Source organism: Phodopus roborovskii, unplaced genomic scaffold (assembly GCF_943737965.1).
Source record: "Phodopus roborovskii unplaced genomic scaffold, PHOROB, whole genome shotgun sequence".
NCBI classification, from domain to species: Eukaryota; Metazoa; Chordata; class Mammalia; order Rodentia; family Cricetidae; genus Phodopus; species Phodopus roborovskii.
The window spans coordinates 69,415-357,772 of record NW_026126726.1 but is presented as its reverse complement, the minus strand read 5'-3'; positions in this window follow the sequence as shown (position 1 = coordinate 357,772).

Genomic DNA, 288,358 nt, shown 5'->3' with positions numbered 1-288,358 from the left:
CCAGAAATTTGTCCAATTCTTTTCAATTTTCAATTTTGTGGAATTCAGATTTTCAAAGTATGAGTTGAAAATTGTCTGGATTTCCTATTTGTCCATTGTTATATCCCCCTTTCCATTTCTGATTTTTTTTAATTTGCATGTTCTTTATGTGGTTTTTCGTTAATTTGCATAAAGGTTTGTCTATGTTGTTGATTTTCTCAAAAAAAAAAAAAAAAAACAACTGTTCGTTGCATTGATTTTTTTTTTTTTTGTATTGTTTTCCTGGTTTCTATTTTGTTGATTTCAGCCCTCAATTTGATTATTTCCTGGCGTCTACGCCTACCGGGTGAGTTCGCTTTGAGTTTGAGTAGTGTTTCTTTAATGAATAACGGATGACTTTGTATTAGGGGCATAGATGTTCAGAACTGAGACTTTCTGTTGATGGATTTCTCCTGCGATGATTTGAAATGACTGTCTTCATCTCTTTTGATTAATTTTGGTTTGAAGTCTAACTTGTTAGACATTAGGATAGCTATCACTGCTTGCTTCTTATTTCCATTTGATTGGAAAATCTCTTCCAAACCTTTTACCCTGAGGTGATGTCTATCTTTGAAGCTTTGAATTGTTTCTTGTATGCAGCAAAAGGATGGATTTTGTCTTTGTATCCATTCTGTTAGTCATCACATTTAATCAAGTTTCCATACCAACTTTTTCAAACATCATCCCATGCCTCCCTTTTCCTTAAAGTTCAAACATTATTATGCTCTATAAAACAGAAACACAGGGTGAAGTGTTTAACAGGTATTTCATGTGAGTAGGGTAACTGCCTTTCACATTTCTCATATGTATCTCTACTCCTACAAGATTGCTTTCGATTTGAATTGCAAAATTAAAAACATATTCTTGTGTCTTAGACACCAACCAATCCCTAAATACTCTGTGATCAAACTCTTGAAGTGGCTTTATTTATAAATTTCTACATAGTGTACTCAGCACCTCCTGACAGGTGGATATTGGTTTTCTTTAGCTGAAGCTGAGAACAAGGACACACAAAAAAGAAACTCAATGAAGCCACGTGTATTTTATTGTAAGAAGGAAATGAAGAAGCAGAATAAAGTGAGAGGTGAAGTATTCATGAAGTGGCCATGCAGGGCATGCATCTCATGTCCTTCTTTATTCTGCTGGGTCAGCACAAAGCTGGATTGCCTACAGATATGCTTTCAATAAGCTATATCATCATTCTCTCACCCTTTCATCAATCATCCCATTGAGAAGATCCTGGGAAAGAGAAAATGTTTAGTAAAGATCTGAAGACACTGGGAATAAAATGAAACAACTAGGACGCCAAAACTCTCATAATTTAAATTTTGCTGAATCACTTTGAAATAAATAATATCTGAAAGAGCCGGTGTTATCCAAGTATGAATTACCAAATATTACTTTTACTATTTATTACTATGTCTGCTCATGGTGTGGGGTTTAGGAATGCAAATGGTATGAAATAAATGTAAGGTAGAAGACAACATTATGGACTCAATTCTCACATTAATCCTTTATGGATAGGTTCTGGTGATTGAACTCAGATCTTCAGGCATTTATCATGGGGTTGCAGATACCTTTTTCTATTAAATTACCTACACAAGCACCTAAATGTCTGTCTGTCTGCTGTCACAAATAAGACACCAACATGCGTACCTACTGTTCTCATTAAAGAAAGAGCAATACCAATCAAATCCCACTTATATGCTTCTTCACAGCTTTAGCTCTTTGTAATTGATCTCCCTCTGAAATCCCAAATAGTTTCTGTGTTTATAAAAGGAAAATAAGAGCTTTCAGGTGACATACAATGGGCACTTCTTCTAGCACTTCACTGAAAATGAACATTATGCTGTTTAGCTTATTATAGCGAGTATAACAGTTGCAAGATTAAAAGCACTATTTTCAAGAGCTGAATTGAGTAGCTTCCCAGTTGCATTTAGAGTGGCATGGAATCACATTGACCATACTAGATTAATAAGCTCATAGCCATTCTTTGTGCCTTCTAAATGCTAAAGAAACTAAATTATTATATTCATTATTACCATTACCCAATGACATATATATATATATACATATATATATATATATATATATATATATATATATATATATATATATCAAACAAAATCTCCTAACATAGGAGCTTGCATACAAAAGGCCCGGGAAACAAATGGCAATGATATGGCTATGTTTTCTTCTGCCTCTAAAGTCTGTATTGGAGAAACTGAGACCAAATTGAGCAATAGAATAAGAACCTGTAATCTCAGCACTCAGGAGTCAAAAGCAGGTAGATCTGTCAGTTTACTACAAGCCGGGACTACAGACTGATTTCAAGGACAGGCAGTGCTATACAGAGTAACTGGGTCTTGAAAATCCAAAAAAGTAAAGAAAACAAAACGTGGTCTGACACTTTTGCTCAGTTCTGGAGCCATTTCATAGAATCATTAAGGCCCAATATCCACCTTAATAAAAATTCTTAACTCAGGTCACCTAATATAGTCTAGATTAGGACTAAAACAAAGAATTATATGAATGTTTTCACAGTCTTTAGAGTGTTGTGATTACATTTGGATACTACAACGACTAGCTCGATTCTGAAATTACAACTAGTATCTTAAAGAAAGGTAAAACTAAAAAGATATCATAACAGCCTAGAGAGACGTTTCAGAAATTAAAACCACTGTATGACCTTCCTGCAGGCAGATTCAATTGCCAGAACCCACCTGGCAGTTCACTGTTGTCAACTACCAGGTGCAAAGCAATACATGGCAAAATCATGTTGTAAATGAATTGGCTGTGTTTTGATGTAGTTTCTTCCTTTAGCTTTTTGCTTTATGTAACAAACTTGTGGTCTACGATCCACAAATAACAGGCATCTGATCATTTACTGAGAACAAATTTCTCTCATGAATTTGGAGTTCTACTGGTTACACAAACCCAGCACTGTGTAGAATCTGTTCCCCATTCCAAGGACCTACTATACTAATTATAATCCTTTGTTATTTGTGAAGCCAAAACTAGGTTGTATTGTGGTTATACTAAAATCTAGAGAATATCCTCCAGGTATTTATATGCAGAGGGAAGATATCATATTAGGATGGATTTTTCTACATTATAAACAAAATAAATAAGTAAATATATATATATATATATATATATATATATATATTATCTCTGAATTGATTTTAAAAGGTAAATTAATACCTCATCAACTAGCAGGAAGGGACCCAGTAATTGTGGTAGAGTGAAATGTATTGCCTTTTCCTTTATTTCTATGGATTGTCAATATTTTACAGAAATGTGTTGGAACAAGAAATAAGTTTAGAAGAAGAAATTGCATTTTCTTATTAAAATTGAACTTTTTTTCACATAAACAGCAACAGAATGGCAAGGGATTGAGTAAGGATAAGACATGCCTAACCTACTGTAGGAAAATGTGAAAGAACTCATTAGACTCTTTCTAAAAAGGTGAATGGAATTGTGAGTCTTTCTGATACATATGCATTTGGGTTTTCAAAATAAAAACCTTTCAAACTAGATTGCACTTCTCTGGGTGAAATGTAATGTGGATTGTAGACGTTGTATTATGTTTTATAGGAAATTGGCCAGATTACTTTCGACTGTGCGTGGAAACATGAATTGAACAGGGAGGTGAATTTCATAATCATTGTTAATGATAGAAATGCAATGTGGATTTCATATTGTATATCATTTCTAATTGGATAATACTTTTCAAATTGAATATCTTAACACTAACACTAACCTTAACCTAAAACTAAACCTAACACTAACATTAAAACTAAACCGAAACCTAACTGTAACCCTAAACCTAAACCTAACCCTACGCTAACACTAACAATAATCCTAACACTAATTATAGCCCCAATTCTAACACTAACCCAAACTCTAACACTAACACTAATCCTAAACGTATTCCTAACCCGAATGCTATTCATGACTCTAAACCTAAGTATTTGTAGGATAAGAAATTGATTATCTTCTTTAGGAAAAGTGGTTCTATTTTATCGACTTGTTAGAATAATGAATAGAACTGTGAATAAATACAACATAAGTGAATTGCCTTTCTCACAGTAGATGCCACTTCAACAATGAGTATAATTCTGAACTAGAAATTTACTGTCATTATGGTAATGTGAAATGCGTTGCCTTTAATTCTATAGAGGGTATTACACAGTTTTTAGCATTGTGCTTGTATATGAAGTAAAATTAAAAAAAGAAATTATATTTTCCTGTAAAAATTAAACGCATTTTCACAGAAACTTCAACATAACCTCAATGGATTGGGTAAGGAGAAGTCCTTAACCTACTGTAAAGAACGATTTATACTATTGCTACAAAGGTGAATAGAAAAGAGTGTCTTCCTGTTAGATATACATTGGGAGTTACAGAATATAAGACATGAAAATTGGATTGCACTGCTATATGTGAAAAGTAATTGAAAATTAATTGGGATTGTGTGAGTATAAGAATTGTACATATAAGAATTTTATTATCGTCTCTAGTAAAAAAGGCCAGATCACTTTTTCTGTAGTCAGAAATATGAATAGAACAGAAAGGTGAATCAAATAATGAGTATTTGTAATAAAAAATCATTGTGGTTTTCAGTATAGAGGCCACATCTAATTGGAAAATACTCTCTATGAGAAAATAAATGAGGTTTGGGTATGGAATCATACTGAATTATCTTCCCTAAGACAAGTGGCATGGTATCTTTGGACGGTAGTTAGAAACATGAATACAACAATTAGATAATGTGAGAGGAATGAACTATCTTTCTCAACAGAGATACCACTGCAAGTATTATTGGGATTCTGAATGTAAATGTTAATGTCATTTCTGTAACATGAAATGCATCACCTAAGGCATTAAAATAATAAAGTAATCATTAGATGTTTGATAGATAAGTGAATCTTCCCTATAGAAATGCATTATGGTCTTCATAATGTAGGTCAATTAGAAAGACTAACCTTAACTCTAACTCAAACCTAATTCTAATCCTTAAATTACAACTAACCCCCAAAATGGCTGTAACCCTAACTCTAGCAAGAAAGCTAACCCTAACCCAAACCCTAACCATAATATTGACCATAGCCATATTCCTAAACCTAAACTTAACCCAAGCCCTAGTCCTATACATAACTGTAACCCTATCTGTAAAACTCAACTTAACACTAACCCTAATCCTAACACTGCCCTTAGCCCTAGACCTAATTGTTACAGTAACCCTAACCAAAACCTAAACTTAAAAATAACCCTAGATCTGAAATGAACAATGACCCTGACCCTAAACCTAAGCCTATTCCTAAACTTTTCCCTAGCCATAACAATAACACTAAACTTAAACCTAACCCTAACCCTGACCCAAACCCTAAACATCACCCTAACCCAACACTAATTCTAACCCTAATGCTAACCCTATTCTTATCTGTAATCTTATGCCTAACATAAATCCCAACCCTAATCCTAACTACAGCCCTATCCTAAGTCCAACCCTATTCCTGATCATGACACTAATAATAACCCAAACTATAACACTAATCCTAACCATAAAGCTAATTACAACAAAGACCATAATCAAAACCTTTTGCATATATAAAATTTATTAAATTCTTCAGGAAAATATGCATTATCATTTTTGATTGCAGTTAGAAACATGAATAGAACAGTAATGGCTGAAATGAATTTCCTTTCTTAAAATAGTTGCCACTTCCACACTGATTGTAATTGGCAATGTGAAATTCAATGTCATTGCAGTAATGTGAAATTCATTGCCTTTAATTCTATAGAGTGCCAGTGTCTTACATTGATTTTAGCATCATGCTTGAATATGAAGTATTTTTATAAGATGCTGCCACATAGGTGAATCAAAAAGTGAGTCTTACCGATAGAAATGTGTGTGGTTTTCAGAATATAGGCCAATTAGAAAACCTAATCCTAATTCAAGTTCTAGACATAACTCTAGCCCTTACCATAACCATATACTTAACCCTAAGCATAACCCTAACACGAAACCTCACCCTAACCCAGATCATGACCATAAGCCTAACCATAAAAAAGCCCGAAACTTTGTCCTGTCCATAGCCCTAAAAATAACCCCAACCTTAATCCTCACCCTAAACTTCAACCTCAGCCTAACCCTAAAACTAATACTAACTCTAACGCTAACACTAACACTATCCCTAGCCCTAATTCTAACCCAACCATAAACATAACCTAAACCCTACCCGAATCCTAAATCTAACCTTAACACAAGCACTAGCCCTAACCCTAACCCTAACACTAATCCTAAACCTAACCCTAACCATAACCCTAACCCTAACCCTAACCCTAACACTGACCATAACCCTTAACTATTGTAAGGGTAATTTATCATATTCTTCAGAAAAAAAAAGAGGCAGTATCTCCTTGGACTTTAGTTATAAATATTGAGAGTATTGTGATTAAAGGTAAAAAAAAATATTGCCTTTCTCAAAATAGAATGCCACTTCAACAATGATTTTAATTCTCAGTGCAAGTCATTTTCATTGCAATAATGTGAAATGCATTGGCTTTAATTCTACCTAGTGACAGTGGCTTACATTGTTTATACAATTATTTTAATTGAAACAGCAACATAATGGCAAGGACTGGTAAAGATATGAAATGGTCATCTACTGTAGGGGAATGGAGAAGAAAATATTAGACTGTTATTGCCAAGGTGACTAGAATAGTGAGTCTTCCCGATAGATATGCATTGTGGTTTTCAGAAGAGGCCATTCAAATTGGATTGCATTTTTCTAACTGAAACATAATGAAGATTGTGTATGTGTTTCAGAAATGTATTATCTTCTCTAAGAAAGACGCAGGATTTCTTTTGACTGTAGTGGGAAGCGTGAATAAAACAGTGAGTAAATGTATAAGAAATGCATTATCATTCTGAAAACAGATGCCACTTCAAATATAATTGTAGTTCCCAATGTGAAAGTTACAGTGATTGGCATAATATGAAACACATTGCCTTTAATGGTAACGAGTGTCAGTGTCCCACAGGGTTTTTCATAATGTTCCCGAATAGGAAGTATGTTTATAAGAGAAAATTGTGGTTTTGTGCAAACAGTGAACATGTTTTCACAGAAACACCAACATAAATTCAAGGCAATAGGTAAAGAAAAGAAATGCCTCACCTCCAGTAGGAAAATAGGAAAGAACTTTTTAAACTGTTGCTAGATAGGAGAGTAGAATACTGAGTCGTACTGATGGAAATGCATTGTGGTTTTGTGAACAGAGTATGCTTCAACTTGGATTATTCATCTCTATGTGAACCTTAATGTGTATTATGTCCTGCTAAAAAATGTATTATTATCTCTAGGAAAATAGGAATAACTCTTTAGACTGTGTTTGTAATCATGAATAAAATAATGAAAACCATAAGAGAAATGATTTTGGAAATAGAGGCCATTTCAAATATGATTGTAATACTCAATGAAAAAGTTAATGTCTTTGAATGTGCTTCAGTATGATGAATTTTTAAAGAAGAATTGCATGTTCCTGTACAAATGTAGCTTGTTTTCATAGAAAAAACAATGTAAACACAACGGACTGGCTAATGACAAGAAATTAGTTATGAACTTTAGTCACATAGGAAAAAATTCATTAGACTGTTGCTCCAAATGAGAATGAAAGAGTGATTCTTCCTGATAGATATAGCCACTGAGACTGAATTGCACTTTTCTATGTGAAACTTAAGGTGGATTTTGTACATATGTGAATTGTACATAGAGACAGCTTTCCTGAACAAGTAGGAGCTAATGGGCTCTCAGACTGATAGCTTTAGATCCAGCATGAGACTGACTCAGTCCCCCTGAACATGTGTCTATGCTGGAAGGCCTGGTCAGTCTAAGGTACCACCAACAGTGGAACATGGATGTATTCTTGATACAAAAAAGGACCTTGAGGGCACATCCCTCATGGAGGGATACTCCCTTAACCTACAGACAGGAGAGAAGTCCTAGTCCCTACTTCAAATGATTTGAGAAAATATACAAAGAACTCAACAAACTAGTCAACAAAACACCAAATAACCTTTTAAAAATGGGGTACAGAACTGTAGAAAGAATTCTCAATAGAGGAAATCAAAAAGGGTGAAAGACACTTAAGAAAGTGCTCCACATCCTTAGCTATCAAGGAAATGCAAATCAAAACAACTTTGAGATACCATATTACTCCTGCTAGAATGGCTAAAATTAGAAACCCCAATGATGCCTCATGTTGGAGAGGATGTGGAGAAATGGAAACACTCCTCGGCTGCTGGTGGAAGTGCAAACTTGTACAGCCATTTTGGAGATCAATATGGCGGTTCTTCAGGAAAATGGGAATTAGTTTACCACAAAGACATCTGTTCCACTATGTTCATAGCAGCACTATTTGTAATAGGAAGAACCTGGAAGCAAACTAGATGCACCTCAATTGAAGAATGAATAATGAAGATGTGTCACATCTACACATTGGAATACCACACTGCAGAAAAAATAATGGTATCTTGAAATTCGCAGGCAAGTGGATGTCACTTGAAGAAACCATCCTGAATGAGGTAACCCAGTCACAAAAAGAGGAACATAGTATGTAGTCACTCATATATGGATTTTTGACCTAAATCAAAGGATCACCAGCTTATAATTCATACCACCAGAGAAACTAGGATACAAAGTGCATTCAAATAGATTCATATAATGTCCCTCACAGAACTGGGAAGGGACAAGTCCCCCAGAGCACCGGGGAAGTGGTGGTGGTAGCAAATGGAGAGAGAAGTAGGAGAAAATGAGGGAGAGGAGAGGAAAATATGTGCGACTACTAGGATTGAGCCTGGTTAGTAGGAATAGAAGACAGGAGAGAGAGAGAGAGAGAGAGAGAGAGAGAGAGAGAGAGAAAGAGAGAGAGAGAATAGAAGATGGAGCCAATATTGGTTTGAAGATAAACTTGAACACATTGAATTTTCTAGAGAACTACATGTCTGCTGCAAACTGACAATTTGAGCTTCCATGGACAGGCTACCATGCATGCCCTTCTTGGATAGTGAGATCAGAAACTATCTTATCCATGGAGCCCTCAACTAATGGCTGTTGGAAACTGGCGCAAAAACACATAAATAAACACTGAGTAGAAGTAGAACCCAGATGAAATTGGAGAGGACAAGACCAGGCAGCAGGTACTCAAAGAAACAGCTTACCTGAACAAGGAGTTGCTAACAGGCCAACAGAGTGATAGCTGGGATTCCAGCATGGTACTAACACACACCCCCAAGAATATGGGTCTCAGCAAGAAGGACTGAGCACTGTAAGGAATCTCAGACAGTGGAACCTGGATGTATCCCTGAGTACAAGGTGATCCTACATTCAAAACCACTGGACAAAGCACCCTTACTGTCTACAGCCAGGATTTCTGGATCTTCTTATAATCCTCCATGACAGCACCCCTTACCAGCAGGAAGTATTTTAAAAAGAATGGCGGCAAAATTCCCAAATATTTTCTATATGTTTGGTTTTATTTAAATGGACTTCATAATATAAAATAAATAAATAATTACATAAATAAAAATGACTTGACAGATTTAGATGACCCATCCTTGATGGCATCACCCTGCATGAGGAGTGGAGGGTGGGAGGGGTGCTATATGTTGGGGTAGAGAAGGAAATAAAGGGTGAGAGGGAGGAAGAAAGGGGGTTAGGGAGAATGAACTGGGACTGATATGTAAAATAAAAAAAAATTCTAAAGGTTTTTTCAACTGTGAAAGTAAAGCCCTTTGATTTTGGAGATTCCATTGAATGTTACAGAGCTCTCATCTGTCTATTGAATTACTGGAGTTATGGATTAAAAGTTAAAAAAAATGGAATTGTACACATAAATTTTGTTTTATCGTCTCTAGGACCACTTTCAACTGTAGTGGGCAACATGAATAGAACATTGAGGTAAATCAAATAACTAATCTTCCTAATAGAAATGCTTTGTGGTTTTCAGAGTGCAGACCATTTCCAATTGGAGATTAGTCCTCTATGATAAACATAATATGGATTGTGTTCAGATATGGAATGTATTATTCTCTAGGAAAAGTGTCAAGTTCTCTTTTTGGCTGTCTTTAGAAACATGAATTGAACAGTGAGTTAAAGTAAGAGTAATGAACTGTCTCTCTCAAGAAAAGATGCTAATTCAACTGATTGTATTGTTCATTGTCCAAGTTAATTTCATTGCTTAATGTGACATGTATCCACGACTGTAACATGTATCGACGACTGTATTAAAATAGAAAGCAAAACTTACTCTGTAGCGAGATAGGTGAATCGAGTAATGAGACTTCATGATAGAAATTCTTTGTGGTTTTCAGGATACAGGCCAACTTGAAACTGTAACCTTAACTCTAACCATATACTTAACCCTAATCCTAAACGTAAACCTAACTCTAACCCTAACCCTAGCCCTAACACTAAACCTAACACTAACCTTAACTCTGACCCTAGTCTAAACCCTAAAAAAATCCCTAAACCCCTGCTTATCCCTAAACCTAACCGTAACCCTCAAAATGACCCTAAATCTAAACCTAACCTCTAACCTAAAACTAAACCTAACTCTAATTCAAACTCTTATACTTAACCTAAACCTAACCATAAGCTGAACATCTCTCTACCCTATTCCTAACACTAAACATAAATGAACACTAATCCTAATCTTATTCCTAACCCTAACTATAACCAAAACCATAACCCTGACATTTTTCCTAACCCTACCCCTAAGCCTAAACCTTACACAAACCATGAAACTAACACTAGACATAACCCTAACAATAACACTAACCTAAACCAAACCCTAATTGAAATTCTAAACATAACCCTTACACAAACTCTAAATATAACCCCAACCCTAACATTAACCTTATCCTTGACCCTAACCACAAACTGTTTTTGGATAATAAATTTATTACCTTCATCAGGAAAAGAGCGAGTATCTCTTTAGAAACATGAATAGAACTGGGAATAAAGGCAACAGAAATAAATTGCCTCTCTCAAAGTACATGCCAATTCAAAAATGACTGAAATTCTCAATGGGAAAGTTAATGTCATTTTGGTAATGTGAATTGCATTGCCTTTATTTCTATTGAATACCAATATGTTACAATGCTTTTATCAATGTTCGTGAATAGGAAGTTTGTTTAGAAGAAGAAAGTGTGCTTGTTTTCACAGAAACAAAATATAAATGCAATGAATTGGGTAAAACAGGAAATGCCTCACCTCCTTAAGAAAATAGGAAATAACTCTTTAGACTAAAGTGAAAATGCAAGGCGAGGAAATGTAAGGCAAGGCATGGAAAATCCAGGAAATGGCAAGGGAGGAAAGGGAAGGGAATTGAAATGAAGGGATTATGAGTCAAGGGAACTGAAAAGGCAAGAAAATTAAAAATGTTAGCAATGCATGGCAAGGGTAGGCAAGGCTAGGTAAGAGAAGGGATTGGACAGGAAAGCAAGAAATGGAAAGACGGGAAGCAAAAGAAAGGGAAGAGAAAAGGCAATGGGAATGTAGGGAGTAGAAGCGAAGGGCATTGGGTACACAAGGGTCGACAAAGGAAGAGTAGAGACTGTAAGGAAATTCAAGGGAATGGAAGGGCAGAGAAGAGAAAATTTTAGAAAAGGCGAGGGAAGGGAAAGAATGGAGAGCAAAGGCAAACCAAGCAAAATGATGTGAAGGGAAGGGAAGAGAAGGAAAGTGAAAAGGAATTTAAGGGATTGGAAGGGAAGTGAATGCATGGGTAGGGAAAGGAAAAGAGAAGGCAAATGTAGGTAAGGGTATTGAAGGAAATGTTAAGAAAGGGAAAGTTAAAGACAAGGAGAGACAAGGAAGTATAGAGATGGAAATGGCAAGGAAGGGAAGGCATGACAATGAAATCAAATGGCAAGGCAAGGAAAGGGATTGGAAAGAAAGGGTTGGGAGGTGAAAAGCAGATTAGGGAACAGGATGGAAGTCAAGGCAAATCAAGGCAAATCAAGGGAAGTGAAAGGAAGGGAAGAAAACTCAAGGGAAAGCACAGGGCAAGGGAAACAAATGGAAGGCATCACAAAGAAAATCAAGGCAAGGGAAATGATGTGAGCATGAAGGAATTGAAAGAAAGGCAATGGAATGGAATGGAAGGGAGAGGAAAGGCCAAGAAATGGAATGGAAGTAAAATGACAGCAAGGCAATTGATGAAAAGGCAAGGGAAGGTAAGCAAGACATGGCAAAGCAAGGGAAGTGTAGTGATGTCAAGGGAAGAGACAGGGCAACTGAAGGAAATGGGTTGGAATGGAAGAGAATTGAAAGAAAGGAATTCATGGAAGTGCAAGTGAAAACACAAGGCGAATGTGATGACATTACAAGGCTATACTGAGCAAGAAAATGGAAGGGAAAAGAAGGGAAAGGAAGGGAAATGAAAGACAATACATGGATAAAAAGCAAGGCAAGGGAATGAAAGAGTTTGACATTGAAGTGAAGGGAATGGATATAGAAAGGCAAGGCAAAGGAAGGGAATGGAATGCAATAAAAGAGAGCAGAAGAGTGGGAAGCATAATGGATGGAAGGGAAGTGAAGAGAAGGGAAGAAAAATGACCGGAAATTATGTTGAAAGGCAAGGCAAGGAAAGAGAGGGCATGACAAGTCATGTCAAAGCAAGGCACATAAAGCTGAATGAGAGGGAAAGAAATACAAAAGAAAAGCAAGGATAGGCCAGGCTAGGCAATGCAAGGGAATGGGGTGGATTAAAAGTGAATGGAAAGGAATAAGCAAGAAATGGGAAGGAAAGAGAATGTTAGACAAGCCACAGCAAGGGAACAAAGGGAAGAAAACTAATTGAAGGGAACAGAAAGGAAGAAAACAGCAAGACCATTCAAGCGAAGGGAACTAAAATGTGAAGGGAATCGTATGGAGGGGAAGGAAAAAGAAGTGATGGGGTAAAAGGCAAGGTAAAGGAAGGCAAGACATGGGAAGATAAGGGTAAGGAAGGTAAGGCAAAGCAAGGGAAGCCAAACAGGGTATGGCTAGCAAAGAGAATAGAATGAAAATGAATAGCATGGAAAAGGGAAAAAGGCAATGTAAGGGTAGGGAATGGAAATATCAAGTCAATATTAGGGAAAGAAATGGAATGTAAGGGAAGGTAAGGAAAAAGAAAGGAAAGAAAGCAAAAAAGGTAGGAAAGGAATGGGGATAGGTAAGGCAACACAAGGGAAGTGAAGGGACTGCAAAACAGCGAAGAGAATGCATTCTAGACAAATGAAGGGATGGGAGAGAAAGTCATGTGGAGGGACATAAAAGAAGGGAAGGCAAGAGAAGGAAAGGGAAGACGCCAAACACTTTTAGGCAAGGTTAGTGAAAGGAATGGAAGGGAAATGGAAAATAATACAAGGAAAGATTAGGTAAGATAAAGTAAGGGAAAGAAAAGGAAGAGAGGAAGTCATGTCAAGTGAAAACGGAAGGCAAGTGTAAAGGCAAGGCAATTCATCCCGTGGCAAGGAATGGGTAGGCAAAACAAGGATAGGGAAGGGAAAGCACAAGAAGGCAAGAGAAATTCTAGGCATGTAAAGAGAAATCTAGGCAATGAAATGAAAGAGAATGTAAAGGTAGGGAAGGGAAAAAAGGAATGCAACTATGGTGATGGATGGGAAGCAAAAGGAAGGGAAGGCAACACAAGGTAAGGCAAGGGAATGGAAGGGACAGCAAAAAAATGATAAGTGGTGATTAGGAAAGGGAAAATTCAAGGAAATATTTGGGAGTGAAATGGAAGGGAAGGGAAGGTAATGCAAGGTAAAAGCCAAGGAAGTATAGAAAATAAAAGAGAAAGAAATGAATGTATGGGAAGGGAAGGGAAGGGAAGGGAAGGGAAGGGAGGAGAATGGAATGACAGGGAAGAGAATGAAAAGGAAGGCAAGGGAAGATAATGGAAGAGAATGATAGGGAATTGAATGGAAGTGAAAAGAATAGAAAGGACAGCAAATGAATACAAGGGGTTGGTAAGAAAGACGAGGGAACATAAGCAGAAAGCTAAGCAATTGAAAGAAATGAAAGTGAAAGGAAAGGAAGGGAATGCCCCACAAGGGAAAAAGTAAGGCAAGGAAAATTTTGAGAACTGAAGGGAAAGTATGAGCAAAGGCAAGCCAAGACTTGTTAAGGGAAGGGAAAGCAAGTTAGGGGAAATAAAGGAAAGGGAAGGGAACAGAACAGAAGGGAAGGAAAGGAAATACAATTGAAGACAAGGCAAGGCAAAGGAAGGCAAGGATTCCAAGGGAAATAAATAGATGGAAAGGAAAGGGAAGGGAAAAGAAAAGGAAAGGCAAGAGAAAGGAAAAGAAGTCAATGAAGGGAGGTAAAATGCATTAGAAAGGAAGTCAAAGAAAAATGTTTTGATACTTTGGGAGATTGTTGAGACAATGTGTGTAAGTGCTGTGATTCTATGAGTTATTGCTATGACAATGTGACATAGTGTGATAGTGCCAAATCCTTGAGGATGCTATGACACTGCCTGTGTGCTGTGACACTGTAGGTGAGTGCTTTGATTTTGAGTGTTGTAACAGTCTTCCTAAATATTTTGCAATGCTCAAGAGTCCAACAACACGGGGCATGAGTGCTATGACACCGTGCAAGTGTAATCAAACACAGTGGTCACGTGTTTAACGCTGTAGAAGACTGCGCAGACATTGCAAGAGAGTGCATTGACCCTTTGTAAGAGTGCTGAGAAAGTGTGTGTGTGAATGTTGTGATTCACAAAGGTGAAAGCATTCTTTCACAGAGTCAGAGCAGTCTCATACAGTGCTTTCTACTCTCAGACTGTTTCATAGCACTGATGTACAGATTCACAGCATTCACAAATACTGTTTGACCAAGTTAGCAAAGAGTAACATTACTCTTGCACAGTCAGAGCACTCATTAGAGTGTTGCAGGACACACATATTGTCAGTACTCACAAAGATTGTCAGAGTACAAAAGCACAGATAGAATGTACTCACTCGCAAACACTCAGCAATACCTCACAATGAATGAGCACTCTGAAACAATCTTTCAGCACTCTTGCAGTGTATCAGCACAGTAACTAATAGAATCACAGCATATAAAAAGACTGTCTCAGTATTCTGGCAAAGTGTCAAAGCACTCCCTCACAGTGTTAGGGCAGTATTGCACAGTCTCACACTGTGTCACAGAAGAGACATACAGATACACACATTCATATACTTTCACAGCACTATCACAAAGTGTCATTACTCCTGGATCCTGTCACAGCACTCATGCCATTGTCACAGCACTCTCACACAGTGTAACAGCACTTATGCAGAGTGTCACAGTCCTGAAGCCCAGTATCACAGCACTCACCCTTTTTTATTTATTTTATATAACCAAGTCCATTTAAGTGAAAACAAACATTTATAGACAATATTTGGGAATTTAGGCATCATTCTTTCCAAACTACTCCCTGCTGGTAAGTGGCGCTGTCATGGGGGATTCGAAGAAGATTCAGAAATCCTGGCTGTAGTCTGTAAGGCTGCTTTGTCCAGATGTTTTGAATGTAGAATCACCTGGTATTCTGTTTCAGGTGGTCTGGCTTGATCAACACACATTATTCTGGAAGGAATCCATTGCTTTCCATTTTCTGTGGAAACAAAAATAGAAATCTTTTTCCCCACTAACTTGTCTTGAACTTAAATTTTGGAGTCAAAGCATTTTTTTTATTTAATTTGTTATTTTACATTTCGATTCCACTTTCTTCTCCCTCCCTCCCTCTGTCTCTCTCCCCCTCTCTTTCTCCCTCCCTTTTACCCTCTCTGCCCTCTCACATGCACCCTATCAACCCTCCCATCCCATCCCACCACCCCAATTCCATATGTAGGGGAATGCCATCCAGTTGGGGTCATGTATATCTGACAGGTCATGTGAAGTAGGAAATAGGGCTTCTTTCATGTCTCTAGGTTAAGGCAGTTATCCCTCCATGTATCATGTGTTATCAAGGTCCTTTTGTGCACCAGGGATATTCCTGGCACCACTGTCTGATGTCACTTAGATTGCTCATTAGTTCTTGCTGAGAACCATATACAGGGGGCCTGCGTCAGTCCCATGCTGGCTTCCCAGCTATCAGTCTGAGGATCCGTTAGCTCCTCCTTGTTCAGGTAAGCTTTCTCTATGTGTTTCTGCCGCGTGGTCTTGTCCTGTCCATCTGCATCTGGGTTCTAGTTCGACTCAGGGTTTATGTATGGGTGTTTGTTCCTTTTTCAACAAGCATTAGATAAGGGCTCCATTCATAAGTAAGTTGTTGATTTCAATATCCGGGAAGGGCATTTATGGTAGCCTTTCCACAGATGCTCAAATTGTTAGTTGGCGGCAGACTTGTATTCTCTAGACCTTTCTTTGGTTTCAATTTTATCTTCAAACCAATATTGGCTCGCTCTTTCATGTTCTCTCTCTCTCTCTCTCTCTCTCTCTCTCTCTCTCTCTCTCTCTCTTAGCACTCACCATGTTAGAGTAATATTGCACAGTGTTTCAGCATTCTAGCATTCTGTCACTGCACTAAGTCACAGGTTCACAGTATTCACAAAAACTGCTTCCCAGATTTGCCAAAGTGTGAGACCACTCTCATATACTTTCATAGACAGTCTTTCAGCAGGCTCACAATTTGTCACATTACTCTTGCACATAATTAGAGCACTTGTGTCCAAATTTGCAAGACTCACCCACATTAGCATAGAATTCAGGAAGCATATGACAGCATTGACACCAAATCAAAGCATTCACCCACACTGTCACAGTAGGCACACACAGTGTCATAGTATTCTCAGTGTTTCTTCACGCTTGCACTTGTCATAACAGTAACTAATTTAGTCACAGCATTCATACCCACTGTACACTTGCAATGTTGATACTTTTATAAGCACTATCTCACAGTGTCAGAACAGTCTCTCAGTGTTTTACTACCCTAGAATGTTGTCACGGCACTAAAGCACAGTTCAGAGCATTCACATACACTGTCAATTCATTCTGCCAATGTGTTAACTTACAGTCTCACACTATCACAGCACACACAGTGTTGTGGGATTTATGTAGATCCCCATAGAACCCTTGAACACTCTCACAGCACTAAAGCAGTATTCACACACATTGATACAGTACTCTGGCACATTTCTCATAACTCATTTAATTTCACAACATAAATCCCATTGTAACAGATTTTAACTTACATTGTCTTAGTATGCCAGAATGCTTTCAAAGCGGTTACACAGATTGTCAGCATCTCATGGCATTGACCAAACACATTCAAAGTGTAAAAACACTAAAGCACAGAATTGCAACACTTAACCACTCTCTACCAGCACCCTCTCACAAAGTCAGAGTACCCACACAGTTTTTCAGCACTAACACAGAGAATCACAGCATTCACATACAAAGTCAGGACTCCTTCAATGTGTCAAATTATCACAGTGTCTGCTCTTTTCCATTAACTTCTCTTGCCTTCCCTTCCTTAACCTTGAATTTTCCTTTCCCTTCCCTTCTCTTCTTTCCCCTTACATTGAATTGCCTTGCATTTACTTGCCTAACCTTGCTGTCTTATTTCTCCTCCCTTCCCTTTCCTTTAATTACCATCCCTTCCATTGCCTGGAGTTTCCTTGCATTTCATTCTGTTTATTTTCCTTGCCTTGCTATTCATTTTCGCTTCCTTTCTCATTCTTGCCCCTCTTTTCCCTTCCATTGCTGAATCTTTTTTTTCCTTTGCCTTGCTTTGTGTTGGTTTTCCTTCTTTTCCCATCTGTAATCTTGCATTGCCTTCTCACTTCACTTCCCTGTCCTTTCCTTTTCCTGTGAATTCCCTTGCGTTCCAATACATCCCCTTATCTTTCCCCTCGTTTTGCTCACTTTCCCTCCATTCTTTTTTTTTTTTTTATCTTCCCATCTCTAACTATGCTTCAGGCAAATTTTGTTTTACTTTTTCTATGATTTCCTTACCTGTCTTTCACATTACTTTGCTTCCATCCACTTCCCTTCACTTCAATTCCCATCCATTCCTTTGGCTTCCATTCACTTCCTTTCCCTACACTTCCCTTCTGTTTCCTTGCCTTGCCAGGCCTATTCATTTCCCTTCACTTACAGCCTATTTTCTTCCCTACAATTACCTCATTTCCCTTCCCTTCCCTTGAGTTTTCTTTTATTGCTTTTATTTTCAGTACTACCCTTCCCTTCCCTTATCTTTCTTTGCTTTGCCTATTCACTTCCCATCGCTTTCCTTCTTGTGCCTTCATTTTTATCTTTCCTTCCCTCTTCTTCCCTTCTATTCAGTTCTGTATTTTGCCTTACTATGCCTACTATTACTTGCCTTGCTATGACATGCCATCTATTACCCTTCCCTTCACATTATTTCACTTCACTTCCCTTGCTTTGGCTTGTCTTTTTCATTCCCTTGTATTGTCTATCATTCTCCCTTTTGCTGCTTTGCCATACTTACCTTTCCCTTTTCTTCCCCTCCCTTAATTCACTTCCTTTACCTTTAATTTGATTCATTTTCCTTTTATTCCATTCCCTTCCTTTCCCTTCTATTCTAATAACTTCCATTTTATTCCATTCCTTTCTATTCTTTCTCTATCATTTTTTTCTTCCCTACACTTCTCTTCCTTTGGCTAGTCTTGTCTTGCCTTTCTGCTTCCCTTTCATTTCTTCTCCTTTCAATTTCCTCCTATTGCATTGAGTTGAATTGCCTTGCCATCAATTTCCTTTACTTCACTTTCTTTGCCTTACCTCTGCCTGCTGTTCTCTTCAATTTTTATTTGCCTGTTCCCTTTCCCTCCACTCACTGCCCTTGCATTAACTTGCCTTCCTTTCACTTTTCTTGTCTTGCATTGTGTTTCTTTCCAATTGCTTCCATTTTCTTTCATTTTCCATTTTCTTCCTTTCTCTTCCCCTTGCTTTCCTTGTCATGTCTTTCCTTCTCATAACCACCTTTTTACTTCCCTTCTACTTTCTTCCAATGCCTTCCTATTCACTTGCATTTTCTTGCCTTCCCTTTCTATTCATTTCCTGATCTCCCCTTGCAATACCTTGCCTTTTCTTTTCCCCTGCATTCCCTACACTTCCAAGCACTACCCTTGCCTTCCTTTTTCTTGCCTCTTCCCTTCTATGCTACTTCCTGCACAGCCTTTCCTTTCCCTTACTTTGTATTTTACCTTCACTTTCCTTCTCTTCCCTTTACTTCACTTCCCTTGTCTTGACTTGCCTTGGCTTACCTAGATGTGTCTTCCTTTCTCTATTATTTTCTTACCTTTTGTATTATCTTCCCTTCTATTCCTTCCATTTTCTTCCCTTCCTGTACTTTCTGTTCTCTTGCCTAGTGTAGCATTGCCTGGCCTAGTCCATTACCTTCATTTACCTAACCTTCCTTTACTTTCATTTGCCTTTCTCTTCCCATTTCCATCCATTCCCTTTCTTTTCCTTCCCTCTGTTTTTTGCCTTCCTTTTTCATCCTTTTCCTTACCTTGTTTGGCCTTACCATTCATTGAAATTTATTCCTTTTCCAATTACACTGATTTTTCAATTGTCTAGACTTGTACTACCTTCCTTTCATTTCTATTTCATTTCCTGCTTTGCATTCCATGCACTTACCATGACATGCCTTAAATTTTTATCTGCCTTGCCTTGCATTACCTAGTCTTGCCAATTAAAGAGATTTATTGCCTTTCGTTGCCATGCCTTTAAAACTGCCTTCCCTTAATTTCCATTTCCTTTTTCTGCTCTTCAATTGACTTCTCTTCATTTCGTTCCATAACTTTTCCTTGCCTGCCTTTCCCCTTGAATTTACTTGCCTTCTCTTTCCCTCTCTACTCTTGCATTGCCTTGCTGATTCGCTTCCCTTTCTTTCCATACACTTCCCTTTCCTCTTCTTGCCTTTCTTAAACTTGCCTTTTCCATTTCCTTGCCTTCCATTCCTTCCTATTCCTTGCTTACCTTTTTTATTCCCTTCTTTTACTTGCACTTCCTGTGGCTTGCCTTGTGTTGATTTCCTATTGCTGTAAAATAACTATCAGGATAAAAAACAGCAAATTCCACCGGATGCTCTCCTGTATGAGTTCTGCCAGCAAGAAGGTGTTCCCTGTTCTTCCTCAGACCTCCTCCACAGGTCACCTCCACCCATGGCTTCACACCCCAATGGGCGTGGTCAGTCGCAGAGAAGAAGAGAATGTAACTATCTCACTACAATTCCCCTTTTAGTCTAAAGAAAAGATTTAGGCTTAATATAAAACTATATACAAAACAGTGAATAACAAGTGTGCTCTAAGAAAAGGAAAATCGAGAACAAAATGAGCTAGATATCGAGTCCTATGTTGAAGGCATAACGGAGTTTACAATAGAGTTGTTCTAAGCTCCAAAAAGGAAGGCTAGTACCTAATTTATCTAACTAGGAAGAGAGAATAATAGTTGTGATAGTTTAATCTTCAACTTCATCACAACCTGAGAAGGCAAATAACAATACTAGGGTAGACAGGAAGTGGGGATGGGCAACTTCCAAAAGGTGCAGCAAGGACAGAAACAGCAAACCGTTCTCACAGCAATGTTGGTACACCCAGCTTTAGCTAAGGCCAACTTAGTGGCAAACATTTATTAGATATGATAGTTATATTCGCCCCTTTGTCCAGTAAACCATCAAACAGTCTATTATTCATCTTAACTATCAATCTAGGCCTATGACTATTTATAACGGTTTGCCAAAATACACATTTTTTTTTTATTTTCTTCTGTCATGTTTGATTCGAATTCCGTCACTAATTTTTTGTCCAGAGTGGTATGAGTTTTTATAATAGGCAGAAAATTTTCTAATTGCCCTGTGGAAGATTGTCTTCCACTATGATTGGGATTGTTCGGAACACCTGTAAGTGGGGGCATTCTAGAGTCCTCCCAAGGAGTTTCCTGATGGTAAAGGGATTCCTTGTTTCTGTCTGGTCGATCTACACTCATTTGTCCAGTGTCTGCCTTTGCTACACCTTCTACATAACCCAGGAGGCTGACGCCTTCTGTTTGATTCATTCCTGGGAGTGTTATTTCTAGGGAAGCTTTGTCTACAATTTCTTTTTAGACGTCCTTTCTTACCACAGTTATAATATCTGACATGTTAATATCTCTTCAAATCTTTGCAGATTGCTTCTCCTACCTAAGCTTCTAAGTCACCATAGTAAGGAACTCTGTTATCTTTATGTTTTTTCTGACCTTTAGATATAGCTTCTCCTAACCATGCTTCAGTCTTATTGTCATTATACTCAATGATCACTGTATATAGGACCCATTCATCCAAGGGTGCTGATCACATTTTTAAAGGCAAAATCAACTGTTTGCATTGAGGACTCTAATTCTCATAAGCTAAATATTCTATGAGCATTTGCCTAGATTCTATGTCTGCTACCTCTAATTGTCCTGCCCTAGATACTCTTTCTAGAAAGACACTAAAGTGTTCTCTAGGTCCCTGCCTTATCTTGGTATAGGGTTCTATCCTTAATCTTAATTCATGAACCGTATCTCAAAAATCCAGATCTGCTGTATTGCATAGAGACAAGATATGTTCATCACAGGCAGTTTGGGTTTCTGGGTCATCATAAAGATCCTCACCAAGAATTTTATCTTGGGGAGCTTTATAAACTTTCTTTAAGCTCTGAAGTTCAATAGCTCTTGCTTCCTCTCCCCATAAAGCCCTCCATTTTAATTGAGAAGTGTTTTCAAGGACATCTGATATTACTTGATCCCAATCCTTAGGGGTTACCTTGCTATTCCTTGCCCATGATTCTACTAATTGCTTCACATATGGTGAGTGCATGTCCTAAGAGACTACTCCTTCCTTTAGAGCTTTTAAATCTTTCATACGTATTGGTTCCCAATGATATGCAATGACACTTTATGGGCGTTTTTTTGTTGCTGGTTTTCCATTAATAGATACAGGGAAAGCTCCCCTGAACCTACATGGTGTGAAAAATTTTAAGTCTTTTTCATGCCCTGTTCCCTGTAGTTCTTCTTCTGATGTATCAGACTGAAGGTCTTCTAAAGCCTGAAATCTATTCAGCAATGTTTCTTTGAGTGTCTGAACTTCTTGAATCAAGTAACTTTCTGTAGACTTCATTGTATCAGTCAGTTTCTTACTTTCTCCAACTACGAATGATTCCATGTTTTTAATCTTCTCATCCTTATATATTATTTGAATGGCATGTAAACAGCCTTCCAGAAACAATGTTCTATCTGCTAGCTTGCCATTATCCTCAGACATTGAAGATATTCTATCATTGAGTCTTTCTATCTGATGTTCCAGTTTTTTTTAAATTTATTAGTAGCTTCCTCCCACCAGGAACGAGCTTTTTCTGCTAGCGTGTTAATGCATTGAATTGTTTCTCTTCTGGTTATTGAGGTATCTGACATGACACAAATTCTGTTTTACACTTGGTCATTTTCATGTTCCATGGTTTGTATTCTACCTGTCAGGTGTCCAATGCCATCTTCAATATTCTGAACCTTTTGTTCTATACTTTCTATGCTTTGAATTCTATCATTTTCAATGTTTGAATCTTTGTTACTAAGTCTCCTATGGTTTGTACAAGTTCCTTTTTGTTTGCTGTAATCTCAAACTATTTCTTTAAGAATATCATGTTAGTGATGAAACCCATTACTATTACAAAATAAAACAACATACTGTTCTAGTCATAAGTTTCTTCCTTCTATATATGAAGTAAAATAATTTCCAAAGTCCTGCATTGTAAAATTATCAGCCATAGTTATGGAACAATTGATCTCATGTATTATATCAGTTTAAATTGCAAAGGATTTTATAATTACCTTAGGTGTAATTCTGCTGTCCTGGAACTTTGATGCCTTTTATTGTATATCTCAGCTTGTGGTAGTTATGCCTGGAGGTGTACCAACAAACAGCGTCCAGCTGCAGAGGACCCTTCTGATCGCCGTTCTGCCTGGAAGTGTACTCCCATATATCGTCTGGCAGCAGACAATCCTTCTGATCCCGGTCCCTGTAGAATAGCTCTTAACAAACTATGGTAAGCGATATTTTATTCGATAAATGATTAAAAGGAGTCTTGTTGAATTGCTGGGACAGCAGGGCTAACCTCGTGAAAATGCATGAGCAGGGTTGGTGCCAAACAGCTCTGCGTGAATGCAAAGTGCAGTGCAGAAATGGGCAAAAAATGAAAGCAATGAGTGCCTTCTCAGGCCCGCTTTCATGGCAAAGATCTCCTTTGACTTAAGGAAGTGGCAAATGTTCCAAAGCTGTGGTGCGTCCACCTGGTTTTGCAAGGGACCCTGCTCGTTGGGGATATTGGGGGAGGGGAATGTTGTCTGTGGCCTGGGTGAAACCCACGTCTCCTAAAAATCCTAATCCTGCTTCTGACACCAGATATTCATGTTAAATAAAGATCATGATAAACAAATAGGCTGAATAGATGTTTATTCAGGGAGAAATAACTTACAACCTAGACAGATGAACACCAGCAACTTCCACCTGATTCTCTCCTGTCTGATTCCCACCAGCAAGAGAGCTTTTCCTGGCTCTTCCTCAGACCTTAATCCAAAGGTCACTTCCACCCATGGATCCACCCCTAATTGGCGTGGTCAGTGCTACACAAGGACTATCTTACTACATTGTCCCTTGTCTTTCTCTTCTTTTTCTTTGCTTCCCTTGATTTTCCCCTTGCTTCTCCTTTCTGTTACACTTATTGTCTTTTCACTCCACATGATTCTATTACCAGGCCATTTGCATTTCTTTCACTTGCCTTTACTTCCATTGTTTTCCCTTGATTTGCCTTTTCTGATACCTTTACTTACACTCCCTTCCTTGTTATTTCTTTGCCTTGCTTAAACAACTGTTCCTTTTTCTAGGCATGTTTTGCCTTTTCCAATTCCATTCCTTCCATTCACTTCCCTTCCCTTCCCTTCCTGTCCCTTGGCCTCACTTGCTTTATTTCAATTCTCATCAGTTCCCATACATTTCTTTGTATCCCTTCCTTTCTCTTCCATTCCATTCCACTCCCCCTTTCCTGTCCCTTCAATTCCCTCCTATAGCCATCACTAAACTTGTCTTGCCTAGCCTTTTCTTTGCATTGCCTGTCCTTCCCTTCCTTTTATTTCTAATTCTCTCCCCTTATATTGCCTAGCCTATTTTATTTCCTTCTTTCTGCCAGTCTCACTTTTCTTCCACTTGGTTAACTTTACCTTGCCTTTTTCCTTCCATCCCCTTCCTTTACCTTACCTGTTCTGTTCCTTTCTCTTCTCTTCACTTCCTTTACTTTCCATTTCCTACCTTTCTGTCAACTTGCCTTCCTTTACCTCACATTTTCCCTTCCTTTACATTGTCTTTCATTCCATTTGTTGCCCTTGCATTGCTTTTTCTATTCCCTTCAAGTTAATTACATTCCTTTCTGTTCACATGCCCTGCCATCCATTCTCTTCCTTAGCGGTGCCAGGCATTTTCGTTTTCCTTCACGTCCCATACCTTCCCTTCTCTTCACTTACCTTAAAATTGTCTTGCCATATATTTCCGTTTTTTTTTCTTTTTCCTTTCCTATTGTTCCTTCCCTTCCTTTCCATTTTCTTCTCTTCCATTCCATTGTCATTCATCCGTTGCCTTATTCCTTCCATTCCCTTTTATTCCCTTCCCTTTTCTTGGCTTGTTTTGATTTCTTTTAACGTACATTTCTTTTCTTATCTTCCATATCATTAACCTTCCCTCCATTTACTTGCATTGTCTTGCCATTTCCCTTTCCTCCCTTTCCTTTGCCTCCATTCATTTTCCTTGCTTTTTCTTGTCTTTATTTGCATTGCCTTGACTTGATTTTCCATTATATTCCTTTCTCTTCCTGTCTTTTATATTTTCTTGATTTTCCCTGCTGTACATTTCCTTGCATTGTCTTCCCTTTGAGTGTAGTTTATTTCCTTCCTACCCGTGTGTTTTTCCTTCTCCTCCCATTACTTCCTTACCATTCTGTTCATTTGCATTTTCATTTATTCTTTTGCATTGCCTTCTCTTCCCTTGACTTGCCTTTATCTTCCCTTCAATTCCCTTGCCTTCCTTTCCTATTCCTTGACTTCCATTTCTTTCCATTCCCAAAATTTCATTTCCCTTCTCTGCCTTCCCTTCTCTTCCCTTCCTTTGCCTTACATTGAATTACGTTGTCTTCGTTGCCTTTTTCTTACCCTCCCCATTGAATCCCTCCATTCCCATCCATTCTCTTCCCTTCCTTTACACTGCCTTTAATTTTGTTGCCTTACTTTTACTACCCTAGCCTGGCCATGCCTTCTCCATTCTTTTCCATTCCACTTCATTCCATTCCACTCCATTCCCACCCTTCCTTTCAATTGAAATGCCCAGACTTGTCTTGCCTTTTCCTTTACATGCACTTTTTTTTCCCATTCCCTTACAATTCCCTTGCCTTTCATCCCATCCCTTCCCTTCCATTCCAGGCCCATCATTTTCATTACCTTCAATTCTCTTCCCATCCACCCCTTCCCTTAATTTTGCAAAAATTCCCTTGTCTTGCTTTGTCTTTCTTTCCTTGGCTAACGTTGAATTGCCTGTCCTTTCCCTTTCCTTCCCTTTCATTTTTGACTTTCCTTGATTTGTGTTGCCTACATTTCACTTTCATTGCTTAGCTCTTCCTTTGACTTTTCCTTTCCATTCCCTCCCTTTCATGTCTCTTCACTTTCTTTGTCTTGCATTACTTTGCCTTCACATCCTTTCCTTTGAAAAGCCTTATCATTTCTGTTCCCTTACCTTGCCTTTCCTTCTCTTCACTTTACTTGACTTTCCTTGTTTTTCATTCCTAACCCTTTCTTTTACGTTCCTTCACCTCTCTTTATTTCCCTTTTCTTCAATTTTCTTGTCTTACTTTTCTTCACTTCACTTGCTTTGCTTTTCCCTTCCATTATCTTCCCTTATATGGTGTTTCATTGCAATTCCATCCAATTGCTTCCATTTTTTTGACTAGCGTTACTTTTTCCCTTCCCTTCCCTTTCCTTTTTTTTTTTTTTTTTTTGTGTGTGTGTGTTAACATCCCTTCATTTCCCTTGCTTTCCCATTCAGTTCCCTTCATTTTCATTTCCTTGACTTGCTGTGCTTTGCCATTTCCCTTCCCATCCCAACAATTTCCTTCCTTTCCCTTTCCTTGCCTTTTCTTTTTTTTTTTTTTTTTTTTTTTTTTTGCCTTGTCTTGTATTGCCTTTTCCCTCCTTTCCCTTCGTTAGTCCTTCTTTGTCTTACTTTGTATTCCCTGTCTTGATTTTTGACACATTCCATTTGGTTCCATTTCCTAGCCTAGCCATCCTTTTGTCAGTCCCATACCTTCACTTACCTTCCCTTCTCTTTAATTTTCTTGATATTCCTTAGCATGCATGGCCTTCACACCACTTGACTCAACTTTTCTCTTCATTTCCTTTCCCTTACCTTTCTTCTCTTCACTTCTTTCACTTTTATTCACTAGACTTGTCTTCCATTCCATTCCCTTCTGTTTGTTCCATTATGTTCACTTATATTCCCATCTGTTCCTTTCCCTTCCCATTCCTTGCCATGCCTTCAATAGCATTGCCTCCTATTTCCTTTTCTTTTCTTTTTTCTGCTTCTTTGCCTTTTCCCTTCCGTTCCATTTATTTCTCTTCCCTTCTCTCCTCTTCCCTTGACTTGTGTTCCCTTCCATTTTTTTCCACTTCCCTTTTCTCATCTCTTCTCTTCCTTTATCTGCCCTTCCCTCTCCTAACCTCCCACTCATATGCCTTCCCTTTCCATGCCTTGGTTTGCCTGCCCAAATATTTTCTATAGTGCCATTTCCTTGTCTTTCCTCCTCCACTTCTGTTCAATTCTGTTTCCTTCACTTCACGTTGCTGCTTTTCTCCTGTCTTGTCTTGCCTTGTGATGCCATCCGTTTGCTTTACTTGCCTTGCGTGTTCCAATTTTGTCCCTTCCCTTCTATTCACTTGTTTTGTCTTGCCTTGCCTTTCATTCCCTTGCCTGTCATTTTCCCTTGCATTGTCTTGGCTTCCCTTCCTTTCCCTTAACTACTCTCTAGTTTTATTGGTTGATGTTTCTTTTTGCGGCCCTAACCTATTCTTTTCTTCACTATCTTTGCCTAACTTTACTTTGCCTCTTCCATTCCCTAAACATGTTTTCACAATTCTTCATTCCCATTGCCTTGCCTTTTTGAATCTGTTACCTTCCCTTCTCTTCCATTCCCTTCATTTCCATTCCCTTGCCTTGCCATGCTTTTCCTTCCCTTCCTTTACCTTTTCTTGTCTTATCATTGACCTTCATTTCCACTCTCTTGCCTTGCCTTAAATTGTCATGTTTTCCATTTAGTTACATTCCCTAATCCTTGATTTATCCGTTCCATTACCTTTTATCTCTTCCTTTCCCTGGCCTTGCCTTGCCAAGTGTTGCCTTCCTTTCCCATCCCCAGCCTTGACATAGCAATTCACTTCTATTCCATTCCCTTCTCTTTGTTTCCCTTCCATTTCATTGTCATGCCAAGACTTGACTTGCATTTTCTATTCAATTCCCTTCTCTTCTCTTTGTTTTTGTCTTGGCTTTGATTTCCTACCTTTGCCTTGCCATTTGACTCTGATTCCCTTTCCTTCTTTACCTTGACTTTCTTCATCTTGTCTTGCATTAACTTGTCTTACTGTAAATTATCTTTCATTTCCATCTTGTGTTTACCTTTCTTTGACTTACCTTGGCATGCCTTGCCTTGCATTTCCTTCCCTCTACTTCCATTCCATAGCCTAATCTTTGTTCTTGCTTTCCCCTCTTTTCCTTTCCTTTCCCTTTCTTTCCCTTCTCTTCCCTTCCATTATCTTCCAATCCCTTCCTTTGTTTTCTCTTCCCTTGCCTTCCCTTCTCTTAATGTGCCTTTCTTTGATTTCCCTTGCCTTGCTTACCCTACCCTTGCCCTTCCTTTTCCCTTTGATAACATTTCCTTTGATTCATATCACTTCTCTTGCCTTTCCTTTCCTTTCTATAACTTGCTTTGACTTGAATTTCTTTTCATTCCTTTCCTTTGTTTCTTTTGCCTTGCCTTGCTTTACATTTTCCTGAATTGCCTTGCCTTGTGTTGTCTTCACATTGCTTCATGTTTTTCCCAACTGTTGCATTTTCTCAGTCCCCTCCCTTTGCTTCCCTTCTCTTCACCCACCTTGACTTACCTTACTTTAACTTGCCTCTCTTCCCTTGAGATGCCTTGCCTTTTTCCTTTGCTTCCCTTCTGTTCCCTTCCCTTTCCTTTCGTTGAATTGCCTTGTCTTCTGTTCCCTTCCCTTCTCTTGCCTTGAAGTGAATTGCATTGTCTTCCAATTCCATTCTTTCCCATGTCTTGCTTTTTCCCATCCCTTCTATTCCCTTTTCTTCCTGTCACTTCCATATACTTGATTTGCCTTATTGGCCTTCTTTTGCTTTCTTTTTCCTTCAATTATGTCCATTCCATTCCCTTCTATTCCTTTGCCAAGCATAAGCTTAAATTGCATTGCTTTTACATTCCATTTGCTTCTTACCATTCTCTTCTCTTCCCTTCCTTTCCATCCCTTCCCTTCTGGTCACTTCCTTTCACTTGATTTTCTTTCTTTCCTTGTGCTGCCCTTAACGACCTGCCCCTTATGTTCTCTTCTCTTTTCTTCTTTTGACTTGCCTGTGTTGTTTACTTTGCATACCTTCCCTAGCATAGCCTTGGGTTTTCCAATCCCCCTTTTTCCTTTCATTTCTCTTTTCTCCCTTCCCTTCATTTCCATTGCTTTGCCTTGATTTTGCTTCCCTTTCCTAGCCTTGTCTGCCTCATTTTATTCCCTTGCCATCATTCCCTTCCCTTCATGTCTCTTCCCTTTATTTCCTTTCCCTTCCATAGCATTGTCTTGTGTCTTCACTTACCTTCTCTTTAGTATTCTTCAATCCACTTGCAGTGCCTTAACTTGCCTTTCCTCAAATTTCCTTCCCTTCCATTCCATTTTCCCTTCCACTCCCTTATCTTTTGTTTCCTTTTATTGCATTGCTGTGACTTGATTTGAATTATGATGCTGTGAGTTGCCTTCTGTGTCTTCTCTTATCTTTTCAGTTCTCTTGTAATGCCTTGCATTTCCCTTGCCTTGTTATGTGCAGCATTGCCTTTCCTTTTAATGAATTTTATTGTCAAGCCTTTATGTGTCTTTAAAACTCCCTTCCCTTTCTTTCACTTCATACTCTTCCCTTTCCTTTCATTCCTTTCCCTTCCCTCTTCCTCCATAAGCTGTCCTTGCCCTTTCTTTTGATTGTCTTGCCATCCCTTCCTGTCCCCTTCATCCTCTTCCCTTGCATTGCCTTGCCAACTCTCTTCCCTCCATTTATATACACTTCCATTTCCTTCACTGTCCTCCATTTACCTTGCTTTTTTCCTTTCCCTTGCCTTGTCTTCCCTTCTTCCTTTATTCTTGCCTTGCAATTTCTCTTCCCTTCGCTTCTCAAACCTTGCCTTGCCTTTTCCTTTACATTCTCTTGTGTTACCTTTCTATCTCTCCCATTGCTTTACTTTGCTGTTTTGTTTCTTGTCCTTTTTCCACTCCTACCTTTTCCCCTTGCCCTGCCTTTCCTATTTTTGCCTTGTATTGCCTGGACTTATCTTGCCATTCCTTGCCATGCCTTCAATCCTGCCTTCCCATTTCTTCCTTTGCCTTCCTTTCCCTTCTCTTCTGTTACCTCACATTGGTATGACTTCCCCTTTTATTTGTGTTTTCTTGTGTTTCCTTCCTTTCCCTTCCTATACTACATGGTGCATAGTCTGGCCCATACCTTTCCCTTTATTAAATTACTCTTCTCTTCCCCCATTTGCCTTCCTTTAATTTGCCTTTTCCCTACCCTTCCATTCACTTTCGTTCTCTTCCCATGCCTTGAATTTTGTTGCTTCAATTTCTTTTAATTTCCTCCCTTGCCTTTTCACTTTCTTTTCATTCCCTTTCCTTCCTTTCCCTTCCCCTATTTTCCCTTACCTTGCTTTGGTTTGTCTTGTCTTATAATACCTACCCTTGCCTTTCCCTTTCCCTTCACTTCCATTCCCTTACCATCATTTCCATCCAATCCCTTCCATTCCATTCCTTTCCCAACACATTCATTGCCACTTCTCATGCATTGTATTGCATTTTCTTCATTTAATTTCACTTCTCTACGTTTGCTTTCCCTTCCTTTTTACATTGTCTTACTTTTCCCAATCATCACTTCCCTACCCTTGCTGTCCTTTACATTTTCCCTTCCCTTCAGATCACATTCTTTCCTTAGACTTGCCTTTTCTGTTCATTTGCCTTTCATCACTTGTATTATTTCATATTGCTTTCACTTTCTCTCCCTTGCCTAGCTTTGCCTTGCCTATTGCTACATCCACTATCATTCCCTTCCATTCTCTGTCCTACCCTTCCTTTCCTTTTCCTTCCCTTCTTTTCTATTGCATATCCTTGCCTTTTATTTTCCAGTTCCTTCTATTCACTTTTATTCCCTTCTCTCCCTTCCATTTCTCTTCCATTCTCTTGCCTTGCATTTTTCCTTGAATTTTCTTGCCTTCCCTTATTTTCAGTTCTTTTCTCTTCTCCTCAGTTTCATTGCCTTTTCTTTTCCCTTCCATATCATTCCCTTAGCTATCCTTGTATCCCTTTACCTTGTCTACTCACTTCTCTACTTATGACTTCACCTCCCATCCTTTACATTTCATGTTCCATTCCATTCCTTTATGTTCCCTTCCCTTGACTTGCATTGTTTTTCTTTCTTTCCCTAGCCTTGTCTTACCTTTTGTCTTCCCTTCCCTTCCCTTCATTTTTCCCTTCCCACCCATTTTTTTTCCTTTCTCTTCCCTTCAATTCCCATGCCTAGCCTTGCCTTGCCTCTTTTCTTTCCTACCCTTCCGTTTCACTGCATTTCCTTGATGTGCCTATCCTGCAATTTTATTTCCTTCCCACACTTTGCTTGGTTCCTTCCATTCCCTTATTTTCCCTTCCCCTTTCTTTTCTTGCAATGCCTTTCCTTGATTTGCATTACCTTGCCTTATGTTAACTTCCTTACCTTGCTTGTTTTACCTTGCCTTTTCACTTGCCTTGCCTTACCTTGTCTTGCTTTGCCTTTCCCTTCATTTCTCTTTTCTTCCATTCCCTTCCCTTTTCTTTCGGTATCTTGCATTTTCAATTGCCTTGTTTATCACATTCTTTATTTGCTGTCCCTTTTTATGACTTAAAATTCCCGTCCCTCAGCTTCCCATCCCTGCCTTTCCAATGTCTTGCATTTCACAGAATTCTGTTCTTTGCATTTCACTTGCCTTGGCTTATATGTCTTGCCTTGCCTGTCTAACAAACTTCGTCTTGCCTTTCCATACCCTTAAAACTACCTTCCCAACCCTTTCTTTCTATTTTGTTATGTTTGCCTTCCATTCCCCTCCCTTCCATCCCTTCTCTTTGCTAACCTTTCTTTTCTTTGCTTTGCCTTTACTGTTGCATTGTCTTGTTTTCATTATTTTCCTTCCTGTCTCTCTCCATGCATTTCCTTATTTCCTAATTCCATTCCATGATTTTCCTACTCTCCCTTCACTTCCCTATCCTTCATCTACCTTGGCTTTATCCTACCGTTGCCTGCCTTGATTTACCTTCCCTTCCCTTCCTTTCCTTTCCTTTCATTTGCCTTACCATTTATGTTGTCTTGCCTTCCCATCACTCCCTTTACCTTACATTGCTTTTCCTTCTCTTACTTTCCCTTAACTTCTTCCCCTTCCCTTCACTTCCATCCTCTTCGCTTATCTTGTCATGCCTTTTTCCTTTCATTCCCTTGCTGGTTCCCTTCCCTTTCTTCCCCTTCCCTCCCATTCTATCCTTTGTTTACATGGATATCCTTTTCTCTTCCCTTGCCGTTGCTTCCATTCCTGTCTCTTGTCTTTCTTTTTTCTGTTAAACTCCATTTCATTCACTTCCATTAACTTCACTTGCAATGCTTTACCATACATTTTCTTCCCTAGCCATGTCTTGACATTCACCTTGTCTTTTCTTTGATCTCTTTCCTTCACATGCATAACCTTACCTTTTCCTTTCCTTGACCATTAATTTCATTTCCATTACTTTCATTGCCTTAATTTGCAATGCCTTCCATTTACTTATGTTCCCTTCCTGATTCTTGTCCCTTCCCTTCTATTCTCTTCTCTTCCCTAACCTTCTATTACCTTTACTTCCCTCTCCTTTCTTTATATTTGCTTTTTCTCTCCTTCCTTCCGTTGCCTTTCATTGCCTTGCCAATTGTATCTTCCATTCATATATGTAGCCTTGCCATGCCTTTTCTTTTCCCTTATATTCTATTCCTTGCATTTATCTTCTCTTCCCTTCCATTTCATTGCCATAGCAAGTAGCAAGCTTGCATTGCCTTTTCATTTCCATTTACTTGCATTGCGTTGACTTGCCTTCCATTATATTCGCCTCTCTTTTCTTATTTTGTCTTGCCTTGCCTTGGCATTACATTGCCTTGCCTTGCATTGTTTTCTCTTTTCATCCATATCCTAACCAAAACTTGCCTTTTCCTTTTCCCACTTTTTGCTTCCCTTCCATTTTATTCTATTTAATTTCCTACATTTGACCCATCTTGCACACACTTCTGTTCCATTACCTTAATTTCCAGTCCTTTCCAATTCCTTCTCTTCACCTCCCTTCCCAAGCCTTCTATTCACTTTCCTTTCTGTAACTTGTCTTGCTTTCTCTTGCCTTGTCTTGCCATTTCCTTTTGACTTCCTTCTCTTCCTTTTCCTTTGCTTCCCTTGACTTGACTTTCCTAGCCTTGCATGAGTTTGCCTACCTTTACATACCTTTACATTTCCTTCTTTTGCCTTGCTTTGTATTGTCTTACCTTTGATTCTTTTCTATTGCTTGCCTTGTTTATTCTGTTTCCACACCTTCACTTCACGTCTCTCCACTTTGCTTGACTTACATTACATTGCCTAACCTTCTATTCCCTTTATTTGATTGCCATTTCCACCTTTACTTCCCTTGCCTTAACTTCTCTCCCCTTGCCTTGAACCACATTTCCTTTCATTCCATTACATTTTTTTGCCCTGATTTGCTGACCTTTACTTACAATTCCTTTCTTATCCTTCCTTTCCCTTTTCCATTCCCTTCCTCCTTCTCACTTCCCTTACCTTGCCTCTCATTTGTTTCCTTGCCTTGACTTTACTTTTCTCTTCTCTTCAATTCCATTCCATTTTCTTTTATTCCATTGCGTGTTTAGCCTCGACTTGCTTTCCTTTCCCCTTTCCTTCCCTTCCATTCCAATCTTTCCATCCTTCCTTTCCATCCGTCTCCTTCTCTTCATTTGCCATTATTTTCCTTCCCTTCCGTTGCTTTCATTTCACATTTATTCCTTCACAGTCCTTTCCTTTCCTTGCCTTTCTTTTCGCCTTTTTCCTTCCCTCTTTCATTCTTTTGTCTTGCATTTTTGGCTTCCCTTTGCTTCCATTCCATAGCCCAGCCTTGTATTTGCCCTTCTCCTAACTTCCCTTCAATCCCTTCTCTTCACTTGCCTTGAATTGCCTTAGCAAGCCTTGCATACTTTTCCTTCACTTGCATAACCATTTCCCTTCTCTTTCCTTCACTTCCATTCCCTTCCTGTCCATTCCATTGTGTTGTCACCATTGTGTTTCCATGCCTTTCACCTTAGTTTATGTTTCCCTCCCTTCCCTTGACTTCCTTTCTAATCCATTCCCCATTTTCTCCCTTTCCCTTATCTTCCCTTTCCTTCTCTTTCTTTCTCATATATTGCCTTCCCTTGCCTTGCATTCCATTGTCATTCAAATCCCTGCCTTTTCCCTTTGGCTCCCTTCCCTTCCCTTCTCTTGACTTGCATTGTCTTGCATTACTTAGATTTTATGTACCATCCTTTGGCTTCACTTGTCTTTTCACTTCAATTCCATTCCCTTTCCTTACCTTGCCTTGTGTGTTTTCCATTTCCTTGACCTTTATTGCCTTTTTCCTTTGCTTGTGTTCCATTCCATTCATTTGCCTTCACTTCTCTTTCATTTTCATGTCTGTACTTTGCTTGTCTTTATTTTTCTTTCCTTACAATTCCTTGGGATCCCTACCACTCCCTTCACTACCATTCCCTTTCCTTGCCTTGAATTTTACTTGTGTGACCTTTTCAATTGTATTGCCTTGAATTGACTTGCCTTGTCATTTAACTTGCCTTGCATTTCCTTGCTTGACATTTTTTGCCTTGCTATTCCCTTCTCTTCCTTGTTGTTCCCTTCCCTTCCATTTCCTTCCCTTGTCCATACATGCCTTGCCTTGGCTTGACTTGACTTTAAAATTCTCTTTCCTTTTCAATTCCTTGCTTTGCTTTCCTTACTTTCTCCACCATTTCTTTCACTTGCCTTTCCTTGTCTTGCCTTTACACTTCATTTCTTATCTCTACCCTTCCCTTCCTTTTTCATATTTTCATTAACTTGAAATGCCATTCCTATTAAATTGTCTTCCCTTGTATTTATTAACTTGCCTATTGACAAGCATTTCCTTGACTTTATTTTGCCAAACTTTTATCCTATTTTCCGATCCCTCCCCTTTTCTTCCCATCTCTTCCATGTCTTGCCTTGATTTTTTCTTCTCTTCAGTTCCTTTTCATTTCTTTCCTTTCCCTTGCTTTCCCTTTACTCTTCCATTGTCTTTCCATCACTTCCTTTCTCTACTCTTCTATCCCTATGCGCTGGAATGCCTTTTACCCTACAATCATTTCCCTACCCTTACCTTCTCACCCTTGTGTGACTTTACCATTTCTTTTCTATCCCATTCCCATATCTTCCTGTAACCTATCTTGTATTTTCTGTTCCATTATATTTTCTTCCCTCCATTAGCCTTGTTTGCCTATCATTTTTTTTTGCTTCTCTAGCCACATCTTGCCTTTTAACTTCAGTTTCCTTTTTTTTTTTTTTGCATAGACTTGCCTTGCCATTTCCCTGACCTTTTCTTGTCTACTCTTTCCTTCCCTTTTCTTCTGTCAGCCTCCCTTCCATTTCCTACCCTCCATTTCTTTGTGTTGTCTTCCATTAGTTTCACTAAACATGTAATGATTTTCTTCCCTTCCTTCACATATCTTTAATCCCCTCACCTGCCATTTCATTGCTATGCCTAGCTGTGCCTTGCCTTGCCTTTTTCATTCCTTTGATTTCCTTTCACTCCTCATAAATTACCTAGAGTTTCCTGTCCTGTCTTCCATAGCCATCACTTCCCTTGCCTTGATTTGCCTTTACATCTCCCTTACCTTCCATTTACATTACTCGCCTTGCTATGACTTGCCTATTCTTTCCACTGACTTCCCTTTCTTCTTTTCCCTTGAATTGTATTGACACGACTTCCCTTGCTTTGCCTTACCTCTTTATTTCCCTTCCCAAGCCTAGCCTTGGCCTTTTCCTTTCCCATTCATTTCTTTCCCTTCCCTTCCCTTCACTTGCCTTGTCTTTCATTAATTTGCCTTGACTTCCTTTCCCTTAAAAACCTTGACTTTTTCCTTCATCCCTTTTCTTTCCTTCTCTTCCTTTCTACTGCATTGAATTTCCTTGACTTCCATTCCCTTCCCTTCACATCCTTTTCTATCCATTCCTTGCTATTGCCTTTCCATGCCATGCCTTCCACTTCATTCCTTTGTATTACCTTGCCTTTTCCCTTCACTTCTGTTCCTTTGCCTTACTTCCCTTCAAATCACTTGCCTTCACTTACATTACCTCTATGTTCCTTTCCACCCCCTTCCCATCCTTTACATTCCTATTGCAACCGTTCACATTCTTTGCCTGGCATTTTCAATTTCCTTGTCTTGCCTTGCATTTTAGCTTGCCTTGCCTCGCTTTTCATGGCATTACTTTGCATTGACTTGACTTGAGTTGCTTTGCATTTCTTCTCCTTCCATTTTAATTCCTTCCATTCCATTGTCATTTTCCTTCTCTTCACTTTCTTTTCATTCCCTTCCCTTCCCTTGCCTAGCCTTTTCTTGTGATATCAAGGGTCTTGCCTTATCAGTTCTATTGCCTTGATTTTCATTCATTTCACTTCCATTTCTTTCCTCCCTTTCCCTTCCCTGCTATTGCCATGCTTTTCCCTCACCATCTCTATCCATCCATGCCTTATATTTTCTCTTCTCTTGTCTTACATTGGCCTGAATTGCTTTTTTATCTGCCTTGAACTTCCTTCCTTTATCTTCCATTCCCTTATCTTCCCTTCCTTGGGCTTCTGTTGCCCTGCTTTATCAAAACCATTAGCTAGCCATGCCTAACCTATTTTCTGCCATTCCTTTTTCTTCATTTCCCTTGACTTTCCTTCACTTGCTTTTCTTTCACTTCCCTAACCCTTTCTTATCTTTCCTTCATTGCTTCTTCCCTTGCCTTGCCTTTATTGCCTTTTCCCTTCTATTCTCATCCCTATACTTCTCATCCCTTGCCAAGCCATGGTTTACATTACCTTGCCTTGGTTTCCTTTTCAATTCTTTGCACTTTCCTGGCTATTCCTTTTCACCAGAATTGTGTTGCCTTGTTTTGCCATGTCTTTTACCCTGCCTTCCGTTTCATTCCCTCCCCTTCCCTTCTCTTCCATTGACTTCCCTTTCCATGCCTACACCTTTCCTTTTCATTATCTTGCCTTCCCTTCATGTACCTTCCCTTCCATCCCCTATTCTTGCTTTGCCACTTCTTTTCCCTTCCCTTCTATACCATTTTCTTGCCTTTTCTCTTCCCTGCCCTCAACTTCTCCCAAATTCCCTTACATTGCCTCTCTTGACTTGCATTTTCTTTCCATCTGTTGTCGTCCCTTCTTTTCCATAGACTTGCCAAAACTTTTCCATTCCATTCTCTTCATTGCTTCCCTACTCTCTCATTTTCTTGTCTTCCCTAGCTTTGCCTTGCTATGCTTTTCCCATTCTCTCCCATTCTCTCCCATTCCATTCCCTTGCCATGCCTTGCCTGGGTATTCTTTTCCTTTTCCTTCCTTCTCTTTCCTTCACATGCCTCCCATTACTTCTCATCCTTTCATTTCACTGCAATTCCCATCCATGTCATGCTTATTTTACCTTCTGCTCATTTGCCTTTCCTTGTCATTTCTCTTTTCCAATCCTTTCCCTTCTATTTCTTTCCTTTTCCTTCCCTTTGCTCTCTTAACCTTATCTTCCCTTGAAAGTTTTTCCATATTCTTCCTTGATTGCTTTGCATTTTCCTTCCCTAACCTTCTATTTCCTTGCTTTGCCGTTTAATCAGCATTGTCTTTGACTTGCCTAGCATTGCTATACCTGTTATTCTGCCTTCCGTTCACTTCACTTCCTTTACTTGGCCTTGAATTTTCCCTTGTATTTTTTTCTTCCCTTAATTTCACTTTCCTTCAATTATCTTGCATTCCCTTTCAATTTCCATTCCCTTCCCTACCCTTCTCTTGCGCTTTCTACCCTAACATTATCTTACCTGTTCTCTTCCATTCTTTAGCTTCCCATCCCTTGGCTTTGCTTCTTCTTCTGTTCCCATTCTTGCCTTATCTTACCTTCCATTTTTCATTTCCCTACTCTGCCTTTCTCTTTCTTGCCTAGCCTTGTCTTTGCTTGCCTTCCATTTAATTTTTTTCCCTTCCCAGGCCTTTTCCCTTCCATTGCTTTCCCTTCCAATCCCTTCCTTTGCCTTGCCTTCATTTGCCTGTTCATATATCCCCTCACTTCCCTATTTGGCCATGCCTTTTCTATCCCCTTGCTGCCCTTTTACTTCCCTTCCTGTTTATTCCTTTGATAAGCTTCCGATCCCTATATGTCCCTTGCCTTGCATTTTCTCCTCCTCAGTTCCCATTCATTTTCTTCAATTGCCTTGCCTTGCATGTGTCCGGCATTGCCTTCCCTTCCCTTGCCATTTTCCTTCCCTTCATTTCAATTATGTTTTCATGACTTTCATTCCCTTTCATTCCCTTCCCTTGCTATGCCTTTCATTTCCCTTCCCATCCAAAACATTCCCTGCTCTTGCCTTACATTTTTCCTTGCAATAACTTTCCTGCCTTTTATTTTCCTTTCCTCCCTCCCCTGGCTTTGCCTTGTCTTTTCCATTATTTTTCATTCCCTACCCTTTCCTTGCCATATTTTGTCTTAGGTTGTCTTGTCTTCCCAACCCATGCCTTGCCTAGATATGCTTTGCCTTTTGCCTTCCATTTGCTTCTCTTCCCTTCAATTTACTTGAGTTGCCATGGCTCTTCCTCCCTTGCTGACTTGCTTTGATTTTCCTTTGTCATTCCTTTCCTTGCCTTTCTGTGCCTTGCCTCGCCTTGAACTCCCTTGCCTTACTTAGTCATGCCATCATTGTATTTCCTTGCCATATATTTTAACTTGTATTCCTTCCCTAGCGTTACTTTTGATTTTCCATTCCATTCTCTTCTCTTTCCTTCACTTCCTTTCCCTTCCTTCCTTTCCCATCACTTCCCTCCTATTCCATTTCTATCCTTTCCCTTGTCTTCTCTTCCCTAGAACTTGAATTTTTTCTCTTCCCCTTCCACTTCCCTCATTTTTCACTTCCTTGCTTTGGCCTGCCATTCCTTCCCTTCCCTTCCCTTGCACTGCTTGCATTAATTCTTTCCTCTTCTCCCCTCATGTATTGCCTTGCCTTTTTTCTTTCCTTCTCTTCTCTGCAATTTGCTTCCCTCCCCTTGCCTTCCTTTCCTTTGCTTTTCCATTGCTATCACCTCCTGTCTGTTCCTGTGCCATGGCTGTTTCCTTCCTTTCCCTTCCCTTGCATTGTTTACGTCAATTCTTTCCTCTTCTCTCCTCATGCATTGCCTTGCCTTTTTTCTTCCCTTCCCTTCTCCCTTTGCTCCCCTCCCCTTGCCTTCCTTTCCTGTGTTTTTCCATTTCATTTTCATTGCTTTCACCACCCCTCTGTCCCATGCCCTGGCTGTTTCCTTCCCTACCCTTGCCTTGCCTTTCATTCCCTTCATGTCCCTTCATTTCCCTTCACTTAATTTGCCTTCCCTTCGCTTCCATAGCATTGACATGTCATTTCCCTTTCCCTTACTTCCCATAATTTCCCTTATATTTCATTTTGTTCCATTCACTTGCCCTGCCTTTTCTTTTGGCTTCGCTTCCCTTCCACTCCCTGGTCTTCCCTTCCCTTGCCTTACGTTAATGACCTTGTCTTCTTTGACGTTATTTCACTTCCATTTCCTTATATTTATTTTCCATTCCATGGCATCATTTTGCTTTGCATTTTCAGTTGACTTTCCTTGCCTTTTAAGCAGTTTTGCCTTCCCTTGCTTTGCCAAACCATCAAACAAGCCTTGCGTTGCATTGCTAAGCCTGTTATCCTGTATTATCTTCCCTTCACATCCCTATCACATCCCCTCACTTCCATTCACTTTTCTTTGCTTCAATTCAGCGTCCTTCCTTTTCAATCCATTTCTTTCCCATGGCTTGCCTTGTTATTTCCCTTGCAAAGTCATGCCTTCCTTCCCTTTTGCTTCCCTCCCCTCCCATTGCTTATTTTTATTTTCTTTTATTCCCTTTCCTTTCATTTTACATACCATTCCCTTAAATTATAGTCCATTCCATTGTCTTGCTTTCTTTTCCCGTCCCTTCCGTAGTGTCTTATTTAATTTTTCTTTCCATATTTTTTCTCTTCCTGCCCTATAGCTTCCCTTCCATTCCCATCTTTTCCCTTCCCTTACATTCCACTCTCTTTTTCTAGCCTTGTCTTGTCTTGCATTGGTTTCTCTGTTCTATTCCTTTCCTTTCTTGTCCTTGCCTACATAATGAGTAATATTTTTCCTCCTGCTGCTGTTCTTGTAGAGCCACCATGCCAGCCCCAATAGCAAACTGAAAATCTGTATTTCATATAATGCTGTTGGGCATTTACTTGTTTCTTATCGGCTTGCTCTGTCTTAAGTATTAATACATTTCTGTTAATCTATGTATTTCCACGTGGTCTCATCTTACCAGAGAGCAGGCTTGTTTCCTGCTTTCTCCAGACACTCCATCTTGACTCCTCCTTCCTTCTCCTATTTCCTCCTTGTCTCCTAGTCCATCCTCTCTTGATTTCTTATTAGACAACAGTGCTTTATTCATTAACCAGTATGACAAACATATTTACAGAATGACATCTCCCATCATCTCCTCTTTTTTGTCTAAAATAAAAAGAAGGGTTTTAACTTAACAAAGCATGTATATAACACAACAGTTGTCAAGTAAGAATCTTAGTTAATAATATATAGTCCATTAACATTTAGCAAGATTAAAAGAAACTGTTCTATTACCTACCATACATTTGTTCATCTAAAATCCTATATATAACTTATCTTTAAGCCTAACTAAGGAATCTATAATCATAACTATCTTTCTTCAACTCCTTCAAAGACCACAGAAGGATAACATATAAACTCTAGAAATGACAGAGACAACTCACTGTCTGGTCAGTCATCCGATGTTCATCTGTAATCTTCCATCTTCAGCCCATAGGACATAGTGTTTTGGGCAGATTCTTCAGCCAAGTAGGAAACTTTAAACTGTGTTCTTGTATTGGCAGTTTGTCAGTCAGTTTTCTCTGTGTCCTGCAGATTGGCTGTCAGACTCTCCCATGAAGCAGGAACTCTGTAGCAATGTCCATATTAACTCAGCTGTCACATTTTTGTGGTCCTGCATGTCCAGTTTATACAGCACAAAGTCAAACAGTCCACACAAGAGCAATATCTTCCCCAAATGGCTAGTCTTGCCATATTGGAAGTAAACTCAATAACAAGTTTCTTCCATGTCCATCTTCCTTTTTGACACGGTGGTGTTGCCAGGAGCAGTTATGTCTCACTCTCAAGAAAAACCCTACAACATTTTAAATGCCATATTCTGTAGGTCTTTGAAAGGTTGGAAGAATACCTATTCATCTCAAATTCATCTCTGTATATCTACAAAATTTAACTCATGTAACTATATATTTTGACTATTATAGGTAAAACCTAACTTAAGTTTGACTATTATATGTACCTCTCTATAATGTGTACTAAATTATACATTATATTTCTAAAAGAGCTATGCAAACACAATATCTAAACAAGGTAAGAAATATACATATCATAAAATTGACATTAAATTTGTATCAATAATTGAAAATCCATTCCAAACAATGTATTCGATAAATAAAAATCTTTCCAAAATTTTCATATCTATACCATAATCCACTTTTTTTACCTTTAAAAATATTGGATGTGGTCATTAACCTTTAATAACCAACCCTATTTAAATGAAAACAAACATTTATGAACAGTATTTGGGAATCGGGGCATCTTTATTTCCAAACTACTTCCTGCTGACAGGGGGCATTGTCATGGGGATCCTAAGAAAATGCAAAAATCCTGGCTTTAGTCTGTATTGTTTAAGTTCTTTTGAATTTTGGACCACCTACAACTCTGTTTCATGGGGTCTTGCTTGATCAAACCACATTAGTCAGTGAGGAATCCACAGCTTTTCATCTTCTGTGGAAACCAAAATAGAAATCCTTTTCTCCATTATTGTCCTTATACTTAAATTGTGGAGTCAAAGCATTTTTAAACTATATAAATTGGATTGATCCAGCAGCATTTGTGTTAACAGTTGTTGGTATTTCCTCAGCACTCAAAAGATACAAAGAAAATATAACACCCAGATTGGATCTTTACATGGCATTATTATTACTGTGTTTCTTTTACTTCTATTTTTCATTTTTTGAGGCAGGGTTTGTCTGTGTAACTTTTATCTGTCCTGGAATTCAATCTGCATACAAGGTCTACTTTAAAACCACAGAGATCTGCTTGCCTCTGTCTCCCAAGTGCTGGGATTTAAGGCTTGTGCCAACACACACAGCTCCTCATTGTCTTTTTAATACAATTTTGTTTCTTTTCTCTCCCAATCCTACATGTATTTTAGAACACACTGTAAAACTTTAGTGCTTTTTATTAATGTGAATCTGTCTTTATTGTAAATCTTTATATTTTTCTGGCCATGAGTCATTTATCTGGTAGACAACAACATTGCTAAAATGAAAGTCATAGTTGTTTTTGCCGCAGTGTATCAAAGATGGCGGTGGTACCTCTACTGCTAGCAGCAAGAACTGTGCTCACCACCTTGGTCTATGCTGCACTCAGCAGCATGTTGCTGGCTTGTAGATATGGTCACTGCTATTGGCAGCTCTCACACACACCAAAAATTGTTAGCAGTGCTTCTTAAATGTGGTGTGGTTTTTTGATGCTTATGTTGTGTCAGGAAATTTCCCTTCAGGTAGCCATGCAAATATCTGCTTGTCTCTCGCAGAGTCCTACCGAGAAAATTGATACTACCAAGAAACCTTATTTGTCTCTGTTCTTTTGTTTTAAATCCATTTTTTAAACTTTTGTTACATTTTAAGTTGAAGTTCTTATTAGACACATGTGCACCGTATGTAAGGAGTAAGGTTTTTCCATCTGCTCCTGGTCTTGTACTGCCACCGCGCCATAACCAAATAACATAATGAGAATCTCTATATGATATAATGCTGTTTGCTGGTTATTTGTTTCTTATTGGCTATCTCTGTCTTAAGTATTAACCCATTTCTGTTAATCTATGTATTTCCACATGGTCTCATCTTACCGGAGAGCTGGCTGGCGTCCTGTTTTCTCCAGACACTCAATCTTGACTGCTACTTGCTCCTTCCCCTTTCCTCCTTTTCTCCTAGGCCCTCCTCTCATTCTTTCCTATTGGCCAACAATGCTTTATTCATTAACTAGTATGAGAAATATATTTACAGAATGACATCCCCCCCATCAGCCTAGCATTTCTTTCCTTTGCATTCGCATGCCTCCCTTGCCTTCTCTTTCTTTCACTTTCCTCTACTTTCCTTGCCTTGCCTTTTGCCCTCTCTTCCAATTCCTATCCTTCCCTTTCATTGCTATGCCTTTCTTTACTTTGCCATGCCTTACCTTGCATTCTCACTTGTCTTCTCTTGTTTTGCTGTGACTTGCATGCCAACTAACCAGCCTAGATTTATCTTGCCTTGTCCAGGCATTTAACATGCCTTTTAAAATGCCTATCTTTCCCTTCCCTTCTTTTGCCCCTCCCTTTCTTTCCATTTTCTTACTTTTCCTTCCCTATCCTTTCCTTGCGTATTACTTTCTTTTACATTACCTTTCCTTCAGAGCCTTTCAGTTTCCTTGAATTGACTTATGTTGTGTTTTATTCTCTACATCACCCTTGTCCTGATTTTTCTTCTCTTCCTTAACTCTCTTTGCTCACCTTGCCTAAATTTCCCTTGGATTTTTCCTTGAATTCCATACCCTTATTGTTGCTTATCTCGCATTTCCATTTCCATTCCATTTTTCTTTCACTTCCCTTTACTTCCCTCCCATTCACTTTGCTTGACTTGCCTTTTTTTGCCTTCAATTCCTTTCCCTTGCTTTTGCTTTTCCATTCACTTCACTTCCATTCCCTTGCAGTCCCTTCCTTTACTTTCAAATCCATTTTATTCTGTTTAAATCCCTTCTGTTACCTTCCACTTACTTACCATGCCTTATCCCATGCCATGTATTACATTTTCTTACTTTCTCATACCTTCCCTTCCATGCCCTGGCCTTTCACTTTTCTACCCTTCCCAAATATTTCCTTCACTTGCCTTGCCTATATATATATCTTGAATTTTCTTTGCCCTTTTCTTGAATTCCCTTCCATTTCTTCCCCTTCCCTTAACATTCCACACATTTTTCTTTCTCATTTTTCAATTCCCCTTTTCCCTTCCCTTTGCTTAACTTTCTGTTCCTTTTGCACACCTTCCACCTGTTCCATTCCTTGCTTTTCCTTCACTTTCCACGTCTTGCTTTTCCATTCTGTTCCATTTCTTATCCATGTCTTGCCTTTTCTACTCATGTCTTGCCATGTATTTCCCCTTCCCTTCCATTCCCTTGGCTTGATAGGTTTGCCTCCTTGTCTTTCCTTGCCATGCCTTGAATTTTTTTTTTCTTGTATTGCAATTTCACATTCTTTGTCTTGATATTTATTTACTTGCCACAATTTGATTTTGCTTGCCTTTTCTTGTCTTTTTCTTGCATTTCCTTGCCTTACCTTGTGTTCTTGCCTTGGCTTACATTGCCTTGCCCTGTCTTCAATGTGTTGATTTGTATTGCTTTTCACTTGCTTTTAATTTTCATTTGCCATACCTTTATTTCAATTCCTTTATCTTCCTCTTAACTAGTCTTGCCTTGCCTTGCCATGTCCCTTCTCTTCCTTAGATTCCCCTTTACCTGCCTTTTTTACCTTATCTGTTCCAAAGTCATTCTTTACTTCCATACACTTTCCTTTCCTTCCTTTCCATTGCCAAGTCTTTCCCTATCATGCCTTGTCTCCCCTTGTTTTTCTTCCCTTCCCTTGATATTCCTATCATTGTCTTTTACTTTCTCTTTTCCTTAATTCAATTTTCCCTTCTTTCTCTTCTCTTCCCTTTCTTTGCTTGCCATCTATTTCCTGTCTTACCTTTCCATTCCCTTCCCTTCTTTTCCTTGCATAGCTTTTGCTGACATACACTTCCTTTCTCTAGACTTGCCTTTCCTCACCCTTTTTTCTTTCTTTCCATTCTTCCCGCCATTCCCTTGTCTTCCTTTCCTTCCCTTGCCTTCATTACCTTTAATTTTCAGTTTTGATCCCTTGAGTAGCATTTTATTCCATGCAACTCCCTTCCCTTTCCTTGCTTTTTATTCCCTTCTTTTGTGTTACATTATCTTCCCTAGAATTGCCATGCCTATTTCCCTCTATTCTCTTACATTACCTTCTCTTCGTTTTTCTAACCTTGCATTGTCATTTCATCTTCCCTTCCCTTTCCTGCCTTCCCTATATTCCCTATCTTGTTGTGATTTGCCTTCCTTTTTATTCTATTCCATTTCATTCCTTTTCTTCCATTGCAGTGTCTGGACTTGAATTGTATTCCCTTCCATTCCATTTACTTGCCTTGCATAGCCTCGCCGTGCCTATTCCCTTCCCCCTTCCCTCACATTCCCTTCCCTTTCCTTTCCTGGCATTGCCTTGCTATGCCTCTACTTTTCACGGGCCGTGTCTTTTTTTTTTTTTTTTTTTTTTTTTTTTTTTTTTTTTTTTTTTTTGCATTTCCTTGCCCTCAATTTCCCCATCCTTTCCCTCCACTTTAATTCCCTTACATTCCCTTGCCTTTTCTTTTACTTTCCATTCAGTTGCTTGCCTTCCGTTGCTTCCCTCCCATTGCTTTTTCTTTCCCCTTCCCTTTCTTCCCCTTCTGGTCCTGTTTCTTCCCTTTCCTGCCCATCCCTTCCCTTAAATTTCTGTTCCTTCCATTGCTTTCCATTCCCTTTCATTGCCCCTTTCCTTGCAGTTTACTTAGCTCCCTTCCTTTCACTTCATTTCCCACCCCATGCCTTGCCTTTTCCTTTCCCTACCCTTTCAAACAATTCCTTTCCATTCCATTTTGTCCATTCCCTTTATTTCCCTTCTTTTCCCATCCCATATTTTCTCTTCGATTTTATTCCAATCCCTTGCACTTCCTTTCCTTGCCATGCACATCATTGTCCTGCCTTCAATTACCTTTGCTTGCCAAGACTTGCTTATTCCTTTCCCTTCCCTTCCCATTTTTTCCCTACCAATGTCTTTCCTTCCCATGTTTTTCTTCCCTTTTTTGCTCAATTCACACCTCCTTTCCCTTCACTTCCCTTACTCTGGTTTGATTTGTGTTTCCATTCCTTGCCTTTCCTTCTTTGTCTACCCATACCCCTACTTACCTTACCTTGACTTTTACCTTCACTTCTTTTTCATTCCTTGGTCTTCCTTTCCTTTGACTTCCTTTCTATTGCCTTTTCTTCCGTTGCCTTGTTTAATTTTGCTTTCCTTCGATTACCTTCAAATCACTTGTCATGCCTTGCCTTGCTTTGGTGTGACTTTGCTTGTGTTCCTTGCCCTACTTTCCCATCCCTAGATTTGAATTGTCTTTCCTTGCCTTTTCACTTGCATTTCCTTTTCAATTACCTTGCATTGATTACCCTTACTTTCATTAAATTAAATTATCTTTCCTTCCCTAGCTTGCCTTTTCCATTCCTTTTATTTCTGTTATATATCCTAGAATTCCCTCACCTTTCTTTGCTTTGCCTTCCATTATGCCTTCCATTCCTTTGTTTTCCTTCCTTTTTTTTTTTTTTTTGGTTTGTCTTGCCATTCCTTGACTTTTCCCATATTGTTCTGTCTCTTCCAATCTCTTCCCTTGTCTTCCATATCCTTTCCTTCCATTCACTTGCCTTGCCTTCCCTTTCTTGTACATGTTTTCGAATTATAACCTGAATATTATTTAAGTTTCGTCAGTGTCTGTTGTTATGACCCACTTTTATTTCTAATTTTGTTAATTCACATGTTCGTTCTCTCTCTCTCTCTCTCTCTTAATTTGGTGTATTTTGATAAAGGTTTTTCTATGTTGATTTTCTTGATTGTTTTGTATTGGTTTCCTGGTTTCTGCTTTATTGATTTCAGCCCTCAAATTGAGTACTTACTGAAATTTTTGTTCTAAGAATTTCAAATGTGCAGTTAATTCTCCAATGGGATTATTCTCACTTTTCTTCCTATGGATACTTAGTACAATGAAACTCCATCTTAGCACTGCTTTCAAGGTGTCCCGTATGTTCGGAAATGTTGTATGATCATTCTCTTTGAATTTATGAAGACACAATTCATTTCATCTTTCATCCCTGCATGGTGCAATCATGCACTGGTAAGTTTCCATGAGTTGGTAGTGTTTCTGCAATTTATGTTGTTATTGAATTCCAACTTTAATGTATTGTCATCTGATAAGGTACAGGATACTCTTCCATTTTATTTTAGCTGTTGAGGTATGTTATGTTGCCTAGCATGTTGTCGATATTAGAAAATGTTCTATGTGGAGCAGAGAAGAAGGTATATTCTTTTGTATAAGTATGGAATGTTATAGATGACTGTTAAACACAATTGATACATAAATTCTGTTAGTTCTTTTATTTGTTGGTTAAATTTCTGACTGTTGGTCTTGTCTAGCAGTGAGACTTGTGTGTTGAAATCTCCCAATAGGAATGTGTGTGGTTTCATGTGATCATTTAGTTTTAGTAGCATGCTTTTCTTTATATTGTTATGTGTTTTGGGGTTGATTGTTTGTTTTGACATCTTCCTATCGCTTCTTTTATTTGGTGTAGGTGCAGTCTCTCCCTCTCTATGTTACTCCTCTGATGGGTTTAGATGGTTTAGATATTAGACAATTCTAGTTCTGGGGGGACCATCTCTCCAGGATGTGTCTCCTCTTGCAATGGCTTGGATATGGGTGTCAAAGATCAGAACTCTAGCCAATGCCTGGCAATGGGGGTCAAAGATTCAGCAGGCCAGGACTCAGGATGTTCCTACAGGGATAGGTAGATCTCTGTCCAAGGCCTGCAACTCTGGCAGAGGGCCAATAGTGGGTGGGTCAGTGAACAGAAAAGCAGGGACTCAGGATGTTCCAGCTGAATTAGTCGTTTCACCAACCTGGGCTAGGAACTCTGGCCTAGGACCAGTTGTGGGGGTCAGAGATCAGGCAGATGGGGATGCATGGTGACCTTCCATAGATAGACAGGTCTCTTGTCCTCCTCCCTTACATTTTTTACTCTTTCTGTCCCTTCCCAAACCTACCTTGCACTTTTGAACCATTGCTTTGCGATTTACCTTCCAATCTTTTCCCTTAATTTCCCTCTTTTCAATTCCCCTCTCTTACCTGTAGTTCTCTTCACTTCCTCTTTCATTCCTGCTCTCTCCTTGCATTGCTTTACTGGCCTTTCTTTCAATTAACTTCCCTTACCTTCCCTCCAGTTTTCTTAATCTGCCTTGACATGCCTTGCCTTAGCTTGCCTTGACTTGGCATCCTTTTCCCTCCATTCCCTAGGCTTCCTTACCCTTTCCCTTCCCTTCCATTCACTTTCTTTCACATCCCTTCCATTCACTTGACTTTGCTTCCCATCCCTCCAATCCTCTTGAATTTCCTATCTTTGATTAGCCTTGACATTTCTCTTCCCTTGCTTTCCCTGCATTTTCAATTTTTACCTTCCATTCCCTTCCCTTCCTTTGACTTGTTTTGCCATTTCAGTTGCAAGTGATTGCCTTGACTTTTCTCTTCTTTTCCCCTCACTTGCCTTGCTTTACGTTGCTTTGCCTTCACTTTTATATTCAATTAACATATTCATTCTACTCCCTTCACTTCCTATGCCTTTCCTTGCCTTTCTGTCTATTCGATTTTCATAAGTACCCTATCCTTTCCTTGAATTTCCCTTCCCTTTCCTACTGTCCTGTGACTTACATTCCCTTGCTTTGTTTTCCTTTGTCTTGACTTACATTTTCTTCATTTCCCTTCACTTTCATTCCCATTCTTTGCATTGCCTTGCCATGTTTTGCCTTGTCCTGCCTTCCCATGCCTAGATTTCACTTGGCTCCCCTTGCCCTTTCATTTGCCTAGCCTGTTCCATGTCCTCGTCATGACTTCCTTCACTTTTCATTTCATTAACTTATCTTCCCTTGCCTTGCCTTATGTTTTGACTTCCCTTCCTTTCTGTACCCTTCCGTAGAATTCCCTTACCTTACTTTGCTTTGCCTTCTGTTTTCCATTCATTTCCTTCTTTTCCATTCCCTTCCTTTGATTTGCCTTGCTTTGTGTTGCCCTTTCCCTTTTCTTTCTTTCTCTTCCCTTCCCTTCCCTTCACTTCCATTTTTCCTTCAATTCACATCTCCTCCCTTCCCTCGCTTCATTTCCCTTTTTACAACTTGGTTTGCATTCCATTGCCTTGCCTTTCCTTCGTTTTCCTTTTCAAACCTCCACTAACCTTGCCTTGCTTTTCTTTCCGTTCTCTTCCCTTTGCTTTCTTTCTTTCCTTGCCTTCAAATGTCTTCCCTTCCCTTCCTTTCCCTATATTGTCTTGTCTTTTCCCACCCAATCCCTTCCCATAACTTGCATTCTCTTCCATTTCCTTCACTCACATTCCATTCCCTTTTCTTCACTTCTGTTCTCTTCACTTCCCTTCTTTAATATTCCCTTCATTACCATACCTTGCCTTCCTTTGCCTTGCCTTGACTTCCCTTAACTTTACTATTTCCCTTGCCTTTTCCTTTTTTTCTCCCCTTCCATTCCCAACACTCAGTTTGCCTATTCTAATCTTGCCTTGGCTTTTACTTCCATTCATCCCCATTAACTTCCTTTGTCTTCAAATCTTCTCCCTTTCTTGCATTTCCTTTCACTTCCTTTCCATTCCTGCTCTTCTTTGCCTTGATGATAGGCCTTGCTTGGCATGAACTTCCCTTCATTCCCTGGCCATGACTTGCCTTGAATTTTCACTTGACTAGATTTGTTCACTTGCCATGCTTGCCATGCCTTTTCATTTTTCTCCCTTCTGTTTACTTCCATTCTCTTGACTTGCATTTTCATTTTCCTGTGCTTGCCTTGTCTTGCCTTGAAATGTTTTCCCCTTCCCTCCCTTCTCTTCCCTTTGCTTCCTTTCCTTTTTATTTTATTTTCTTGCTTTGCCTTCACTTTTTCATGCAATTCCCTTCTCCTACATCCCCTTCCCATCCTATTATTATTATTTCTTTCCTTTGTATCCCTTTCAAACCTCCCCTAAGCTTACCTTGACTTTTCCTTTCCCATCACTTCACTTCCCTTCACATTACTTATTTTTGCTTGCCTTCTATTTTCTGGTCTTCTTTGCATTGACTTGCCTTTGTTTCCCATCTCTTTCCTTCAGTTTTCTTGACTCTCCTTGCTTTGTTGGGCTTTGTCTTGTCTTGCTATGCCTTGGTATGCCTAGATATGACTTGTCTTGCTTTGCATTTTCACTTTCATTGTCTTTTCCATATCCCTTTCTCGTCTTCCTTTAGTTTTCCTTCTCTTGAATTGTATTGCCTTTCCCTACCTATTCCTTCCTTTCCCTTACCTTCACATTCCCTTGCCATACCATGCCTTTTCCTTCCCATTGTCTTTGCTTTCCCTATCCTAACGTTCTGTTCCTGACTCTTCCTTTCCCTTGTCTTGACTTCTCTTGCATTGCCTTCCATTTTCCTTCAATTCACATCTCCTCACTTCTCTTCGCTTCTTTCTCTTCATATAACTTCCATTTTCTTTCATTGCCTTGACTTTCCTTCCTGTCCCTTCTCATACATCACCTATATTTGCCTTGCCTTTTGCTTCTCTTCTCTTCCCACTGCTTCCTTTCCCTTTCCTTCCTTTCCTTGCAATCAGTAGCATACCCTTGCCTTTCTTTCCCTATAGTTGCCTTGTCTCCTCACTTCCATTTTCATCCATTACCTTCCCAACACTTCCCTTGCAATTTCTAGCCCTTCCTGGCCAATCTCTTCCTTGGTCTTCTCTTTACTTCTCTAATTTTCCTTTTCTTAATTTCTTTTCTTTATGCATCCCTGCCATTCTCTTAACTTGCCTCAACTGGCATTGCTTTCAATTCCCTTCACTCATCTTGCTTCCTTTTCCTTACCATTACTTCCTTTTCGTTCCCTTCCATTAATTTCAACACCTTTGCTTTTCATCCTTCTCTTTTCTTCCCTTCTATTCCATTCCCTTCCCTTCTTGTACCTTCCGGTGCCTTGCTCTGCATTGCCTTGCATATTTTGCCTTTCCTTGCTGTGCATGGACTGCCCTTGCTTCCTGACATTTCCCTTGCTTTCCCTACACTTTTCTTACCTTTTCTTTTCTCTTCTGTTCTCTTTCTTTCCCTTCCCTTCTCTTCATTCACATTACCTTGCCTAGCTTAAACATACCTCGCATTTTCACTTGCCTTGGTTTGCCTTGCCTTTTCACTTGCTTTCCTTGCAATAACTTTTGTATCTGCTTCCCTTCCATTGCTTTCCCTTCTCTTCCCTCCTGTCCCCTCCCCTTCCCTTCCCTACAAATTCCTAGCCTTCCCTTCCCTATCGTTGCTTTACATTTCACTTACCTTTTCTTCTTTCCCTTCGCTATCCAAATCTTCAGTTTTTTTTTCCTAGCCTTGCCTTGTCATTTTTATTGCAATCCCCAAACTTGCCTTCATTTCTCGTCCTTCACATTCTATTATGTTCTCTTCACTTCCTTGTACTTCACTTCCTATATCTATTCTTCCATTTCTTGAATTACAGGCATTGCTTTCCATTAAGTTCCCTTTCCTTGTATTCCCTTCCCCTAAATTGCTGTGCTTGCCTTGCCATGTCTTGACTTCCCTTCCTTCATTTCCCTTTGCTTCCACAGCATTCCTTTATATTTTCCTTTCCATTCCATCCCCTTTCTTTATTTCCCTTCCTTTCCATTACTTTGATTTTCCAAGCTTTGCCTTGGCTGTGCACTTGCCTTTCCACTAGCACTGACATTTCACTTGCCTTGATTGACCTGACATTTCCTTTTTTTTCCCTTCCATTAGTTTCCATTCCCTTGCTTTGTGTTTTCCATTTTCTACACTTCTTTTCCATTTCTTTTCCTTCCCTTCCCTTCCTTGTCTTGATATACCTGGCTTTGCCTTCCATTCTCCTTTCAATTCACAACTCCTCCTTTCCCTTCTCTTCCATTTCTATGTTCTTCCTTGCCTTTGCTACCTGTGCCTTTCCGTCCTGTCCCGTCTTTTAACCCCCCTAACATTACCTTTACTTTTCCTTTCCCTTTTCTTCATTTTACTACCATTCCTTGCCATGTCTTCCTTTGTCTTTACTTGCCATTGCTTCCCTTACCTTAGTTTCCTTTCCCTTGATTTGCCTTGCTGTGCCTTGCCTTGTCTTGCCTTGCCATGTCTAGGAATTCATTTACTTGACTTGCCTTGACTTTTCCCTTCCCCCTTTTTCCCTAGAATTCTATTACCTGTTTTTGCTTTGCCTTTCCCTTGCTTTCTTTTTTCCTCCTTCCTTCCACTTCCCTTCCTTCCCTTGCCACGACTTGCCTTCCCTTCTTTCCCTTTATTACACACTCTTGCCATGCTTTCCCTTCTCTTATCTTCCATTCTTATCTCTTCCCTTGAATTTTCACTTCCTTTCCCTTCTCTTGGAATCCCTTCCCATCTCATGCTTTATTTTGCCTTCCCATGCTTTGCCTTGCCTTGTCTTTTCTTTCCTTTCACTTCTCTTTACTGGCCTTGCCTTGCAGCATGCAGTATTTACTTGCCTTCTTTGCATTTTCTTACCTTGCCTTGCATTTTCTCTTGCCTTGCCTAGCCTTGGCTTGTTGTTTCACTTGCCATACATTGTCCTTCCTTTTATCTCCATTGCCTTGACTTGCCTTTTGTTGCATCCCAAGCCTTCCTTCTCCTTGTCTTGCCATGCCTTGCCATGCCTTGCCATGTATTGACTAGGCTTTCCTTCCCTTGCCTTTGCACAACACTTTCATTTTCATTTGTCTTGCTTTCCCTTCACTTCCTTTCTTTTCCCTTAATTCTTCTTGCCTTGCCAAACCTTTCCTTTTCTCTTCCCTTCCATTAACTGGATGATCTTGCTTATATCATTCCCTTCCCATCAGCTCATTCACTTCACTGTAATCCCTAAACTTGACTTGCCTTGCTTTGCTTGGCTTGCCTTTAAACTTACTATGCCTTTATTGCATTTCCTTGCCTTGCTCTGTCTTTTCACTTGATTTCATTTCACGTACATTGCCTTAACTTCCTTAACTGCATTACTTCCCCGGCTTCCCCTTTCATTTTCCTTTCTCCTTTCCTTCCCTAGATTTCCTTTATCTTCTTTTCATTTCCTTTCCATTCCTTTAACTCATGTTGACTAAACTTGACATTCCTTCCCTCCCCTTTTCCATTCCCTTTCATTCCCAACCCTTCTCTTCTCTAAGCTTGATTTGCATTACCGTTCATGTACTTTATAGTCCCATTTTACTTCCCTTCCCTTCACTTTCCTTTCTTTTTCTTTACTATTTTTCCTTGTCTTGCATTTATTTCCCCGTCCATTTAATTTCATTCCTTTCCCTTCCATGACTTTTTCCAGCCTTGCATTATTTTTGGAATTGACATGTCTTTCATTGCCTTGTATTGCCTTTTAATCACTTGTCTTTCCCTTTGTTTCCTTGACTTGCCATGTGTGTCTTCACTTGGCATGCAATGACTTGATTTGCCGTAATTTATTTGTCTTGCATTGCTTGGTCTTTTAATTACATTGTTGTGCCTAGCCTTGCCTTGCCTTGCTAACCTTGCCATGCCTTTTTCGTTTCTTTGCTTTTCTCTTGCCTTCCTGTGAACTCTTTCAATTGTCTCACCATGCATTAACTTGCCTTTATCCTGCCCGTCACTAGAATTACATACCCTTCCCATGCCTTTCTTTGCCCTGCATTCCTCACCTTTAAGCAGACTTGTCTTATTATGCCTTTTAACCAGACTTGCCTTCCCTTACTTTGAGTTGCAATGCCTTGCCTTGCCATTCACATTCCTTCCCTTGCCTTATTTAGTCATACCTTGAATTTCTATGTGTTACCTTCCCTTCAGTATCCTACCTGTGCCCTATGCCTTTGATTCCCTTCCCCACTATACTCTTCCTATCACTTGCCTTTACTTGCCCTGCCTTGCATTACCTTACATTTACTCTTCCCTTTACATTGCCTTCCCTTCACTTGCATAGACTTAACTTTCATTCGCTTCCTTTCCATTATCTTGCATGTTAACTTCTCTTGACTTGACTTTCCATTTCATTTTCTTTTCCTTCCCTACCAATCCTGTCCCTTCCCTTGACTTGCCTTAAATTTTTCATTCATTAATTTACTTCCTTTCACTTCACTTCAAATGTATTTCGTTCCCTTAACTTCCCTTCACTTCAATAACCTTCTGCACCATTGTCTTTCAGTCTTTTTCCATCCCTTCCTTCAGTTACCTTATGCTGTTGCCTTGCCTTTTCCTTTGCATTGACTTTTCATCCCGTCTTTCCCTTCATTTTTCTCCCCTTGAATTGCCTAGCCTTTTACCTCCCCTTCACTTTTCTTCTCATTCCTCTCCTTGCCTTACATAACCAAGCCGTTTCCCTTCTCTTGCCTTCCCTATCTACCTATTTACTTACCACTATACTTCCTTTCCCTTCCAAACACTTTAATTCCATCGCCTAACCTTCACTTCTCATGCCTTATCTTTCCTTTTCTTTCCACTTGCCTTGTCTTGTTTGACTTGCTTAGCCTCTTAACTTGTCTTGCCATTTCCCTTGCCTTACCTAGACTGCCATTATTTTCCCTTCCATTCCTTTCACTCCCATTGACTTGATTTAACTTTTTCATTACCTTCACTTTCCTACCATTCCCTTACTTGCCTTCTTTTTCCTTCTGCTAGTTTATCTTTCCTTTGTTTTCTTTGCCTTTCCTTGCATTTTCCTTTCCTGCCCTCACATATCATTGCATTTTCTTACTTTGCCATGCATGGTCTTACCTTGTTTCACCTTTTCCCTTCCATTCACATGGTTTGATTTTCTGTGCCTTTCATTCCTTTCCCTTACAATGCCTTGTGTTTTCAATTCCTTTTCCTTTCCTTCCATTCCCTTCCCTTCTACCCTTCTTTTGTCTTGTCATGCCTTTCCCTTTAAGTGTATTTCCATCCCTTAATTTGCATTCACTTCTATCTCCTTTCATTACCTAGCCTTTTCCCTTTTCTTACAGTTTTAACCTTCCATTCCCTGCACTTGACTTCCTTCATCTTCCCTTCTCCCTTAATTTGCTTTCTCTTCCCTTTCCTTTTCTGTTACCTTTCCTTTCCTCACATTAACTTCCATTTATTTCCCTTCCCTTCCCTATCCATCCTTTTCCTAGCCATTACTTGCCTTTACCCTACCATTGTCTTCCTTCCAGTAGTACCTAGAATTACAATATCCCTTCTCAGTTCTATAATTAGTTATAACCTCAATTACCTTAAATGGACAATAAGGACACAATTTAGATTATGAAAATTAGTTTTACTATCAGAGTAATCTCTGTGATGCCTTAAATCTCACTCTGGTCATGTATACTGGACATGAATTATATTATCTGTTATTATCTGTTGCTTAATATTCACTGGGTGTTAATTTGTGTATGTTTATTTTCCCCCTGAAATATACATGCCAATTGTTATCATTGCAAATAGTTTCACATCAGGCTTAAAGGCTTCCTTCCAGTAAAATGGTAATTGGAGGCATCTGTAATGTGGAGCTGAAATGGCAGCCACACCACTTTGTGTGAAGATTCAGGTGGATGAAAGAATGAAGACAGGTGTTTTGGTAATATTTCCTTCATTTGCTTTTTCGCTTAGGACAGTGAATATGGTAGAAAGAGCATGAAAATACTGCAGTGTTCTTTTTTCTTATATTTCAGTGTAAATTTGCCCAATAAAACCTAGTTATCATTTTTATTGGGTCTAGTGTTTTCATAACATCCATGTTTCCACATTCCTCTAACATTGAACAACTTGTTTGAGTAACTCATTTCTATTCAGTAGATTGAAACAGAATGTATTTCATCTGACTTGGGAATTCAAGTGATTTAAAGAGCATGTAACATCTGCCTGATTCTTCCTTTTCTGTCTCTTTACCTGTGAGTATTAATTGTTGTGGAAACTAATCACTATGCTATGAGTCTGCCTCCAACCAGGCTATTGAGAGCAACACATTAAGCCGTTAAAGCCCAAAAGTATCTATTCAATCTAGTTAGATACCTTGCAGGTTTAGTTCCAAGGTGAAACGTGACTAAAAGTACAGAATAATCTGAATGAGATTTACCTTCCTGAGCATTCAATTTATAGAAACTAGAAGAAATAAGAAATGACTTGTTTTAAAACGATAAAATTTATTGTAATTAATTACACTTGGATATTTAATTAGAGTATATGAAAGCCTTTCAAAAGAAGACTGACAAAAATGAGCAGATACATAAGAAAAGGAAGTGAATGGGAAATTTGCAGAAATTAAGAATAAGTACCAGCTAACATATCAACTGAATCAATGTATAACTTCCACAGAGATGAGTATCACGACCAGAGTCCTGGGAGAAAAAAAAAAAAACTGTCTCCTTGATTGTGGATGCATTGAACTTATACTTCTATATAGCAAAATGGAGTCATTTGGCAGAAAATCAAAGCAGCACTTTTAGAAGTAGCAGAGACTTAACAGTGTACTTCAAGGAGAAGGGAAATGATCTCAAACTGAATGAGACTGAGAAAAATGAGATTGACCTAAGAATAAGTTCACAGATGTGAACTTTGAAAGCCAGACATAAAAATAAAAAATGGTAGCTAATGAAACTACAAGAAAAGCAAATTATAACAAGCAGGCTTTAAATAGTGAGAGTATAACTCAGGGAAGATTCATGGGAATTGTGATATTCCTTCAGATTTTAAGTATATAATCTTAAAAGATGTCTTATAAATGTTCAGTTCAATTAGGTGTTAAAAACTAAATGAGGGCATGAACACATTGCTGAGGAGTTCAGAGCACTACCTCTTCCTCCAGAGGTCCTGCATTCTATTCCCAACTGCATGTTGCCTCAAAATTATCTATAATGAGATCTGATGCCCACTTTTGATATGTAAGCTGAATTCGGTTTGCATAATAAATAAATAAATCTTTAGAAAAACTAAAATGAGAAAGAAAAATCTACAATCAATCCAAACATGTTAATAGAGGATGAAAAGACACTCCTGAAGTTTTATAATGTGGGCAAATACCACATGGTAGAAATAACCCCAACCAGCCTCCCTGATTTTTAACCACCATTGCCCGGCCTCTGCCAGAGGAAGAAGCCTTTGCTGAATATCACCTATTCACGTGATAATATCCTGAGTACTGCCAAAGCCAGACATGAGTCTGGGACCACTACAGGTTGAATACTTCCCAAAACCTTCACTGGAATCTCACTGGTTTAGCCCTAAATCTCGCTCTCCCTGTATCCTGTCTCAAGTGAGAACACCCCTAAAACTCTTATGTAAACACACTACACCCAGAAAATTCACGTCCAACACTCTTTGCCCTACTGAACCTACTGCCACAATAGTCTTGGAGGGCACTGTGCCAGAAGGTGGATCCAGTAATCCTTCCACCTCGGAAACTTCCTGGATCTCCTTTGAGGAAAGAAGACACTTATATTCCTGCAGGGTCATGCAGAGTCTCACCTTCATGAATTTCAACCTCATCACTGGGACTTTGCCAGAGACTTCCTCTAGAGCTTGGATCACCCAGCGATACTGCCATCTAAATCCTGGCATGCCTATGCCCATTGTGAAGGTAGCATAGAGAGAGAAACTCTCCATCTGCATCCACTAGAGGAAGTGCAGGGTAGACGGCAATACAAGAAAAAAGCCCATCATTACAAAATAAAAGCAAGACACCAACATAATCTAGGGACTACACAACAAATATATATGAACACACTAAAGCAGATGAAGCACAAGTACATTCAAGCAGAATGACTTAAAAATAATTTCATAAAAATGATAGAGGCCCTCAAAGATGATATGGTAAAATCATTTAAAGAAATAGAAGAAAATGAAAAAAAAAATGGAAGAAATGCACAGATCTCCTAAAGAAAGTAATGAAAGGAAACACAGAACAATCAAACAGGTGATGGAAACAGCTCATGACTTCAAAACTTAGTAGATAAAATAAAGAAAACAAAAACTGAGGAAATTCTGGAAATAGAAAATCTGAGCAAGGAGTTCCTGCGGTCAAGATCCTAGACCCCCAAATTCGGGCCTCGGCTAAAGAAAGAGGACTCAGCTGGAGAGTTCCAGTTTCCAGTGAGATCCGACTATCCTGCAAAATCTTCTCAAATTCCTGCTCAGCCCTTGTCCTGTTCTGCCAGCAATTGGCCAGAGGTGAGTCTGGACTAAATCGGGGCTGCCTGTCCCCTACAACCTCTTCTTCCCCCGCCTCCCAAACCCCTTTGGTTGGCCCCAGATCCTGCTGCTCCTTTCTCTTGTCCCCATCGAGAGCACCCTTGGAGCTCTCATAGAACCCCACCCATCGCCACCACGAGCCTACCCCCCCCAGCACCCTGTGCCCTACACTACCCACGGTCCTGCCACTCTGGTTGAGAATTGGGACAGAGGTTGGAGCGAAGAGTCCACCCTACTTCGGAGATTTCTCCAAACAACTCTGAACAAAGAAGACATGACTATTCACGTGGGACCACCCGTAATTTCCACCTTCATGTTCTCTAACCCTACCTCCAGTCCTCTGCTGGAGTCCCAGGCCCCTGCCATAGATCCATCTATCTCTGTGGGTCCACTTTGTGTACCTGCTGGCATCTTCTACTGGATCCTCATCCTTGACCACATCCCTGTGTCCCTGTCTGCAGAGAAACATCCTAGAGAGCTGGGACCACACAGAGCTACATATATTGAATCTCATACACACATAGGCCCACCGGGGAAGTACCATAGAGAGAGGGGGAGACTCCACCAACACCTACTGGAAGAAGCTATGGGATGAAGGCAATACAAGAAAACACCTAACAACAGAAAGACAAGAATGATACCACCAGAATCTAGGGAATCTACACCAACTAGAATGGAAGACAACAACAAAGCAACAAATTGACATCATAAAAATGATAGAGGCCCTCAAAGAAGATGTGAGAAAATCCCTTAAAGAAATGGAGGGAAAAACAAACAAAAAGGTGGAAGAAATGAAGAAATTCCTTAAGGAAAGTACAGAAAGCCAAGAAAAATCAATTACGCAGGTGAAGGAAACAGTTCAAGACTTGAAAACGAAATAGAGAAAATAAAGGCAACACAAACTGAAGAAATGCTGGAAATAGAAAAACTGGGCAAAAATTCGGCAACAACAGACACAAGCACAACCAACAGAATTGAAGAGATGGAAGAGAGAATCACAGACACAGAAGATAAACTAGAAGAAATAGATTCATCGACCAAAGAAAATCATAAATCCAACAAATCATTAACACAAAAGATCCAGGAAATGTGGGACATCATGAAAAGGCCAAACATAAGAATAATAGACATAGAGGTTAAAGACCTAAAAAGTAATGTTAATGATGGACTAACCTAGAAACCAATATCTGTTCCTTGGAAATTGCTAGCTTCCAATCACAAGGCACTGAGACAAGAAGAATTCACACTGCTCCTCCTTTCCTGTGAGTCAAAAGGTGGTAAATAGTGTCCTTAGGAAACAAAGAGATAGCTGTAACTCTGGTCTGCCCAGACAAAATTAATTAACACACCTGAGGCCCTAAGGTCTGTTGACTCTGATAGCAGATCATCCGGCGTCCAAGGGTCATGTACTCAAAGACAGAGGGTCCCAACCCTTCCCTAAGCTTGTGGATTGATTTGCCTTTAAAAATACCTGGGCCCAGGGGAGGGGGCTTCTCCCTAGCCTGTGTGCTGGAGGAGCCCGTTTGCGCAAACGTTTCCTATTCATTAAAGCCTCTTGCATTTTGCCGCAACTGGACTGGACATTGAGTTCTTGGGGTATCGACCAAACCTGGAAGACTCCTCATTCTGAGGGTCTTATACAGGAAGTGAGGAAGCCCAGCTCAAAGGTGCAAAAACATTTTCAACAAAATCATCAAGGAAAACTTTCCCAATCTGAAGAAGTAAATGCCCATGAAAGTACAAGAAGCATACTGAATCCCAAATAGGCTGGACCAAAGAAAAAAGAACCCTTGACATATAATAATCAAAACACCTATCATACAGAATAAAGAAAGAATATTAAGAGCAGAGAAGGAAAAAAGACAGGTAATATATAAAGGCAAATCTATCAAAATTACACCTGACTTCTCCATGGAAACCCTCAAGGCCAGAAGGTCCTGGATAGATATTTTAAAAGTATTAAGAGAACAAGGATGCCAGCCTAGGCTACTATATGCAGCAAAACTCTCAATCACTATAAGGAGAAAACAAGATATTTAATGACAAAACCAGATTTTCCCAATACGTATCTACAATTCCAGCCCAACAGAAATTATTGGAAGGAAATCTCCAACACAAGGAAGGTAACTATGCCCACAAAAATGTAGGCAACAGATAATCCAACTATACCAGACACCAAGGGTAAAACAGAACTAATACTAATAAATTCACAATACCACTACCAACAACAAACATAAATCAAACAAGCATCAACAATCAATGGTACATACCCTCAACATTACCGGTCTTACCTCACCTATAAAAAGACACAAGCTAACAGAATGGATAGAAGACAGAATCCATCCTTCTGCTGCATTCAAGAAACACATCTAAGCTTCAAAGATAGACATTCCTGCACAGTAAAGGGTATGGAAAAATTTGCAATAAAATGGAAAAAAGAAGCAAGCAGGTGTAGCTATCCTAATATCTAACAAGTTAGACTTCAAACCAAAATTAGTCAAAGGAGATGAAGACAAGTCATTTCATATTCATCACAGAGAAATCCATCAACACAAGGTCTCAGTTCTGAACATCAATGCGCCTAATACAAAGTCACCCACATTCGTAAAAGAAACAGTACTCAAACTCAAAGCACATATAAAACATCACACACTTATAGTGGGAGACTTCATTATACCACTCTCAACACTAGACAGGACCCCAAATCAGAAATTCAACAAATAAACAAAAGAATTAACAGAAGTTATGCCTCGACTGGGGTTAACAGTCATCTATAGAACATTCCATCCAATGACTAAAGAATATACCTATTTCTTTGCTCCACATGGAACCTTCTTTAAATCAACCACATACTAGGTGACATAACAAACTTCAACAGATACAAGATAATAGGAATAGTCCCCTGTATCTTATCAGACCTGAATACTTTAAAATTGGAATTCAACAACAACACAAATAACAGAAAACATGCAAACTCATGGAAACTGAACAATGTGCAATTGCATCATTCCTAGGTCAAAGAAGAAATAAAGAAAAAATTAAGGACTTTCTAATAGTCATCGTGAATTAGGATACAACATACACGAACTTATGGGAAACCTTGAAAGCAGTGCTACGAGGGAAGTTCATTGCACTAAGTGCCTATATATAGAAAATATAGGATAGTCACATAAGAGAATTAACAACACAACTGATATCCTTAGAACAGAGAGAAGCAAATTCGCCCCATAGGAGTAGACGCCAGGAAATAATAAACTTGAGGGCTGAAATCAACAAAATATTAATCAGGAAAACAATACAAAAAATCAGTTCAATGAGGAGTTGGTTTTTTGAGAAAATCAACAAGATAGACAAATCTTTATCCAAATTAAGGAAAAAGCACAGAGAGAAAATGCAAATTAACAAAATCAGAAACGAAAAGGGGAACCTACCAACAGACACTGAGGAAATCCAGACAATTTTCAGGTCATACTTTCGAAATCTGTATTCCACAAAACTTGAAAATTCAAAGGAAATGGACAAATTTCTCGATAACTATCACTTACCAAAATTAAATCAAGAACAGACAATCAATGTAAATAGACCTATAACCCACAAAGAAATAGAAGCAGTCATCAAAAGCCTTCTAACCAAAAAAAAAAAAAAATTCCAGGGACAGATGGATTCAATGCAGACTTCTACAAGATATTCAAGGAAGAACTCATACCACACTTCCTCAAAATGTTCCACAAGATAGAAACAGAAGGTTCATTGCCAAACTCTTTTATGAGGCCACAATAAATTTGGTGCCTAAGCCTCACAAAGACACAATTAAGAAAGAAATCTATAGACCAATAACCCTGACGAACATCGATGCAATAATACTCTATAAAATACCGGCAAATCAAATTCAAGAATACATCAGAGAAATCATCCTCCATGACCATGTAGGCTTCATCGCTGGAAAGCAAGGATGATTTAACATACGAAAATCTATCAACGTGATCCTCCATATAAACAAACAGAAAAAGAAAACCATATGATTATCTCCCTAGATACAAAAAGCTTTCGAAAAATTCAACACACTTTCATGATAAAGTTCCTGGAGAGTTCAGGGTTAGGGTTAGGGTAAGGGGACCCAAATAGGAAAGGAAGAAGTCAAACTGTCTCTATTTGCAGATGATATGTCAGTTTACATAAGCGACCCAATATACTCTACCAGGGAACTCCTACAGCTGATAAACACCTTCAACAAACTAGCAGGATACAAGGTAACCTCAAAAAAGTCAGTAGCCCTACATTTTTCAGACGACAAAACACAGAGAAAGAAATCAGAGAAACATCACACTTTATGAAAAGCAATCTACAGATTCAATGCAATCCACATTAAAATCTACCACAATTCTTCACCGACCTTGAAAGGATAATATGGAAAAACAAAATGCCCAGGATAGGCAAAAAAAAAAAACCCTATACAATAAAAGAACTTCAGGAGGCATCACCATTCTGGACTTTAAGCTCTACTAAAGAGCTATAGTTCTGAAAACAGTCTGGAATTGGCATAAAAATTGACAGGTAGACCAATGGAATCGAATTGAAATTACGGATATTAACTCACGCACCTATGAATACCTGACTTATGACAAAACAACTAAAATAATACAATGGTCCGAGGACAGCATGTTCAACGACCAGTGCTGCCACAATTGGATGAGGGTGTGTAGAAGACTGCAGATAGACCATGTCTGTCGCCATGCATAATATTCAAGTTCAAATATATCAAATATGTCAGCATCAATCCAACCACACTGAACCTCTTAGAAGAGAAAATAGGAGGTACCCTTTAACAAATTGGTTTAGGAGAATGATTCCTGAACATAACTCCAGGGTCAGACACTGAGATAAACAATTAATAAATGAGACCTCTTCAAACTTGGAATCTTCTTTAAGGCAAAGGACACAGTGGCCAAGCCAAAACGGCAGCCCACAGAGTGGGAAGGGATTTTCTCCAATCCTATATCCGACATAGGGCTTATCTCCAAAATATACAAAGAACTCTACAACCTAGTCAACAAAACACCAAATAACCCTATTTAAAAAAGGGGCACAGTACTGAAGAAAGAATTCTCAATAGAGGAAATCAAAAAGGCAGAAAGACACTTAAGAAAAAGCTCCACATCCTTAGCTATCAGGGAAATGCAAATCAAAACAACTTTGAGATACTATCTTACTCCTTCCAGAATGGCTAAAATTAGAAACACCAATGATGACTCGTGTTGGAGAGGATGTGGAGAAAAGGGAACACTCCTCCACTGCGGAAGTGAGTGCAAAATCACACAGCGATTTTGGAGAGCAGTATGACGGTTCCTCAGGAAAATAGGAGTTAGTTTACCACAGGAGCAGGAAATCTCGCTCTTAGGCATATATCCAAAGGATTCACATCCATGCAACAAAGATGCCTGTTCAACTATGTTCATAGCAGTACTATTTATAATACCAAGAACCTGGAAGCAACCTAGATGCCCCTCCATTGAAGAATGGTTAATGAAGATGTGGCACATCTACACAATGGAATACTACTCTGCAGAAAAAAAATAATGGTATCTTGAAATTCGCAGACAAGTGGATGACACTTGAAGAAACCATCCTGAATGTGGTAACCCAGTCCCCAAAAGAGGAACACAGTATGTACTCACTCATATATGGATTTTAGACCTAGATCAAAGTATCAACAGACAATAATTCACAGCATCAGAGGAACTAGGATACAAAGTATATTCTCATAGATTCAAATAAAGTCCCTCACAGATCTGGGAAGGCATAAGTCCCTCAGAGCTCAGGGGAGATGGGGGGGTAGCGAATGGAATGAGAAGTAGATGAAAACAAGGGGCAGGAAAGGAAAACATGTGTGACCAGGAAGATTGAGCCTTGTTAGGAATAGAAGACAGGAAAGAGAGAGAGAGGGAGAGAGAGAGAGAGAGAGAGAGAGAGAGAGTGAGAGAGAGAGAGAGAGAGAGGGAGACAGAGAGAGAGAACATAAAAGACGGAGAGTTTGAAGATAAAACTGAACACAAAGAAAGGTCTAGAGAACTACAAGACTTCTCCTAACTAACAATTTGAGCTTCCATGGAAAGGCTATCATAAATGCCCTTCCCGGAGAGTGAGATCAACAACTAACTTATGCATGGAGCCCTCAACTAATGCCTGTTGGAAACAGGATCAAACACCCATACATAAACACTGAGTCGAACTAGAACCCAGATGCAGATGGATAGAATAAGACCAGGTAGCAGAAACACATACAAATGGCTTACCTAAACAAGGAGGAGCTATTGGCCACTAGACTGATAGCTGGGAAGCCAGCATGGGAGTGACTCAGGCCCCCCTGAATATGGGTCTCAGCCAGAAGGACTGAGCAGTCTAAGAGAACTCAGACAGCAGAGCCAAGATGTATCCCTGGTGCAGAAATGGACTTTTAGGACACATCCCCCATGGAGGGATAACTGCCTTAATCTAGAGACAGGAGAGAAACCCTAGTCCCTAATTCACATGACCTGTCATATCTACATGACTCCAACTTGATGGCATTACCTTTCATATGGAATTGGGGTGGGTTTTCAGAGGAGAGGGTGGTTAGAGTGCATGTGATTGGGCAGAGAGGGTAAAATGGAGGGAAGAAGGGAGAGAGAGAGAGAGAGAGAGAGAGAGAGGGACAGAGGGAGAGAGGGAAGGAGGGATGGAGAAGGAACTGGGATCGACATGTAAAAGAATATATTACATTAAAAAAATGCTTTGACTCTAAAATTTATGTTCAAGAACAAGTTAGTGGGGAAAAGGATTTCTATTTTTTTTCCACAGAACATGAAAAGGTGTGGATTCCTTCCAGACTAATGTGGTTTGATCAAGCCAGACTGCCTGAAACAAGAGTACAACGTGATCCTACACTCAAAAACAGCTGGACAAAGCAGCCTTACAGACTACCGCCAGGATTTCTAAATCTTGTTCGAATCCCCCATGACAGTGCCCCTTACTTGCAGGAAATTCTTTGGAAAGAACAACATCCATATTCCTGATTATTGTCTACAAGTGTTTGTTTTCATTTAAATGGACTTGGTTATATAAAATAAATTTTAAAAAAATTTAAAAAAAAATCTGAGCAAAATAATGACCAATATAATACATGCAATAGAATAGAGAATCTCAGGCACAGAATATAAAGTAAAGGAAATATATTCATTTACCAAAGAAATTCTTATCACAATTACATTCAGGAAATTTGGAACTTTGTGAAAAGTCCATATCTAAAAATAATAGACATAGGAGAAAGTTAAGAAACACAGCTCAAAAATGCTGAAAACATATTCAACAAAATCATTTTAGAAAACTTTGGCTAACCTGAAGATGGATATGCCCATGAAAGTACAAGATGCATACACCAAATAGACTGGATCAAAGAAAAAAGACCACTTGGCATGCAATAACACATAACATACTGAATAAAGAAATGATATTAATATTAGCAAAGGGAAAAGGCCAGGTAAATCATATAGGCAGACCTATCAAAATTGCACCTATCTTCTCCATGAAAATTCTCAAAGCCAGAATTTCCTGGATATATGTTACACAAGTACTAAGTGTCAACAGATGCCAGCCCAGAATACTATACCCAGCAATCTAAATCATTGTAGATGTAGAAAACAAAATATTAAATGACAAAGCCAGATTTAAAATGCATATTTAAAACCCAGGCCTATAGAATTCTGGAAGGAAAACTCTAACAAAAGGATGTTAAAGACTTACACAATAGACGGTCCCACTTCAACAGAACTCAAAGGATAATGCAGGAAAATTATATTTACTATACTACCTCCAACAGCAAATCTACATGTAACAAGATTTTACAATAAATGGTCCTTACTTTCCCTCAACATTAATGGTATTAACTTGCATATAGAAATACACAGGTTAACAGAATGAATATGAAGATAAATTACAGCCTTTGTTGCAAATAAGAAACATATTCAGCTTCAAATAGAGATATTCCAACAGGGTAAAGAGTTGGGTATAGAACTTCCAATCAAATAGTCCCAAGAGGCTAGTAGGTGTAGATATCCTAATGTGTAAAAAGTTAAACTTCAAAGCAAAATCAAAGAAAAGAGAAGTCAGCAGTCATTTTGTATTCATCATAGTAGAAATCCATCAGCAGAAAGTCTCAATTCGGAACATCTATGCCCCAAACACAAAGGCACCCACATTCTTAAAAGAAACACTACTAAATCTCAAAGCTCACATAAAACCTCACGCACTCCTAGTGGCAGACTTCTCTACCCAAATCTTGATGCTAGACAGGAAATCCAGATAGAGCCTTAAAAAAGAATCCAAAGAACTAACAATATTTATGGTTAGGTCTCAATTTGTTTTAATATGCAACTATAGAACATTCCATAGAACACAAAAGAATTTACTTTCTTCACTGCTCCACATGTAATCTTCTCTAAAATTGACCACATACTAGAAAAAAATAACAAAACTCAATAGATAAAAAAAATTGTATTAGTCTCCTATATCTTATCTGACCTCCATACATTCAACAACAACACATTTTGCAGAAATCCTGAAAACTGTTGGAAACTGAACAGTTCACCATACCTGTTGTAATTAGAGAATTAGCACCACAACTGAAAGCCATAAAACAAAAAGAAGCAAACTCACCCTGAAAGAAAGGACACCAGGAAATAACCAATATTAGGGCTGAAAGCTATAAAATAGAAACCTAGAAAAAAGTTAAAAAAGTCAATCCAATAAAGATTTCTTTTTTCCAGAAAATCAATATAATTGAAAAACCTTTATAGAAACTATTCAAAAAGCAGAAAGAGAGCATGCAAATGTGAAACAATTTGGGAGACAAAACAATGGTCACTGATGAAATCTAACAATTTTCAGATCACAATGTCTTCTTCTAAACATACATTTATTTGATACACATTTATAAATACTGTGTAGCATGATGGGCATAATTTCGGGAAAAGATAAAGCTTCTTAATTATGCATGTTCACATTAACTTTTATGATTATAAGTGCAATCAAAGTTTAACTCTCCTCTACTTATAATAACAGAATGCACTTCTGACAAGTAGACTGTATTCAATTGTCATTTCTGGGAACAGTCTAAAGTAGTCTTCCTCTTTTCGTAGAGCAGTAAAGGGATTTTTTTTTATCCTCACACTATCCCATCTGTTTATGTTGCTGTTTCTGAGATGAAGTTCATATCTTCCCGAAAAATGCAATTTGTTCTTCTAAACATATTTCCTATTCAAATACAGTGCAAAAAAGTATGTAAGACACTGACACAGGTTGCATTATATGAAATGAGTTTCACATGACTACAATCACATTATATTTTACACAGAAATATAATCATTGCTGAAGTGGTCTCTATTGAGAAAAACATTGCATTTCCCTTATGTATACTTCATTGTTCAATTCATGTTTCCAAATACTACAGAAAATAATCTTGCCTCTTTTTTAGAGAAGACAAGAAATTATTTTCAATACACAATCTTTTCTTTTCCTGTTTATGTGTTTGTGAAAGAGAATATGTCTTTCTCCTAGATCACAGAAGGACTTCTTCTCAACATACTTCCTTTTTGCACATATTTTCTTCATATAGAGTTCGAGATGTGGACATTTACAGTGTTAAAAAAATGTCTTTCATGTAAGAGAGTGCTCACATTCTTATACATTGATAAGTACAGTAAAGTTGAAATGTTAGGAGTAGGTTATTCTGTCTTCCGCTGGTCTTCTCCCACCACTGCACCAGGCCCAAATAATACACAGAGATCCTCTAATAGGTACAATGCTGTTGGCCAGTTACTTGTTTTTTATTGGCTAACTGTCTTAAGTCTTAACCCATTTCTATTAATCTAAGTATTTCCACGTTTCTCATGTTACAGGAGAGGGGCTGACATTGTCTTCTTCCTGGTATCTACATGCTGACTCCTCCCTACTACTTCGTCGAATCCTCCTTGTCTCCTAGTCCTGCATATCTTGCTTTCCTATTAGCCAACAGTGCTATATTCATTAACCAGTATGAGAAACATATTTGCAGAATGGCATCTCCCAGCTTTGAAGTGTCCTCCTTTCTGAGAAAGATAATTTTACTTATTTCATCTATATTCACTGTCTATTCGTGATTCTAACAACAGTTGAAAGATAATGTTGCTTCATTTCCTAAAGAGGAGAAATCATTTTGTATCAGTTCTCAATCCCTTCTTTGATATTTTGGTTTTATGTGCAAAGGTTGTCTCATTCCTAGATATCATAATATATTTTTCTAAATGTGTATCTAATTTGTACACTTATAAATACGGTATAGGAAAATGGGCACAGATTGCTGAAAAGATAAAACTTACCAAATAATCATGCCCCCAAATTTCACAAGGATGAATACAATAAAGTAGAACTGACTCATCTTCTAAAAATCAAAATGCATTTCTGTCATGTAGACACTATTTCATTATGTTTTCTAGGAAGTGCCTAAAAAGTTTTTCACCTTTTCCTAGAGATTGAAGGGGTTTTCGATCTTCACACATTGCCATCCGTGAAAATGTAGTACATTCTATTGAACAAAATGCAATATCTTCAAAACATACTTCATATTCAAAGACAATGCAGAAAACACAGTAAGACATTTGCATTCAGTACAATTAAAGGCAATGAGTTTTACAATAATGCATCACATTAACTCTTCCATTTTAAACTAAAATCATACTTGGAGTGGAACAGATTTTGAGAAATGCAATGCATTTCTCTTCCTTTTATGAACTGTTCTATTCATGTTTCTAACTACAGTGGAAAGAGATCTTGCCTGATTACTTAGAAAAACAATACATTTATCAATAAACAACCCATATTTAATGTTAAAGAATTACAATTGTTATTCAAGTGATATCTATTGTGAAAGGCAATTCATTTCTTCATTGTTCAATTAATGTTTCTAAATGCCCTTGAAAGTGATCTTTCTCTTTCCCTAGAGTAAACAATGCATTTCTTATCAATATACAATACCTTCTTTGCTTTTTTGTGTTTCTGTGAAGGTGAAAATTTGTCTTTCCTAGAAAACCCAAATTTTTTTCCCAAACATAATTCCTATTCAAAGCACATTTCTTCATACATACACGGAGATAGTGGTGTTTATCACTGAAATGGGAATGGATATTTGTAAACGTTCTCACATTAACATTCATATTGATAACTACAGTAAAAGATGAAGTGCTTTTCTTTTAGAGAATGACAATGTCTTTTTACTTAAATGCACTCAATGTCTATCGGCATTTCTAAAAACATTCAATAGAGATCTGGTCTCCTTTCCTAAGGAAGAAAAAACAGTTGTTATCAGTACACTATCTTTCCAATCAAGTTTGGATTTTATGTGAAATGTAGGCTGTCAGCATCGTAGAAATCACATAACAACAGACACATTTATAATTACAAACTTTAGAGGACCATATTCTTAATACCGGAATGCAATTCGATCATATAGACTTACTTTGCAATTCTCAATATTTGCAGCAGCCTGAAACTACTTTCACCTTTTTTTAAAAAGATAATCATTTCTTAAGTTTAAAAAAATCCCTAAAATTTATGAAGAGGATTTTCTGAAAATTAAGTTCTTTCTGTCCAAGAAAACAAATTTTAGAGCTTGTCATAATTCATTTTGAGCACATTGCTAAATAGACTGAAAGAATGTTAACAGCACCGAAGGAAAAAGGACAGGTAACCTATACATTCAGACCTATCAAAAATACATGTAAATTCTCCATCAATACCCTCAAGGCCAGAAGGTCCTGGATAGATGTTCTACAAGTATTAAGAGAACACGAAGGCCAGACCAATACCCAGCAAACTCTCAGTCACTATAGAAAGAGAATCAAGATATTTAATGACAAAACCCAATTTATCCAAGACGTATCTACAAATCTGGCCCTACAGAAATTATTGGAAGGAAAACTGCAACATAAGGAAGGTAACTATGCCCTCAAAAATGTAGGCAACAGATAATGCAACTACAACAGAAACCAAGGGTAAAGCAGAACTAATATATTCACAAAACCACTACCAACAACAAACCTAAATCAAGCAATCATCAACAATCAATGGTCCTTAATCCCCCTCAACACTAATGGTCTTAACTCACCTATAAAAAGACACAGGCTAACAGAATGGATAGAAGACAGAATCCATCCTTCTGCTGCATACAAGAAACACATCTAAGCTTCAAAGATAGACATTACCTCAGGGTAAAGGGTTGGGAAAAGATCTTATAATCAAATGGAGCCAAGAACCAATCAGGCATGGCTATTCTAAGTTAGACTACAAGTTAGACTACAAACCAAAATTAATCAAAAGACTTGAAGACAGTCATTTCGTATTCATCACAATGGAAATTCATCAACACAAAGTCTCATTTCTGAACATCAATGCCCCAAATACAAAGTCATCCACATTTGTAAAAGAAATGCTACTAAAATTCCAAGCTCATATAAAACCACAAACACTTATAGTGGGAGACTTCAATGCTCCACCCTCAACACTATACAAGACCAACAATCAGAAACTCAACAAAGAAAGAAAAGAACTAACAGAAGTTATGTCTCCACTGGGTTTAACAGACATCTATAGTACATTCCATCCAAACACAAATGTATATAACTTCTTCTCTGCTCCATAAAAATCCTTCTCTAAAATGGACCACATACAATGTTGAATAACAAACCTTAACAAATACAAGAGCATTATCAGACCATCATGCTTTAAAATTGGAATTCAACAACAACACGAATAGCAGAAAACTTGCAAACTCATTGAAACTGAAAAATGTGCAATTGCACACCTGTGTCAAAGAAGAAATAAAGAAAGAAATTAAGGAATTTCTAATATACAAAAAGAATAAGGACACAACATACCCGAACGTATGGAACACCTTGTTAACAGTGAAATGAGGGAAGTTCATTGCACTAAGTGCCCATATGAAAAAAAAAAAAAAAAAACCACAGGATAGTCACATAAGAGAATTAACAGCACAATTGAAAGCCTTAGAACAGAGAGAATCAAACTCACCCCATAGGTGTAGACGCCAGGAAATAATCAACATGAGGTCTGAAATCCCAAAATTGGAAACCAGGAAAACAATACATAAAATCAATGCAACAAAGGGTTGGATTTTTGAGAAAATCATCAAGATAGACAAACCTTTATGCAAATGAATGGAAAATCAGAAAGAGTTCTTGCAAGTGAAGGAAATCAGAAACGAAAAGGACAACTTGACAATGGAAACAGAGGAAATCCAGACAATTTTCAGGTTATACTTTGAAAATCTGTATTCCAAAAAAATTCAAAGGAAACAGGGAAATATATAAGCGGGGAAATTTCTGTATAATTATCATTATCCTTCTGTGGTCTTTGATGGAGTTGAAGACAGATATGAAGAAGATAGTTATGGTTATAGTTTTCCTTAGTTAGGCTTAAAGATAAGTTACATGTAGGACTTTAGACACACAAAGATAGGATAGATGATAGAATAATTTCTTCAAATCTTGCTAAATGTTAATGGATTATATGTTGCTAACTGTGATTCTTATTTGATAACTGTTGTGTTATATATTTTACTATGTTAATCTTAAAACCCTTCTTTTTATTTAGAAATAAAAGAGGAGATGATGGGAGATATCATCCTGTATATATTTCTCATACTGTTTAATAAATAAAGCACTGTTGTCCAATAGGAAAGGAAGATAGGAGTGACTAGGAGACAAGGAGGAAAGAGGAAGTAGTAAGGAGGAGCCAGGATAAAGAGCCTGGAGAGAACAGAACCGCCATTCCTTTGCTCTCAGTAAGACCACATGGAAATACATAGAAATGGGTTAATAATTAAGACAGAGCTAGCCGATAAGAAAGTAGCACCTGGCCAACAGCATAATATCAAATACAGAGTCTCTGTGTGTTAATTGAGGCTGGTTCGGCGGCGGGACAAGGCAGGACAAGACCAGGCGGCAGGCAGAAAATCCGTACTCCTTAGGGGGAATATATAAACGGGGATAATATATAAACTCTAGAAATGACAGCGACATCTTGGGTTAGTGTTAGGCTTAGAGTTAGGGTAGGATTAGGGTTAGGGTTAGGGTTATGGTTATTGTTAGTGTTAGGGATAGGGTTAGATTAGGCTAAGGTTAGAGCCAGAGTTATGGTTCTGCTTATGGTTAAGGCTAGGGCTATGGTTAGGGATAGGGCTAGGGAAAGCAACAGGGACAGGGATAGGGTTAGCGATAGGGACAGGTACACGATTAGAATTAGGGTTAGGGTTAAAATTAGGGTTAAGTTTAGGGTTAGTGTTATGGTTAGGGCTAGGTTCATGTTTAATGTTAGGATTAGGATGTGGATAGGGATAGATTTTGGATTATGGGTAGGATATGGGATAGTTTTAGTGTTAGGATTACAGTTAGGGTTTATTTTAGGGCTAGGGCTAGGGCTAGGGCAAAGGTTAAAGTTAGAATTAAAGTCAGGTTTAAGAAAAGGGATAGGTTTAGGTTTAAGGTAAGTTTTGGGTTATATTTAGTTTTAGCATTAGATCTAGTGCTAGGATTATGTTAGTGGTAGTGTTAGTGCTATAGTTAGTGATAGGGTTTGGGTTATGTTTTGATTATGATTAGGACTAGGGTTGGGATAGTGTTAGGATTAGTGTAAGTGTATGTTTAGGTTTAGAATTACAGTTAGGTTTAGCGTTAGAATCAGGGTTGATAAATGGAGATGTATATAGATGGGCTATATTCTGAAAACCATAATGCATTTCGATAGCAGAGACTAAGTATTAGGTTCACATTTCTAGCAACAATCTAATCAGAACTATCTTATTTTAATAAGTAGGTGAAATTGTTTTTATCTTTACCCAATACCTTGTATTTATGTTACTCTTTCTGTGAAAGCACGTTCAATCTTTCTCTGAAAATGCAATTTCTTCTTGAAAACTTACTTCATATTCAAGGACAACGCTAAAAAATACTGGCATGCAATAATTTAAAAGCAAAATATATCACATTACAGCAAAGACATAAACTTTCACATTGAGAATTATAATCATTTTTGAAGTGCTATCTATTTATAAGACGTCAATTCATTTCTCTTTTTATCACTGTTCTATACATGTTTCTTACTACATTGAAAAGAGATACTGCCACTTTTCATGAAGAAACAATGCATATATTATCCATACAAAAGGTGAGGGTTAGGGCTATTGTTCTGGTTAGTGATATAATTATTTTTAGTGTTAGCATTATGGTTATGTTTAGGGTTACGTTTAGGGCTTTGGTTAGGATTAGGAATATGCTTGATGTAGGGTTAGGGTTAATTTTGGGTTGGGTGAAGGTTGGTGTTAGGATTTGTGTTAGAGTTAGAGTCGTGATTAGTGTTGTGGTTGGGATTAGTGTTATTTGTAGGGTTATTGTTATGGCTTGAACTAGGGCAAGTTTTATGGTTCGGGTTAGGTTTATGGTCAGGATAAGTGTTATGTTTAGGGTTAGGGTTAGTATTAAGGTTAGGGTTTTGGTTATTATTGGGGATAGTGCTAGGATAGAGTTAGGGTTAGGGGTAGGGTCAGGGTTTGGTTTATGGTAGGATTAGGGTAAGGGCTAGGATTTGAGTTAGTGTTAGGCATAAGGTAGGATTAGGGATAGGGTTAGGTTAGCTTTAGGGTAAAGGTTAGCGTCAGGATTAGGGTTAATGTTATAGTCAGGTTTAGAGTTAGACCTGGGGTTATGTTTATGGTTAAGATTATTGCTAGGGCTAGTGTTATAAGAAGGGTTAGGCCTAGGGGTAGGGATAGGGTTAGGGTTAATATTAGATTTAACTTTAGAGTTTGTTAGGAATATGGCTAGTGCAAGGTTATGGTTAGGGTTAGGAGTAGGGGAAGTGTTAAAGTCTAGTTCATGGTCAATGTTCAGTGTAGGGTTATAGTGTTAGGGGTTGTGGTAGGGTTATGGTCAGGAGTAGGGTTAGGTTAGGGTTATTATTAGGTTTAGACTCAGGTGTAGGTTTAGTGTTAGGCTAGGTTTAGTGTTAGGTTTAGGTTAGAGTAAGGGTTAGGGTTAGCTTTAGGATTAACATTAGGATTAGGTTCTTGGTTAGTCTCAGTGTTAGGGTTAGGGTTAGGATTGGGATTAAAATTATATTTAGGGCTGTGGTAGGGCAATGATTACTGTTAGGGTTAGGATTAGGGTTATGGTCAGTGTCAGGTTTGCGTGTACGTTAAGGTATGGACTAGGGCTAAGTTAGAGTTAGGAATAGTGCTTTGGTTAGGGTTAGGGTTTGGGGTAATGTTAGGGTAGGGTCAATATTAATTTATGGCATAGGGTTAAAACTGGGGCTAGGTTTAGTGTTTGGGTTATTGTTAGGGTTGAGGTTAGGGTTTGGGCTAAGGCTATGATTAGTGTTGGGATTAGGTTAAGTTCCTGGTTTACATCTAGGTTTAGATAACTGTTATGTTTAGGGCTAGTGTTTGGGATAGGGATAGCGTTGGGTTAGGGTTAGTTTTAGGTTTAGGACTGTGTTAGGTTTATTGTTTGTGTTATGATTAGTTCTAATGATAATGATATCATCAGGGTAAGGGTAGAGTTAATGTTACCATTATTGCTTGGGTTACATTTTGGCTTATGTTTGGGGCTAGGATTAGGGTCATGGTAAGGGTTAGGTTTAGCTTTAGACTGAGGTTTCTGGTTTGTTTCTTCTTTATTGGTAGTGTTCGTATTAGGTTTAGTTTTAGTTTTAGGGTTATAATTAGTGTTGGGATTAAGTTTAGCATTAGAGTTAGGGTATGTTAAGCTTCATCAACAATGTAAAATTTAATGATTAGTTGGTTATATGATGTGCATTCTTTTTACAAAAACAAAAGGCACATATCACCAATTCTGAATGAAGCAAATGTGTACAAAAATATGTGGATATAATTTGTGGAATGCTCTATGTTCTCTGCTAAATACGACCTTAATCACATAGTGTATTTAGGAATGTGTTCTAATAGGAATTATGAATTGCAGAAGAAATCGTGTTTTCTCAGAAAGAATTTCATTTTCACAAAAACAGCAACTTAATACAAGGGATTTGCTAAAGAAATGTGTCATGTTATGTAGGAAAGAGGAAAGAAGTCTTTGTGATGATGCTAGGAACAAGAGTAAAACATGAGTCTACGTGATAGAAATATTGACTGTGTTTTTTAGAATAGAGGACTTTAAACTTGATTTCAATTAACAATGTTAAAGTTTATTTTAGCTCAATTACTTGAAACGGTGTTATTATGATGAGAGATGTCATTCTGTTTATGTTTCCAATACTGGTTAATATACTGACAAAACCTGTTTTATCTACTCCTGGACCGGAGTCAAGATCTTTTTCAACTGATGTTAGGAATGAGAATAGACATTGCATAGAGTTAAAAGAAAGAAATAGTTATTCTCTGCATGAAAGACACTTCTTCTTTGATTATACTTATCAATGTGAAGTATAATGTCAGAATGTTTACAAAAATATGCATTCTCTCTTCAGGGCTAAGCAGTCCTATCTCCATGTATGTTTGAAGAAAATATATTCCAATAGAAAGTTTGTTTAGAACATCTTGTGATTTTTCACAGAAACTTACACAAGAAGAATTTGTGTGCAGATAAGAAACACAATATCTACTCTAGGAAACGAGGCAAGATCTCTTTCTATGTTAGTTAGAAACCTGAATTAAACAATGAAGAATAGGTAAGAGAAATGATTTGCCTTTTGCAATAGAGACCACTTAAATGACGATTGTATTTCTCTACACGAAAAGTATGTGTATTGTGTACTGACATGAAATGCCTCTTCTCTAGGAAAAGAGGCAAGGACTCTTTCGACTGTAGTTAGAAATGGCATGAATAGAAGAGTGCAAAAATGAAGAGAAATGCATTATCATTCTCAAAATCAATGCCACTTCAAATATGAATGTATTTTTAATAGAATCACAGTAAAATCAAGCTCATCACTTTGATGTTAATGAGTGCCAGAGACTAACAATGTTCTGAGCAATGCGTCTAAATAGGAAGAATGTTTAAAAGAAATTCTGTTTTCTAGGATAGAATGAACTTTGCTTTCACAGAAAGGGCAACATAAACAGAAAGGACTGTATAAAGTTGAGAAATCCCTGTTCTTTACTAGAAAAGAGGAAAGAACATCTTAGCCTGTTCCTAGAAATGATAATGCTATTCAGTCTACTAGACAGAAATGCATTTTGTTTTAAAATACATGCCACTTTAACTGCAATTGCAAGTATGAATGTGAAAATCAATGTGAACATGCTTTTTGAAAAGATTTGTCTTTTCAGCAGAGTGGGCCTAATAATCTTCACTGTATTTAGAAATGTGTAAGATTTAGATGTATGTTTAGAATAAGTAGTTTTGATTTCTACAAATGAGACAGCTTCAATTGCAGATAAAAGACAACATCAACGAACAGATAGTGTAATGATATAAACTAATGTTTTTTTTGTTTTTTTTTTTTTCTCTCAAGGGAAAAAAACAAGGTTTTCTTTCCATTGTTGTTATACACACAAATATATTTTGAGTATAGATGAAAGAAAGGAAGTTCATTCCTATTAATATAGGGTACTTAGGTTAGATGTTAGGGTTAGATTCAGGGTTAAGGCAAGGTAGGTATAGGGTTAAGCTTAGGGTTAGGGTAGGGGTTATTTTAACGTTAGTTTATGTTTGGGATATGGGTTTGGCTTAAGGTTAGGGTTAGGGTATGGTTTCAGTTTAAGGGTTTGTTAATGGGATTTGTTTAGGGTTATGTTTATTGTTAGGGTTAATGTTAGGTTTATGATTAAGTTTAGCATTAGTGTTTGGGTGAGGTAAGGGTTAGGGTTAGGATTTGGGTTAGGGTTAGTGTTAGAATAATGTTAGAGTAATGGTACCGATTATGGTTAGAGTTAGGGGTAGGATTTGGTTTAGGTTAGGGTTATGTTAATGGGTAATGTCAGTGTTAGTTTGAGAATTAGGGCTTGGGTTAGGCTTAGGGTTACATTTCATGGCTATGGGTAGAGTTGGGTCATGTTTAGGAATTAGGGTTTGGGGAATGTTAGGGATAGGGTTGGATTATGATTAGTGTTACAGTTATGGCTAGTGTTATGTTTAGGCTAGGGTCAGCGTTAGATATCAGAGTTAGGGTTAGGGGGAAATTTAAGGATACTCCACAATGTCAAATTTAATGATATTTACTTTCCAAGAAATACTTTTTTTAACAGGGGAAAGGCACATGTCTCCACCTCTGTATGAAACAAATATTTACAGAATGTATGTATGTGAATATGAAGACACTGTCTTCTTTGTAGAAGGCAATGGCAGTTTTACAACAACCAAACCTGAAAAGAAGAGATGGTATACTCAAAGAAATGCATTATAGTCTGTAAGAAAAAAGGCATGATCCCTTTGGATGGTACTTAGAATATGAATGGAAACATTATGTTTAGGTCAGAGAAATGCATTGGCTGTTACATCACTCAGATCGCTTCAACTATGATTGTAATACTAAATGAGAAATTTAATGTGACCTCGGTTTTGGAGAATGTATTGTATTCTCTGCTAAAGAGGGTCCTAAGTCACGAAGTACATTTAAGAATGTGTTTGAAGAGGAATTATGAGTAGCAGAAGTAACTGATTATTTGGAGAAACAAAGAACTTCCTTTCTAGGAAAAGAGGAAAGACTTTCTTACAGGGCAATACAGTCTACTTGACAGAAATGCATTTTGTTTTAAAATACAGGCCCCTTTAACTTCAATTGCAATTATGAATGTGAAAGATAATGAGAATATACTTTTTGAAAAGATTTATCTTTTCAGCAGAATGGGCTTAATAAGCTACACTGTATTTAGAAATGTGTAAGATGAAGGTGTATGCCTCTAGGAATGGAGGCAATATATATTTCAACAGTTGTTTGAAACATCACTTTAGTATAGTTTTAAAAAGCTACTGCAATGCTCTGAATGGAAGTCAATTCAGTTTTGATCATACTTATCACTGTGAAATTCAATGTGAGAACACATACAAAAATATGAATTTTCTTTCCAGTAAAACTCTGCCCTATCTATAACTATGTATAAAGAAAATGTATTCCAATCATAAGTGAGTTTAGAATATTAGCTTGTGATTTCAAGTAAATGAACGTTTTCACTTTCACAAATACATAAATAAATGTAAAGAGCGTGTGCTGATGAGAAATGCATTGTCTCTTCTAGTAACCAAGTTATTTCTCATCGAGTAGCACAATCATAGTTTAAGTGACTTCTATGTTGAGAACGACAATGCATTTCTCTGACATAAATATCAAGTTTCTATTGATACTCTAATGACCATCCAAAGATATCATGTCTCTTTTCTTAGAGAGAATAATGCATTTATTTCCAGTACACAGTCTCTACTATTTATGTTTTAGTTGTAGGTATAGAGAGGTTGTATCCTTCCTAAAAACACAGTGTCTTGATATATAAACCCATTTCAAACACATTCCATTCATACAGACTTGTAGATAAAGGCTTTTGTACTTTTTTATGTAACAGACACATTGTTAAATTTTATATTGTTGAGTAACCTTAACTCTATGGCTATACTTATGCCTAATTCCACGACTAACACTAAATCTAACAACACACTAACACTAATCCTTACCACAAAACCTTACCATAACACTAACCCTAAGCCAAACCATATTCGTAATCTTATCCCTAAGGCTAAACTAAACCCTAATTCTAAAGATATTAATAACCCTAAACCTTAACCTATCACCCCCAGCCTTAACTGTAACACATAACCTAACCCTAAACCTAAATCTTAACACATACACAGGCCCTAAACCTAACATGAAAACTTAACCCTATCACAAAAAAAAGTAACCCTAACCCTAATCCACAATTTTCCATAACACTAAACCTTATACTAAACCTAACCTTAAACTAAACATTAAACGTAACATTAGCCCTAACCATAACACTAACTCTAACACATAAAACTAAACTTAACCCAGACACTAAGAATAACACTAACACTAACACTAACACAACCACTAAGCTAACTGTAAGCCTATACCTATCTCTTACCATAAAACTAACACTAACCCTAACACTAACCTTAAACATATGTACCCCATTCGCTAGTCTTAACAATAATCCTAACCCTAACCCTTGCCCTAGCACTAACCGTAACCATGACATTATGCTAACATTAACCACAACACCTAAACCTAAATTTCCCCTTAACCCTAACACTAACACTAACCCTATTTCTAACATTAAAAATAGCACTAAGCCAAACCCTAACCCTAACCCTAACACTAACCCTAGCACTAACCCTAAAGCTGACCCCAAACAAACACTAGCCTGAACACTAACGCTAACCATAATAACTCTAATTATAACCCCATCCCTATATCTAAATCTAATCCTAACCTAAACTTAAGGATAAAATGAACAGAAAATATGAGACTAAATCAATCCCTAACCCTATCACTATAGCGAATCTCACCCTATCTCTAAAGGTATACTGAACCCTACTCTTAACCCTCATCTTAAAACTAAAACAAACACAAAACTAACACTTACATGTAAACCTAACCTTAACACTAACCTAATGCTAAACCTAATCCTACCACTAAAACAAACCCTAAACTAAATTTGGATTCCAATTCTAATCCTAAGGATAAACAGAACCTGAAACCAAACACTAAAATTAAACCTAACCATAATCCTAATCAAAGACCTATCCTGTACCTTAACCTAACCCTAGCCTGAATGCTAACCCCAAGCAAGTCCAAAATTTAACACTAATCAAACAGAACACTATCTCTAACATTACCCTAACCCTAAATATTAGCATAATCTTTACCCTAACATAGGCTTACCTGAACACAAGAACTATCACTAAAGTTAACCCTATACCTAAGCTTATCCATAAACTCAATCTAACTCTAAAGCTATACTTAAATTTAACCCTAACCCTATTCCCAATCCTAAGGCTAACCTGGACCCTAATATGAAATTACCCTAACACTAACTCCAACCTCTAAACGTAACCCTAAATCTAAACGGAAATCTAATCATAAACCTAATAGTAAAACAAAACCTAGGACTAAAGTTGAAAATAAACCTAACCCTATCACTAACCCTAACAGTAACCTGAAACCTAACACCTAATCCTAACCTGAACTGTACACATAATCCTAAACTAACACTAACACTAACCTAAATCCTAAAACCTAACACCTAACTCTAACCTTAAACTTAACACTGCATATAACCTGAAACTAACCCAAGCCCTAACCTAAAAGCTAACCCTAACATTACACTAAACTTAATCCTGAATCTGACACTAAACCTAACACTAATCCTATCCATAAACTCATCCTAATTGAAAGGGTATATTTAACCCAAACACTATCATGAATACTAACCCTGAAGCTGTCCAAAACCTTTGCCCTAAAATTAGCCTAAAACTAACCGTAACAATAACCCTAGCCCTAACATTACATTAACCCTAAACCTAATATTACACTAGCCCTCACCTTAACCCTAACCCTAAACCCAGTACTAAACTTAACCCTAGCCCGAATACTGCCACTATCCCTAAAGATAGCCTGAACCCTACACTAATATTACTTAACCATAATTCCAATCCTGATCCTAACCCTAAGCCTAACGCTAACACAAACACTAACCTGAAGCCTAGCCCTAACCCTGACCCTAACCGAAACCTACCCTTAACATTACCCTAAACATAACTCTTACCCTATCAATAATGTGAACCCTAACCCAAACCTGTCCTGAAAACCTAATATTAACCTAAAACAAATCGATAATCATAACCCTAACAACAACCCAGACGCTAACGCTAATATTACCCTAACCATCACTCTAATCCTAAACTTAAATCCAAACCTAAACGAAAAATAACACTAACCCTTACATTATCCTTACCCTAAACCTAAATTTACCCTAACATAGACCCTGTCTCTAACTTTACTATAACCGTAACACTAATATTAACAATAACCCTACCCCTAAATCTAAAACTAAAATTAACACTGACCCCTAAACCTAACCCCAACCATAAACCAAACAATAAACCTAACCCTGAATCCTAACCCTAACACTAATCCCATCCCTACATTAAAACCTAACTCTAAACCTACCCAAATCTTAACCCTAATCCTAACCCTATCCTGAACCCTAATCTTAACATTACCCTAGACCTAATGATAATCATAGACCTAGCTCTAAGCATAACCTAAACTCATATCTGATCTCTATCAATAAATTAACCTTAACACAAATCCCTAACCCTAAACGTAAGTAACCCTATCCCTCAACCCTAAACCTAACCCTAGACCTAACCCTAACCCTAACTCTAACAGTAGTCTTGTCCTAACCCTAGCTTAAACACTAACTCTAACATTAACCCTATGCCTAGACTTAACTCTAACTGTAAAGCTAACACTAGCCCTAATTCTAGCCTGACTCTAACCTACCATTACCCAAATTTCACTTTAATAACATGTATCCATTTAGAGAAGGAAATCCATATCCAACTCCACAGGCAGAATTAGTTTTACATGAATTTGGGCTAGCAGAGTTCTAGGAAGTAAGAAGACAAGACTAGGCATAAATCACTCAATAAGAACAGATACTGGCACCATGAGACAGATCCTTCTTTGTCGATGGTTCTCTTTCTAGATAGAAATCCTATCTTATTTAAACATCTATACATCTAATATCGATTTGGCTTCTTGAACCTGGGTTCTTCTGTTTTTTCCTAATAACAAGAATAGAAACCTCACCCTAATTTTTTGTGGATTCTACACAATTCCTGCAATAAATCTTTATGAAGTGGTTCGCCCTGTTCAAATGGATTTTGTTCACTTGCGATGGTATCCAACCGGGAACAGAAGGGAGTGAATAAGGCCAGAAAGGTATTGGAATGGAATGGTAGGAAATTGAAGGGAATGAAAAAGTTAAGTTAAGTCAATGGGAGTGAAAGGGATGGAAGGGAAAGTAATGGAAGTCTATTCAAGGCAAAAGAGAGGCAAGGTGAATATAAAGGCAAACAAGGCAAAAAAAGCCAAGGCTAGTGAAAAGACAAGGCAAGGCAAGGCATGAGAAGTGAAGGTTAGGGAATGGAAGGAAAGTGAATTGAAGGGAAAGGAAGTGTAATGGCAAGTAAATAGATAGGTAGGGAATGCAAGGAAAGAGAAGGGAAAAGTCTTGCTTAAGGAAGGCAAGGAGAGGAAAGAGAAGAGAAGTGAAGGGAAGGTAAATGGCTAGGCAATTCAAGGAGAGAAAAGTGAAGGGAGAGGAAGGGATGGGAAGTCAATGCAAGGGAAAAGGCAAGGCAACAGCATAAGGTAACTGAAGGGAAGGGAAGGAAAAGGAGTGGAAAGGAATGGTGCAGAAGGTTAATGAAATGATTTGAAGTTAAGGGAATGTAATTCAAAGGATGTGAAGAAAATGGAAGTGAAGGAAAAGAAAGACAAATTTAAGGGAAGGCAATGGAAGGGACTGGGAGGGTAGGGAAGGAAAAGAAACTGAAATGGCAAGGTAAGTCAAGAGACGTGAAAATGCAAAGCAAGGAAAAGGGAATGAAATTCAAGTCTATGCATGGGAAGGAAAGGCAAGGTAAATGAAGGGTAAATGTAAGGTAAGCAAGGCAAGGCAAGTAAAGACAAGTGAAGTGAATAGTGTAGTGGGAAAGGAAATCAAATACAAAGGGCATACCTAGGCAAGGGAAGAGAAAGGAAAGAATGTGACATAAGGAAAGTCAAGGTAAGTCAAGACAAGGCAAGGGAAGTAATGTGAATAGCTAGGCAAGACATGGCAAAGTAAATTAAGGCAAGGCAAGGTTGCTTTAAAGGTATGAAAAGACAAGGTGAGTCTGCCTAAATGGAAGGAATGCAGGGGAAAGTAAGACATGTCAAGGGAAGTTAATGTTAGTGATGCGTATGAAAAAGGCAAGTTCAGGCAAGGAAGAGAAGGGAAATGGAAGGAGAAGAAGGAAAAAGAAGATACAGGAATGCACTGGAAGGTAAATGGCAAATCAATAGTATAAAATGTAAGGAAGTGTTGAAAAGGGAAGATATGGAAGTACAAAGATAATGCACAGTTACAGTATGTATGAGAAGGGAAAGGTGTGTAGGGCAAGAAAAGGCAAGGTATAGGAAGGAAAAGGTAGGGAAGAGAAGGAAAGGGAAAAGAGGAGGGAGGAGATGTGGATTAAAAGGAAAAGGGAAGGCAAGGCAAGGGAAGAGATATGTAAATAACGGAGATTGAACTGAAATAGAAAGGCAAGACAAGGGAAGGTAATGCAAGACCTGGGATAGCAGGGAAGTATAGGCATCACAAGGCAATGTAAGGTAAGGGGAGGGAACTGACAAAGCAAGGTAAGGCAATGGAGGAGATAGGATGAAAAATGAATGTGAGGGAAGGAGAGGAAATAGAGGGGACTGATGGGGCAGTGAAGAGAAGAGAGGGGAAGTGACTGGAGGGTAAAAGGCAAGACAAGGCTAGATCCTGCCAGGAATGGGTTGGCAAGGATCTTAAGCGAAGAAAAGTGAAGGGTAAAAGCAATGCAAGCATAGGGAAGGGAAATGAAGGCAGCATGGGAAAAGGGGAAGGCAAAGGAATTGAGAGCAAGAGAAGGGACTGGAATTGAATGGATGGAAAAGGAAGCGAAATAGATTAAAAGGGAAAAGGCAAGGCCGGGTTAGCAGAGGGAGGAGAAATAAAGTGTAGGAAAAAGAAAGCAAAGGAATAGAAGGGAAGGAATTTGTAGGGAAAGGGAAGGCAAATGAAGGCAGCATGGGAAAAGGGGAAGGCAAAGGAATTGAAGGCAAGAGAAGGTTATGGAAATGAATGGATGGAAAGAGAAGAGAAATAGATTAAAAGGGAAAAGACAAGGCCGGGTTAGCGGAGGGAGGAAAAAAAAAGGTGGGAAAAAGAAAGCAAGGGAATTGAAGGGAAGGAATTTGAAGGGAAACGGAAAGCTAAATGAGGCAAGCCAAGTGAAGGGAGTTCTAGAAGGAAAGCAAGGGAGAATAAAGGCAAAGTTAGACATGGCAAGGAATGGAAGTCAAATGAGGAAAGGTGAAGGAAAAAGTAAACATAAGTTTAGGGAAGGCATAAGACAGGAAAAAAGAAAAGAAATTATGGGAAGGCAAGAGAGCACATAGGAATGGAAGAAAAGTGAAAGGAGATGTGAATTGAAAGGAGAAAGGAAGGCAAAGCCAGGGAAGGCAAGAAAAGGGAAGGAAAGGAAAGGGAAGGAAATGGGAAAGGCATGGCAAGGAAAGTGAAGGGAATGGAAAGGAAAAAAAGGAAAAGCCAGGGCAATCAAGGCAAGTGAAATGGCAAGGCTAGTGTAATGGCAAATGCAAAGCCAAGGCAAAGTTTGGAAACACAAGGTAATGTAAAGCAAGGGAAATAACGAAAAGGGAGGGAATGGAAAGAAAAATGTAAAGGGGTGCTATGGAAGTGAAGGGAAATAAAGGAAGGGGAGTCAAGATAAGGCAAGGCAAGCAAGGCAAAATAGGGGAAGGGAATACAAGGAAAGGGAAGATAATTGATTGCAATTCCTGTCAATCAAGGCAAGGGAAGAACAGACATGGGAAAGGAAGTAAAGGAAAGTGAAAGAAACATAACTGAAGACGAGAGGAGAAATGAAGGCAAGTTTAGGGATTGCAATATAAATGAACAGGTAAGGTTAGAAAAAACAGCTGAAGACTTGGATAGGAAAGGCAAAGTAGGAAAGGTAAGTGAAAAGCAAAGAAAGGATAGGGGAGGGAATGTTAGGAACTGAAGATAAGTGAAGGGAAATATATGGAAGTGAAGCAGATGTAAAAGAGAGGGCAAGGAAAGTCATTTGAATAGGCAAGGAAATCCAAGGCAAGGGAAAATGCCAGGTAAGTTTAGCATAGATAAGTCAATGTAATGGAAATGAAGGGAACTAAAGGGACAGGAAGGGAACAGAAGGGAAGAAAAGGCAAAAAAAGTCTAGGGAAAGAAATGGAAATATCAGGAAGCAGAGGTCTTTCCAAGCAAAGCAAGGAAAGGCCAAAAATTGCTAGGCAATGCAAGGCAAGGCACGGGAAGCGAAGAGAAGGGAAGGAAAGTGAAGGTAGGAGAAGGTATGAAAAGCAAAGGGTTAGAAAAATAATAGAAGGGGAAAAAAGGAAGTAATGGTAAGGAAAAGGAAGGTAAGTTGAGGGAAGGCAATGAAAAGCAAGGATAGTCAAGGCAAGATAAGTGAATAGTAAAGATGAGAAAAAAACTGAAGGTAAAAATGGGAAAATTATAGATGAAAAGAGCGGACCAGGTAAGAGATTGGCAGGTAAAATGCTAGGTGTGGCTGGAAAGGGCAAGAGAATGGTTGGGTTTGCAATGAATGAAAACAGAAGTGAAAAGGCATGGCAACTATAGGGAAAAGAAAGAACGGCATGGCAAGGCTAATGAAGGCAAGGAATGGAAGGGAAGGGAAACAATGGGAATAGAAGGGAAGGGAAAGGCAAGACTAATATAGGGGAGGTATGAGAAGGGACAGGAAGGAAAGGCGAGGCAATTATAGAAAAAGGCAAGTTATTTGAAGGGAAAAAATAGAATGGAGGAGATGTTAATTGAAAGAAAATGGAAGGAAATGCAAAAGAAGGAAAGAAAAGGGAAAAGAAGAGACTGGAGTGGAATGTTAGGTTAGGGATGGGAAGGAAATGGGAAGGAAAAGGCAAGGCATAGGTAGGGAAGAGTAAGTAAGGGAAAAATAAGAATAGGTAGTTAAAAGCAAGGCAAGCCAACTTAAGGGAAGGGAAAGGAAGCAGAAAAGGAGATAGAAAATGCACTGCCAGTGACTAGCAAGGCTAGACACATCAAGGCATACCAAGACATTGCATGACAAGAAAAAGCACAACAAGGCAAGATGAGGCAAGAAAACTGAACGGAATAGATGGGAAAGAAAGACATTACAAAAGAAGACCAGAAAAAGGAAGACAAGTAACAGGAAGGAATGGGAAGGAAGGGAAGAGATGGGAAGGGATAAGTCAATATAAGCTCATGGGAGGTATGAAAGGGAAAGGAACGAAAGGCAAAAGCATAGTACAGGAAGGGAAGAGAATGGAGGAGATGGGAATTGAACGGAAAAGGGAATGCAAATACAAACAAGACAATTCAAGGGGACAGAAGCAAATGAAAGGGAAGAGAAGGGCAGTTAAGCTGAAAAAAAAAAACACTCGAAGGCCAGGCAAGAAGAGGAAGATGAAAATGCAAGGCAAGGCAAGAGAGTGGAAGTTAATGTAAGGGTGAAATATGAAAAGACAGGACAAGCAAGGCAAGTGAAAAGGAAAGGCAGGTAATGACAAGGGAACAGAAAAAAGGGAAGCTGATGGAAAGTAAGGTTTGTGAGCAAGACAAAGATGAGCAAGAATGGAAAAGGAAGTGAAGTTAAATACAGGAAAGGGAGGAGATTAAAAGAGAAGGGAAGTTAAGGGAGATGATTGGAAGGAAAAACCAAGGCAAGACTAGAAAAGGCAAAGGGAGTGGGTGGAAGGGAAAAATGGTAAAGGAAAAGGCAAGGATAGGGAATGTAAGGGAAGGCAAGGCAAGGCAAAGGGAGGCAAGGTAAGGGAATGAACGTAAAAGAAAAGCAGGGAAGGGAAGAGAATGGAAGTGAAAAATAGGGAATGGAATGGGAGCGAACAAAAGTGAAGAGAACAGAAGTTATCGGAAGGGATTGGGTGGTAAATGATAAGACAAAATATAGAAAGGAAGGGAAGGAAGGGGAAGGCATTTCAAGTCAAGGATGGAAAGGAAAGCAAATGGAAGAGAAAGGAACAAAAGGCAAGATCAGGATAATGGAAGTTTGAATAGGAAAGGGAAGGAAATGCAAGGCAATGCAAGACAATCCAAGGTGTACAAAGAGCAAGTAAGGGAGGGAAGGGAGGAATTGTGATATGAAGGGAAAAGGTAACTGAAGGCAAGGGAAGGCCAGGCACTGGGATGGAAGAGAATGGAAGAAAATGGACAAAACAACACAAAGCAAGGCAATTAAAAGGAAGTATAGGAAAAGGGAGGAAAAGGAAGTGAAAAGGGAAGGCAAAGCAAAGAAAGAAAAGGGAATTCTAGGGAAGTGTACAGAAAGGAAGGAAATGGAAAAGGTAAGGCAAGGCAAGAAAAGAAAAGTTAACGTAATGGAAAATATGGTAAGTCAAGGAGAGGCAATAGAACAGGCAAAGGAATTGAAATGGCAAGGCGAGCCTAGTCAAATTTAGTCATGGGACACAGGAAAAATGCAAAACAAGGTAAGGCAAGGCAAAGAATGGGAATGAGAGTAAGGGCAAAGAAGGGGAGATAAGTCAAGTCAAAGGAATTCAAGGCAAGAGAATGGAATTCAAAAGAGTGAAGGGAAAGGAAGGGAAATTCAACATAAGTTTAAGTTACTTATGAGAATCAAATAGATGAATAGGCAAGGCAAGGAATGGGAAGGGAAGGGAATAAAAAAGGAAGGCAATGCACGCACATTCAACTGAAATCGCAAAACAAGGCAAAGGAAAGGATGGGAAATGAATGGAAAAAATTGAAAAGGCAGGTTAAGCAAGGGAAGTGAAAAGACAAGGCAAAACATGGCTAGGAAGTACAAGGGGATTAAAGGATGGGAAGTGAAGTCAAAGGAAGTGAAGGGAAGGGAATGGAAAAAGTTTGGGAAGGCTAGGGAAAGGAGAGAAAGACAAGGCAAGTTAAGGCAAGGCATGGCAATGCAAATTAAGAGCAGGGGAGTGAAGGAAATGTAATGGAAAAAAAGGCCAGTCAATCAATGCAAGTGAAGAGCAGGAATGAAAAAGGAAGTGAAGGGAAGATAAGGGAGACTAGGAGAAGGAAATTGAAGGAAACTCGCAAAGCAATGGGTCAAAAGTGCAAGGTTGGTTTGGGAAGGGAAGGAAAGAGAAGAAAAAGTAAGTGGGGAGGTCACCAGGCCAGCTTATCCAAGAAGGATCACCCTGAAACCCAGCCTGCCAGATTTCTGATCCCCACAACTGTTCCTCTGCCAGAGATCCTAGCCCTGGCCAGAGAAATGCCTAACCTAGCTAGATCATTCTCAGACCTTGCTTGTCTCTGCACTGACCCACCCCTTTACCAGTCCTCTGCCCATGTTCCAGACACAGGCCAGATACCCGCCTATCCCTTTGGGATCTTCCTGAGTCCCTGTCTGCTGAATCTTTGACCCCCATTGCCGGGCTACAACTAGAGTCTGATATTTGACCCCCATAATTGAGCCATTGTAAGAGGAGAGACATCCTGAAGAGCTTGGAACACCCAGAGCTAGACACATCTAATATCTAACCACCTAAGCCCCCCCCCCAAGAAGATTAACATGCAGAGGGAGAGACACCACCTGCAACACATAAAAGAAGCCATGGGAAGATGTCAAAACAAACAACAACAACAAAAACACAATAATATAAAGAAAACATAACACCACCAGAATCTAGGGACGCTACACCAACTAGACCTTAAAACAGCAATGAGAGTGAAGCAGAAGAGAACTACATAAATAAATTACTTAATAACAGTATAGATGCCTCCAAAGACAATGTCAGACAATCCCTTAAATAAATGGAAGAAAAAACAAAAAATTGGAAGAAAAAGATAACTGGTGAAAAAAAAAAAAAGTTCAAAACATCCTAACTGAAATAGAGACAATAAAGTAAACACAAACTGAAGGAATGGTCGAAATACAAATCTGAGTAAACAATCAGAAACAAGACATAAGCAAAACAAACCGAATAAAAGAAAATGAAGAGAGAATCTCAAGAACTGTGGATATACTAGATGAAAAAGATTCATGGAGCAAAGGAAATTATTAATGCACCAAATCCACAACACAAAACATCCAGGAAATATGGGACACCAGGAAAAGGCCAAAAATAAGAATAATATCCATATTAGAAGGTGAAAAAGTCTACCTCAAATGTGCCAAAATATATTCAGCAAAATTATTCAAGAAATCTAGGAACTGGGTTCGACATGTGAAATAAATAATAATAATAATAATAATAATAATAATAATAATAATAATGTAAAATAAAAATGAAAATTTCCCAATCTGAAGGACATGCCTATTAATGTAAAAGAAGCAAAAACTATCAATCATTTCAGATGGAAAGAAAAACATATTTAATGCCAAAAACAGATTTTCACAATATGGATATAAAATCCAGTTGTAGAGATATTTCTGGAAAGAAAGCTCCAACACAAGGAAGTTACCTATGCTCACAAAGGCAGAGGCATGTAACAATCCCACTTCATCAGAATCCAAGCGTAAACCAGGGTAAATATACCATCCCAAATGAGGCTTTAGCAAACAGTGGTCCTTACTTTCCCTTGACATTAATGAACTTAACACTCTATAAAAGACACAGGCAAACAGACTACAAGTGTAAACAGAATCCATCCTTCTGCTGCATACCAGATACATATTTAACCTTCAAAGAAATACAGTACCTCAAGGAAATGGGCTTGGAAAGATCTTGCAGTCAAGTGGACCCAAGAATCTAGCAGGTTCTCATATCTAACAACTTAGAATTCAAAACAAATTCAATCAAAAGAGATGAATGCAGTCACTTCATATTCATTAAGGAAGAATTCCATAAGCACAAAGTCTCAGTTATGAACATCTATGCCCCAAATTCAAAGGCACCTACATTTGTAAAAAAAAAAAAAAAAAACCAAATACATAAAAAGAAATAAAATATGCTACTAAAACAGTAATCCTACATAAAATCTCACAGACTAAAAGTGGGAGATTTCAACACCCAAGTCTCACTGCTAGACAAGAACAGCAGTCAGAAACTTAACCAAGAAACAAAGGAACTAACAGAAGATATGTATCAATTGGGATTGACAGACATCTGTAGAACATTACATCCTTATACAAAAGAATTTTTTCTGTTCCACATGGAACCTTCTGTAATATCGATAACATGCTAGACAACAAAACATACCTCAACAGATACATTAAAAAAAGAAAATGGAATAGTCTCCAGTATCTTATCAGACCACACCATACATAAAAGTTGGTATTCAACAACAATATAAATAGAAGAAACCTTATGAACTCATGGAAGCTGAACATTGTGTGATTGCACCATGCAGGGATCAAAGATGATATAAAGAGGGACTTCCTAAAATTCAAAGGGAATGATCATACAAAATTTCTGAACTCATGGGACACGTTGAAAGCAGTGTTATGAGAGATTTTCTTTGTACTAAATGCACTTACAAAGAAAACAGAGAATCAACAACGGAACTGAAATTCTGAGAAGAATAAAGAGGAAACTGACCCAGGGGGAGGAGATACCAGGAAATAATCAATTTGAGGGCTGAAATCAATAAAGCAGAAACCAGTAAAACAACACAAAAAACTTTATTCAAACTAGTCCAAAAATAAAAAGAGAGAAAGAACATGGAATTTACCAAAATCAGAAATAAAAAGGGAGTCAAAACAACGGACATTTAATAAGCTCAGATAACATTTAGGCCATACTTCCAAAACCTGTACTTGACAAAATTTGAAATTTCTAGGGAAATGGACACATTTCTGAATAACGAACACTTACAGAATTAAATGTAGAACAAGCCACTTAAGTAGACCTATAAACTCTAATGGAATAGCAGTCATCAAACACTTCCAAACAAAAATGACCAAGGCCTCATAGGTACACTACAGCATTCAAAGAAGAAATATTACCAATACTCATCAAATTTTCCCACACAACAGAACGAGAATATTCATTACAAAGCTCTTTTTATGAGGCCACAATCACCTTGGTACACAAACTCAAAATGAAGAACAAAAACTACAGACCAATATCCCTCACGAACATTGATGAAAAAATACTCAATAAAATACAGCCCAACCGAAAGAAACATACATCAGATAACTCATTCACCCAAGTAGGTATATCCATGGAAAGCAGGGATGGTTTAATATATGAAATTTTTTCAATGTGATGTACGATATAACAAACTGAAAATGAATAAATCTTCATTGTCATCTCCCTAGATGCTGAAAAAGCCTTCAAGAAAATTCAACACACTTTCATGATAAAGAACTTGGAGATATGAGGGATAACAAGAACTTTGCTAACCATAATGAAAGCAATATACAGTAAACCAATAGGCAACATCAAACTGAATGGAGAGAATCTTAAAACAATTCCTCTAAAATCTAGAAGAAGAATGGTTGCCTTCTATCTCCATATCTGTTTGATATTATATATCAAGTTCTAACTAAAGCAACAAGGAAAACATAAATCAAGGGGATACAAATTGGAAAGTAAGAAGTCAAACTATCTCTATTTGAAGATGATATGATAGTTAACAAAATCTACCCGAAAATCTGTACTAGTTAACTCCTAGAGCAGATAAACACCTTCATCAAACTAGCAGGATACAAAATAAACTCAAAATAATAAGTAGGCTTACTTTATTCAGACAGAAAATGTCTGGAATGAAATAAGAGAAACATCTGACTATAATAACAAAAAACAACATGCAATACCTATAACATAAGAAATTGTTGTCTTAAAGAAATAAATTGAAGAAGATACCAAAAAATGGAAAGTTCTACCATTCTCTTGCATAGGTAGGACAAACATAGTAAAAATGGCAGTCTTTCCAAAAGCAATCTAATGATTCAATGTAATCCCTATTTACATCCCAGCACACTTTTTCACTGACCTTGAAAGGATAATAATCTACTTTATATGGAAAAACAAAAGACCAAATATAGCCAAAATATCTCTGTACAATAAAGGAACATGTGGAGGCATCACCACTTTACGAACTACTACAGACCTTTATTTCGAAAACAGCCTGGTCTTTTCACAAAAATAGACAAGTAGACCAAGGGAATCAAATTGAAAATCCTAATATTAACCCACTCACCTTTGTTCCACTGATTTTTGACAAAACAGCTAAAAGTATACAATGGGAGGAGGAAAACTTCTTCACCAAATGATGCTGGCACAACTGCATGAAGGTATGTAGAAGACTGCATATAAATTAATGCTTATCACTATGCACAAAACTCAAATCCCAATGGATTAAAAATAACAACTTAAATCCAAACAAAGTAATCCTCTTAGAAGAGAAATCAGGGATACCCTTGAACAAATGGGGAGAGGAAACTGCTTTCTGAACATAACTTAACTACCATAGCCACTGAGATTGAAAAGTAATAAATGGAGCCACCTCAAATTTAGAAGTTTCTGTAAAGCAAAGGACACAGTTGACAAGATGAAATGGGAGCCCATGACCTGGTAAAAGATCTTCACAAATCCTACATCTGACATAGGGCTAATCGCCAAAATATACACAGAACTCAAAAAACTGGTCAAGAAAACAACAAATAACCCTGTCTTAAAAATTGTGGACAGAACTGAATTGAGAACTCTCAATAGATTAAATAAAAAAGGTTGAAGGATACTGAAGAAAGGGTCTTTTTTTAGTTATCAGGGAACTGTAAATCAAAACAATTTTGGGATACCATCTTATTCCTGCCAGAATGGCTAAATTTAGAAACATATATGATAAAATATGCTGGAGAGTATTTAGAGAAAGGGGAACACTCCTTCAATTCTGGTGGGAGAGCAATCTTCTATAGCCATTTTGGAGATCAGTATGGCTGTACCTCAGTAAAATGGGAATCTGTCTACCACAGAACTCAACAATCCACTTTTTGGGCATATACAAAATGATCCACATCCATGCACCATAGTCATGTGCTCAACTATGTGCATAGCAGCATTATTTGTAATGGGAAGAAATGGTTGTAAAGGGTAGGGAGAGGTAATGGCAAAGCATGGGGAGGTAAATGAAGAGAAAGGAAGGGAACCAAATACACTTCAAAGAAAAGAGAAATGAAAGGCAATGGAAGAGAAGATAAGTGAAGAAAAGTGAAGAGAAGGAAAGGACAGTGAAGGGAAGAAATGGGACCAGAAGGGAAGGAAAGTGAAAGGAAAAGACAAAGCAATGGAAATGAAGCAACAGAAGGCAAGATACTGAATGGAAAGGAAGTGAAGGGAAAAGAAAAAACAAGGGAAGTTAGGGAAATTAAAGGGAAAGGAAGGGGAGGGAAAGGATGACAAACTCCAGGGCAAGCAAATGCAAATTAATAGACAAGGTAGGTGAAAAGAAAGGCCTGGCTGGGCAAAGCAATATCAGAAGGAAAGTAAGGGAAGGGAAGAAAAATAAAGGAAGACAAGGCATGGTAAGGAAAGGCTAAGCAATGAAAAGGAATAGGAAAGAAAGAAAGGGAAATGTGTATAAGGAAAGGAACATGCGGGAAAAAGGAAGTTAAAAAAAGGCATCACAAGGCAATTCAAGGAAAGTGAAAGTAGCTGAATGTAAATGAATGTAAAAGAAAGTAATAGGCAAGGCAAGGTTAGGCAAGGAAAGGGAAAAGAATGGAAAGGAAGGGAGGGTTAGAGAAGTAAGGGAAGTGAAAGGTAGGCAGATTCAAACTTATAGCAAGGAAATACAAGGCAAGGTAGACCCATGGACAAAGCAAGGAAAGGCTAGCCTGGTAAATTGGAATGCATGGCACAGCAAAACATGATGAGACAATTGAGAAGGTAAAGTAAGGCATGGCAAAGTAAGGATAGGCATGGCAATGGAAGGGAATGATAGGCATTAGAAGAGAGGGGGGGAAAAGGCAAGGAAAGGAAACTGGAGGGAAGTGAAATAAAGAGAGGGCAAGGGAGGCATTGTAAATGGAAATGAAAGAAATGGAGGCAAGAGCAAGAAAGAAAATGGATGGGAACCGAGAAAGCAAGGCATGACAAGGCTAGTCTAGGAATGAGAGTGGAATGGAAGTGGAGGGAAAGATGGGAATGGCAGGGAAGATATAGGGAGGGAAAATAAGAGAAGAGAATGGAAAGGAAAAGTCAATAAAATGCTAATGAAGGGATGTGAAAGCATGCTGAGGCAATGGAAAGGTAAGCAATGGAAGGGAACGAAATGGTATAGGAAAGGGAAAAGAATAAAAGGAAAAGAAAAACCTAAGCAATGGGAGGGAAGGGAAGCAAAAGGAAAGGTAGGCATGACATTGCAAGGGAAATCACAAAGCAAGCCATGGGAAGGTAATGGATTGAAAGGGAATGACAATGAAGTGAAGAGAAGAGAAGGGAAAGAGAAGGGAAGGGAAGAGATGGGAATGGAAGGGAAGATAACACAGGTAACCAGCCATAGCAAGGCAAGGCAAGGCTTGTTTGATGGCTTGGCAAAGGTTCAAAGGCAAGGCAAGTCAACTGAAAAGGCATGACAAGAAGAGGCCACAGCAGGGAAAAAAATGGAAGCAAATGTCAGTGAAAGTAAGTCAAGGAAGACAAGCTAATCAAGGTAAGGCAAGGGAAGGGAAAGACAGGGAAATGAAATGGAGGGAAGACAAAGGAAAAGGCAGGGCAAGTGAATGGAACAAGAGGAAATGGAAGGGAATTGATGAGAAGTGAAAAAAAAACAAGTAAAAGATATGTCACTGTTATGGAAAAGAAGGGAAGGCAAAATAAGGGAAGGCAAGACAGGGGATGAAAAAGGAATGAAAGGCAAGGAAATGGAAGGGAATTAAACAGCCATGGTATGGGAACAGAGTGTTAGGGAAGGCAATGGACGTGGAAGGAAAAAGCAAGGGAAAGGAAGGCAAGTGGAGGGAAGTGAAGTACAGAAAAGGGAGGGTATGGAACAAGGCAAGGCAATGCATGGGATCAGAAGAGGAAAGTTTAGGCAAACAATGCAATGGAAGTGAAGGAAAGGAAAGGGAAGGGAAGGGAAGGCATGTTAGAAGACACGGCATGCTAAAGCAAGGCAAGTGAAAAATAAGTGAAATGAAAAGGAAAGGAAAGGGAAGACATGGAAATTCAAGGTAACAAATGGAAGGCGATGAAATATAAAATGCTAAGCAAGGAAATGTAAGGCAGGCAAGAATGACAACTGGAAAGGTAAGGCAAGTGAAAAGGCAAGGCAAGGCATGGAAAGAGAAAGCATGCATAGCAAAGTAAGCCAAAGAATGTCAACATAAGGCAAGGCAAGGAAGGGCAAAGAAATGGATGGAAAGTGAAATATTATGCAGGTCATGAGAAGACAAGGCAGGGGAAGGGAAGTAAATGGAAGAGAAGGGAAAAGAAGGTAAATTATGTGAATGGAAGGGAAGGGAATGGAATTGATGGGAAAGAATGGAAGCAAAGGGAAGGGAAGAGAGGAGAATAGAAAGGAAGAGAATGGAAAAGAAAAGCAAAAGCAATACTGGGCAAGGGAATCCAAGCAAGAGAAGGAAAGCAAAAGGAAAGGAGAGAATGAAAAATGTTACATAAAGAATAAAAGCAAAGAAAAAGTACAAAGCAAGGAGAGAAAATTGAAGGCAAAGTTATGGATCACATGTCAATGTAAGGAAAATTGGAACGCAAATTAATAGTTGGTAATGGAAAGGAAATGAAGGGAAGGAAGTGTAAGGGAAGGGGCTGGAAGGTAAAGGAAAAAGCAAGGCAAAGCAAGTGAAGAGAATAAAGACAAATCATGGGAAATCAAGGAAAGTGAAAGAAATTGAATGGAATGGAATGTAAGGAAAAGCAAAATGCACCAACATGCCATGTAAGAGTAAGAGAAGGGGAGGGAAGGGAATACAATAGAAGGAGAAAGGCAAGGAAGTTGTAATCACAAAGAGAATAAAATGGAAAGGAAAGTGGGGGCTAGACATGGTAAGTTAATCTGCAAGGCATTGCAATGCATGGACAGGCAAGGCAAGGAAATGGAAGGCAATTGAAGGAAAATGGTAAGAAAAAGCAAGGTAACACAAAATGTATTCAAGTGAAATGGAGAGGCAAGGCAAGTTACAATATAAGGCAAGCAAAAAAATGTAAGTGAAGGGGTTGTAATGGAAGGGAAGTGAAAGGAAGGCAAGGCTCTCAAGGGACCGTAAGGGCAGGGAAGGTAAGGGAAGGCAGTGAAATGGAAGGGAAGCAAAAAGGAAAGGAAAGGCAACATAAGGCAAGGTAATGGAGAGTAAGGAAATTGAAAGGGAAGGAAGAGAATGGAAAGAAAGAGAAAAGACATGGCAAGAGAAGGGAAGGCAACACAATGGAACGGAAATGAAGGGAATGAAAGGCAAGGTAACAGACGGGAAGTGAATGGAAAAGGCAAGGAAAGAGAACAGAAGAATAGGGAAGGGAATGGAAGTGAAGGAAAAATGGAAGGAAAAGGAAGGCAATGGGAGGGGAGGGAAAGGTATGGAATGGAAGTGGAGGCAAAAGAGAAAGGAAATGAAGGCAATCTCAGGGAAGGAAAGGGTATGGATGGTGGTGTTCTTTGCTGCACAGCTGATGCCTAAGAAACACAAACATGAGACTCGGCGCACACGTGGAGTTTATTGAGAGAAGGGACAGAAAGTGGGGGGTAGCTGGTGGCCAACCGAAAACAGAAGAGAGAGAAACAGAGAGGGACCACAGAGAGAAACCAGAGAGAGAGACCAGAGAGAGAAGAAACAGAGAAGGACCAGAGAGAGAAACCATAGAGAGTGACACATTTGGTGTGCTTGCTTTAAAAAGGGGCTTGTGCATGCTTAACTGAGTCTTCTGGCAGCCAGGTTAGGCTGACATAGTGATGACATGGCCATGAGCATCTGCCCATCTTTGGGGCAAGGGTCAGCTAGCTGTGTTTCTTGTCGGCTAGCTCTGTCTTAAGTATTAACCAATTTCTGTTAATCTATTCAATTCCACTTGGTCTCATCTTACCGTAGAGCCAGCTGGAATCCTGTTTTCAACAGATTCTCCATCCTGACTCATCTTACTCGTTCCTCTTTCTTCCTTGTCTCCTAGGCCATCCTTTCTTGCTATCCTATTGAGAGAAACATATTTACAGAATAACATCTCCCATTATCTCCTCTTTTTTATAAAATAAAAAGAAGTGTTTAAAACTTAACAAAGCAAAATATATAACACACCAGTTTTCATGTAAGAATCACAGTTAGCAATATTTAGTCCATTAACAGTTAGCAAAATTAAAATAAACTGTTCTATCCTTTATCATATATTTGTGAGACTAAAGTCTTATATATAAATGTAGGCATAACTAAGGAAAACTCCAATCATAACTATCTGTCTTCAACTCCTTAAAGGCCACAGAAGGACAGTATATAAACTCTAGAAATGACCGAAGCAACTCATTGCCTGGCCAGTCACCCAAAGTTCTTCTGTAAACTTCCATCTTTAGCCCATAGGACATAGCGTGTTGGGCAGAGTCTTCATCAAAGCAGGAAACTTTAAAGTGGATTTTTGTATTGGTGGTTTGCCACTCAGTTTTTTTGTGTCCTGCAGACTTAATGGTGGACTCTTCCATGAAACAGGAACTCTGTATCAATGTCCATCTTTAATCAGCTGTCACTTTTGTGGGTCCTGCATATCCAGTTTGTACACCATAAAGTCAAAAAGTCCAGAAAAGAGCAGTGTCTTGTCCAAGTGGCTAGTCCTGACATATTGGAAGTAAACTCCATAACGATTTTCTTCACTGTCCATCTTCCTTTTTGACGCAAGTGGGGTTGCCAGGAGCAGTTATATCTCACTGTCAAGAAAAAACTAAAGCACTTTAAATGCCATTTTCTGTAGGTCTTTGTAACGTTTGAAGAATGCCTATTAATCTCAAATACATCTCTATATATCTAGTAAACCTAACTCATGTAACTATAAGTTTGTACATTTTTAGGTAAAACTTAACTTAAGTTTTGATTATTATAGGTAAATATCTATCATCTGTACTAGATTATACATTACATTTCAAAATGATCTATGCTAACACAATATCTAAACAAGAGGAGAAAATACATATCACAAAATTGACATTAAATTTGTATCAATAATTGAAAATCCATTCCCAAAGTTTTCAATAAATAAAAATTCATTCCAAAACAAAGTATTCATATCTATATCATAATCACCTTTTTACCTTTAAAATATTGGTTGTGGTCATTAACCATGTATAACTAACTTCATTTAAAAGAACACAAATATTTATAAACAATATTTTGGAATTGAGGCATCATTGTTTCCTTCTACTTCCTGCTGACAGGGGGCGCTCTCATGGGGGATCCTAACATGATGAAGCAGTCCGGACTGTAGTCTGCAAGGCTGCCTTGTTTAGGCTCTTTTCAATTTTGGATCAACTAAGACTCTGTTTCATGGGGTCTGGCTTGATGAATCCACATTATTCTGGAAGGAATCCACAGCTTTTCATTTTCTGTGGAAAAAGATATACAAAACATTTTCTCCTATAACTTATCCTTAGACTTAAATTTTGGGGTCAAAGCTTTTTTAAACTATATAAGTTGGATTGATCAAGCACTATTTGATTTAAAATTTGTTGTTATTTGCTCAGCAGTCAAAAGATACAAAAACAATATAAAACAATACAGTATGCAGATTTTTTTCTGAGTTTTCCAACATTACCCGGGTTTATTATTACTGTTTCTTGTACTTCTATCTTTTCATTTTTTGAGACAAGGTTACTCTGTATGACATTTATCTGTCTTTGAATTCACTCTGCATACCAGGTTTACTTTAAAATCACAGAGATCTGCTTGCCTCTGTCTCCCCAGTGCTTGTATTTAAGGCATGTGCCACCACAACCAGTTCCTTCGTGTCTTATTAATGCCATTTTATTTCTTTTCTCTCCCAAGCCTACATATATATTAGAACACAGTGTAAACCTTCAGTGCCTGTTCTTTTTTTTCCTTTGTTTATTTATTGCATGTTCATTGAATTAAATGTTAGCCACTGATAGGTTCTTGTAGTTTACTTCCTTTTATTAATTAATTAATTAATTAATTTTATATACAAGTCAATTTAAATAAAAACAAATTTTTATAGACAATATTTTGGAATGTGTGCATCCTACTTTCCAAACTACTTCCTGCTGGTAAGGAGCGCTGTCATTGGGGCTTCTAAAAGGATGCAAAAATCCTGGCTGTAGTCTGCAAGGCTGATTTTCCACCTGTTTTGAATGTAGGATCACTTGGTACTCTGTTTCAGAAGGTCTGGCTTGACCAAACCACATTAGTCTGGAAGCAATCCACAGCTTTTCATTTACTGTGGGAACAAAAATTAAAATCCTTTTCCCAGTAAGTTGTCCTTGAACTTAAATTTTTGAATCAGAGCATTTTTTAATTTATTATTTCACATGTCGATCCCAGTTCCCTCTCCCTCCCTCACTCACTCCCTTGTACCGTCACTGCCCTCTCACATGCACCCTAACCACGTTCCCCTTCCATCTCCCCACCCCAATTCCATATTTATAGAAATGCCATCTAGTTGGGTCATGTAGATCTGACAGGTCATGTGAAGTAAGTACTAGGGCTTCTCTCCTGTCTCTACGTTAAGGCAGTTATCCCTCAATGGGAGATGTGTTCGCAAGGTCCTTTTATGCACCAGGGATACATCGTGACTCCACTGTCTGAGGTCCCTTAGACTGCTCAGTCCCCCTGGCTGAGACTCATATTCAGGGGGACCTGAGTCATTCCCATGCTGGCTTTCCAGCTATCAATCTGGGGTCGCTTTAGCTCCTCCTGGATCAGGTAAGCTGTCTCTATGTGTTTCTGCTGCCTGGTCATATTCTCTCCATCTGCATCTGGGTTCTAGTTTGACTCAGTTTTTATGTATGTGTGTTTTCTCCTGTTTCCAACAGGCATTAGATGAGGGCTCCATGGATAAGTTAGTTGTTGATCTCACTATACAGGAAGGACATTTATGGTATCCTTTACACGGAGGCTCAAATTGTTAGTTGTCGGCAGTCTTGCAGTTTTCTAGACCTTACTTTGTGTTCAATTTTATCTTCAAACCAATATTGGCTGCTTCCTTTAACTCCTCTCTCTCTCTCTCTCTCTCTCTCTCTCTCTCTCTCTCTCTCTCTCTCTCTCTTTCCCTTCCTCTTTTTCCTGTCTTCTATTCCTAACTGGGCTCAATCTTCCTGGTCGCACATGTTTTACTTTCCTCTTGTTTTCTGCTACTTCTCTCTCCATTTGCTGCCCTGCCACTTCCCTTATGCTGTGGGGGACTTGACCCTTCATGGTTCTGTGAGGGACTTTATATGTATCTCTTAGAATACACCTTGTATCCTACTTCCTCTGGTGGTGTGTATTATAGGCTGGTGATCCTTTGATCTAGGTCTAAAATCCATATATGAGTGAATAAATACTATGTTCCTGTTTTTGTGACTGGGTTACCTCATTTAGGAAGTTTTCGTCAATTGCCATTCACTTACCTGCAAATTTCAAGATACCATTATTTTTTTCTGCAGAATAGTATTCCATTGTGTAGTTGTGCCACATCTTCATTATCCATTCCTCTACTGAGGGACATCTAGGTTCCTTCCTAGGTCTTGCTATTACAAATAGCGCTGCTATGAACATAGTTGAACAGATGGCTTTGTTGCATAGATGTGAATCCTTTGGGTATATGCCTAAGAGGGGTATCTCCGAGTCCTGTGGTAAACTAATGCCCATTTTCCTGAGGAAGCACCATACTGATCTCCAGAATTGCTGTACGAGTTTGCACTCCTACCAGCACTGGAGGAATGTTCCCCTTTCTCCAGATCTTCTCCAACATGAGTCATCATTGGTGTTTCTATTGTTAGCCATTCTGACAGGAGCAAGATGGTTTCTCAAAGTTATTTTGATTTGCATTTCCCTGATAGCTAAGGATGTGGAGCACTTTCTTAAGTGCCTTTCAGACTTTTTGATTTCCTCTATTGAGAATAGGATGGGGATATATTTCAGGTTTTGGTTATGGTTACTGATAGGGCTAAGGTTAGGTTTAGGTTTAGCGCTGTTAGTTTTAGGGTTCAGCTTAGTGTTTGTGTTTGTCTTATAGTTAGTGTTAGGGCTAGGTTTATTATAAGTTTAGGGTTAGAGTAATTGTTATGGTTAGGTACAGGGATAGGGTGAGTGTGAGGGGATATATTTAGGGATAGGGTAATGTCAGGTTAAGGTTCATGTAAGGGTCTATATTAGGTTAAGGGCTTAGTTTAAGTTTAGGTTTAAATAAATTTTAGGCACAGGATTTGTGTTAGGGTGAGTGTTATGGGTAGGGCTAGTGTTATGATTAGAGTTTACAGATAGGCTTAATGTTAGTGTACTTTTGTTAGGTTTAACGTAAGGGCTAGGGTTAGGGTTGGTGTTAGTTATATTTATTGATAGGTTTAGGCTTTGTGATGTGGTTAGGTTTAGGTCTAGGGTTAGGATTAGTGGTATGGTCAGTGTTTTGGTTAAATTTAATGTTAGGTTAATGTTAGGGTTAGGGATAGATCTAGGAATAGTGTTAGGTTTAGGCTTAAGTTTAGTGTTTGTATTGTGGTTAGGTTTTATTTAGGGTTATGGTTAAGGATAGAGTTCGGTGTAGTGTTTAGTGTTAGGGTTATTGTTATGTTTAGGGATAGAGTTAGGTGTATTTTTGGGTTAGGGTAATTTTAGGGCTAGTGTTCATTGTTGTGGGAGTAATAGTTTTAAGTTTAGGGTTACTGTATAGGTTAAACTTAAGGTTTGGATTATGACTAGGAATAGCATTATGTCCAGCATTAGCCTTAAGGTGAGTTTTATGGTTACTTGTCAAAGTAAAATTTAATTAGATGTCTGTTCTATGAAACACATTCTTTTGTATAGTATGAAATCCCATACATCAACTCTGTATGAAGCAAATGTGTGTGATATGGATGTACATGTATTTGAAGACACTGAGTTTTCATAAAGGATACATCCTCTGTTTTCCAACAACCAAAACATGAAAAGACTAGATTGAGAACTTTAAGGAATGAATTATTGTCTCTAAGAAAAGAGGCATGATCTATTTTGATGATAGTTAGAATACAAATAGAAAGTTGATTTTAAAGTTACAGAAATGCATTAGATTTCTCAAAATACAAGCCTCATCAACTACAATTGTACTAGCAGATGAGAAAATTAATGGGTATAAGGTTTGTGGAATGTATTTTATTGTCTGCTAAAGAGGGACTTAAGTCACACAGTGTATTTAGCAATGTGTTTGATTTGGAAGTGTGACTAGAAGAAGAAATTGTGTTTTATGGGAAAGAAAGGACTTTCTTTTCAAAAAACATCAACTTATATACAAGGGATTGGGTAAAGAGAAGATATGTTTCATCCTCTGTAAAAGGATAGAAGTCTTTAGGCTGTTGCTAGGAAGAAGAATATAATAGTGAGTCTTCTTTATAAAAATGCATTGAGTTTTACAGAATAGAGGCCTTTAAATTTTGATTCTAAATATCATTGTGAAAGGTAAGGTTATTATGCCAATTTAAAAATTTAGTATTACCAGTCAAAATTCCTATTATTATACACTGTTTTGATGAACATATACAAATAGGAAATATGTTTAGAACAGGAAGTTGTGATTACTAGGAAACAGCCTCTTTTTCACAAAAAAAGCTATGTGGTCAGAGATAGCATACTGATAAGTGTTTTCTCTTCTCTAGGAAGGGAGGCAAGATCTCTGTCGACTGTTGTTTGAATTTTAAATTGAAAATAGTTTTTAAAATGTCATTGCCATTCTCTGAATGATAGGCACTTCACCTTTGATTATACTTAACTCCGTGAAAGTTAATGTGAGAATGCTTACAAAAATAGGCATTAGCTCTTCAGAGAAAAACAACCTTATCTCCAAATATGTATGAAATATATGTATTCCAATAGGAAGTATGTTTGGAACAATATATTGTGAGTTCTAGGAAAGAGACATTTTCACTTTCAGAGAAACATAAGAAACAAAGGAATAATTTGTGTGCTGATATGAAATGTATTATCTATTATAGAAAAAGAGTCAATATCTCTTTAAACAGTAGTTATAATTTTAAATTGATCAATGAAGAATAGGAAAGGAAATAAATGGGGTTTCTCAATAGAGGACACTTGAATTATGACTTTACTGCTTTATGTTAAAATTAATGGGGATTGTGTTACTGTACAAATATATTTTCAACTTTAGAAAATGAGGCAAGACCTCTTTCTACTGTAGTTGAATTGAACAATGAGTCAATTGAAGAGCAATGTATTGTCTTTCTCACAGTCCATGCCACTTCAACTATGATTGCAGTTCTCAATGGGAACTTAATGTGACTGCAGCAATTTGAAACTCTTTGCTTAATACTAATGAGTTTCAGGGCTCAGTGTTTTAGCAATGTGTTTGGTTAGGAAGTATGTTTAGAAGAACTTAAATTACACAGAAATAACAACATAAATAGAAAGAATTGTGTAAGCATAAGAATGCCCTGTTCTTTGCTAGGAAAAGTGGAAAGATGTCCTTATATTGTTTCTAGATACGATAATAGAATAGTGTCTATTGATTGAAGTGCATTTTGTTTTAAAATATAAGCCACTTAATTTTGATTTTACTGATCAATATGAAAGTTAATGTGAATATGATTTTTGAAAGCTTTATATTTTCAGCATAACAGGCCTAATACCCTATGCTATATTTAGAAATGTATATGAATAAGATGTATGTTTACAAGTCCTTGTGATTTCATGGAAAGTGACAACTTCTTTTTCACATAAGAGAGAAGCATAAAGAAGAGATAGTGTACTGATGAGAAATTATTTCTCCTCTCAAGGGAAAAAAAGAAGATTCTGTATCGACAGTTGTTATAAATGCAAACAGACAGTGTTCATAGATGAAAGAAAGGCAAAGCATTTTTTTCTGAATGAAGGGTACGTCATATTGGTGGTTAGGGTTAGGTTTATTGTTCGGGATAGATAAGATTATGATTAGGGATAGGTTTAGGTTTAAGATTAGGGTTCACATTAGCTTTAAGATTAGGATTATTATTAGGGTTTAGCTTAGAGTTAGGTTTAGGGTAAGGTTTATTGTTAGGATTATGCTTAGGGTTCAGTTCAGTCTTTGCATTAGGTTTAGGGTTAGGATTAGGGTTAGGGTTAGTGTTAGAATTAGGGTTAGGACTTGGGCTTGGGTTATTTTTTAGGTTTATCATTAGGGATAGGGTTTAGGGTTAGTGTTACGGTAATGTTAGGTTTAGGGTAACGGTTTGGGGTTAGGTTTTGAGTAATGTTTCAGGTTACAGTAAGCGTTAATAGGGTTCAGGTTAGTGTGTGTGTTAGGGTTAGTGCTAGGGCTAGGTTTAGGGCTGGGTTAGGGTTAATTTTATTGTTATGATTACGTTTAGGCTTAGGAATATGGTTAGGATTAGGGCTATAATTAGGGCTAATGTTAGGTGTAGAGTTAGTATTAGAGTTAGTGTAAAGTTTAGGGTTAGGGTTTAGTACAATGATTAGTGTAATGTTAGGGTTTGGGTTCGGGTTCCGGTAAGTGTTAGCATTACTAAGGTTAAGGTTAGGGTTCAGATTAGTGTATGTGTTATGGTATTGTTAGGGATAGGGCTAGGGTTATATTTAGTGCTAAGGTTAATGTTATTATTAGCTTCAGTTTAAGGCTTGGGAATATGGTTAGTGTATTATAAGGGAAAGGTTTCATGTTAAGGTTGTGTCAGGGTTAGGGCTAGGGTTAGGTTAAGGCTAGGTTTAGGGCTAAAGTTAGTGTTAAGGTTAGCGTTAGAGATTAGGAAAAGAGTTAGGGTAACGTTAGGGTTAGGGTTTGGATTTAGGACAATGTTAACTTTATTAGGGGTAGGGTTAGGATTCAGGTTATTGTGTGTTGGGGTTAGAGCTAGGGCTAGTGTTGTGGTTAGGGTTAGGATTAGGTGTAGGGTTTATGTTATTGTTAGTGTATGGTTAGGCTTTGGTTTATGTTTAGATTTATGCTATGGTTAGGGTTTGTGTTTGTCTTAGGGTTCATGTAAGTGTGTGGTAAGGTTAGGGTTAGTACTGGTCTACTGATAGGATTTTTGTTAGTGTTATTTTTAGGATTAGGTTTAGGCTTATGAGTATGATTATATTTCTGGGCTAGGTTTAAGGTAAGGTTCAGGGTCAGGGTTAGGTTTAGGGTTTGGGTTAAGGTTAGGGTTAGGGTTAGCATTAGGGTTATGTTTTAGGGTAAGTTTTATGGGAATATTAGTGTTAGTGTTCTGATTAGGGTTGACAGTATTATGGTTTTGGTGGGGTTCAGGTTAGTATGCATGTTAGGGTTATGGTTATATTTAGTTAGACTGTTATGGTTATGTTTAGTTTTATAGTTAGGGTAATGTTTAGGCTCCTGGATATATGGTTATGTTTTGGGCTATGGTTAGAGTTAGGGTAAAGGAAATGGTCAGGGTCAGGCATTATGGTTAGTGTTAGGGAAATGTTTGGTTTAGGGTTAGGGGTAGGGTTAGGGTTATGTTTACTGTTAAGGTTAGGGTTTAGGCTAAGGGTTGTTGTAATGTTAAGGTTCGGGTTCAGGATTATTAAGATTAGGGTTAAGGCTCAGCTTAGTGTATGTGTTAGTATAAGGGCTGGTGCTTGTGTTATAGTTAGGGTAGGGTTAGGGTTAGTGTTATTGTTAGGGTTATGTTAAGGGTTAGGAATATGTGTAGGTTTAGATTTAGGGTCAGGATTAGGTTAAATTTAGGGTTAGACGTAATGGTTAGGTTTAAGGTAATGTAAGGAATAGGTTTCATTTTAGGGTTACATTTAGGTTAAGGGTTAGAGTTAGTATTTGTGTAAGGGTTAGGATTAGGTTTAGATTTAGTTATATGGTTAACTTTAGAATTCAGTTTATTGTTTATGCTAGTGTTAGGGCTAGGGTTAAGGTTAGTATTCAGATTAGGGTTACAGTTAAACTAATTTTATGGTTAGGGTTCTGATTTTTGTTAGGTTTAGCTTTATTAGGTTTATGGTTATAGTTAAGGTTATTTGTTGTTTTAGGAGTATGGTTAGAGATACAGATAGTGCTACAGTTAAGGTCAGGGTTAGTGTTGTTTTTAGGGTTAGATTTTAGGTTTTGAATATGTTTGTTTATGTCTAGGTTTACAGCTAGGGTTAGGGTTAGGGTAATTTCAGGGTTAGAGGACGATTAGTGTTAGGGTTCAAGTTAGTGTTTGTATTAGGGTTAGTGTTAGGGCTAATGCTAGGGCTAGGATTAGGGTCAATATTAGTGTAAGTGTTACAATTACGGTTAGTGCTAGAATTCGGTGTAGGATTATGGTTAGTGTTATTGTTAAGATTAGTGTTAGGGTTTAGGTTATGGTTTAGGTTGTCCTCAGTATTTGAGTATGGGTTATCAGGTTAGGGTTACCTTATTAAGGTTAGGTTAGGGTTTAGGTTACTGTAACTGTTAAGTTTAGGTTTAGGCTCGGGGATATTGTTAGGTTTAGGGCTAGGTTTAGGTTTAGTGTTAAGGTTAGTGTTAAGGTTACAGATAGCATTTAATGTAAGGGATAGTCTAATGTTAGGATTAGCATTCAGGTTCGGTTAAAAGTTAGCTTTACTGATGTTAGTGTTAGGGTTGAGGATAGTGTGCTTGTTAGGGTTATGGTTAGAGCTAGGGCTTGAATTAGGTTTAGTGTTAAGATTAGTGTTTTTCTTATGGTTATGTTAAGGATTACTTATAAGAAATATATTATCTACTCAATGAAATGATGTCTGATCTCTTTAGTCTATCATTAGAAACATGAACAGAATAGTTATTTAAGTTAAGGAAATGGAATAGGGTTCTCAAAAGAGATGTCACTTCCACTATGAATGTATGTTGCAATGTGAAGTTTAACGTCATTGTTGTAATGTGAAATGCATTGCATTTAATACATTTGAAAGTCAGTGTTTTACTTGCTTGTAGCGACATGCTTGAATATTTAATATGTATTGAAGTAGCAATTCATTTGCCTCTAATGATTCACCTGGTTTCCATAGAAACAGCAACATAAAATCAAGGGATTGGGTAAAAATAAGAAATGCCTCACTTAGTGTAGTAAAATAGTAAAGTACTCATAAGACAGTGGCTAGATAGGTGAATCACATAGTGAGTTTTCCCAAAAGAAGTGTTTTGTGGTTTAATAATGTAGGCCATTTCTTATTACAGATTACTTCTCAAATTGGAGACCCTAACTCTATACCCTAAGCTTAACCAAAAAACTAACACAAACACTAACCCTAAACCTAAAGTTAATGCTAACACTAACCCACCCAAACCCTAAAGCTATTCCTAACCCTACCCCTGACACTAAACCTAACCCAAACCATAACCCTAACCCTAACCCTAAACTTGACCCTGATACTTACACTGACCCTGACACTAACCCTAGCTGTAAAACAAGCCCTTAAGTCAACCCTAATCATAACCCTAGCCCTAAGCCTAAACTTTACTCTATCCCTAACAGTAGTGATAGCCCTAGACTAAAACCTCATCCTAAATCTAACCAAGACCCTTATCCTAAATCTAACCCAAATCTGAACTTTCACTCTAAACCTAACACTACCCTAAATATGACACTTTACCTGAACTTTTGAAAGTATAAGAAATTTCTTATCTTCTTCAGGAATAGAGGCACTTTTCTATCAACTGTTGTGAGAAACATAAATATTACTATGAGTAAAAATAATAGTAATGAATTGCCTTTCTCAAAATAGATGCCACTACAACAATAATTGTAATTCTCAATGTGAAAATTAATGTCATTTTGTTAATGTGAAATGTATTTATTTTCCTTTAATTCTATGCAGTGTCAATATTTTACAGCGATGTGTTGGAATATGAAATAAGTTTAGAAGAAGAAAGTGCATTTTCGTATAAAAATTGAACTTGTTTCACAGAAACAGCAACATAACAGCAAGGCATTTGGATGAAGATAAGATATGCCTAACCTACTGTAGGAAATGTGAAAAAAATCATTAGACTCTTGATAAAAAGGTGAATTGAATTGTGAGTCTTTCTGATACATATGCATTTGGGTTTAAAAATAGAAACGATTCAAGCTAAATTGCACTTCTCTAGGTAAATTGTAATGTGCATTGTAGACATTTAAGCATTGTATTATATTTTCTAGGAAATTGGCCAGTTCACCTTCGACTATACTTGGAAACATGAATAGAACAGGAAGGTGAATTAATTAATGAGTATTCCTGATAGAAATGCCATGGGGATTTCTTAATGTATGTCATTTCTAATTGGATAATTCTTCTCCAATAAAAATTCTTAACTCTAACCCTAACCATAAACCTAAAACTGTACCTAACACTAATATTATAACTAAACTGAAACCTAACTGTAACCCTGAACCTAAACCTACCCTAATCCTAACAATAAACCTAACCCTAATTTTAGCACCAACTCTAACCCTAACTCAAACTCTAACCCTAACACTATTCCTAACATATTCCTACCCCAAACCCTAACCATGACCCTAAACTAAACCTTTTGTAGGATAAGAAATTGAATATCTTCTTTAAGAAAAGTGGTTCTATTTAATCGACTTGTTAGAATAATGAATATATCTGTAAATACAACAGAAATGAATTGCCTTTTTCAGAATAGATTCCACTTCAAAAATGAATATAATTCTGAAAAAGAAATTTAATGTCATTATGGTAATGGGAAATGCAGTGCCTTTAATTCTATCGAGTGTATTACAGTGTTTTTAGCATTGTGCTTGAAAATGAAGTAACATTAAAACGATAAATTATATTTTCCTATAAAAATTAAACTTATTTTCACAGAAACATCAACATAAACGCGAGGGGAAGGGTAAAGAGAAGATGTCCTTAACGTACTGGAAAAAAAAAAAAAAAACTCATTAGACTGTTGCTACAAAGGTGAATATAAAAGAAAGTTTTCAACCTGATCCTGCTGCTCCTGTCTCCAGTCCACATCGAGAGCACCCTTGGAGCTCTGATACACCCCCACCCATCCCCACCGCCAACCTACCCCCCCTACCCTGTGCCCTACCCCACCCATGGTCCTGATACTCTGGTTAATCACTGAGACAGAGGGTGGAGCCAACAGTCCACCCTACTTCGGAGACTTCTGGGAGCAACTCTGAACAAAGGAGACTTGACTATCAAGGCGGGACCACCCTTAAATTCAAACTGCTTGGTCTCTGACCCTGCCTCCAGTCCTCTGCTGGAGTCCCGTGCCCCACATAGAGATCTGCCTATCTCTGCGGGTCCACTCTGAGTTCCTGAGGGCATGATCCTTGACCCACAAATCCAGGCCTCTGCCTAAGAAAGAGCTGGAGAGCACCAGTTTCCAGTGATATATGATTATCCTGCAAAACAAACTCAAGTTCCAGCTCAGCCCTTGTCCTCTTCCGCCACCTATTGGCCAGAACTATTGGCCAGAGCTATTGGCCAGAGGATCACTGTGAGTACTTCCTGGCATCTTCTTCTGGACCCTCACACTTGACCCCATCCCTGGATCACTGTCTGCGGAGAAACTTCCTAGAGAGCTTGGATCACACAGAGCTACAGATATTGAATCTCAGACCCACATAAGCCCATCAGGGAAGTACCATAGAGAGATTGGGAGACCCCACCAAAACCTACTGGAAGAAGCTATGGGAAGAAGGCAATACAAGAGAACACATAACAACAGAAAGAAAAGCATAACACCACCAGAATCTAGGGAATCTACACCAACTAGAGTGGAACACAAAAACAAAGCAGAGGAAGCAGAAGGGTACAACTTTAAAATTACCATGATAAAAATGATAGAGGCCCTCAAAGAAGTTGTGAGAATATCCCTTAAAAAATGGAGGAAAAACAAACAAAAAAGTGGAAGAAATGAACAAATTCCTTAAGGAAAGTACAGAAAGCCAAGAAAAAACAGTTAAACAGGTGAAGGAAACAGTTCAAGACTTGAAAACTGAAATAGAGAAAATAAAGTCAACACAAACTGAAGGAATACTGGAAATAGAAAAGCTGGGCAAAAAATCGGCAACTTTGACCACATGCATAACCAACAGAATCCAAGAGATAGAAGAGAGAATCTCAGGCACAGAAGATAAACTAGAAGAAATAGATTCATCGACCAAAGAAAATCATAAATCCAACAAATACTTAACACAAAACATCCAGGAAATGTGGGATACCATGAAAAGTCCAAACCTCAGAATAATAGGCATAGAGGTTGGTGAGGAAGCCCAGCTCAAAGGTGCCGAAACATAATTAAAAAAAAAATCATCACGGAAAACTTTCCAAATCTGAAGAAGGACATGCCCATGAAAGTACAAGAAGCATACCGAACCCCATATAGGCTGGATCAAAGTAATGAGACCCCTCGACATATAATAATCAAAACACCTAGCATACAGAATAATGAAAGAATATTAAGAGCAGTGAAGGAAAAAGGACAGGTAACATATAAAGGCAGACCTATCAAAATTACACCTGACTTCTCCATGAAAACCCTCAAGGCCAGAAGTTCCTGGATAGATGTTCTAAAAGTATTAAGAGAACACGGATGCCAGCCTAGGCTACTATATCCAGCAAGACTCTCAATCAAAATAGATGGAGAGAACAAGATATTTAATGACAAACTAGATTATCCTAATTCGTATCTACAAATCCAGCCCTACAGAAAGTATTGGAAGGAAAAGTCCAACCCAAGGAAGGTAACTATGTCCACAAAATGTAGGCAACAGATAATCCAACTACACCAGAAACCAAGGGTGAAGCAGAACTAATATATTCACAATACCACTGCCAACAACAAACATAAATCAAACAAGCATCAACAATCAATGGTCCTTACTCATCCTCAATATTAATGGTCTTAACTCACCTATAAAAAACATAGGGTAGCAGAATGGATACTAAGACAGAATACATCCTTCTGCTGCATACAAGAGACATGTCTCAGCTTCAAAGATAGATATTACCACAGGGTAAATGGTTGGGAAAAGATTTTCCAATCAAATGGAAATAGGAAGCAAGCAGGAATAGCTATCCTGATATCTAACAAGTTAGACTTCAAATGAAAATTAGTCAAAAGAGATGAAGACGGTCATTTTGTATTCATCGCAGGAGAAATCGAGCAATACAAAGTCTCAGTTCTGAACTTATATGCCCCTAATATAAAGTCACCCACATTCGTAAAAAAAAACACTACTAAAACTCAAAGCTCATATAAAACCTCACACACTTATAGTGGGAGACTTCAATACACCACTCTCAACACTAGACAGGAAAACAAATCAGAAACTCAACAAAGAAAACAAGAATTAAGGGAAGTTATATCTCAACTGGAGTTAACAGACATCTATAGAACATTCCATCCAATGACAAAAGAATATACCTTCTTCTCTGCTCCACATGGAACCTTATCTAAAATCAAACACATTCTAGGTGACATAAAAAAACCTCAACAGATACAAGAGAATAAGAATAGTCCCCTGTATCTTATCGGACCACCATGCTTTAAAATTGGAATTCAACAACAATACAAATAGCAGAAAACCTGCAAACTAATGGATACTGAACAATGTGCAATTGCACCACTCCTGGGTCAAAGAAGAAATAAAGAAAGAAATTAAGGACTTTCTAATATTCAAAGAGAATGAGAATACAACATTCCCTTACCTTCTGTTCCTGTCCCTTGTTTTTCCTTCCCATCCAGTTCCTTTCGGTGCCCTATCCTTGATATGCCTTTTCCCTTCCCTTCTTTTCAATTACCTTCCCTTCCTTTGACTTCCTCTACATTTGCTTCATTTGCTGATCCTTGACATGCCTTTTCCTCCTCTTCCCTTTTATTCCCTTCTATTCTCTGCCTTTCCCTTCCATCTCTTACTTTTCCTTGTCTTGCCTTGATTGGCTTGCTTTCCATTTCCTTCCTTTCCCTACCTTGTCTTGTCTTTTCCTTGCCTTCCTTTCCCTGCACTTTCTTTCTCTCCCTTAACTTTCCTTTTCTTGTCTTGTTTACCTTGTTTTCCATTCTCTTCACTGCCCTTCCACTAATCTTCAGAACCCTTATTCTTACACCCCAACCCTGCCCTTTCCTTCCTTTCCATTGCCTTGCCTTCCCTTATCCTTTCTTTTGACTCGACTAGCCTGGACTTAACCTTCAATTGCATTTCATTTCTTTGCCTTTCATCGTTATTTCCCTGGCGGTGCTTTGCCTTTCCTTTCCTTGCTTTGCCTTGAATTTTAGCATGATTTACAATTCACTTTACTTGCCTTGCCTTAACTTCCCTTCTTTCGCAGCCCATTCCTTGTCTTGCCTTCCTTTTCACTTCCCTTCTGTTTTCACCAATTCTCTCTACTTCCTTTATCATGCATTGGCTTGATTGCCATGACTTGTGTTGCATTTCTTCTCATCATAGCCTTACCTTCACTTTTAATCCCTTTCATTGCCTTACATTGAGTATACCTGCCTTACCTTTCCTTTTCTCTTCCCTTACTTTTCCAAAGCTACCATTCCCTTTCCATACTTTCCCGTCCTGTCTCAATCTTTACATTCCCTTCTATTGTATTTCCTTCTGTTGCCTTCTTTTTCCTTGCGAAGCCTTTACTTCAGCTGCTTTCCTTTCCTTGCCTTGCACTGCATAGGTTTACCTTGCATTGTAATTTGTCCTTTGTTGCATAGAAGTGCCTTGGGGTACTTTGCCCTAAATTCTAACATGCCTTCACTTAACTTTTTTGCCTTGCTTTCCCTTCCATTCCATTTCATCTCATCCCTTTCTGTTCCTTGCTATCCTTTTCCCCTTCAGTTCATTTCATTTTCGTTCCCTTCCCTTACTTTGCCATGCCTTCCCATTTCTTCCTGGTATTTCCCATCCCTTCCCTTGCCTTCCTTTTCCTTCCTTTCCTTTTCCTTGCATTGCCTTCCTTTCCCAAGACTTTCCTTGCTTTTTCCATTGCATCCCTAACACTTCCTTACTTTTCTGTCTATTTCCTACCATTGTATACCCTATTTTTCCCTTTCTTTGCCTGTATTTCCCTTCATTTCCCTTCCTTTGCATTTGCTTTCCTTGGCTTGCCGTCACTTCTTTGCATTGTCTTGCCTTTTCCATTGCCTTTCCTTCCCTTCTTTTCACATCCATTCCCTCCACTTGACTTGTTTTGTCTTTTGCATTCTCTTCAATTCCCTACCATTCCTTAGCCTTTATTTAAGTTATTATCCCATTAGTTCCCATTCATTTTCCTTGGATTGTATTCTCTTTCCATTTTTATTGCTTTGCTTCCATTTTCTTCTTTTCCATTTTCTCCACAGTGCATGCATTTCCTTGTATTGTCTTTCCCTTTTTCCCGTTCTTTTCATTCCTTTCCTTTCCTTCCGTATAGTTTTCTCTTCCCTTGCTTTCTATTCCACATTTCCCTTCCATCCCTTGCCTTTCATTGCCTTGTTCTGCATTGAGGAATGGAAGGGAAGAGAAAATACAGGAATTGGAAAGGCGTGCAAGGGAAGGGAAGGGAAAGAAAGGCAATGCAGGGTAAAGGAAGGGAATGGAAAGGAAGAATGTTGATCAAAAAATGAATTGAAGGGAATGTAAAAGGCAAGACAAAAAAGTCAAAGGAAGGGAATTATTGGAAAGCAGGGTAAAAGAAAAGGCAAGGGAAGGGCAGGATTCAGAAGGAAAGGAAGGGAAGGTAAAACAATACAATGGAAAAGATAATGGAAGGAAAGAAATTGCAAGTGAGGGAATGTTAGGGAAGGCAAGACATGGCAAACCAATAAAGGGGAATGGAAGAGAAGGGAATGGAAGGAAAGGACAGTGAAGGCAAGGGAAGGTAAATGGTAAGGTATTGGTAGGGAATGAAAGTAAAATAAAGGCAAGAACAGGCAAGTCATGGGAAGGGAATGGAAGGGAAGTGAAATGAAGGGAAGCAAAATTCAAGGCAAATAAAAATGTCAAAGGAAGGAAGAGAATTGAAGGGAATTGAAAGTGAAAAGGAAGGCAATCAACGGAATGGAATGAATGTGAAGGAAAACTTATGGAAGTTAAGGGAAAAAGCAAGGCAAGGCTAGAAGAGGGAAGAGACTGGAAAGGAGGGCAAGGCAAGAAAGTCATGTCAATGGAAGTGAAGTGAAGAGGCACAAGAATGGTGGGGAATGCAAGGCAAGGGACGTTATTGGAATATGTTAGTCAAGGATAGGGAAGGTAAGGCAAGACAATGCACGGTAATGCAAGGCACAGGAAGGAAAATGTAGGAAGGGAATGAATAGAAGAGAAGGGAAAAGTAAATAAGAGCAAATGGACTATAAGGAAAAGGGAGTCTAGCCTGGAAAGGAAAAAAGTTAAGGCAAGACTATGGAAGGGGAATAAAAGGAAATGAAACAAAAAACAAGGCTTGAAGGGGAAGAAAAAGAAAGGAAATGAATTGAGGAAAGACAAGTTAAAGGAACAGAATGGAACAGAAAAGGAAACACAATGGAAAGGACCTGAAGAGGACAGAAGGGTAGGAAATGGAAGGATTGGAAAGGAAAGGCAAGGAAAAGGCAAGGGGAGATGAGGGAAAAGAAGGGAAGGCAAAAGAATGAAAGGGAAAAAGCAAAGTAAGGGAAGGGAAGGGTAATGCAAGGCAAGAAAAGAGAAAGGAAGCGGAAAAAAATGGCATGACATATCAAAGAAATAAAATATAATAAAGGAAATGGACAGGAAAGTATAATTCAAGGAAGAGCTAGGCAAGGGAAGGAAAGTTAATCGAATAGAATTGAAGGGAAGGTATTATAAAGCAAGTCTTTTCTCCAGAATGGAAGAAAAGTCGAAGCAAGTTATGGCAAGGAAGGCCATGGAAGGGAAGGGAAATGCATAGCAATGGAGGAATGGCAAGAAAGGGAAGGTAAAGGAAGGGATAACCCATGGTGATAAAATGCAAAAGAAGGGAATGAAATGGAAGGAACAGCAAGTGAAGGCAAGGGAATGGAAAGGAATGGAGGAGAACAAAATGTTAAAGGTAAGAGAAGAAAAAGGAAGGCAAATCAAAACATCTCTGAGATATGATTTTACTCTTGCCAGACTGGCTTAAAGTAGGAACACCAAAGACAACTTTTGCTGGGGAGGGTGTGGAGAAAGCAGAACACTACTGGTGGCAGTGCATACTTGTACAGCCATTTTGGATATCATTATGGTGGTTATTTAAGAAAATTGGACACAGTAAACAGGCAGTCCTACTCTTAGGTATATACCCAATTGATCCACATACATCCAACAACAACAAAAAATCTGTTCAACTATATCTGTAGCAGCATTATTTGCAATAGCAAGAACCTGGAAGCAGCCTTTATGCCCCTCAACTTATGAATGGATAAAGGAAATGTGGCACCTTTCTTCAATGTAGTACTACTTTGCGGGGTTGAAAAAAGTTCACAGGCAAAAACATGAAACATAAAGCAATCATCCTGAATGAGGTAACCTAATCAAAAAAGAGGAATGTTACATGTATTGACTCATATGTGGATTTGTGCCTTAGAGCAAAGGATTAACAGCCAATAATTAATGCTGCCAAAGAAGCAAGGATTCACGGAGGATTCCAAGTGTTTCTTACAAGGTCCCTCACAGAAAAGGAAAGGTTCAAGTCTTGCTGGGCATATGGGTAGTGGGGGGATAGTCAGTGGAGAAAGAGAATGGGAGGGGAGGAAATCACGTGGGACTAAAAAGATTGAGGTGGGGAAGAAATATAAGGCAGAAAAAAAGTAAGAGAGAGATACCATAAAAGAGGGAGCCATTATAGAGTTGAATAGAAAACTGACTCTAGAGAAATGGTGAGAAATGGTGAGAGACCTGTAAGATGATCCTAACAATTTCAGCAACAGTAAAAGCCTAAAATTAATAACCTTCCCTGATAATGATATTTATTACTAATTTATTCACCATAATATAGCCCTCATCTAGTAGCTAATGGAAATAGAAGTAGATACACAGATATAAATACTGATCCAAACTGGAATCCAGATGCAGAGAGGGAGGACAAGGACAAGATAGAGAAACCAACAGAAACAGCTGAACTGAAAAAAGAGGAGATAATGTGCCCCCAAACTGATAGGTAGGAATTCAGTATTGGACCATCTCAGACACTCTGAAAATGGGACTCAATTAGAAGGCCTGTGAAGTCTAAGGGAGCTCTGCCAGTGGAACAAGGATGTATCCCTGGTACACAAAATATTTTGGTAGCACTTTCCCCATGGAGGGGTACTCCCTTTACCTAGAGATTGGAGTGAGGGTATAGATCCTGCTCCAAATGACTTTATAGATTTAGATAGCCCTTCCTGGAATTTATGCCCTAAATGTGGAGTGGGGAGAATGGGTGGGAGAATTGTCAGCATCATGGGAGCATGGAACAGAGGGAGGGAGGGAGGAACGGAGAGGAAACTGGGATCAAACTGTAAAATAAGAAAAAAATAAAGTAAAATAATTTTAAAAACATGTATGTTTAAAAGAAATTGTTGTGATTATGAGGAAGAGACAACTTCATTTGCACTGAAAAGAGAAACATCCAAGAATAGATATATTACTGATAAAAAATGATTTCTCCTCTTCAAGGAAAAAAAAAACAAGATCCTCTTTCGACTCTTATTATAATCTTAACAAAAGAATGAGTAGAGATCACAGAAAGGCAATGCCTTCTTCAGAATAATGTATACTTAAGTTAAGGGATGAGGGTTATATTAGGTTCATGGTTAGCTTTAGGGTTCAGGTTAGCCTTAGGGTTAAGATTAGGATAAGGGTTTGTGTTTAGCACTAGGGCTAGGTTTAGTGGTAGCATTAGGGTTAGAGTTAGGATTATGATTACAGTTAGGATTAGGGTTAGGTTTGCATTCAGGTTAATTTGAGGTTTGGATCAGTATAATCTTTTGGATTAGGGCTACTATTATGGTTAGGTTGAGGTTTATGGTTAGGTTTAGGCTTAGGGTTATGATCAGGGTTGGTGATAGGGTTTGGGTAATGTTTAGGATTAAATTGAATTTTCTGTCTGTATTTAAGACTAGGATTAGGATTAGGGTTTGTGTTATGGTTAGGTATAGGGTTAGGGTAAGTGTTAGTATTAGGGTTAGTTTATGATTACAGTTAGGGTAAGTTTTATTGTTAGGGATCTGCTTCATTTAAACATTTGTGTTAATTTTAGCATTGAGTAAAGGTTAGGGTTAGCTTTGGTGTTGTAGCTAAGGAGGGGATTACTGTTAAGGTAATATTAGGCTTAGGATCAGGCTAGATTTAGGGCTACTGTTATATTTACAGATATAGTTAAGGCTAGGCATGGCATATGGTTAATGTTAGAGGTAGTGTTAGGGATAGGGTTAAGACAAGACTTCTGATAGGGTGAGGTTTAGGGTTAGGATTAGGTCTAGGGTTAGGTTTAGGGTGGAGGGATAGGGTTAGGTTTATGGTTAGGGATTTGTGTCAAGATTAATTTATTGATAGAGATCAGGTTTGGGTTTGGGTTATGGTCCATGATTGTCATTATGTTTAGCTCAATGTTAAGAATAGGATTCAGGATAGGGTTAGGTTTAGTGTTAGGAATTTGGTTAGATTTAGAGTTATGCTTTATATTAGGGATGGGATTAGTGTTAGTGTTAGGATTCAGGGTTAGGTTTAGTTTTTGGATAATGGTTAGGATTAGGGTTAGGGCTCAGTGTTAATTTTAGTGTTAGAATTAGCTTTAGGGTTACTGTTAAATTTACGGTTAAGTAGCGTTACAGTAAAGTTAGAGAAAGGGTCTAAGTTAGGTTAGATTTAGATTTAGGGTTAGGATAATATTAGGGTTAGTGTTATTGTTAGGTTTAGGTTTTTTTTTAGGTTTAGGATTAGGGTGATGGTTAGAATAATATTAGGGTTAGTGTTTGGGTGGTGGTTAGGGATAGCATTATAGGTTAGGTTCAGGTTAATATTAGGGTTTCAGGACAGGTTTGTTTTAGGGTTCATGTTATGGTTAGTGTTAGAGTTATGTTTAGGGTAAAGTTAAGGATAGGTTTCTGTTTAAGGTCCATGTTAGTGTTAGGGCTAGGGTTAGGGTGAGGTTTAGGGTTAGGGTAAGGATTAAGGCTAGGTTACAGGTTAGTGTTTGTGTTAGCGTTAGGCTTAGGGCTAGAACTAGGGTTAGATTTAGGGTTAGGTTTACTGCTAGGGATAGCTTTAAGTTTAGGACTCAGGGTAGGGTTAGGATTACTGGCTGGGTTTAGTTTATTATAAGGTTAAGTGTTTGGTTTAGGGTTAGGGTTAGGGCTGATTTATGGTTATGGTTAGGGTTAAGGTGATGGCTAGTGTTAGTGTTAAGTTTAAGGTTAGTGTAATTTTCACTAGGTTTCAGGTTAGGGTTAGTTTGAGATTATGTGTAGGGTTAAGGTTAAGTTTAGAGTTAGGTATTAGTTTTCAGGTAAGAGTTAGTTTTAGTTTAGGATTATTTGTAGGGTTCAGGTTAGGGTTAGGTGTTAGGTTTCAGGTTACTCTTAGGGTTAGGTTTATGTTCAACTTTAGTCTTAGGTTTTGTTTTACTTTTAGATTTATGGTTAGGGTTACATATAGATTTAGGGTTAGGGTTAGAGGCTAGTGTTAGTGTTAAGGACATTTCATATTAGAGTTAAGGTCAGCCTTCTGATTAGGATTAGTGTCAGGGTTAAAGTTAAATATAGCATTAGAGTTAGCATTAGAGTTAGGGATAAGTTTAGGTTTAGGATTAGCTTTAGTGGTAGGACTTGTGTTCAGGTAATCCTTATGTTAGGGTTAGGATTATGTTTATATTTAGGGTTAGGGTAATCTTAGAGATAGGGTTCTGGTTTGGATTAGTGTTAAGTTTAGGACTTTGTTGTGGTTAGCATTCCGGCTAGGATTAGGGTAATATTATGGATAGATTTTGTTTTAGGGTTATGGTTAGGCTTAGCTTTAATGTTTGGTTTCTGGTTCCAGTTACCCTTAGGGTTAAGATTATAATCTGATTTTGGTTTACGGTTAGTTTTAGTTGTAGGGTTAGGGCTAGGGTTAGGTTTAGCCTTAGGGTTAGGGTTAATGTTAAGGTTATGTTTACATGTTAGTTTTAGGGTTAGACTAAAGTTAATGTTATGTTTGTGTTAGACTTAGGGTTAGAATCAGGGTTAAGGCTAGATTTCACTATAGCTTTAGATTTAGGGTGTGATTTGGTATAGAGTTAGGGTTAGGGTTTGATTTAGTCTTATAGTTTTTGTTCATTTTATCATTAGGGGAAAGTTAGGATTAGATTTAATTTTATGCATGGGGTTAGGATTAGAGTTATTATGGTTAGGGTTAGTTTGCAGGCTAGTGTTTGTTTTAGGTTAAGCTTTAGTATTAGTGCTAGTTTTGGTGTTAGTGTTATTGTTAGAGTTAGCGTTAGGGTTAGTGTTATGTTTAGGGGTAAATTTAGGTTTAGGTGTTAGTATAAATGTTATGGCAATGTGTTAGGGTTAGTGCTAGGGTAAGGGATAAGGTTAGGATTACTGTTAAGGCTAGGGAATGGGGTACATATGTTTCGGGTTAGTGTTATTGTTAGTGTTAGGGATAAGGAATGGGATAGGTTTAGGTTTAGGGTTAGCTTAGTGTTTGTGCTGGTCTTAGGGTTATTCTTAGTGTTTGGGTTAGGGTACGGTTATGTTTAGTTGTTAGGGTTAGTGTTTTGGTTAGGTCTAAGTTTATGTTTTGGTGTAAGATTTGGTGTTAGCGAAATTTCAGGGTTATGATTTGAGTTAATTTTTTTTTCATTTTTAGGGCTAGGGTTATATATAATTTTATTGTTAAGGTTAGGGCTTGTGCATGTGTTAAGTTTAAGGTATAGGGTTAGGATTAGTGTTACAGTTAAGACTAGGGGTGTTGGGATTAGGTTTAGTGTTATTTTTATCTTTAGGATTAGGGTTCATCTTAGCCTTAGGGTTAAGATTACAAGCATGTTTTGGGTTAGGGTTAGTGTTATGGTAAGTTTTAAGTTTTTTTTCTGGTAATGATTATTGTTAGTGTGTTGTTAAATTTAGGGTTAGTGTAAGAGTTAGGCTTATGTTTACTCATAGAATTAGAGTTATTATGATGTGTCTGTTATATGAAAAAGTATAAAAGCCTATATCTCCACCTCGCTGTGAAGGAAATGTGTGTGAAATGGGTTTATATGTATATCAACATACGTTATTTTTAGGAAGAATACAGCCTTTCTTTATCTACAACCAAAACATACAGAGTAGAGACTATGCACTGGAAAGAAATGCATTATCCTCTCTAAGAAAAGAGACACAATATCTTTTGGTGGAATGAATAGAAACTTGATATTTATATCAGAGAAATACTTTGTCATTCTCAACATAGAAGTCACTTCAACTACGTTTGTGCTATTCGATGAGAAAGGCCTCGGTTACTAGAGTAGGCAATGAGTTTCTCATCAGCACACAATCTTTCTTCGCTTATTTATGTTCCTGTGAATGTGAAAACGTTTATTTCCTTGAAATCACAAGGAAATGTTCTAAACTTACTCATGATTGGAACATATTTTCTTTATTATTAGTTATAGAAAGTGCTGTTTTTCACTGAAAAACCCTAAAATTAAGCCAAACCCTTATCTCAAACCTATACCTAAGGTTAAAATGAACCCTTACCCTAAACCTAAGCCTAATCTTATACCTTCCTTGCCCTAACCATAACAAATAACCTGTGTACCCTTTATTAATAGGAAGGCACTGGCTTTTTTTCATCTATAATCATAGTATCTTTGTGTGTAACAACAATTGAATGAGAACCTTGTATTTTTTTTCCCTTTGGGAGGAAAAAGAAAACATTACTTCTTATCATTACACTATCTGTTCTTTGATGTGGTCTTTTATGTGAATTTGAAGCTGTCTCTTTACTAGATATCAGATCTACTTGTTCTAAACATACACCTTAATCTTACACATTTCTAAATACACTGTAGCTTATTAGGCCCATTCTGCTGAAATGATACATCTTTTCAAAAAGCTTGTTCACATTAACTTTCACATTCATAACTGCAATTGAAGTTCAAGTGGCCTGTACTTTAAAACAAAATGCATTTCTGTCAAGTACAGTGTATTGCAATGTAAAGAGGTCTTTCCTCTTCTCTTAGAAAGGAAAAGGGATTTATCAACTTTACCCAGTCCTTTCTGTTTAAGTTGCCCTTTCTGTAAAAATGAAGTTCATTCTATCCCAGAAAACAAAATTTCTTCTAAATATTCTTCTTATTCAGACACATTTCTCAGAACACTGTGTGACTTGGCACTTGTTAGCATCTAAGCAATGAGCTTGATTTTACTGAGATCTCATTAAGTTCTAATTGAGAAATACAATCATAGTTGAAGCGGCATCGATTTTGAGAATGACAATGCATTTCTCTTCACTTTTTGCACTGTTCTACTCATGTCATTTCTAACTACAGTTGAAAGAAACCTTGACTCTTTTCCTGGCAAACAAATGGCATTTCATATCAGTACACCATACACATAATTTTCATGGAGAGAATTACAATCGTCATTCAAGTGGTCTCTATTGTGAAAGGCAAATCAATTCTCTTAACTATTTTCATTGTTAAATTCAGGGTTCTAACTACCATCAAAGGAGATCTTGCCTCTGTTCCTAGAGTAGATAATGTGTTTCTTATCAGCTCACAAATTATTCTTGTTTAAGTTTCTATGAAAAAAATCACAAAATGTTGTTCTAAACAAACTTCCTATATGAATATATTTTCTTCATACATACTTTGAGATAGGGCTGTTTATCCCTGAAGAGAGAATGCATATATTTGTAAGCATTCTGACATTATAATTCCCATTGATAAGTATAATCAAAGAAGTGTCTTCCATGCAAAGAATGTCTACTGCTTTCTTTTAACTCTATTGAATGGCTATTAGTACTCCTAATATCAGGTGAAAAAGAACTTGACTCCCTTCCTGGAGCAGACAAAACAGTTTTGCCAGTATACTATCTCCCCTATCACATTGTATTTTTATGTGAAAAAGAGACTGTTTGTTTCCTAAAAATCACAACTTCCTCTTCTAAACATATTTCATATTCATACATGATAATCGATACAAGGTACAATTATAGGTGATATTCATTAGTATAGTAACACTGTTTCAAGTTAGCGAGCTAAAATAAACTTTCTCATGGATAATTAAATCAAAGTTGAATGGCCTCTATTCTGAAAAACACAGTGCATTTCTGTGTAGACTCATGTTCACCTCTCATTCCTACCATTATCCCAGAGACTTCAGTACTCTTTACTATATAACATGACACATTTCCTAAGCAAATTCCATGTATTTAAGTCATTGTTTTGTGAAAATGAAGTTCTTTCTGAGAAAACACAATCTCTTCTGCAATGCCTAATTCATATTCGAACCCATTCCTAAATACACTGTGTGACTTAAGTCCCTTATTAGCAGAGAACACAATGCATTCCACAAACAATAGCCACATTAGTTTTCACTTTGAGTAAAATGATTGTAGTTGAAAGAGTCTCCATATGGAGAAAGTCAATGTATTCCTCTGAAATAAACATCAATATTCTATTCATTTTCTAAGTACCATCCAAAGAGATCATGCCTCTTTTCCTAGAGAAAGAATTTCTTTCTACCACAGAATTTCATCCTTTCATGTTCAGGTAGATGGAAAGATCTTCTCTCCTTACTGAAAAACACATTATCTTGCTATACACATACACATATTTTTGTAAACATTTGCTTCATACAGAGTTGGAGATATGTGCTTTTTTTCTTTTAAAAATAATGTACATCATAGAACCAACTCATTATTAAATTTCATATTGAAGAGGAAGCCTAATGTAACCCTAACTCTAATGCTAAACTTAATCCCAACACTACTTCTAACCCTAAAACCAAAAATAACCTGGTACCAACACTACCACAAAGGAAGAAAAAAACAAAAACCTCAGCATAGCTAACCCTTACACATACCATTAAGCTGACCCTAGCCCCAAAAAGCTAACCCTTAGAAGAATGCTAACATTAACCCTAACCTTACCCTGATGATATCATTAAAATTAATACTAATCTTAATACTAACAATAAACCTAACACAGTCCTAAACCTAAAACTAGCTGATATGGGAATAGAGTCTATTTGACACAAAAGCATTTTGTGTTAAGAATATTGGTCATTTCAAATAAATTGTAGTAATCAGTATGAAAATTAATGTCCACAAGCTTTTTCCGCGGATCCTGCTTAATGCTCTACATTGAATATAGCAATTTGTATGAATAAGATGTATGTTTAGAACTAGTCATTGTGATTTTTAGGAAAGAGAAAACTTGATTTCCCATCAAGGAGCAACATCAATGAAAAGATATTTTACTGATAGGAAATGATATATGCTATAAAGAGAAAACCAACATTCACTTTCATCTATTGTTATAATGGCAATCACACAATGATTATAGATGAAAGAAACATAAAGTCTTCTTCTGAATGAAGGTATTTCAGTTCAGAGTTCAGTGTTAGTTTCAGGTTTAGGGCTAGCTTTAGTTATAAGTTTAGTGTTAGGCATATGTTAAGGTTAGGGTTCATGTTAGACTTAATTTTAAGATTAGATTCAGTGGTTGGCTAAGGATTATGTTTAGGTTTATGGTATGTTTTAGTATTAGTGTTATTGTTATCTTCAATGTTAGGATTTGGTTTCAGTTAACATTAGGGCAAGGAATAGGATTAGGTTAGAGTTAGGTTGGGGTTTGGGTTAGCTGTAGGTATAGGATTAGGTTTTGGATTAGGGTCAGAGGTAGGGTTAGTTTACTGTTAGGGTTTGACTTCTGGTTAGATTTAGAGTCATAATTAAGATGTGGGCTAGTATTATGGATAGGTTTAGGATTATGGTTAGGCTTATGATAAGGATTAGGGTTAAAGATAGGGTTAGGTTTAGGGTTAGGTTTAGGGATAGCATTAGTGTTAGGGTAATGTGAGGCTTAGGATTCAGTTTTGCCACAGATTATGGATTAGTGTTAGGATTAGGTGTAAGTTTAGCATTAGAGTTTGGGTGAGGTTACGGTTACTCGTCAATGTAAAGTTTAATGAGATGTCTATTCCATGAAACACGTTCTTTTTTACAGTTAAAATGTGGCAATATATCCAATTCCATAAGAAGCAAATGTGTACAAAATGGGTTAATGTGTACAACAAGAGACTGTGTTTTCTAGGAAGGAGAAAGCTCTATCTTCCAACAACTGAAACTTCAAAAGAAGAGATTGTTCAGAGGAAAAATACATTTTCATCTCTAAGAAAAGAGGCATGATCTTTTTGTATTATACTTAGAATATGAATAGAATCTTGATATTTTTCAGAGAAAAGAATTGGCTGTCTCAGTATTGAGCCCACTTCATCTATGATTGTATTACTTGATGTGAAAGTTAATGTGGATAATGGTGTTTGACATGAATTATATTCTCTGCTAAGGACTGACATAAGTGACACAGTGTATTTAGAAATGTGTTCAAATATGAAGTATGACAATCAGTAAAACTGCGTTTTCTTTGATAGAAACTACTTAATTTTCACAAAAACAGCACCATAAATACTAGGAATTTTTTAAACATAAGAAATGCCTTATCTTCTGTATAAAAAGAGGAAAGCAGTCTTTAGCCTGTTGCTATTAACGTGAATAGAAAATTGAGTCTACCTGATAGAATTGAATTTTGTTTTTCATTATGGTGGCCTTTAAATTTGATTGCAATTATCTATGTGTAAGTTGTTATGAGCAAGCTTATTTGAAAAACTATAACCAATGAAATGGGCCTATTATGATATATGAATTGATCAGTGTGTGAATAGGAAGTATGTTTAGAAGAAACAGTTGTGATTTCTAGGAAACAGACAGCCTCTGTTTCACATAAATACCAACATGATTCAAAAGGTAGTGTTCTGATTAGAACTGATTTTTGTTCTCTAGGAAAGGAGACAATATCTCTCTTGAATGTGGTCAGAAAAGCTGATAGATATTGAGTGCAGTTAAAGAAAAAAGCCAATGTCATTATGTGAATGTACGGCACTTCTGGTTTGACTGTAATTTTCACCATGAAAGTTAATGTGAGAAAGCTTACAAAAATCCATTCCCTTTTCAGTAATAAACAACACTATCTCCAGGTATGTGTGAAGAAAATGTGCTTCGAGTACGACGTATGTTTGGAAGAAGATTTGGGTTTTCTAGGAAAGACAAATTTTCACTTTCACAGAAACACAAACAAAAGAAGTTATTGTGTGCTGATAAGAAATGCCTTGTCTACCTTAGGGAAAGAGACAAAATCTCTTTCAATGGTATTAAGAAACATTGATTGAACAATGAAGAACGTAAACAATTGTAATTCTATCCGTTAAAAATAATGTGTGTTGTTCATTGATAAGAAATATATTTTCTCTTCTAGGGCATCAAGAAGATCTCTTTCCACTCAAGTTAGAAACAATGAATAGTACATTTCATGAAAGCAAGAGAAATGCATTGTCTTTCTCAAAATCTGTGCCACTGCAAATACAATTTTAATATACAATGGAAAAGTTAATTTGATGCCTTGTTGTAAATCTCATTCCCTTTAATTGTACTGAATGCAAATGTATTATTGTGTTTTCTGCAATGTCTTTGAATATGTTTAGAAGATACTGCATTTTGTAGGATGGAATAAACTATATTTTCACAGATGGCAATGTGTGAAGATCGAGACGCCCTTCCTTCTCTAGGAAAAGATGAAAAAATTCTTTAAGCTTTTACTAGAAACCATAATGAAATAGAGTCTATTTGACAGAAATCCATTTTGATTTTAAGAACAGGGGTCAGGTCAGTTCTACTTGATTGTAGTCATCCTTGTGAAAACTGGGGACTTGATTATTAGGTATGTTTTAACTTTTCAGCAAAACGGACTCATTTTCCTATACCGTATATACACATAAATATGTACAAATTTGCTGTACATTTAGAAAAATATATTATGATATCAAGGAAAGAGACAACGTTTTCATATAAAACAGCAATATCAAAGAAGTGATTGTATAGTGACACAAAATGATTTCTCCTCTCTAGGAAATGAAGCAAGATCATCTTTCAACTGTTTTTAGAAACACAAATACACAGTGAGTATAGATGAATAAAAACAAATATCATTCTCAGAAAGGAGGACACATCAATGATCTGAGATGCCATTCTGTAAATATTTTTCTCATACTGGTTATTGAATAAAGTGTTATTGGATAATAGTAAAGCATGATAGTTGGGACTAGGACACAAGGAGGATTTGAGGAAGTAGCAGGGAGAAATCAGCATGTAGAGACTGTGGAGTGCACAACGCCAGCCCTACTCCTGTAAAATGAGACCACGTTGAAATACTTAGATTAATAGAAATGGGTTAATATTTAAGACAGCTAGTTGATAAAAAAAACAAGTAACTGGCCAACAGGATTATACATAATAAAGGATCTCTGTGAATTATTTTGGGCTGGAGTTGTGGCGGAACTAGACCAGCAGCGGGCAAAAAAACCTAAGAGTAATACTTCAACTTTATTGTACTTATCAATGTAAAAGATTGTGAGCTTCCTTTTACATGAAACACATTATTTTGACTGTTTAAATGTCCACAGCAATAACTATGTATGAAGCAAATATGTGCAAAAAGGAAGTGTGTTGATAAGTCGTTCTATGTTCTAGGAGAAAGATAAATTTACTTTCACAAACACAGAAACAGTTAAAAAAATGTGTATGGAAAATAATTTATTTTATTCTCTAAAAAAAGAGGCAAGATCATTTTCAGCAATATTTGGAAACATGAACAATGAACTATACGTAAGGGGAATGCAATGTTTTTCTCAATAGAGAACACTTCAGCAATTACTACATTTTTCTTTGTAAAAAATAAAGTGATTGTAGTCATGTGGATCTCATTTCAAATAATGCAAACTAGTGACTGTGTCTTACATTCTTTTTGCCCTGTGTTTGAATAGAAACTATGTTTAGAAGAACAAATTGCATTTTTCGGGAAAGTATGAACTTCATCTCTGAAACAGCAACATATACAGATAATGTGAGGATAAAAAATCCCTTTACTACTCTAAGAGAAGTAGCAGACCCCTGTAGACTGTTCCCAGAAATGACAATGGAATACAGACTACTTGTCTGAAGTGCATTCTATTTTTATAAAGAGAGGACAGTTCAACTTTGATTGTATATATAAATGTAAAATTTAATGTAAACATGCTTATTTGAGAAGCTTTATCATTTCCAAAAATCATGCTCATCATGCTTCACAGTATTTATGAATGTGTGTGAAATAGATGTACGTTTAGAACATGATGTTTTGATCTGAAAATTGTTAGATTTCCTCAGTGACCTTTGTTATGTCCGCCAATTTGTTTCAGATTTTCATAATGAGCATGATCTCTTTCTGCTTTTTGGTTACTTTGGATAAAAGTTTGTCTATCATATTGATTTTACTGGAAAAAAATCTATCTTTGTTGGATCGACTTTTTAAAATGTTTTCTACATTTCTATTTTATAGATTTCAGCACAGAAATTGATTATTTCTTGGTGTCCTCTCTTTCGGGGTGAAGTTTCTTCTTTTTGTTCTATGGCTTTCAGTTGTTTTGTTAACTCTCTAATGTGACTATCCTCCATTTTCTTCATATGATCACATAGTGCAATGAACCTCCCTCCCAACAATGCCTTTATTGTGTTCCACAAGTTCAGGTATGTTGGGTCCTCATTCTTTTTGAATTCTAGGAAGCATTTAATTCTTTCTTCCTTTCTGCTTTGATCCAGTTATGGTGTAATTGTGCATTGTACAGTTTCCAAGAGTTTGTAGGATTCTGCAAATTGTGTTGTAGTTGGATTACAACTTTTATGTATCTTGATCAGAAAAGATACAGGGGAGTAATCGAAACTTTATATTTGTTGAGTTTTGTTGTTTTCTAGTATGTGGTTTATTTTAGAGAGGCTCCATGTGGCCAGTGAAGAAATATATATATATATATATATATATGTATATATATATATATATATATATATATGTGTGTGTGTGTGTGTGTGTGTGTGTGTGTGTGTGTGTGTGTGTTGTTGAATGGACTGTTCTTTAGTTCCCTATTAAACCCAATTGTGACATTACTTTTGTTAGTTCTTTTGTTTCTTTTTAAGTTTCTCTTTGGATTTTCTGTCTAGCATTAAGTTTTGGGTACTGAAGTTTCCCACTATGAATGTGTGAGGTTTTGTGTGAACTTTGAGTTTTAGTTGTGGTTCTTTAACAATGTGGGTGCTTTTTGGGGGGGCATAGATATTCTGAATTGAGACTTTGTGTTGACAGATTTCTACTATGATGGAAACAAAATGACTGCTGCCTCATGTTATCATTAATTTTTTTTTTGAAGATTAACATTTTACACATTATAATAGCTACACCTGCTAGCTTCCTGGGTCCATTTGGTTGGAAGTACTCTTCCCAACCCTTTGCCCTCCAGTAATATCTCTCTTTGAAGCGGAATGTGTTTCCTCTATGCAACAGAATGTTGTGTTTTATCTTCATATCCATTCTGTTAGCCTGTGTATTTGTATAGGCAAGTTAAGACCATTAATAATGAGGGAAAGTATGGAGCAATTATTGTAAATTCTTGTTGCTTGTAGACTTGTTGTTGGCAGTGGTATTGTGAATATATTGTCCTTGCATTATCCTTTGGGTTCTGTTGAAGTGGGACTGTCTAATATGTATGTCTTTGTCAGCATATTTAACATCCTTGTGTTAGAGTTTTCCTTCCAGATATTATAGGCCTTGATTTTAAATATGTATTTTGAAAATCTGGCTTTGTCATTGAATATCTTGTTTTCTACATCTACAATGATTGAGAGTGATGATTATAGGATTCTGGGCTGGCATATTTTGACTCTTCTTACTTGTGTAACATCTATCCTGGAACTTCAGGCTTTCAGATTTTCCATGGAGAAGACAGCTTTAACTTTGATAGGTCTACCTATATGTTTTAACTGGCATTTTCCCTTTGCTAAACTTAATATTCTTTCTTTATTCTGTATGTTAGGTATTATTGTGTATCAAGTGGTCATTTTTCTTTGATCCAGTCTATTTGGTCTTTGGTATTTTCATGGGCACATCCTTCTTCAGGTTCGGAAAATTTTCTTCAATGGTTTTTTTGAATATGTTTTCAGCATTTTTGAGTGGTGTTTCTTAACATTCGTCTACGTCCATTATTTTTACGTTTGGACTTTTCACAATCATCCAAATCTCCTGAATGTATTTGCTGTACTTATGATTTTCTTTGGTCAATGAATATATTTCCTTTAGTGACTTCAGTGCCTGACTCTCCCTCTTCTATCTGCTGTATTCCATTGTTCTTTCTTTTGCTCAGTTCTTCTATTTCCAGCATTACCTCAATTTTTGTTTTCTTTATTGTCTCTATTAAATTTTAAAGTCATGAGCTATTTGAGGCACCTGTATGATTGTTCTGCATTTGCCATCCTTACTTTGTTTAAGAGATCTGTCATTTCTACCATTTTTTTTTTTTTGCTGTTTTCCTCCATTACTGTAAATGATATTATCATATATTCTTTGAGGGCCTCTATCATTTTTATGAAATCATTTTAATGTCATTCTCTTCTGCTTGTTCTACTTTACTGTGTTCAGATATAATAGTTGTATTATCCCTATATTCTGTTGATGTCAATCTTGTATTTTTAATGTTAGCCGTTTTCTTGCATTGCAGTGTTTCATTCAGTTCCTCTAGTGGATGCAAGTGTAAGCTGTCTCTCACTATGCTACCTTCCCTGTGGGCATGTCAGGATTTAGATGTCTGTCACTCTGGGTGGTGCAAGCTCTATATGAAGTCTCTAGCAGAGGCCAAGTGATGGGTGTGGTCACAATTTATACAGGTGGGGATTCAGCATGATCCCACAGGAATAGAAGGGTCTACTTTGCTCAAAGGAGATACAGAAAGTTTCCTGGAGGTGGAATGGTTACTGGATCCACAGGTTGGCACAGTGCTCTACAAGAATAGTGTGGCAGTAGGTTTACTAGGGCACAGTTGGGACTGCAGTTTCTGGGAGTAATGGTTTGTACAATAGAGTTTTAGGGGTGTTCTCACTTGGGGCAGGATATAGGGATAGTGAGATTTACGCTAAACCAGAGAGTTTCCAGTGAATGGTTTGGGAGGTAAACTGGTCCTAGATTCACCTCTGGCATTGGCTTTAATCAGGGTGTTCTCATGTGGATAGGTGGTCTTCAACAAATGCGCTGAGCTGTGGCAGAATCCCAGGAATTGTTGTCCAAGTTCAGGGAGGCTGGTTGGGGTTATTTCTACCATGTACCATGTAATATTTTTCCTTATTATGAAACATCAGGAGGGTCTCTTTTCATCCTCTATTACCATGTTTAGATTAATTATAGGTTTTTCTTTCTCATTTTACTTTTTCTAAATATTTATTTATTATGCAAACCTAATGAAGCTTTACATACCAAGGATGAGCATGAGCTCTCATTATAGATGACTGTGACCCACCATGTAGCTGCTGGGCATAGAATTCAGGACGTCTGTAGGAAGAGGTAGTGCTCTGAGCTTCTCAGCAATGTGTTCAGGCCCTGTCACTTAATTTTTAACCCCTAATTTTATGGAAAGTATTTTGGACATCTTTTAAGATTATAAACTTAAAATCTGAAGTAACATCACAATTCCTATGAATCTTCCCTGATTTATATTCTCACTATTTAAAGCTTGCTTGTAATAATTTACTTTCCCTGTAGCTGCATTAGCTATAATTTTTTATTTTCATATCTGGCTTTCAAAGTTCACATCTGTAAACTTATTCTTAGTTCATGCTCATTTTTCTCACTCTCATTCAGTTTGAGATCATTTCACTTGTCCTTGAAGTACAATGTTAAGCATCTGCTACTTCTAATAATGCTGCTTTGATTTTCTGACAAATGACTTCATTTTGCCATGTGATATGAACAGAATGCTAGAAGCGCTCAGGCAGGTAAATCTCATTCAGATTATTCTGTACTTTTAGTCATATTTCACCTTGGAACTAAACCTGCAAGGTATCTAACTAGCTTCAATAGCTACTTTTGGTCTTTACCAGCTTAATGTGTCACCGTGGATTCTCTCTCTATAGTATGGGTTGAGGCAGACTCATAGCGTAGAAACTGGTTTCTGCTAAAATGAACAAATACAAGAAAAGAGACAGAAAATCAAGAAACATGCAGATGTTTCATGCTCTTTAAATCACTTGAATTCAGAAGACAGATGAAATAAATCCTGTTCCATTACCTTGAATCGAAACGAGTTATTCAAAAAAGTTGTTCAATATGAGATGAATGTGGAAGCATGGATGTTATTATAAAACTAGACAAAATAAAAATGATAAATAGGTGTTTATTTTGCAAATTTACACTGAAAATAAGACAAAAGAAGAGTACAGAATTTCCATGCTCTTCCTACCTTATCCACTGTCCCAGAAGGAAAAGCACATGAAGGAAAAAGTACTGAAAACACCTCTCTTCTTTCTTCCATCCACCTGAATCTTCACGCAAAGCAGTGTGGCTGCCCTTTCAGGTCCACAGTAATGATGCCTCCAATTACTATTTTATTGGAAAGAAAATTTTAAGCATGATGTGAAAACTATAAATAATGATAACAAATGTCAAGTATATTTCAGGAAAAGAAAGATAAGCATACACAAATTAACACCTTGTGAATATGAAGCAACAGATATATAATTCATGTCCAGTATACATGACCATAATCAGATTGATGGCATCACAGAGATTAATCTGATTGCAGGACTAATCTAGATAATCTAAATACTGTCTATATTGTCCATTTAAGGTAAGAAAATTTATACCTAAACATAGAACTGAGAAGGAAAAATTATAATACTAGGTTTGGCAGGAAAAGCAAACATTCAATTTCCGAGTTTGCAAGTGTCGATAGAAACATCAGGCTACTTGGACAGTCACCAAAGGTATCACACCAATGTTTGTGCCACAGTGATTAGCCATAAATGACTGACAGTTTTACACAACTTATACCCCTGCAATTGGTACACAGAAGTAGACAGATCTCAGATAGTGAAAGATGCTGAAGCACATAAAAGTGTATAAGTGTAAAGGAAAAAGAGAGCATAAAAAGGTGACCCAATGCATTAAAGTGACACTAAGTGCACTAAGGATGTTTGGATACTAAGATATATGGCAGGTTGGAAATAAGATTAGAAGGTGGAAGTAAATAGGAGCTCAGTGCAGTCCCTTCTAAGGCAGCATTCTGAGACTGTACTCAGAAGACAAGGTCATAACTTTAGTCTGAGCTTTGGTGGAGGTAAGAACTCGATAGTGGCTGGCTATTTTGTTTCTCTAATCTTCAGACCACCTTGTTTATTATATTATAAACTAAATGACATAATATTTTTTATTAATTTAGGAATTTCTGTATTTACCATCAGTTCATTACACACACACACACACACACACACACACACACACACACACACACACAGTGTTTATGTACATTGCCTGATCCAAAATTATTTGTTGGTATTCATGGAAGAATTTTGTGTTTCAGTATGTGTTAAACATATGTACTAATACTGAGGCTACCAGCAAACTTTTTAGGAAGAAAATCCTAATAATACAAAATTATTAAATGAAAGTCTCCTGAGATGTTGGACCAGGTACATCTATATGTTTAAGCCTCCCCAGAGTGTTCCTTATTTCCACCTCTAAACCCTATTATGGTGAAGAAATCTGTCAGAAGCACTGGAAACATAGTAGGAGAGATGAATTTGTCTTGAGTTGCTGGGGAAGGTTGCATACAGAAAGACGTTGCATTTTGTTACTTTTAAACAGTCCCCTCATCCTCTTTCTGCTATAGTTAAATATGTGGCGCATAAGTGCTTTACCATCATAATTGCACTAGGAATTTTAAGACCACTGTGAGTTGTCCAGAAGCACATTCTTTGGTGCCAAAGTGCTGACATTATTTCCTTAGATTGCTTTGCCTACATGTTTCTAGATTCCTTTCTTTGACCATTACAGAGACACAGACCTCCTCTGGGAAACCTTACATAGAACACTTGGTCTTGTTTTCTTGTTCCATTGCTGATGGCACTTTATGCAACTATACTTTGATAGATAATGTTGGAATATATTTGGATTTAGATACAATACAGAGGCTAGAACTCTATCCTTATAGCATTCCAAGATTAATTAGATTCCATGATGTCATAACACCTTTATTTCATCTCAGTCTCCACTCAGAAGTCATTTACAGTGGATCACATGCTTCCTTAGGCACATATGGTGATATACAATTTATGACATAATAACATTTGTCTGGAAATGAGAATAATGAATTAGCCAGAAGAGTAGAATACAGGCAGTGATAGTATACACCTTTAATCCCAGGAGTTATGTAAGGAAAGAGATGTGAAGACAGGAGAAATGGCAAGGGAATGGAAGGGAAGGGAATATAAGGGGACAGGGAAGGATAGAGAAGAGATAGGAAGAGTTGAGAGGGGAAGAGATTGGAAGATGAAAGACAGCGTAAGGCTATAAAATGCAAGGAAAGGGTTGTGAAGTTAAGGGAATGGAACCATAAAGTAGGAAATAATGAAGGCATATGGAACGGAAGGGAAGGCAAGGCATGGCAAAGGATGATAAGGCAAGAGAATGGAAGGGATGAGAAGGGAAGAGAAGTTAAGGGAATAGAGAAATTGAAAAGGCAAGGAAAGTTTACGGGATGTAGGAGAAGAGAAGGGAAGACCAGTGAAGGCAAGGCAAGACAAGTAATAGGAAGAGACAGGAAATAAGAGAACTGAAAGCAATGAGAATTTTATTGAAGTGAAAAGAAAATCAAGACAAGGATAGGTAAAGTAATGAAAGGGAAGGGATTGGAATGGAAGGAAAGGTAAAAAATGAAGGCAATCAAGGCACAGCAAGGAAAGGGAAGGCAAGGCAAGGCAGGGAAGGCGATGGAATGAAATGGATGGAAAAGAAAGGGAAAATTATAGGCAAGCAAAGGCTAGGGATGATAATTCAAGGGAAGTGAACAGTCAAGGCAAGGAAAGGCAAGAGTTGTTAAGGGAAGGGTAAACATGGAAGGCAAGGCAAGAAAAATGAACAGTCTAGGTCAGTGAAATGGCATGGCAAGTGACAGCCGTGAAAGCATGGATTCCCAAGACCAGGCAAGAAAATGGAAGTCAAGGGTTGGCAAGTGAAGGGAGAGGACAGCAACGGAAGGGTGGGGAATGTAAGGGAAGGAAGGGATAAGGTTAGGGGAGGATAGGCACTGGAAGGAGAGGGAAGGTAAGACAATGCAAAAGAAGCCATGGAACGCCAAGGCAATGTTAGGGAAGGGATGGAATGGTATTAGAAAGGAAGGCAAATGAACTTAGTATATGGTAATGGAAAATGAAGGCCATCGCTAGACAAGTGAATGGGCAAGATAAGGCAAGGTTGGGGAAAGCAAGGGAATGGAAAGGAAGGGGAGGGAAGGAAAGCAAATTGAATTGAAGAAAAGAAAGGGATAATGTAAGGAAAGGCTAGGCATTGGATAGGAATGTAATGGAAGGAAAGAGAAGACAAGGCAAAAAAGGAAAGGAAGGGCAAAGAAAGGTGAGAAAAGACAAGGAAAGAGAAGGGACTGGAAGGCAAAGCAAGGCAAGCCAAGACATGGTAAGGCAATGCAAGTGAAGAGAATGAAAGTGAGTAGAAGGGAATCAAATATAAAGTAATGCAAGGAATTGTAAGGCAAAACATTGCAATGCATGTGAAGGGACTAAGGGAAGGAAAGGGAATAAACGGGGAAAAGGCATGGCATGGCTACACCAGACAAAGAAAGAAGGGGAATAGGAAGGCAAGAAAATCAAGGGTAGGCAAGTGAAGGAAAAAGATAGGAAAACAAGGCATACCTATGGAAGGGAATGCGATGCAAATGAAGTGAAGAGATTGGAAAGGAAGAGAGCTAGGCAAAGCAAGTAAAAAGGCTTTGCAAGAAAAAGCCATGGAAGCAAATGCCAATGCAAGATAAAAGGAATGCCAAGGCAAGGCAATGCAATTGAAGAGGCAATGCAAGTGAAGTCAAGGCAAAGCAAGGAAAGGCAAATCAAGTGAAAAGACAAGGCAAGGCATGGGAAGGCAAGGAAGAAAAGACAAGGCAAGGCAATGCAAGTCAAGGGAAGGGAAGCAAAGTGAAAGGAAAAGAAAGGAAGGGAAGGACATGAGAAGAAAAGGTAAATCAAGGTAAAGCATGTAAAGGTAAGGGAAGTCATAAGCAGGGAAAGAAATGGAAGGAAAGGGAAATACATGGTAGGCTACAAAATGGAATGAATGGCAAGGTAATGCAAGACAAGCCTAGGCAACTAAAGAGAAGGAAACTAAAGAGAAAGGAAAGGAAATTAAAGGCAAGGCAAGGCAGAGCCATGCTAGGAAAGCAAATGGATGAGAGCAGATGGGAAAAAAGGCAAGGGAATGGGAATGAAGGAATTGACATGACCGAAAAGTCAATTGTAGGCAAGGCAATGCTAATCATGAAAATGAAATGGAAGTAAAGGGAAAGTAAGTTAAGGGTTTGGAATTGGAGGGGAGTGAATAGAAGAGAAAAAGTAAGGCAAGAGAAGGAAATCATAGGTAAGGGATGTGAAGAGAAGGAAATTGGAATGAAAGGCAAATGAAGGGATTGGACTTCAATGCAAGTCAATTCATGGAACATGAATGAAATGGAAGGGAAGGGTGTGAATTGAAAAGGAATGGGCATGTCAAGGTGAGGCAATGCAAGAGAAGGGAAGGAAATTGAAGGGTAGCGAAAGGAAGGGCAATGCAAGGCAATAGAAAAGGAAATGCCAAATGAAGAGGAAAGGAAAGACAAAATGCATAGCAATGCAAGACTTGGCAAGGCAAGGCAAAAAGAAGTGAGGGTAAATAGTAGGGAAAGGAATGGCAAGTGAAAAGGCTAGGTAAGTGAAAAACTTAAAGGCAATGCAAATTTACGAAAGACTAGTTAAAATGCAAGGCAATGCAAGGCTAAGGAGTCAAGGCAAGTAAAGGCAATTAAAAGCAATGAAAAGTGAAGAAAGTAAAAGAATGTGTAAGAAAAAGAAAGGAAATCATTTGAAGGCAATGCAAGTCATGGGAAGAGAAGGGGTATGAATAAGATTGAAGAGAAATAAAAGTGAGATTAGGGAAGCAAATGGAAACATCAAGTGAAGGCAAGACATGGGAAGGAAAAGCATGGCAAATAAAGGGAAGTGAAAAGAAAGAAAGGGACTTACTGCGCAGGGAATAGAGGAGTAGTGAAAGTAAAGTAGTAGAATTGAATGGAAGGGATGGGATTTGGCAAGGCAAGGGAAGAGAATTGAAGGAAAGGTAATGGTAGTCATTGCAAGGGAATGAAATGTAAGGGATGGGATTGAAAGGGACAGGAAGACAAGGAAGGAGAAGGGAAAAGAAGGTAAGGGAATAAAAATGGCAAGGCAAGAATTTGGAATGGAACTTAATGAAAGGAAATGAAAGTCAATGCACTGAAAAGCAAGACAATGGAAAGGACAGCTTTGGAAGGGAAAAGGGATGGCAAGTATAGGCAAGCAAGGCAGGCATGAGAAGAGAAGAGAAGTGAAATGAAGGAATGCAAATGAAAATGAAATTGCAGGATAATGCTGTTAAAGTGTAGTCGAGGGAAGAGAAAGTTAGTGAAGTGAAGTGAAGGGAAAGACAAGGCAAGGCAAAGAACTTAATATTAAGGAGATGGAAGGGAAGCAAAGTGAAAGAAAAGGAAGGGGAAGGAAGGAAAGTGAAGAGAAGTGACATGGCAAGGCTAGTCAAGGGACAGGAAGGCAATGTAAGCCAAACCAAAGCAACAAAGTGCAGAGCAGGGATGGCAAAGAAAGACAAGGGAAGGCAAGTGAAGTAGAGGGAAAGGAACAGAAAAGGCAAGGCAAGGGATGGGAATGGAATGGAAGGGAAAAAGCTAGGCAAGGCAAGACAATGGAAGGGACAGTAAGGGGGTAGACATGTAGGGAGGGCATGGAAAAGGCATGGCAACTCTATGGAAGAAAAGGGGAGAACACAAGGTAAAGCAATGGAAGGGAAGGATGGAGAAGAGAAGGGAAGGGACTGGGAGTGAAGGCAAGAGATGGTAACATAGGGAAAACAAAAGGCAAGGTATGGCAAGTGAATGGAAGATAAGGCAACATAAGGCAAGTCAAGAAAAGGAGAGACACAGAAGGGAAGTGAACAAAAGGGAAAGAAAATGTCAAGGCATGTGAATGGAAGTGATGTGAATTGAAAGGGAAAGGTAGGGTAATGCAAAGCAATGGAAACCTCATGGCAAGGGAAAATGTAAGACGAGACATGGCAAGGTATAAAAGGTAAAAATTCAAGGCAATGCAAGCAAAGGGAAGGGAATATGGTGGAAGGCAATAAAGTAAAGGCAAGGAAACAGAAGGGAAGACAAGGGGAGAAATGTAAAGGAAGGAAAGAGAAAAGTGATGATAAGGCTAGACGAATAAAGGGAAGGCAACACAAGGCAAGAAAAGGTAATCTCAAAGGGCGGAAAGAAAGAGAATGAAAACCAATGAAAGGCAAGAAAATGAAGGGGAGTGGATGGAATGCAATGGAAAAGGAAAAGCAAGGGAACAAAACACAAAATAATGGAAGGAAATGGTAAGGTATGGGGAGGCAAGTGGAGTGAAGGGAACAATAAGGAAGGGAAAATTCAAGGTGATGCAAGGGGAGAGAAGGCAAGGGAAAGGCAGGGAAGGCAAAGCAATGCAAGAGAAAATGTAAAGGAAGGAATGGGAAGGTAATAGTAGGGAAGTGAAGGTAGGTAAAAAGTCAAGGCAAAGCTTGGCAAGTGAAATTGCTAGTGAAGTCAAATGAAAATGCAAGTCAAGTGAAAAGGCAAAGAAAAACATTAAAAGGCAAGGACAGCATAGTAAGTTAATGCAATGCAGGTCAAAGCAAGTCAAGGAAAGGACAGGGGAGGAAAGGGAAAGGCAAGCAAAGGCACTGGAAGGCAAAGTATGGAACAGGAAATGAATGGAATGAATAGGAATGGAAGGGAAATGACTACTAGGAAAAAGGAAAGACATGGCTATGCATTGCAAAAGATGGGAAGACAAGGAAAGGCAAAGAAAAGGATGGAAACGGAAGGGAAGTGAATGGATGGGTGGGGAAATTTTGGCCAACATAGGCAAGGGAAGTCAACAGAAGGAAAGAGGATCAGAGGAATGAAAAGGAAGGGAAATGTGAAGGCAAGGCAAAAGAAAGGAAGGCAAGGCAAGACAAGTAAAGGTAAGAAAAGGAGAGCAAAGGGAACGAAGAGGAGGAAAGACAGAGAAGTGTCAGAAAAGGAACCAAAAGGGCAAGGCAAATCCAAGGAAGGAAAGGGATGGCATCACATGGAAAGAAAATGGAAGATAATGCAAGGCAAGACAAGGCAAGGTAAGGATAGTAAAGGGAAGGGAATGTAATGGGAAAGAAAGGAAGGCAAGGGAAATGAAGGGAAAAGTCTAGGTAAAGACAGGTAGAGAAGGGATGGAAATTTCAAGGCAAGCCAATGAAAAAGAAGGAAAGTGACAAGAATGGAAACCAAGACAATGTAAGGAAAAAGGCAAGACATCAGAAAGGAATGGAAAGCAAACTGATGCAAGGGAAGGGAAAGGAAGAACAGGTAAGGGAATAGAATGAATGGCAAGGCAAGTTTTGGAAGGATAAAATGCATGAAAAGTCAAGAAAATGAAGGGTAGGAGGCATGGCATAAAAGGTATGGCTTGGTAAAAGGCAAAGCATGGCAAGGCAAGTAAGAAGGCAAGGCAAAGAAAGTCAAGCCATGGCAATGGAAGAGGAATATTGAGAAGGATTTGAAGGGAAGTGAAAAAGCAAGGCAAGGCATCAGGATAAAAGATAAGGAAAGTTAAAGGAAGGAAAGGCAAAGCAAGAGAATTGAAAACCGCGAGGCTATTGTAAAGGCAAGTAAAGGATAGGCAAGACAAGTCTAGTGAATGGAATGGAAGGGAAAGGTATGGCAAGGCATGACAAGTCATGTGAAGGCAAATCAAGGCAAGTGAATCGGCAAAGGAAGAATAGGCAAGGAGAAATAAGGGAAGGGTTGCAAAGCAATGTTAAGGTAATGGAAGCGAAGAGAAGTTAAAAGCAAGGTAAGGAAAGAAAATGCAATTGAAAGGAATGGAAGGGAAGGAATGGGAACAGAAGAGAATGGAAGGGAAAGAAGAGAAGGGAAATTACAAGGCCACACATGGAAGGGATGGCAATGCAAGGCAAATTATGACATGGCTAGTAAAGGGAATGGAAGGAAGAGAAAGGAAATGAAAAGGAAAGGAAGAGAAATAAAGGGAAGGCAAGCAAAGGGAATAAATATGTAAACAAGGTAAGACTATGCAAGCAATGGGTTAGCAAGAGCAGGGAAGGGAGTAGAAGTGAAGGCAAAGTGCAGTGAATTGAAAAGAAATGGCAAGGCTAGGGAAGTGAATGGAAGATAACAGGAGGCAAAAAAAGGGAAGGGAAGGTAAAGGGATTGTAGGAAAAGGTAGGGAAGGGAAGAGAAGGGAAGGAAAAAGGACAACTGAAGTGAAGGTAAGGCAAGTCAAGGAAAGTGAAAATAATGGAAGGGAAGGGAATATAAAAGGCAAGGCTAGGAAAAACGACTGAAGGAAAGGAGGATATGGAATCAAAAATGCAGGGCAAGATATTGCAATTGAAAATTCAGTGCAAGTGAAATTGAAAGGTAAGGTAAGACAGGGTAAGGCATAGTAAGTTGAAATTCAATACAATTCATGGCATGGCCAGGCCAGGAAGACAAATAAAAGGAAGTTGAAGGAAGTCAAATGGCAGGGAAATGAAAGTCAAGGGAAAGGAATATAAGGGACAGTAATGGAAGTCTAGGCATGTCATGGGAAGTGGCAAGGCAAGTGAAAAGTCTAAGCAAGGCAAACAAGCCAATGCAAGTGAAAAAGCAATGCAAGGCATGTGAACTGAAGGTTAGATAATGGAAAGAAAGTGCATTGAAGGGACAGGAAGTGTAATGGCAAGGTAATAGGTTGGGAAGGCAAGGAAAGAGAAGGGAAAATGCTTGGTTAAGGAAGGCAAGGAGAGGAAAGAGAAGAGAAGTGAAGGGAAGGTAAATGGCTAGGCAATTCAAGGGGAGAACAGTGAAGGGAAATGAAGCGATGGAAAGTCAGTGCAAGGGAAAAGGCAAGGCAAAACTATAACGTAACTGAAGGGTAGGGAAGGAAAAAGACTGGAAGGGAATGATGGAGAATGTTAGTGAAGTAAAATGAAATTAAGTGAACATAATTCATAGAATGTGAAGGGAATGGAATGAAAGAAAAATTTAAGGCAAGGCAAGGCAAGGGAATGACAAGAATCTGAAATGGCAAGGCAAGTCAAGAGAAGTGAAAATGGAAGTCAAGGGAAAGAAATGGAATGGAATTTAAGTCTATGCAAGGGAAGGGAAGGCAATGTAAAGGAAATGTAAATGTATGGTAAAGCAAATTAAGTCAAGGAAAGGCAGGTGAAGGGAATAGTATAGTGTTGAAGGGAATCAAATCAAAGTGCACAGCTAGGCTAGCAAAGGGATGGGAAGAGACGGTAACACATGTAAACTCAATCTCAATGTAAGACAAGACAAAGCCAGGGAAGGAATGTTAATAGCAAGGCATGGCAAATCAAAGTAAGGCAAGGTAAGGCTGGTTAAAAGGCATGACAAGAAAAGGCAAGTCTGCTTAAAGGCAAAGAATGCAGGGCAAAGCAAGGCATGGCAAGGGAACGTAAAGGTAGTGATGGGTAGGAAAAAGGCAAGTTAAGACAAGGTGACAGAATGGCAAGGTGTTCAAAAAGACAAGAGAAAAAGCAAAGGATGGGAAAATGCAAGGCAAGGTAAGGCAAGGCAAATAAGACTTGGCAAGGTAAGGGTAATGAAAAGACCAAACAAGGCAAGCCAAGTCGAGTACTTCAAATCAAAGTAACTCATGGAAAGTCAAGGCACACAGGCCAAATCAAGGCACCAAAAGACAAGACAAATCAACAAAAGGCAATGCAAGGCATGCCAAGGCAAAACAATTCACAAGGCTGGTAAAAGCCAGGGAAGGAAAATGAATTGAAGTTAATGGAAGGGGAAAAATTGGCAAGGAAAGGAAAATAGAGGAAAGCAAAAGCAAGGAAAGTGAAGGGAAGTGAAGTGAAAAGGGGACTATAACGTTACATGGAATGTAATGGAAATAAAGTGATGGGAAGGGAGCCCTTGGGAAAGAAAGGGAACGGAAAATGCGAGGGAATGGACATCAAGGTTAGTCAATGCAATTTAAAAAATGGAAGTGAATGCAAAGAATTGAAGGGAATGTAGGAAAAGGGAAGGAAAAATAAAAGGAAGGGTGAAGCAGTGGAAGAGAAAGGAAGGGAAATTAAGGCAAAGTAAGTGAAATAAAAGTCAAGTGAAAATACAGAGCAAGGCAACGCAAGGCAGTCATGGCAAGGCAAGTTAAAAGGCAAGGCAAGGCAAAGCAAGACCAGTGACATTTATGGACAAGAAGGAAGGGAATGGAATTGATGGGAAGGGAAGGATATAAGCAAGCTAGGCAAGTTAGAGGAAGAGATGATTAGGGAAGGTAAGGCAAGGGAAAGAAAGAAATGCACGTAAGGAGTTACAAGGAAAGGGACGTCAAGCAAAAGCAAGGACGTGGTGGCAAAGGAAAGGAAGTGAAAAGAAGGGACACAAATGAAGGAGAGGGAACCACAAGGGGAGCCAATGAAACATGAAACAAATTGGAAGGCAATGCAACTCATGTCAAAGTAATGGAACCAAAGGGAAGGGAAGAGAAGGGAAGGGAAAAAGCATTTAATGGTTATGCAAAGGAAGGGAAAGGAAAGGAAGAGAAAGATAAGCAAGTTTAGGAAATAGAAGGGGAATCTAAGTAAAAGGCAAGACAAGGCAAGTGAATGGAAGAGAAGGCAAAACAAGGCAGGTGAACTCAAAGGCAAGACTAGGCAAGACATTGGAAGGCAAAGAGGAGATGGGATAGGAAACGAAAGGGAACACATGGCAAGGCAAGGGAAGAGAGAGAAGAGAAGGAAATGGAAAAGAAGGGAATGCATAGAAATGTAAGGGAAAATATAGAAGTGTCTGCAATGGAGAAGGAAATGGAAGGGATGAAAAATAAAGGGACAAATATGAAAATGGCATTGCCATATTATGCAATCCAAGGGAAGTAAAGAGAAGGAAAGGGAGCGGAAACATAGGGAAGGGAAAAAAAGAGTAGGGAATTAAAAAGGCAAAGCAAGGGAAAGGAAGGGAAGGCAATACAAAGGAAGGGAAGGGAATGGAAGGGACTCAATGAGGACAGAATTAAGGAATGGGAAAGGATATTGGTGGAAAAGGGAGGAATAGAAGGTAAGAGAGGATACGGGGATGCACTGGAAGTTAAATGGCAAGTCAATGAAATAAAATGTAAGGAAGTGTTGAAAAGTGAAGAAATGGGAAGTGAAAAGTCAAGAAAAAGTTACAGGACGTATGTGAAGGGAAAGGGGTGCAAGGCAAGATAAGGCAAGACAAGGCTTATGAAGAGAAAAGACAGGAGGACAGAGGAGATGGGAATTGATGGGAAAGGGAATGCAAGACAAGGCAAGGGAAGAGAAATTTAAGGAAAGAGACAGAAAGGAAAAGGAAAGGCAAGACAAGGGAAGGCAAGTTTAAAGGGAATGCAAGGCCTGGGATAGCAGGGATGCAAGGCGACTCAAGGCAAGATAAGGAAAGGGAATTGAAGGGAAAGGAAATGAAGATAAAAGGCAAGGCAAGGCAAAAACAAAGGAGGGTAAATAGTAGGGAAAGGTATGGCAAGTGAAATGGTAGGCAAGTGAAAATGAAAGGCAACGCAAAATAAGTAAAGCCATGGCAGTGGAAGTGAAATATTGAGAAGGATATGAAGGGAAGTGAAAAGGCAAGGCAAGGAAACAGGATCAAAGACAAGGAAAGTAAAATGAAGGAAGGCATAGGAAGAGAATTGAAAACCGTAATTGTAAAGGCAAGTCAAGGATAAGCAAGACAAGGCTAGTGAATGAAATGGAAGGGAATTAAGTGCAAAGCATAGCAAGGCATGCCAAGGCAAAACGAGGAAAGTAACCTGGCAAAGGAAGAACAGGCAAGGAAACACATGGGAATGGTTGCAAAGCAAAGTTAAGGTAATGGAAGCGAAGAGAAGTTAAAGGCAAGATAAGGAAAGAAAATGCAATTGAATGGAATGGAAGGGATGGAAAGGGAACAGAAGAGAATGGAAGAGAACTGAAGGGATAGAAGGGAAGGAAAATGACAAGGCCATACAAGGGAAGAGATGGCAATGCAAGGCAAAACATGACATGTCTAGAAATGGGAATGGAAGGAAGAGAAAGGAAATGAAAAGGAAAGGAAGATAAATACAGGGAAGGAAAGTGAAGGGAACATAAATGTAAACAAGAAAAGGCTATGCAAGCAATGTTGAAAGCAAGAGCAGGGAAGGGAGTGGAAGGGAATGCAAAGTGAAGGGAAGTGAAAAAAAACGGCAAGGCTAGGGAAGCAAATGGAAGATAACAGGAGGCAAAAAAAGGAAGGGAAGGTAAAGGGATTGAAGGAAAAGGAAGGGAAGGGAAGAGAAGGGAAGGAAAAAGGACAACTGAAGTGAAGGTAAGGCAAGTCAAGGAAAGTGAACAGAATGGAAGGGAAGGGAATGAAAAAGGCAAGACTAGGAAAAATGAGTGAAGGAAGGGAGGATATGGAAGCGAAAATGCAGGGCATGATATTGCAAATGAAAATTCAGTGCAAGTGAAATTGAAAGGTAAGGTAAGACAGGGTAAGCCAAAATAAGATGAAAGTCAATGCAATTCATGGCATGGCCAGACAAGACAATAAAAGGAAGTTGAAGGAAGTCAAAAGACAGGGAAATGAAAGTCAAGGGAAAGGGACAAGGCAAGTGATAAGGAAAGAAAATTCAAACTGATGAAAGTGAAATTGCAAGACAGGCAAGGCAACAGACAGGTTAGGGATGGAAGGAAATGTATGAGAAAGAATGCAAGGCAATCAAGTAAATGAAAGTGTAGAAAAGAACATGAAAATGAAGCTAAGGCAAAAATCAAGGGAATGGAAAGAAAGCTATGGTAGGGAAGGGAAATGAATGGAAAGAGAGTGAAGGGAAAAGATATGGGAAGGCTAGGGAAAGGATGCAAATTGGATAGAAGATAAATAAGCAATGCAAGGCAAAGGAACGGAAGGTTAGTGAGCTGAAAATGAGCAAATGAAAGGAATATACAACGTACGGAAAGAAAGGAAATGGATCCAAGTCGTGTCAAAGCACTGTAATGGAAGGGAAATAAATAGAAGGGAAGAAAACAGAAATGGCACGCCATGACTATGGATATAAAGGAAAGAGATTCAAAGGGAAGGAAAGTGAAGGGGAAAGGGGAAAAGGAATTGAAGGCAGTAGAAGGGAAAATAAGGGGATGGTAAAGGCAACACTAGGCTACAGAAGGGTAGGAAAGTGGCTGCAATAGAAGTACAGGCAATGGAAGTGTAGATAATGGAATTGAAGGGAAAGGAAGGAAAGAAAATCAATGGAAGCGCAAGGAAGGGTCTGAATTTGGTAAGGCTAGGGGAAGTCAAGGAAGTTGAGGCTATGCAAGATAAGGCAATGAAAGATAAGGCAAGAGAAAGTAAGTAAAACAATGCAAGGGAAAAAAGAGAATGGAAGCGAAAACGAAGGGGAAGGAAGGAAAGACAATATAAAGCACGGGAAACCAATGCAATGCAAAAGAAGGGAAGGGGAGACAATTTTAGGGAAAAGGTAAATAATGGCTAGGAAAAGGATGGATAGGGAATGGAAGTGACATAAATGGAATTGAATGTAAGGGAAGGAAAGCTAACAGTAAAGGAAAAGGAAGGGAAGGCAAAGTAAGGGTGAAGGCAATATAAAGGAAGTCAAGTGCAGGGAAGGGAAGGTTAACTAAAGGAAAGGGAGGTAAAAGGCTAGGTAGTGAATGGGGAAAGAAGGGAATGGAAAGGAAGGTGTGGAAATATGCCTAAAGGGAAAGGCACAGCAAGGCAAGGGAAGTGATGGGAAAAAACAGATTAAAAGGAAAGGTAAATGAATGAAAAAAAAAAAAACAGGCACTGTAAGGAAAAGGATTGAAAGTTAAGGTAATTCAGACAATGCGAAGGCAAAGGTAAAGTTGAACCAAGGCAAAGTCATGAAGGGGAATGTAAAGAAAGTCAAGGAAAGATGAGGGGAGGAAAGGAAAATGCAAAGCAAGGGAAGGAAAACGAAGGAAAGGCAAAGCACCTGAAGGGATGGGAAGAGAAGTGAAAGAAGGAAGAGGGCAAGAAAGGTATTGGAAGGCAATGGTAGGCAAGTGAAAGGAGTAGAAATCAAGTCATGTCAATTGGAGTGACAGGAATGAAAGGGAAAGTAATGGAAGTCTAGGCAATACAAGGGAAATAGCAAGGCAAGTGAAAAGTCTAAGCAAGGCAAGCAAGCCAAGACAAGTGAAAAGGCAAGGCAAGGCAAGGTATGAGAAGGGAAGGTTTGGGAATGAAAGGAAATGGATAGAAGGGAAAGGAAGTGTAATGGCAAGCTAATAGATAAGTTAGGAAGGCAAAGAAAGAGAAGGGAAAATGGTTGGTTCAGGAAGTCAAGAAGAGGAAAGAGCAGAGAAGTGAAGGGAAGGCAAAAGGCTAGCCAATTCAAGGAGAGAAAAGAAAAGGGAAAGGAAGGGATGGAGAGTCAATGGAAGGGAAAAGGCAAGGCAACATCATAAGGTAACAGAAGTGAAGGGAAGGCAAACGACTGGAAAGGAATGGTGTAGAATGTTAGTGAAATGAAGTGAAGTGGAGAGAGGTTAAGGGAACATAATTCATAGGATGTAATGAGAATGGAAGGGATGGAAATGAAAGAAATAATTCCCATCTCTGCCCTCTCACATGCACTCTAACCACCCACCCATCACATCCCCCCACCCCAATTCCATATGTAGGGGAATGCCATCTGTTGGGGTCATGTAGATGTGACAGTTCATGTGAAGTAGAGACTAGGGGCTTCTCTCCTGTCTCTAGACTAAAGCAGTTATCCCTCCATGGGGGATATATTTGCAATGACCTTTTGTGCACCAGGGATACATCCTGGCTCCACTGTCTGAGGCCTCTTAGACTTCTCAGTCCTTCTGGCTGAGACCCATATCCGGGGGGGGGGGCTGAGTCAGTGTGATGCTGGCTTCCCAGCTATCAGTCTAGTGGCCGTTAGCTCCTCCTTGATCAGGTAAGGTGTCTGTACGTGTTTCTGCCGCCTGGTCTTGTCCTCTCCATCTGCATCTGGGTTCTAGTTCGACTCAGTGTTTATGTACGGGTGTTTGATCCTGTTTTCAACAGGCATTATTTGAGCGCTCCATGGAGAAGTTAGTTGTTGATCTCACTCTCTGGGAAGGGCCTTTCCATGGAGGGTAAAAGGGAGGGAAGGAGGGAGGGAGGGAGGGAGGGAAGGAGAGGGAACTGGGATCGACATGTAAAATAATAAATTAAATTTAAAAAAATGCTTTGACTCCAAAATTTAAGTTGAAGGACAAGTTGCTTGGGAAAAGGATTTCTATTTTTGTTTCCACAGAAAATGAATAGATGTGGATTCCTTCCAGACTAATGTGGTTTGATCACGCCAGACCTCATGAAACAGAGTATAAGGTGATCCTACATTCAAAACAGCTGGACAAAGCAGCCCTACAAACTACAGCCAGTATTTCTGAAACTTCTTCGAATCCCCCATGACAGTGCCCCTTACCAGCAGGACGTAGTTTGTAAAGAACTACACCCAAATTCCCAAATATTGTGTATAAATGGTTGTTTTCATTTAATTGGACTTTGTTATATAAAATAAAATAATAAAATAAAAAAAAAGAAAACGAAAAAGAAATAATTAAGGCAAGGCAAGGGAAGGGTAAGGAAGAGTAGGGGAGGAAAAGAAACTGAAATGGCAAGTCAAGTCAAGAAGAGTGAAAGTGGAAGTCAAGGGAAAGAAATGGAAGGGAAAGAAAGGTAAGTGTATGCAAGGGAAGGGAAGGCAATGTAAAGGAAATGTAAATATAACGTAAAGCAAGGCAAGGCAAGTAAAGGCAAGTGAATGGAAGAGTATAGTGCTGAAGGGAATCAAAGGCAAAGGGCAATGAACTTTCTGCTTCTATTTTTTGGAACAGTTTGAGAAGTAATGGTGTTAGTTCTTCTTTGAATATCTGGTAGAATTCTACACTGAATCCAACTGACTCTGGACTGTTTTTTTGTTGTAAGGCTTTCAATGACTGCTTCTATTTCATTGCGAGATATAGGTCTATTTAAGTTGCTTGTCTGTTTTGATTTAATTTTGTTAAGTGAGTTATCCAGAAATTTGTCCATTTCATTTTTTGTGGAATACACATTTTCAAAGTGTGATCTGAAAATTGTCTGGATTTCCTCTGTGTCCGTGGTTATGTTCCTTTTTTTGTTTCTGATTTTGTTAAATGCATGTTCTCTCTCTGCTTTTTCGTTCATTTGGATAAAGGTTTGTCTAGCTTATTGATTTTCTTACATTGATTTTTTTGTATTGATTTCCTGGTTTCTATTTTGTTGATTTTAGCCCATAAGTTGATCATTTCCTGGTGTCTACACCTATGGGGTGCGTTCTGCCAATTGTGCTGTTGTTGAATTCCAATATTAAAGTGTGGTGGTCTGAAAAGACTATTCCTACTCTCTTGTATCTGTTGAGGTTTGTTATGCTACCTAGTATATGGTCAATTTTAGAGAAGGTTCCATGGGGAGCATAGAAGAATGTATATTATTTTGTCTTTGGATGGAATGTTCTATAGAGGTCTGTTAGTCCCAGTTGAGACATAGCTTCTGTTAATTCTTTTGTTTTTTGTTGAGTTTATGATTTGTGGTCCTGTGTAGTGTTGAGCTTGGTGTACTGAAGTCTCCCACTATAAGTGTGTGAAGTTTTATATGAGCTTTCACTTTTAGTAGCATTTCTTTTACGAATGTGGGTGCCTTTGTATTATGGGCGTAGACGTTCAGAACTGAGACTTTGTGTTGATGGATTTCTCCTGCGATGAATATGAAATGACCATCTTCATCTCTTTTGATTAATTTTGGTTTGAAGTCTAACTTTTTCGATATTAGTACAACCATGCCTGCTTGCTTCTTGGTTCCAATTGATTGGAATATCTTTTCCAAAACCTTAACCCTGAGGTAATGCCTATCTTTGAAGCTTTGATGTGTTTCTTGTATGCAGCAGAAGGATGGATTCTTTCTTCGTATCCATTGTGTTAGCCTGTGTCTTTTTATAGGTGATTTAAGACAATTAATGTTGAGGAAGGACCACTGATTGTTGATGCTTGTTGGATTTTGGCTTCTTGTTGGCAGTGGTATTGTGAATATATTAGTTCTTATTTACCCTTTGGTTCTTGTGTAGTTGGAGTATCTCTTGCCTACATTATTGTGGGTGAAGTTACCTTACTTGTGTTGGAGTTTTCCTTCCGATATTTTCTGTTTGAGCTAGATTTGTAGATACGCATTGGGGAAATCTGGATTTGTCATTTAATATCTTGTTTTCTCCAACTATAGTGATTGAGAGTTTTGCTATTTATAGTAGCCTAGGCTTGCATCTGTGTTCTCTTAATACTTGTGGAACATATATCCAGGATGCTCTGCCCTTGAGGGTATCCATGGAGAAGTCAGGTATAATTTTGAGAGGTCTGCCTTGATAGTTACCTGTCCTTTTTCTTCGCTGCTCTTATTATTCTTTCTTTATTCTGTATTCTAGGTGCTAGGGTTGTTGAATATGTTTTTGGCACCTTTGAGCTGCACTTCCTCAAATTCCTCTTTCCTATTATTCTTAGATTTGCTGTTTTCACGATGTCCCACATTACCTGGATGTTTTGTGTTAAGGATTTGTTGGATTTATTATTTTCTTTGGTCGATGAATCTATTTCTTCTAGTTTATCTTCTGCACCTGAGATTCTCTCTTCAATCTCTTGAATTCTGTTGGTTATGCTTGTGTCTGTAGTTCCCGATATTTTTCCCAGTCTTTCTATATCCAGCATTACTTCGGTTTTTGTTCCCTTTATTTTCACTATTTCAATTTTCAAGTCTTGAACCGTTTCCTTCACCTCTTAGGTGTTTTTTTGTTTTGTTTTGTTTTTTTCTTTTTTTTTTCTTTCTTGGCTTTCTGTACTTTTTTTGCTTTCCTTAAGGAATTTGTTCATTTTATCCACTTTTTTCCTCCAGATTTTAAGGGATTTTCTCACATCTTCTTTGAGGGCCTCTATCATTTTATGACAGACATGTTTAAGTTGTTTCCTTCTGCTTCCTCTGCTTTGTTGTTGTGTTCTGTTCTAGTTTGTGTTGATTGCCTACATTCTGGTTGTGTCATGCTTGTCTTTCTGTGATTAGGAGTTTTGTTGTATTGCAGCCTTCCCATAGCTTCTTCCAGTAGGTGTTGGTTTCTTATCCCCCTCTCCCTATGCTACTTCCCCAGTGGGTTTATATGGGTTAGAGATTCATTATCTGTATCTCTGGGTGGTCCAAGCACTCTACCAGGTCTCTCCAAAGACAGGTCACAGGGATGGGGTCAGGGCTAAGAATCCAGTAGAAGATGCCACTATCCAATGACTCTAGCCAACCGCTGGTGGAAGAGGACACAGGCTGAGCTGAAACTTGGGAAGTTTCTGCATGATATCCTGATCTCACTGGAAACTGGGACTCTCCAGCTAAGGCCTTTTTCTTTAGCAGAGGCGTTGTTTGGGTTTACAGGATCTTGCCAGCAGGAACTCGGAGTGAACCAGCAGAGATAGGCAGATCTCTTCGATGGGCTCAGGACTCAAGCAGAGGACTGAAGGTGGGGTCAGAGACCAAGCAGTTGGAGATTACAGTTGGTCCCACGTGGATAGGCAGGTCTCCTTTGTTCAGACTTGCTCCAAGAAGTCTCTAAATCAGAGTGCACTGTTGACTCCACCATCTATACAAATGCTCAACCAGAATGGCAAGACAGTAGACAGGGTAGGGCCCTGGGTAGGAGGAGGCATTCTCGTGATGGGGATGTGCGTGGTTGTATCAGAGCTCCAAGGGAGCTCTCGATGGGGACAGGACACAGGAGCAGCAGGATCAGGGGCCAATGTAGGGATTTCTGCAGGGTTAAATTGGTTGTAGAGGAGAGGCAGCCCCGATTGGGCCCAGACTCCCATCTGGCCAATAGCTCGTGGAAGAGGACAAAGGTTGAGGTGAAACTTGGGAAGGTTTTGCAGGATAGTTGGATCTCACTGGAAACCGGAACTCCCAAGCTGAGGCCTCTTTCTTTAGTGGAGGCCCTGCTTTGGGGGTCAAGCATCTTGCCAGCAGGAACTCAAAGTGGACCTGGACAGATAGGCAGATCTCTGGGAGGGTCTGGGACTCAAGCAGAAGACTTGAGGTGGGGACAGAGATCAAGCATGTGGAAATTATGGGTGGTCCTGCTTGGATAGGCAGATCTCCTTTTTATGTGGCCACAATAACCTTGGTACCCAAGCCTCACAAAGACACAACTAAGAAAAAAAACTACAGACCAATATCCTGATTAATATTGATTCAAAAAGTCTCAATAAAATAATGGAAAACCGAATTCAAGAACACATCAGAGAAGTTATCCACCATGACGAAATAGGTTTTATCCCTGGAATGCAGGGATGGTTTAACATGAAAATCTAAAAAGTGATCCACAATATAAACAAACTAAAAACAAGCATGATTATCTCACAAGATGCTGAAAAAGCCTTCGACAAAATTAAATACCCATTCATGATAAAGGTTTTGGAGAGGTCAGGGATAACAGGAACATACCTAAATATAATAAGCGCAATATACAGAAAAACAACTGCCAATACCAAACTGAATGGAGAAAACTTAAGCCAATTCCTGTAAAATCAGTAACAAGACAAGGCTGCCCCCTCTCTCCTAATCTCCTCAAAATCATACTAGATGTTCTAGCTAAAGTTATATGACAACAAAAGGACATCAAGGGGATCCAAATTGGAAAGGAAGAAGTCAAAATGTCTCTATTCGCAGAAGACATGATCGTTTACATAAGCGACCCAATAAACTCTACCAGGGAATTCCTGCAGCTGATAAACACCTTCAGCAAACTAGCAGGATACAAGATAAACTCAAAAAAATAAGTAGCCCTACTTTTTGCAGACGACAAAGAGACAGAGAAAGAAATTAGAGAAAAAAAAATGACCATTTACAATAGCCACAAGCAACATGAAGTATTTTTTGTAATGTTTACCAAACAAGTAAAAGACCTATATAATAAGAACTTTGTGGCTCCAAAGAAAGAAATTAAAGAAGATACCAGAAAATGGAAAGATCTCCCATGCTGTTGGATAAGTAGTATTAAACATAGTAAAAATGGCAATCTTGCCAAAAGAAATCTACAGATTCAATGCATTCTTCAGATTCAATACAATCTACAGATTCAATACAATTCTTCACTGACCTTGATAGGATAATAATCAACTTTATAGGGAAAAACAAAAGACCCAGGATAGCCAAAACAACTCTATACAATATAAGAACTTCAGGAGGCATTGCTATTCCTGACTTTAAGCCCTATTACAGAGCTATTGTTCTGAAAACAACCTGGTAAAGGCACAAAAATAGTGAAGGGAAGGGAAATGAAGGATGGGAAGTCAAGCAAGCCAAGGCAAATCAAGCAAGACAGGTTACAGGAAGGTAATACATGGAAAGGGAAGTTAATGGAAAGCAATGTCTTTCAGTCAAGGAAAGGGAAGAGCAGAAATGTTAAGGGAAGTAAAGAGAAATGTAGGAAACAAAATAGAACATGAAGGAAGAGAAATGAACATGGCAAGGAAAGACAATTGAAAAGGCAAGGCAATCCAAGGCAAGGGAAAATGCCAGGTAAGTTTAGGCTAGTAAAGGCAAGGTAATGGGAGTGAAGGGAAGTGAAGAGAAATGAAGGGAAAAGAAAGGAAACGAAAATGTAAGAAAAGTCTCGGGAAAGGAAGCGAAAAGTCAGGAAGTGTAGGTCAGTCCAGGCCAAACAAGAAAATGCAAAAGTTTGCTAGGCAATGTAAAGCAAGGCAAGGGAAGGGAAAAGAATGGAAGGGAAAGGAAGGGAATGGAAGAAAGAGAGGTAATGGTAAGGAAAAAGGAAGAAAAGTTAAAGGAAGGAAAATAAAAGCAAGGCCAGTCAAGGCAAGGTAAGAGAATAGCAGGAATGAGAAAAGAATGGAAAGTAAGAAAAGGAAAGTTACAGAAGTAAAGAAGTAAAGAGAAAACAAGGAAAGGGATTGGCAGGTAAATGGCCAGGCATGGAAGGACTGTGAGCAAATCCAGTATTTCTAGCAATATCTGGTAAAAATTAAAAATAGGAAAATTCAAGAGGTTTTACCTCTCATTCAGAGAACAGCTCTAATTGAAGAACAGTGTTATAATTGAGAATCTCTCTTCTCCCACAGTTTTTTCCTCCTTCCCTCCCCTCCTTCTTTACTTCTCCTGGGATTGATCTAAAGTTTGGATGCTTCAGGCTGTATGATTAAGTAATGTTTAGTTCAAGCGGGGTGAATGAGTAGGAATGACCCATCAAGCATGAACAATAGAAATGAGTATCAGTATCAGTTGCTCCATCTTAAGGTCACGATTATCTCATGTTTTTCTGTCTCTAAATTCACACTACATATATATTATTCCTTATGCTACATTTTAAAACAGTAGAACTGATTCTGTTTTTACTTCAAGGACACTCTATGTTTGAGCTCCGGTAATGTAGGGGTTAATACACACAGAGTACTAAGACAAGATTGAATAATAGTCAAAACGTTATTAATTCCATTGGCTAAGAAATAAAAAAATATATATAGAGAGAGCAGTAAAAAGTAAATAAGTAAAGAGACATGTCTCAGTTCTGCCACAACAATTTTGCTGCATTCCCATCATTGCCAAAATTTTGGAATGCCTTGCTAGTTCCCTCTTAACTATGTATATCTTTCAATATTCTAGCCATCGTGTTTAAGAACGCTAGGCAGTCAATGGTTCTGTCCCCCTCAGTATCTACTTAGTTAATTATTTTCTACAATTTAACTTCTGTTGGGTTGTTTACACTGACCTCATGATAGTCCTAATTTCCTTTGTTGTGATGGTGCCATAACCATCATTATTGAATAGTGAGTAATCTTATTTGAATTCAGCAATATGTTCTTCAGTTAGCTTATCAGCCGTGGTGCAAATGACCGAAGGAAGAGTGGAGCAGGCAAGGGTGGCTGCACTGGAGCAGAGTCTCTCATTGCCGAGATGCCTCCATGGCTTCTACTGCTGCTAAAGTATTAATTAGTGGTCTGCGCTGAGCAGCTTCCGCTGGGCCATTGTGAATATGACACCAAAAACACAAGAATTCCAGCACTGGAACACAAGACTTCAATCACCACTGCCAGCATGACAAATGGTTCAAATATTCTAACAGATGAAGAATTAGATAAAATGATCAGAGAAGCATATATTGATGGAGAAGGGCAAGTGTACTATTTATGATTCCTACAGATGTTTAATTGCAATATGAAGACCCACGTTCAACTACTTCTTCCTCTAGAGGTATTAATTGTAATATTTTACTAACCTCTTAGAAAACTTAAAAATGTTCAGGTATTCATTCTGTTTCTATCTAGCAAAACTGAATGTCAATTGTACCTTGTGTCCACACACAAAATGGTGGTTCTGTGCCCTAAAAATTAAGCTACCCCATAATTTTTACAGTGTCAATACTCAAAATACTTTGTAAGGATCACATATTGAACTCCTTATAGTTCCATTTGCTAATGATTAATGCACTTTGTCTGCTGACCAGTGTCTCGTTCATGCATCTTGATTATTGAGCACAGTCAGGACTTTGTATTAAAGTCCAAATACAGAAAAAGCTAAAACAAATTCAAAACCTCAGATGGTTTACACAATTTGTATTACATTGCAATTATCCAGTTTAATATAAACATTTAAAATTTTGTTACCACTGGATTAGGTGCAGAACATGGGTAAAGTATAATCTCGGATTTCCAGCACCAGAAGCAACTCCATGCTCCAACTCCTTGGTTACAATGACACCGTGGTGGCATGGCCCAGTATGATTGGTTAGTATTTGGTGTATTTTACAGTGAAATGAACACAAGGGTACCACCAAATCACACTAAGTTTCAATAAGAAATATTTACCATGAGAGCATATTTGTACTTTATGTTTTAAAACCTTGTGAACCATGTCTCAAAGCTTACACAGAAGGCTGTGACCATGGACTTGAGCAAAACCATCTATATTACTGCACAGGAAATTATAATTTAACATCCATTCCAAGTTGAAAATGCTAGCCTTTTTCTTTTTCTTCCAATAAAAAAGACCATTAATTTAAAATAGTGAGAAAGAGAGAGTGAGCTATGCATTGATGGAACAGTTATGTCTTTAATCCTGGCAGTACTCAGAAGACAGAGACAGGTACATCTCTGTGGTATTGGGGCCAAAATTGTCTACCTAGTGCATTCTGTGATGCAGGACAGACTCCAAAGATACAGAGAAACTCTGTCTTAAAAAAACAAGAAAAGCGAGAGAGTGTGAGAGAGAGAGAGACAAAGACAGGGACAGAGACAGTATCATAGGGACAGGCAGACAGAGAATCAAATAAGCCATCCCAGAAGATTGGCATTGCCTTTTTTATTTAATTTGAAAAGAGGGAAACTGTGAGCATTATAGTGTTCAGTGTGAATATGGTGAGGCCATTCTGATTTATCTTACTGGAAGTTAGGAATGGTTGTTTCCATATAAGGAAGAAAATATGGGGACCAGTCTCACATGTATGAAAAAAATTTGATCTAGAAAATAGGAAACATATCTTCATACTCAATAATCACACACACTCTCTCTCTTTACACATACATATGAATAAAAGTAGAAAATAAACTAAGTGTACAATAAAATAAGCCTGGCATGGAGGTGAAATACTCTATTACCATCATTACGATGCAGAGGCTGATGGAAGTCTTTGAGCCAGATTCAGGTCTGATCTTGGTAAAGATGTCTAGGCAGAACTATGTTCAGAGAGACAATCCCTACACTTACCTCCAACACATCACAATAAAATATATGAATATAAAGATAAAGCCTTTGCATCAGGAAGAAATTCTGGAATTCGTGGTGGTGTGTCCCTTTCCACCCTGCATTAAGCAGAAACTTGTGTAAAGAAAAAAGAAACTAGGAAAAAATGGAAGACAATGCTGAGGAGGCAGTTATGAATCATAGAGGAAGTTTTTGTTGGGATAAAAAGTAAAGCTTGAACCTCACTTTCCCTGCTCTGCTTTCACATTCTCTCCTTGCTTCCTTCTGCACAGACATTTGGTCTTCCTATGGTGTAGCAATCCATCAAACACAGGGAACTTTCTCTGACAGCAAGTAAGACAAGAACGGATTTTAGCCTCAGAGACAGTGCAAGGTGTTCTGAGTGAGAGATCTGGTTTCCTCTACTCACTATGCAGCCATGATTTGTATTCCTAGGCTCCTATGTCCAACTCCAGTACCATTGGGCCATCCTAAAACTTGAGGGCATCATCCATGTACAAACACATATACATTATTCTGCTTACCTTCCTGCTTGTGTGGCTTCCTCGTCTCCTGCATGGCTCTGAACCTTGCCAGTGACTGCTGCCTATGAATGCATATGAAGGTGGTACGTACGTTGAAATTAGACTTATAAATGTCTGCCAGTTGCTTGTTTATGTAACGTGAACACACAAAGACAAAAATCATGACAGGAATGAGAGTACAGAACCAGTCTATATTCGATCTTATTGACTCAAAGTTAGGTCTAAGGTTCCCCCTATATACATGAAACAAAACAAGTCCCTTCAAACACCAGATGCTCTCAGAGGTCAATGAAATGGTAAGAAAAATAACCACTTTTTAAGTGTTCCTTAAATACTTAGGGATACTCTGAGATCACGGCGAACATCAGCAGGCCACTCAGCGCCTATTTGTATTCTGGGGAATTATTTCAAGTTTTCCTCAATTTAGGATGATATTGGATGCAAAAGTTTCTTCTTTTAAAATTCTTAAAGATTCTAAATTTTAGGTAAGTCTGTGGTGGTACACTCCTTTAATGCCAACACTCAGAAGGCAGGGGTAGATGGAGCTCTGTGATTTTCAGTCTCTCCTGGTCTTCAAAGAGAGTTTCAGAACAGTAAACATACTTACAGAGAAAGCCTTCCTCAGAAAAGCAATTGAAAAATATTCTAACTTTTAGTTGATAGACAAATGTTCATTCAAATTGTATTGGCTATACAACTTTGGTCATGAAGGCATGCTGGAATTGTTAGTTTGTTTGTTTTTGAGACAGATTTTCTCCGTGTAACTATTCAAGCTGTCCTGGAACTAACTTTATAGTCCAGGCTGGCCTCAATGTAACTGACATCTAGGTAACTCTGCCTCTCCAGTGCTGGGATTAAAGTTGTGCACTACATGGAAGACATGTTGTATTTTATCAAAACAAATTTTCTACAATTTTGCTTGTTATTACTTGACTTGAAGTAGGTTGATTTGTGATTTGCTTCTTTATGTTCTTTTTTTTATATAAGTTAGTTAGTTAGTTAGTTAGTTAGTTATTTTTTCAGACAGGGATTCTCTGTCTAACAATCCTACCTCTCATGGACTATATCTGTAAATTAGAATGGACTCAAACTCACACATGTCTACCTGTCTATGATTCTTGAGTGAGTACTTGGATTAAAGGCTTTTTCCATCACTGCTAGTTTTCTAAAATTTGATTGGTGTAGTGAAGGCATTTCTTTCTAGTGTTAATTGAATTATGTTTACTTTGTGATTTTTGAATTGTGCACTGAAGTCAATTACTTGAGCCCTTAAATTATTTTTACAGGTGGGCAAATGCAGCAAAGGAAAACAGACAGGTAACATATATAGGCAGAGCTACCAAAATTACACCTGACTTCTCCATGGAAATCCTCAAGGCCAGAAGGTCCTGGATAGATGTTGTACAAGTATTAAGAGAACATGGATGCCAGCCTAGTCTACTATACCCACTAAAACTCTCAATCACAATAGATGGAGAAAACAAGATATTTAATGACCAAACAGGACATTCCCAATACATATCTACAAACCCAGCCCTACAGAAAGTATTGGAAGGAAAACTCCAACCCAAGGAAGGTAACTATGCTCACAAAAAGAATGCAACAGATAATCCAACTACACAGGAAACCAAAAGAAATAAAAAAAAAATAGAAACCAGGAAAACAATACAAAAAAGCAATATAACGAAGAGTTGGTTTTTTTGAGAAAATCAACAAGATAGACAAAACTTTATCCAAATTAATGAAAAATCAGAGAGAGAACATGCAAATTAACAACATCAGAAAGGAAAAGGGGAACATAACAACTTACACAGAGGAAATCGAGACAATGTACAGATCATACTTTAAAATCTGTATTCTACAAAAATTGAAAATTAAAAGGAAATGAAAAATTTCTGGATAACTATCACTTACAAAATTAAATCAAGAACAGAAAAACAACATGAATAGACCTAAAACCCACAATGAAATAGAAGCAGTATTCAAAAGGCTTCCAAATAAAAAAAGTCGAGGGCCAGTTGTATTCAGTGGAGAAATCTACCAGATATTCAAGGGAGAAGTAATACCACTACTCCTCAAACTGTTCCACTAAACAGAAAAAGAAGGTCCATTGCCAAACTCTTTTTATGAGGGCACAATAACCTTGGTAGCCAAGCTTCAAAAAGACACAACTAAGAAAGAAAACTACAGATCAATATCCCTAATGAACATCGATGGAAATATACTCAATAAAACACTGGCAAAATGAATTAAAGAATACAACAGAGAAATCATCACCGATGACCAAACAGGCTTCATCCCTGGAATGCAGGGATGGATTAACATATGAAAATCTATCAACATAAATCACCATATAAACAAACTGAAAAAGAAAAACCATGTGATTATCTCCCTAGTTGTGAAAAATCCTTCGACAAAATTCAACACCCTTTTATGATAAATGTCTTATAGTAGTCAGGGATAACAGGGACATACCTAAACATAATAAGAGCAATATAGAGCAAACCAACTGTCAACATCATACTGAATGCAGAGAATCTTAAGCCAATTCCTCTACAATCAGGAACAGGACAAGGTTTCACTGTCTCTTCATATCTCTTCCATATCATACTAGAAGTTCTAGCTAATGCTATAAGACAACAAAAGGAGATCAAGGGGTTCCAAATTGAAAAGGATGTAGTCAAACTGTCTCTATTTGCAGATGATATTATAGTTTACATAAGCGACACTATAAACTCTACCAGAGAACTCCTACATCTGATAAACACCTTCTGCAAATTAGCAGGATACAAGATAAACTCAAAAAATCAGTAGCCCTACTTTATTCAGACGACAAAGAGAGAGAGAAGGAAATCAGAGAAACAACACCCTTTACGGTAGCCACAAGCAGCATAAAGTATCTTGTTTTAACGCTTACGAAACAAGTAAAAGACCTATATAATAAGAACTTTGTGGCTCTAAAGAAAGAAATTAAAGAATATGCCAGAAAATGGAAAGATCTCCCATGCCCTTAGATAGGTAGGGTATATACAGTAAAAATGGTAATCTTGCCAAAAGCAATCTACAGATTCAATGCAATCCCCATTAAAATTCCAGCACAATTCTCTGAACTTGAAAGCATAATAATCAACTTTATATGAAAAAACAAAAGATCCAGGATAGCCAAAACAATCATATTCAATAAAGGAACTTCAGGAGGCATCACCATTACTGACTTTAAGCCGCACCACAGAGCTAGAGTTCTGAAAACAGCCGGGTATTGGCATAAAAATTGACAGAAAGACAAATGGAATTGAATCGAAAATTCTGATATTAACCCACACACTTATGAACACATGATTTCTGACAAAACCGGTAAAACTACACAATGGGGTGAAGACAGCATCTTCAGCAAATAGTGCTGACACTATTATATTATTTTTTGTAGAAGTCTGCAGATAGACTACGGATTGACCCATGTCTGTCTCCATGACCAATACTCAACTCCAAATGGATCAAAGATCTCAACAACAATCCAGCCACATTGAACCTCTGAGAAGAGAAAGTAGGAGATACCCTTGAACAAATTGGTATAGGAGACAGCTTGCTGAACATAACTCCAGGGGCACAGACTATGAGAGAAACAATTAATAAATGGGACCACTTCAAACTTAGAAGCTTCTGTAAGGCAAAGAACAGAGTTGACAAGACCTAATAGAAGCCCTCAGACTGGGAATAGATTTTCACCAATCCTGTATCCGACAAATGGCTGATCTCCAGAATATACAAAGAACACAAGAAACTATTCAACAAAATAACACTGTTATACGAAATAACACTGTTAAAAATTGGGGTACAAAATTGAAGAAAGAATTCTCAATAGAGGAAATCTAAAAGACTTAAAGGCACTTAAGAAAATGCTCCACATCGTTATCTATCAGGGAAATGCAAATGAAAAAAATTTGGAATACCATCTTACTCCTGCCAAAATGGCTAAAGTTAGAAACACCAATGGGGACTCATGTTGGAGAGGAGGTGGATAAAGAGGAACACTCCTCCAGTGCTGGTGGGGGTGCAAACTCGTACAGCCATTTTGTTGATCACTATGGCAGTTCCTCATAATAATGGGAATTAGTTTACATCAGGACCTGGCAATCCCACTCTTATGCATATACCCATACGATCCACATCCATGTAACAAAGACAACTATTCAACTATGTTCATAGCAGCACTATTAGTAATAGCAAGAACCTTGAAACAGCATAGATACCCCACAATTGAATAATGGATAATGAAGATGTAGCACATCAACACAGAGGAATACTACTCTGCAGAAAAAAAAATAATGGTATCTTGAAATTCGTAGGCAAGTGGATGGTACTTGAAGGAACCATCCTGAATTAGGTAACCCAGTCATAAAAGAGGAACATAGTATGCACTCACTCATATATGGATATTGGACTTAGATCAGAGGATCTCTAGCCTATAATTCACAGCAACAGAGGAACGAGGATACAAGGTGTTATCTAAGAGATTCATATAAAGTCACTCACAGAACCTGAAATGAATAGGTCCCCCAAAACAAAGGGGAAATGTGGGTCAGCTAATGGAGAGAGAAGTAGGAGAAAACAAGTGGGAGGAAAGGAAAACACATGCAACCTGGAAGATTGAGCCTGGTTAGGAATAGAAGACAGGAAAGAGAGGGAGAAAGGGAGAGAGAGAAAACATAAAACAGGGAGCCAATTTTGGTTTGAAGATACATTTGAATACAAATACAGGTCTAGAGAACTTCAAGACTGCCGCCAAGTAACAATGTAAGCTTCTGTGGAAAGGATACCATAAATGCCCTTCCCAGAGTAAGATCAACAACTAACTTATCCATGGAGCCCTCAACTAATTCCTGTTGGAAACAGGAGCAAACACCCATACATAAACACTGAGTCGAAGGAGAACCCAGATGCAGATGGAGAGGACAAGACCAGGTGGCAATAAGACACATAGACATCTTACCTGAATAAGGAGGGTCTAACTGGCCACAAGACTGATAGCTGGGAAGCCAGCATGGGACTGACTCAGGCCCCCCTGAACATGGGTCTCATCCAGAAGAACTGAGCAGTCTAAGGGACTTCAGATAGTGCAGAAGGGATGCTTCCCTGGTGCACAAAAGGACTTTGCAAACACATCCCCCATGGAGGGATAACTGCCTTAATCTAGAGACTGGAAAGAAGCCCTAGTCACTACTTCACCTGACCTGTCATATCTACATGACCCCAACTGGATGGCATTCCCCTACATATGGAATTGGGGTGGGGGATGGGAGGGAGGGAAGTGTGCTTAGAGTGCATGTGAGAGGAGAGAATTGGAAAAGGGAGGAATGGATGGAGATAACGAGGGAGCAAGGGAAACAGGGAAGAAGGGAGGCAGAGGGAACTGGGATCGACATGTAAAATAGTAAATTAACTTAAAAAATGCCTTGACTATAAAATTAAATTGCAAGGACAAGTTACTGTGGAAAAGGATTTCTATTTTTATTTCAACAGAAAATGAAAAGTATTGGATTCCTAATACTAATGTGGTTTGATCAAGGCAGAATGCCTGAAACAGAGTAACAGGTTAGCCTACATTCAAAACAGCTGGACACAGCAGCGTTACAGAATACAGCGTGGATTTCTGCATCTTCTTTGAATCACCCATGACAGTTCTCCTTACAAGCAGAAAGCAGTTTGGAAAGAACAACACCCAAATTCCCAACTATTGTCAAGAAATATTTGTTTTCATTTAAATGTTCTTGGTCATATAAAATAAATAATTAAAAAGTTGTGAAGTAGAGCTCCAAATATCCATATATACTGTGTGCCATGAGTAGCACAATGTTTCATTATCTTGAAGTAATCTTTTGCCCTCTCACTTACTTTAGATTACAGGTTTGTGTCATTCCTCATGCTGTGATAAATTAGTTATGTCTTTATTCCCATGGAACTTTATGTCCACCCATATTCCTTGTGGACTTCTGACAGGATTGTGACACAAACACATATAAGCAAGAAAATTTAAGTTCACATCTGCTTTCTAACTCCTTGCCCTAGAGACATGAACTCCCGGGAAGACACAGTAACATATGATGCCCCATTCCACTGGAATACTTAGATATTCATATTGTTCATCATTCACTTAAATGTTACCTTCTTGTTGGAGTAAAGGAAGCTTTCATTTCTGATTTGAAATTAGTCATTTTAAGTTTTCTCAGAAAATATTTATTTGATATACTTCACATTTTAACCTGCTTTTATTCATTAATTCATTGGTTGGTTTATATTTCAGGCAGAGCCTGTCTTTAATCTGTGCTCCACAAAAATTATCTCATTGCGTGACCGATAACTTCCTTCTGATTACTGCAAGAAAGAAGTGAGCTACTACAAATTATTTTAAATATACTGTTATTATTTTGAAACAGCAGTATGATGAGCATGAAAATCCCCCCTTGTCAAAGGTAAAAGGGAATGGGATTTCATGGAATGTCCATTATGTAGATTGATGTTGCATCTATGCTGTGTGTAATTTTGGACTTATTTACTGTTCAATTTTTTCAAACCATAGATGGTTGTGAACTTTCATGTGCTTGCTTGTAATTGAGCCCACGACCTCTGGAAAAACAGCCAGTTATGATAACTGCTGAGAAATAACCCCAGGCAGCCAGCACTGTACATTTTTAAACTGTCATCACTACAGTGGTGGCTTGTCCCAGTCCCTGCCTTTGTGCGAGGAATAATTTTCAGTCTGTTATTCGAAAGCTCTCTTGTCTCTCTATAGCTTGGAACTGAATTTGTGAGGTTGTTTGTATCTTTGTTTTTGACTATATTATTGCTTTCATGTGTTGATGTTTCACCTGACTACAGGCCTACCTACACACTCACAGTTCCAGTGTGGAAAGTTTCACATTTGGAGTTCAGGTTTTTTCAGGGAGATAGACAGTGATTGATTTTTTCTTTCAGTTATTTACTTGATCCTTACAACATTTAAGGTTGACCATGAGTGTCCCCTTTAGTGCAGTCTGAACTCAAAGTCATAGAGATGTACCTGCCTTCCCAGTTAAAATTCACCAAAATTCATTTGCAATTCTCTACCACAGTATTCTTTCTGTAGGCTTATTTTTCCTTTTTAAAAATTTGGTTAACTCAACATTGTAATGTGACTTAAATCTTGTTTTTTAATGAAAGATTTATCTACATAGTGCTGTAGTTAGTCCTGGTTGTCTTTGATCTCAAATAGTTAGAGAAGTACAGGGTTTTTGTTTTTGTTTGTTTGGTTTTTTTTTGTTTTTGTTTTGTTTTTATCTTTTTTATTTTTTTATTTATTTTATATAACCAAGTCCATTTAAATGAAAACAAACATTTATAGACAATATTTGGGAATTTGGGCGTTGTTCTTTCCAAACTACTTCCTGCTGGTAAGGGGCACTGTCATGGGTGATTGGAAGAAGATGCAGAAATCCTGGCTGTAGTTTGTAAGGCTGCTTTGTCTAGCAGTTTTGTATGTAGGATCACCAGGTACTCTGTTTCAGGTGGTCTGGCTGGATCAAACCACATTAGTCTGGAAGGAATCCACATCTATTTTCTGTGGAAACAAAAATAGAAATCCATTTCCCCAGTAATTGTCATTGAACTTAAATATTGGAGTCAAAGATTTTTTTTTGTTTTTATTTAATGTATTATTTTACATGTCGATCCAAATTCCATCTTCCTCACTCCCTCCCTTCCTCCCTCCCACCTTCTCTCACTTTTATCCTCTCTGCTCTCTCACATGCACTCTAATCCCTCTCCCTTCCCGTACCCCCACACCAATTCTGTATGTAGGGGAATGCCATCCATTTGGGTATATGTAGGTCTGACAGGTCATGTGAAGTAGGGACTAGGTCTTCTCTCCTGTCTCTAGATTAAGGCAGTTATCCCTCCATGGGGGATATGTTCACAAAGTCCTTTTGTGGACCACGGATACACCCTAGCTCCACTGTCTGAGGTCCCTTAGACTACTCTATCTTTCTGGCTGAGACATATATTCAGGGGGACCTAAGTCAGTCCCATGCAGGCATCATCGGACTTGTAGCCCGTTAGCTCCTACTTGTTCAAGTAAGCTGTCTCTATGTGTTTCTGACACCTGGTCTTCTCCTCTCTATCTTCATCTGATTTCTACTTCGCCTCAGGGTTTATGTATGGGTGTTTGCTTCTGTATCCAACTGAAATTAGTTCAGGGCTCCATGGATAAGTTAGTTGTTTATTTTACTCTCTAGGAAGGGCATTTATGTTAGACTTTCCACAGAAACTCAAATTGGTATTTGGCAGCAGACTTGTAGTTCTCTAGACATATATTTGTGTTCAAATGTATCTTCAAACCAATATTCGCTCCCTGTTTTATGTTCTCTCTTTCTCTCTCTGTCTCTCTCTATTCCCTGTCTTTGATTCTTAACCTGGCTTTTTCTTTCTGGTCTTCCTCGTTTCCTCCTACTTCTCTCTCCATTCCCTGACCGCCCATTTCGCCTGAGCTCTGGAGGACTTGCCCCTTACCATTTCTGTGAGGGACTTTATATGAATCTCGTAGAATACACCTTGTACCCTAGTTCCCCTGATGGTGTGAATTATAGGCTGGTAATCATTGATCTAGGTCTAACATCCATATATGAGAGAGGACATACTGTGTTCCTCTTTTTGTGACTGGGTTACCTCATTCAGCATTGTTTCTTCAAGTGCCACACACTTGCCTGCGAATTTCTAGATACCATTATTTTTTTTCTGCATACTACTATTCCATTGTGTAGATGTGCCACATCTTCATTAACTATTCTACAATTGTGGGGCATCTAGGTTGCTTCCAGGTTCTTGCTATTACAAATAGTGCTGCTATGAACATAGTTAAACAGATATCTTTGTTGCCTGGATATGAATCCTTTGGGTATATGCCTAAGTGGGTGATTGCCGGGTCCTGTGGAAAACTAATGCATATTTTCATGAGGAACCACCATACTGTTCTCCAAAGTGGCTGTATGAGTTTGCACTCCCACCAGCAGTGGAGGCCTGTTCCCCTTTCTCCACATCCTCTCCAACATAAGTCTTCATTGTTATTTCTAATTTTAGCCATTCTGGCAGGGGTAAGATGGTATATAAAAGTTGTTTTATTTTGCATTTCCCTGATAGCTCAGGATATGGAGCATTTTCTTAAGTATCTTTCAGCCTTTTTGATTTCTTCTATTGAGAATTATTTCTTCAGTTCTGTACCCCATTTTTAATAGTGTTATTTGGTATTTTGTTGACTAGTTTCTTGAGTTCTTTGTATATTTTGGAGATCACCCTTTGTCGTATATATGATTGGTGACAATCTTTTCCCAGTCTGTGGGCTGCCGTTTGGTCTTGTCCTCTGTGTCCTTTGCCTTACAGAAGCTTGTAAGTTTGAAGAGGTCCCATATATTAATTGTTTCTTTCAGTGTTTGTGCCCCTGGAGTTATGTTCAGTAGGCAGCTCCTATACCAATTTGTTAAAAGGTACCTCCTACGTTCTCTTCTGAGAGGTTCAATGTGGCTGGATTGATGTTGAGGTCTTTGATCCATTTGGACTTGAGTTTTGTGCATGTCGACAGACTTGGGTCTATCTGCACTTTTCTACACACCCTCATCCAATTGTGCCAGCACCATTTGTTGAAGATGCTGTCCTCACCCCATTGTATAATTTTAGCTGTTTTGTCAAAAATCATGTGTTCATATGTGTGTGGGTTAATATCAGGATTTTCAATTCGATTCCATCGGTCCTGCTACATTGCTGAAGATGTTTCTCAGCTGTAGGAGTTTCCTGATACAGTTTATTGGGTCGCTTATGTAAACTGTCATATCATCTGCAAATAGAGACAGTTTGACTTCTTTGTTTCCAATTTGGGTCCACTTGATCTCCTTTTGTTTTCTTATAGCATTAGCTAGAACGTCTAGTACGATATTGAAGAGATAAGGAGAGAGAGGGTAGCCTTGTCTTATTCCTGATTGTAGAGGAATTGGCTTAAATTTCTCTCCATTTAGTTGGATGTTGGCAGTTGTTTTGCTGTATATTGCTCTTATTATGTTTAGGTATGTTCCTTTTATCCTTGACCTCTCAAAGACCTTTATCATGAAAGGGTGTTGAATGTTGTCGAAGGCTTTTTCCACATCTAGGGAGATAATCATATTGTTTTTCTTTTTCTGTTTGGTTTTATGGTAGATTTTCGTATGTTAAACCATCCCTGCATTTCAGGTATGAAGCCTACTTGGTCATGATGGATGATTTCCCTGATGTATTATTGAATTCGATTTGCCAGTATTTTATTAAGTATTTTTTCATCTATGTTCATTAGGGATATTGGTTTGCAGTTTTCATTCTTAGTTGTGTCTTTTTGAGGCTTGGGTACTAAAGTTATTGTGGCATCATAAAAAGTGTTTGGCAATGAACCTTCTGTTTCTATCTTGTGAAACATTTTGAGGAGTAGTGGTATTAGTTTTTGAATGTCTGGTAGAATTCTACATTGAATCCACCTAGCCCTTGACTTTTTTTTGTTGCAATTGTTTCGATGACTGCTTCTATTACATTGCGTGTTATAGGTCTATTTATGTTTTTTGTCTGTTCTTTATTTAATTTTGGTAAGTGATAGTTATCCAGAATCTTGTCCATTTCCTTTGAATTTTCAATTTTTCTGGAATAGAGGTTTTCAAAGTATGACCTGAAAATTGTCTGAATTTCCTCTGTGTCATTTCTGATTTTGTTAATTTGCATGTTCTCTCTGTGCTTTTTCTTTAATTTGGGTAAAGGTTTGCCAATCTTGTTGATTTTCTCAAAAAACCAACTCTTCGTTGCATTGATGTTTTGTATTGTTTTCCTGGTTTCTATTTTGTTGATTTCAGCCCTCAATTTGAATATTTCCTGGCGTCTACTCCTATGGGTTGAAATCTCTTCTCTCTGTTCTAAGGCTTTCAGGTGTGCTGTTAATTCTCTTATGTGACTATCCTCTATTTTCTTCATATGGGCACTTAGTGCAATGAACTTCCCTCCTAGCACTGCTTTCAAGAGTCCCATAAGTTTGGGTATGTTGTAACCTCATTCTTGTTGAATATTAGAAAGTCGTTAATTTCTTTCTTTATTTCTGCTTTGACCCAGGCGTGGTGCAATTACACATTGTTCAGTTTCCATGAGTTTACCTGTTTTCTGCTATTTGTCTTGTTGTTGAATTCCAATTTTAAAGCATGGTGGTCTGATAAGATACAGGGGTCTATTCCTATTCACTTGTATCTGTTGAGGTTTGTTATGTCACCTAGTATGTGGTCGATTTTAGAGATGGTTCCATGTGGAGCAGAGAAGAAATTATATTCTTTTGTCTTTGGATGGAATATTCTATAGATGTCTGTTAACCCCTGTTGATACATAACTTCTGTTAATTCTTTAGTTTCTTTGTTGAGTTTCTGATATGTGGTCCTGTCTAGTGTTGAGAGTTGTGTATTGAAGTCTCCCACTATAAGTGTGTGAGGTTTTATAGGAGCTTTGAGATTTTGTAGTGTTTCTTTTATGAATGTGGGTGAATTTGTATTAGGGGCATAGATGTTCATAACTGAGAGTTTGTGTTGATGGATTTCTCCTGCGATGATTATGAAATGATCATCTTTATCTCTTTTGACTAATTTTGTTTTGAAGTCTAACTTGCTAGATATTACGATAGCTACACCTGCTTGCTTCTTATTTCCATTTGATTGGAAAATCTTTTCCCAACCATTTACCCTGAGGTGATGTCTATCTTTGAAGCTTAGATGTGTTACTTGTAAGATTTTTGTATGTTTCCCAAGTAGGGTCTTCTTTCTGTTTATGATGATTGGCACACAAATAGAAAACTATATGTATAAATTTTGTATATTCACACAACTTCTGATATTTCATTGTATTGCACCTTACAGTTCTGTGTTAAGATAAATGTCTAAGGATTTCAGATCTTTAAATATCAAGTCTTTGTCCTTGCTAAATTATTTTGGGAAGCTTCACGATTTGAGGAACTATATTTCTGACATTTGCAGATTAACGTTATGCATGCTTCTTAAAATGCTGTTGTTAATCAGACATAAATATTTGATCTTCAAACACTCCAAAGAGATGCAGAATATGGCATTTAAATGTTTTAATATTATTTCTCCAATGACAGTTTCTCTTGATAGCGCTGAGTTATTCCCGAGAGTATTTTGTTCATTGATAACAGTCTATATGGAGTTAATTTTCTCCTCAGGCACTGGCCTCTTGGGCAAAGATCTGTCCAGATTTTGACTGCTGATATTAAACATGCTGTCCTAAATGAGCTTGCAAGATATACACTTAAGGAAGACTGCTAAAACATTCCAAGTAAGTGTAAGATAGTTTTTGGATTTCACTTAACCAGCTTTTGAGATGGTCCATCTGATTCTTTAGGCCTTATCCTCAGTTTGTTGCCCCAACATTGTTGTGGTACCTTTGGTGACTATCCAAGTAGTCTGCTGTTTCTACTGGCACTTCCAAATTTGGAAGTGGCATGTATGTTCTTCCTGCTGAAACGAGTGTTATAATTTTCCTTCTCAGATCTATGTTTAGTTATAACCTCTCTTACCTTAAATGGACAATGTGAACAAGTATGTAGATAATCCAGATTAGTCCTGCTATCACAGTAATCTCTGTGATGCAATAAATCTGATTCTGTTCATGAATATTGGACATGAATTATATATATATATATATATATATATATATATGTGTGTGTGTGTGTGTGTGTATATATATATGTTGCTTCATATTCACAAGGTGTTCATTTGTGTATGTTTATCTTTATTTTCATGAAATATATTTGACATTTGTTATCATTGCATATAGTTTTCACATCAGGCATAAAACCTTCTTTCCAATAAAATGGTAATTGGAGGCATCATTACTGTGGACGTGAAATGGCAGACACACTGCTTTGCGTGAATATTCAGGTGATGAAAGAATGATTTATGGTGTTTTGGCACTTTTTCCTTCATGTGATTTTTCTGTTGGGACAGTGGATAAGGTAGGAAGAGCATGGGAATTCTACAGTATTCTTTTTTCTTATTTTTCAGTGTAAATTTGTCTAATAAACACCTATTTAACATTTTTATTGGGTCTAGTGTTATAATAACATCCATACTTCCACATTTATCTCACATTGAATAACTTCTTTGAGTAATCCGTTTCTATTCAATATATTGGAACAGGATTTATTTCATCTCTCTTTTGAATTCAAGTGATTTAAAAACATTTAACATCTGCCTTATACTTGATTTCAGTCTCTTTACCTGTGCTTGTTCATTTTTGCAGAAACCAGCCTCTAAGCTATGAGTCTGCCTCATCCCATGCTATAGACAGAGGGAGTTCTGGGGGACACATTAAGCTGTTAGAATCCAAAAGTAGCTTTAAAGCTAGTTAGATACCATGCAGTTTTATTTCCAAGGTGAAACATGACTAAATATACAGAATAACCTGAATGAGTTTTACCTGCCTGAGTGGCTTGAGTGTTCTGTACATAGAAAATAGAAGAAATATAAATGATTTGTTTTAAACTGATAAGTTATATTATAATTAATTACACATGAATATTTCACTAAACAAGTTATAACCCTCCTGAAATAAGACTGTCAAAAATGACCAGACACATAAAAGAAGATATCAAATGGGAAATTTGCAGAAATGAAGAATGATGATGAGCTAACTTATCAACAGAATCTATGTATAACTTCCTGAATGATGACTAACACCACCAGCATTCTGGGAGAATAAAACTGTCACATTGATTGTGGATCCATTGAACATATGCTACCCCATGGCAAAATGAAGTCATTTATCAGAAAATCAAAGCAGCATTTTTAGAAGTAGCAGATGCTTCAAGGAGAAGGGGGATTATTTCAGAGTGAATGAGAGTGAGAAAAATGAGATTGAACTATAAATAACTTTACAGATATGAACTTTGTATGCTAGATATGAAAATAAAAAAATGTAGCTAATGAAACTACAAGAAAAACAAATTATAATAAGTAGCCTTTAAATAGTGAGAATATACCTCAGGGAAGATTCATAGGAATTGTGATATTACTGCAGATTTTAAGTATATAATTTTAAATGATGTTCTACAAAAGATGTTCAACTAGGGGTTAAAAATTAATTTAGAGGGCATGAACACATTGCTGAGAAGTTCAGAGCACTACCTCTTCCTACAGATGTCCTCAATTCTATTCCCATCAACTGCATGGTGGCTCACTCTTGGTATGTACGCTGAATTCAGTTTGCATAATAAATAAATCTTTGGAAAAAATTAAAATGAGAAAGAAAATCTATAATTAATACACACATTGTAATAGAGGATGAAAAAAAGCACTCCTGAGGTTTTATAATGAGGAAAAATACTACATTGTAGAAATAACCCCAACCAGCCCACTGATCTTTGAGCACCATTTCCGGGCCTCTGCAAGAGGTCACGGCTTTTGCCGAAGACCACCTATCCATGTGAGAACACCCTGAATACAGCCATTGGCAGAGGTGAGTCTGTGACCAGTTCAGGTAAAGTACCTCTCAAAGCTTTCACAGGAATCTCTCTGGTTTATCCTAAATCTTGCTCTCATTGTATCCTGTCCAGAGTGAGAGAACCCCTAACACTATATTGCACAAACCACCACAACCAGAACCTGCACTCCCAACACTATGTGCCCTACTGAACCTACTGCCCCACTGCTCTTGTAGAGTACTTGGCCAGACGGTGGATCCAATAATCCTTCCACCTCCAGGAAACTTCCTGGATCTCCTTTGAGCAAAGTAGACCTTTCTATACCTGCGGGATCATGCTGAGTCCCCACCTGCATAAATTTTGACCCCCATTACTAGGCCTCTTCCAGAGACTTCAAATAGAGCTCTGACCACCCAGAGCGACAGACATCAACATCCTTGCATACCCACGGGGAAGGTAACATAGAGTGAGACATTCTCCACCTTCATCCACTAGAGGAAGTGAAGAAAACACAGCATTACAAGAAAATCTGATAGGCTGATGTCTTCTTTGGGATGGGATACAAGGCATTGCAAATTTACCCATTTGCTACTACAGTCAATTTCCTAAATGTATGCACAATCACACAACCAATGCTGAATTTTGTTCTACGAAAACAACACAAATAGCAAAAGATTAGCTTTAATGAATGTCATAGTCAGTGCAGTCTGTGTTCATAGCCATAATTAATGATCACTGAAGAAACCATGAGTAAGGTGTTCTTAAAGGATGTATGAAAACTGAGGAAGATCAAAACTTGAACTCTACTGTTGTCTATATCTTGAATGAAGGCTCCAGATCTTTCAGGTGCCCTATATAGATGTTTACCTTCATGAAGAAAAGTATCAATTGTTACATTATTCTTACAGGAGAAAGGCTGTTTTCCAATTTTATAATTTTCTTTAGAGAGATGTGGCCCAGGAACAGAAGGCATAGATCTAACATGTAATTTAGGAAGTGAAACATCATCTTTCCTCTGATTTGTGGATCTTAAATTTTTGCAGTTTCATAAAACTGTATGTCTATGTCTGTTTATGTATGAATAAACACAATGATACGCATTTATATATCATGTAAAAATAAAAGGGAAACTAGCAAAAGGAAGGAGGTTAGATGAAGTAAATAGGTATGGAAAAGGAAAAACAAGAGAAATTGTTATTGACAAACTATGGTACACTTTTTACATTTTTGTTTCATGAAACTCAGCATTATATATGCCAATAAATAAAACTAATCAAAAAGGAGACCTTGGGAGAAATCTCCAGAAATTCAAAAGTGAGAGAGGCTTTTGAGAGCTAGGAAAAAAGCAAAGGCCAAGTTCTCTTCCATATCCTTGAGTAGAAATAAATATAGCCTACCAGCCTCTGACTTCAGCCAACCGAGACTCAAGTCTGCATTCCAGAATTATAGGATATCCCTGGTGCACAAAAGGACTTTGTGAACATATCCCCCATGGAGGGATAACTGCCTTAATCTAGAGACAGGAGAGAAGCCCTAGTCCCTACTTCACAGGACCTGTCAGATCTACATGACCCCAACCGGATGACATTCCCCTACATATGGAATTGGGGTGGGGGGATGGGAGGGGAGGGTGTTTAGAGTGCATTGAGAGGGCAGAGAGGGTAAAAGGGAGGGAAGGAGGGAGGGAGGGATGGGGGAGGGAGGGAGAGGGAACTGGGATCAACATGTAAAATAATAAATTAAAAAAATGCTTTGACTCCAAAATTTAAGTTGAAGGACAAGTTACTGGGGAAAATGATTTCTATTTTTGTTTCCACAGAAAATGAGAAGATGTGGATTCCTTCCAGACTAATGTGGTTTGATCACGCCAGACCGCCTGAAACAGAGTACCAGGTGATCCTACATTCAAAACAGCTGGACAAAACAGCCCTACAGACTACAGCTAGGATATCTGAATCTTCTTCGAATCCCCCATGACAGCGCCCCTTACCAGCAGGAAGTAGTTTGGAAAGAACGACACCCAAATTCCCAAATATTGTGTATAAATGTTTGTTTTCATTTAATTGAACTTTGTTATATAAAATTAAATAAAATAATAATAAAAAAATAAAAAAAAAACAAGAAAATGCCTAACATTAGAAACATAAGCATGAGATCAACAGAATCTAGTGACTATGCAACAACTATATCTGAACAAACTAAAGCAGATGAAGCAGAAGAGAGTGACTTAAAAATAGCTTCATAAAAATGATAGAGGCCCTCAAAACCAATATGATAAATCATTTAAAGAAATGGAGGAAAACAGCAAAAAATATGGTCGAAATGAACAGATCTCTTAAAGAAACTTAGGGAGACAAAGGCAGAACAATCATACAGGTGACAGAAAGAGCTCATGATTTCAAACCTTCATAGAGACAATAAAGAAAAGAAAAATAGAGGGAAGGCTGAAAATAGAAACACTAAGCAATAGAATGACCAATAGAAAACAGCAGATAGAAGAGAGATACTCACCACTGAAGTTCTAAAAGAAATATATTCATTGACCAAAGAAAATCTTAAATCCAACAAATCCTTAACACAATACATTCGGGAAATTTGGAACCTTGTGAAAAGTCGAAATCTAAAAATAATAGACACAGAAGAAAGTCAAGAAATCCAACTCAAAAATCTGAAAACATATTCAACAAAATCATTGATGAAAACTTTCCAAACCTGAAGAAGGATGTTTCGTTGAAAGTACAAGAATCATACCAAACACCAAATAGACTGGATCAAAGAAAAAAGACCACTTGACACACAATAACACCTAACATGCATAATAAAGAAATAATATTAACTGTAGCAAAGGGAAAATGCCAAGTAAAACATATAGGCAGATCTATCAAAATTACACTTGTCTTCTCCATGGAAACTCTGAAAGTAAGAAGTTCCGGGATATATGTTACAAAAGTTCTAAGAGTCAAGAAATGAGAGCCTACAATAATATACCCATCAATCTCAATCATTGTAGAAGTAGAAAACAATATATTCAATGACAAAGCCAGATTATCAAAATACATATTTAAAATCAAGGCCTATAGAGTTCTGGAAGGAAATCTCTACCAAAAGGTTGTTAAATATGCTGACAAAGACATACAAATTAGACAGTCCCACTTTAACAGAAACCAAACGATAAAACACGGAAAATATATTCACAATACAATAGCCAACAACAAATCTACAACCAACAAGAACTTACAATGAATGGTCCATACTTTCCCTCAACATTAATGGTCTTAACTTGCCTATAGAAATACACTGGCTAACAGAATGGAAAAGAAGATAAAATACAACCTTCTGTTGCATACAAGAAACACATTCAGCTTCAAAGACAGATATTATAGCAGGGTAAAGGGTTGGGAAGATTACTTCCAATCAAACGAATCCAAGAAGCTAGCAGGTGTAGCTATCCTAATGTGTAAAAAGGTAAACATCAAACCAAAATTAATGAAAATAGAAGACAGCAGTCATATTGTATTCATCATAGCAGAAATCGATCAGCACAACATCTCAATTCAGAACAACTATGCCCCCTGCATAAAGGCACCCACATTGTTAAAAGAAACACAGCTAAAACTCAAAGCTCACATAAAACTTCACACACTCATAGTGGGAGTCTTCAGGACACAAATCATGATGCTAGACAGAAAACTGAGACAGAAACTGAAAATATAACATAACAAAACTCAACAGATAAAAAAGTTTGGATTAGTCCCCTGTATCTTATCTGACCACTATACATTAAAGTTGTAATTCAACAACAACAGAAATTGCAGAAATCATACATATTCTTGGAAACTGAACAATGCACAATTACACCCTACCTGGATCAAAGCAGAAAGAAAGAAAGAAATTAAGACTTCCTATTATTCAAAAAGAATGAGTACCCAAAATACCTGAACTTGTGGAACACCATGAAAGCAGTGCTAGGAGGTAAGTTCATTGCACTATGTGACCATATGAAGAAAATGGAGGATAGTCACATTAGAGAGTTAACACCATAACGGAAAGCCATAGAACAAAAAGAAGCAACCTCGCCCCGAAAGAGAGGACATCAGGAAATAGAAACCTATTAGTTAAAAAAAAAAAAAGTCAATCCAACAAAGATTTCTTTTTTTCCAGAAAATTAATATGATAGACAATTCTTTTTGCAATGTGAACAAAAAGTAGAAAAAGAACATGCAACTAGTCAAAATCTTATACATTTTGGGAGACATAACAATCATCACTGAGAAATCAAACAAATTTTAGATCACAACATCTTGTTCTAAACATATATCTATTTCATACACATTCATCAATACTGTGTAACATGAAGAACATGATTTCTTGAAAAGATAAACCTTCTCAAATAAGCATGTAGACATTAAAATTTACATTTATAAGTATAATCAAAGTTGAACTCTCCTCTATTTATAAAAACAGAATGCATTTCAGACAAGTAGAATGTATTACATTGTCATTTCTGGGAACAGTCTAAAGTGTCCTTCCTCTTTTCTAAGAGAAGTAAAGGGAAATTTTTGTCCAAACACTATCTATTTACGTTGCTGTTTCTGAGATGAAGTTAACATTATCCCGAAAAATGAAATTTGGTCTTGTAAACATAGTTCTGATTCAAACACAGTGCAAACAAAATATGTAAGACACTGTCAATTGTTTGCATTATATGAAATGATTTTCACATGACTACAAACACATTATATTTTAAACAGAGAAATATAGCCATTGTTGAAGTGGTCTCTATTGAGAAACATATTGCGTTTCTCTTACATATCCTTCCTTGTTCAATTCATGTTTCCAATTACTGCTGAACAAGATCTTGCCACATTTTTTAGAAAAGAAACTAAATTATTTTCAATACACAATTTTTTCTTTTCCTGTTTCTGTGTTTGTGAAAGAGAATTTGTCTTTCTCCTAAAAAAACAGAAGGACATCTTAGCACACTTCCTTTTTGCACATATTTGTTTCATACTGAGTTACAGATGTGGGCATTTACACTGTGAAAAGAATTTGTTTCATGTAATAGAAAGCTCACATTCTTTTACATTAATAAGTACAATAAAGTTGAAGTATTAGGCATAGGTTTTTCTGCCTGATGCTGGTCTTGCCCCGATGCCACTCCAGCCCCAAATAATGCACAAAGATGCTCTATTACATATAATGCTGTTGTCCAGTTTCTTGTTTTTTATCGGCTAGCTTTCTTAAGTATTAACCCATTTCTATTAATCTAAGCATTTCCACATGGTCTCATCTTACAGGCGAGGGGCTGGCATTGTGCTTTCCCAGTCTCTTCATGTCATGCTGACTTCTCCATAATACTTCCTAAAATCCTCCTTGTCTCCTAGTCCCACCTATCTTGCTTTTCTGTTAGCCAAGAGGTGTTTATTCATTAGCCAGTATGAGAAAAATATTTACAGAATGGCATCTCCCATCATTGAAGTCCTCCTTTCTGAGATAGATATTTGTCTTTATGTCATCTATACTCACTGTTTATTTGTGTTTCTTTTTTATTTATTTTATATACCCAAGTCCACTTAAATTAAAAAACATTTATAGACAATCTTTGGGAAATTGGGCCTCGTTTTTTCCAAACTACTTCCTGCTGGGAAGGGCCGCTGTCATGGAGGATACTAAGAATATGCAGAAATACTGGCTATAGTCTGCAAGGCTGCTTTGTCCTGCTGTTTTGAATTTAGATCACCTGGTACTCTGTTTCAGGTGGTATGGCTTGAGCAAACCACATTAGCATGGAAGGAATCCACTGCTTTTCATTTTCTGTGGAATCAAAAATAGAAATCCTTTTCCCCAGTAAGTTGTCTTTGAACTTAAATTTTGGTGTCAAATCATTAATTTTTATGTAATTTATTCCTTCTCCCTCATTCCCTCCCTACCTCCCTTTTACTCTCTCTGCCCTCTAACATGCACCCTAACCACCCTTCCCTCACTTCCCCCAACCACCATTCCATATGTAGGGGAATGCCATCCAGTTGGGGTCATGTAGCTCTGACAGGTCATGTGAAGTAGGGACTAGGGCTTCTCTCCTGTCTCTAGGTGAAGGCAGTTATCACTCCATGGGGTATGTGCTAGAAAGATCCATTTGTAAACCAGGGATACATCCTGGCTCCACTGTGTGACATCCCTTAGACTGCTCAGTCCTTCTGGCTGAGACCCATATTCAGGGAGGCCTGAGTCAGTCCCATGCTGGCTTGCCAGCTATCATTCTGGTGGTCTGTTAGGACCTCCTTGTTCAGGTAAGCTGTCTCTATGTATTTCTGCAGCCCTGCCTTGTCCTCTCCATCTGCATCTGGGTTCTAGTTCGAGTCAGTGTTTATGTATGGGTGTTTGCTCCTGTTTCCAACAGGCATTAGATGAGGGGTGCATGGATAAGTTAGTTGTTGATCTCACTATCTGGGAAGGACATTTCTGGTAGACTTTCCACGGAAGATGAAATTGTTACTTGGCGGCAGTCTTGTCGTTCTCTAGACCATTCTTTGTGTTGACTTTTATCTTTTATCTTCAAAAAAGTATTGGCTCCCTCTTATAGGTACTCTCTCTGTCTCTCTCTCTCTCTCTCTCTCCCTCTCTCTCTTTCCTGTCTTCTATTCCAACATGGCTCAATCTTCTTGGTGGCACGTTTTTTTTTTTCCTTTGTTCCCCTCGTTTCCTCTCACTTCTCCTCCCATTCTTTGCCCCCCCCATTTCCCCTGTGTTCTGGGGGACTTGTCCCTTCCCAGTTCTGTGAGTGAATTTATATGAATCACTTAGAATACACATTGTATACTAGTTCCTCTGGTGTTTGAATTACAGAATGGTGATCCTTTCATCTAGGTTTAAATTCAATATATGAGTGGATACATACTATGTTCCTCTTTTTGTGACTGAGTTACCTCATTCAGGATGGTTCCTTCAAGTGCCATCCACTTGCCCGCAAATTTGTGTTTCTAACAACAGTTGAAAGATAATCTTTGTTCATTTCTTAGAGAGGAGATATTATTTTGTATCAGTACACAATTCCTTCTTTGATATTGCTGTTTTATGTGAAAAACTTGTCTGTTTCCTTGATATAGTAATGTATTTTTCTAAATGTACATCTAACTTGTACACATTTATATATATGGTATAAGAACATTGGCCCCTTTTTCGGAAAAGATAAAGCTTACCAAATAAAAATGTCCCCCACTTTCACAAGGATGACTACAATCAATTAGAACTGACCCCTATTCTTCAAATCAAAATGCATTTCTGTCTAGTAGACTCTAATTAATTATGGTTTCTAGGAAAAGTCTAAAAAAGCTTTCAACTTTTCTGAGAGAAGGAAGAGGGTTTCGATCTTCGCACATTACCCTCTGTGAAAATGTGGTTCATCCTATCCTAGAAAATGCAATATCTTCTAAACATATTTCATATTCAAAGAAATTGCAGCAAACACAGTAGGATATTTGCATTCAGTACAATTAAAGGCAATGTGTTTTACTATAATGCATCAAATTAAATTTTCCATTGTAAGCTAAAATCGTAGTTGGAGTGGCACAGACTTTACGAAAGACAATGCATTTCTCTTCCTTTTATGAACTATTCCATTCATGTTTCTAACTACAGTGGAAAGAGATCTTGCCTGATTTCCTAGAGAAGAAAATACATTGATTTTTCGCAGTAAACAACACACATTACTTTTAATGGAGATAATTACAATTGTTGTTCATGTTATATATATTGTGAAAGGCAATTCATTTCTTCATTGTTCAATTAATGTTTCTAAATACGGTAAAACAAGATCTTTTCTTTTTCCCTAGAGAAGACAGGGCATGACTTATCAGCAAACAATACCATCTTTTCTTGTTTGTGTTTCTGAGAAATTGAAATTTTTCTTTCCTAGAAAGCCCAAATTTTTTTCCAAACATACTTCCTACTTGAAGCACATTTTTTTCATATATACCCGGAGATAGTGTTGTTTATCAATGAAAAGGGAATGGATTTTTGTAAGCATTCTCACATTAACTTTCATTTTGATAACTACAGACAAAGCTGAAGTGCCTTACATTCAGAGAATCACAATGGCATTTTTTTAACTGCACTCAATGTCATCGGCATTTCTGACAACATTCAAGAGAGATCTTGCCTCGTTTACTAGAGAAGAAAATTCAGTATACTATCATTCCAATCATGTTGGTATTTTATGTGAAAAAAGTCTGTCTGCTTCCTAGACATCACAACAACTTGTTCTAAACATACTTTCAGTTCACACACTGATATATATATTGATCATAATAGGCCCATTTCATTGGTAAAAGTTTTTCAAATAAGCTTGCAAATAACACACATTGATAATTACACTCGAAGTTTAAAGCCCTCTGTTCTGAAAAAAAGCACAAGATAAGGCATTTCTTAAGTTTAAAAGATCCCTAGTATTTATGGTGCTGTTTTTGTGAAAATGAAGGTGTTTCTTTCCAAGAAAACATATATTTACTGATTGATATCATTCTTATTTGAAAACTTTGCTAAATATACTGAGTGAGTTATGTCACTCCTTAGCAGAGAATGTAATGCAGGCCAAGCACCCTTATCAACATTAACCTTCACATCGAGTAATACAATCATAGATGAAGTGGCCTCGATACTGAGAAATCCAATGCATTTCTCTGAACTAAATATCAAGATTCTATTCATATTCTAAGTACAATAAAAAGAGATCATGTCTCTTTTCTTAGAGACGTTAATGCATTTTTCCACTTCACAATCTCTTCTTTTCAAGTTTCAGTTATTGGAAGACAGAGGTTCTTTCCTTCCAAGAAAACACAGTCTCTTGTTGTACACATAAACCCATTTTGTACACATTTGCTTCATATGGAATTGGATATATGTTCATTTTTTAACTGTAACAAAGAATGTGTTTCATGGAACAGATATTTCATTAAACTTTACATTGATGAGTAAACCTAAACCTCACCTTAACTCTAATGCTAAACCTAACAGTAAAGTAACCTTAACCTTAACGCTAATCCCAATCCTAATCCTATACCTAAGGATAACCCAAATCCTAAACCTAACTCTAACCTAACCCTATTTCTTGCCCTAAGTTTAACCTGATACCAAATCCTAAAATTGAAGATAACACTAACACTAACACTAACAACATCTCTAACACTACCACTGACACTAACACTAAAATTAACCATGATCCTTAGCCTACCCCTGATCCTAATCTTAAAAATAACGCTAACCTGTACCCTAACCTTAACATAAGCCTAACACTAACCTCAAAACTAAACCTAGACCTAAACCTAAAACTAACATTGACCCCTGAACTGAAATACCTTCATTCAGAAGAAGACTTTGCATTTATTTCATCTATGATCACTCTGTGTTTGCCCTTATAACAATATATGTAAGACAATCTTGGTATTCCCTTTAGAGCATATATCATTTATTATCAGTAAACAGTCTTTTCTTTGATGTTGCTCCTTAATGGGCAATCAAGTTGTCTCTGTCCTAGGAATCAAAATGGCTTGTTCTATACATACATCTTATGCATACACATTGCTAAATTCAGTGTAGAGTATTAGGCTAGATCTTCTGAAAAAGCTTTTGCACATTAATTTTCATACTGCTAAGTACAACTAAATATGAAATGACCAATATTCTTAACACAAAATGCATTTGTGTCAAGCAGACTCTATTTCCATATCATTTCTAGCAACAATCTAAGAAGGTCTTTACTCTTTCACTAAATAATGCATTTCTTATCAGCACATAATCTCTTTTATTCTTGTTTATGTTTCTGTGAAAGGGAAAGTGTCTCTTTTTTAGAAATCACATGATATTGTTCTAAACAAACATTCTGTTGGAATACATTTTATTTGTAGATATTTGTGATAGGGCTGTTTTTCACTGAAAAGAGAATGCCTATTTTTATAAGCATTCTGACATTAACTTCAACTTAGATAAGTATAAGGATAGCAGAAATGTCTTGCATTCAGAAAATCACAGTGGCTTTCTTTTTACTGTACACAATGTCTATTGGTATTCCTAATAACACTGTAAAAAGATCTTGCGTCTTTTCCTGGAGAAGACAAAACACTTTTAATAAGTACATTGTCTTTCCTATTATGTTACTCTTTTGTGTGAAAAAGAGGCTGTCTGTTTCATAGAAATCACAATGTCCTGTTCTATGCAAACTTACTATTTGTGCATATTGATCAATACAACTATCTTAATAGGTTTATCACTTGCAATACTCACTGTTTCAAGTAAGTGTGCTAACATTAACTTTCACAATGATAATTACAATAAAATTAAAGAACTCTATTCTGAAATAAAGCAATGCATATCTATCAAGTAGACTCACTATTGTATTTGTATTACTAGAACATCCTAAAGACTTATTTCCTCTTTCTTACAGAAGATTGGGCATCTCTTAGTTTTAGAAAATCCCTCGTATTTAAGTTGCTGTATTGGGAAAATTAAGTTCATTCTTTCCCGGGAAACACAATTTTTTCTACTAGTCATAATTACTATTTGAACACATTCCTAAATACACTGTGTGACTTCGATCACTCTTTAACAGAGAGTATAATACATTCCATACAACTGTGTCCATATTTACTTTCTCATAAAGTAGAAAATAGTTATTCAAGTTCTTCCTATGTTGAGAAAGCCAATGCACTTCTCTGACCTAAACATCAATTTTTTTATTCATATTCTCAGTACCATCCGAAGAGAGCATGCCTTTTTTCATAGAGACGCTAATTCGTATCTTTCTGGTATACAAACTCTCCTTATCAATTTTTTGTTGTAAAATAGAGGTTGTCTCCTTCCCTGAAAACACAGTGTCTTGTTATATCCATTTCATCCACATTTGTTTCATACAGTATTGTAGACATGGCTCTCTTTGCTGTAAAGAGGGAAGATGTTCCATGGAAAAGAAACCTGAACCTGAACTCTAAACATTAGCTTAACTCTATCCCTATACCTAAACCTAATATTAATTCATAACCTGAAGTATACTTTATTCAGAGGAAGGCTTTAACTTCTTTTCATTTATAATCAATGTTTGTTTGCATTTAAAACAACAGTCTAAAATGGTCTTCCTTTATTCTTAGAGAAGATAATGTGTTCTTATCCTCACTAATTCCTTTTGTTTATGCTGCTCTTTGTGAGATTATGGAATTCATACTTTCTAGGAAAACTCAGTTTCTTCTAAATATACTTTCTATTAAAACAGTGCAGAAAACAGTTTAAGACACTGGCATGAATGAAATGAGTTTCATATTAAAACAAACACATTAAGTTTCATACAGAGTACTATAATAATAGCTGAAGAGGTCTCTATTATGAAAGACATTGCATTTCTCTTACATATCCTTCATTATTTAATGCATGTTATTCACTACTGCTGAATGAGATCTTCCCTCTTTTCACAGAGAAGACTATCAATTCTTATCAGTACACAGTCTTTTCCATTCTTTTTTATGTTTTTGAGAAATAGAATTTGTCTGTTTCCTAGAACACAGGACTTCTTCTGAACACACTGCCTATTAGACTATATGTGCTTCATAAAATGTTAGTGTCCTCCATTCAGAGAAAGATATTCTCTTTTTTCATATATTCTCACTGTCTATTTGTGTTTGCCACAATAGTTGAGAGTCTTGCTTCATTTTATGGAAAGTAGAAATCATTACTCACCAACACACATGTTTTAATAGAAAAGACAGGGGGTTTGTTCCTCACATATTGTCATCTGTTCAAGTTTCTGTTTCTGTGAAAATGAAGTTCATTCTATTCTAAAAGAAATGCAATATCCTCTTAGCATACTTCCTATCCAAAGACATTGCTAAATACTCAGTAAGACTCTGACATTGAGTTTTACTATTTGAAGTGGCATCGAATTTGAGAAAGACAATGCATTTCTCTTCAGTGTTCTATACATATTTCTAAGTACATTCGAAAGAGAACATGCCTCTTTCTCTTTTCATAGACAATAAGATACACAATCCATATTAATTTTAGTATAGAGAAATACAACTTTGGTTCAAATCATTGCTAATTCGAAAGGAAAATCTGTCCTCCTACTTATCCTTCCTTATTGTATTCATGATTCCAATTACTGCTGAAGGAGATCTTTGCTCTTTTCCCATAAAAGAAAATCAATTCATATCAGTACATAGTGCACTGCTCTCAACAGTCTAAAGATTCCTTTTATATTTTCCAACAAGAGTTTAGGCATTACTTTTTTTTAGGTGATCCCTTGCATTTATGTTGATGTTTCTGTGAAAATAAGTTCAATCTTTCCCAGAAGATGCAATTTTTTCTTCTAAAAAATACTTCCTATTCAAGCACATTGCAAAAAAGTCACTGAAACTCAGTATCATGAAAGAAAATGCCTTTCCCGTTAAAGCAATGACTTTAACTTTCACATATAAAATCACAATCATAGTTGAAGTACCATCTGTTTTAAGAAATGCAATACATTATTTGTACCTTTAATCACTGTTCTATTCATATTTCCAACTATATTCAAAAGAGATCTTGCCCCTTTATTAGAGAAGATATTACATGTTTTATATGTACACAATCCACAATAAACATCTGTCAGGAATACTACCTATTCTATTCAACTTTCTAGCAACAGTCTAATGAGTTATTTCCTATTTTCCTACTATAGGTGAGGCATTTTGGTACCTTTACAAATTCCCTAGGCTTTATGTTGCTGTTTCTGTGAAAATCAGTTTATTCTTCAAAGGAAAATGAAATTTCATCATCTATACATACTGCACATTAAGGCATGATGCTAAAACACTGTAATGCACTATAAGACAATAGCATTAAAAGCAATGTGTTTCACATTACAGCAATGACATTGAAATTCACATAGGGAAATACAATCATAGTTGAAGTGTAATATCTTTTGAGAGAGACAATTTATTCTCTTACCTTAAATCACAGTTCTATTTATGTTTCTAAGGACAGTCCAAAGAGATGGCGCCACTTTTCCTAGAGAAGATAATACATTTCTTATCTGTAACCAATACATATTACATTTCTCATTAGAAAGCATTCTCCAATTAGGGAAAGCTTTTATTCTGAAAGCCACAATGTATTTATATCAGGAAGATCCATTATTTGATTAATGAGACTCTTTTATTCATGTTTCATACTACAATCAAAACAAATCTGCACTCCTTCCCAGAGGAGACAATACAATTCTTGTATGTGCAATTGTTATAAATACACAATCCACATTGATTTTCACATAGATAAGTGCAATCCAATTTGAATGGCCTCTGTTTTGAAACCCACAATGCATATCTATTGGCAAGAATCAGTATTCTATTCACATTTCCAGTAACAGTCTAATGAGGTCTTTCCTATTTTTCTATTCTAGGTGAGGCTTTTCTTATAATTATCTAATCCCCCGCCTTTATGTTGAAGTTTCTGTGAATATAAGTTTTTTCTTTACAGAAAAACACAACATATTCTTCTAAACATACTTCTTATTCAAGTATAATTCTAAAAATGCAACAAGTCACAGGCACTTAACAGTTCAGCAGCAATGGATTTCACATATCCACAATGACATTAATTTTCAAATACAGAATTACAATAATTATTAAGTGCCATCAATTTATAGATTGGCAATTCATTTCTCTCACCTTTTCTCATTGTTCAATTCATATTTCTATCTATTGGACAAAGAGACAGTGCCTGCTAGGTTTAGGGTTAGTGTTATGGTTAGGGCTAGGTTCATTTTTAATGTTAGGATTAGGATGGGTATAGGGTTATATTTTGGATTACGGGTAGGATAAGGGATAGGTTTTGTGTTAGGATTACAGTTAGGGATTTTTAGGGCTAGGGCTAGTGCGAGGGCAAAGGTTAGAGTTAGAATTAAAGTCAGGTTTAGGAAAATGGATAGGTTTAGGTTTAAGGTAAGTTTTGGGTCATATTTAGGGTAAGCATTAGATCTAGGGCTAGGATTATGTTAGTGTTAGAGTTAGTGCTATAGTTAGGGATAGGGTTTGGGTTATGGCATGATTAAGATTAGGACTAGGGTTGGGATAATGTTAGGTTTAATGTAAGTGTATGTTTAAGTTTAGAATTACAGTTAGGTTTAGCATTAGGGTCAGGGTTGATAAATGCAGATATATATTCCAATATGAAATGGCCTATATTCTGAAAGCCATAATTCATTTTGATAACAGAGACTTAAGTATTAGGTTCAAATTTCTAGCAACAATCTAATCAGAACTATCTTATTTTAATAAGTAGGTGAAACAGTTTTCATCTTTACCCAATGCCTTGCAATTATATTACTCTTTCTGTGAAAGCACGTTCAATATTTCCCTGAAAATGCAATTTCTTCTTGAAAACTTACTTCATGTTCAAGGACAACGCTAAAAAAACACTAGCATGCACTATTTTAAAAAAACTATATATATCACATTACAGCAATGACATAAACTTTCACATTGAGAATTACAATAATTTTTGAAGTGGCATCTATTTATAGAATGTCAATTCATTTCTCTTTTTATCACTGTTCTATACATATTTCTTACTATATTGAAAAGAGATAGTGCCACTTTTTATGAAGAAATATTGCATATATTATCCGTACAAAAGGTGAAGTATAGGCCCATGGTTCTGGTTATTGATACAGTTATCGTTAGTGTTAGAATTATGGTTATTTTGGGTTACTTTTAGGGCTTTGGTTAGGATTAGCGATAGGCTTGATGTAGGATTAGGGTTAGTTTTGGGTTGGGTGAAGGTTGGCGTTAGGATTTGGGTTAGAGTTAGAGTCGTGGTTAGTGTTGTGATTGGGATTAGTGTTATTTGTAGGGTTATTGTTATGGCTTGCACTAGGGCAAGTTTTATGGTTCGGGTTCGGTTTATAGTCAGGATTAGTGTTATGTTTAGGATTAGGGTTAGGATTAAGTTTAGGGTTTAGGTTATTATTGGGGATAGTGCTAGACAGGGTTAGGGTTAGGGGTAGGGGTAGGGTCAGTGTTTGGTTAATGGTAGGATTAGGGTTAGGGCTAGGATTTCGTTTAGTGTTAGGCATATGGTAGTATTAGGGATAGGGTTAGGTGAGCTTTAAGTTAAACGTTAGTGTCAGGATTAGGGTTAGTGTTATAGTCAGGTTTAGAGTTAGGTCTGGGGTTATGTTTATGGTTAAGATTATTGCTAGGACTAGCGCTATAAGAAAGGTTAGGGTTAGGTTTAGGGATAGGGTTAGGGTTATGATTAGGTTTAACATTAGAATTTGTTAGGAGTACGCCTAGGGCAATGTTATGTTAGGGTTAGGAGTATGGGTATTGTTAAGGGCTGGTTCAGGGTCAATGTTCTGAGTAGGGGTATAGTTAGTTTTATGGGTTGTGGTAAGGTTAGGCTCAGGAGTAGGGTTAGGTTAGGGTTACTATTAGGTTCAGGATCAGGTATAGGGTTAGTATTTGGCTAGGTTTAGTGTTAGGTTTAGGTTAGGGTAAGGGTTACTGTTAGCTTTAGGATTAACATTAGGATTAGGTTCTTGGTTAGTCTTAGTGTTAGGGTTAGGGTTAGGTTTAGGATTGGAATTACATTTAGGGCTGAGGTAGGTCAATGATTACTGTTAGGGTTAAAATTAAGGTAATGGTCAGTGTCATTTTACATTTAGGTTAAGGTATGGCCTAGGGCTAAGTTAGAGTTAGGATTAGTGCTTTAGTTAGGGTTAGGGTTTGGGGTAATGCTATGGTAGGGTCAATATTAATGTATGGCATAGGGTTAAAACTGGGGCTAGGTTTAGTGTTTGGGTTAGTGTTAGTGTTGAGGTTAGGGTTAGGGCTAAGGCTATGACTAGTGTTGGGATTAGGTTAAGTACCTGGTTTACATCTAGGTTTAGATAACTGGTATGGTTAGGGCTAGTGTTTGGGATAAGGATATGGTGTTGTTAGGGCTAGGTTTATGTTTAGGACTGTGTTAGGTTTATTGTTAGTGTTGTGATTAGTGCTAATGATAATGCTATCATCAGGGTAAGGTTAGAGTTAATGTTAGCATTATTGTTAGGGTTAGATTATAGGTTATGTTTGGGGCTAGGTTTAGGGTTATGGTAAAGGTTAGGGTTAGCTTTAGACTGAGGTTTCTGGTTTGTCTCTTCCTTATTGGTGGTTGGTAATAGGTTTAGTTTTAGTTTTAGGGGTAGAATTAGTGTAGAGGTTAAGTTTAGCATTAGATTTAGGGTACATTAGGCTTCTCATCAATGTAAAATTTAATGAGTTGGTTATATGATGTACATTCTTTTTACAAGTACGAAAGGCACATATCACCAACTCTGTATGAAGCAAATGTGTAAAAAAATATGTATATGTGTATAACAAGATACTGAGTTTTCCAGGAAGAAGAGAACATATTTCCAACTACCTGAACATGAAAGGATGAGATTCTGTAGTAGAATGAAATTCATTAACGTGTCTAAGAAAAGAGGCATTATCTCTTTGGATGGATTTCAAATATGAATAGAAGCTTGATGTTTAGTTCAGAGAAATATATTGACTTTCTCAATATGGAGACCCATTCAACTACAATCATTCTACTCGAAGTTAAAACTAATGTGGATATCGTATGTGGAATGCTCTATGTTCTCTGCTAAATAGGGCCCTAAGTCACACAGTGTATTTATGAATGTGTTCAAATAGGAATTATGAATTGCAGAAGAAATTGTGTTTTCTCAGAAAGAACTACACTTTCAGAAAAACAGCAACTTAATACAAGGGATTAGCTAAAGAAATGTGTCATGCTATGTAGGAAAGAGGAAAGAAGTCTTTGCAATGATGCTAGGAACGAGAGTAAAACATGAGTCTACTTGATACAAATTTACAGTGTTTTTCAGAATAGAGGCCTTTAAACTTTGATTTTAATTAAAAATGTGAAAGTTTATTTTAGTTCAATTACTTGAAACGGTGTTATTATGTTGGGAGATATCATTCTGTATATGTTTCCAATACTGGTTAATACACTGACAAAACCTGTTTTGTCTACTCCAGGAATGGAGTCAAGATCTTTTTCAACTGATGTTAGGAATGAGAATAGACATTGCATAGAGTTAAAGAATGCAATAGTTATTCTCTGCATGGAAGACACTTCTTCTTTGATTATACTTATCATTGTGAAGTATAATGTCAGAATGCTTACAAAAATATGCATTCTCTCTTCAGGGATAATCAGCCCTATCTCCATGTATGTTTGAAGAAAATATATTCCAATTGGAAGTCTGTTTAGGACATATTGTGATATTTTCATAGAAACTTAAACAAGAAGAATTTGTGTGCAAATAAGAAACACATTATCTACTCTAGGAACAGAGGCAAGATCTCTTTCTATGGTAGTTAGAAACCTGAATTAAACAATGAAGAATAGGTAAGTGAAATGATTTGCCTTTTGCAATAGAGAACACTTGAATGACGATTGTATTTCTCTACGTGAAAAGTATATGCCTTGTGTACTGACATGAAATGCCTCTTCTCTAGAAAAAGAGGCAAGGACTCTTTCGACTGTAGTTAGAAATGACATGAATAAAACAGTACAAAAAGTGAAGAGAAATGCATTGTAACTCTCAAAATTGATGCCACTTCAAATATGAATATATTTCTCAATAGAATCACAGTAAAATCAAGCCCATTGTTTTGATGTTAACGAGTGCCTGAGACTCAAAACGTTCTGAGCAATGTGTCTAAATAGGAAGAATGTTTAGAAGAAATTCTGTTTTCTAGGATAGAATGAATTTTGTTTTCACAGAAAGGGCAACCTAAACAGAAAGGACTGGGTAAAGTTGATAAATCCCTGTTCTTTATTAGGAAAAGAGGAAAGAACATCTTAGGCTGTTCCTAGAAATGATAATGTTATTCACTCTACTAGACAGAAATGCATTTTGTTTTAGAATATATGCCACTTTAACTTCAATTGCAATTATCAATGTTAAAATTAATGTGAACATGCTTTTTTGAAAAGATTTATCTTTTCAGCAGAATGGGCCTAATAAGCTAAACTCTATTTAGAAATGTGTAAGACTAAGGTGTATGTTTAGAATAAGTAGTTTTGATTTCTACCAAAGAGACAGCTTCAATTTCCTTTCAATTTTTGTTATACACACAAGATACTTTGAGTATAGATGAAAGAAAGGAAGTGCCTTCCTATTACTATAGGATACTTAGGTTAGTTGTTAGGGTTAGTTTCAGGGTTAAGGCAAGGTAGGTTTAGGGTTAAGCTTAGGTGTAGGATAGGGGTTCTTTTAACCTTAGTTTATGTTTGGGATATGGGTTTGGCTTAAGGTTAGGGTTAGGGTATGGTTTCAGTTTAAGGGTTTGTTTAGGGTTATATTTATGGTTAGCGTTAATGTTAGGTTTATGATTAAGTTTAGCATTAGTGTTTGGGTGAGGTAAAGGTTAGGGTTAGGAATTGGGTTAGGGTTAGTGTTAGAATAATGTTAGACTTATGGGTCAGATTATGGTTAGAGTTAGGTGTAGGATTAGGTTCAGGGTTAGGGTTAAGTTAAGGGGTAATGTCAGTGTTAGGGTGAAAATTAGGGCTTGGCTTAGGTTTAGGGTTAAATTTCATGGTTATGGGTAGGGTTGGGTCATGTTTAGGAATTAGATTTTGGGGTATGTTAGGGATAGGGTTGGGTTATGCTTACAGTTACAGTTATGATAGTGTTAGGATTAGGCTTAGGGTCAGTGTTAGATGTCAGATTTAGGGTTAGGGTGAAATTTAGGGATACTCCACAATGTCAAATTTAATGATGTTTACTTTCCAAGGAATACATTTTTTAACAGTGGAAAGGCACATGTCTCCACCTCTGTATGAAACAAATAGTTACAGAATGTATGTATGTGCATAACAAGACACTGTCTTCCTTGTATGAGGCTATGGCAGTTTTACAACAAACAAAGCTGAATAAAAGAGATGGTATACACAAAGAGATGCATTATAGTCTGTAAAAAATAGGCAGGATCCCTTTGGATGGTACTTATAATATGAATGGAAACATTATGTTTAGGTCAGAGAAATGCATTGGCTGTCACATCACCCGGATCACTTCAACTATGCTTGTAACACTCGATGAGAAATTTAATGTGACCTCGGTTTTGGGGAATGCATTTTATTCTCTGCTAAAGAGGATCCTAAGTCACAAAGTGCATTTAAGAATGTGTTTGAATAGGAAGTATGAATAGCAGAAGAAACTGTTTATCTGGAGAAAAAGAGAACTTCCTTTCTGGAAAAAGAGGAAAGACTTCCTTACAGCACAATATAGTCTCCTTGACAGAAATGCATTTTGTTTTAAGATACAGGCCACTTTAACTTCAATTGCAATTATGAATGTGAAAGTTAATGTGAAAATACTTTTTGAAAACATTTTTCTTTTCAGCAGAATGGGCTTAATAAACTACACTGTATTTAGAAATGTGTAAGATGAAGGTGTATATTTAAGACAAGTAGTTTTGATTTTTTGGAAAGAGACAGCTTCAATTGCACATAAAAGACAACATCAAAACCTCTTTTTTAAATACAAAAGCAACGTGATAAGAGAGATGGTGTACTCCCTCTAGGAGGGAGGCAAGATATATTTCAACAGTTGTTTGAAACACCACTTGAGTATAGTTTAAAAAAAGCTACTGCAATGCTCTGAATGGAAGTCACTTCAGTTTTGATCATATTTATCACTGTGAGAGTCAATGTCAGAACACATACAAAAATATGAATTGTCTTTCCAGTGAAACACTGCCCTATCTATAACTATGTATAAAGAAAATGTATTCCAATCATAAGTGAGTTTAGAATATTAGATTGTGATGGACGTTTTCACTTTCACAAATACATAAACAAGAGAAGGAAAGATTGTGTGCTGATGAGAAACGCATTGTCTCTTCTAGTAACCAAGGTATTTCTCATCGAGTAGCACAATCTTAGTTGAACTGACTTCTACATTGAGAACCACAATGCATTTCTCTGATATAAATATCAAGTTTCTATTGATATTCTATTGGCCATCCAAAGATACCATGTCTCTTTTTTTAGAGAGAATAATCCATTTCTTTCCAGTACAGTCTCTACTATTTATGATTTAGTTCTAGGTATAGAGAGGTTTTATACTTCCTAAAAAACACACTGTCTTGATATATAAACCCACTTCAAACACTTTCCCTTCAAACAGACTTGGAGATAAAGGCTTTTATACTTTTTCATGTAACAGACACATTGTTAAATTTTATAATGTTTATAATGGCTATACTTACGACTAATTCCAAGATGAACACTAAATCTTACAACACACTAACACTAATCCTTACCACAAAACCTTACCATAACACTAACCCTAAGCCAAACCATATTTGTAATCTTATCCCTAAGGCTAAACTCAACCCTAATACTAAAGATAATAATAACCATAAACCTGAACCTACCACCCTTAGCCTTAACTGTAACACTAATCCTAACCCTAAAACTAAAACTTAACACATACACAGACCCTAAACCTAACACTAAAACTTAACCCCAGCACGAAAAAAAAAAAAAAAACTAACCCTAATTCTAACCTTAAACTAAACATTAAACATAATATTAGCCCTAACCATAACACTAACCCTAACACATAAACTCGAACTTAAATTAACCCAAGCACAAAGAATAACACTAACACTAACACAACCACTAAGCAAACTGTAACCCTAAACCTATCTCTTACCTTAAAACTAACACTAACCCTAACACTAACCATAAACATATGTACCCCACTACCTATGCTTAACAATAATCCTAGCCCTAACCCTTGCACTAACACTAACCGTAACCCTGACATTATGCTAACATTAACCACAACACCTAAACCTAAATTTACCCCTAACACTAACACTAATCCTATTTCTAACATTAAAAATAGCACTAAGCCTAACCCTAACCCTAACACTAACACTAGCACTAACCCTAAAGCTGACCTAAAACAAACACTAGCCTGAACACTAACCCTAGCCATAATAACTCTAATTGTAACCCCATCCCTAAATATAAATCTAATCCTAACTTAACCCTAAGGATAAAATGAAACGAAAATATGAGACTAAATCAATCCCTAATCCTAACACTATACCGAATCTCACCCTAACTCTAAAGGTATACTGAATCCTACCCTTAACCCTCATCTTAAAACTAAATCGAACATAAAACTTGAATTTACTTTAGGCCGAACCTAACACTAACATGTAAACCTAACCTTAACACTAACCCTAACTCTAACGCTAACCCTAATCCTACTACTAAAACAAACCCTAAACTAAATTTGGATTCCAATTCTAACACTAAGGATAAACGAAACCAAACACTAAAATTAACCCTAAACTTAACCCTAATCAAAGACCTATCCTGTACATTAACCTAAACCTAGCCTGAATGCTAACCACAAACAAGTCCTAAATTTAACACTAATCCAAACAGAACACTATCTCTAACCTTACCCTAACCCTAAATATGAGCATAATCTTTACCCTAACATAGGCTTACCAGAACACAAGACCTATCACTAAAGTTAACCCTATACCTAACTTATCCATAAACTCAATCTAACTCTAAAGCTATACTTAACTTTAACCCTAACCCTAATCCTAATCCTAAAGTTGACCTGGACCCTAATATGAAATTACCCTAACACTAACTCCAACCTCTAACCCTAACCCTAAATCTAAACGGAAATCTAACCATAAACCTAATAGTAAAACAAAAGCTAAGACTAAAGCTGACAATAAACCAAACACTAAACCTAACAGTAACCTGAAACCTAACACCTAACCCTAACCTGAACTGTACACATAATCCTAAACTAACGCTAACCGTAACCTAAAACCTTAACCTTAACTCTGCACATAACCTGAAACTAACCCAAGCCCTAAGCTAAAACCTAACCCTAACATTACACTAAACCTAATCCTGAATCTGACATTAAACCTAACACTAACCCTATCTGGAAGGGTATATTTAACCCAAACACTATCATGAATACTAACCCTGAAGCTGACCAAAACCTTTGCCCTAAAATTAGCCTAACACTAACCCCAACAATAACCCTAGCCCTAATATTACATTCTCCCTAAACCTAATATTACACTAGCCCTCACCTTAACCCTAACCCTAAACCCAGTACTAAACCTAACACTAGCCTGAATACTGCCACTATCCCTAAAGATAACCTGAACCCTACACTAATATTACCTAACCACAATTCCAATACTGATCCTAACCCTAAGCCTAATGCTAACACAAACACTAACCTGAAGCCTAGCCCTAACCCTGACCCTAACCTGAAAACTATCCTTAACATTACCCTAAACTTAACTCTTACCCTATCAATAACGCGAACCCCAACCCAAAGCTGTCCTGAAATCCTAATATTAACCTAAAACAAACCTATAATCCTAACCCTAACCACAAACCACACCCTAACACTAATGTTATCCTAACCATCACCGTAATCCTAAACTTAAATCCAAACCTAAACCTAACATTAACCTAACCCTAAATCTAAATTTAACCTAACATGGACCCTATCTCTAACTTTACTATAACCCTAACCCTAAATTTAACAGAAACCCTAACCCTAAATCTAAAACTAAAATTAACACTGACCCCTAACCCTAATCCTAACCATAAACCAAAAACTAAAGCTAATCCTGAATCCTAACAATAACCCTAACACGAATCCCATCCCTACATTAAAACCTAACTCAAAACCTACACAAATCTTCACCGTAATCCTAACCCTACCCTGAACCCTAATCTTAACATTACCCTAGACCTAATGATAATCATAGACCTAGTTCTAAGTATAACCTAAACTCAAACCCGATCTCTATCAACAAATTAACCTTAACAAAAATCCCTAACCCTAAATGTAAGTGACCCTTTCCCTCAACCCTAAACCTAACCCTAGACCTAACCCTAACTCTAAACCTAACCCTAACAGTAGTCTTGTCCTAATTATACCTTAAACACTAATTCTAACATTAACCCTAAGCCTAGACTTAACTCTACCCATAAAGCTAACTCTAGCCCTAACTCTAGCCCGACCCTAACCTACCATAACCTGAATTTCACTTTAATAACATGTATCCATTTAGAGAAGGAAAGCCATATCCAGCTTCACAGCCAGAGTTAGTTTTACATGAATGTGGGCTAGCAGAGTTCTAGGAAGTAAGAAGATAAGACTAGGCATAGAAATCACTCAATAAGATCAGATATTGGCACCAAGAGACAAATCCTTCTGTGTCGATGGTTCTCTTTCTAGATAGGAAGCCTATCTTCTTTAAACATATACATCTAATGTCGTTTTGGCTTCTTGAACCTGGGTTTTTCTGTTTTCTTCTAATAACAAGAATAGAAAACACACCCTATTTTTTGCGGATTCTACACAGTTCCTGCAATAAATCTTCATGAAGTGGTTCGCTCTGTTCAAATGGATTTTGTTCAGTTGTGATGGTATCCAAAACTTTTCTTCTCCTATAAAAACAAGGGCATTAGCATACCCAATGTAATATTTGTATTTTCTTACAAATATTTTTATTGTATTATTTTGTTTATGTTCTAGTACTTAAAGTTTTCGTTAAGACCAGTGTACAAATTTAGCCACACTAGTTAGCCCTAAATGACTGAAAATGGTACACAATTTACATCCCAGACATTGGCGCACAGAATAAGATAGATCCCCGATAGTGCAAGGCCATGCTGAACCACAAAAAAAGTGTTCCAGTCTAAAGGAAAAGGACAGTGAGCACAAAAAGGTGACCCAAAGCATTTCATTGATCTGAATCTATCCCAGAACTAAGGATGTTTGGACAAGAAGAGATACGTCAGTTTGGAAAGAAGAATAGATGGTTCAAGGAAACAGGAGCTCAGTGAATTCCCTTCTATGGAAGCAGACTGAAGACAAGATCATCCCTTGATTCTGAGCATTGGTGGAGATAAGGACTCTCTAGTGGCCTGCTATTTTTTCCTCTGATCTTCAGGCCAACTTGGTTATTAGAGTATACATATTATGACAGCAGATTTTCTTTATTTTCTGGGGAATTTCTCCATTTACCAGTTCCTTTTACACACACACACACACACACACACACACACACACTCACACACACAGACACACTGTGTACGGAAATAGCCTAATCCAACATTTTTTTTGTTTGTTTGTTTTCATGGAAGGATTTTGTGTTTCATTATGTGTTACACACGTGCAGACATACTGAGGCTACCAGGGAACTTGTTAAAAAGACAAATACCCAATTACAAGCTAAACTTTCATAATTTGTAAATGAAAGTCTCCTGAGATGTTGTACCAAGTATATTTATAAGCCTCCCTTGTGAGTTCCTTATTTCAACCACTAAAACCTACTATGGTGAAGAAATGTTTCAGAAGCACTGAAAATATAGCAGGAGAGATGGATATGTCTGGAATAGCTGGAATGTCTGGAATACAGAAGGAATTTACATTTTCTTACTTTTGAACAATCCAATCATCCTCTGACTGCTATAGCTACTTTTGTGTGGCATAAGTGCTTTACCATCATAATTGCAGTAGGAGATTAAAGGCAGCTGTGAGTTGTCCAGAAGCACCCTCCTCAGTGCCAAAATGCTGACATTACTGCATTACATTGCTTTGCCTACATGGTTCTAGATTCCCTGCATTGCCTATTTCATAGCGACCTCCTGTGTGGAGCTTTACATAGAACACTAAGTTTCTGTCTCTATTGTTGAGTGCACTGTATGCAATTGTAGGTTGATAGAGAAATGTTGACAGATTTTTTTGATTGAGACACAATCCAGAGACTAGAATTCTATCCTTATAGCATTCCAAGCTTCATTAGATTCAACGGTGTAATAACAGCTTTATTTTACCCCAGTCTAAACTCACTCAGGAATTTTAAAGTGGACCAGATGCTTACTTAGGCACATATGGTGATATACAATTTATGACATAATAACATTTGTCTGGAGATCAGAAGAATTGTCCACAAGCGTAGAGTATAGATAGTGCAGCATATACCTTTAATCCACAACTTATGGAATGGAAGTGATGCGAAGGCACACGAAAGGCAAGGGAATGGAATGGTAGGGACACTAGGGGGGAAGGGAAGGGTAGAGACGAGAAGGGAAGAGTAGGCAAGGGAAGAGATTTGAAGGTAAAAGACAATGTAATGCTATAAAAGGCAAGGGAATGGTTGTAAAGTTAACGGAATGGAACAATAAGGAAGAGGAAAATGAAGGCAAGTATATGGAAGGGAAGGGAAAGCAAGGCATGTCAAAGGATGATAACGCAAGGGAAGGGAATGATTGTAAGGGAAGTTAAGGGATGAGAGACAATTGAAAAGGCAAGAAAAGTTTAGGAAATATAGAAGAAGGGAAAGGAAGACAGGGGAAGGCAAGGAAAGACAAGGAATAGGAAGGGAAAGGAAGAATGAGAACTAAAGGTAAGGAAAGCAAGGAGATGGATATTGAACTGAAAATAAAATGCAAGGCAAGGATAGGAAAGGTAATGTAAGGGATGGGTTTGAAATGGAAGGAAAGGGAAGGAAATCAAGGCACGTTAAAGAAAAGGAGGAAAGGGAATGGAAATGAATGGATGGAAAAGGAAAGGAAATTGAAGCAAAAAATGCTAGGGAAGATAATTGAAGGGAAGTGAAGGGAAGAGAAAAGTAAATGCAAGGAATGATTTGTTAAGGTAAAGAAAACCATGGAAGACCAGGCAAGACAATTGAAGAGGCAAGGGAAATGCTATGGCAAAGCACGACAAGTGAAAACATGGCAAAGTATGCTTCTCACGACCAGGCAATAAAATGCAACTCAAGGAATGGGAAGGAAAGGGAATGGATTGAAGGGAAGTGAAGGGAAAGTAAGGGAAAGGAAGAATAAGGTAAGGGGAGGCTAGGCACTGGATGGGGAGGGAAGGAAATACAATGCAAAAGAAGGCAAGGAAAAATAAGGCAATGGAAAGGAGAGATGGAAAGAGATTGGAAAGGAAGGCAGGTGAAGTTAGGGGAAGGTAGAGCAAAATGGAGTTCAAGGCAAGACAAGTGAATAGACAAGGAAAGACAAGGATGGGGAAGTCAAGGGAATGGAAAGGAAGGGGAGAGAAGTAAATCAAAGAGAAAGGAAGAAAAGAAAAGCGAAGAGAAAGGAAAAAAGAAAGGGATAACATAAGGGAAGTCTAGGCATTGGATAGTAATGGAAAGGAAGCAAAGAGAAGACAAAGCTAAGAAGCCAAGACAGGGCAAGGCAAGGCGAGGCAAGGTAAGGCAAGGCCATGTAATGGAAGAGAATGAAAGTTAGTAGAATGTAATCAAATATCAAGTAATACAAGGAATTATAAGGCATAACACTGCAAATTATGTGAAGGGACTAAGGGAAACAAACAGAACAGAGGGAAAAAAGGCAAGGCATGGATAGACCATAAAAAGGAAGGGAAGGGAATGGAAAGGCAAGAAAAGCAAGAATAGTCAAGGGAAGAAAAAAGAATGGAAAAAAAGGCATTGCATGGGAAGGAAATGCAAATGAAGTGAAGAGATTGGGAATGAAAAAAGATAGCAAGCAAAGCTAATGAAAACACATGGCAAAAGAATAAGCAAAGGACCTAAAACCCAGTCCAGGCAACATTCCATCCAAACACAAAAGAATATAACTTTTTCTCTGCCCCACATGGAACCTTCTCTAAAATCGACCTCATACTAGGTGACATAACGAACCAAAACAGACAAAAGTGAAGAGGAATAGTCCCCTGCATCTGATCGGACCATCATGCTTTAAAATTGGAATTCAACAACAAGACAAATAGCAGAAAACCTGCAAACTCATGGAAACCGAACAATGTGCAATTGCACCACTCCTGGGTCAAAGAAGAAATAAAGAAATTAAGGACTTTCTAATATTCAACGAGAAAGAGGGTACAATATACCCGAACTTCTGGGACACCTTGAAAGCAGTGGTACCAGGGAAGTTCATTGCACTAAGTGCTCATATAAAGAAAACAGAGGATAGTCACAAAAGAGAATAAACAGCACAAATGAAAGCTGTAGAACCGAGAGAAATGAATTCACCCCGCAGGAGTAGACACCAGGGAATAATCAACTTAAGGGATGAAATCAACAAAATAGAAACCAGGAAAACAATACAAAAAATCAATGCAAGGAAGAGTTGGGTTTTCAGAAAATCAATAAGATAGAAAAACCTTTATCCAAATTAACAAAAAGCAGAGAGAGTACATGCAAATTAACAAAATCAGCAACGAAACATGGAACATAACAACAGACACATAGAAAATCCAGACAATTATCAGGTCATATTTTGAAAATCTGTATTCCACAAAAATTGAAAATTCAAAGGAAATGGACCAGTTACTGGATAACTATCACTTACCAAAATTAAATCAAGAACAGACAAACAACTTAAATATACCTATAACCCACAATGAAATAGAAGCAGTCATCGAAACCCTTCCAACCAAAAAAATTCCAGGGCCAGATGGATTCAGCGCAGAATTCTACCAGACATTCAAGGAAGAACTAATACCACTACTCTTCAAACTCTTCCATTATAGATAGAAATAGAAGGTTCATTGCCAAACTCTTTTTATAAGGCCACAATAACTTTAGTAGCCAAACCTCACAAAGCCACAACAAAGAAAGAATCCTACAGACTAACATCGATGCAAAAATACTCAAGAAAATACTGGCAAACCGAATTCAATAACACATCAGAGAAATCATAGACCATGACAAAGTAGGCTTCATTCCTGGAATGCAGGGATGGATTAACATACGAAAATCAATCAATGTAATCCATCATATAAACAAACAGAAAAAGAAAAACTATATGATTATCTCCATAGATGCAGAAAAAGCCTTCGACAAAATTTAACACCCTTTCATGATAAAGGTCTTGGAGAGGTCAGGGATAACAGGAACAAACCCAAACATAATAAGAGCAATATACAGAAAACCAACTGCTAACATCAAACTGAGTGGAGAGAAACTTAAGCCAATTCCTCTAAAATCAGGAAAAAAACAAGGCTGTCCTCTCTCTCCATATCTCTTCAATATCGTACTAGAAGTTCTAGCTAATGCTATAAAAAAAAACAAAAGGAGATCAATGGGATCCAAATTGGAAAGGAAGAAGTCAAACTGTATATATTTGCAGATGATATTATAGTTTACATAAGCGACACATTAAACTACCAGGGAACTCCTACAGCTGATAAACACCTTCAGCAAACTAGCTGGATACGAGATAAATTAAAAAAAAAAAAAAACCAGGACCCCTACTTTTTGCAGAAGACAAAGAGACAGAGAAAAAAAGCAGAGAAACATCACACTTTCCAATAGCCACAAGCAACATAATGTATCTTGGTGTAACGCTTTCCAAAAAAGTAAAAGACCTATATAATAAGAACTTTGTGGCTCTAAAGAAAGAAATTAAAGAAGATACCAGAAAAAGGAAAGATCTCCCATGCTCTTGGATAGGTATGATAAACATAGTAAAAGTGGAATTCTTTCCAAAAGCAATCTACAGATTCAATGCAATCCCCATTAAAATCCCACCACGATTCTTCACCGACTTTGAAAGGATAATAATCAACTTTATATGGACAAACAATAGACTCAGGATAGCCAATACTACCGTATGCAATAAAAGAACTTCAGGAGGCATCACCATTCCTTACTTTAAGCTCTACTACAGAGCTATAGTTCTGAAAACAGCCTGGTATTGGCATAAAAGTATACAGGTAGACCAATGGAATCGAATTGAAAATCCTGATATTAACCCTTGCAACTATGAACACCTGATTTTCGACAAAACAGCTAAAATTATACAATGGGGCAAGGACATCATCTTCAACAAATGGTGCTGGTACAATTGGATGAAAGTGAGTAGAAGACTGCAGATAGACCCATGTCTGTCGCCATGTACAGAACTCAAGCCCAAATGGATCAAGACCTCAACATCAATCCAGCCACATTGAGCGTCTTAGAAGAGAAAGTAGGAGGTACCTTTGAACAACTTGGTATAGGAGACTGCATCTTGAAAATAACTCCAGGGGCAAAGACACTGAGAGAAACAATTAATAAATAGGGCCTCTTCAAACTTAGAAGCTTATGTGAGGCAAAGGACACAGTGGACAAGAACAAACTGCAGCCCACAGACTGGGAAAATATTTTCACCAATCCTATATCCGACAAATGGCTGATCTCCAAAATATACAAAGAACTCCAGAAACTAGTCAAAAAACACCAAATAACACTATTAAAAATGGGGTACAGAACTGAAGAAAGAATTCTCAATAGAGGAAATCAAAAAGGCTGAAAGACACTTAAAAAAATACTCCACATCCTTAGCTATCAGGGAAATGCAAATCAAAACAACTTTGAGATAACATTTTACCCCTGCCAGAATGGCTAAAATTAGAAATACCAGTGATGACTTATGTTGGAGAGGATGTGGAGAAAGGGGAACACACCTCCACTACTGGTGGGAGTGAAAACTCATACAGCCATATTGGAGATCACTATAGAGTTTCCTCAAGAAAATGGGAATTACCATTTTACCAGTTTACCACAGGACCCGGCGATCCCCCTCTTAAGCATATACCCAAAGGATTCACATCCATGCAACAATGATATCTGTTCAACTATGTTCACAGCAGCACTATTTGTAATAGCAAGAAACTGGAAGCAACCCAGATGCCCCTTAGTTGAAGAATGGTTAATGAAGATGTGGCATATCTACACAATGGAATACTATTCTGCAGAAAAAAATAATGGTATCTTGAAATTCGCAGGCAAGTGGATGACACTTGAAGAAAACATCCTGAATGAGGTAACACCATCACAAAAATAGGAACACAGTATGTACTCAGTCATATATGGATTTTAGAATTAGAGCAAAGGATCACCAGCCTATAATTCACATCACCAGAGGAACTATGATACAAGGTGTATTCTAGGAGATTCATATAAATTTCCTTACAGAACTGGGAAGGGACAAGTCCCCCAGAGCTCAGGTGAAGTGGGGGGAGCAGCGAATGGAGAGAGAAGTAGGAGAAAATGAGGGGGAGAAAAGGAAATCAAGTGCGACCAGGAAGAATGAGCATGGTTAGGAATAGAAGATAGGAAAGATAGAGAGATTGACAGAGAGAGAGATCATAAAAGAGGGAGCCAATATTGGTTTGAAGATAAAATTGAACGCAAAAAAAGGTTAGAGAACTACAAGACTTCTCCCAACTAACAATTTGACCTTCCTTGTAAAGGCTATCATAAATGTCCTTCCTGGAGAGTGAGATCAACAATTAACTTATCCTTGGAGCCATCAACTAATGCCTGTTGGAAACAGGATCAAACAACCATACATAAAAACTGAGTCGAACTAGAACCCAAATGCAGACAGAGAGGATAAGACCATGTGACAGAAACACATACAGACAGCTTACATGAACAAGGAGGAGCTAAGGGCCACTAGACAGATAGCTCGGAAGCCAGCATGGGACTGACTCAGCACCCCCCCTGAATATGGGTCTCAGCCAGAAGGACTGAGCAGACTAAGAGACCTCAGACAGTGGAGCCAAGATGTATCCTTGGTGCACAAAAGGACTTTGTGAACATATCCCCCATGGAGGGATAACTGCCTTAATCTAGAGACAGTTGAGAAGCCCTAGTCCCTGCTCCCATGACCTGTCATATCTACATGACCACAACTGGATGGTATTAAACTACATATGGAATTGTGGTAGGGGGATGGGAAGGGGTGGTTAGAGTGCATGTGAGAGGGCAGAAAGGGTAAAAGTGAGGGAAGGAGGGAGAGATGGAGGGAGGGAGGGAAGGAGGGAGAGGGAACTGTGATCAACATGTAAAATAATAAATTAAATTAAAAAAATGCCTTGACTCCAAAATTTAAGTTCAAGGACAAGTTACTGGGGAAAAGGATTTCTATTTTTGTTCCCACAGAAAATTAAAAGATATGGATTCCTTCCAGATTAATGTGGTTTGATCAAGGAAGACCACCTGAAACAGAGCATCAGGTGATCCTACCTTCAAAACTGCTGGACAAAGTAGACTTACAGACTACAGCCAGGATTTCTGAGTCTTCTTCGAAACCCCCATGACAGCGCCCCTTATCAGCAGGAAGTAGTTTAGAAAGAACAACGCCGAAATTCCCCAATATTGTGTATAAATGTTTGTTATCATTTAATTGGTCTTCGGTATATAAAATAAATCTAAAAATTGATAAGGTGGTGGAATATAATTAATATACACAGTGAAAAGAAAAAAGAAATGTGATGTATAATGTAGTACAGATTATGGATAATTACCTTTCATAGTCAAAGCTTAAAGTTTAGTTAAGATTTTAGTTGTTTAAAGATACACAGAGATGTATTTATGATAGATAGGAATTCTTCAAATCTTTCAAAGACCTACAGAATATGACATTTAAAACAGTTTAGGGTTTTTCTTGACAGTGAGAAATAAATGCTCCTGGCAACACCACCTGAACCAGAAATGAAGATGGAAGATGGACATCGAAGAAATGTGTTATAAAGTTACTTCCAATATGGCAAGACTAGTCATTTGGACAAGGTACTCCTCTTTTCTGGACTGTTTTAATTTATGCTGTATAAACTGGACATGCAGGACCCACGGAAACGTGACTGCTGATTCAAGATGGACATTGCTACAGAATTCCTGCTTCATGGAAGAGTCTGCCAGACATTCCATGGGACACAGAGTAAAATGACTGCAAACTGCCAATACAAGAAGACAGGTTAAAGTTTCCCACTTTGCTGAAGAGTCTGCCAGACACACCATGGCCTATGGGCTGAAGATGGAAGATTACAGAAGAACTTCTGTGGTCTTTGATGGAGTTGAAGACAGATAGATATGGTTATAGTTTTACTTAGTTAGGATTAAAGATAAGTTACATATATGACTTTAGACTCACAAATATAGGATAGATGATAGAATAGTTTCTTTTAATCTTGCTAAATGTTAATGGACTAAATATTGTTAACTGTGATTCTTATTTGATAACTATTGTGTTATATATTTTGCTATGTTAAGCTTAAAACCCTTCTTTTTATTTAGACTGAAAAGAGATGATGGAAATGTCATTCTGTATATGTTTCTTATACTGGTTAGTGAATAAAGCACTGGTGGCCAATAGGAAAGGAAGATAGGAGGGACTAGGAGACAAGGAGGAAAGAGGAAAAAGTAAGTAGGAGCCAAGATTGAGAGACTGGGTAGACAAGATGCTGGCTATTTCCCCGGTAAGAAGACCATGTGGAAATACTGAGCTACCCGATAAGAAACTAGTAACAGGCCAACAGATTATATATATATATATATATATATATATATATATATATATGAGAAAAGGATAAGCAAGGGACCTCAAACCCAGTCAAGGCAAGCATGGAAACAAAAGCCAATCCAAGATAAAAGGAAATCAAAGGCAATGCAAAGCATGTGAAGAGGCAAGGTAAGTAAAGTCATGGTAAGGCAAGGCAAGGCAATACAATTGTAAGTACAAGGCAAGACATGGAAAGGCAAGGAGGAAAAGGCAATGCAAGGCAAATCAAGGCAATGGAATTGAAAGGAAAACAAGAGAAGGGAAGAAAATGGTAAGGAAAGTAAAGCCAGATAAAGCAAGGAATTGGAAGGCAAGTCATATGAAGGGAACCAGAAGGGAAAATGTAATGCATGCTATGCTAGGAAAGGAAATGAATGCCAAGGTAAGGCAAGACAAGGATAGGTAAGGAAAGAGTAGGAAACAGAAGAAAGGAATGAACATTCAATGCAAGGGAAGGCAAAGCCAGGCTAGAAAATCAAATCAAATAGAGTATACAGGAAGGGAAGGCAAGGAAAGTTGAATTAAGGAAATGGCGTGAACTAAAATGGGCTTGGAGGCAAGGTAATGCTAATCAAGAAAATTAAGTGGAAGTAAAGGGAAAGGAAGTCAAGGGTTGGGAATGCAATGCAATGCAATAGGAGAGAATGGAAGGGAAAGGCTGGGAATGCAAAACAATGCAAGGGAAAAAGTAAAGCAAGGAAAGGGAATGCAATTTTAGGAAAGGAAAGGCAGGTGAAAAGGCATGGCAATGCAAGACAAAATAAATGAAAAATTGTGGTAAATATAAAGTCATACCAAGACAAAAAAAAAAAGTATGTCATGGCAAGGTAAGGGAATTTCCTGCACCAAACACAAGGTAAACACATAAAAGTTGAAGCACAGGCAAGCCAAGGAAAGGCAAGACATGGCAAGTGAAATGGCAAGTCAAGTCAAATAAAAATGCAAGTCAAGTGAAAAGGCAAAGGAAGGCATATAAAGGCAAGAACAGCATAGTAAGATAATGCAATGCAGGTCCAGGCAAGGCAAGTGAATGACAGGGGAGGAAAGGGGAACGCAAGCTAAGGCAGTGGCAGGCAAGGCAAGGCAAGGGAGAGGAAAGTAAGGGAATGAAAATGAAAGGAATATAATTGAATACTGGACAAAAGGCAAGACATGGCTATGCATGGCAAAAGATGTGAAGACAAGGAAAGACAAAGAAAAGGATGGAAATGGAAGGGAAGTGAAGGGATGGGAGAAGAAAGGTTATGGAAACCAAAGCAAGGGAATTCAAGGGAAGGAAAGAGGAGCATAGGGAAAGAAAAAGAAGGGAAATGTCAATACAATGCAAACGAAAGTAAGGAAATGCAAGAAAAGGCAATACAAGACAGGGAAAGAAGGGACTGAAATGACATGGTAGTGTCAGAAAGGGAGTAAAAAGGCAAGGCAAAGATAAGGAAGGGAAGGGATGGCAAGCAGAGTCAAGGGAAGGGAATATAATGGAAAAGACAGGGGGAAGGAAGGGAACGCAAGGGGAAAGAAGGGAAAATGCTAGGTAAAGGAATGCAATGGGAGGGAACAGAAGGGTAGGGAAGGGAAGTAAATAGCAAGACAATACAATGAAAAATACGGAACATGACAAGAATGGAAAGCAAGACAATGTAAGGAAAAAGGCAAGACATCAGGAAGGAATGGGAAGCAAGACAATGCAAGGGAAGGAAAGGAAGTAAAGGGAAGGGAATGGAAAGGAAGGAAAGACAATGGGATTAAAGGCAGTTTAAAAGGAATTAAAAATCAAGTAATTGCAGTGTAAGAAGCATAACAAACAAAGCCATGGCTGGATACAGGGCAAATGAGAAGGTAAGTTAAACTAAGGCAAGGCAATGGAAGTGAAATTTTGAGAATGATATAAAGGGAAGTGAAGAGGCAATGCATCGGGATTAAAGATAAGGACAGGAAAAAAAAAAGGAAGGCAAGGCAAGAGTAGTGAAAATCCCATGGCAATTCTAAAGGCAAGTCCAGGACATGCAAGATATGGTTAACCAATAGAATGGAAGGGAACAGAAGGGGAAGGCATGGCAAGACATGACAGGGCATGTCAAAGCAAAGCAAGGCAAGTGAAACAACAAAAGAAGAATAGGTAAGGAAACAGAAGGGAATGGTAGCAAAGCCAAGGAAAGTTATGGGAATGGAAGTGGAGGGAAAAGCAAGGCAAGGAAAGAGAGTGGAATTTAATGGAATGGAAGGGACAGAAAGGAAACAAAAAGAGAATGGAAGTGAAACAAGGGAAGAGAAATGACAAGACAACACAAGGGAAAGTGAGGAAATGCAAGGCATAACATGACATGGCTATTGAATGGAATGAAATGAAGAGGAATGGAATGGAAAGGAAGGGAAGAGAAAGAAAGGAAAGACAAGCAAAGGGAACAGAAAATGTAAACAATGTAAGTCTTTCAAGCAACAGGGCTGGAAGAGATGGGAAGGGAGTGGAAAGGGAGGGAAAGTGAAGGGAAGTGAAAAGAAATGGCCAGGGTAGGGAAGTGAAGGAAATATAACACAAGGCAATAGAAGGGATGGGATGGAAAAGGGATTAAAGGAAACGACAATAACGGAAGAGAATGGAAGGGAAGGAAAGGCAAAAGCCAAGTGAAGTGAAGGTAAGGCAATGCATTACAAGTCAAGGAAAGTGAAAAGAATGGAAGGGAATGTACAGGAATGAAAAATCAAGGCTAGAAAATGCAAGGGAAGGAAAGGATATGGAAGGGAAAATGCAGGGCAAGACATTGCAATTGAAAATGCTATGCAAATGAAATTGAATGTTAAGGCAAGACAGGGCAAAGATTATTAATTTGAAATGCCATGCAATTCATGGCATGGCCTGGCAAGACAAATAAAGGGAAATTAACGGGAGCCAAATCACAGGGAAAAGCAAGCCAAGTGAAAGGGCAAGGTAAGTGAAAAGGAAAGGAAAGTCAAACTAAGCCAAGTGAATACACAAGACAAGGCAAGACAAATGAAGGGAAGGGAATGGAAGCAAAGCTAAGACAATGAATACAAGGCAATCAAAGAAATGAAAGTGTAGAAAAGAGCAGATAAAGGAAGGAAAGTGAAAAAACAAGGGAATGGGAAGGAAGGAAATGGTAAGGAAGGGAAACGAATGGAAAAGAGAGTGAAGGCTAGGGAAGGGAAGCGAGTTGGAGAGAAGTTAAAAAAAGTAATGCAAGGCAAGGGAAGGGAAGTGAAGGATACTGAGGTGAAAAAGGGCAAGAAAATGGAAATGACAAGGTAGGGAAGTTAAGGAAATGGTTGAAAGACATGTCAAGGCAATGCAATTGAAGGGAAATAAATGGAAGGAAAGGGGACAGAAAGGCAAGTCATGACTAGGGTTGTAAAGGGAAGGGAAGCAAAGGGAAGGAAAGGAATGGACGAAAGGGGAATGGATTAGAAGGTAGTTGAAGGGAATAGATGGTTAGGGAAAAGGCAGGACTAGGCTACTGAAGTGAAGGTAAGAGGATGCAAAAGAAATACAGGCAATGGAAGGGCAGAGAAGGGAATTGAAGGTAAAGGATGGAAAGAAAGGGAAGAGGAATGGAGGGAATGGATTAGGCAAGGCTAGTGAAAGGAAGGGAAGAAAAGGATATGCACGTTAAGCCATGGAAAGGTAAGGTAGGAGATAGGAAGTAAAAACAAGGGAAGTGAAGAAAAAAAAAGGAAGTGGAAATGCAAGGGAGGGAATAAAACACAAGGTAAGGCAAGGGAAATCAAGGCAATGCAAATGAAGGGAAGGGAAAGGAAGAGAGGACAACGGTAGGGAAAAGGAAAGTAATGGCTAGGAAAAGGATGAATAGGGAAGGAAAGGGGAATAAATGGAATTGAATATAACGGAAGGAAATATAACAGAATATGAAAGGGAAGTTAAAGCAAGGGAAGGGAGAAGGTAAGATGAAGGAAGTCAAGTGCAGGGAATGAAAGGTTAAGGATTGTAAGGGAAGTTATAAGGCTAGGTAATGAAAGGGGAGAAGAGAGAATATAAAGGAAGGGATGGAAATACACTTAAAGGGAAAGGCACAGAAAGACAAGGGAAGTGATGGAAGGGAAGGGAAAGAAAGGAAAGGGAAAGCGATGGAAAAAGCAAGGCATTGTAAGGGAAAGGATTGAAAGACAAGGTAATTCAAACCATGTGAGGGAAGGGAAATGGTAAAACAAGGCAAGGTCATGCACAGCAATGTAAGGAAAGGCAAGGGAGTTGAAGGAAGGAAAGGAAAATGTAAGGCAAGTCAAGGGAAACGAAGGAAAGACAAAGTTGCATAAGGGAAGAGAAGGGAGTAGAAGGGAGTGAAGAAGGCAAGAATGGTATTGGAAGGGAATGGTAGGAAATTGAAGGGAATGAAAATGATAAGTCAAGTCAATGGGAGTGAAAGTAGAGGGAGGAAAGTAATGGCAGTCTAGTCAAGTCAAAAGAAAGGCAAGGCGAATGTAAATGCAAACAAGGCAAAAACGCCAAGACTAGTGAAAACAAAGGCAAGGCATGAGAAGTGAAGGTTGGGGAATGGAAGGAAAGTGAATTGAAGGGAATGGAAGTGTAATGCCAAGTCAATAGATAGGTAGGAAAGGCAAGGTAAGAGAAGGGAAAAGGCTTGGTTAAAGAAGGCAAGGAGAGGAAATAGAAGAGAAGGGAAGGGAAAGTAAAGGCTAAGCAATTCAAGGGGAGAAAAGCAAAGGATTGAAAAGTAAATGCAAGAGAAAAAGCAAGGCAACAGCATAAGGTAACTTAATGGAAGGGAAAGAAAAGGACTGGGAAGGAATGGTGCAGAAGGTTAATGAAGTGAAGTGAAGTTAAGGGAACGTAATTCAAAGGATGTGAAGAAAATTTAAGGGAAGGGAATAAAAGATAATTTTAATGAAAGGGAAGGGAAGGGACAGGAAGGATAGGAAAAGAAACTGAAATGCCAAGGCAAGTCAAGAGAAGTGAACATGTAAAGCAAGGAAAAGAAAGGAAATAAAATTCAAGTCTATGCATGGGAACCAAAGGCAAGGTAAGTGAAGGGTAAATGTAGGGTAAGCAAGGTCAAGTAAATCCAAGTAAAGTGAATAATAGAGTGGGGAAGGAAATAAATACAAAGGGCATACCTAGGCCAGGGAAGGGAAGGGAAGGGAAGGGAAAGAAGGTGACATAAGGAAAGTCAATGTAAGACAAGACAAAGCAAGGGAAGGTATGTGAGTAGCAAGGCAAGACATGGCAAAGAAAATTAAGGCAAGGCATGGCTGCTTTAAAGGCATGACAAGACAAGGTGAGTCTGCTTAAAAGGATGGAATGCAGGGAAAAGCAATACATGACAAGGGAAGTTAATGGTAGTGATGGGTAGGAAAAAGGCAAGTTCAGGCAAGAAAGAGAAGAGAAGAAAAGGGAAAGGAAATTTAGGGAAGGGAAAGAGAGGGAGGAAAATTGAAGGGAAATTGAAGGAAGAGAAGGAAAAAGAAGATACGGGAATGCACTTGAAGGTAAATGGCAAATCAAGAGTATAAAATGTAAGGAAGTGTTAAAAAGGGAAGATAAGGAAGTACAAACATAAGACAAAATTGCAGGATGTATGAGAAGGGAAAGGGGTGCAAGCAAGAAAAGGCAAGGCATAGGAAGGAAAGGAAGGAAAGAGAAGAGAAGGGAAAAGAGGAGGAGCAGATGTGAATTAAAAGGAAAATGGAAGGCGAAGCAATGAAAGAGACATGTAAAAGAAGGAGACTGAACTGAAATGGAAAGGCAAGAAAAGGGAAGGCAATGCAAGGCCTGGGATAGCAGGGAAGACTAGGCGTCACAAAGCAAGGTAAGGTAAGGTAAGGGGACTGAAGGAAAAGCAAAGATAAGCAAGAGACAATAATCATAATCCTGACAAAGCAAAGTAAGGCAATGGAGGAGATAGGATGAAAAATGAATGGGAGGGAAGGAAAGGGAATAGAGGGGACTGAAGGAGCAGGGGAGCAAAGAGAAGGGAAGTGATTGGAGTGTAAAAGGAAAGACAAGGTTAGATCAAGCAAGGGGTGGGTTGGGGTTGGCAAGGATCGTAAGTAAAGAAAAGTGAAGGGTAAAAGCAACGGAAGAATAGAGAAAGGAAATGAAGGCATCATGGGAAAAGGAGAAGGCAAAGGAATTGAAGGCAAGAGAAGAGAATGGAATTGAATGGATGGAAAGAGAAGAGAAATAGATTCAAATGATAAAGGCAAGGCCAGGTTAGCGGAGGTGGTAGGAAAAAAAGGTATGAAAAAGAAAGCAAGGGAATGGAAGGGAAGGAATTTTTGGGGAAAGAGAAGACTAAATAAGGCAAGGCAACTGAAGGGAGTTCTAGAAGGGAAGCAATGGCAAATAAAGGCAAAGTCAGACATGGCAAGGAATGGACGTCAAATGAAGAAAGGTGAAGGGAAAAGTAAAGGTATGTTTAGGGAAGGCATAAGAAGGGAAAAAAAAGAAATACAAATGACGGGAAGGCAAGACAGCACATAGGAACAGAAGAAAAGTGAAAGGACATGTGAATTAAAGGAGAAGTGAAGGCAAAGCCTGGGAAGGCAAGAAAAGGGAAGGGAAGGGAAGGGAAGGGAAGGGAAGGAAATGGAAAAGTCAAGGCAAGGGAAGTGAATGGAATGGAAAGGAAAAAAGGAAAAGCCAGGGCAATCAAGGCAAGTGAAATGGCAATGCTAGTGGAATGGCAAATGCAACGCCAAGGCAAAGCTCAGAAATACAAGGTAATATAAAGAAAGGGAAATAAAGAGAGGGGAAAGAAAGGAAAGAAAAATGTAAAGAGATGCTATGGAAATGAAGGGAAATAAAGGAAGTGATGTCAAGATAAGGCAAGGCTAGCAAGGCAAACTAGGGGAAGGGAATACAAGGAAAGGGAAGATAACTGATTGCAATGACTGTCAATCAAGGCATGGGAAGACCAGAAATGGGAAGGGAAGTAAAGGGAAGTGAAGGGAACTTAATTGAAGATGAGGGAAGAAAAATGAAGGCAAGTTTGGGGATTGCAATAAAAATGAACAGGCAAGGTTATGAAAAAAAAATATGAAGACTTGGAGAGGGAAGGCAAAGAAGGAAAGGTAAGTGAAAAGCAAAGCAAAGATAGGGAAGGGAAGGTTAGGAACTGAAGATAAGGGAAGGAAATATATGGAAGTGAAGCAGATATAAAAGGCAGGGAAAGGAAAGGAATTTGAATAGGCAAGGAAATCCAAGGGAAGGGAAAATGCCAGGTAAGTTTAGTCTAGATAAGGCAATGCAATGGAAATGAAGGGAAGTGAAGAGAAAGGAAGGGAAGAGAAGCGGAAAGAACAGGCAAAATAATTCTAGGGAAAGTAAGGGAAATATCAGGAAGGGGAGGTCAGTCCAAGCAAAGAAAGGAAAGGCCAAAAATTAGTAGGCAACGCAAGGCAAGGCACGGGGAGCAAAGAAAAGGGAAGGGAAGTGAAGGGAGGAGAAAGGATGAAAAGCAAAGGGTAGAAAAGTAATGAAAGGGAAAAAAAAGGAAGTAATGGTAAGGAAAAGGAAGGCAAGTTGAGGGAGGGCAATGAAAAGCAATGGCAGTCAAGGCAAGATAAGTGAATAGTAGGGATGAGAAAAAAATAAAGGTAAGAATAGGAAAATTAGAGATGTAAAGATCAGACCAGGGAAGAGATTGGCAGGTAAAAGGCCAGGTGTGGCTGGAAATGGCGAGAGAATGGTTGGTATGGGAATGAATGAAAATGGAAGTTAAAAGGCAAGGCAATTATAGGGAAAAGAAAGAATGGCAAGGCAAGAGTAATGAAGGCAAGGGAAGGAAGGAAAGGGAAGGGAAACAATGAGAATAGAAGGGAACGGAAAGGAAAGTCCAATATAGGTGAGGTATGAGAAGGGACAGGAAGGAAAGGCAAGGCAATGAAAGAAAAAGGCAAGTTATTTGAAACGAAAATAGAGAATGGAGGAGATGTGAGTTGAAGGAAAATGGAAGGCAATGTAAGAGAAGGCAAGAAAAAAGTAAGTAAAAGACAGGATCGGAATGTTAGGTTAGGGATGGGAAGGAAATGGAACAGAAAAGGCACCACATAGCAAGGGAAGAGTAGGTAAGGGAACGGACAGAATGGGTAGTGAAAAGGCAAGAAAAGCCAACGCAAGGGAAGGGAAAGGAAAGGATGCAAGAAAAGAAGATTGAAAATTCACTGCCAGTGAAAATGCAAATCAAGGCTAGTCACATCAAGGCATACCAAGACATGGCAAGAATGAAAAAGCACAACAAGGCAAGAGGAGGTAAGAAAACTGAAAGGAAGAGATGGGAAAGAAAGGCAAGTCAATACAAAAGAAGACCAGAAAAGGGAAGACAAGTAATAGAAAGGAATTGGAGGGAAGGGAAGAGATGGGAAGGGAAAAGTGAATTTAAGCTCATGGGAGGTATGAAAGGGAAGGAATGAAAGGCAAAAGAATGCATAGGACAGGACAGGAAGATAAGGGACTGGAAGAGATGGGAATTGAATGGAAAAGGAAATGCAAATTTAGAGAAAACAATTCTAGGGGACAGAAGCAAAGGAAAGCGAAGAGAAGGCCAGTAAATTGAAAAAACTTGAAGGCAAGGCAAGGCAAGCAGAGGAAAATGAAAATAAAAGGTAAGGCAAGAGAATGGAATGTAATGGAAGGGAGACATATGAAAAGGCAGGACAAGCAAGGCAAGTGAACATAGAAAGGCAAGTGAAAAGGCAAAGCAGGTAAATAGATGGGAACAGAAGAAAGGGAAGTTGATGGCAAGCAAAGCCTGTCAGCAAGACAAGGAAGAGCAGGAATGGAAAGGGAAATGAAGTGAAATGCATGAAAGTGAAGGGAAGTTAAGGGCGATGATTTGAAGGAAAAGCCAAGGCAAGATTAGAAAAGGCAAAGGGAGTGGTGGGAATGAAGGGGGAAAAAGTAAAGGAAAGGCAAGGCAAGGATAGGGAATGTAAGGGAATGCAAGGCAAAGGGAGGCAATGTAAGGGAATGAACGAAAAAGAAAAGAAGGGAAGGATATAGAATAGAAGTGAAGAATAGGGAATGGAATTGGTGCGAACAGAAGGGAAGAGAACAGAAGTTATGGGAAGGGATTGGGTGGTAAAAGATAAGACAAAGTAGAGAAATGAAAGGAAGGAAAGGGAAGGCATTTCAAGTCAAGGAAGGAAAGGGAAGCAAATGGAAGTGAAAGGAACAAAAGGCAAGATCATGTTAATGGAGGTTTGAATAGGAAAGCGAAGGAAATGAAAGGCAGTGGAAAACAATCCAAGGTGTACAAAGAACAAGTAAGGGAGGGAAGAGAGTAGCTGTGATTTAAAGGGAAAACATAACTGAAGGCAAGCGAAGGCCAGACACTGGGATGGAAGAGAAAGGAAGAGAAGGGAATAGACAGCACAAGGCAAGGCTAGTAAAAGGAAGCATAGGGAAAGGAAGGAAAAGGAAGCGAAAAGGGAAGGCAAAGCAAAGTGAGAATAGGGAATTCTAGGGAAGTGTACAGAAAGGAAGGACAGGAAAAAGGTAAGGCAAGGCAAGTAAAGACAAGTTAATGTAATGGAAAATAAGGGAAGTCAAGGAGAGGCAATTGAACAGGCAAGGCAATTGAAAAGGCAAGGTGAGCCTAGTCAAATTTAAGCATGGGACACATGACAAGGCAAAACAAGGTAAGGCAAGGCAAAGAATGGGAATGAGAGTGAAGGGAAAAGAAGGGAAGGTAAGTCAAGGCAAAGGAAGACAAGGCAAGAGAATGGAAGTCAATGAAGTGAAGAGAAGGGATAGGATATTCAATGTAATTTTTAATTACTTATGATAATCAAATAGAAGGATAGGCAAGGCAAGGAATGAGAAGGGAATAGAAAAGGAAGGCAATGCACACACATTCTACTGAAATCGCAAAGCAAGGCAAAGAAAAGGACGCGAACTGAAGGGAAAAATTGAAAAGGCATGTTAAGCAAGGGAAGTGACAAGACAAGGCAAAACATGGCTAGGAAAGACAAGGGGATCGAATGTATGGGAAGTGAAGTCAAAGGAATGGAGGGAAAACGTTTAGGGAAGGCTAGGGAATGGGATGTAAAGGATACCAAGACAAGGCAAGTTAAGGCAAGGCATGGCAATGCAGCTTAAGAGAAGGGGAGTGAAGGAAAGGTAATGGAAACAAGGACAGCTAATCAATAACAGTGAAGAGCAGGAATGCAAAAGGAAGTGAAGGGAACTACAGGTAAGAGATAGGAGTGGAAGAGAAGGAAAGATAAGGAAGATTAAGGGAAGGGATTTGAAGGAAAACGAAAAGCAATGGTTCAAATGTGCAGGGTAGGTTTGGGAAGGGAAGGAAAGAAAAGGAAAGGTAAGGGAGGAGGACACTAGACCTGCCTATCCAAGGAGGATCATGCTGAATCCTGGCCCGCCAGATTTCTGATCCACAAAACCGTTCCTCTGCCAGAGTTTCTAGCCAAGGCCAGAGAAACGCCTAACCCAGGTAGATCATCCTGATACCCTGCTTGTATATGCACGTGCACTGACTCCTCATTACCAGTCCTCTGCCAGAGTTCCAAACATGGGCCAGATATCAGCCTATCCCTTTAGGATCATCCTGAATCCCTGTCTGCTGAATATTTGTCCCCCATGGCCGGGCCACAGCTAGAGACTGATATTTGACCCCCGAATTGAACCATTGCAAGATTAGAGACATCATGAAGAGCTTGGAACACCCAGATCTAGACACATCTAATATCTAACCACCTAAGCCCACCAGAGGATTAACATACAGAGGGAGACACGCCCCCTGCAACACATAAAATAAGCCATGGGAAGATGTCAAAACAAACAACAACAAAAAAAACACATAATAATAGAACGAAAAGCATAACATCCCCAGAATCTAGGGACTCTTCACCAACTAGACCTTAACACAGCAATGAGGATGAAACAGAAGAGAACTACGTAAATAAATCACTTAATAACAGTATGGACGCCTCCAAAGACAATGTCAGACAATCCCTTAAATAAATGGAAGAAAGTACAAAAAATTAGAAGAAAAAGAAAACAAGTGAAAAAAAAGTTCAAAACTTGAAAACTGAAATAAGGACAATAAAGTAAACACAAACTGAAGAAATGATCGAAATAGAAAAACTGAGTAAACAATCAGAAACTAAAGACATAAGCAAAACAAACCGAATAAAAGAGAATGAAGAGAGAATCTCAGGCACTGCAGATAAACTAGAGGAAATAGATTCATGGAGCAAAGGAAATTATTCATGCACCAAATCCTTAACAGACAACATACAGGAAATATGGGACACCATGAAAAGGTCAAAAATAAGAATAATATCTATACTAGAAGGTGAAGAAGCCTACTTCAAAGGTGCCAGAAATATATTCAGCAAAATCATTCAAGAAATCTGGGAACTGGGATCGACATGTGAAATAAATAATAATTAATAATAATAATAATAATAATAATAATAATAATAATAATGTAAAACAAAAAAGAAAACATTCCCAATCTGAAGGACATGCCCATTAATATAAAATGGGCAAAAACTATCAATCATTTCAGATGGAGAGAACAACATATTTAATGCCAAAGACATATTTTCACAATATGCACATAAAATCCAGTCGTACAGATGTTACTGGAAAGGAAGCTTCAACACAAGGTAGTTACCTATGCTCACACAGACATAGGCAAGAAATAATCCCACTTCACCAGAACCCAAGCATAAACCAGGGCAAATATAACCACAATACCACCACAAAATCTAATCTAAAACAAACAGGCATTAACAAAGATTGGTCCTTACATTCCCTTGACATTAATGGACTTAACTCTCCTATAAAAGACACAGGCAAGCAGAATACATATGTAAACAGAATCCAACCTTCTGCTGCATACAAGAAACATATTTAACCTTCAAAGAAAGACAGTACCTCAAGGAAAAGGGCTTGGAAAGATCTTCCAATCAAGTGGACCCAAGAATCTATCAGGTTCTCATATCTAACAATTTAGAATTCAAAACAAATTCAATCAAAAGAGATGAATGCAGTCATTTCTTATTCATCACAGAAGAATTCCATCAGCACAAATTCTCAATTCTGAACACATGTGCCCCAAATTCAAAGGTACCTACATTTGTAAAAAATATAAATACACAAAAAGAAATAAAAAATGCTACTAAAACAGTAATCCTACATAAAATCTCACAGACTAAAAGAGGGAGATTTCAACACCCAAGTCTCACTGCTAGACAAGAACAGCACTCAGAAACTTAACCAAGAAACAAAGGAACTAACAGAAGATATGTATCAATTGGGATTGACAGACATCTGTAGAACATTCCATCCTTATACAAAAGAATTTTTCTCTGTTCCACATGGAACCTTCTGTAATATCGATAACATGCTAGGCAACAAAACATACCTCAACAGATACATTTAAAAAAGAAAGAAAATGGAATAGTCTCCAGTATCTTATCAGACAACGATACATAAAAGTTGGTATTCAACAACAACATAAATAGAAGAAACCTTATGAACTCATGGAAGCTGAACATTGTGTGATTGCACCATGCAGGGATCAAAGATGATATAAAGTGGGACTTCCTTAAAATTCAAAGGGAATGATCATACAAAATTTCTGAACACGTTGAAAGCAGTGCTATGAGAGTTTTTCTTTGGAATAAATGCACTTACAAAGAAAACAGTGAATCAACAATGCAACTAAATTTCTGAGAAGAATAAAGAGGAAACTGACCCAGGGGGAGGAGATGCCAGGAAATAATCAACTTGAGTGCTGAAATCAATAAAGCAAAAACCAGTAAAACAACACAAAAAGCTTTATCCAAAATAACCCAAAAATAAAAATAGAGAGAGAACATGGAATTTACCAAAATCAGAAATAAAAAGGGGGTCAAAATGCAGGACATTGAAGAAACTCAGACAATATTCAGGCCATACCTCCAAAACCTGTACACCAAAAAATTTGAAAATTCAAAAGAAATGGACAAATTTCTGAATAACTAACACAGAATTAAATCTAGGACAAGCCACTTAAGTAGACCTGTAAACCCTAATGAAATAGCAGTCATCAAAAAAATTCCAAACAAAATTCCAAGGCCTCGTAGCTACACTGCATCATTCAAAGAAGAAATATTACCAATACTCATCAAAATTTCCACACAATAGAAAGAGAATATTCATTACAAAACTCTTTTTATCACAATCACCATGGTACCCAAACCACACAAACTCAAAATGAAGAACAAAAAATACAGACCAATATCCCTCATAAACATTGATGCAAAAGTACTCAATAAAATACAGCCCAACCTAAACAAGCATACATCAGATAACTCATTCACCCAAGTAGGTTTATCAATGGAAAGCAGGGATGGTTTAGCATATGAAAATTTATCAATGTGATGCACCATACAACAAACTTTAAATGAATAAATCTGCATTGTCATCTCCCTACATGCTGAAAAAGCCTTCGAGAAAATTCTACACACTTTCATGATAAAGAGTTTGGAGACATGAGGGATAACAAGAACATTGCTACCCATAATGAAAGCAATATACAGTAAACCAATAGGCAACATAAAACTGAATGGAGAGAATCTTAAAGCAATTCCCCTAAAATCAAGAATAAGAAAGGTTGCCTTCTCTCTCCATATCTGTTTGATATTATACTTCAATTCTAACTAAAGCAATAAGGAAAAAGGAAATCAGGGGATACAAATTGGAAAGTAAAAAGTCAAGCTATCTCTATTTGAAGATGATGTGATAGTTTACAAAACCTACACAAAAAAATCTGTACTAGGAAATGCATAGAGCAGATAAACACATTCATAAAACTAGCAGGATACAAGATAAAATCAACATAATCAGTAGCCTTACTTATTCAGACAGAAAATGAAATAAGAGATACATGTGACTTTATAATATCAACAAACAACATGAAAGGCCTATAAGAACTTTGTGTCTTTAAGAAAGAAATTGAAGAAAATACCAAAAAATGGAAATATCTACCATTCTCCTGCATAGGTAGGATAAACATAGTAAAAATGGCAGTCTTGCCAAAAGCAATCTACTGATTCAATGTAATCCCCATTAACATCCCAGCACACTTCTTCACTGACGTTGAAAGGATAATAATCAACTTTATATAGAAAAACAAAAGAACAAAGATAGCCTGTAGTGGTATGGTTTAGATGGGATATAGGTATATTAGCCTATTTTCTTGAGAATTTGAGTAAGAATGACATAGTCTTTTACAGCTTACATTGTTGTGTATTCTTATGTGATAAGCTTTGTAAAATGAAGTTTATATTTTGTTATATTATGGTAAATATTTCCACTTACAATGTTTTATGCACATTATTTTTTTACCATATTCTATGTATGTATACTTTTCTTGTATTCAAGACATTTTGTATATTGATACAATTTGGGATATTTATCTTGCTGCCCTTTATAGTTCTACCTCTTGTCTTGACATTTCTACTCTACCTCTATTTTAGGGATTTACATGTATGTATATGTAATAGTTATATAGTTTAAGTATTTGTTCATGCTTTACTCAGGGAAGTTTTAATCAGTCTTTTTAGCTAAATTCCCGAGTATTACAGATTATCTTCACTCACATTTCCTGTACCTATGAGATTAGTCAGATATAGATGCTTAATCTTCAATCACTTCATAGACATGCAGAACATGGCATTTAAATGTTTTAATATTAGAACTCCATTGACATGAGACACTGTTGCTCCTGACAGCACTGTGCACTTTCCCGAAAATATGTTGGACACTGTTGTTGCTCCTGCTGGAGTTCAATCTCGCCTCAGCTAATGGCCTGTTGGTCAAAGAATTGCCCCCACCTTGACCACTAATTTGGACATGCAGTCCTATGTACTTGCAGGAGACAAATATAGAAGACTACTTGACCTTACCAAGTCAGGGTGAGACAGCCATTCTACCTCCCTGCTGTTGTTGTGGTCTGTCAAGTTCTCTTGGCCTTAGCCAAATCTGGGTGTACCAACGTTGCTGTGAGACCTAGGGTGACAATTCAGGTTGCTTGCTGTTTCTGTCCTTGTTGCACCTTTTGGAAGTTGTCCATGCGAATTTTCCTGTCTACTCTAGTATTGTTAATTTCCTTCTCATGTCTTGATGAGGTTGAAGATTAAACTATCACAACTATTATTCTCTCTTCCTAGTTAGATATATTAGGTACTAGACTTACGTTTTCCAGCTTAGGACAACTCTATTGTAAACTCCATTATGCCCTCACCCTAGGACTAGATATGTAGGTCATTTTGTTCTCGATTTTCCTTTTCTTAGAGCACACTTGTTATTCACTGTTTTGTATATAGTTTTGTATTAAGCCTAAATCTTTTCTTTAGACTAAAAGGGGAATTGTAGTGAGATATTCCTTCTCTGGCACTGACCACACCCATAGGGGGGTGGAGCCATGGGCGGAAGTGACCTGTGGAAGGAGGTCGGAGGGGGCCAGGAAAGGCGCTCTCTTTCTGGCGTGACTTGGACAGGAAAGGATCGGGTTGAATTTCCTGGTGTTCATCTGTCTAGGTTGTAAGGTATTTCTCCCTGAATAAATATCTATTCGGCCTATTTGTTTATCCTGATCCTTATTTACCAGGATAATAGCCAAAATAACTCTATACAATAAAGGAACATGTGGAGGCATCACCATTTTATGAACTACTATAGAGTTTTATTTCTGAAAACAGCCTGGTCTTTTCAGAAAAATAGACAAGTAGACCAAGGGAATCAAATTGGAAATCCTGACATTAACCCACTCACCTTTGTCCCCCTGATTTTTTTCAAAACAGCTAAAAATATACATCTTCAAAAAATGATGCTGGCACAACTGTATGAAGGTATGTAGAAGACTGCATATAAATTAATGCCTATCGCTATGCACAAATCTCAACTTAAATCAAGCCACAGTAATCCTCTTAGAAGAGAAATCGTGGGTTACCCTTGAACAAATTGAGAGAGGATAATGCTTCCTGAACATAACTTCACTAGCACAGCCACTGAGATTGACAAGTAATAAATGGAACCTCCTCAAATTCAAAAGCTTCTGTAAAGCAAAGGACACAGTTGACAAAATGAAATGGCAGCCCATAAACTGGTAAAAGGTCTTCAGCAATCCTACATTTGACACGGGGCACCGAACTCAAAAAAATGGTCAAGAAAACAACATATAACACTTTCTTAAAAATTGAGGACAGAACTGAATAGAGAACTCTCAATAGATTAAATATAAAAGCTTAAAAGACATTGAAGAAAGGGTCTTATTTTTTAGTTATGAGGGAATCAGCGACTTGTAAATCAAAAAAAAAATTTGGGATACCATCTTACTCCTGCCAGAATGACTAAATATAGAAACATATAATAGAACATATGCTGGAGAGGATATGGAGAAAGAGGAACACTCCTTTACTTCTGGTGGGAGAGCAATCTTCTATAGCCATTTTGGAGATCAGTATGGCCATTCCTCTGAAAAATGGGAGTCTACCACAGGATTTGACAATTCCCTTTTGGTGCATATACAAAATGATCCACATCCATGCACCAAAGACATGTGCTCAACTATGTGCATAGCAGCATTATTTGTAATAGCAAAACCTGGAAACAACCTAGACCACACTCAACTGAAGAATGTATAAAGATGATTTTGCACATTTACACAATGGATAACTACTCTGCAGAACATAACTATAGACTCTTGATATTCGCAGGCAAGTGTATGGATCTTGAAAAAACCATTTTGAATTTGGTTACCCAGTTAGAAAATGAGGAAGATGATATGTACTAAAGGATCCAATCCTATAATTCACACTGCCAAATCAACATTTAGTAATGGGAACTAATTGAAAGAGAAGAGGATGCACAGAAAGCAGAGGGAACTATGAAGATTGAGGCAGGAGAAGAATAAATGAGAGAAAAAGGATAGAGAAAGAGAGAGACAGGCCATATGTGATGGAGCCAGTGTAGGATTAAAGAAAGAGTTGAACCTCGACAAATGTACAGAGACTTACGAGGCTGACCCCAACTAACAATTTGAGCAACAGTGGAAAGACTGCGATGAATGCCATTCCCTGATTAAGACCTCAAACACTAACTTATCCACCATCAGAGAGCACTCTGCCACTGGCTGATGTAAACAGAAGCAAACACCCACAAAAAATTGCTGAGCCAGACTGGAATCCATATATAGAGACCAGGCAAAAGAACAAGGAAGAACTAAAGGGCACCAGACTGATAGCTGGGAATCCATCTTGGGACTGACTTAGACTCTCTGAACATGGGTCTCAGCTAGTAAGCCTGGGCAGTCTATGGGAACTCAGACAGTGGAACCAGGATGTATCCATGCTGCACAAAAGGACTTTGTGATCACATCACTCATGGATGGATAATCTATTAACCCATAGACATGACAGAAGGCTTATTCCCTATTCCAAATGAGTTAATAAATTTAGATGACATGACCTGTAAAGCATCTCACTACATGTGCAGTGGGGAGGTACAAGACAGGGGGGGATTTGGAATGAAAGCGTGGGACATAAGGAAATTGGGAGGCAGGGAGTGAGAGAAAACATGGATCAATGAGTAAAATAAAAATTAAATAATATTCAAAAATGAATAATGTAAGGGAAATGGCAAGGCAAGAATAGACAAGGAAAGGCAAGGCATGTGATGGCAAGCCACGGAAAGGGAAAGGAATATATGGAATGTAAATGAAGGGAGGATAACAGAAGGGAAGAAATGGGAAGGCATGAAGAGGGAATAGAAGGAAAGTTATGGGAAAGGATTGAAAGGTAAAAGGCAAGGCAGACATAAGGAAAGGAATTGAAGTCAAATCAAGGCAATTGAAGGCAAGGAAAGGAATGAAAGGGACGAAAGTGAAGAGAATATCAGGAAAGGAAAGGCAAGGCAAGGTTAGCGGAAGCTTGAGAAGAAAAGGCATGAAATGCAAGGCTATTGAGTATATGGCCAGTTGTACAAATGAAAGGAAGGGAGGGGAAGTTTGGATAGGTTATTTGAAAGTTAAAGAGAAGGCAAACAAGGGAAAGCAGGCAAGGGAATGAAAGGAAAGTGAATGGAAGGGAAGGGAAGCGAATAGATGGGAAGACACAGGAAAATACAAGGAATGGCAAGGCAAGGCAAGCAAATGAAAGGGAAAAAAGGAAAGGAAGTCAAAACGGAAGGCAGAACAAAGCAAAGTGAGGGAATTCTAGGTTAGGTAATGCAAATAAAAGGAATGGAAAAGGCAAGGCAGGCAAGGAAAGATAAGTTAATGTATTGGAAAATAAGGGAAGGCAATGCAAGCTAATTAAAGAGCAAATACAAGTGAAAAGGCAAGGGAAGATAAGTCAAATGTAGGCATGGGAAATTAGGGCAAGAAAGACGAGGAAAGTCACAAAAAGGCAAGGAAAAGATGTCAAATGATAAGGAGGAAAGCAAATATAATCAGGCACAGGAAGACAAGGCATTAGAAAGGCAACCAAAGGAAAGGAGGGAAAGAGAAATTAAAAGAAGTTAATGTTTACATCAAGGTAAGGTAAGGAGAGATATGGGGAGGGAAAGGAAGGAAAAGCAAGGCATGGGAAGACAAAGCAGAGCATAGTAAGGCAAGTGAAGGGAACAGATGTGTCAATTGAAAAAAAATGAAGAAAAGCAAGGGAACACAAGATATTAGCAGTGAAAGAAAGAGAAGGGAAAAAAAGGGAAGGTAAGGAAATAAGCCAGACATGGCAAGCAAGGGTAATTGAATGCAGGACAATGATATGCATGGAAAGGAAATGTAATACAAGGGATGGGAAGGAAATGGAATAGATAATATGGGATGAGAAAAGAAGGAAAAGAAATGGGAGGGAAAGGACTGAAAGGGAATAGATGGAAATGGTTTGAAAGGGTAAGGAATGGAAAAGGCAAGGCATGTGGAGTTAAATGAAGTGAAAGGAGGGAAACAAATCTCTTCAAAGAAAAGAGAAATTAAAGGCAATGGAAGGGAAGATAAGTGAAGGAACGTGAAGAAAAGGGATGGGCTTTGAAGGGAAGAAATGGGACTAGAAATGAAAGAAAGCGAAAGGAAAAGACAAAGCAATGGAAATGAAGCAATGGAAGGCAAAGTACTGAATGGAAAGGAAGGGAAGGGAAAATAAAGGACAAGGGACGGTAGGGGAATTAAAAGTAAAGGAAGGGATAGGGAAAGGATGGCAAACTTCAGGGCAAGGTAATGCAAATGAATAGACAAGGCAGGAGAAAAGTAAAGGCCTGCAAGGCAAGGCAATGTCAGGGAAGGAAAGTAAGGGAAGGGAAGAAAAATAAAGGAAGACAAGGCATGGTAAGGAAAGGCTCAGCAATGAAAATTAATATGAAGGAAAGAAAGGGAAATGTGTGTAAGGAAAGGAAAATGTGGGAAAAGGGAAGTTAAAAAAGACAATGCAAGGCAATTCACGGAAAGTGAATGCATTTGAATGTAAAGGAATGTAAAAGAAAATAATAGGCAAGGCAAGGTTAGGCAAGGAAAGGGAAAATAATGAAAATGAAGGGAGGGGAAGAGAAGTAAAGGGAAGTGAAAGGTAGGCAGTTTCAAAATTGTAGCAAGTAAATACAAGGCAGGGTAGTTCCTGGACAAAGCAAGGAAAGGCTAGGCTGGTTAATTGGCATGCCAGACACAGCAAAATAAGATAAGACAAGTGAGAAGGCAAGGTAAGGCATGGCAAATAAGGATAGGCATGTCAATGGAAGGGAATGATAGGCTTTAGAAGAGAGGTGAGAAAGGCAAGGCAAGGAAACTGTAGGGAAGCGAAAGAAAGAGAGGGCAAGGGAGGCATTGTAAATGGAAAGGAAAGAAATGGTAGGCAATGAAAAGAAAGGAAATGTAAGTGATCCAAGAAAGCAAGGCAAGACTAGGCTAGGCTAGAAATGATAGTGGAATGGAAGGAAAGGGAAACAATGGGAATGGAAGGGAAAACATAGGGAGGGAAAAGAAGAGAAGAGAATTGAAAGGAAAGGTCAATACGACATTAAGGAAGGGATGGGAAGGCATGGCAATGCAATGGGAAAGAAAGCAATAGAAGTGAAAGAAATGGTATAGCAAAGGGAAAAGAATAAAAGGAAAAGAAAAACCTAAGTAATGCGAGGGAAGGCAAGCGAAGGAAAGGTAGGCATGACGTTGCAAGGGAAATCACAAAGCAAGCCATGGGAAGGTAAAGGATTGAAAGGGAAAGATACTAAAGTGAAGAGAAGAGAAGGCAAAGAGAAGGGAAGGGAAGAGATGGAATGGAAGGGAAGATAAGACAGGTGATCAGGCACAGCAAGGCAAGACAAGGCTTGTTTGATGGATTGGCAAAGGTTTAATGGCAAGGCAAGTCAACTGAAAAGGCCTGGCAAGAAGAGGCCAAAGCAGGGAAAAATTGGAAGGAAATGTAAGTGAAAGGAAGTCAAGGAAGACAAGGTAATCAAGGTAAGGCAAGGGAAGGATCGGCCAGGGAAATCTAGTGGAGGGAAGACAAAGGAAAAGGCAGGGTATGTGAATGGAACAAGAGTAAATGGAAGGGAATTGATGAGAAGTAAAAGAAAGGGAAAAGATTTGGTACTGTTATGTAAGAGAAGGGAAGGCAAATAAAGGAAGGCAAGACAAGGGATGAAAAAGGAATTAAAGGCAAGGCAATGGAAGGGAATGAAACAGCCATGGTATGGGAACAGAGGGTTAGGGAATGCAATGGAAGTGGAAGGAAAAAGCAAAGGAAAGGCAATGGAGGGAAGTGAAATACAGAAAAGGGAAGGGAAGGAAAAAGGTAAAGCAATGCATGGAATCAGAATAGGAAATGTTAGGCAAACAATGCAATGGAATGTAAGGAAAGGGAATGTAAGGAAAGGGAAGGGAAGGAAAAGGAAGGAAAGGGAAGGTATGATAGAAGACATGGCAAGCCAAAGCAAGGCAAGTGAAAAATAAGGGAAATGAAAAGGGAAGGCAAGGGAAGACATGGAAATTCAAGGTAACAAACACAAGTCAATGAAATGTAAAATGCTAAGCAAGGAAAGGAAAGGCAGGCAAGCAAACAATTGGAAAGGTAAGGCACATGAAAAGGCATGGGAGTGATAAGGCAAGGAATAGATAGACAAGGAATGCATAGCAAAGGAAGCCAAAGCATGTCAAGATAAGGCAAGGCAAGGAAGGGCAAAGAAATGGATGAAAAGTGAAATATTATGCAGGGCACGAGAAGGCAAGGCAAGGGAAGGGAAGTAAAGGGAAGAGAAGAGAAAAGAAGGTAAATTATATGTAGAGAAGGGAAGGGAATGGATGGGAAAGAATGGAAGGGAAGAGACAAGAATGGAAAGGAAGAGAATGGAAATGAAAAACAAAAGCAATACTGGGAAAGGGAAACCCAGAAAGAGAAGGAAATCAAAAGGAAAGGAAAGAATGAAAATGGTTATGTAAAGGTATCAAAGCAAAGCAATAATACAAGTCAAGGAGAGAGAAATGAAGGGAAAGTTATGGATAGCATGTCCATGTAAGGAAAATTGGAAAGCAAAATAATAGTTGGCAATTAAGGTATGGAATGGAAGTGGAGGGAAATGAGAAAGGAAATGAAGGCATTCGCAGGGAAGCAAAGGGTAGGGATGGAAAGAGAAAAGGCAAGGCAATGCATGGAATGAGAAGTGAAGGAAAGAGAAGATATAAAGACAATCCAAGGCAAATGTGAAGGAAGCAAAGGATGAGAAAAGTATGGAAGGGAATTGAATTTAAAAGGCAGGACAGGCCAAAGAATTTTAAGGGAAGAGACAAGTGAATTGAAAATGCAAGGCAAGTCATGTTAAGGTAAGGTAATTGAAGGGATTCCAAGTAACAAACAAGCCAAGGCAAGGTAATGCAATATAAAATGTGAGGTAAGGGAAGGGACAGCAAAACAAGTGAAAAGCCAATGCAAAAGAGAGGAAGTGAAAAGGCAAGTACATGAAAAGCCAAAAGAAGGAAAGGGTAGGCCACAAAGGCCTAGCATGACAAGATGTTCAAGGAAAGAGGAGAAACAAAAGGAAGGGAAGGGAAAGGCATGTCAAGAGTAGGGACAGAAAAAAAGGCAAGACATGTCAATGGAAGAGGAGAGAAGGGAAAAGGAGAGAAGGAAAGACAATTCAAGATAAATGCAAGGCAAGGGAACGGAAGGGAAATCAATGGACAAGAAAATGCTGCAGATGAAAAAGGCAAGGGAAGTCAAGGGGAGGCGAGAAAAAAAGGGAAAGCAAGTTAAAAGACAAGGCTAGGAAAGACAAGGGAGTCATGGCTTGGTAAGGCAAGGAAGGTCAAAGCCAGACAAGGCTCAGAAATGCAAAGAAAGGAATGGGAAAAAAAAATCAAAGCAAGTACGCAAGGGGAAAAAAAGCCTGGCAACTCAAGTTAATTGAAGAGAAGGGAAGCAAATGGAAGGCAAAGTGCCAAACATGTCTAGGCAAGGCAAGGTTTGCAAAGGCAAGGCAACTCAAGGAAAATAAAAGGAAGGGGAGAGAAAGGAAGGGAAGACAAGGTGCGTGAGGGGAATGTTAGGCAAGGAATATCACGTCAAGGGAAGGGAAGCAAATTGAAATGAAAGGAAGGAAAATGTCAGGACAAGGCAAGGAAAGGAAAAGCATGTCAAGATAAGGAAAGGGAAAAAGGAAATGGAAAATAAGGAAAGATACAAGAACCGGCCAGGAAAAGGGAAGTGATTGCAATGCAAGATAAGAAACTTCAAGGCAAGTTGGGGCAAGGCAAAGGAAGGGAATGGAAATGTTGGGAATGCTAGGGAAGGCAATGGAACTTAGAATAGAAAAGAAGGCAAGGAAAAGGAAATGGCATTTCAATGACAAAGTAAAGGGAAAGTAAAGGTGGAAGATGGAAGAGGAGAGAAGGGAAAAGAAAAGGCAAGGTAAAGGAAGGCAAGGGGCTTTAAGGAAAGGGAAGGGCATGGAAGCAATATGAAAGACATGGTAATGTTAGTGGAGGGAATAAAAGGAAAGGAAGTGTTTGAAAGGCAATGCAAGTGTAGGGAACGGTTCTGATGAGAAGGGAATTGAAGTGGTATGGCTAGGTAAGCCAAGGCAAGGCCAGAAAAATTATTAGAGTGGACGTGAAGGAAAGATAAGGGAATCAAAGAAAATGGAAGAAAAGAAAATGGCAAGGGAAAGTAATAGTTCCAAACACAAAGCAAGGCTAGACAAGACAAGAAAAGTTAATGGAAGGGAAGGGAACAGAAGACAAGGGAAAAGGCTAGGTAAGACATGTGAAGACAACAGAATGGCATAGAAGGTAAAAGGCAAGGCAAGGCAAGGAAATTTTAGGGAAGTATAGGATATCAGAGGAAAGTAATCCAAGGGAAGGAAATGGGAAAAGCAGTGCAAAGCTATGGAAGCATATGGAATGCAACAAAAGGCAAGGCAAGTGCATGGAAGACAGTGGAATGAGAAGGGAATGGAAATGAAAAGGCAAGGTAAAGGAAGGGAAGTTAGGGCAAGGAAAGTTTAAGTATTTTAAAAGAACGTAAAACACAAGGCAAAGCTAGGGTAGGGAGGAAAGGAAAAGAAAAGGAAGGAAATGTGATGCAAAGGAAAATGTAAGGCAAGTGGAAGAACTGATTTGCTTGGTAAGTGAAGTGAAAAGGCCTGCAAAGGGAAGGGAATGAAGGGGAAGTGAAGGCAAGAGAACAGAAGTCAAGGGAAAGGAAGGAAAATGGCAAAGGAAGGGAAGGCAATGCAAGACAAGTGAAGGCAAGGGAATTGGAGAGAAAGAATGGCAAGTGGCATATAGTGATGGAAACATTATCAAATGGAAAAAAAGGAATGGAATTAAAAGGGAAGGGAAGGAAAAGGCATGGAAAGGTTAGGGGAGTGACCGGTATATAACACATGCCCAAGCAAGGCAAGGAAAAGGAAGGGAATGGAAGACAAAGAATGGAAGTGACAAGGCCAGGAAAGTAAAGAAAATTAAATGGAAGGCAAGGAAAGTCAAGGCTAGGAAACGAAGGGGAGGGAAGAGAAGAGAAGGGAAAAGAAAATGGAAGGCAAGATAAGGCAAGGCAAGGAAAGGGAGGGTAAGGGAAGGCAAGGGATGGGAAAAGAGGTGATGGGATCTAAAAGATAAAAAAAAGTTAGGATGGAAACGGCAAGGCAAGGGAATGGAAGGGAATGAAAATGAACTGGAATGCAATGTAAGAGAAAGAAACTGAAAGGAAGGGAAGAGAAAATACAAGGGAAACTGCAAGGCAAAGCATTGGAAGGGAAGAAAAGGAAACGTAAAGCAGGATAATGGGTATAGCAAGGCAAGGCAAAGTCTAGGCTGGTTAAATGGCAAGACAAGTAAATACAAGGTTAGGGAAGGAAAGTGCAAAGCAAGCAAGGCAAAGTATTTGAAATAACGGCAAGGGAAGGTAAGTATAAGGGAGAAAATGGAAGCAAATGAAAGGAATGGAAGGGAAAGGATTGAAAAAGAAGCGATAGTACAAGGAAAGTCAAATCAACCGAAGGCAAAAGAAGAATGTCATGGAGGGGAAGGGCAGTGAAATGAAAGGAAGAGGAGTAAAGGAAGGCGTGTGAAGGAAAGGGAAGGAAGGAAAAGGAAAGGAAATGCCATGCTAGGCATGGCAAGGGCATGGAATGGGAAAGCCATGGAAAGGCAAGGCTAGGGAATACAAGAGAATGAAAGAGTAGGGAAGGGAAGCAAAAGAAGGGGCAAGAAGAGAATGTAAGTGAATAGGCTTGGCAAGGCTATAGAAAAGAAGGAAAGACAACAGAAGGAAAGACAATGCAATACAAGGACAGTCAATGGCATATAATATATGAGAAGTTAACGGGATGGAATGGCAAAGGCAAGAAAAATGTATATAAGGGAAGGGAAAAGAAAAGGCAAAGCAATGATAGGGGATAGAAGGGAAGTGAAGGGAAGGCAAGATAATGAAAGGAAATATGTTGGCAAGGGAAGGGAATGGAACAGAAGGGAAGGGAAGGCAGGATAAAAGACATGGCAAAGCAAGGCAGGGAAATTCTGGTGAAAATGAAGAGCTAGGAAAGGTTAGTCAAGTGAAAATGAAAGGCAAGACAAGGTAAAATAAGGAATGGCAATCGTTGTGAAGTATAGGGTTGAGAAGAGAAAGGGAAGGCAATAAAGACAAGGGAAATGAAGGGGAAATGAAGGCAAGCTAAGGAAAGGGGAGAGAAGGAGAAAACAGCAAATGCAAGTACGTCAAATGAAAGGAAGGGAAGGGAATGGGAGAAAATAGGTCAGGCATAGCTGGCTAATGGTCAGGATGCAAAGAGAGTAAAACTGCAAGGATATTCTATGGATTAGAAGGCAAGGAAGGAACCCTATCACCGGGCCTCTGCCTGAGATGAGTCTGGGACCAGTTTATGTCCCAGACTCACCAGAGAGATAGAGATGGAAAGATAGATAGATAGATAGATAGATAGAGAGAGAGAGAGAGAGACCATAACAGAGGCAACCATTATAGCTTTCAAGGGAAAACTGAATATAGACATTTGTTGAGAGAACTACAAAACTAATCAAAACCAATAATTTGAGCCACAGTAAAATGGATACAATTATTCCCTTAACTAATAATGAGATTGAAGTTTAAGCTATATACCATCATAGTCCCCACATCTAGTAGCTGGTGGAAAGAGAAGCAGATACGGACAGATAAACACTGAGCCAAACTGGAATCCAAGTACACAGAAGGAGGCCAAGACCAGACCACAAAACATCACAAAGACAGATGACCTAAACAAGGAGAAACTAATGGCCCCCCAAAGTAATAGGTGAGAGTCCAGCATTGGACCAACTGAGACCCACTGAATATGTGTCTACGTTCGAAGGCCTGGACAGTAGAAGCAACCTCTGATAGTGGAACCAGGATTTTTCCTGGTGAACAAAATGACTTTGAGATCATATTCCCCAAGGAGAGACATTCGCTTAATCTAAAGGCAGGAGGGAGGGCCAAGTACCTTCTCCAAATGACTTGACAGACTGAAGCAAGCCCTCCAGGAATGCATCAGGGTCTATTTGTGGTTGGGTTGGGTGGCATCAGTGGGTGGAAGAGAGGGAGGGAAGGAGGTATGCAGATGTAATTGGGATTGATATATAAAATAAGAATACATGAGTAAGTAATTAAAAGTCATAACAAGAAAAGACAGGGAGTCTGAAAGCAAGGGTAGAGAAGGGAAGGGAAATTCAAGTCAAGACAAGTCAAGAAAATGAATAGAAAGGCAAAGCAAGAAAAGAAAAAGTAAAAGGAAGGAAATGCAAGAAAGGAAAGCAAATACAAAAAAAAGTGTTATAGAATGCAAGGGAAGAAAATGCAAAGGAAAAGACAGGTGAAAATTTAAGTCTAGGCAAGAAAAAGGAAGGGAAGAGAAGGGAAGAAAATGGAAGAGCGCAGATATAAATTAAAGGCAAGGCAAGCCAAGAGGGAAAAATGAAAACGATTGGATATGAAGGGATGGGAAAATGCAAGGTAAAGGAAGGCAAGGGGAGGGAAGGGAAAGGTAGGAAGTGAGTGGAAGTAAAGAGACAAGGAAATACAAGGGTATAGAAGGGAGCAGAAGGAATGGAAGGTAATACAGTGCGAGTAAAGTGTAAGGAAGTGCAAGGAGATATAAAGGAAGGATATTGTAGGGAAGGAAATGGAAGGGTAAAGTAAAGGCAAGTCAAGGGAAGGTAAGTAAATAAAATTGAAGGGAAGGAAGCAACAGGAAGGGGAGAGAAGGGAAGGGTAGGGAAAGCAAATGAAGGGAAGTCAAGGGAAAATGCAAGGTAAGGCAAGAGTAGTTAGTGGAATGTAAAGGAATGCAAGGAAAGGCAAGTGAAAATTTTAGGCTAGTAAAAAATTAGGCAAGGAAAGCAATGCATCCAAAGCAAGGCAAGGGAAGGCAACAAAGCAAGTGTAAAGGTAATTCAAGTTCTTAGGCAAGGCATGGCAAGGGAATCAGGCAAAAGTATATTAAGGAATTGATTGGAAGGGAATGAAAGAGAAATAAAATGAAGTGTAAAGGCAACGCTAAGCAAAACAATGGAATGAAGGAAGAAAAGAGAAGGCAACAGGTGGCAAAGTAAGGCAATGCAATGTAAGGCAATGCAGTTGTGAAAGGCAAAGCATGGTCAGTCAAAATGCTAGACACAGTAAGGATAGGTACAGTATATTAAAGCAACCCAAGAAAAAAGAGGGGTGGGTATGGAAAGGAAAGACATGTAAGGCAAAAAAAGGCAATGGGAGAAAACTGAAAAGGCAATGGAGGCAAGGAACACAACATGTGAAAAGGATGGGTGAGTAAATGTTATGCAGGGCAAGAGGAGCAAAGGAAGTAAGGGATGGGAATGGAAAAGAAAGACAAGGAAAGGCTTGGAAATGCACGTCAATGCAAGCGAAGGAAAGGAAGGGAAGTGAAGGCTAGGGAAGAGAACAAAAGAAAATGGAAGAGAAGGGAAAGGAAATGTATAAAAATGAAGGGACATTTCAAGGTCAGGTAAGGGAACGGGAGCAAGTCAAGGCAAATCATGGGAAGCGAATGGAAGACAAAAGTTGAGAAGGGAAGTGAACACAAGGTCATGGATTGTAAAATGGAAGTCAAGGCAAGTACGAGAAGGAAAGAGAAGGGAAGAGGCAAGACAAGAAATGGGGAGGGTAAAGAAGGGAAAGGAATAGAAGGGAAAGCAAAGGAAAGTCTAGTCTGGGCAAGACAAGGGAAAGGAAGGGAAGAGAAGAGAAAAGACAGGAAGGAATGGGAGGGAAGAGTATAGAAGGGAAAGAAACGGTAAGGAAGAAAAAGGAATAGGTATGGACATTTAGGTATTGGAAGGAAAGGAAAAGTAATGAAAAAAGGGAGGGGAGGGGGAGAGGAGGGTATTAAATTGGCAAGAAGGTAAAAGCAAATGCAATGGAAGGGACAGAAAGGACAAGGAAGGCAAGGAAAGTGAAGGTGAGACAATGGTAGTGAAAGGTAATGAAGGCTAAGTCAGGGAATGGAAGGAAAGTGATGTGAAATGAAAATACAAGAGGTGGGAAGGGAAGGAAAGGGAATCAACATATGGTAAGACAAGTCAAGGCAAGGAAATGGAAAGAATCAGAAAATGCAAAGCAACGGAAGGGAAAGAAGGCAAGGGAAGTGAAGGAAAGGCAAGGGAAGGAAAGGGAAAAGGAAGGAAAGGCACAGGTAGTGAATGGAAGGATAGAGAATGGAAGGGAAATGGCATTGTGTTTCAAGGGGAGAGAAAGGAAAAGCAATTAAAGGAAACGTGTGAGAATGAAGAACCAGAGAGGTAATGGAAGGGAAAGGAAAGTGAAGTCATTGAAAGGGGAGGCAAGGGAATGGAAAAAAAATCAAACAAAATGGAAGGGAAAGGAATGGAAGGGAAGGGAAGTGTTAAGAAAAGGCTAGGTAAGGAAAGGCAGTGCAAAACTTGCCAGAAACGGATAGTGAAAAAAAGAAAATTGAAGGCACGAAAAGGGAAGGGAATGTAGGGTACGGGAATGGAATAGAAGTGAAGGGATATGATCACTAGGGAAGTGAAATGAAACGGAAAATACGAGAAGGGCCCTAAAAAGACAAGACAAGCCTTGGAAATTGAAGGGACTTGAAAAAAGAGAAAGGGCAAGACAAAGACATGGAAGGAAAAGAAATTCAAGGCAATACAAAGCAAGACTAGGGAAGAAAAGGTAAAAGAGTAGAAAACAAATGGCAAGTGTATGCAACTAAATGGAATGGAAGTGAAGGTATGGGAAGGTAAGGGAAAAGGCAAGGTAATGTAAGGCAGATGGAGGGAAGTGATGGATAGGGAAAGGTGAGAAGGTAGAAGGAAAGGCAATGCAAGGGTAAAAGAGCAAATTTAAAAGAAAACATGAGAAAAGACAAGTAAAGCGAAAGAAAAGGGATGGGAAAACACAAGGCAAGTCAGTAAAGGGAAGGGCATAGTATGAAAGACATGGCAAGGCAAGGGAATGGAAGGGAAAGGAATGGAAGAAAACCAATAGGAAGAGAAATGAATGGAAATGAACAGCATTGCAATTCTATGGAAGCAAATTGAAGGCAAAACCAGGTAGGACAAGAAGAGTCTAGGGGAAGGAAGCCAGAGGAAGGGGAGATAAGTTTAGGAGAATTGGAGGGGAGGGAAGGAAAGGGGAAAAGTCAAGACAAGGTTATGCATGGAGAAGGAATGAGAGGGAATGGAAGGAATAGAAGGGAAGGGATGGGACAGAAAAGGCAAGGCAAGGAAAAAAAGGAAGCAGCATTCAAGATAAGGACAGAGAAATGACAAGATAATAGCAGGCAAGGGGAGGAAAAGGAAGAAGAAGGAAAGGAAACAAAGAGGAATGGCTAGGCAATATAAGGGGATGGATGGAAGGGGAGAGGAAAGAAGGGAAGGAAAAATAATGCAAGGGAAAACCTGGGTAACAGAAGCCCATGGAAGGGAACAGAAGGTAAAGGAAGGAAGGGGAAGGAAGTTAAAAAGTCAAGGCAAGACAATAAAAGAAAAGGGAAGAGAAAATGCCAGGCATAGCCAGAGAAGGTAAGGACAAGGCATGCCAATAACAGGAAAGGGAAGTGGAGGAAGGAAATGGAAGTGAAAGGAATGAAATGAAAGCAAAGCAATGCAACTGAAAAAGCAAGACCATTTATATCACAAGAAAAGGATGGGGAAGGGAAGAGAAGGGATGGAAGTGAAGTGAAATAAAGTGAAGAAAAGGAAAAAGACAATGGAGTGGAAGGAATTAAAATTGAAGGAGAGGAAAGTCAAGGCAATGAAAATCAAGTCAAAGGAAGGAATTGTCATGCAAATCATGGCAAGGCAATTTAAAATGCAAGTCAAGACAAGGATATTGAAAACGCATGATAAAGAAAGTGAACTGCAGCAATTTGAATGGAAAGGAAGGGAAAGGTGCGGAATTGAACGTAATGCAAGAGAAGGCAATTAAGAAGATGGGAAGTAAAGGCAAGGGAATGGAATTGAAGGGAAAAGGAAAATTCAAGCCAAACGATGGAAAGTAAAAACAAGGTAATGCAAGTTAATACAAATCAAGAGAAATGAAGGGAAGTGAGCAGAAGAGAAAAGCCAGGGTTTTGCTAGAGATTGGATGCAAGGGAACACATGAATGGCAAGAGAATACAAGGCAAGGCAATAAGTGAAGGCAAGACATAAGAAAGAAAGGTAAAGGAAGGAAAGAGAAGTCAAGTGAAGGGGAAGGCAAGTAAAGGACAGGAAAAGAAAGAAAGTGCAGGGAGGGGAAATCGATGGAAAAGAAGGGAAAGGGGAGAAAATGTGAATTGGATTGGAAGGGAATTCAAGGGAAGGGAGAAAAACATAAACAAAAGTGAAAGGCAAGACAAGTAATGGAAACAGAATGGAAGGGAAGTTAAGGGAAATGCATATGCAAGTGAAGGAAAACTAAGCAAGGCATTGTAAGACTTGTCAAGCCAACTGAAGAGAATGGAAGTGAAGGGAATTTAGGGGAAGGGAAAAGGCAAAGGTAGGCTAGGGAATGAAAGAACAGGGAAGTCAAAAATGCAAGACAAATGAATGAAAGAGAGAAGAGAACAACGGGGAATGAATAAAGGCAAGGAAAGGAAAGGAAAGTGAAGGGATGAGAAGTAAAGCATATGAATGGGAAATGAAAGCAATGAAATGGATGGAAAGGGAAGGAAACAGAATAGAAGTGAAGAGAAGGGATGGGATAGAAGGGAAGGTAAGGGAATGAAAAGAAGGAAAGGGAAGTGGAAAGATAAGCAAGTTGAGGCTAGGCATGCAATGAAATAAAAGTAAAAGGGAAGGTAATGGAAGAGAAGAGAAAATTAAAGGCAAGGCTAGGAAATTTAATGGGAGGCTATGAATGAGAGGAAAGGTAAGAGAAGTATTAAGATGGGAAGGGAATGCAAGGAAAGGTAAGAGATAGGAAAAGGCAAAGGATGGATGGGAAAGAAAGGAAATCAGGGCAAGAAGGGAAGAGAAGGGAATGTGAGTCAAGGAAATGGAAGGGAAGAGAAAGCAAGGGAAGTGAATTGGGAAATGGTAATCAAATAAAGGGAATAGAAGGCAAGGCAATGAATTGTAAGACAAGGATATTGAAGAGATGTGAAGGGAAGGCAGGGAACACTCATAAACAATGCTAGGCAATAGAAAAGAAGTGAAGGGAAGACAGCACAATCCAAAACAAGAAAAAGAAGGAAATGTAATGTGATGTAAAGGAAGGCATCTTAATGTAAGTCTAGTAAAAGAATGACATGGGAATCAAAGGAAATGGAAGGTAAAGGAATCAAAGGGAAATGGCAAGGCAAGGCAAGAGAAAGCAAGGAAAGGAAAATGAAGAGAAGGCTTGGGAAGAGAGGTGAAGTGAAGGGATTGTAAAGGACTTAAAGGTAATTTAAAGAAAATGAAGTGTATGCAGGGCATGTCAAGTGAAGTTAATTCTATAGAATAAAAGGGACGGGAAGAGAAGTGAAATGAGGCAAAAGGAAAAGCCAAGGCTAGGATAGGATATGGACATAAAGGAAAAACTAAACAAGGCAAGGCAATGTAAGGCCAAGGCAAGGCAAGGCAAAATAAGGAAAGGGAAGGCAATATAATACATGGCAAGTCAATACAATGAACGTAAATGAAAGGTAAGACAAAAGAATGGAAGCAAATCAATGGAAATTTCAGGGAAGGCAATCAAAGAGAAATGGCAAGGCAAGGCTAGAAAAGGCAAGGCAAGAAAAAAAAATGGGAAAGAAATTGAAGGGACCTAAAAAGAAGGGAAGGGAAGTGAAATGGCAGGGCAAGCTTGGAACTTTGTATGCCAATGGAATGGAAGGGAAGAGTAGTTAAAGGCAAGGAATGGAATAGAAGGGAAAAGAAAAGGCAAGGCTATGAAAATGAATGGAAACAGCTAGTTGCAAGGCAATGCAAGGCAACAAAAGGGAGGGGATCGAAAAGAACGGACAGAAAGGAAAGGGAGATAAGGAAAGGTAATAGAATTTAAGAGAAGAGAAGGGGATAGAAGGGAAGGGACAAGACAAAGAAAGAGAATGTACATAAATGGAAGGCATTGAAATTTAAGGCAAGGCAAGGAAAGGAAAGGGAACTGAAGATCATGGAAAGGAAAAAGTAAGGCCAGGCAAGGCAAGGGAAGGGATCAAAGAAAAGCAAGGAGAACATCAAGACACAGCTGTGAAAGAAAATATATGGTAAAGCATTGCAAGGGAAGTTAATGTAAATGAAAGAAATGGAAGGGAACAGAAAAGCAAAGGCAAGTGAAAGCAATGGAAGGAAGGGCAAGGGAAAAGTAAACAAAAACCAGATAAATAAAGAATAGAATGGAAGGATAGTGAAAGGGAACCAGCAAGGGAATAAAAGGGTAAAGGCATAACAAGGGAAGCAAAAAGATTGAAGCATTGGAAGGGAAAGGAAGGCTAGGTAAAGGAAATGAGGGGAGGGAAGACAACAGACCAGGCAAAGAAGGGGAAAAGAAAGGAAGGAAAGGGAAGGCAAGGCAAGAGAAGTGTACCTTAAAGCATAGGTAGATGAAGGCAAGGGAAGTGAAGGGAAGAGTAGAAATTTAGGGAATGTAAGTACTAAGTAAGGAAATGCAAGGGGAGAGATCATAAGAAAAATGAAAATAACAAAAGACAAGACAACATTAAAGGCAAAGCAAAGCAAGGATAGGGAAGGGAAGGGGAAATGAAGAGAAGGTAATGCAATGGAAAGGGAAGGCACGGCAGTTTTAAATGTATGGCAAGTCAAGTCAAAGCTTGCTAGAAATGCAAGGTAAGATATACAAGTCAAGACAAGTGAAAATGGAAGGGACATAATTCTACATAATGTAAGGCATTGGAAGGGCAGGGATCTGAAACTTAAGGACAGGATGTTGAAGCTTGAGAAAGTAAAAGCAAGGAAAGAAAGTGATAAACAAGGCAAATGAAAATGTAAGATCAGGCAAGACAAGGGAAGAGAATGAAAAATAAATGGAAAGGAAGGCAAAGGCAAAGCAAGTAAAGGCAAGGTAAAAAAGCTTACTTAAGGCAAATTAATGCAAATCATGGAAAGCAAGTTAAGAAAGCAAGAAAATAAATGGAATGGGAAATAAGGGAATGGAATGGACAAGGCAAAATGTGGGGTGGAAAGAAAATTTCAGGAGAGGCATGTCAAACAATGCAGGGGAAGTGAACGGTAGGGAAGAGAAGGGAAGGGAAGAGGCAAAACAAGGTTAGGCATGAGAAGTGAAGGGAACAGAAAGGAAAGGAATGAAATGGAAGGGGAAAAGGAAGGGGGAGAAAATGAAAGACAAGGGGGAGAAAAGAAAGTCAAGTCATTGGAAGGGAATAAAAAGGAATAGAAGGGAATGGAATGGAAAATGCATGGTAAAGAGCAGAATGTGAAGACATGAGTAAAGAAGGGAGTAGACAAGGTAAAGTGAGGCAAGGGTAGGTAAGGGAATGATAGGGAAGGGAAGGGAAAAGGAAAGGCAAATCAAGGAATCTGAAGAGAAGGGAAGGGGACAGAAAATAAGGGAAGGGAAAAAAATTCAAGAAAAATGCAAGGCAAGGGAATAGAAGTGAATGGGAGGTGTGGGAAGAGAATAAAAGTGAATAGAAGGGACTGGAAAAGTAAAGGCAAGGCTATGCAAAGGAAAAGAAGGGAATGAAAAGTAAAGGAAGGGGAGGACAAAGAAGCAAATGTAAGCATAGGTAATGTAGGAAAATGCAAGACACAGCTAGGCAAAATCAATGCAAAATAAGCAACTTAAGAAAGGCAAGGGAAAAGAAAAAGCAAGCTGTGGAAAGAATGTGATAAGAAGAGAAGGGAAAAGGCAACGTAAAGGAAGGCAAGTGTAGGGAAGTGACAGGTAGGGAAAGTAAGGCAAAGGAAAAGTAAAAGTAGAGAAGTGAATTTAAATGAAGGGAGTGCAATACAATGCAAGAGAAGTGGCAAGGAAAGTGTTGGGAAAGGAATGGAAGGGAATAGATGGAAATAATGGTATGGTTATGGAAGGAAAGAAAAGGAAAGTAAAAAAGGGGAAAAGGGAAGTGAAGGCAACACAAGTAAGGGAAACGGAAGGGAGAATGGGGAAGCAAAGGGAAGGGAAGGGAAAAGAATGGGAGGGAAAAGGTATGATATCTATAAGGCATTGAAAGGGAACAGAAAAGGCAAGGGAAGGGAAAGAAAGTGAATGGAAGGGTAAGGGAAAAGAAAGGTAAAGGTAGGCAAGCAGATGAATGGTAGGAAAAAGAAGGAAATGGAAAAAGCAAGGCAAAGCAAATGGAAAGAAGTGAAACTAAAGGAAGGGAAGGCAAGAAAAAGCAAGCAAAAAGGCAAGGCAAGAAACCAGAAGGGAATTAAAGGGAAGGGAAGATATGGAAAGGAAGAAAAGGAAATAGAAGGGAAGTGGAATAAATGGACGATAAGGGAAGAGGAAAGGCATGGCAAGTGTTGGTAATGTAAGACAACTTATCCCAAAGCAAGTTTAGGGACATGAAGGGAAGAGAAGGGAAGTCAAGGAAAGGGAAAGGAAGGGAAAATGCAAGGGAGGCAAAAGAAATGTAAGGTAACATAATTCAAGGCATGAGAAGGGAAGGGTATGGAAGGCAAAACAAGGCAATGGATAGAAAGGGAACATAAAAGGAAAGTTAAGGAAATGTAGAGTAAGGAAAGGCAAATGTAGGAAAAAGGCAATGTAATGGAAGGCAAGTTGGGGAAGAGAAGAGTGGGGAAATAAAGGGAAGGGTATTGGCCAGATTATCAAAGGGGTGATATGGGAAGGGAAAGTAAGGGAACAGAAAACAACGCAATGGAATGGGCAAGACAATCCAACGTATGCAAACAGAAGAAAAGGGAATGGAAAGGAATAAAAGTGAAGGCAAAGGAAGAAAAGGGAAGACAGGATTGATGCCATGGCAAGGAAAGGCAAGATAAAGCAAGGTGACAACAAGGCAAAAATAGGAAAAGGAAGGCAAGGGAAAGGAAGGTAAGAGTATGTATGAAAAGGAGAGAAAACAAAAGAGCCAGGACAATGCAAGGGAAGTGATGAGAAGGGAACACAAGACAATGCAAGGGAAAAGGCAAGGCAAGGGTAGGGAAGGGAACACAAATGGCCATGCAAGTAAAGGAAGGAGAGAAGGCAAGGCAAGGGAAAGAAAAAATGCATGGTAAAGGGAGGCCAGGGAAGGGAAGTGTATGCAAAGGAAGGGAAGAGAATTGCCAAGACAACCAAGGTAAAAGAATGAAAGGGAAAGGAAGGGAGGGCAAGACAATCAAAAGAAACAGCAGGGAAAGATTACCGAAGAAGAGGGAAGGGAAAGAATGGAAGGGAAGGGAAGAGTAGGGAAGAAAAAGAAAGGGAAGGAAGTTTTAAAGGTATACCAAGGCTTTGTAATAAAGCTTTTTAAATGGCAAGGTAATTAAATACAAGGCAGGGCAAGTAAAAATTAAAAGCAAGGCAATCTATGGAATGGCATGGCAATGACAGACATGGGAAGGTTGGAATGTAAATGGAAGAGAGAGGAAGGGAAAGAAATGCCAAGAAAGTGAAAATGCAAGGCAACTAAAAACCATTAGAAGGAAAGGCAAGGATAGTATAGCCAAAGGAAGGGAAAGCAACAGAAGTGGTAGGAAAGGCCAAGAATGGAATATCATGGCATACAAGAGAACTGAAAAGGAAGAGAAGGCAAGGAAGGCAATATAATGCAAATCAAGTGACAGAAATGCAAGAAAAGGTAAGGAAATGGAAGGATAAATGGAATGGAACAGAATAAAATTGCAGGGACGGCAAGTTAAAGCAATGCAAGTGAATTGCAGAGTAGGGAAGAGAAGGGACAGGAAGAGAAAAGACAATCCTAAGAAAGGGAACAGAATGGAAAGGAAAGGAAGGGAGAGAAATAAATGGAAGGGAATGAATGGAAGGGAATAAATAAGGGAAGACATGGCTACGAAAGGGATGGGAATCAAGGCAAAGCCAGGGAAATGAAGGGAAGGGGAGAATAAGAAAGAAGGGAAAAAAGGGGAATGAAAAACCCAAGGCTAGGAAAGTCAAGCAAAGGGAAAAAACACAGGAAAGTCAAAAAAAGAAAAAAAAAAGAAAAGAAAAGGGAAGTCAACGAAAGGAAAGTTCTGTGAGGAATAAGGTTTACGACCAGCCTGGACTCTTCACTCTTCATGGTGGCAGTCCCAATTAACTCACAGACACACTGTATTAGATATAAATGCTGTTGGCCAGTTATTTGATTCTTATTGGCTAGCTATGTCTTAAAAATTAACCCATTTTTATGTATTTCCACGTGGTCTCCTTAACAGGGAGCCAGCTGGCATTATGCTTTCTCCAGATTCTCCATCTTGACTCCTGCTTACTCCTTCCTCTTTCCTCCTTGTCTCCTTGTCCCACCTATTTTGCTTTCATATTGGCCAACAGTGCTTTATTCATTAACCAGTATGAGGAACATATACAGAATGACATCTCCCATCAAAGGGAAGGGAAGGAAGCAGAATGGTAGGAAAGGGAAAAGGCAAGGCAACTCAAGGGAAAAGAAGGCAAAGCAAAGTAAGGTAAGTCAAGGCGGGTGAAGAGAAGGGGAGGAAAGGGAGGGGAACAGAAAAGGAAAGGCTTAGGGAACAAAAGGAAGCAATGGGAAGGCAATGCAAGAAAAGGCAATGCAGGACAATGTAGAGCAAGACAAGGCAAATGAAGGAAAGGGAAAGGAATGAAAAGGAATCAAAGTCAATGGAAAACAAAGAAATGAAAGGAAAGGCAAGAGAAGGGAAATAAATCGAAGGTAATGGAATCAAAGGGAAATGGGAAGGCAAGGGTACGGGATTCAATGCAAGGTAAATCAAACAAAGGCACAGGGGAGAAGGGAAGGGAAGGGAAGAGAAGAGAATGAAAGATATGTGAAGATAATGGAAGGGAAGGGAAATAAGTGAAAATTATTGAAGAGAAAGGTCAGGTAGGCCATGGCAATGCAAGGAATGGAATGGAATGGAAAAGAATGGAAGAGAGGGGAAGTGTAGGATAGACAAGTGAAGATGAGGATAGGGAAAGGAAAAGAATGGAAGGGAAGACAATTGGAGGAAAGCATGATGAAGTGAAACTCAAGTCAGCACTGGGAAGGTAAGGGAAGTGAATGAGAGGGTAGAGATGAAAGGGAAGGGAAGTGAAAAGAAGGGAAGGGAAAATACAAGGCTAGGCTAGTAAATGGAAGAAAAGGGAATGAAACACAAGGCAAGGCAAGCCAAGTAAGGTAAGGAAAGGCAAAGCACAAGATGGAAATGGAAGGTAATTTTCTGAAAGGCAAGTTAATGCAAGGCAAGAAAAAGAAAGTCAAGGTAGAGAAGGGAAGGGAATCAGAGGCAAACGACAAGGCAAGAATAGAAATCATAAGACAAGGTAAAAAGTGGAATAACAAAAGAGAAGAAAGGGGAAAAGGGAACTGAAGAGAAAAGGAAAGGCAAGGCTTGGCCCTGCAATGGATTGGAAGGGAAGCAAAGGGAAGGGGCAGGAAAGGAAGGCAAATGCTATGTCAAAACTAGGAATGGGAAGGGAAGGTGACAAATAACAAGGCAAGGCAAGGGAATGGCAGGTAAAGAAAGAAGGGATAAGTCAAGGTAAGGGAATATAAGTAATGGGGGGCATGGAAAATTAAGGCAAGCCAAGAGAATGCAAGTGAAGGTCAAGGAAAAGACAAGAAAAGGTGATGGATGGGAAGGAAAAGCCAGACAAATGAAGGCAATGGAAGTTAAGGGAATTAAAGAGAAGAGAAGTGAACAGACTGGAATAACCAAGGCAAGGGGAATGAATAATTGTGTTGGCATGAGTAGGTAAAATTAGGCAAATAGTAAAGGAAATATTAGGTAAAGGTCAGAAAAAGAAACAATAATCAATGAAACTGGAGAGTAGGTAAGGGTAAGAAAGGGAAGGCAAGATAATGTAAGGGAAATTGAAAGGCAATGGAAGGAAAGACAAGGCAAGACAAAGAAAGTCAATGAAGGGAAGGAACAAAAATAGAACATTCAAGGAAAGGAAAGCAAGTGGAGGGCATCACAATGCAATAAAAGACAGGGGAAGGGCAGGAACAGGAAGAGAAGGAAAATGAAAGGAAGGAAAGAGAGGAGGAAATGGCAGGAAATGCAATATGTGACCAGGCAGTTCAAGGCATGGCAATAAAAGGACATGGATTGGTATCAGAGGGGAGGGAAAGGCAGATAAGGGAAGAGAAGGGACAAGCAAATGGAAATGGAATGATATGGCAAAGGAACAGAAGCTAATGGAAGTAAACACCAGGAAACACAACTGAGGGGAGTAAAGGGAAGGGAAGAAAAATGAATAAATAAACAAATGGAATGGAAGGAAAAAGACAAAGAAGCATAAAGAAAGGAAATAGAAGGCAAGGAAATTGAATGCATGTAAAGGGATGGGAAGGGAAGTAAACAGATGAAAATGGAAGTGAACAGAAGGGAATGGAAGGGAAAAGAACTCTAGTCAATACAAGTGAAAGAAGTAAAGAGTAGCAAGGAAAGGGAAAGGAAATGAAAAAAAAAAGCAAGTCAAGGAAACAGAAGGACAATCATGCTATGAAATATCAAAAAAAAGTAAAGAGGAGAGAAGTGAAGGAAGGGGACAGGAACAAGGAAGGCTAGTCTATGGAATGGAACCAAATGGAAGGTGTCAAAAATTGACACAGACAACATAAAGCAAAGCAAAAAGCATAATAGAAGCATGGCAAGGCAAGGCAATGTAAGTCAATGCATGACAAAGTCAAGGGAAAATGGAGAGGGGTTATGAAAGGCAAGGCACAACAAAGGAAGGGAATGGAAGCACAAGGAAAAATCAACGTAGTTGATGCAATTGGGAAGGAAGCAAACATTACAGAAAGGAAGGGAAAAGGCCAGGCAATGCAAGGGAAGATAAGGGAAGGGAAAGGAAGGGACGGAAAGCAACAAAATGCAAGGGAAAAAGGCAAGGAAAGCAATTGTAGAAGAGGGGAGGAAAAGGAAGTGAAGGAGGGGAAAGGTAAGAAAAGAAAAGGCAAGGAAAAGGAAGAGGAGGGAAGGAGAATGTTGGGGTGGGAAGTGAAATGACAAAGCACAGCAAGTCAAGGAAAGAAAAATGAAGGGAACTGGAGGGAAGAGAAGGGAAGGGAAGGGAAGGTAGTGGAATGGAAGGGACTGGAATTCAAGGCAGGGGAAAGGAAGGGGAATCAGGGCAAGTAAAAGAAAAGGAAAAGAAAGGATTTGAAAGCAAAGGAAGGAAAGAGAAGCTAGTGGAATGGAGGGACAGGAAGTCAAGGAAGGGGAAGGGAAGGGAAAGCAAGGCAAGGGAAAGAAAGGATGGTAAAGCAAACGAAGGGAAGGGAAAATGTATAGCAAGTCAAGAACAGGAAACTGAATAGTTCGCAATGCAAGGTAAGACAATGTGAAGGAAGAGAATGGAAGGGTAAAGGCTATGCAAGTCAAGAGAAGGAAAGTAAGACAAGAAAATGGTAGGTAAGTAAAGATAGGTGAAAGGAAGTGAAGGAAATGATTAGGAATTAAAAGCAAAGCATGTCAAGTAAAAGAAGGCAAAGGAAGGGAATGGAAATGATAAGTAAAGGGATGTGAAGGCAAAGTAATGTAAGTCAGAGAAAGTGAAGAGGCAGGAAGTGAATTGATTGGAATGGAAAAGTCAAGTCTACGCATAAGCAATGGAAATAAATAGTAGGCAACACAAATCAAGGAATTGCAAAGGAATGAAAGGGAAGGTGAGGGAAAGTAAAGGCAATTCAAGACTTCCCTTCACTTCCCTTGCCTTACATTCCTTCCTGTCCTTTGTATTCCTTTTCTCCCCTTGCCTTAACTAGGCTTATCCTGTAAGGTGTATGGTTTTTCTGCCTGCCGCTGCCTGGTCTTGTCCTGCTGCCGCGCCAGCCCCAAATAATACACAGAGACTCTGTATTTGATATTATGCTGTTGGCCAGGTGCTAGTTTCTTATCGGCTAGCTCTGTCTTAATTATTAACCCATTTCTATGTATTTCTCTTACCAGGGAGCTGGCAGCATAATGCTTTCTCCCGACTCTCCATCTTGGCTCCTCCTTACTACTTCCTATTTCCTCCTTGTTATCCTCGTCCCTCCTATCTTCCTTTCCAATTGGCCAACAGTGTTTTATTATTAACCAGTATGAGAAACATATACAGAATGACATCTCCCATCATCTCCTCTTTTCTGTCTAAATAAAAAGAAGGGTTTTAAGCTTAACATAGCAAAATATATAACACAACAGTTATCAAATAAGAATCACAGTTAACACTATTTAGTCCATTAACATTTAGCAAGATTTGAAGAAAATATTCCATCATCTATTCTATCTTTTTGTGTCTAAAGTCCTATATATAATTTATCTTTAAGCTTAACTTAGGAAAACTATAACCATAACTATCTGTTTTCAACTCCAACAAAGACCACAGAAGAATACTATATAAACTCTAGAAATGACAGAGACATCTTGCCTTGTCAGTCACCTGAAGTTCTTCTGTAATCTTACATCTTCAGCCCATAGGCCATAGTGTGTCTGGCAGACTCTTCAGCAAAGCAGGAAACTTTAAACTGCCTTCTTGTATTGGCAGTTTGTCATTCAAATTTCTCTGTGTCCTGCAGCTTTCTCGCAGAGTCTTCCACGAAGCAGGAACTCTGTAGCAATGTCCATCTTGAATCAGCAGTCACATTTCTGTGGGTCCTGCATGTCCAGTTTATACAGCATAAAGTCAAACAGTCCAGACAAGAGCAGTACCTTCTCCAAATGGCTAGTCTTGCCATATTGGAAGCATACTCCATAACGAGTTTCTTCAATGTCCATCTTCCTTTCTGGTGCAGGTGGTATTACCAAGAGCAATTGTGCCTCACTGTCAAGAAAAACCCTAAAACATTTTAAAAGCCATATTCTGTAGGTCTTTGAAAGGTTTGAAGAATGTCTATCTATCTCAAATACATCTCTGTGTAGCTTGAAAACCTAACTCACCTAGCTATAAGTTTTGACTATTATATATAACTATGTAAAATCTGTACTAAATTATACATTACATTTCTAAATGAGCTATATAAACAAAATACCTAAACAAAAGAATATACACATAACAAACTTGACCTTAAATTGTATCAATAAATGAATATCCATTCCAATACAAAGTATCCATATCTATACCATAATTCCCATTTTACCTTTAAAAAGAATATTGGTTGAGATCATTAACCATTTATAACCAAGTCCATTTAAATGAAAACAAACATTTATGAATAATATTTGGGAATTTGGGTGTCGGTCTTTCCAAACTACTTCCTGCTGGTAGCGGGCGCTGTCATGGGGATCCTAAGAAGATACAGTAATCCTGGCTGTAGTCTGCAAGACTGCCTTGTCCAAGCTGTTTTGAATGTTGTATCACCAGCGACTCTGTTTCAGGTGGTCTGGCTTGATCAAACTACATTAGTCTGTAAGGAATCCACAGCTTTTCCTTTTCTGTGGAAACAAAAATAGAAATCCTTTTCTTCAGTAACGTCCTTGAACTTAAATGTTGTAGTCAAAGCATTTTTAAAATATATAAACTGAATTAATCCAGCAGCATTTCCTTTATCAGTTGTTGTTATTTTCTCAGCAGTCAAACAATGCAGAGACAACACAATAGCATATAGTAACCAGATTCTCTCTGAGCTTTTCATCTTTTTTTTTTTTATAAGCCTACATATTTTTTTAAACACACTGTAAACTTTTAGCACATTTTTTTAATGTGAATCTGTCTTTACTGTAAATCTTTATCTTTTTCTGGCCAAGAGTCTTTATCTGTTAAATAACAACAGTGTTAAAATGAAAGTCTTTGTTTCTGCCGCGGTTATCAAAGATGGTGGTGGGTACTTTTATCGCCAGCAATGAAAGCTGTGGTCACTGCCCTAGTCAACGCTGCTGTCCAGCAGGCATACTGCCAGCTTGGAGATGTGGTCACCACCATCGACATCACTCATACTCACCAATAAATTGTTAGCAGTGTTTTTTTTAAAGCCATGCGTTTTTTTGCCGCTTATGTTGAGTCAGGTAAACTCTCTTATAGGAGCCGCACAATCTGCTTGTCTCTCACAAGTAGAGTTCAACCAAGAAAAATGCTGTTACCAAGAAAGCTTGTTTGTCTTTGTTCTTTTGTTTTTAAAACCCTTTTTGAAGCTTTTGTTAACCTTTAAGTGGAAGTTCTTAGTAGCCACGTGGGCGCCATTTGTAAGGAGTATGGTTTTTCTGCCTGCCACCGCCTGGTCTTGTCCTGCCGCTGCGCCAGCCCCAAATAATACAGAGAGACTCTGTATTTTATATTATGCTGTTGGCCAGGTGCTAGTTTCTTATCAGCTAGCTCTGTCTTAATTATTAACCCATTTCTATGTATTTCTCTTACCGGGGAGCCGGCGGCATACTGCTTTCTCCCGACTCTCCATCTTGGCTCCTCCTTACTACTTCCTATTTCCTCCTTGTCTCCTCGTCCCTCCTATCTTTTCCTATTGGCCAAAAGTGCTTTATTATTAACCAGTATGAGAAACATATACAGAATGACATCTCCCATCATTATCCCTTGCATTTTCTTGTCTTCCCTTCCTTTCCCTTCCCTGGTCTTCCCTTGCATTTCCAAAACTTTTCTGTACCCTCCTTTCCTACCCTTCCATTCTCTATTATTGCTTAACTTTACTTTGCCTATTCCTTCTCTACCAATGCCTTCATATACTTTCTTTTCCCTTGCCTTACGTTTTTGGTCCCTTACCTTATTTTCCCTTCCTTTCAGCTAACCTCCCTTGCCGTGCCTGTTTCATTCTTTGTTCTCTTTTGTAGCATTGCCTTTCCTCTTCTCTTCCCTTCTGTTCCATTCACTTCCCTTTTCTAGCATTTCCTGACATTTTCTCTTTTGTTCTCTTCTCTAAACTTCCCTTTCTTTCCATTGCCTTCTCTATTCCTTTACCTTCTCTTTCTTCCACCACCTTGCATTCATTCCTTTCCTAGTCATTCCTTTCCATTGCCTATCCTTGCCTTTCCTATCCTTCTATTCCGTTTTCAATTGTCTTGCCATTTCACTGGCAATGCCTTGTATTACCTTCCTTTCAATTTCATTCCCTTTCATCATCTTCCTTTCCCTGCCCTTGTCATAACTTGTTTCAAATTATATTGCCCTTGTGTTTCCTTGTATTCACTTGACTTGACTTGCCATGTTTTCATCTGCCTTGCATTCCTCCTTTTCCTTCCCTTCCCTTCCATTCCCTTTCATTCCTTACTTTTTTGCTTGCATTGTCTTTCCTTCACTTCCTTTTCCTTCCCTCTTCTCCTATTACCTTTCCTTGCCTTTTTCCCTTGCATAGTGTTGCCTTCCTTCCCTTCCTTTCCCTTCCCTTATCTTCCATTGCATTGCCTAGCCTTTTTCCTTCCTTTCCATAATGCTTGCTTCCCTCCCATTCACACCAATTACCTTGCTATTTCATTGTGCTTCCATTCCCTTCCTTTCTTGCACCTTTTCTTTTCTGTTCCCTCCCTTTTTTCCCTTAATTTATCTTGCCATACATTGACTTACATTGCCTTGCCTTGCCATGCCTTTTAACCTGCCTTCATCTCACTTCCATTGCTATTCCTTCCCTTTCCATTCTTTACCTTCCTTTCCATTCTTTACCTTCCTTTCCATTCTTTTTCCTTCTAATTTCTTCCCTTCCATTCCCTTGCCTTTCCTTGGCTTGCCTTCCCTTCCCTTCCCTTTACTTGCCATGCCATTTCCCTTCAATTTCCATTTATTAACATTTCATGGCTTCCCTTTCTTCTCCTTCCCTTTCTACCTCTTGTCTTCCCTTCTATTCCATTGAATTGCATGTCCTGACTTGCTTTTCCCTTCACTCCCCTTCCCTTCCCTTCTTTCAATTACTTTACTTGACTTGCCTTGCCATGACTACCCTAACCTTGCCTTGCTTTTCCGTTTTCCTGTGATTCACTTCATTCCTTTTTCTTCAATTCCTTTCTCTTTTATTGCCTTTTATTTCCCTAACTTACATTCACTTTCCTTCCTTTACACGTTCTTCTGTTTTCTTCTTTTGTCCATATTTTGCCTTGCTTTGTGTTGCCTTCAATTCCCTTCCATTCTGTTCGTTTCTGTTCTCTTTCCTTTACTTGATTTTCCTTACCTTCAATTAAGTTTTTTCTCCATTCTTACCTTTCCCATACCTTCCTTTCCCTTTACTTTCACAGCCTTCCCTTTATCTCACTTACCTTGCCTGGTCTTGCCATTTTTCATTCGATTCTCTTTCCTGGCTTTGCCATGCCTTTTCTCTTACTCCTTTTCTGTTTCATAATTTCCCTTCCAATCAATTCCATTCAATCCCATGCTTGGACTTCCCTTGCTATTCCTTTTCCCTTTGACATCTTTCTTTCCATTCTCTTCCCTTCCATTTCTGTCTATTCCCTCATTTCCCTTCCTGCCCCATCGATTCCTTCTCTTGTGTTGCCTTTCCTTGCCTTGAATTACCTTTCCCTTCTGTTTCCTTCCCTTTCCTTTTTCCCTTACCTTCCATTGCCTTCATGCTTTTCTTCCTTAGCTTTGCCTTACATTTTCCCTTCTGCTCCCTTCACTTACCTAGCCTTGGCTAGTGTAACCTTGCTTTGCCTAGTTTCACTTCACAAGCCTTGACGTTTCCCTTCCCTCACCTTCCACTCCATTGTGATGACTCGTCTTGCATTGCCTTTTCCCTTCCCTTAACTTTCAGTCAGTTCTGTTCTCTTCCCTTCCATTTCATTCTCTTCCTTTCCATCCCTTCCCTACCCTTCCAGTCTCTTCACAAGCATTCTATTACATTCCCCCTTTCACTTCTCTTCTCTTGCTTTCCCTCCATTCCCTTGCCTTTGTTTACATGCCTTTCATAGACTTGCCTTTCCATTCCCTTCATTTCTTGTTTTTCTTTTCTATGTAATCCCTCCCATGCTTTCTCTGGCCTTCCATTGCTTGCTTTCCCTTCCCTTCAAGTCCATTCCCTAACAATACTCACATTTTCTCTATTGTGATTTCCCCTTCCCTTCTCTTCATTTGCCTTACTTTCCTTACTTTGCCTTGCCTTTTTTCTTGTTGTCTTTCCTTTTCCCATCGCCTATCTTCCCTTTCCTTATTTTAGCTTGCCTTGACTTGCCTTTTCCTCCATTCCCTTCCTTACCATTGGCTTCTATTCATTTCTTTCTTTTCCCTTACCATCCCTTTCTATGACCCGAGAAGCCTTGCCTCACTCTTCCTGTCTTTTCCATTCATTCCCTTGTCATTTCTTTTATGTTTTCTTTCTATCCATGCTTTTTAACTTGCCTTGTTTTCCTTTACCTTACTTCCTTTCTCTTATCTTCGCTTCCCTTCCCTTCCCTTATATTCCCTTTACATACCTTTCTTGCATTTTGTTTCCTTCTAAACACTACCGTAACCTTGTTATGCATTTCCACTTCAATTCCAGTCAATTCCCTTCTCATTAATTCCTAAAACATGTTTGGCATCGATCTTTCATTCACTTTCATTGACTTGCTTTCTTCCCCCTTCCCTTCCATTCCCCTAACATCTTATTAATCCCTTGTTTCTCCTCCATTTCCTTTCCATCACTTGCATATTCTCTTGTATTTTCTTACCTTCCCTTCCTTTCATTTTGATTCTCTCCCTTTACATAGCTTTAACTTTTTCATTCCCTTCCTTTCCCCACTCTTCAATTCCCTCCCCTTGATTTCTTTACCTTGCTTATTCTGTTCCCTATCTTTCCCTTGCTTTGAATTTTCTATTCAACTTCCTTTCATCCCTTTCATTATCATGCATTGCTGTGTCTTTTTTCCCCCTTCTTCTGCTATGTCTTCCCTGTTGCCTTCCCATGCATTCGGTTCCCTTCCATTACCTTCCCTTATCTTTCCTTGACTAGCCTTGCCTTTTTTCCCTCCCTTCCCTTTCCTCCTTTTCTTCTCTCCCGTCACATTCCATTAAGTTGACATGTGTTGAATTGCTATGTCAAACATTTCCTTTCCATTCCTTTCATTGTCACTTCCCCTCACTCCCATTCCCCCCAATTACATTTCCTTCCCTTCACTTTGCATCCCTTGCCTTCACTTCCTTTGACTTGCTTATTTCATTTTCGTACCTTCCCTTTCCTTCACTTGCCTTGATTCCCTTGCCTTCATTCCCGTTCCCATTTCTCCAATTGCCTTGTCTTGCCTTTTCCCATGCATTGTCTTGTCTTCTCTTACAATACCCTTCCACCTCTGAAAATGCATTGCCTTGCCTTTTCTTTTCCGTTTCCTATTCTTTGCTTCACTGTCCTTGCCTGCATTTATCTTGCCTATTCCCGTCCCTGTTCATGCCTTCATAACCCTCACTTTCCCCTGCCTTGCTTTTTCTGTTCTCTTTTCTTCTGTTCCATTCCCTTTCTTTCCATTCATTTCCCTTGCCTGGAAATGCCTTGCATTTCATTCCCTTCCGTAGCCATTTCTTTCGTTTTCTATCTGCTTCCTTTCATTCCATTAACTTCACTTTGCTTCCTTTACTTTCCCAGCTCTTGCCTAGAATAGTTTTGTCTCTTCTTTTTCATTCTCTTCCCCCCTCTTAATTTCCATTGCATTGCCTTAACTTGACTCTAGCAAATTTCTTTCCTTCCCTTCTATTGCCTTCTCAGTTCCCTTCTCTTCCCTTTATTCCCACCACCTGTTTCCTTGCATTGTCATGCCTCGATTTGCATTATCTTGCATTGATTTGACTTCCTTGCTTTCCCTTGCCATTTCAAATTCCTTCTTTTGCCTTTACTTACTTTTGCTTGCTTTATCTTGCCTTGTCTTTCTCTTTGATCCCCTGCTTCCCTTCCATTCCTTTCCCTTCTGAAGCATTGCATTGCCTTGTCTTATGTTATGTTTTGAGTTGCCTTGAATTTTCACTTTGCTTGAATTGCTTTCCCTTACTGTCACTTCCATTCCTTTCCCTCCTTTTCCAATCTCTGTCATTACCATGCTTTGCCTTACCTTGTTTTTTTTCTTGCATTTTTCTTTGCCTTGCCTTTTATTTCATTGCATTGTCACTAAATGAATTATATTACCTAGAATTATCATGCATTTAAACCTTGTGTCACTTCCCTTACCTTTTCTTCTATCCCCTTCACTTCATTTACCTTTACTACTATTCCCTTAATATCTTATCCCTTTTCTTCCCTAACCTTGCATTTCTATACCTTTTCTATTGCCTTTTTTGCCTTCTTATACTTTCCCTTCCCTTCTGTCCCCTTGCTTTGGCTTGAAGATTCTGATTCACTTCCATTCTTTTGTATGCACTTTCCTTGCCTTGCCTCCCTTTGCCTTCCTTTTCCCTTAACTCACGTTCCCTCCCCTCCCTATTCTTTGCCACACCTTTCTCTCTTCCCTTCCCTCAACTAAACTTTCCTTGTCTTATCCCTTGCATTACATTGCTGATTCCTTTCCTGTCATTTTCCAAAACTTACCTTCCCTCCCCTTGCCTTCCTTAACTTGCATTTTGCTCAAATTGACTTCCTTTCCATACCTTCCCTTCCTTTATTTTCCCTTGCCTTTCCTTTCCTTACCATGCCTTCAAACCTTCATTCCGTTCACTTACATTCCCTTCTCTTCACTTGCCCTACTTCCTCTTCCCATCTCTTCCCTTCCATTCCCTTCCTTTCCCTTTTTGGAGCCAAAACTTGTCTTTTGTTGCCTTTTCCATTGCTTGTTATTGTGTTGCTTTGGTTTCCCTTCCAGAATCTTCCCTTTCATTGTCTAGCCAATTCCCTTACCTTTATATCCCTACTCTTAACTTCCTTGCACTTTCCTTCCTTTGCCTTGTCTTTTCCCTTCCTTTGCATTGTCTATACTTCCTTTCTTTTCCCTTGCCTTTCCTTTTCTGTTCCCTTTCTTTCCCATCAATTTCTTTCCCTTTCCTTTTCTTGCCTTCCATTCCCTTCCCTACCTTTCCTTCCCTTCCCATGATTTGAATTTTGTTGCCTTTCATTTCTTTTCTTTTCACTTCCTTTCATTATCTTATCCTTCACATTTAATTTCCTTCCATTCCTTTCCATTCGTTTCCATTACATTCCCCTCCTTTCCATTGCCTTTCTGTGTTTTGCCTTCCATTGGCATACCTACACTTAACATGCCTCCCCCATTTCCTTATAGTTCATTTGATTCCTTTCCCTTCTTTGTCATACCTTGCCTAGCCTTATTGCCATGAATATTCCATTCCCTTCCATTTCCTGCCCTTCTATTCCCTTCCATTTCCTCTACTTCTATTCTATTTCCTTTCCATAATTTACATCTCTCACCTTTTCTTCCATTCCCATCCCATCATTTGCCTTGTCTTTTTGCTTGCATTGCCTTCCTTCCCTTCCTTTAATTTCCTTACTGTCACTTTGCATTGCGTTGCCATTTCCTTTCCCTTCAATTCCCTTTATTTCCTTTGCATTGACTTTTTTGTTCCATTCTCTTTTTTTCTAGCATTAACCCACATTGTTTGCTTTTTTCCTTCCATTCACCACCCTTCATTTACCTTCCATTCACTTCCACTCCCCTCCAATTACTTGCCTTGTGTTTCCTTCCATTCGCATCCCTACCCTTGACATGCCTTTCTCCTTCCTTCCATTCTATCCTTCCCCTTTCATTCCATTACCATGCCTAGCCTGGCCTTCCTTTCCTTTTTTTCATTCCCCTTTCCTTCTCCTATCTTCCCTTCATTTGCTTGATTTGAAAGCCTTGTCTTCCATTTCCTTTTCCTTACCTTTCCCCATCCCCTTCCATTCTTCTCAGTTATCTTGCCTTGCCTTGCCATCCCTTCCCTTCCCTTTCTTTTTTCCCATTCTCTTCCCTTCCTTTACATCCCTTTACTTGTCTTCATTTTCCTTTCATTTCATTTTTTCTTCCCTTCCCCTGTCTTACATTTCCTTCCCTTTCCTTGCCCTGCCTTTACTTTCCTTTCCTTCTATTCCCTTCCAACTTACCTTCTTATGGGTATCATTTTGGGGCCTTACCTTCACTTCTTTTCCCTAGCCTAGCTTTGCCCTTGCCCTTCCCCTCACTTCCCTTCCAATCCCTTCTCTTACCTTTTTTTCATTGTCTTCCTTTCCTGCCCTTCTCTTGCCTTCCTTTCAATGCCATATACTTATATTCTATTCAGCTCTTTTCCTTCTCTTCCCTTTCCTTCCTTCTCTTTCCCTTTCTTTAATTGCCTAGCCTTTACTTGCCTTTCCATTCTCTACACTAACCTTCCCTTCCCTTAAATTCCTTTCCTTATTTTGCCTTCTCTGTCCTTGCTTGCCTAGCTTCCCATTGCTTTTCCTTGCTTCCTTTCCTGTCCTTTCCTTCCTAGCAAAGCCTTGCATTTTCACTCTGTTCCCCTCGCTTCCTTTCTTTTGGCTTACTTTGACTTGCATTACCTTGCATATCCTTCCATTCCGTTCACTTGCTATGCCTTTTCACTTCCCTTCCTTTGGCTTACCTTGTCTTGTATTCCTTTCCATTTCCATCACTTGCATTGCCTTTCCCCTTCACTTCTGTTCCCTTTCCTCAATTTCCCCTTCCCTTGCCTTGCCATTTTGCTTGCGTTATCTTGCAATACATTCTTGTGACTTCCCCTCTGTCCCTCTTGCTTTGCCTTGCCTTTTCCTTTTTGTAACCTGTCGTCCTCTTCCTTTCAATCGAATTGGCTAATTTTACCTTGGCTTTTCACTTCCCTACCCCTTATTTATAATCCCTTCCTATCTCTTGCCTTGTGTTGCCTTTTTCTTTCCATTACCTTCCCTTCCTTTCATTTCCCTCCCCTTCTCCTACCTTTCCTTGTCTCGCCTTTCTTTACTTTCCTTTTAATTGCCTCGCCTTTTCTCTTCCTTTCTCTTCTATTCCATTGCCTTTACTTCCCTTCACATTCTCTATTTGCTTTCCCTTCCATTCCCTTAACATTGGTCCCTTCCCTTTCCCATCCATTCACTACAATCCCTTTCCTTGCCTTTTCTAGTAATACCTTGTCTTCCTTGCCTTTCCATTCTCTTGCTTTCCCATCCCATCCCTTTCCTTGACAAGCTTTGTTTTCATTCAACTCTCTTACATTTCATTTTCCTTTACCACCCTATCCTTGGCTTTCCTTCTCTTCCCTTCTCTTGCCATGAATTGGCCTTCCTTCCCTTCACTTCCATTCTGTTCATTTGTGAATCACTCAATTCTCTTCCCTTTCCTCCCTTCTTTTATTGCCCTTACTTTCCCTTGCCTTGACTCCCTTTACCATCCCATGCATTTACTTACTTTCCTTTACCTTCTCTTCCCTTTCCTCCATTCGTTTTCCTTCCTTTTTATTCACATCCATTCCATTCACTACCATCTCCTTTCCTTGCCTAGCCTTTTCGCTTGCCTTGCAGGGAAATGCAAGTCAAGTAAAAGGGCAAGGTAACTGAAAAGAAAAGGAAAGTCAAACTAAGCCAAGCGAAAACGCAAGACAAGGAAAGGCACCGGAAGGGAAGGGAATGGAAGCAAATGTAAGAGAAAGATTACAAGGCAATCAAGGAAATTAAAGTGTAGAAAAGAGCAGAGAAAGGAAGGGAAGTGAAAAAGCAAGGGGATGGGAAGGAAGGAAATGGTAAAGAAGGGAAACAAATGGAAAAGTGAGTGAACGGAAAAGACTTCACAAGGCTAGAGAAGGGAAATGACTTGGAGAGAAGTTAAGAAAGCAATGCAAGGCAATGGAAGGGAAGTGCAGGATACTGAGGTGAAAAAAGGCAAGAGAATGGAAAAGACAAGGTAGGAAAGGGAATGGTTGCAAGGCCTGTCAAGGCAATGCAATGGAAGGAAAATAAATGGAAGGGAAGGGGACAGAAAAGGCAAGTCATGACTAGGGATGTAAAGGGAAGGGAAGCAAAGGGAAGGAAAGTGATGGTTAAAAAGGGAATGGATTGAAAGGTATTTGAAGGGAATGGATGGATAAGGAAAAGGCAGGAGTAGGTTACTGAACTGAAGGCAAGTGGATGTAAAAGACTTACAGGCAATGGAAGGGCAGAGAAGGGAATTGAAGGAAAGATAAGGAAAGAAGGGGAAGAGGAATGAAGGGAATGAATTATGCAAGGCTAGTGAAAGGAAAGGAAGACAAGGATATGCAAGTTAAGCCACAGAAATGTAAGGTAGGAGATAGGAAGTAAAAACAAGGGAAGTGAAGAAAAGAAAAGGAAGGGAAAATGCAATCGAGGGTAAATAAAACACAATGTATGGCAAGGGAAACCAAGGCCATGCAAATGAAGGGAAGGGAAAGGAAGGGAAGACAACGGTAGGGAAAAGGCAAGTAATGGCTAGGAAAAGGATAGATAGGGAAGGAAAGAGGTATACATGGAAGTGAATATAAGGGAAGGAAATATAACAGAAAATAAAAGGGAAGGGAAAGCAAGTGAAGGGAGAAGGTAAGGTGAAGGAAGTCAAGTGCAGGGAATGGAAGGTTAAGGATTGTAACGGAAGTTATAAGTCAACGTAATGAAATGGGAGAGGAGAGAATATAAAGGAAGGGATGGAAATACACTTAAATAGTAAGGCATGGAAAAACAAGGGAAGTAATGGAAGGGAAGGGAAAGAAAGGAAAAGGAAAGCAATGGGAAAAACAAGGCATTGTAAGGTAAAGGATTGAAAGGCAAGGTAATTCAATCGATGTGAAAGGAAGGGAAACAGTAAAACAAGGTAAGGTCATGCATAGCAATTTAAGGAAAGGCAAGGGAGGTAAGGGAAAGAAATGAAAATGCAAGGTAAGTCAAGGAAAACGAAGGAAAGACAGAGCAGCATAAGGGAAGAGAAGGGAATATAAGACAGTGAAGAAGGCAGGAAAGGTATTGGAAGAGAATGTTAGGAAATTGAAGGGAATGAAAAAGTCAAGTCAAGTCAATTGGAGTGAAAGGGATGGAAGGGAAAATAATGGAAGTCTATTCAATGCAAAAGAAATGGCAACGTGAATGTAAAGGCAAATAAGGCAAAAAAGCGAAGGCTAGTGAAAAGAAAAGGCAAGGCAAGGCATGAGAAGTGAAGGTTAGGGAATGGAAGGAAAGTGAATTGAGGGGAAAGGAAGTTTAATGGCAAGTCAATAGATATGTAGGCATGGCAAGGTAAGAGAAGGGAAAAGGCTTGGTTAAGGAAGGCAAGGAGAAGAAAGAGAAGATAACTTAAGGGATGGTAAAAGGCTAAGCAATTCAAGGGGAGAAAAGTGAAGGAATGAAACGTAAATCCAAGGATAAGGGAAGGCAACAGCATAAGGTAACTGAAGAGAAGGGAAGGAAAAGGACTGGAAAGGATTGGTGCAGAAGGTTAATGAAATGAAGTGAAGGGAACGTAATTCAAAGGATGTGAAGAAAATAGAAGGGAAGATAAAGAAAGACAAATTTAAGGCAAGGCAAGGGAAGTGACAGGAACGGTAGGGAAGGAACACAAACTGAAATGGCAAGGCAAGTCAAGAGATGTGAAAATGCAAAGCAAGGAAAAGAAAGGGAATGAAATTAAAGTCAACGCATGGGAAGGAAAGACAAGGTAAGTGAAGGGGAAATGAAGGTAAGCAAGGTAAGCCAAGTAAAGACAAGTGAAGTGAATATTATAGTGGGGAAGGAAATCAAATACAAAGGGCATACCTAGGCAAGGGAAGGGAAGGTAAACATGTGACATAAGGAAAGTCAAGGTAAGAAAAGACTAGGCAAGAGAAGGAATGTGAATAGCAAGGCAAGACATGGCAAAGAAAATTAAAGCAAGGAAAGGCTGCTTTAAAAGCATGACAAGACAAGGTGAGTTTGCTTAAAGGGAAGATATGCAGGGAAAAGCAAGACATGACAAGGGAAGTTAATGGTAGTGATGGGTAGGAAAATGGTAAGTTCAGGCAAAGAAGAGAAGAGAAGAAAAGGGAAAAGAAATGTAGGGAAGGGAAAGAGAGGGAGGAAAAGTGAAGGGAAATTGAAGGTAGAGAAGGAAAAGGAAGATACATGAATGCACTTGAAGGTAAATGGCAAATCAAGAGTATAAAATGTAAGGAATTGTTGAAAAGGGAAGATAAGGAAGTACAAAGATAAGACAAAATTACAGGATGTATGAGACGGGAAAGTGGTGCAAGCAAGAAGAGGCAAGGCATAGGAAGGAAAAGGATGGGAAGAGAAGGGAAGGGAAAAGAGGAGGAGGAGATGTGAATTATAAGGAAAAGGGAAGACGAAGCAAGGAAAGAGACATGTAAAAAAAAGGAGACTGAACTGATATGGAAAAGCAAGACAAGGGAAGGCAATGCAAGGCCTCGGATAGCAGGGAAGATTAGGCATCACAAAGCAAGGTAAGGTAAGGTAAGGGAACTGAAGGAAAAGCAAAGAAAGGCAAGAGATAATAATCATAACCCTATCAAGCAAAGTAAGGCAATGGAGGAGATAGGATGAAAAATGAATGGGAGGGAAGGAAAGGGAATAAAGGGGACTGAAGGAGAAGGGAATCGAAGAGAAGGGAAGTGACTGGAGTGTAAAAGGAAAGACAAGGCAAGATCCAGCAAGGGGTGGGTTGGGGTTGGCAAGTATCATAAGCAAAGAAAAGTTAAGTGTAAAAGCAATGGAAGAATAGGGAAAGGAAATGAAGGCAGCATGGGAAAAGGAGAAGGCAAAGGAATTGAAGGCAAGGGAAGAGAATGGAATTGAATGGATGGAAAGAGAAGAGAAATAGATTAAAATGGAAAAGGCAAGGCCAGGTTAGCAGAGGGGGTAGGAAAAAAAAAACTATGAAAAAAGAAAGCAAGGGAATGGAAGGGAAGGAATTTGTGGGGAAAGAGAAGGCTAAATAAGGCAAGGCAAGTGAAGGGAGTTCTAGAAGGGAAGCAATGGCAAATAAAGGCAAAGTTAGACATGGCAGGGAATGGACGTCAAATGAAGAAAGGTGAAGGGAAAAGTAAAGGTATGTTTAGGGAAGGCATAATAAGGGAAAAAAGAAATACAAATGATGGGAAGGCAAGACAGCACATAGGAAAAGAAGAAAAGAGAAAGGACATGTAAATTGATAGGAGAAAGGAAGGCAAAGCCAGGGAAGGCACGAAAAGGGAAGGGAAGGGAAGGAAATGGAAAAGTCTAGGCAAGGGAAGTGAATGGAATGGAAAGGATAAAAGGAAAAGCCAGCGCAATCAAGGCAAGTGAAATGGCAATGCTAGTGGAATGGCAAATGCAACAGCAAGGCAAAACTTGGAAAAACAAGGTAATGAAAAGAACAGGAAATAAAGAGAGGGGAAGGAATGGAAAGAAAAATATAAAGGGATGCTATGGAAGTGAAGGAAATCAAAGGAAGTGACTTCAAGATAAGGCAAGGCAAGCAAGGCAGACTAGGGGAAGGGAATAAAAGGAAAGGGAAGATAATTGATTGCAACGACTGTCAATCAAGGCATGGGAAGACCAGAAATGGGAAAGGAAGTAAAGGGAAGTGAAGGGAACTTAATTGGAGATGAGGGAAGAATAATGAAGGCAAGTTTGGGGATTGCAATAAAAATGAAAAGGCAAGGTTATGAAAAAAGAATCTGAAGACTTGGAGAGGGAAGGCAAAGAAGGAAAGGTAAGTGAAAAGCAAAGCAAAGATAGGGAAGGGAAGGTTAGGAACTGAAGATAAGGGAAGGAAATATATGGAAGTGAAGCAGATATAAAAGGCAGGGAAAGGAAAGGCATTTGAATAGGCAAGGAAAACCAAGGGAAGGGAAAATGCCAGGTATGTTTAGTCTAGATAAGGCAATGCAATGGAAATGAAGGGAAGTGAAGAGAAAGGAAGGGAAGAGAAGCGGAAAGAACAGGCAAAATAATTCTAGGGAAAGTAAGGGAAATATCAGGAAGGGGAGGTCAGTCCAAGCAAAGAAAGGAAAGGCCAAAAATTAGTAGGCAACGCAAGGCAAGGCACGGGGAGCAAAGAAAAGGGAAGGGAAGTGAAGGGAGGAGAAAGGATGAAAAGCAAAGGGTAGAAAAGTAATGGAAGGGAAAAAAGGGAAGTAATGGTAAGGAAAAGCAAGGCAAGTTGAGGGAGGGCAATGAAAAGCAATGGCAGTCAAGGCAAGATAAGTGAATAGTAGGGATGAGAAAAAAATAAAGGTAAGAATAGGAAAATTAGAGATGTAAAGATCAGACCAGGGAAGAGATTGGCAGGTAAAAGGCCAGGTGTGGCTGGAAATGGCGAGAGAATGGTTGGTATGGGAATGAATGAAAATGGAAGTGAAAAGGCAAGGCAATTATAGGGAAAAGAAAGAATGGCAAGGCAAGAGTAATGAAGGCAAGGGAAGGAAGGAAAGGGAAGGGAAACAATGAGAATAGAAGGGAACGGAAAGGAAAGTCCAATATAGGTGAGGTATGAGAAGGGACAGGAAGGAAAGGCAAGGCAATGAAAGAAAAAGGCAAGTTATTTGAAATGAAAATAGAGAATGGAGGAGATGTGAGTTGAAGGAAAATGGAAGGCAATGTAAGAGAAGGCAAGAAAAAAGTAAGCAAAAGACAGGATCGGAATGTTAGATTAGGGATGGGAAGGAAATGGAACAGAAAAGGCACCACATAGCAAGGGAAGAGTAGGTAAGGGAACGGACAGAATGGGTAGTGAAAAGGCAAGAAAAGCCAACGCAAGGGAAGGGAAAGGAAAGGATGCAAGAAAAGAAGATTGAAAATTCACTGCCAGTGAAAATGCAAATCAAGGCTAGTCACATCAAGGCATACCAAGACATGGCAAGAATGAAAAAGCACAACAAGGCAAGAGGAGGTAAAAAAACTGAAAGGAAGAGATGGGAAAGAAAGGCAAGTCAATACAAAAGAAGACCAGAAAAGGGAAGACAAGTAACAGGAAGGAATGAGAAGGAAGGGAAGAGATGGGAAGGGAGAAGTCAATGTAAGCTCATGGGAGGTATAAAAGGGAAAGGAACAAAAGGCAAAACAATGCATAGGACACAAAGGTAATTGAATGGAGGAGATTGGAATTGAATAGAAAAGGAATACAAATTTAGAGATGACAATTCAAGGGGACAGAAGCAAAGGAAAGGGAAGAGTAGGGCATCTAAGTTGAAAAAACTCGAAAGCAATTCAAGGCAAGCAGAGGAAAATGAAAATGCAAGGTAAGGCAAGAGAATGGAAGGTAATGGAAGGGAGAAATATGAAAAGGCAGGACAAGCAAGGCAAATGAACATAGAAAGGCAAGTGAAAAGACAAAGCAGGTAACGAGAAGGGAATAGAAGGAAGGGAAGCTGATGGCAACAAGGCCTGTCAGCAAGACAAAGAAGAGCAGGAATGGAAAGGGAAGTGAAGTGAAATGTAGGAAAGGGAGGAGACGGAAAGAGACGGGAAGTTAAGAGCCATGATTGGAAGGAAAAGCCAAGGCAAGACTAGGAAAGGCAAAGGGGGTGGTGGGAATGGAATGGAAAAAGGTAAAGGAAAAGGCAAGGCAAGAATAGGGAATGTAAGGGAAGGCAAGGCAAGGCAAAGGGAGGCAATGTAAGGGAATGAACATAAAAGAAAAGAAGGGAAGGGAAAAGAATGGAAGTGAATAATAGGGAATGGTTTGAGAGCGAACAGAAGGGAAGAGAACAGAAGTTATGGGAAGGCGTTGGGTGGTAAAAGAGAAGAGAAAGTAGAGAAAGGAAAGGAAGGAAATTGAAGGAATTTCAAGTCAAGGAAGGAAAGGAAAGCAAAAGGAAAAGAAAGGAAAAAACGTCAAAATCAGGTTTGAATAGGAAAGGGAAGGAAATGCAAGGCAATGGAAGACAATCCAAGGTGTACAAAGAAAAAGTAAGGGAGGGAAGGGAGGAGTTGTGATTTGAAGGGGAAAAGTAACTGAAGGCAAGGGAAGGCCAGGCACTAGAATTGAAGAGAAAGGAAGAGAAGGGAAAAGACAACACAAGGAGAGGCATATAAAAGGAAGTGTAGGGAAAGGAAGGAAAAGGAAGTGAATAGGGAAGGCAAAGTAACGTAAAAAAAGGGAATTCTAGGGAAGTGTACAGAAATGTAGGAAAGGAAAAAGATAAGGCAAGGCAAGTTAACACAAGTTAATGTAATGAAAAATAAGGGAAGTCAAGGAGAGGCAATAGAACAGGCAAGGCAATTGAAAAGGCAAGGCAAGCCTAGTCAAATTTACGCAGGGGACATAGGACAAGGCAAAACAAGGTAACGCAAGGCAAGGAATGGGAATGAGAGTGAAGGGAAACGAAGGGAAGGTAAGTCAAGGCAAAGGAAGACAAGGCAAGAGAATGGAAGTCAAAGGAGTGAAGGGAAGCGAAGGGACATTCAACATAAGTGTAAATTACTTACGATAATCAAATAGAAGGATAGGCAAGGCAAGGAAAGGGAAGGGAATAGAAAGGAAGGCAATGCAAGCACATTCAACTGAAATCGCAAAGCAAGGCAAAGGAAAGGACGGGAACTGAAGGGAAAAATTGAAAAGGCAGGTTAAGCAAGGGAAGTGACAAGACAAGGCAAAACATGGCTAGGAAAGACAAGGGGATCGAAAGGATGGGAACTGAAGTCAAAGGAATGGAAGGGACATGTTTAGGTAAGGCTAGGGAATGGGAGGGAAAGGGTAGCAAGACAATGCAAGTTAAGGCAAGGCATGGCAATGCAGCTTAAGAGAAGGGGTGTGAAGGAAATGTAATGGAAAGCAAGGTCAGTCAATCAATGCAAGTGAAGAGCAGTAATGAAAAAGTAACTGGAGGAACTACAGGTAAGAGGTAGGTATGGAAGAGAAGGGAAGACAAGGGAGATTAAGGGAAGGGATTTGAAGGAAAAACTCAAAGTAATGGTTCAAAAGTGTAAGGTAGATTTGAGAAGGGAAGGAAAGAGAAGTGAAGGTAAGGGAGGAGGACACTAGACCTGTATATCCAAGGAGGAACACCCTGAATCCTGGCCCGCCTGATTTTTGATCACCACTACTGTTCCTCTGCCGGAGTTCCTAGCCGAGGCCAGAGAAACGCCTAACCCAGATAGATTATCCTGAGACCCTGCTTGTCTGTGCACTGAATCACCATTACCAGTCCTCTGCCAGAGTTCCAGACACGGGCCAGATATTGCCTATCCATTTGGGATCATCCTGAGTCCCTGTCTGCTGAATCTTTTACCCTCATTACTGGGCTACAGCTAGAGTCTGATATTTGACCCCCATAATTGAACCATTGCAAGACAAGAGACAACCTGAAGAGCTTGGAACACCCGTAGCAAGACACATCTAATATCTAACCACCTAAGCCCACCAGAGGATTAATATACAGAGGGAGACACGCCCCCTGCAACAAGTAAAAGAAGCCATAGGAAGATGTCAAAACAAACACCAACAACCAAAAAACACATAATAATAGAAAGAAAAGCATAACACCACCAGAATCTAGGGACTCTTTACCAACTATACCTTAACATATCAATGCGTATGAAGCAGAAGAGAACTACGTAAATAAATTACTTAATAACTGTATAGATGCCAACAAAGACAATGTCAGACAATCCCTTAAATAAATGGAAGAAAAAACAAAAAATTGGAAGTAAAAGAAAACAGGTGAAAAAAAATACAGTTCAAAACTTGTATACTGAAAAGTAAACACAAACTGAAGGAATGGTCGAAATAGAAAAACTGAGTAAACAATCAGAAACTAAAGACAAGCAAAACCGAATAAAAGAGAATGAAATGAGAATCCCAGGTACTGCAGATAAACTAGAGGAAATAGATTCATGGAGCAAAGCAAATTATTAATGCACCAAATCCTTAACACAAAACATCCAGGAAATATGGGACACGAGGAAAAGGCCAAAGATAAGAATAATATCCATATTAGAAAGTGAAGAAGCCTTCCTCAAAGGTGCCAAAAATATATTCAGCAAAATCATTCTTGATATCTGGGAACTGGGATCGACATGTGAAATAAATAAATAAATAAATAAATAAATAAATGATGATAATAATAATAATAATAATAATAATAATAATAATGTAAAATAAAAAAGAAAACTTTCCCAAACTGAAGGACATGTTGATTAATGTAAAACAAGCAAAAACTCAATCATTTCAGATGGAGAGAACAACACATTTAATGCAAAAGACAGATTTACACAAAATGGATATAAAATCCAGTCGTACAGATATTTTTGGAAAGAAAGCTTAAACACAAGCAAGTTACCTATGCTGTCAAAGGCATAGGCAAGAAACAATCCCACTTCAGCAGAACCCAAATGTCAACCAGGGCAAATATAAGCACAATACCATCACAAAATCAAATCTAAAACAAACTAGCATTAACAAAGAATGGTCCTTACTTCGCTTGACATTAATGGACGTAATTCTCCTATAAAAGACACAGGTAAACAGAATACATAAGAAAATAGAATCCACCATTCTGCTGCATACAAGAAACATATTTAATCTTCAAAAAAAGACAGTACCTCAAGGAAATGGGCTTGGAAAGATCTCCCAATCAAGTAGACACAAGAAACTAACAGGTTCTCATATCTAACAATTTAGAATTCAAAAAAAATTCAATCAAAAGAGATGAATGCAGTCATTTCAAATTCATCATAAAAGAATTCTATCAACACAAAGACTCAATTCTGAACATCTATGCCCCAAATTCAAAGGCTAAAGTGGGACTTCCTAAAATTCAAAGAGAATGATCATACAAAATTTCTGAACTCATGGGACAACTTGAAAGCAGTGCTATGAGAGATTTTCTTTGTACTAAATGCCCTTATGAAGAAAGCAGAGAATAATCACATTAGAGAAGGAACAACTCAACTGTTATTCTGAGAACAATAAGTAGCAAACTGTCCCAGGGGGAGGAGATGCCAGGAAATAATCAATTTGAGGGCTGATATCAGTAAAGCAGAAACCAGTAAAACAACACAAAAAACTTTATCCAAACTAACCCAAAAATAAAAAGAGAGAAAGAACATGGAATTTACCAAAATCAGAACTAAAAAGGGGATCAAAACAACGGACATTGAATAAACTCAGATAAAATTCAGGCTGTACTTCCAAAACCGGTACTCCACAAAATTTGAAAATTCTAGAGAAATGGTCAAATTTCTGAATAACTAACCCTTACGGAATTAAATCAAGGACAAGCCACTTAAGTAGACCTGTAAACTCTAATGGAATAGCAGTCATAAAAAAAAAAATTCTGAACAAAAAATTCAAGGCCTCAAAGCTACACTGCAGCATTCAAAGAAGAAATATGACCAACACTCATCAAATTTTTCCACACAATAGAAAATTCTTTCTATGAGGTCACAATCACCTTGGTACCAAGCCACACAAACTCTAAATGAGGAACAAAAACTACAGACCAATATCTCTCATAAACATTGATGAAAAATACTCAATAAAATACAGCCCAACCTAATCAAGCATACATCAGATAACACATTCACCCAAGTAGGTTTATCCATGGAAAGCAGGGATGGTTTTACATATGAAAATTTATCAATGTGATGCACCATATAACCAAGTGAAAATGAATAAATCTACATTGTCATCTCCCTAGATACTGAAAAAGCCTTCGAGAAAATTCTACACACTTTCATGATAAAGAATTTGGAGACATGAGGGATAACAAGAACATAGCTAAATGTAATGAAAGCAATATACAGTAAACCAATAGGCAACATCAAACTGACTGGAGAGAATCTTAAAACAATTCCCCTAAAATCAAGAACAAGAAAGGTTGTCTTCTCTCTCCATATCTGTTTGATATTATACTTCGAGTTCTAAATAAAGCAATAAGGAAAAAGGAAATCAAGGGGATACAAATAGGAAAGTAACAAGTCAAACTATCTCTATTTGAAGATGATATGATAGTTTACAAAACCTACCCAAAATCTGTACTAGGGAACTGCTAGTGCAGATAAACACCTTCATCAAACTAGGAGGATACAAGATAAAATCAAAATAATCAGTAGCCTTACTTTATTCAGACAGAAAATTGCTCGGGAATGAAATAAGAGAAACATCTGACTTTATAAAATCAAAAAACAACATGAAAGACCTACAATATAAGAACTTGGTGTCTTTAAGAAAGAAATTGAAGAAGATACCAAAAATTGGAAAGATCTACCATTCTCTTGCATAGGTAGAATAAACATATTAAAAATGTCAGTCTTGCCAAAAGCAATCTACTGATTCAATGTAATCCCCATTAACATCCCAGCACACTTCTTCACTGACCTTGAAAGGATAATCATCAAATGTATGTGGAAAAACAAAAGACCAAAGATAGTCAAAATACCTCTATACAATAAAGCAACATGAGGAGGCATCACCATTTTACGAACTACTACAGAGCTTTATTTCTGAAAACAGCCTGGTCTTTCCACAAATATAGACAAGTAGACCATGGGAATCAAATTGAAAATCCTGACATTAACCCACTCACCTTTGTCCCTCTGAATTTTGACAAAACAGCTAAAAGTATACAATAGGAGGAGGAAATCATCTTCACCAAATGATGATGGCACAACTGCATGAAGGTATGTAGAAGACTGCATATAAATTAATGCCATCGCTATGCACAAGTCTCAAGTCCCAATTGATCAAAAATAACAACTTAAATCCAGCCACAGTAATCCTCTTAGAAGATAAATCGGGGATACCCTTGAACAAATGGGGAGAGGATACAGCTTCCTGAACATAATATCACTAGCACAGCCACTGAGATTGACAAGTAATAAATGGAACCTCCTCAAATTTAGAAGCTTCTGTAAAGCAAAGGACACAGTTGACAAGATGAAATGGCAGCCCATAAACTGGTGAAAGGTCTTCACCAATCCTCCATTTGACACAGGGCGCTAATCTCCAATATAGACACAGAACTCGAAAAATTGGTAAAGAAAAAAACAAATAACCCTTTCTTAAAAATTGTGGACAGAACTGAACAGAGAACTCTCAATAAGTTAAAAAAATGGTTAAAAGACACTGAATAAAGGGTCCTTTTTTAGTTATCAGGGAACTGTAAAGCAAAACAATTTTGGGACACCATCTTACTCCTGCCAGAATGGCTCAATTTAGAAACATATATGACAACATATGCTGGAGAAGATTTGGAGAAAGGGGAACACTCCTTCACTTCTGGTGGGAAAGCCATTTTGGAGATCATTCTTCTATAGCCATTTTGTAGATCAGTATGGCAATTCCTCCAAAAAATGGGAATCTGTCTACCACAGGATTCGACAATTCCCTTTTTGTGCATATACAAAATGCTCCACATCCATGCACCAAAGACATGTGTTCAACTATGTGCATAGCAGCATTATTTGTAATAACAAAACCTGGAAGCAACCTAGACCCCACTGAACTGAAGAATGTATATTGATGATGTTGTAAATTTACACAATGGAAAACTACTCTGCAGAAAATAACTATGGACTCTTGAAATCCGCAGGCAGGTATATGAAAGTTGAAGAAACCATTTTGAATTTGGTAACCCGGTCAGAAATTGAGGAAGATGATATGAACTCAGTAATATGCAGATTTTAGACATAGAGCAAAGGATCCAATCCTATAATTCACACTGCCAAATCAACTAGGAAAAAAGATGCAAGCTAATAGATTCATATATGGTCCTACAAGGAAGTGGTAAGGGACAACATCTACAGTACACATGGGCAGTGGGGGCACATTTAGTAATGGGAACTAATTGAAAGAGAAGAGGATGTACAGAAAGCAGAGGGAACTATGAAGATTGAGGCAGGAGAAGAATAAATGAGAGAAAACAGATAGGGAGAGAGAAAGACCATATGAGATGGAGCCAGTGTAGGTTTAAAGAGAGAGATGAACCTCAACAAATGTACAGAGACTTACAAGTCTGACCCCAAGTAACAATCTGTGCAAATGTGGAAAGACTACCATGAATGTCATTCCCTGAGTAAGACCTCAAATACTAACTTATCCACCATCAAAGAACAGTCTGCCACTGTCTGATGGAAAGAGAAGCAAACACCCACAACAAATTGCTGAGCCAGGCTAGAATCCAGATGTAGAGACCAGGCAACAGAAATACACAGAGACAGATGACAAAAACAAGGAGGAGCTAAAGGGCCCCAGACTGATAGCTGGGAATCCATCTTGGTAGTGACTTAGACTCTCTGAACATGGGTCTCAGCTAGTAATCCTGGGCAGTATAAGGGAACTCAGACAGTGGAAACAGGATGTATCCGTGCTGCACAAAAGTACTTTGGGGTCACATCACTCATGGGTAGATAATCTGTTAACACAGAGACATGACAGAAGGCCTAATCCCTACTCCAAATGACACGACCTGTAAAGCATCACACTACATGTGCAGTGTGGAGGTGCAAGTCAGGGGGGTTTGGAATGAAAGCATGGGACATAAGGAAATTGGGAGGCAGGGAGGGAGAGAAAACGTGGATCAATATATAAAGTAAACATTAAATAATATTCAAAAATGAAAAAGGTAAGGGAAATGTCAAGGCAAGAATTGGCAAGGAAAAAGAAGGCATGTGAAGGCAAGCCACGGGAAGGGAAAGGAATATATGGAATGTAAGTGAAGGGAGGATAACAGAAGGGAAGAAATGGGAAGGCATGAAGAGGGAATTGAAGGAAAGTTATGGGAAAATATTGAAAGTAAAAGGCAAGGCCGGTATAAGGGAAGGAATTGAAGTCAAATCAAGGCAATTGAAGACAAGGAAAGGAAGGAAAGGGACGAAAGTGAAGGGAAGGGAATATCAGGAAAAGAAAGGCAAGGCAAGGCTAGTGGAGTTTTGAGAAGAAAAGGCATGAAATGCAAGGCAATTGAATATATGGCCAGGTGTACAAAGGGAAAGGAAGGGAGGGAAAGTCAAAACAATGGAAGGCAGGCAAGGGAATGAAAGGAAATGGAATGGAATGAAAGGGAAGCAGCGAATAGATGGGAAGACACAGGAAAAGACAAGGAATGACAAGGCAAGGCAAGCAAAAGAAAGGGAAAAAAGGAAGGAAGTGATAATGGAAGGCACAACAAAGCAAAGTGAGGGAATTCTAGGTTAGGTAACACAAATAAAAGAAATGGAAATTGTAAGGCAGGCAAGGAAAGATAAGTTAATGGAATGGAAATTAAGAGAAGGCAATGCAAACTAATTGAAATGCAAATGCGTGTGAAAAGGCAAGACAAGATAAGTCAAATGTAGGCATGGGAAATTAGGGCAAGGAAGATAAGGAAAGTCACTCCAAGGCAAGGAAAGAATGTCAAATGATAAGGAGGTAATGGAAGGAAAGCAAATATAATCAGGCAAAGGAAGACAAGGCAATATAAAGGCAGGCAAAGAAAGGAAGAAAAGGGAATTTAAAAGAAGTGAATGTATACATCAATGTATGGTAAGGAGAGGTATAGGGAGGGAAAGAAAGGAAAAGCAAGGCATGGGAAGACAAAGTATAGAATAGTAAGGCTAGTGAATGGAACAGATGTGTGAATTGAAAAAAAAAAGTGAAGAAAATCAAGGGCAGACAAGAAATTAGCAGGTAAAGAAAGGCAAAGGAAAAGAAGGGAAGGGAAAGAAATAATCTAGGCATGGCAAGCAAAGGTAATTGAAGGCAGGACAATGATATGCATGGAAAGGAAATGTAGTACAAGGGATGGGAAGGAAATGGAAGAGATAATATGGGATGAGAAAAGAAGGGAAAGAACCTGGAGGGAAAGGACTGAAAGGGAATGGAAGGAAGTGGTTTGAATGGGTAGGGAATGGAAAAGGCAAGGCATAGGGAGGGAAGTGAAGTGAAAGGAAGGGAACCAAATACACTTCAAAGAAAAGAGAAATGAAAGGAAATGGAAGGGAAGATTAGTGAAGGAAAGTGAAGAGAAGGGATGGGCAGTGAAGGAAAGAAAAGGGACCAGAAAGGAAGGAAAGCAAAAGGAAAAGACAAAGCAATGGAAATTAAGCAACAGCAGGCAAGATACTGAATGGAAATGAAGGGAAATGAAAAGAAAAGGCAAGGGAAGGTAGCAGGAGTAAAGGGAAAGGAAGGGGAGGGAAAGGATGGCAAACACCAGGGCAAGGAAATGCAAATGAATAGACAAGGCAGGAGAAAATAAAGGCATGGCAAGCCAAGGCAATGTCAGGGAAGGAAAGTAAGGGAATGGAAGAAAAATAAAATAAGACATGGCATGGCAAGGAAAGGCTCGGCAGTGAAAAGGAATAGGAAGGAAAGAACGGGAAATGTGTGTAAGGAAAGTAATTCATGGGAAAAGGGAAGTTAAAAAAAGGAAGTGCAAGGCAATTCAAGGAAAGTGAAAGCAGCTGAATGTAAATGAATGTAAAAGAAAGTAATAGGCAAGGCAAGGTTAGTCAAGGAATGGGAAAAATGGAAAGGAAGAGAGGGGAAGAGAAGTAAAGGGAAGTGAAAGGTAGGCAGTTTCAAAATCATAGCAAGGAAATACAAGGCAGGGTAGAAGCCTGGACAAAGCAAGGAAAGGCTAGGCTGGTTAATTGGCATGTAAGGCACAGCAAAATATGACAAGACAAGTGAGAAAGCAAGATAAGGCATGGCAAAGTAAGGATAGATATGGTAATGGAAGAGAATGATAGGCATTAGAAGAGAGGAGGGGAAGGCAAGGCAAGGAAACTGCACGGAAGTGAAAGAAAAAGAGGGCAAGAGAGGGATTGTAAATGGAAAGGAAAGAAATGGTAGGCAATGGCAAGAGAGGAAATGGAAGGGATCCGAGAAAGCATGGCAGGACAAGGCTAGTCATGAATGAGAGTGGAATGGAAGGGAAAGGAAAAGATGGGAATGGAAGGGAATACATAGGGAGGAAAAAGAAAAGAAGAGATGGAAAGGAAAAGTCAATTCGATGCTAAGGAAGGGATGGGAATGCACAGCAACACAATGGAAAGGAAAGCAATGGAAGTGAAAGAAATGGTATAGCAAAGGGAAAAGAATAAAAGGAAAAGGAAAACCTAAGTAATGGGAGGGAAGGGAAGTGAAAGGAAAGGTAGTCATGACATTGCAAGGGAAATCACAAAGCAAGCCATGCGAAGGTATTGGATTGAAAGGAAAGGACACTGAAGTGAAGAGAAGAGGAGGCAAAGAGAAGGGAAGAGAAGAGATGGGAATGGAAGGGAAGATAAGACAGGTAATCATGCATAGCAAGTCAAGTCAAGGCTTGTTTGATGGCTTGGCAAAGGTTTAATGACAAGGCAAGTCAACTGAAAAGGCATGGCAAGAAAAGGCCACAGCAGGGAAAAATTGGAAGGAAATGTAAGTGAAAGGTAGTCAAGGAAGAAAAGGTAATCTAGATTTGGCAAGGGAAGGAACGGCCAGGGAAAGGAAGTTTGAGGGAAGACAAAGGAAAAGGCAGGGTAAGTGAATGAAGCAAGAGGAAATGAAAGGGAATTGATGAGAAGTAAAAAAAAAGGGAAAAGATCTGCCACTGTTATCTAAGAGAAGGGAATGCAAAATAAAGCAAGGCAAGACAGGGGATGAAAAAGGAATAAAAGGCAAGGCAATGGAAGGGAATGAAACAGCCATGGTATGGGAACAGAGGGTTAAGGATGGCAATGAAATTGGGAGGAAAAAGCAAGGGAAAGGCAAGTGGAGGGAAGTAAAGTAAAGAAAAGTGAAGGGAAGAAAAATTGCAAGGTAATGCTTGGGATCAGAAGAGGAAAGTTTTGGCAAACAATGCAATGGAATGTAAGGAAAGGGAATGGAAGGAAAGGGAAGGGAAGGAAAGAAAAAGGAAGGAAAAGGAAGGTATGTTAGAAGGCATGGCAAGCCAAAGCAAGGCAAGTAAAAAATAAGGGAAATTGTAGTGAGGTAGTCCTTCTGTAGCACTGACCACGCCCATTGGGGGGTGGAGCGATGGGCGGAGGTGACCTGAGGAAGGAGGCCAGAGGGGGCCAGGAAGGCACTCTCTCTTTCTGGCATGACTCGAACAGGAGAGGATCGGGTTGAATTTCCTGGTGTTCATCTGTCTAGGTTGTAAGTTATTTCTCCCTGAATAAACATCTATTCGGCCTATTTGTTTATCCTGATCCTTATTTACCGCAATATCTGGAGTCAGAAGCGGGACTTACCTTGGTTTTGCCCCCAGGCGGCAGAAGCCGCCACCCTCCCCCACCTTCCCCAACGGGCAGGGTTTAACCAGGTGGACTCACCACAGCTTTGGGACATTTGCCTCTTCCTTACTGCAAAGGAGATCTTTGCCACTAAAGCAGACCTGAGAAGGCACTTACCGTTTAACATTTTTTGCCCATTTCCACACGGGACTTTGCATTCGCGCAGAGCCTCTCAGCGGCACCCGCCCGGCGGCACCCACCCGGCGGCACCCGCCCGGCGGCACCTGCCCGGCTTGCACGCGTTTCGTCTTGTGTTACAAGTAACTCCAAAAGTCCCCTTTTAACAAAATTCTGCTTGCCATAGTTTGTTAAGAACTTTTTACAGGAACCGGGATCAGACAAGCCTCGGCGGCTAGGCGCTATTTGGTGACACACCTCCAGGCATAGCTACCACAAGCTGAGATATACAACTAAAAGCATCAAAGTTCCAGGACAGCAGAATTACACCTAAGGTAATTGTAACATCCTTTGCAATTTAAGCTGATATAAAATCTGAGATGAATTGTTCCATAACTATGGCAGATAATTTTACTATGCAGAACTTTAGGAATTATTTTACTTCATATGTAGAAGGGATTTTAGCAGAAGAAACTTATGACTGGACCAATATATACTTTTATTTTGTAATAGCAATGGGTTTCATCATTAACATGATATTCTTAAAGAAATGGTTTGAGATTACAACAAACAATAAGGAACTTGTACAAACCATGGGAGACTTAGTAACAAAGATTCGAAACATTGAAAATGATAGAATTCAAAGCATAGAGACAAGGATTCAAAACATTGAAAATGATGGAATTCAAAACATAGAGACAAAGATTCGAAACATTGAAAATGATAGAATTCAAAGCATAGAAAATATAGAAAGAAAGGTTCAGAATATTGAAGATGGTGTTGGGGAGCTGAAAGGTATAATTTGTTTCATGTCAGATACCTCAATAACCAGAACAGAAACAATGCAATGCATTAACAAACTAGCAGAAACAGCCCACTCCTGGTCGGAGGAATCTACTAATAAGTTTAAAAAACTGGAATATCAGATAGAAAGACTAGATGACAGAATCTCTTCCATGTCTGAGGATAATGGCAAGCTAGCAGATAGAACATTGTTTCTGGAAGGCAGTTTACATGCCATTCAGATAATATCTAAGGATGATAAGATTAAAAACATGGAATCATTTGTAGTTGGAGAAAGTAAGAAACTGACTGATGCAATGAAGTCTCTAGAAAGTTATTTGATTCAAGAAGTTCAGACACTCAAAGAAACAATGGTGAATAGATTTCAGGCTTTAGAGGACCTTCAGTCTGATACATCAGAAGAAGAACTACAGGTAACAGGGCATGAAAAAGATTTAAAATTTTCCACACCATTTAGGGTCAGGGGAGCTTTCCCTGTATCTATTCATGAAAAGCCAGCAACAAAGAAACATCCAAAAGGTGTCGTTGCATATCAGTGGGAACCAATACGTATGAAAGATTTAAAAGGTATAAAGGAAGCAGTAGTCTCTTATGGCATGCACTCACCTTATGTGAAGCAATTAGTAGAATCATGGGCATGGAATAACAAGGTAACCCCTAAGGATTGGGATCAATTAATATCAGCTGTCCTTGAAAGCTCTTCTCAAATAGAATGGAGGGATTTATGGAGAGAGGAAGCAAAACCTCTTGAACTTCAGGGCTTAAAGAAAGGTTATAAAGCTCCCCAGGATAAAATTCTTGGTGAGGGTCTCTATGCTGACCCAGAAACCCAAGCTGCCTATGATGAACACATCTTGTCTCTATGCAGTACAGCAGCTTTGAATGCTTGGGATAAGGTTCATGAATTAGGAGAGAGGATAGAACCCTATACCAAGATAAAGCAAGGACCTAGAGAACGTTTTAGTATCTTTCTAGAAAGATTATCTAGGGCAGTACAATTAGAGATAGCAGACATAGATGCTAGGCGAATACTCATAGAATCTTTAGCTTATACGAATTCGAATCCTCAATGCAAACAGGTGCTTTGGCCTTTAAAAATGTGATCAGCACCCTTGGATGAATGGGTCCTATATACAGGCAACATTGAGTATAATGACAATAAGACTGAAGCATGGATAGGAGAAGCCATATCTAAAGGTCAGAGAAGATATCAAGATAACAGAGTTCCTTACTATGGTGACTTAGAAGCTTGGGTAGGAGAAGCCATCCCCAAAGGTTTGAAGAGATATCAACATGTCAGATGTTATAACTGTGGTAAGATAGGACATCTAAAAAGAAATTGTAGGCAAAGCTTCCCTAGAAATAACACCCCCAGGAATGAATCAAACAGAAGGCCTCAGCCTCCTGGGTTATGTAGAAGGTGTGGCAAAGGCAGACACTGGACAAATGAGTGTAGATCGACCAGAGACAAGCAAGGAAACCCTTTACCATCGGCAAACTCCTTGGGGGGCCTCTCGAAGGCCCCCACGTCACAGGTGGTTCGAACATTCCCAGTCACATTGCAACACAATCTCCCACAGGACAATTAGAAAATTCTGTGCCTATTATAAAAACTCATACTGCTCTGGATGACGAATTAGTTACAGAAGTTGAATCAAACATGACAGAAGGAAATGAAAAACGTATATTTTGGCAAGCTGCTTTAAATAGTCATAGGCCTAGATTGATTCTTAAGATGAATAATAGACTGTTTGAGGGTCTCCTGGACACAGGAGCTGATATAACTATCATATCTAATAAATCTTGGCCTCAAAGATGGCCCCTGCATGAGGTAAATGTTCAATTCTTATGGATTGGAACCCTGGCTCAGGTAAAACAAAGCACGAGATGGATTGAATGTATAGGACCAGAAGGACAGAGAGGGAGGTTGAGACCATATGTGGCTGATGTAGTGATAAATTTATGGGGTCGTGATCTATTACAGCAATGGAATACACAGATTAACATTCCTCCTGTATTAGATAGGAACCATAGACGACCTCATGATTGTGGAAAGAATACTGTTAAGTACTATACAAGACAGAGACCAAATATCCAGGCAGTACAAAAACAAAATACAAATGCTGAACAAACAGAGGAACCAAAAGCCCTACCTTTAAAATGGCTAACAGAGGAACCTGTGTGGGTAGGACAATGGCCTATGACCTCTGAGAAGTTAGAAGCTTTAGAAAGCCTGGTTCAGGAACAGCTAAATTCTGGACATATTGAGGAATCAACCAGCCCTTGGAATTCTCCTGTATTTGTGATCAAAAAGAAATCTGGTAAATGGGGAATGCTTACAGACCTGAGAGCCATCAATAAAGTTATCCAGCCAATGGGCTCTCTACAGCCTGGAATGCCCTTGCCTTCTTTGATACCCAAAGAATGGCCTATTATAGTCATTGATTTAAAGGACTGCTTCGTCATTATACCTTTACAAAAACAAGACAAAGAGAAATTTGCCTTCACGGTACCTAATTATAATAATTCTCAACCGGTGAAGAGATATCAATGGAAGGTTTTGCCACAGGGAATGCTAAATAGCCCCACCCTGTGCCAATATTTCGTACAAAAACCATTAGAAATAATTCGTAAACAGTTTCCACAATCCATAATCTATCATTACATGGATGATATATTGTTAGCTGACTCTAAAGGAGAAATATTAGAAAAAATGTTTGAGAAAGTAAAGGAAGTTTTACCTCGCTGTGGATTACAAATTGCACCTGAAAAAATACAAAAAGGAGAGTCTATCAACTACTTAGGATATAAAATAGGTCTACAGAAAATTAGACCACAAAAAGTACAGATCAGAAGAGATCGCTACCAGACTCTTAATGATCTTCAAAAATTACTAGGAGAGATTTCTCAACTGCAAACCATAATTGGAGTAGAAGGGCATGATTTGAAAAACTTGAAAATGGCCCTAAAAGGAGATAAGGACTTGAATAGTCCACGAATACTATCAGCTGAAGCTGAGAAGGAATTAGAATGGGTAGAAAAGAGGATACTAGAAACACATGTGGACCGTGTGGATCCAAACCTAGACTGTATTCTGGTTATATTACCATCTTGAGAATATCCTTCAGGGATTTTGATGCAGAGAGAAGATATCATATTTGAATGGATATTCCTACCACATAAACAGAATAAAAAACTGAAAACATATATAGAAAAGATCTCTGACTTGATTATAAAAGGTAAATTAAGACTTCGTCAGCTAATAGGAAGGGACCCAGCAGAAATTATAGTACCTTTAACTAATGAGGAAATTTCTTCCTTATGGAAAGATAACGAATATTTCCAGAGAGCTTGCAGTAACTTTTTGGGAACAATTAGCAACAACTATCCCAAACCTGAGAGAATCAAATTCATAAAGAAAACGATTTGGATTCTTCCACGCATTGTAAGAAAAACACCTATTTCTGGAGTTCATACATTCTACACTGATGCAAATAAATCAGGTAAGGCAGGATATAAATCAGGAAATATTAGCAAAGTGGTTCAAAGCCCTTACAATTCTGTACAAAAGGCAGAATTGTATGCCATTCTCATGGTACTTATGGATTTTAAAGAACCCCTCAATATAGTTACTGACTCTCAATACGCAGAGAGAGTCGTTTTACACATTGAGACTGCAGAATTTATTCCTGACAATACAGAATTAACTTCATTGTTTATACAGATACAAGATCCTATCAGAAAGAGGACTCATCCTATATATATATAACACACATCAGATCCCATACGGGTCTGCCAGGTCTTCTAGCACAAGGCAATGATGAAATTGATCGTTTATTGATAGGAAGTGTGCTAGAAGCCTCAGAGTTTCATAAGAAACACCACGTGAACAGTAAAGGTTTAAAAAGGATTTTTCTATCACTTGGGAACAAGCCAAGGAAATAGTAAGGAAATGTCCTACTTGCTCATTCTATAACCAAACTCCTTTACCACCAGGAAGTAACACTAAAGGTATAAATAGGAATGAAATATGGCAAATGGATGTGTTTCATTTTGCAGAATTTGGAAAATTAAAATATGTATATCACACTATAGATACATTTTCAGGGTTTCAGTGGGCTACTGCTCTGAGCTCTGAAAAGGAGGATTCTGTTATAACGCACCTTTTAGAGGTAATGGCCATTAAGGGCATACCTGCACAAATAAAATCTGACAATGCTCCAGCATATGTCTCCAGCAAATTGAAAGAGTTATTTGAGTATTACAAGATAAAGCACATAACTGGTACACCACACAATCCTACAGGACAAGCAGTGGTTGAGAGATCCAATCGTACTTTAAAAGAAATGCTCCATAAACAGGCAGGAGGAACCAAAACACCCAAACACAGATTACATAATGCTTTATTAACATTAAACTTTCTTAATGCTGATGAAAAAGGAAAAACAGCTGCAGAAAGACACTGGACAATAGAAAAAACTTCTGAACTAAATCAGCCAGTGTATTTCAAGGATGTACTGACCTCAGAATGGAAAGCAGGATATGTGTTACGTTGGGGCAGGGGTTTTGCATTTTATCTACAGGAGAAGAAAAACTATGGATACCATCTAAGTTAATCAAGATCCGAGTTGAACAAGAGAAACATCTTAATGAAGAGAAATGACAAGTCATCCAACAAACTAGGTCCTATGAGGTGTGCGGAGGCCTCTCAAAGGTAGGGGAAGTGTTCTGTTCTTGTTTTTACAGGAAAACAGAGAAAACCTATCATCAAACAGCCAAAAGACAATGAACATGTAGGTGCCTACAGAAGAGAAGACAGCTCTTCAGAAACAATCACTGAAGGAAGCAGAATCTGATATATGGTAAATATATATATATATATATATATATATATATATATATATATATATTTAATTGTAGTAAACTATTTCTACATAGAAATCTATTTCTCTCTACTATCTAGTATTCCTGAAGTCCCAAATTTTGTAAACCAATGATGGCTTTGGAGTTGGATTTGGCTTTCCTTCTCTAAATTCAAGCATGTTGTTAAGATTAAATTCATGGTTTCTGCCTTAAATCAAGAAGCCAATTGTTGTAAGGCAGAAGAAAACAAAATCTGGGGACTCAAATCTTATGCAATTTTCTCTCTGAAATCCTAATTTTCTCACATACTTTTAATGCTTATTGTTGTCTTTCCCTAATGCATACCTTAAAACTTGAAAATTTTACTTTAATATTGATGTGTAACTTTTCCACAAGGAAAAATAACGATTCCTAACAGCAGTCTTTGAACTTTCCGGAAAGAAGATGGGGCCCTACATCATCATTTCCACTTGACTCAACCTGATGCATCGGAACTACAAACATCACCCTAAAACCGGTTTGAGACTGTTTTGCTCGAGACAACTCATGACTAGCTAGCTGTAATGGTGCACCTTTTTATTACACCCTGGCCAGTTTCAAATAGAACTACAGTCAAGAATTTTCTGCCACACAGTGACTAACTACATATGTCACAGCCAGTTCTGTTGAGAAATTTGGTTGCTAAAAAATTTCTTCCTACAGGATCCATTGGAGCAATCATCGTCCCATTTTAGCAGGAAGTAATCTTAACATGACTATGCCCCCTTTCCCTACCCTTGGAATTTTGGGATAATAGTCATCGTCTTTGGGTTGGTTTTAGTTATTTGGGATTGGGTGATGCTTACACTCGGGTTTATCTTTTAGACAGGAATAGGGAATGGTTGATAAAGGTATGGTTTAGATGGGATATAGGTAGATTAGCCTATTTTCTTGAGAATTTGAGTAAGAATGAGATAGTATTTTACAGCTTACATTGTTGTGTATTCTTATGTGGTAAGCTATGTAAAATTAAGTTTATATTTTGTTATATTGTGTTAAATGTTTCGACTTATAATATTTTATGCACATTATATTTTTACCATATTCTATGTATGTATACTTTTCCTGTATTCAAGACATTTTGTATATTGATACAATTTGGGATATTTATCTTGCTGCCCTTTATAGTTCTACCTCTTGTCTTGATACTTATACTCTACCTCTATTTTAGGGATTTACATGTAGGTATATGTAAATAGTTATATTGTTTAATTATTTGTTCCTGCTTTACTCAGGAAAGTTTTAATCAGTCTTTTTAGCTAAGTTCCCGAGTATTACAGATTATCTTCACTCACATTTCCTCTACCTATGAGATAAGTCAGATATAGATGCTTAATCTTAAATCACTTCATAGAAATGCAGAACATGGCATTTAAATGTTTTAATATTAGTACTCCATTGACATGAGACACTGTTGCTCCTGACAGCACCGTGCACTTTCCCGAAAATATGTTGGACACTGTTGTTGCTCCTCCTGGAGTTCAATCTCGCCTCAGCTAATGGCCTGTTGGTCAAAGAATTGCCCCCACATTGACCACTGATTTGGACATGCAGTCCTATGTGCTTTCAGGAGACAAATATAGAAGACTGCTTGACCTTACCAAGTCAGGGTAAGACAGCCATTTTACCTCCCTGCTGTTGTTGTGGTCTGTCAAGTTCTCTTGGCCTTAGCCAAATCTGGGTGTACCAACGTTGCTGTGAGACCTAGGGTGACTTTCAGCTGCCTTGCTGTTTCTGTCCTTGCTGCACCTTTTGGAAGTTGTCCATCTGCATTTCCTGTCTACTCTAGTATTGTTAATTTCCTTCTCAGGTCTTGATGAGGTTGAAGATTCAACTATCACAACTATTATTCTCTCTTCCTAGTTAGATATATTAGGTACTAGACTTATGTTTTCCAGCTTAGGACAACTCTATTGTAAACTCCATTATGCCCTCACCCTAGGACTAGATATGTAGGTCATTTTGTTCTCGATTTTCCTTTTCTTAGAGCACACTTGTTATTCACTGTTTTGTATATAGTTTTGTATTAAGCCTAAATCTTTTCTTTAGACTAAAAGGGGGATTGTAGTGAGGTAGTCCTTCTGTAGCACTGACCACGCCCATTGGGGGTGGAGCGATGGGCGGAGGTGACCTGAGGAAGGAGGTCGGAGGGGGCCAGGAAGACGCTCTCTCTTTCTGGCGTGACTCGGACAGGAGAGGATCGGGTTGAATTTCCTGGTGTTCATCTGTCTAGGTTGTAAGTTATTTCTCCCTGAATAAACATCTATTCGGCCTATTTGTTTATCCTGATCCTTATTTACCGCAATAGGAAATGAAAAGGGAAGGCAAGGGAAGACAAGGAAATTCAAGGTAACAAAAACAAGGCAATGAAATATAAAATGCTAAGCAAGGAAAGATAAGGCAGGCAAGCATGACAACTGGATATGTATGGCATGTGACAAGGCATGGGAATGATAAGGCAAGTCATAGAAAGACAAGGAATACATAGCAAATCAAGCCAAAACTTGTCAAGATAAGGCAAGGCAAGGAAGGGCAAAGAAATGGATGGAAAGTGAAATATTATGCAGGGCACGGAGAAGGCAAGGCAGGGGAAGGGAAGTAAAGGGAAGAGAAGAGAAAAGAAGGTAAATCATGTAAATGGAAGGGAAGGGAATTGATGGGAAAGAATGGAAGGGAAGGGACGGGAAGGGAAGGGAAGAGGCAAGAATATAAAGGAAGAGAATGGAATGGAAAAGCAAAACCAATACTGGGAAAGGGAATCCCAGCAACAGAAGGAAATTGAAAGGAAAGATTGGAAAAGGTTATGTAAAGGAATAAAAGCAAAGAAAAAATACAAGCCAAGGAGAGAGAATTGAAGGGAATGTTATGGATCACATGCCATTGTAAGGAAAATTGGAAAGCAAAATAATAGTTGGCAATGGAAAGGAAAAAAAAGGGAGGAAGTGTAAGGGAAGGGGCTGGAAGTGAAAGGAAAAAGCAAGGCAAAGCAAGTGAAGAGAATAAAGACAAATCAAGAGAAATCAAGGAAAGTGAACGAAATTGAATGGAATGGAATGTAAGGAAAAGCAAAAGCACCAACAGGCCAGATAAGGCTAAGAGAAGGGAAGGGAGTACAACAGAAGGAGAAAGGCAAGGAGGTTATAATCACAAAGAGAGTAAAATGGAAAGGTAAGGAGGGGCTAGACATGGTGAGTTAATCTGCAAGGCAATGCAAGGCATGGACAGGCAAGGCAAGGAAATGGAAGGCATTGGAAGGAAAATGGTAAGAAAAAACAAGGTAACACAAAAGGTATTCAAGTGAAATGGCTAGGCAAGGCAAGTTACAATTCAAGGCAAAACAAAAAATATAAGTGAAGGGGTTGGAAGTGGGGGGAGTGAAATGAAGGGAAGACTGTCAAGGGACCGGAAGGGCAGGGAAGTTAAGGGAGGCAATGTACTGGAAGGGAAGCAAAAAGGAAAGGAAAGGCAACATAAGGCAAGGTAATGAAGAGTAAGGAAATTGAAAGAAAATGGAAAGAAAGTTAAAAAAACATGGCAAGAGAAGTGAAGGCAACACAAGGGAAGGAGAATGAAGGGAACGAAAGGAAAGGTAACCAAAGGGATGTGAATGGAAAAGGCAAGCAAAGAGAACAGAAGAATAGGAAAGGCAATGGAAGGGAAGGGAACGGGGAAGGAAAAGGAAGGCAATGGGAGGGGAGGAAAATTACAGGATGGGAGTGGAGGGAAAAGAGAAAGGAAATGAAGGCAATCACAGGGAAGGAAAGGGTAGGGAAGGAAAGAGAAAAGGCAAGGTAATGCACGGAATGAGAAGTGAAGGGAAAGAGAGGATAGAAAGACAATCCAAGGCAAATGTGAAGGAAGCAAGGGATGACAAATGTATGGAAGGGAATTAAATTTAAAAGGCAGGGCAGGCTAAGGAATATTAAGGGAAAAGACAAGTGAATTGAAAATGCAAGGCAAGTCATGTTAAGGTGAGGTAATTGAAGGGATTCCAAGGTAACAAACAAGCCAAGGCAATGCAATGCAATATAAAATGTGAGGCAAGGAAATTGAAAGAAAGAGAAAGCAAAACAAGTGAAAAGACAATGCAAAACAAAGGAAGTGAAAAGGCAAGTATATGAAAAGCCAAGGGAATGCATGGGTAGGCCACGAAGGCCTGGCAAGGCAAGGAGGTTCAAGAAAAGTCTAGGGAAGGCAAGAATAGGAAATGGAAGGGAAGCAAAATTCAATGCATGATAAGGGATGGAAATACAAGACATGAGAAGGGAAATGAAATTAATGCAAGGGAAAAGAAGGGATCGGAAGGAAAAGGAATTGAATACAAGTCAAAAGGGAAAGCATGGCTAGGCATGACAAGGGATGGGATGGCGAGGCAAGGAAATGAAATGGATTGGAAGTGAAAGGACAGATGCAAAGAGAAGGATAAGGAAAGGATTTGAGGGGGGATGTAAGGCAAAGCAAAGCAAATGAATCAAGAGACATAGAGAAGTGAATTAATGAAAATGGGAAGGCAAGGCAAGACAAGGAAGGGCAAGAACATTGAAGTGAAGAAAAGGGAAGGGATTGAAATGGAAGAGGAAAGGAAATGCAAAGGTAAGAAAGTAAAGACACAATGGATATCAAGAAAATTCAATCAATATAGGCAAGCAAGGCAATGCAAGACAAGTTATGAGACAGGAACAGACTGGAACCGAAATGAAAAGGGAAATATGGGAATGGAAGTCAAATCAAGGGAGAGGAATAGAAGGGAAGGCAAGAGAGGGGAAGCAAAAAAGGCCAAAAGCCATGGCAAGGCAAGACAATGCAGGATAGAAGGATTGGTAATGCAAGGCAAGGCAAGGCAAGGGTGGCTATAAGGAAAGGCAATTCAAGGTAAAGCAGTCAAGTTATGTGAGAAGGCAAGGCAAGTCATGGCAAAGTAAGGTAAATCATGGCATTGAATGGGAAGTGTAGGAATGGGAAAGGAAGGAAAAAAGCACGGCAAGGGGATGGAAAGGAAGTAAGGTAAAATGCAAAGATAAGACAAGCTGATGGAAGACAAGGCAGAACAAGGGAAGTGAGGTGAAGGGATGTTAAAGTAACAAAAGCAAGAAAAGCCTAGTGAAAAAGGCAAAACAATTGAAAAGGCAAGATAAAGCAAGAAAATGAATGGAAAATGAAAGCTAGGGAATGGACAGGAATGGAAAGCATGGCCCAGGCAAAATAAGGAAATGCTGTAGGGAAAAGTGGAGGAGCAATGAGAAGGGAATGGACCGAAAAGAAAAAGAAGGGAAGGGCAAGGCAATGCAAGGAAATGAAAGGAAATTGGAGGAAAAAGAAGGTAAGAAAAGTGATGGGAAAGAAAAGGAAGGTAACAGAATGGAGTAGAGGGGGATTAAAAATAGCCAAAGGAAGGTAAGATCACGGAAGGGAAAAGAACAGAAGGGAAAATGCATGGCTAGGCAAAGGAAGGAAATGGAATGGAAAGGAATAGAAACAAAAGGAAGGGAAGGGAAAAGTCATGTCAAGGCTAGGGACAGAAAAAAAAGGCAAGGTATGTCAATGGAAGAGGAGAGAAGGAAAAAGGAGAGAAGGAAATAAAATACAAGGTAATCCCAAGGCAAGGTAAGGCAATGGAAGGGAAAACAATGGACAGGAAAATACTCCAGAATAAAAGGCAAGAGAAAACAAGGGAAGGCGAGGGAAAAGGGAAAGCAAGTTAAAAGACAAGGCAAGGAAAGACAAAGAAGTCATGGCTAGGTAAGGCAAGGAAGGTCGAGGCCAGACAAGGCTCAGAATTCCAAGAAAGGAATGGGAAAGGAAAATGAAAGCAAGTAGGCAAGGGGAAAAAAGCCCTGGCAACTCATGTTAATTGAAGTGAAGGGAAGCAAATGGAAGGAAAAGTGCAAAACATGACTAGGCAAGGCAAGGGTTGGGAATGCAAGATAACTCAAGGAAAATGAAGGAGAGGGGAGAGAAAGGAAGAAAAGGCAAAGGGTGTGAGGGGAATGTTAGGCAAAGAATATCAGGTCAAGCCAAGGAAAGGAAAAGCATGTCAAGACAAGCCAAGGGAAAAAGTAAATGGAGAACAAGTAAAGATACAAGAACAGGCTAGGAAAAGGGAAGTGATTGCAATGCAAGATAAGAAACTTCAAGGCAAGTTTAGGCAAGACAAAGGAAGGGAATGGAAATGCTGGTGATGCTAGGGAATAGGGAAGAGAAAAGAAGGTAAGGAAAAGGAAATGACATTGCAATGATAGGAAAAAAAGGAAAGGTGGAAGAAGGAAGAGGAGAGAAGGGAAGAGAAAAGGCAAGGTAAAGGAAGGCAAGGGGCATTAAGGAAAGGGAAGGGCATGGAAGCAATGTGAAAGACATGATAATGATAGTGGAGGGAATAAAAGGAAAGGAAGTGGTTGAAAGGCAATGCAAGTGTAGGGAATAGTTCTGATGAGAAGGACATGGCTAGGGAAGCTAAGGCAAGGCCAGAAAAAGTATTCGAGTAGAAGGGAAGGGATGATAATGGAATAAAAGTAAAGGAAAGAAAATTAAAATGGCAATGGAAGGTAATAGTTCCAAACACAAAGCAAGGCTAGTCAGGACAAGAAAATTTAATGGAAGGGAAGGGAACGGAAGACAAGGGAAAAGGCTAGGTAAGACACGTGAAGAGAACAGAATGGAATAGAAGATAAAAGGCATGGCAAGGCAAGGAAATTTTAGGGAAGGGTAGGATATCAGAGGAAAGTAAGGCTAGGGAAGGAAAGGTAAAGAGCAGTGCAAAGCTATGGAAGCTTATGGAATACAACAAAAGGCAAGGCAAGGGCATGGAAGGCAGTGGAATGGAAGGGAATGGAAATGAATAGGCAAGGTAAAGGAAGGCAAAGAAGGAAATGTGATGCAAGGGGAAATGTAAGGCAAGTGGAGGAACTGATTTGGATGGGAAGGGAAGTGAAAAGGCCTGGCAAGGGAAGGGAATGAAAAGGAATTGACAGCAAGAGAACAGAAGTGAAGGGAAAGGAAGGAAAATGACAAAGAAAGGGAAGGCAATGCAAAAAAAGTGAGGGCAAAGCAATTGAAGAGAAAGAAGGGAAAAGGAGAAGAGAGAAAATGCAAAGCAAGTGACATATAGCGATGAAAACATTATCAAATGAAAAAAAAAAGGAAGGGAAGTAAAGGGGAAGGGATGGGAAAAGTCATGACTAGTTTAGGGAAGTGAGCGGTATATAACACATGCCAAAGCAAGGCAAGGGAAAGGAAGGGAGTGGCCAATAAACTAAAGAGAATTAAATGGAACACAATGAAATTCAAGGCTAGGCAAGGAAGGGAAGGGAAGAGAAGAGAAGGGAAACGAAAATGGAAGCTAAGATAAGGCAAGGCAAGGATAGGGAGGGAAAGAGAAGGCAAAGGATGGGAAAAGAGGGGATGGGAGCTAAAAGGTAAAAAAAAAGTTTAGGATACAAAAGACAAGGCAAGGGAATGGAAGGGAATGAAAATGAAAGGGAATGCAAGGTAAGAGACAGATACTGAAAGGAAGGGGAGAGAAAATACAAGGGAATCTGCAAAGCAAAGCATTGGAAGGGAAGTGAAGGAAATGGAAGGCAGGATAACAGGTATTGCAAGGCAGGGTTAAATCTAGGCTGCTTTAATGGCAAGGAAAGGAAATACAGGGTTAGGGAAGGAAAGTGCCAAGCAAGCAAGGCAAAGTATTTGAAACAATGGCAAGGGAAGGTAAGGATAAAGGAGCAAATGAAAGGAAAAGGAAAGGAAGGGAAGAGAAAGGATTGGAAAAGAGGAGGTAGTACAAGGAAATTCAAATCAACCGAAGGCAAATGAAGCATGTCATGGATGGGAAGCACATTAGAATGAAAGGAAGAGAAGTAATGGAAAGCATGTGAAGGAAAGTTAAGAAAGGAAAAGGAAAGAAAATGCCAGGCTAGGCCTAAGAAGGCAATGTAATGGGATTGGCATGGAAAGGCAAAGCTAGGGAAGACAAGAAAATGAAAGGGTAGGAAAGGGAAGCAAAAGAAGGGACAAGAAGAGAATGTAAGTAAAAAGGCTTGGCAAAGTTATGGAAAAGAAGGGAAGACAACAGAAGGAAAGACAATGCAATTCAAGGACAGTCAATGACATGTAATAGAGGAGATGTTAACTGGATGGAATGGGAAAGGCAAGAAAAAGGTATAGAAGGGAAGGGAAAGGGAAAGGCAAAGCAATGATAGGGGATGGAAGGGAAGGTAAGTGAAGGGAAGGCAAGAAAATGAAAGGAAATATGTTGGCAAGGGAAGGGAATGGAACAAAATGGAAGCGAAGGGAATGTAAGGGAAGGCAGGTTAAAAGACATGGCAAAGCAAGGCTGGGAATTTCTGGTGAAAATGGAGAGCTAGGAAAGTCTAGTCAAGTGAAAATGAAAGGCAAGACGAGTTAAAATAAGGAATGGCTTGGCAAGGGGAGAGAAGTATAGGGATGAGAAGAGAAGGGGAAGGTAATAAAGACAAGGGAAGTGAAGGGAAAATGAAGGCAAGCTAAGGAAAGGGGAGGGAAGGAGAAAAAAACAAATGCAGATAAGTCAAGTGAAAGGAAGAGAAAGGAATGGAAGAAAATAGGTCAGGCATAGATAGCTAATGGTCAGGATGGAAAGAGAATAAAACTGCAAGGATATTCTATGGATGAGAAGGCAAGTAAGGAACCCTATCACCAGGCCTCTGCCTGAGGTGAGTCTGGGACCAGTTTATGTCCCAGATTCAGCAGAGAGAGAGAGAAAGAAAGAGAGAGAGAGAGAGAGAGAGAGAGAGAGAGAGAGAGAGAGAGCATAACAGAGAAGCCTTTATAGATTTCAAGGGAAAACTGAATCTAGACAGTTGTCCAGAGAACTACAACACTAATCCACTCCAATAATTTGAGCCACAGTAAAATGGATACAATTATTCCCTTAACTAATAATGAGATTGAAGTTTAAGCTATATAACATCATAGGCTCCTCATCTAGTAGCTGGTGGAAACAGAAGAAGACATCCACAGAAGAATACCGAGCCAAACTGGAATCCAAATACAGAGAAGGAGGCCAAGACCAGACCACAAAACATCACAAAGACAGGTGACCTAAACAAGGAGAACCTAATGCCCCCCCCCAAACTAATAGGTGAGTCCAGCCTTGGAGTCTCAGACCCACTGAAAATTGGTCTCAGTTCAAAGGCCTGGGCAGTAGAAGCGACCACTGACTGTAAACCAGGATTTTCCTGAGACCATATTCCCCAAGGAGAGACATTCGCTTAATCTAGAGGCAGGAGGGAGGGCCAAGTACCTTCTCCAAATGACTTGACAGAATGAGGCGACCCCTCCAGGAATGCATCAAGGTCTATTTGTGGTTGGGTTGGGTGTCATCAGAGAAGGAGGGAAGGATTTATACAGATGTAACTGGGATTGATATGCAAAATAAGAATAACTGAGTAAGTAAACAAAAGTCATAACAAGAAAAGACAGGGCACCTCAAAGCAAGGGTAGGGAATGGAAGGGAAATTCAAAACAAGACAAGTCAAGACAATGAATAGAAAGGCAAAACAAGAAAAGTAAAATGTCAAAGGAAGGAAATCAAATACAAAAAAATGAGTTATAGAAGGTAAGAGAAGAAAATGCAAGGGAAAAGACAAGTAAACATGCAAGTCAAGGCAATGGAAGGGAAGGGAAGGGAAGAAAATGGAAGAGCAGGGACATAAAGTAAAGGCAAGGAAAGCCAACCTGGAAAAATGAAAGCAAATGGATGTGAAGGGATGGGAAAATGCAAGGTAAATGAAGGCAAGGGGAGGGAAGGCAAAGGTAGGAAGTGAGTGGAAGTAAAGATACAAGGAAATGCATGGGGAGAGAAGGGAGCAGAAGGAATGGAAGGTATGACAATGCGAGTAAAGTGTAAGGAAATGCAAGGGAAAGAAAAATGAAGGATATTGTGGGGAAATAATGGAATGGAAAAGTAAAGGCAAGTAAAGGGAAAGTAAGTAAGTAAAATTGAAGGGAAGGTTGCAACGGGAAGGGAAGAGAAGGAAAGGCTAGGGAAAGGAAATGAAGGGAAGTGAAGGGAAAATGCAAGGTAAGGCAAGAGTAGTTATTGGAAAGTAAACGAAGAAAAAGAAAGGCAAGTGAAAATTTTAGGCTAGTAAAAAAGAAGGCAAGGCAAAGCACTGCATGCAAAACAAGGCAAGGGAAGGAAACAAAGCAAATGCAATGGTAATTCAAGTTCTTAGGCAAGGCATGTCAAGGGAATCAGGCAAAAGTAAGTTAAGGGATAGATCGGAAAGGAATGAAAGAGAAATAAAATGTAGTGTAAATGCCAAGCTATGTAAACCAATGGAATGAAGGAAGAAAAGAGAAGGCAACAGGTGGCAAGGGAAGGCAATGTAATGCAAGGCAATGCAGGTGTGAAAGGCAAAGCAAGGTAAGTAAAAATGCTAGACACGGTAAGGAAAGGTACAGTATATTAAAGCAAGGCAAAAAAAAAAAAGGATGGGTAGTTATGGAAAGGGAAGACATGTAAGGCAAGAAAAGGCAATGGGAGACAAGAGAAAAAGCAATGGAGGCAAGGAACACAATGTGTGAAAAGGATGGGTGAGTAAATGTTATGCAAGGCAAGAGGAAGCAATGGAAGTCAGGGATGGGGTGGGAATGGAAAAGAAAGACAAGGAAAGGCTTGGAATGCACATCAATGCAAGCAAAGTGAAGGAAAGGAAGGGAAGCAAGGCTAGGGAAGAGAACAGAAGAAAATGGAAGAGAGGGGAAATGAAAGGTATAAAAATAAAGGGACATTTCAAGGTCAGGTAAGGGATCAGAAGCAAGGCAACGCAAATCATGGGAAGTGAATGGAAGACAAACGTTGTGAAGGGAAGTGAACACGAGTCATGGATGGCAAAATGGAAGTCAAGGCAAGTACGAGAAGGAAAGAGAAGGGAAGAGGCAAGGCAAGAAATGAGGAGGGTAAAGAAGGGAAAGGAATGGAAGTGAAAGCAAAGGATGTCAAGGCTGGGTAAGACAAGGGAAAGGAAGGGAAGAGAAGGGATAGGAAGGAAGGGGAGGGAAGGGTATAGAAGGGAAAGTAACAGGTGGTAAGAAAAAGGAAAAGGTATGGAAAAATCCAGGTAATGGAAGGAAAGGAAAAGTAACGAAAGGAAAGGGAAGGGAGGAGGAGAGGATGGTATTAAATGGAATAGAAGGTAAAAGCAAATGCAATGGAAGGGTCAGAAAGGACATGGAAGGCAAGGAAAGTGAAGGTGAGGCAATGGTAGTGAAAGGTAGTAAAGGCAAAGTCAGGGAATAGTAGGAAAGTGATGTGAAAGGAAAATACAAGAGGTGGGATGGGAAGGAAAGGGAATCAAAATATGGTAAGAGAAATCAAGGGAAGGGAAAGAATCTTAATATGCAAAGCAAAGGAATGGAAGGACTGCAAGCGAAGTGAAGGAAAGGCAAGGGAAGGGAAGGGAAAGGGAAAGGGAGGGAAAGTCAAAGGTAGTGAATGGAATGATAGAGAATGGAAGGGAAATGCCAGTGTGTTTCATGGGGACTGAAAGAAAAAGCAATTAAAGGAAAAGGGTGAGAATGAAGAACCAGGGAGGTAATGGAATGGAAAGGAAAACCAAGGCATTGCAAGGAAAGGCAAGGGAATGGAAAAATTATCAAGCAAAATGGAAGGAAAAGGAATGGAAGGGAAGTGTTAAGGAAAGGCTAGGTAAGGGAAGGCAGTACAAAACACGTCACAAACTGATAGTGAAACAAAGAAAATTGAAGGCACGAGAGGTAAAGGAATGGAAGGGAAGGGAATAGAATAGAAGTGAAGAGATGTGATTACTAGGGAAGGAAAAGGGAAGGGAAAAGAAGAGAAGGGGACTAAAAAGACAAGGCAAGCCTTGGAAATTGAAGGGACTTGAATGAAAGAGAAATGGCAAGATAAAGATATGGAAGGGAAAAAATGTAAGGCAATACAAAGCAATACTAGGGAAGAAAAAGTAAAAGAGTAGAAAAGAAAAGGCAAGTGTATGGAACTGAATGGAATGGAAGTGAAGTCATGGGAAGGTAAGGGAAAAGGCAAGGTAATGTAAAGCAGGTGGAGGGAAGTGATGGATAGGGAAAGGTGGGAAGGTAGAAGGAAAGGCAATGCAAGGGGAAAAGAGCGAATTTAAAAGAAGATAAGAAAGAAAGAGAAAATACAAGGGAAGGGAAAGAAAAGGGATGGGAAAACACAAGGCAAGTAAGTAAAGGGAAGAGAATGAAAGGCATGTCAAGGCAAGGGAAAGGAAGGAAAAGGAATGGAAGACAACCAATAGGAAGAGAAAGGCATGGAAGTGAAAGGCATGGAAGTGAAAGGCATGGTAATTTTGTGGAAGAAATTGAAGGCAAAACAAGGTAAGACAATAAGAGTCAAGGGGAAGGAGGCCAGAGGAAGGAGAGAGAAGTTTAAAATAATTGAAGGGGAGGGAAGAAAGGGGAAAAGTCAAGACAAGGCTATGCATGGAAAAGGAATGAGAGGGAATGGAAGGATTAGAAGGGATTGGGATAGGACAGACACGGCAAGGCAAGGAAACAAAGGAAGCAGCAGGCAAGGTAAGGACAGAGAAATGACAAGATAATAGTAGGCAGGGGGAGGAAAAGGAAGAATAAGGAAATGAAACAAAGAGGAATGGCTAGGCAATATAGGGAGATGGGTGGAAGGGGAGAGGAAGGGAGGGATGAAAAGATAATCCAAGGGGAAAAAAAACTGGATAACAGAAGCCCACGGAAGGGTACAGAAGGTAAAGGAAGGAAGGGGAAGGAAGTTAAAAAGTCAAGGCAAGACAATATAAGAAAAGGGAAGAGAAAATTCCAGGCATACCTTGAGATGGTAAGGACAAGGCATGACAATTACAGGAAAGGGAAGTGGAGGAAGAAAATAGAATGAAAGGAATGCTAAGCAAGGCAATGTAACTGAAAAGGCAAGACCATTTATATCACAAGAAAAAGGCTAGGGAAGGGAAGAGAAGGGATGGAAGTGAAGGTAAATTAAGTGAAGAAAGGGAAAAAGACAATGGAGTGGGAGGAATTAAAATTGAAGGAGAGGAAATCAAGGTAATGAAAATCAAGTCAAAGCAAGGAATTGGCATGCAAAGAATGTCAATTCAAGTTAAAATGCAAGGCAAGACAA